At 40.9% G+C, this 224,017-nt stretch overlaps 1 protein-coding gene and 2 pseudogenes across 1 annotated transcript; 2 read left to right on the top strand and 1 right to left on the bottom strand.

The window, feature by feature from the left end:
* Positions 1–1,192: 1,192 nt before the first annotated feature.
* On the top strand, positions 1,193–174,036 carry LOC134370434 (NADH-ubiquinone oxidoreductase chain 1-like; annotated as a pseudogene).
* A 3,571-nt stretch (positions 174,037–177,607) lies between these two features.
* On the bottom strand, positions 177,608–186,619 carry LOC134370435 (large ribosomal subunit protein eL19-like). The gene is made up of 2 exons (XM_063087545.1): positions 186,602–186,619; positions 177,608–178,210 (listed from the first exon to the last, which is right to left on the bottom strand). The coding sequence occupies exons 1-2, from the start codon at positions 186,617–186,619 to the stop codon at positions 177,608–177,610; spliced, it is 621 nt and encodes a 206-aa protein (XP_062943615.1).
* Positions 186,620–193,107: 6,488 nt separating this feature from the next.
* Positions 193,108–194,085, top strand: LOC134370436 (heterogeneous nuclear ribonucleoprotein D-like; annotated as a pseudogene).
* Positions 194,086–224,017: the final 29,932 nt, after the last annotated feature.

The raw sequence follows: 224,017 nt of genomic DNA on the forward strand, positions 1-224,017 counted from the left end.
TGTACAGCTTTATTTCTATTGGAGGAATATGTTGAATGGATGAAAAAAAAAAAATCCTTCCTTGGCATCCTGGGCCTTTTTTGCAGCCTGCAGTTTGAGGTTTCTGCACCAGGGACCTGAAAAGGTGTCAATATTAATAAAACGTTTTCCTGTTAATGGTTTTGGTGCATTGTGTGCATGTGCTATTCCTAGTGTTTGGTTAAAAAGAGACTATAATATGGAATGCATTATACAGAAGAGCCAAAAATAACATCTGTCTCTCAAATAAGGGGAAACGATCTCATTTCATATCTCTTTTTATTTGATAGCATCTTTTTTTTCTTTACTGGAAAATTACAGTTTTGTATAGTTTACAGAAGGAACATTTAAACATTGCATGTGATTTTAGAGTCAAATGGGATCTACTTAATAAAACACACAAGCAGTTAGAGAACTTTGCTGTAATCACTTCTGAAATCTTAGACGGTTCTCATCGACTAGGCTGAGTTCTGCCTTCCCAGCCTCTCTCATTTCGGAAGCTTAGTGAAGGAAATCACTGCTGCCCACATGATGTACACAGATCATCTTTACCTAGCAGTGCAGATGTTTTTGAACTTCATGCTGCTACTGCTTGGGCAGATTTCTCATTTCTAGAATGAAAATTATATTCACCGGGGATTAGACTTTGGTGGACACAGAGGTTAAGCATGTTTGGCAGCTCATCCTGGGGATCGTCTTAGAGAAGAAAGAATGATTAGGAAAATAAACCCCAGTTTTCTGTTTTTAATTTTATGTAACAAGAGGAGTTACCTGTTTCAACTGTAAGCTAAGCTTGCCTACTTATGTTTTTTACCCTTCCCCATATCTGAACTTTTCTATAGGTCCAAATGTGCTTATATGAAGTTGGCTATTTTGGCTAATGTCTCATGACAACCGTGTTACTTTCATTAGGATTTGTATTGCTTTTGGGTCTTATTCTGTGCTTCAGCTGTTTTGATCAGATGGCCCTCCATATTTTATAAGGAGCTGATATTCCCTGTTGTTATGACTGTGCTTGATAAACTACTAACTTTCAGTTATTATACTCATTATTGCTTGGTTAGAGATCACAGTCTTTCATTTCAGTGCCCTTATCCACTGGTTGAATCATTTCTTGTATGCCAAAGAAGAGTCTATTTGGATAAATAAGTGATCTTAAATCTGGTGGTCTATAATGGACAACACTGAGGTGGTAAATACGGTAGTGAAGCCGGTGGTGTTAATGACGGTGGTGCTGGAGATGGTGGTGGTAGTGGTGACGAAGGTGGTGATGCAGAGAGTGATGTGGGTGGTAGTAGAGGTGATGCTGGTGGTAGACAAAACGGTGATAGGTGGTAAAACTATTCTACCAGGCTGGGTCTTTGGAGGAAGTTACATATAGGAGGCACTGAAGGGCTACTGTTAACAGTGGTGGTCAAAATCCTTACTATTTAAAGTGTGGTCCATAGACCAATGGCATTAGCCACCAACCAAGATTTTGTTATAAATATAAAAGCACAGGCTCCATCTCAGACCAGCTGAATCAGAATATGCATTCTAACAATATTCCCAGGTAATACGTATGCACACTAATGTTCCAGAAGCACTGGTTTAAAGGAGAAATGACCACAGATATTTGTTACCTTTGTGGACCCCAGTTCCTGCCCTGTCTCCTTCCTATGAGAGAATCTTAGTCCTTACTTACATGTAAAATAAGGGACATCAATGTTTAGCTGACCAGTGGATGGTTATTTGGCCCGTACTCCAGGATCTAGAATCGGGTTTAAGTATAGATCCAAAAGAAAGCTGTTCATGCCCTAAAATTTGAGATTTCCTAACTAAATATATCTTTTCTAAAAACTGACATAGTGCCTGAAGTTCTCATTAGCTTCACCTTTTTAAGAGGCCTCACCTTTTAACAGGCATAAGACATTCAGGTGCTGATTAATAAAGTAGCATGCAGAGAATCGTGGGACTGACACACTCCCTATGGGCAGAGGGCTTGCCTATCTTACCTGACACACAGTGGCAACCCATGGCACGTTTGCATGTGTGCGTGCGCGCACACACACACACATAGACATCCACCCAAAATTAGCACATTAGCAGAAATTCTCAGGTAGTTAGTGGTATGTTTATAAATTGGGTGAGGAGAAACAAAGTTGATTTCCACACACACTAGGGTACTTCAAAAAGTTCATGGAAAGATAGAATTAAAAGATAGAACAAATCTTTCCATGAACTTTTTGAAGTACCCTTGTATATCATGGTTATGTGTTGCTATATAACAAACTACTCTGATACTTCATGGCTTAAAACAACAATAATCATTTATTTTTACTCATAGATCTATCATTTGGGCTGGGTTTGGTGAGGACAGCTTGTCTCTGCTCCACATAGTGTCAGCTGGGTTGGCTCAACTGAGACTGGATGTGCTTCCAAAATGGCTCACTCGCGTGGCTGGCAGGTTGGTGTTCAGGTGGGGCTGACAGCTGGGGCTGTCAATCAGGACCTTGGTTCCTCTCCACATGGGCCTTTTTGCTTGGGCTTCCTTATAGTGTGGTGGTTGAGTTCCGAGAGCCAGTGTTCTGAAACAACAGGGCATAAGTTGAAAAGCTTCTTATGATCTAGCTTCTGAAGTCCCAGATGTCACTTCTTTGTGATTATCACTTTTTGTGTATGGCTGTCCCTTTCATGTGTATATCTCAGTGGTTGGTATATTTTTTTGGACAGCACTAGTGTGGCAGTAGCTAAATAATCATCTTCAACACTGATGCTATTTGAGAATTTTCAGCCCAAGCTTCACCAACGTGCCCAGCTACTGTAAAATAAGAAAAAGAAGAAGAAAAAAAATAAATAAAATAAAAAAGCACAGCACAAATAATGAATAAGTAGGTTAAGCTATAGAGGACTCTAAAAATAAGACTGGACTGTGAAGAACAGTTTAGTCTGAGGTCAAGAGGTGAAAGGTCAAGGTGGTCTTTGGCTCAGGTTGAGCTTACAAAGATCAGAATTCTGATCAATCTAACTACACCTGATCTCACAAGGAACCTAGACATGGAAATAGTGAGCAATGTTAGAGGTTAAGTAGCAGTTTGACATGGCAGAAATATTCCCCAAATAACACTTTCACCAGGGCCTTGCTCAGCATGAGAATCTGTATGGCTTCCTACTCCCACACCTGGTTTTCAAAGTTCCCCGTAAATGGACCCCCAATGACTGGCCCACCATACTTCCCTGTATTTCCCAACATTCGTGGCTTAAGTCAGCACCATTCTCTTTAAGACCTTGACTGATCAAACCCCATCATGCTTCCTTGTCTTTGCTAATACTGTTCCCCCAGACAGAAAAGCTCTCTCACTTTCCCACCTAATCAAATCACATTCCTTCAAGGTTTAACTTCAGTTTTCTTCCTTCCACAAAGCGTTTTCTGGCCACTCTCACCACCATGGAGCAATTTGCTCTCTGAACTCTGATAGTCCTACAATCAGAGCAAAGACTAGTCCCACAGTCCCTCAACATTACATTTCCCCCACTTGGGGAGGGGTTCCCTGTGCCCTTTTCTCCACTCCCTCTTCTCAGTACTGAGTTTTCCTTTCGGTCTTCTCTCTATTAGCCTCATCCAAACACTGTAACAAGAAACACCATTTGACTCCCAATGGATTGAAGACTTGAATATAAGACCTGAAACTATAAAACTTCTAGAAGAAAACATAGAGGAAGCACTTCAGGAAGTAGGACTGGGCAAAGATTTTATGAATAAGACCTCAAAAACATGGTCAACAAAAGAAAAAAAATAAACAAATGGGATTATATCAAACTAAAAAGCTTCTGCACGGCAGAGGAAACAATCAATAGGGTGTAAAGACAACCTACGGAACGGGAGAAAATATTTACAAACTGTACATACAATAAGGATTAATATCCAGAATATACAACAACTTAACAATAAAAAAACAAATAACCCAATTAAAAAATGGGCAAAGGAATTGAATAGACATTTCTCAAAGGACGATGTACAAATAGCCAAGAGACACTTGAAAGAATGCTTATCATCACTAAGCATCAGGGAAATGTAAATCAAAACCGCATCGAGATATCATCTCACCTGAGTTAGACTGGCTATTATCAAAAAGACAGAGAAAAACAAATGCTGGTGAGGATGCAGAGGAAGGGGAACGCTCCTACACTGTTGGTGGGACTGTAAATTAGTACAACCACTATGGAAAACAGTATGGGGGTTTCTCAAACTACAGATAGATCTAACATATGATCCAGCAATCCCACTACTGGGTATATACCCAAAGGAATGGAAATCACCATGTCGAAGGGATCCCTGCACTCCCATGTTTACTGAAGCTCTGTATACAACAGCCAAGATATGGAAACAACCTAGATGTCCATCAATGGACGACTGGATAAGAAAAATGTGGTATATACACCCAATGGAATACTTCTCAGCCATAAGAAGAATAAAATTCTGCCATTTGCATCAACATGGATGAGATTGGAGAAAATTATGTTAAGTGAAAAAAGACAGACACAGAAAGAGAAATACCACATATCTTCACTCAAAAGTGGGGGCTAAAAAGTAAAGAAAAAAAAAGAAAGAAGGAAAGAAAGAACAAACAATCACAATAATACATTGAACTTTCAGAAGGAGAGAATAGAACTGTGGTTACTAGAGGTGGGAAAGAGGGAGAGGGCTAAAAGAGAAATTGGTTAATGGGCACAAAAGATGATTATGTTTTGTCATGATGAATATGTTAGTTATCTTGATTCGATCATCAAATATTGTACAAAAGTTTTGATTGTCAACAAGTCTGTACCCCACAAATACATATAATTAATTATGTTTCAATAAAAGAAAGAATAACACCTTTCAAATGTAGGTGTTTTATGACAAAAAAGGCTTATATTATTCTCTTTCTTGGGGGTGTTTTCCTTTTGACTAGTGATTGCACACTTGTTTGACCTAAGTCAAATCAACATATATTTACTGAGTAAATTCTGTGTACAAGGCAGCGTGTAAGGCTGAGAAGTGCCAAAGCAGCATTAGACACGACTTGTGCCTAAGGAAGTTAAAGTTTAGCTGGGAAGAGGCACCTAATTGCATTAGGAACAATAAAACACAAGTTTAATACTAAAATGCTGGTTTTAAACACAAGGTGTCTTATGGAGGTAGACTCACCACCAGGAGGAAATGTAAGGGGCAGCTGGAAGGTTATTCTGCCACCATGCTGGGCTCCTCGAGGTGCTTAGTAAAGACCCTCCACGGTTCTGCTTGTCTATTGGGAGTGGTTGTGAGGTCTCAGGGCAGCTGCAGCTGAGAGATGCTTAGGGTGGAATTGATAGTGGTGGTTAATGGGGAGGACTGGTGGAAATTCTCAGTCATTATGCGTGCAGATGCAATCAGTGCCTGAAGAAATTGTAAAGGAGGAGTGAGGACATGGGAGATGTCATTGCGCTCCATCTTAGTTAAACAGCCAGGTTTCTCAGGTTTCTTTACCATGGTGGTACACCTCCTCTCCAAATGCAGCTGCTGGTGTTTGGAGGAACCAGCCATTTTGATTTTCAGAGGATGGCAATCTGGATTGAGCCATGCTCAGAAACTTCTAGAAGGCATATCTGCCTTTAGGTTTCTTAGAGGGAAATGGTATATTGTGGTAGGTCAGGAAATAAGGAAAGAAAAATAGTAGCATGGGGAATGGAAATAAGAGAAAACAGATCTAGAGAAAAGGGAAGAGAGTTAATAAGTTGAGGAGGCATGTGGCATACATTTAAATGAGACAAGTTTTCTATCTTTTAAACAAACTACTAAACTTTTTGTATATACAGGGAGACCACACAGTGTTTGCCATAAAATCCATCCAGGATATATTTCTAGAGTTCCCCATGCCCTCTTGTTTCCACCTCCTCAAAGAAAGAAAAAGAAAGGCAAATTTAGTAGGCTAAATGACTACGGTAGAATACCACTAACTTAATGTAGAACTGGAGCTGCCACATTTAATTCCAAGCCAGACTTGCTGCCAAGGCCCACAGAAAGCAAATGCACATGCAGCGTTTTAGCCACAGGTTAACACTAAAACAGAGTCATTAGTGATTTGTAAATCAGTATTCCTGTTGATACAGTTACTGCCTTACTGGAGCTAGGTAGAGATAATTTTAAGGGGGTTTATTTATAATAGTAGCTAACTGCCAATCCATTCATTAGTTCATTCATTTGTTCATTCATTCATCCATTTCTCCAGTCATGGTCTTTTCTTTGTGCTAGACTCACAGGCTGTACACATTTTTCTTATAGCATTTATCACATTATATGGTTAGCTTCACCACATGTAGTGTCTTTTCTTCTTGACGGCACAGAGTTAGACTAAATTTCCCCACTTTGAGGAATAGCCGTGTTACTGAGTTCTGTCTAAAGGAATGTAAGCAGATGTAGTGTATCCCGTACACAGACCTGGCCCGTAAGAAAACCTCTCACATAAAATTAGCTGTGTTCTTTCCCCCTTCCAGCTGGCTTGGGTGGAGATGATGCCCAGTGAAATTTTATAACTTTTAAAATAATATCTTTCTTTAGTTTTAGTATTAAGATTATGCTGGTTTCATAAAATGAGTTGGGAAGGGTTCCCTCCTCCTTTATTTTCTAAGAGAGTTTGTGTAAGACTGGAACTATTTCTTCCATAAATATTTGATAGTAATTCACCAGTGAAACCATCTGGGCCTGGAGTTTTGTTTGTGGGAAGGTTTTAAATAATAAATTCAATTTATTTAATAGCTATTGAGCTATTCAAATATTTTACTTTGTTTTATGTCAGTATTGGTAAGGTATATTTTTCAAGAATTTGTTTCTTTCATCTAAGTTGTGGAATTTGTTGGCATAAAATTTTTCATAATGTTCATTTATTGTCCTTTTGATATGTATAGAGTCTGTGGTGATAAGCCTTCTTTCATTCCTAGTATTGGTTATTTGTGCTGTTAATGTAACTTTGGAAACCAAATGTTGAAGATGTTGAAGTCACAAGATGGAAAGAATCTAGGTCCTTGAATTGCCTTTTGGCAGAGAGCTGCCAGTTGATCAGAAACACCAGCATTATATTGTTACATGTGTAGGAAGTAAACATCTGCTATATTAAGTCAGTGAGATCTGGGGGATTTTGGTGTGTTACAGCAACTGGTATAACCTTACTTATTGCAGATTGTCATTATTGGTTTATGTGTTTATACTCCCCACCCTACTGTGGGCTCCTGGTGGACAGAGGCCATGATACTACTGCTCCTGGTATTTGTTCCAGTGCTTAGTGAAATACCTGGTGATTATTAGATTCTCAACAAGCATTTTTTGAACATAAATGAATGACTGAAATGGTTTCTGTGTGTCTGGATCCTAGAGTTTCTCTTTTCCTGGGATGGGCAACTCAAATCCAACCAGGTGACTCAACTCCAATCACGTGCTTTCAAGAGCACTCAGTGTAGGATTGCTGTATCTTTTTCTTCCTTCCTTCCTTTCCCCACTTTTCTCCTCCTTTCTTCTCACTCCTTTCCTTGTCCTGCTTTTATTCAGAACTGCACCTGTGGATTATTGTCAGAGAACTTTTACTAAAGTATAAATCTCTTCAATTAAGATCCCACCAAAAGGAAATTCAGAATAGTACAGACATGGGCAGGGTTTATGTTTGTTTTTGCTTTCTTACCAAAACGTAGAAACAAAAACCAACCAAACAACAACAACACTCAGAGCTCTATGTAAATGAATATCTAAAAATGAATCCCAGGGAGAAACATCGTGATTACTTGGAAGAACCAACTTTTAAAGGATTCTTCCAGTGAAATCAATTTAATTTCTTTGCATGTAAATAATAAACCAATTACAATTTATATTTAATTAAAGTAGATGTCAGGTCCATATTTGGCTCCATCTTAGCATATATTCCTATAAAATAATCCCATCAAAAATGTTTTCTAATTCAGCCTTTCACTAAATTGGACTAGTTCTCTTAACAACAAGACAGTGAGAAGCTCACTGCAGTAACTATTAGCTGAAGGCTGGGGGCCTCTTGTGGATTTTCGTGCAGTCCCTGATAGGTGAGAATGGCATTCCAGTGCAATTTGCTGGGTTCTAGGCAACATTTCAAGTGTTTTTTAAGTAATAACAAATGCTTAGAACTATGTCTCATTTCAGTAGTGCTTTATCTTAATTACTTGCTGACAAGTTTACTACTTGGTTTAGAGCAAATAGGTACCATACTAATTCTCAGAATATTTTTGTTCTTTATCTTGCCTAATCAATGCCAAAGATTTTCTATAATACTCCTTTCTATGCTTCACATATATCCTTAGAAAAACATGTAGGCCTCCTTCAATACACTCTGAAAATACATTCTAGTAGATTTTATAAAGCAAACATTATTTTCCATAAATATCTGGAGATTTTCCATCAATATCTGGAGATATTCATCTGGAGAAAATCTCCAGCAGATTGAGTTGAAAAATTCTGGCAGGAAGTATGTTGAAAGGGTGCCCAGCTGAAAGACATCAGATGGTACTTCAGGAATTGTGTGCTTTCTCGACTCTGGTGTCTTCACTTAAACCATGCCCTTGCCTATTACATCACCTTTCTCAATTCTCCTATTACCCTTCATCCCCTCTAGGAATTTATAAAACATCTAGAAATTCCCTGATTTCATACTCAGTTCTCTGAAATTCTGCTTCCCTTTTCCTTTAGTTTGGTTGTTTAGTGTCCTTTAAAGCTGGGCTGTGATATTGTGCCTCAACAGAAGGTGTCACTGTCTGATAAATGAAAGATTCCCATCTGAACATTTCCTAAACTGGAGGCTTTGGATTCCATAAAATGTAAATACTATTGGTTAGTTTAAATTCTACATATAATTTGCTTAATCAAAAGAAGTGTGCTAGAGAGCAGACAGAAGAGTAAAACCTTGCCATAGACTGTCTTTTTAAAAATAATGATGATAATAAAAAAGCTGCTATTGAGCACTTACTGTGTTCTAGGTGCTGCTGTAAACACTTTACAACATGTATTAAATAACTGGATCCTCATAACAAGCCTTTGAAAGTAACACTATTTTATTCTCATTTTACAGATGAGAAGACTAAGTTACAAAGAGGATAAATAATTTGCCCAAGGTTAGAGAGACTGTGAGTGGTGTCTATACCATATATTCAAATATTTCTAGGTGAAGAATCTTCATATAGAAATCTACCTCTCCAGAGTAATGCATATTATATCTGCTTTGTTGTATTAGGGAAATATCATCATGGTTATTTTTGTCTCCAAATGGCATGTGCATAAATGGGTTCTACTCTTTAGTTTACAGCTATCCTTATGTTAACAGCAAAAACACTTTACTTGGTATCCTAAAATAATGAAATCTTGGTTTTTAACAGAGAAATACCAGATTTAAGTTATTGATTTGATGCATGTATTAGTCCATTTCTGTTGCTTATAACAAAATACCTGGAACTGGGTATTTGATAAAGAAGACAAAATTATTTGCTTGCAGTTTCTGAGTCTGGGAAGTCCAAAGTCATCTGGTGGTGGCGACAGTGACCCAGGGGTCTCGCATTGCAAGATAGTGGAAGCAGAGAGAACAGAGAGACACAGATTCTCCTCTTTTTTTAAAACCCTCAGAACCACGCCCCTGACCACCACTTTTAATCCATTCACTACTGCATGGTCCTGCAATCCAATCACCTCCTCAAGGCTCCACCTTTCAATTACCCTAATAAGATTTCCCACCCTCTTAATAGTCACAGTGGGGGCCAAGTTTCTAATACATAAAACTTGGGGGACACAATTCAAACTTCAGTGAATTTTGGGGGAACATAATTCAATCCACTGCAATGGAATATTTTACAAATTGAATTTGAAACCATCACCATCATCATTATGGTCGGCAGGACTGATTCTTATTATAACTAGTTTGTTCTCACTTATTAAGGTACAGTGTAACCAAACTTGCCAGGTTTTACTGGCATAATACATGTTGAAAAACCATAAAAACTCATGAGCCCTGCAGATACTGAATGGACGATATTAGAGAAAGTCAGACTAAAGGGAAGTCGGCTCCTGAAAGTCTTGCTGCCCTATCTTCTCTGTGGAGTACAGTGAGAGTTCAATGTAAAAGTATATGTGGTATCTCTTAGAAATAATAGAGCTCTAATTAAATGTTAATAATTTAATTTTGTTATATTTTATTAAGAATTCATAGAGGAATTTTAGGCATATCAATTTTTTGTGAGTTCTTATAAGTTTTTGATATGTATTTGTTGATAGAATTAATTTTTCAAGTTTGATTCTGCCACCCCTCTCATTCTGAATACTTATATGGTAGATTAATTGTATTGATAACCCTAATTTTTCACACCTCCTACTATGGAGGGGCACTTTGACCCAACTCTTGACTTTGGCGTCAGCCACATGACTTTCTTTGGCCAGTGGGATGTTAACAAATGTGATACAAAGCATGGACTCTGGACTCAATCTCTTGCCACCATTGCTTCTTTACCATAACCTTGAAAACATGACCAAGCTAGCCACTGAAAAACTGACAGACAAACAGAAAAGATTCAGGTCCTTTGAGGCCATCCAAGACCAGTCAGCCTGCAGCCAACTTGCCAGCTGACTATAGGCACACAAGTGAGCCTATCTCAGATCAGCTGAGCATGATCCAGGTCAGCAGAACTACTCAGCTGACTGATAGACTAAAGAGAAATATTACATTTTGTTGTTTTAAGCCACTGTGCTCTGGGTGTTTTGTTATATGGCAATAGCTAACTGATACAACCTCAGTTACAATAACAATATTTACTACTTATGAATCTCCATCTGAGTGCGTATTGAGGCTCCTCAGCATAGTAGGTTAGGCTCTAGGCTCTGAAGCCAAACTGCCTAAAGTTCAAATTCCAGTTTTTAAACTTATTTAACTTATAATCGTGCCTGGCAACTAGGAAGCACTATAAGCATGTTAAATCAAATGCTATATTGCCATGACAATTGTATGCACTATGGCAAGTGTATGCACAAGTGATTGCTTTCCAGCCCTTCAGTAACTCTGTGAAGTAGATAATATTACCCCTATTTAGCAGATGTGGATACATGGCTCAGAGAGGTTAATATTAAATAACTTGCACAATATCACAGTTAGAAAGTGACACAGCCCAGATTATAAACCCAGATCTGACCATGCTTATAATCACTATATTACATTAACATAGCACCTAAGGCATTTTGACCTTCTTTGGATATTTGGTTCCAACTTTAGTCTTTTGCCTCAAATGGAAATTTTAAAAATAAATTCAGAAATCTAAATATTAGCAGGGCAGGAGAGGATATAATGGAGAGAAATGTAGATCCTGCCAAGTATTGGGTATTCCCTTTTACTTGCCAGAGTTACCTTGGCATTAAAATCCTGCTTATATACATCAGCTTCATTCATGAGAAATGAAGATAAATGTAAACTGCAATGGCTAAATCTCATTTATTTCATACAGTAAACACTTTATTAAACCAGACTTATTGTTGAATATGAGGACAGAGTTGGAGAATAAACATAACTGAATTTGTAGCATTTGAGTTACGGATTTTTTTTAATGCAGTTTTATTTAGGTAAGTAATATTTCCATAGCAAAAAATTATTGTTTATAGATCCTACTGAGCTAATATATTTATATTTAGCCTTTACCTCTTCCCCATCCCCTGCTAGAGTGTATGGGATTAAAATTGAATAAACTGATTAAACACAGCTTTCTAGTCTTTCCATTATTGATTTCTTTGGCAAGACAACCATGATAGAATAATCCTAAATTCTAGATCTGTAGTACTGAGATTATACAATCCTTTCATTCATCTGAATTTTCCCCTCCATCTTTTGATTACTGTCACCAATAAGCAACAAAACAAGCATGCTAAGCTTGTCTCTTTCTTATGCATGTGATAACAAGTCATTTAAAAACCCCCCAAAACCCACTGGAGTCAATTCTTTGGGAGCAGACTTTGGAATAAGTGTCCTGCATAACCCACAGCCTGGATAAAATGCCTATGCACTCTGGATTTGTTCTGAATGTACTTTTCAAAGTGTTCGGTTTCTGTTTTTCTTTATCCAGTAAAGGAGAATCAAACTGCCATTTAACAATTTATGGCTGGAACCAATCTTAAATGACCCGGGTTTTTCTGTTTTTTATTGTGTACATCAGAATCATACTGTGCCTCCACCAAATGTTTGAGAGCTGTAATTCATCACGGGAGTGCAAGACCAGTAACTTCATGTGTATAGTGACAAATGTCTCAGCTAAGCTGATGGACAGGCTTCCATGTTGGGAGCTTCCTTGCTGAAAATCGGCTGTTGTTGTATGCACCCAAATCCCCATCCCTAGAGATAGGCCAGTGCCAAATCCAGAGTCATGGACAGATAATTGTTTTCATAGTAAAGTAACTTCAAAGAAAGAGTGGAATTCTGTGGCTGTGAGATCACGGTAGATCCGAGTGCAACATTCACAGCATTTCATTAGTTTTTCCCTGGAATAGTCCAGGGAGTGGCATGCATGAGACTTTCTGGCTCACAGATTTGCTGTGCTTCTGGCTGAAAAAAATATTGAAATCTTAAGAAATACGTTTATTGTGCCCATATCTTAAGAAGCTTTTACTTGATCTTGGCAGGGCAAACCGCTGTTTGAACAATTGAAAACATCTTTTTAAACTGTTTCCAGAAAGCATTTACAAACACCCCGAAGTAAGGTCACATACTTACAATTCAGCTCTAAGCCTCAATTAAGGCTCTTATTGTATAGCATTTGCTGCCTCTAATAGCCTGACACCATAATAATATTACACAGTATCCCAAGATAATGAGAAGAATGCTTAACATCTGCTTATACTCAGAGAACAAAAGAGAATTGGAAGGATGCATCCTGCAACACTTGCAAAGCACGGCCTTTGCTTGCTGGAGACACCGGGTGGATGTCCCCTGGATGATTTCTGTGCCATCCGGAGACAACAACCTAATGTCCTGGAGAGTCTGGAGAAAGCTTAACATACTGGGGCCTCAGCAAGACTGACCTCAGTAAGGGAATCATTTCTGTGCTTCTCCAGAACAGTTAAAGGTTGTATTTTAAAGTAAGTTTATTAAAATAAGAGTTGGTTTCTGGATGCTGGAGAATACTCCAAAGAGCCTTTCTGGGTTGGGTCTTTGAGTCTAATCTGGTCTAATCTCTAATGCTGTCCCCTGGAACCATGCGATGGGAATGATGTCGCATATGCCCTTTCGATACTTTTAGCAATAGAACCACTTGGAAAGAAGTTTAAGATGGATTTACCTTATGTCATTTTCTGCTTTCCTGGGGTCATACTCTCTAGGGACAAGGATCATCATTTTCAGTGTTCACTATGTAGAAACTTGAGACATGATGAAGAGAAATAACTTGTGAATAGAGACATAGCAGGTAGGAGAAGGAATAGCAAATGTGGAACACATGGGGTGTGCTTTCTGGCCTGCGAGGCAGTGCTGTGCTCTTGTCTGTTTAATAAAACTGGAGGAAAAGACTTGATTGGCTTATTAATTAATCAAAAAAGAGGAAACAGTAATCGACTGTAGTGAACACTCATTGACTGACTTTCCAGTGCTGTCTAGTCTTACTCTTCCTAACAGAACTCTAAATTTCTTCTCCTGCAATTTACTAGGTCTTGTCCTGGTTTGTAAACCTTGGAAGCAATGTGATGCCAGGATTTAAGTAAAAATAGTTTATTTGGAAGAAATACTGATGGGGGGTGGGAAAGTGAGACAGAGGAAAGAAAAAGTCAATAAAGGGTCTGAATATTTGTGTACTCCCAAAATTCATATGTTGAAATCCTAATTTCCAAGGTGTTGGTATTAGGAGGTGGGGCCTTTGGGAGGTAATTAGGTCCTGAGGGTGGAGCCTGCATGAATGGGATTATTGTCCTTACAAAAGAGGCCCCAGAGAGCTCTCTTGCCCCTTCCACCATGTGAGGATGCAGCGAGAAGACAGCTGTCTGTGAGGAATGAGCCCTCACTAGACACTGAATCTGCCGGCACCTTGATCTTGGACTTTCCAGCCTCCAGAACTGTAAGCAATACATTTCTGCTGTTTAAGCCACCCAGTGTGCTATATTCTGATACAGCAGCCTGAATGGACGAAGACAGTGTGCTAACCTATCACTGTGGGCAATTGCAGTTCAAAACCCCTGGGGAAACTCTGGGATGCTCTGTAGAATACACCTCCGAATTATTCCAACTGAAGGTGAGGAGGCTAAGCTATTTATCTGCCCAATCCCTGATCATCATTAGTTGAGGGCTGCTTGTGAGGGCATTGACTCTGAAACTTCCAGCTTGCTCTGTGCATGGGCCAGATGTGTTGCTGGGGACAGAAGGAAAAAAAAAAAGCCCTGAAGCAGAATAACTGCCTTGGGTGAGTAGACTGAGTGCTGGGGGAATGTGTGGGCCCCACAGTCACTGCTGCAGGATTGACTCCCCTGCATCTCAAGGGGTAGGCCTTCACTGGCTTAAAGCAATCAGCACAGTCCACCCCCTTGGACACTGTCATTGATTTGCTATTTGGGCAAATCAGTCTATGTCAGGAATGAGACTAAATCCCAGACTTTAGTTGTCTATTGCAAAAGCCAACTCTCTCTTCCTCATTAGATATCAAGATGCATGAAGCCCTGAAAATTGCCAGTGGCCATCCTGGGAGCATGACAAGAGCCACCTGACCCTGTTGACTCACAGTCAAGAGTGGAGATGATTTCAGTCATAGAATCTGAGCCGTGCATTAAGGCTTATGTAAAGCTGCATCATTTTCCCAGGGCCGCTGTAACACAGTACCAAAAACAAGGTGGCTTTAAACAACAGAAATTTATTGTCTCGCATTATGGAGGCAAGGCGTTGGCAGGGCTAAGTTTTGTCTCATAGCCCTGGTGGAGCATCCTTCCTTGCCTCTTCTAGTGTCAGACACTTGCTGACTGTCCTTGGCACCCCTTGACTTGTGGATGAATCACTCTGGTCACATGGCTGTCTTCTCCCTGTGTGTCACGTGGCCTTCCCTTTGCGCGTGTCTGTCTCTGCATCTATATTTCCCTTTCTTATAAGGACACCAGTCAGACTGGATGAGAACCCACCCTAATGACCTTATTTTAACTTGATTACTGCTGTAAAGACCCTATTTCCAAATAAGTTCACCTTCTGAGGTACTGGAGGTTGACTTCAAAATATCTATGTTGGGGACAAAATTCAAGCCATAACAGAAACCAAACTTATTCGACTATGATAGGAAAGCAAATTTTTTTTGGTTTAAAGGTATTTGGGTTGAGACTTTCTGTTGCCCACAATGACATCTTACCTATCAATTTCTTGACCTGTGATTATGGATGAAACAAAACAAAAGCAAGGTACTTTTTTCTGAGAGCTCATATCTTGGAATGATCAGAATGTGTGAATTCTGGATCAGAATATGCATTGCTGAGGTGGCTCAATACAATTTTTATTTATTTATTTAAATGTTTTGTTTTGCTTTTATTGGTTATGAATATTCATGGGGTACAAAGAACATTGTCACCACTCATGCCTAAGGTATGATGGCCAGATCCTTACTGGCATGATGTCCATTACCACAAATTGTGATTATACCCCATGTCCCCCACCCCAATTATCCCTGACCTCCGTCCCCATCCCCCTTTCCTCTTTTCCCCACTCCACTTTGTATCCCTAGGTATGTTCTCTCCCTCTGCAAGTCCAACGCACCACTGTGGTCTTTCTTTCCTTCCTTCTTTATCTCTTAGCTCCCACTTATGAGTGAGTACATACGGTATTCATCCCTTTGTGCTTTGCTTATTTCACTTAACATAAATTTCTACAAGCTCATCCATGTTGTTGCAAATGGGAGAATTTCATTCTTTTTTATGGCAGAGTAGTATTCGATGGTGTATATATACCACAGTTTTTTTTTATCTGATCATCCATTGAAGGACATTTAGGTTGGTTCCATATCTTGGCTGCTGTGAACAGAGCTGCGATGAACATGGGAGTGCAGATATCACTTTGACATGATGATTTCCATTCCTTTGGGTATATACCAGAAGTAGAATTGTTGGATCATATGGAGGATCTATCTGTAGTTGTTTGAGAAAACTCCATAGTGTTTTCCGTAGTGGTTGTACTAATTTACAGTCCCACCAACAGTGTAGGAGCATTCCCTTCTCTCCTCATCCTTGCCAGCATTTGTTATTCTTTCTTGATTATAGCCAGTCTAACTGGGGTGAGAGGATATCTCAATGGGTTTTAATTTGCACTTCCCTGATGACTAGTGATGTTGAGCATTTTTTCACATACCTATTGGCCATTTGTATGTCTTCATTTGAAAAATGTCTATTCAGTTCCTTTGCCCATTTTTAAATTGGGTTATTTGTTATTTGTTTTCTTACTGTATAATTGCTTGAGTTCCTTGTATATTATGGATATTAATCCCTTGTCAGATGCATAGTTAGCAAAAATTTTCTCCTACTCTGTAGGTTGTCATTTCACTCTCTTGATTGTTTCCTTTGTTGTGTAGAAGCTTTTTAGTTTGATATAGTCCCATTTGTTTATTTTTTCTTTTGTTGCTTGTGCTTTTGGGCTCATGTTCATAAAGTCTGTGCCCAGACCTAGTTTCTGAAGTGTTTCACCTATCTTTTCCCATAGTAATTTTACAGTTTCTGGTCTTATACTTAAGACTTTAATTCATTTTGAGTTGATTTTAGTATATGGTGAGAGGTGCATGTCTAGTTTCATTCTTCTACATATGGATATCCAAGTTTCCTAGCACCATTTATTGAAGAGGCAGTCTTTTCCCCAATGTATGTTTTTGTTCCCTTTGTCAAATATCAGATGGCTGTAAGCCTGAGGGGTGATTTCTGGGTTCTCTCTTCTGCTCCACTGATCTGAGTGTCTATTGTTATGCCATTACCATGCTGTTTTAGTTACTATAGCTCTGTAGTATAATTTGAAGTCAGGTAGTGTTATGCCTCCAGCTTTATGTTTTTTGCTCAGGATTGCTTTGGCTATTTGGGGTCTTTTGTTGTTCCATATGAATGTTGAGATTGTTTTTTCCATTTTTGTGAAGAATGTCATTGGTATTTTGGTGGGGATTGCATTGAATCTGTAGATCACTTTGGGTAGTATAGACATTTTCACAATGTTAATTCTTCCAATCCAAGAACATGGAATATCTTTCCATTTTTTGTGTCTTTAATTTCTTTCAATAGTGGTTTGTATTTCTTATTGTAGAGATCTTTCACCTCCTTGGTTAAATTGATTCCTAGATATTTTGTGTGTGTGTGTGTGACTGTTGTAAATGGGCTTACTTTCTTGATTTCTCTTTCTCTTAGCTCATTATTGGAAAATATAAATGCAACCGATTTGGGGGCATTTATTTTGAATCCTGCAATGTTACTGAAATTATTAACCAGCTCTAGGAGTTTTTTGATAGAGTCTTCAGGTTTTTCTATATACAGTATCAGGTCATCAGCAAATAGGGACAGATTGACTTCAACTTTTCCAATCTGGATGCCCTTTATTTCTTTCTCTTGCCTGATTGCTCTGGCTAGTACCTCCAGTACTATGTTAAATAGAAGTGGTGAGAGTGGGCATCGTTGTTGGTTCCTGTTCTTAAGGGAAAAGCCTTCAGTTTTTCCCTATTCGGAATGATACTGGTGGTGGGCTTGTCATAGATGGCTTTTATTGTGTTGAGATACTTTCCTTCTATACCTAATTTGTTGAGAGTCTTTATCATGAAGGATGTTGAATTTTGTCAAATGCTTTTTCAGCATCTACTGAGATGATCATATGGTTTTTGTCCTTGAGTTTATTGATGCAATATATCACATTAATTGACTTTGTATTTTGAACATCCTTGCATCCCTGGGATGAATCCCACCTGATCATGGTGTATATTTTTTTGATATGTTGCTGTATTGTGATTGCTAATATTTTGTTGAGGATTTTTGCATCTATGTTCATAAAGGATATTGGCCTGTAATTTTCTGTTTTTGTTGTGTCTTTATCTGGTTTTGGTATCTGAGTTATGTTGGCCTCATAGAATGAGTTTGGGAGAATGGCTTCTGTTTAAATTTTTTGGAATAGTTTGAGGAGAACTGGTATTAATTCCTCTTTAAAGGTTTGGTAGAATTCAGCTATAAAGCCATATGGACCTGGGCTTTTCTTTGCTGGAAGATTGCTGATTACTGCTTCAATCTCATTGCATGTTATTGGTCTGTACAGGTTTTCTGCCTCTTCTTGGTTAAGTCTGGGTAGTTTGTATGTGTACAGAAACTTATCCATATCTTCCAGGTTTTCATATTTGTTGTCATACGGTTGTTTATAATAGTCTCTAATGATTCTTCATATTTCTGCGGTATCATTTGCAATGTCTCCTTTTTCATTTCTGATCTTTGTTATCTGGATCTTCTCTCTTCTTTTTTTCATTAACCTAGCTAATGGTTTGTTTATTTTATTTGTCTTCTTGAAAAACCAACTTTTTGTTTTGTTGATCTTTTTTATCTCTTTTTGGGTCTCTATTTCATTTTGTTCTGCTCTAATCTTAATTTTTTTTTCCATCGACTATCTTTAGGATTGGATTGTTGTTGTTTTTCTAGTTCTTTGAGGCATGTGTTAGGTCGTTTATTTGAAGTCCTTCCACTCTTTTGATATAAGAGTTTATTGCAATAAATTTGCCTCTTAGGACTGCTTTTGCAGTATCCCACAGGTTTTGGTATGACAAATCTTTATTTTCATTAGTTTCAAGAAATTTTTTGATTCCATGTTTAATTTCTTCTTGGACCCATAGGTCATTCAGGAGCCTATTGTTTAGTTTCCATGTATTTGTGTAGTTTCCAGGGATTTGCTTATTATTGATTTCCAGTTTTAGTCCATTGTGGTCTGAAAAGACACTTGGGATGACTTCATTTTTAAAAAATTTGCTGAGACTAGATTTGTGACCTAATATGTGGTCTATCATGGAGAATGTTCCATGTGTTGGGTGAAATGTTCTGTATATATGTGCCAGGTCCAGTTGGTCTAGTGTGTAGATTGAATCCTGTGTCTCTTTGTTGATTCATTGCCTGGAAGATCTGAGAGAGGGGTGTTTACATCACCCACTATTAATGTATTAGGGCCTATTTCTTTATTTAGATCTAAGAGTGTTTGCTTCATATATCTGGGTGCTCCAGTATTGGGTGCATACATATTTATGATTGTTATGTCTTCTATCTGGATAGATCCTTTTATCATTATGTAGTGGCCTTCTTTGTCTCTTTTTATGTTTTTTGGTTTAAAGTCTATTTTATCCAATATAAGGATAGTTACTCCTGCTTGTTTTTCCTTTCTGTTTGCATGGTATATCTTTTTCCATCCCTTCACTTTTAGTATGTGTGTGTCTCTACATGTGCGATGGGTCTCTTGAAGACAACATATACTTGGGTCTAGCTTTTGAATCCAATCAGTTAATCTGTGCTTTTGAGTGGGGAGTTTAATCCATTCACATTTAGAGTGGTTATTGGCAGGTATTGTTTAATTCCTCTCATTTAATTGCTTTTTGTTTAGATGTTTTAAATATCTTTTGATCCTTACTTCCCCTTTTATTTATCTTCTTCAATGTTAGTTGGAAACTTCAGGTGGCAGGATTTAGCTTCTTGCTCTTTCTCACTGGCATTTTTGTTTTAACAGCAGGTTCTGCTCTTTCTTGTGTATCTGTGACAGTGACATTCATTATTCCAATTCCAAATGCAGAACTCCCTTTAGAATTTCTTGCAGGGCTGGTTGTGTGGTGGTGAACTCCAACAATTTTTGTTTGTTTGGGAAATACATTATTTCTCCCTCATTTCTGGAGGAGATCCTTGCTGAGTAAAGAATTCTTGGCTGGTAATTTTTTTCTTTTAGTGCTTTGAATATATCATTCCCCTTTCTTTTGGCCTGTAGAGTTTCAGTTGAGAAGTCTGCTGTTCCCTTATAGGTGACTTGATGCTTTTCTCTTGCTGCTTTTAGAATTCTCTCTTTGTCTTTGAGCTTTGCAAATTTGGCTATAATGTGTCTTGGAGAGGATCTTTTTGGATTGAATCTGCGTGGGGACCTATGAGTTTCCTGGATCTGAAGGTCTGCATCTCTCCCTACCCCTGGGAAGTTTTCTGTTATTATTTCCTTGAATGGGTTTTCAATATCTTTTCTTTTCTCCTTCCCTTCTGGAATACCCACAATTCAGATGTTGGAGTGCTTGAGGTTGTTTGCTATCTCTCTTAGATTTTCCTCATTATTTTTCATTCTTTTTTCCTTTTTTTTTTTTTTTGTCTGCCTGGGTTATTTTGAAAAGACCATCTTTGAGATCTGAAATTCTTTCTTTTGCTTGCTCTAGCCTGCTGCTTAAGCTCTCTGTTGTGTTGAGTGAATCTTTCATTTCTAGGAGTTCTGCTACATTCTTTTTTAGGGTATTAATCTCAGTAAATTGTTTCTTTCATATTCTGGATATTTTTTCCCATTTCCTTGTGTTCTCTAACTGAGTCTTCTTTTATTTCTTCAAGCTTTCTTAAGATCATTGCTCGGAATTCTTTTTCAGACATTTCAAGGATTCCCTGTTCTATGGGGTCTGGAATTTGAGCATTACTGTATTCCTTTGGTGGTATCATATCTTCTTGTTTGTTTGTAGTTCTAGTAGTTTTTCTTTGACATTTGGTCATCTGGTAGAGGACTTGCTTCTTCTGTTACTCTGGGGTTGGCTATGAGGATAAAGACTTCCTCTTCTATTTGCAGGTTCTACTGGTGACTCTTCTTATGTCAATGTAGTCAAGTGAGTGGCAGGTTGTCTGCAGAGTGGCCCTGGCTGCTACTGTGGTGGTGAACTGTGACAGAAGGTGTGGTGGTATCTATATTATACAACCTTGGCTCCTGATCTAGCTTTCCACAGCTGTAGACTGAGCCCTTGGTGCTGTGCAGGGCTCAGCTCACCTTGGCACCTACTGGGCTGTGTGTGCTTCCTTTCCCCCATGGACCTTAGACTGGACCTGCTGCTGCAAGGGTCTGGTCTCGGTTCACCTTGGTGGCTGCTGGGCTGTGTGCACTTCCCTCTGGACCTTAAACTCTGATAAAATTTTTTAAAAGGGCCTCCTTTCATTTATTGATTTGAGAATATTTCCTGAAAGACTCTTCTCTCTCATGTGCCTGACACTGTTCTAAGCATTGGGAATATAACACTAAGCCCAAAATGTCACAATTCCCAGCCCTCATGGAACTTACATTCTAGCATGGAAGACAGATAATAAATGAGAAAAATCAGTGAAATGTAGAGTATATTAGATAATACTACAGGAATAGAGAGTATCAGGAAGACTTGGAATTTTAGATAGGGTGGGCAGAGTAGACTTCTCTGGAAAGACGATATTTGCTTAAGTACCCAAAGGAAGTGAAATAGTTTTTCGTGTAGATGAGTCCCAAGGGGAGCATGATATCCATTCTGGGTTTAACTGGAAGCAAGAAAAGTTTATCCACAAGGGAGAGGTTCTCTACCACCTCCATGGGATTATAGATAGCAGCTTTTGTGTTTCAAAGGGAATTTATTTTGTGTCTACCTGGCCCATCTGAGACACTCAGAGAACTCTAGAAAGCACTGAGTCTGTTTGCAGGAAATCGATTGTAGCAAAGGTTGAGTCCAATCACAGCCCATGACAGGTAAAATGTGACCTTAACAGCTTTAAAAGCTGAGACAGTCGTTGCCAATCATTGTGAGTATTCTCTCTGACTTCAAGGTTTCAGTACTATGAAAAGGAAAGAGAAGGACCAAGTCTGTTGTAATGTCCCCTGTGGTTTCTTATTCTTAACATCAGAACATTGACTTTCTAAAATACCCAAATATACAAGGTGTGACTGGAGGCCCAAAACTGATTCCATAAGCATTCTATGAAAATAAATTGTGTGTCTTCTAGTTGTACCCTCACAAGGTCTTAAGGGTAGATAATAGATATTGTACAATGCTTTTGACCAAGTTAAGTATCGTTTACACTGAGGACTCTTTATGCTCCAAAATGATATTGAGAAGGACGGATTGTCACTTTTGCCACTTTGTACCAATTTGTACCACTTAGCACAAAATTTTTTTACAACTCCAAATTAAGACAGCAGTTATCAGTTAAATAAACAAAGCATTTACTCTAGTGCAGTTGGTAAACGTAGTTGTACTTTACTAAATTATTGCTGCTGGATAGTAGCTCCATGAATAGTGATTGTGAGTTTCCTATGTACATGGTAGAGGTGATGATAAGTGCTCAGAGACTTGAACAGGAAACTTCAAAAATGTCTTCTCTGTAGGCAAAATTAAGTTATAGGAATTTGTAGTTGATATGAGTTGTTAGTCAAGGTTTAAATTAATATGCTAAAAAAAAAGGTAAAAGTTAGAGAGCAGCCCAAAATTCAGGGCCATAAACAAGAGACAACTTTGTTTCTCTCTGATATAATAGTTTAGAGACAGATGAGCAGTCCAGGGTGGACAGGTGGCTCTGCTCTCTAAGGTCACCAGAGAACTAGGTTTCTTCTGCCTTGTGGTTCTGCCATCCCTTAGGTTGTTGTCCCCATCTCCTTTGTTGAAGCCGACTCACCACCATTATGTTTGCTTTCCAGCCTTTAGGAAAGGACAAAGAGTAAGTAAAGAAGAAGCTTCCTTTTTAATGACATGTCCTAGAACTTGCACATATCTCTTCTACTCACATCCAGTTGGCAAGAGCCTAGCTGCAAGGGAAGCCGAGCCATTGCTAGCTATGTGACCATGTTCCCTGCCCAAACTCCTGGGGTTCAGTTGCCAAAAGAGCAAAGGTGAGAATGGATATCAGGAGATAGTAAGCTTAAGGAAAAGAACTGTGTTTTCTGTCATGAGAAGGAATGAGATTTGGACTATAAAGGCTGGTAAAAGTTTGGAGGGCATTCATTTGCTTAATAACCACTAGGTGCTGTGGGCATGATGTTTTCCTTGTGGTCTTACAGTCCAGTTGGAAAAAGAGGCAATTAAATAGAAGGTAATAACAAACTGTGAAGATGTATTAAGGAGACATCAAGTGCCGTGAGAACACAGGGCAGGAGAACCTAACCTAGCCTATGGCCAATAGGGTCATTCATGGCTTCCTGGGGGGATTGATGCTGGGCTGAGAGTTCTGTGGAAGGTATTGTTTGGGTGGAAAGTGGAAATTGTTCCAAGGGTGGGGATCAGAGGTTCCTTAACTTTATGTGAGAAATCTTCCAAAGACAGAAGTCATTTACAAGGCTGCCATAAGAAATCTTAACCCAAGGCAGGAGCAAAGGGAAAGCTATGTAGAATTTATCCAGAAAACAAGGATTACAGAGCTGGAAGGAAATTTTTTTGGCACCAGTCTTGTAGCACAGTATAGAATCATGATTAGCCCCAGATTCTGGTCATGTGCAATGATTTGGAACATGGATCTGGTTATTGTTTGGCTGCAAGCACTAGTAAATCGATCAAGGTTTTCAACAAGAATTAGAATATTCCTATAATTCTCCATTAATCACATCTTTTGGAAAGGTAGGAAGTGGTAGGAATCACATCTGTTTTGTTGTTTGGCACCAAAGTATTAGCTATCCTAGTGTTTATCTGGTGTTTCTTTACTAAAAAATGTTGTAAGTTTGAATCATGATGAAATCCATTTTATTTGGAGAGTTGCTTTTGAGAATGGATAGCAAATTGTCCTGGAAAAACAGTCAGGAAAAAATATAAGATAACAATTGAGTAGAAGTGGAGGAACGTACTTAAATGTTTTTGCTTGTTTAGAACAAAATGTCTCTGTCTTTTTTTTTTTTTTTTTTTGTCTTTTTCTACTTTAGAATGTGATATCTCCTTTTCGGTATACGTATTTTATTAGATTTTAGTTTAATTTCAGAATCCGAGCTGCTACATGCTTTTAATGTGACTTTTCTTAAGATTATTCATTTACAAGCACTTTTTGAGATCCTACTATGGTCGGGTGTTACTAGGTATTGTGGGAAGTTGCAGACTCTGAGTGTTGCTAGGTGTTAGATGTTAAGGCTCTGACAATAAAAAAGGCAAACCCACTTAATGCCAGAATAGAGCACAGTGCAGGAAATTGAGGCACACCATAATTCAGCTTTACTTCTGAAATGCTGTATGTTTTTGGCTAGTTATGTAACCTTTTTCCTGTAGAATTCTTTACCTATAATAAGAATCATTATAGTATTTTCCTTTCTTCTTTAATGCTTCATTCCTATCTTATGGCCAAATTCTACCATTTCTATTTCTTTTGCTGTGGCTAGGATATGAGTGAATTATGTCTGACAAAACCAAGTATAGAACATGCCAAGAGATTCCTTTCCAAGACTGTTTTGAGAAGGGTGACTCTGAAAGTATTTCCTGGAGGGGAGGATGACTTCCTATAGAAGACCTTCCATATTTTTATTCACAATATATCAACTTAGGTATCTCTTGAAATTCAGTGTCAAACTGAGGCCATTTCCATTGTCCACTACATATCAGAGACATGCTAATAGAAGAATGGAATGGAGGAAGGATATATCTTTCAGCATCTGACACGAGTAGGGGTATGGAGTGGGTCTTAGCATTGAATATTACTATATGCTAGGCACTATGTTACATATATTACCTCATTTAGTGTAAGGAACAACATAATAGTCAAGCACTATTATTCCCATTATATGGATGAGTAAGTTGAGGGTCAGCTAAGTAACAGCTGATCAAGTGCAGAGGCAGGACCCAGACTCCAGACCCAGGACCCACCTCTCTCAGACGCCAGTGTCCATGCTACCACCCCTTAAAATGTTTTTCCTTGAACCAGTGAGATCCAGACACCTAACTAGTCTGGTTGGGTTAACCCTGCTCCTCTTAGGAATTCAGGTGAATCCCAGCTGTCTGGGAGAATAAACTCCTCCAAAGCTAGGGCAGAAAGGGACAGACTGAGCTGAGAAAGGAAGTTGGCTGGAACATTATTGCTCAAGCTGCTGACTTACTGGCAAGAACAGACCATTTTTGTTTAGCAAAATGATTGGAGTTCATCACCCTGTCTTTCCTTCAGTTGGGCCTTAAAGACAGTAATAAAACATTTCCTTTCTTTTTTTTAAAAATTTTTTGGGGTTTTGAAAACTTGTTCCAAATTTATGTCCAGACCAGGTGTGCAGAGAACATTTGATCATCTTACATGCAGCAGAAGTTGCCCTTGCTCTGTATATACATTGTGTTATAATGGTCTCCCCCATCGTCTGTGGGTTTCCCGAGGGCAGGGGGTGCAACTTATTCATTGTGGAATCCCCAGCACCCAGCACAGTGGCTGGCACATGGCTCAGTAAATGTCCATTGAAATTAACTGGTATCCCAGTGTTTCCTGTTCATAATTAAAGGAATCACGTTTAAATTCAAATAAACAAATGACATTCAAGTCTCTTCTAACTCCCTGCGTTTGTGGGGAAAATGCGAGCTTACTTTACTTTTAGTTTTACCTGTGGGACTGGCATTGTCTTTGTGCCATATTCTATCCTCTTTAGGGTAAAGCCCTTTAGCGGTGCCTCATGGATTGTGGGGGTACAAGCCCTGGGGATCCACCAAAGAATTGAAAAGTGGCTAGTAACATTTGTAACATGTCCGTTTTATCTGTGAATATAACTGCTCACTTCTATGAGCAAAAAAGGAAATTTGGTGAGAAATTAGGGAAGCCCATAACAATCTTGAAATATACTAAGTTTGGAGAGCTGCTTGGAAAATGGTTAACTTTTCCCTAGCCTAGCACAGGGAGAGCAGAAAGCAGTGCGTGAATGAGAATGCTGCTCTGTGGCCTATGCTGTTCTGCTTGCATTTTTGCTGTTAGGGCAGCCATGGCCTTTTTACTAATGTTGGTAATGCTCGGGTGGTTAGTGTCAATGATTTTCTTTATTGTGACTTGCAGATCAATCTCCTACACGGTTATTCCATTTAACCTGTATTCCCTAGGTTATTTCTTAAAGCAATTTATTGAACATTATCCTAAATTGTACTGCATTTACTATCCCTTGACCCAATTACTTAAATGGTCCACATCCATTTGATTTTGATCTGCTGTCTTGCTATTTGCTTTCTCTCTAAGAGACTTTTTAGTTCTGGAGTCCCTTTCTTCCCAAACCACTGTGTATGAGCAGTGAAACTCATAAAGGAAGTTCTTCTAATTTGAAAAATCCCAGTTCTTCCATCTGAGTATGTTTTATTTCAACAATTCAATTCTACAAAGATTTATGGAGTGCCTACTTTGTGATAGGACCCAGCTAAAAGCTATCTGCTTACCTCTTCTCCTTTGGAGTGACTTTGCTAGGCAAAGGTCTCTGATCTCTGAGCAGGGTGTCTTAGCTCTGGATCCTGTCAGATGGTTTTCCAACACCGGTTTCAACTCCTCTGGGTTCCTTTCAACACTCCTCTCACAGTGCACAGCAAATGTCCAGCAGGTTAGTTAGCCACAATCGTTTGTGTATTCATGTTTGCAACTTCCAATTCACGAACAAGCTCTGCTTCTCCAGGTGTTCCCCAATCATCATCCTTGAATGGTTTCTACTTTTTGTCTAATAACATTTGTGTAATATGCTCGGTCCTGGTTCATGTCTTGAATGATTAAAAAAACAGTCAGTATCAATATAATTTGTCATTTTCCGTCCTTAGGACTTTCTTTTTAAACTTCTGAACTCAAGGAAGATTCACCATCTTCCTCCATTTCTCCTAGCTCTTGTAAACCAGCACTGTTTTTATTCGCCTTCAAACTTGTTTAAGTAGAGCTGGTGGTGGGAATGGAAATGATTTTCTCTGGGAAACCTGATTATTTATACTACACGAGTAAAGACATCTTTAAACAGGGCTCCCTTTTGGTCTGTTCCCACTTCTATCCTTGTGTGAAAGTGACATTTTGTTAAGCTTTCACATTATTTGCTGATTCCCACCTCCATCTTGTGAGGTCAATTCTGCTGTCACCAATTTGCTGTTTAAATCCCATTACAACTGATTCCCCATGCAACCCGTAGAGAGTCCAGCTGCAGGTGGAGTTCCCCTTGCCTGAGGTGCCTACCCTACCGAGTCCCGGTCAGTACAAGCAGGATTTGACCTGTTCTCATGAGGCAGAGCAAAGACCTTGTCTAAAGCCACTTAGTAGCTCAATGGCTGAAACCCCAGAAATTCTAGCTTTGGGGATATTTGCCCTGATCACTCAACCATACCATAGTTTAAGCCGTGGGCTGTATTTTGAGTGACAGAGATTTGATTCAACCATGACATTGAACAGGAGGTTGAATTACCAGGGTGTCGAGTTGACTGAAGGGAAAGACAAAACAAAGTAGGAGAAATAATGGCAACAAACAAAGGAGAACTTGGTGGCAAATGGAAGGAAATGGAATTACTCTGTTATCTGAAAGAGCCGAGACTGTGGGGATTATGTTCATGAGCCCATGAAGTATTTTTTTTAAAGCCATGTGCAATTTGGGTCCTCTGCAAAATGCTTTCTGTGTTATAGCAAAAACAAAGTTCTGCTTCTCAGCTAAAGAGAGAAAAAAAGACACATTAAGAAAGGAACAAACTTATATGTTTGAAAATACGACTTTCGGTCTTAGAAATGCTTCTTTTCTTTCTTTTTGGATTCATTCTGTGGCAAATGGAACAGAAGGGTTTGGTTACCCTCATTTTATCCCTGCCCCCTTTTCTGGTGGTGTCTGAATTTTGCTAGATTCTTACTGGTGTGAGAATACGGCCACTTCGCACGTAATTGAGGAAATATGACATATCTTTTTGTTTGCAGCTGTATTGTATTCCAAAAGGAAATGTGGTTCTGTTATAATTTTGCTATAAGCTTAAATGTCTGGGCTCTGATACAACCGTGCACTTGTAAAAGGGGGGCTCAGACAGGGTCTTATGAACATTAGGTGCTAAATGTTCTTTTTATGGAATATGTGGATTCTCTCCATTTAAGATTCAACACTTTGTGTAAAAATATGCTTTTCCTCTAAATGATGTCTTTTCTTTCTCTCAAGAATTAAAGAGGAATGTAAACACTTAGTCTGGTGTGAATAATTTCATCCTTGGCTGTAAGAAGCTTTTGAAATAGGTTCACTTTTTAGGTTTTAAGTTTATTTTGTGTGCAAAATACAATGTTCAGAACTTCTTAACCCTCACGTCAGGTACAGTATATTTGACAATAGGAGATCAATTTTCTCTATTCACTCTGTCAACCAAACACATTTCCTCTTCAATCTACTTGTTTCAGTGGAATGAGACTGGCTACTTTTGGCATTTGGCATTTGTTATAGTAGCTTGTATTTTTTCCAGATGACTTCAGTGTATATGTCAGCACTATGTACACAGAGTTCTCTCTCTCTATATTTTTTAAAAAGCAGAATTTAGTCTAACCCTTTTATATAGAAGAAAATAAAGCCATATGGAAAGATTTCATTTTTCAAATGTACTTTTAGCGGATGGAAATTTAAATTCTGCTTTTGCAGAAAGCAGGTTGAGTTTGTTTCATGTCATCCTCATTGCTGACTGAGTCTGCACTCGGAGCACTGCTCTGACTCTTGGCTTTGTGTTGTGTTCAACATATCTCTTGCCCTTGTGTTTAGACAGATGCGAGAGTATGGGGGACTTGGGCAGATATTTTGGACAGCCAGAAGAAGTCAGACATTCTTGGAAACTGATGCAATCTAGGTTTCAGAAGAGATTGTAAAGCCCCAGAGACCTTTTTCTGTTTCACAGTGATGCTCTGGGGGACTCAAGCCAAGCAATGGCATCTGTGGCCCCTGGTGGATTGACAGTTATAGGCCAGCTGAAATGGAAAACACTTTCCCAAGATAGCTGGACCGCCTTCATTTGGAGATCTTACCACTTTGTAGGATTTGAAGAAAATTCTCATGGAATCACGAAATAAAGATGTCAGCCAAGAAATGTCCTGGAAGACATCTGCCCTATATATGTGTGAAACAATCTGCTGTTTGAAAAACAAAAATCGTATGTAATGTAGCTTATAACCTAAGCTTTGCTTGAGAAAGATAGTGGTTATGAATAACAATACATCTGGATCTCTTTAAAACACCAACTACTGCACTCATTGACTAATGTGTAAATGATTGCTATCAGCCATGATTGGGTGGCATCTCTTCTCACCTCCAGGATGGGCTGCAGCAGGTTGGAGATTTTGAGGACAGGTTGTGATAGATGGAAACCCCAAGAGGAAAAACAGGTTCCAATGGGAAAGGCCAGTTGAAAAGACACAGCTGTAATTGGGAGACTTAAGGGGCATTTTCTTTACCAGTGAGCCGCCCCTGGCAATTTCAATAGAAGAGACTAGTGGCTTGGATGCTATGGAAAAAGCTGGGTAAGCATGTTCAAAATTGTGTGTTCTTTAGCAAAATGATTGGCAGCAAGTATAGATTAATATGAAAAATTCAATAAAAATTTGAATTGAAAGCAGCTGTAAAGTTATTAAAAATCAAGTTAGAAAGGACAATGTATTCTTACTTTTAGCTGTTTCATTTTTTTCTGGATTCTTTTTATTCTGGTGGTGTCTAATGGCTTATAAATAAGACTTTTGAGCTTTCTACTTTATTGCCATAAATAACATTTAAATATTTCTATATGTCATAGTATGTCTTTCCTTGGTGTTTTTAGTATCTAATGTAGTATATTTCAAATTGCAGGTTGCAAGTGATTAGTGAGTAGGACAATCTAATTTCGTGGTTTGTAACCATTTTTTCCTAATGTTTTGTTGAAGTGTAATATACGTACAGAAAAGTATGCGTGTAGTTTGATATATTTTCACAAAGTGAACACACCCAGAACCCAGACCAAGAAGCATCAGTTTCCTAGAAGATCCCCTCATGACTCCTTCTAATCACTACCCCTCCAAAGGTAACCCACTGGCCTGACTTCTAACAGGATAGATTAGTTTTGACTGCTTTTGAACTTCATATAAATAGAACATACAATATAAACTCTTCTGTGTCTCACATTATACATGGGATTTATCCATATTATTGCAAGCAATCATAGTGTTCCATTGTGTGAATATACCAATATTTATTTATACATTCTATGATTGATGAACCTTTGGGTAGTTTCCAATATTTGCCCTTATGAACCTTGCTTCTGTTCATATTGCTTCTGCGAACATTCTAGACAAGTCCAGTGGTGGACACACGCGCTCATTTCTGTTGAGTGTGTACCTAAGAGTGAAATTGATGAGTTACAGGGTGTGGTGTGTTCAGCCAGAGTTTCTCAAAGTGGTTGTACCAATTCAGAGTCAAATATAACAGAATAAAAAGAAATAGAATAGAAATGGAAAAGAAAATGGAAGCCTGCATCATACGCAGTAGCTGTAACTACTGTTTCTTTAATTATATAGAAACTTACATTTGTACTAGATCTCACTATCAAATATATGCCTAAGTTTCCATAAAAAAGTTGAAGAAATGCTTGTGTAATCTTAAGGCTCAATCCATACAATTATCCTGACCGCATTGCTTTAATGAGCAAATTGTCCTGGTGTCAGTGAGTAATAGAAAAGGCTTAGTCTAGAGTTGGGGGGAAATCATTAGCTCTTTTAGGATCTGGACCAACTTTTGACAGTAATAATATGTAAAAACATGCTATGATGAGACCTACACAGAGAAATTAAAGCATAAGGTTAAATAATTATTTGAGATTTTGAGGTAGTCAAAACAGCAACCTGGATAACACCATGTTGTCACTTCTGGTCCTGGGTACTGAGAATGCTTGTGGAGGGTCCCTTGTAAAGCCCTTCCTCACACTCACCACAGTTCCAGCTTCCCTAGTTCCTCAACTAGGGAAATCAACCACTCCTCAAGTCCAAGGAAAAATGCTAATTCCATCATAACAAGGAAAATGGATAAGTTCACATACAAAACATATTTGCCTGAATTTCCTGGTTGATCACCCAGAACGGTCAGGACTCAATAAAGAATATAACAGGCCTCATAAGAAAGAGTTCAGTATAATTGACTGCCCGAGATAGCGTCCTGGATCCATTACTTACTACCTGTGGTCTTTCTTTTCTTTTCTCCTTTCCTTTCCTTTCTTTTTCCTTCCTCCCTTTCTCTTCTTTCCTTCCTCTTTCTTTGTTTTCTTTCTTTCTTTCTTTCTTTCTTTCTTTCTTTCTTTCTTTCTTTCTTTCTTTCTTTCTTTCTTTCTTTCTTTCTTTCTTTCTTTCTTTCTTTCTTTCTTTCTTTCTTTCAAGTTCTGATTATAAGGGTGGCACCTATTGCATAGTGTGGTTCTATCTTTTAGGCTTATAGTTCTATTGAAAGTGTAAGTCTGATCATATCATTACTTCCTTAATAACCTTCAATGTTCCCATTGCCCTTATGGAAATTTCTTTGTGGAGCTTACAAGGCCCCATGCGCTCTGGCCCCTTGTTACCTCTCCAGACCTGCTGGCTGCTATTGCACCTTGCTTTTAGCCATATCAAACTTCCTGTGTTTCTTGAGTGTGCCAGGCTCTCTCTGTCTTTAAGGACTTACTGTGGGATGTTCCCTTTCCCTTTTTTTGCCTGGCCAATTCCTTTTTATCTTTCGGGGCTCATCTTAGATGATGTTTTCTGCAGATGTTTCTTAGATGATGGCTTCCCCAAAGTGTGAATCATTTTCCCTTGCTTCTATTGATTCTTGTTCTTTTCTAAATATGCTATATTGTATTAGCTTGAGTCTTTAAAACAGTGTTCATCAAGTCAATCATGAAACACAGGGGTGTTATCTGAAAGGTGGAATTGCAGATGACTTTTTATTTTGTCTTTCTTCTTATCTGTTGTTACTAATTTTTCTACAATAACCATGCACTGCCTTATAAAATTATGAAAGTTTTGGAATGAGTTGAATATCAAAATGTAGAATTTTTAAAATCAGATAATTGTAGCAAAAAGATGAAGGGTGGTAACACATTAGTGAATGTGTTATCTGTGGCTCGTGTTTAAAGGGTGATAGAATTTAGGGCCCCTGGCTCCCTCCATCCTCAAAAACAGATTTGTTAGTAGTATTTAGGGTGTGGAAACTGTAGGGTCCAGCAAACTAAAGGCAGGTGAAATCAGAGAGGAAATGAGTATACTTAGAGAGGAGGAGGATCATTTAGAAGAGACAGATGGGACCAGCTGTGAAAGTTCTTTGGAAAACTGGAAGAAAATAAAAGGGTTCCAAGTAGAAGAAATATAAGAGCTGCAGAACCAGGAAATTTGAGAAAAGGCAGGAGGAATAGGAAGCACAAAGTATGTAAGAGAGAGGGGATAAAGGAAAGAAAAAGAAAGGAAGAAAGGAATAGGGTTCAGCAGAGAAAAGCATATATATCAGAAAGATATTTTAGGGAACAGGTCAGGGAGGAACAGAAAGTAAGAAGGTTGACATGTCCCACTCAGCACAGGGCGTCTGGTCTCTTGCTGGTGGGAGATCAGGCTCATTCAGCCCTACAGGTGCAGCCGTCATAGCAACAGGGTCCTGCAGGGATCTCTGAAAAGTCCCCTTTGGGTCACTCTTTTCTTTGGGAGGTTTTGTCTTCCCAACGTAAGTGCACTGGGCCTCCGGTGTGAGCCATTTATTTACATTTTGAAATGTGAGTGTTCCATGTGAACTTTCCCTACCCTGCTGTATCTGTGTGCCTGGGACAAAAGACATGACCGAGCTGTCAGTGCACTGAAGTATGCAGCCTGCCTGGAGGTCAGGTCGCAAAGCAAAGCTGTTTAAAAAGTATGGGGCTCCTCTCGGGAGACAGCTGGGAGTCCACGCGGCATTTGTCAGCTGTGCTAAAGATGGAATTGAGGACAGAAAGGAACATCCAGAAGAACACTATATAAATGGAAGGGTGCCATGAAGTGTTTTAAACTGGTGTGAAGTCAGGTTTGAAGTGCTGAGGTCAGAGGGTAAGCTGTCTTTTCCCTGGAGCCTAAGTCATTCTCTGGCAGATTTTTGGAAAACTAGTTATGGTAGGTACAAGATGGCTGCATTGAGGATTATTGGCTGTGAATATTTTTGCTAGTTGTCAGGGTGAAGACTACAGAACAAGGTTTGCAGGTGGTATTAACTCAAGTACCAACTCTAACTGATTGACAGAGGCACTCTGGGACACTGTTTTGAGAATGATTCTAGGCCTGAGTCCCATGGAAATCATGTTTCCTTGGGCTTAAGAGGAGGTAGTGGTCATACTGCATCATTTACTTACTAATCCTATCATAGATTGTACTTTTAACCATGGACAAGCAGTCTTGGAAATTCATAATCTTGGCCGCTGTCTAGTGAGTCCACTTAATAAAATTGATCTTGACGTTGAAAGGGCTATGGCAGGTGGTTAAATTGCCTCCATTATTCCTGGATAGGAATTTAACCTCCATGAGATGATGAAATTCAATATAGGGAACACCATGGATTGAGCAATGTGAAACTTTCTTTACATTGTAGACTTGAATTTATTTATGAGGCTATAGAGATTATTGTTGAGACTGGTTGTTAAATTTGTAAATAATCACAGAAAGTCGGGTTAAACAGAGTTGGGTTGGCCCGCCGGCTCCAGGAACTCAGGCTTTTCTGTCTTTGGCATGGATTTCAAGCAACTTTCCACTATTTGGTGTTGCTGTACCACTGGAATGATTCACATCTAGTACTGTGTATCCACCTCAGAGTTTGTGTAATATTTTAGGATTCATTATGAAAACTATTCTGTTTGCAGATAGACAAGCTCATATGGAATATATTGAGAGCCATTCATGTCTCTGTATTTGGGAAACTGTTATGATATTGTAGAAGTATTACAGGTTTGGGAATGAGACAGTCCTAGCTTCAAATCTGGGCTCTGTCACATATTTGCTGGAAAATCTTGGACAAGTTATTTAACCTCACGCAATTGTTTTGAGTGTTGAATAAGAAAATGTGCATTTCTAGGGTTCTTAGTTGCAGACAACAGAATTAACTTAAGCGGAAAGGTATCTATCACAGGATACTAGCTCACAGAATCATTGGGAATGCAGAAGCAATGGCCTCTAGACTGGGCTTCCAAAAGTCACACTGTAGAACTGGCCTGCTCATAAAGTTCCTGCCACAGTGAATCCCAGACCAGATTGCCTCTGCCCTAATCAGAAATTGATAAATCAAAAGCTGTCCTTGCTGCTGCCAGTCCTGGAAGAGCCAAATGCCTCCACCTTTGTGCTTACCAGAGAATCTGGACTCACCTGAACTACCCCCATGTTTCATCGTGCACTTCCTTTCTTCTCTCACCCCCAGTCCTGATGGGCTCTTCTTCAAAAACTTAGGGTCCTTTCTACAAACATGACTTCCAGATGACTTGCATTAGGCCCTCTGTTCTTTTGTTGCCACCTTGCTGCCCAGAATGACTTCCTCCTGCTCTTTACCCATCAAAATTTTAGTAACCTTAAAGACGCAACTCTACTTCTCTTGTTCCAAGCTTCATAAAATTAAGCCTTACAAATTTTAAAATGATTTCTGTGTGGTTACTCTCATATCTTCTGGTGGTGTCTTTTCCTGCTGTCTTAAAATTTTATTGTGTGATTTTCTAATGCATTTTAATCTGCTCTCCTCAGCTAAACTATAAATTTCTTGATAGCAAGGGTATACATATATGTGTGTACATATATATATGTATGTACAAGGGTGTATATATACATATGCACACACACATAGCTGTATATATGTATATAATTTGATGGTTTCTGTTATACTTAGCACATGGTATGTACCCAACAAATATTGGTTGATAACAAGCCAACTGGAATGTTATCATATTTAGAACTGACTCCATTAGGAACTATAGTGACTGCTGTGATGAGCTACCCAGATTTTCCTTTGGGACTGAAGGATTTATTCCTCCAGCTACTTTCTTTAACTTGGGACTACTCAGAAAGGGCCACCCCAGATTCAGAGGTCCCTGTGGGGTTGGCTGAGGAGTTTGTTGAGACTGCATCACAGTCGAGCATCTCCATCTTTTCAATTCTGCTGCTGACTCTTGCCTTCCTCAGGTGCTGATCTCAAGAACGTGTCCTGAAAAACTTTCTACATGCTAATCTCAGGGTGTTTTCTTGGCAATTCAACCTGCGACAGGAACCTTGTGATAACATAAAAAGCAAAGAATGATTTCAAGATTCTGAGCTTGGTTAGATGTGTTTAAAAGAAAAAGAAGTGGTTCAAATTCTGGCAAAGTTTTTTACAATTCGTATTTGAAATCTGAGCCAGGTAATTATTGCTATCATTTGCAAATGAGGATCCTAAACAAAATTAATGACTAAGGCATGTCTTTGCATTCAGATAGGATGTATCATCTTATTCAGAGAGAAATGCAAGGATCCACAAACAGGGTGAATAGGACAGTATAATGTATATGTCCTACTTCTTATGTGCAGAAACTTTATCTGAAAAAATGCTAATGGGTCCTGCACTATGGAAACAGAATAAATCATGTTAATAAAAGACTGTTACTTATTTGAGTTTTACAAATGATTTTAAAAAACAAAAGAGTTAAACTAGAAATGAAAATAGCATAAATAAATTTGTTTAAAAGTTGAATTTTCAAAGATTTACCATCAGTTTAATATACATTATCTTATGAATTTCATTGTTTTGCAGTAAGAATTGTGCATTTAGAAAGCTGTTAATGGTTATTTTATAACAATTCTATTTACAAATGGGACGATATTTCTTATGTAATTTGTAAATTATACTACACGTGTAACATAGCTGTCTTTCCTCTTCCCTTCCCTTCCAAATCAGAGTCCTACAAGATTTCATCCAGTGAGTGCGTGTTTCTTAGCTTACATCTGAGAATAAGGTAGGTGAAAAAATGTCCAGAGTCAAGATCCATATAGGAGCCAAGTCAAGCATTTGATCTAGGATTTTCACATTCCACCCATTGTGTGTAGCAGTCCCTTCCCTTTGTCTGCCTTTTGGGGATTATCTATGCAAATCACCTCTCACTCAGGGCTGGAGGATGATTTTTCTTACTCGCATTTTCTTATGCCATGCCAAGCCATTTGGAGCATCCACAGATCAGACTATCTGAATTCCATAAAATAACAAAAACCCAAACAAGTTTAATTCAGTCAAGAGATTGATTTTTTTGGCCTCCGTGATGCTCAGCAGACTAGTTGACAGAAATATTTACGTCTGAAATGACTGTTGTACCTGCTGTGATGACATGTGGTCGCTTGACATAAACAAATACATAGAAGACAGATGCTGAACCATATCCTTCTCTACCTTAAATATAATTAAGTCCAACTCAAAGCCTTGGGAATAAAAGTGGGTAGGTTTTTAAAGTGTCTCTCGATCCACTCCCCGTAAATCAGCTTTCTACATCAACCTTGCCTGCTCATAGAAACCTGTCATCTGTTTTGCTACTTCTAGAGAGGTGAGGGCAAGCCAGAGCCCTTTTCCTATGACCTGTGTGATGAACAAAACAAATAGACCTGATCTATAATCATAAAAAGAAAAGAAAAATGGAAGTAATAAATATGAGTATACACACCCATTGTAAGAATAATGATATTCGACTTCAGTGGAGTTTAAGGTATCAGTAGCTAAATTTCTTTGTTGGAGTTATAACACAGTTTGCAAAAGTAGTTTTTGGACTCTCTATGACTTCCTCAACCTCAAACAGATCTTGCATATGATGATTATACATCAGATGATGGAAATTTGGTTTCCAGATCCTGATCCTCTAGTGATAACCTTATTAAGCACAATTATTTCTTTTAGGTGAAATAAAATGTCAGCTTGAAATTGTGCAGTTGCAACCTGTCTTGGGAAGAACTCATTCCCCAGTTCTCACGCAGTGCTGTTTATAGTTATTCTCGTTTCCCAACAGACATTGGTTACTGGCAGATAGATCATCCCTGACATGCCAGCCAGAGTGTACGTGGGTCTACGTAGACACTCTTTCTGCCAAATGCAGTCTTCAGAGTTCAAACTTTTACCAATATTGCTCCATTACATTCAAGGATTACTATTGTTATACATGGTGGGGTTTTATGCTTGTACTCTGTGAGCCTCAAAGTTATACAAACCAGATTTTTTGAGGCCAGTTCTATATTATTACACTAATACTACTACAGTGGCCATTTATTGAATGTTAACCACGTGCTGGACACTGTGATAGAGGTTTTGTGTATACCATATTTAATCCTTTCTGTAACATTGCAAATTAGGTGTAATTATATCCATTTTATGTATGAAAAAACTGAGGCTGGGAGAAGTGAGATCACTTACCTGAGGTCTCACAGCTGGCTTGTAACAGACTTAGGATTCAAAGCCAGTTCTGTCTGGGTTCAAAGCTCTTGATTTTTCATTTTTTCACCAGGAAAATAATATCTATGTGATGCAATAATTTGGAGATGGATTAACCTAACCAATTTTTGTGTAATAATTGAATACAGAAATATTCTGGTTTTGTTTTTTCTTTTTCATAAAGGCTATGAGTCATACCCTTTGTCTGTAGAACCTAATGTGGTAGTTGTAATACTTAAATCACAAACTATCTATGATACTGATAGAGATCGCCTGGGTTTGAATCCTCGCTTGGCCACTTATAAGCCATGGAACCCAGGTAAGTCACTAAGCCTGGTCCCCCAGGGAGCTCTGCAGCCAAAATTCCATGTTAAGTTTGTTCTATCTGGAGGCAAGGGAGCCGGGCTTTCTTACTCTCTCACTAGGAGATGGAGGGGAGATAGAGGGTCCAAAAGTCCAGGCATTTTCAGCTCTCTGCACATGTGACAGAGTGGTGCTGCCTGTGCTTGCCACAAAAGTACCAAGAAACCAGGGACAGTGGAGTACACAGAAGTGACAAATTGGGTCTGAGGTTCTGGCCAGTGCACAGGCAGAATCCTTGTGGTATGGGAGTCATTTCACTGTTTATCTAACGCACTGCAGGCATGTACTGTGCAGTTGGAATGGCTACTGTGGGCCCAGAGCTGTGGTTTTTGCCATCCTTGAGGGCACCCTGGACCCTTTTCTCCTGACCTCCTTTTTCTTCCTTGATTAGCAGAACCTTGCTCTTGGGCCAGTGTGGAGACATGGGATGTACAGAGAGGGGTGAGGCCAAGGCTCTGCTGTTTGCAGAGCTCACCATCTTGTGAGGAAGCAGCCAGGCAAACAATTGTCTAAAATAATTCCTAAAGGCAATGAAATTGGGGCCATAAAGTGGTAAAACACTGTACTATGGGGACACAAGAGAAGGAGTAGAGAATTCAGATGGGGGCTCTGAGGGACAGCTCCGAGCAGTGGTGGCATTTCAGCTGCGCTTGAAGGTTAAGTCTCAGTAAGATTTCGGGATGAGAACGGAAGGGGAGGGTGTTACAGATTGAGGGGCCAGCACGAGCAAACACCGTGGCAAATAAAGTGTGTAGTTTGCTCAGGGGCTAATGAATATGCCACTGGCTACCTGGGACATCTTATTGAGTCATGAGTTAAAAGAAGCAGGACTTGGTGTTGTGGTGACTTTCCACATCGGGACAGTGCTGTTTGCAGTGGCCATGTCCTACAGGTGCTGTTAACACTGTGGTTTCATTACCTTGCATGGAAGGTGTACTTTGGTAAGTGTCCCCATCAGTGACTACAATAGGAGGATCAAAAAGAAGTTTCTATTGAGGCCCAATGATGATAGAAATAACTTTCGAAACTAAAGTACAGACCAGGATTTACAAAGCAACTGGCTGAAAACAAAAAATCTTGAATCCTTCATCTATGTTGAAGGTATAAAAGGATTAAGGAGAGGAGCACTTGTGAAGAGGATTTGTGGAGAGCATTTTTTGGGGGACTGGGTTCCAACCCAAGAGAGTCCCCTAAAGGAATCGTTCCCCATTTTCTTTGAATAAAGAGAAAGGGGTTTCTAGGACACCACTAGGAGTTGTGTATCCCTTTGAGCTCAGGGGATATGGTGGACTTGTGTCTTACATCCCCTGGAAAGTCCAGAAGGCCAGAGGTGGACTGGGTAGTTGCTCTGACCTGAGGTGTGAAGGAGAGATTGCTGTGGCAGTGGGATTGCCCCAACACATTCAGAGTTGCCGGGACAGATAAGGGATGTTGCAGCAAGAGACAGCTGGCATGGGGTCTCCTAAAGTCATATCTGAAAGGGCCACATGGAGAGCCACTTAGACCTCAGCACAGAGAAGCTGGAGGTACAGTTGGATTTCTTCAGGCTGAGGAAGGAGTAAGCCACCAGCGGGAATAGAAATGCAACCTGCTGGTGCAGCTCCATAGTTATGGAGCATGTCTAAAGAACCCAGGAAAGTGCCCAGGAGAGATATGCTGTCAGACATCTACCAGGTCCAGAGAGTGGCAATGCTAATGCATCAAATAAACCAGTCAAGCAAGAACGTACCTGCCCTATGTCCTTTACTTCTTCCAGGAGTGCTAAGTCAGAGGCCTCGGGAGCACATTTAGCAAGCCAAGCAAAGAGGAATAAAAGTATTGGGCAATGGCGGAGGGAAGAAATTGTCTGTAGCCCATTTCCTGACTTTCGGCTTCTTGCTTATAGTAGGTTCTAGCTTGGGGTAGTGGTGAAGGGTGGGGGAAGAAGCCTTAACTTTGTAGCAAGGCTGACGTTTACATGGGATTGGACATTTTAAATAATGGACTGAGAGTATTCATATTTCCTAAGGGTTATCAGAAATGTCAGGGGCCTGACCAAATTTTCATCCAGAGTTACCCAACAGCTAAGCCCCACTGAATAAGTTGTTTTATGACTAAATTCCATGAGCTATGCTTTTATAACTCAATGGTTACTTTACTAATTATTCTTAAAATTGTTTCCATGAGAAAAACTCATCCAGTTCCCAAAAGATGGAATACGGCCTATGGACACTTCCTTATTTGCCCTTTTGTGGTAATACCATGTGGGTCATAACTGTGCTAGCCAATGAATTAACGATTCTTATTTAAGAACCAAATAAGTGACTTCCAGGCTCTTAGGATCACGCCTAACGGAGACTGAAATATCTTCAGAGATCTGCTTCAAGTGGCACCAGCATCAGATCTGTGGAATCTTGCCATAGGTGGAATCTTGCCACCGGGACTCAGGCCCTCCTCACCTTTATACCTTCCTGTTGAGCCACAGACTGTGAGGAGCTGCCCGAAATCGCCATTACAAGATGGCGCTGATTTCCGGTGGAGGGCAGGGCTGCTCGGTAACACGCCTGGGCCGATTAGGCAGCCACCAATAAGGTAGGAGCACGTCCTAGGCGAGGAGCAGTCTCTATATAAAGGGCGCGGGTTCCCTCGCTCGGGGTCTCCATTTTTGGCAAGCTTATGCTCTCCCTCTCAAGATGCATTAAAGCTTATCTGCAGAAGGATCCTTTGTGTGCCGCGTCGTTCTTGCTGGCGAGACGGTAGCGCGGGACATTTGGTGCCGAAACCCGGGAACTTGTGTCATCGTCAGTACCTTCGGAGACCCCCTGGAGACAGGGAGGATTCAGAACTGCAGGAGGGTAAGTTCGGAGAGGTATGCCTGTTCTTGGTCTGGGGTTAATCCGGTTGGTTTAAAAGGTTTTGAAATCGCCCGTTGGTGTGGTCAGACTGACGTAGATAAGCAGCTGCACCAGAGACCTGTGTGAGCCTCTAGTACGTAAGGGAACGGCGCGTCTCACAGCGCCTCCCACGGAGTGGGGCGCGTTATGGGTTCCACTCAGTCCATGGTTACCGCGTTAGAGGCCGTGCTGAGACAACGTGATATAAAGGTAGGGGGCCGTGTGCTCAAAAATTTTGTAAAAGAGGTAGATCGTGTAGCGCCGTGGTTTGCTTGTTCCGGCTCCTTGACTTTGAGCTCTTGGAACAAACTAGGCAGAGACCTTGACCGCAAGTACGCGGAGGGAGACCTCCGTCAGGGCACCAAGACCATTTGGAAGTTTATTAAAAATTGCTTAGAAGATGAGGGCTGTAAACCGGTAGTGATAGTAGGGCAAAATACATTAGAGGAGGTCCAAGACAGCATGTCAGAAACTGAACGGAGTGAGAGGATGGGTACCCGCAGGAGGAGAGACGTCTCCCATAAGAAAAAGGGCCCTCCCGGTAAGTCTACGGACGAGGGAGAGATTCTAAAACAACAAAGTGACACTCCCGGCACATCTGCCGGTAAAGGAGGGATTTCAAAACCCAGACAAAAGTTGGAAGGGAAAGAAGGAGGCCTCTACCCTATGCAAGAGCTGGGGGCCTTAAAACAAGAATTAGAAGATTTAAATCTGGATGAGTCCGACTCCGATCCCCTCAGCCCTAGTGAGGAATCCGATTTGGAGGAGGAAGCTGCCAGGTACGAGGAGGAGAGATATCATCCCGACAGGCGGCGGAGACCACTCGGGGAGTGGAAATGCCGGCCGCCCCCAGTGGCCCCCGCACGGCCTGCGCCTTCGGCGCCTCCTCCTTACGTGCAGTCTTCTAATCCCTTCTCATTCCTCTCTGATAAAGTGAGGAAAAAGGTTCAAGCTGCCTTCCCAGTTTTTGAGGTTGAGGGCGGAGGGAGAGTTCATGCCCCCGTCGAGTACACCCAAATTAAGGATCTAGCAGAGGCGGTTAGAAAATATGGTGTAAATGCCAATTTTACTCTAGTAATGCTAGAAAGGTTTGCTGGTGTGGCTATGACACCCACTGACTGGCAAATGTTGGCTAAGGCAGCGCTCCCTACCATGGGTCAATACATGGAATGGAAGGCGCTATGGCATGAGGCTGCACAAGCTCAAGCCAGGGCAAACGCTGCTGCACTGACCCCCGAGCAGCGAGATTGGACCTTTGATATGTTAACAGGCCAGGGCCCATTTGCCGCTGATCAGACGGCTTTCCCATGGGGTGCTTATGTTCAAGTTTCTAACACTGCCATTAAGGCTTGGAAGACACTCCCTAAGAAAGGGGAAACCCCGCCCTGGACGGGCTGCCAGTCCAAGAAGACGGGGTGGGCAGTGAAAAATCAATTTACCTTTTCGCCTTATATAGGAACCCAGTATAATGTTTCTTTTGCAGGATACAATTGGACATATCAAAACCCCACGATGGCGACCAGTTCAAACCCTTTTGATGTTTGGCTGTTGTGTGGGGTAAATGGCAGCTGCACGGACCTTTCACCGTTTGCCTTTTCAAAAGGCGGTGGTTGGGGAAATGCCTCTTTTGAGTGGAATGTGACTGAGTCCTTTGAATCCACTGTGTCCATAAAACAGCTTGGAACAAATTACTCTGTCCCGCCAACACCAGTTTGCCTTTATCCTCCTTTCATGTTTATTTTAACTAATATTAGTGATGAGAGGAGTCAGATTGCTTGTGATAACTATACTTGCTTTTATGCACAGTGCTGGAATGCTACGCTGTTCAATTTGGCCATAGTTGCTCGAATGCCTAGATGGATTCCTGTCCCAGTAGAAGCTCCCAATACTATGGTCTTGTTCAGGCAGAGGAGGGATTTTGGTCTCACTGCGGCAATAGTCGCCGCCGTATCCCTGGCGGCGGGTGCAGCCACAGCTGCTGCCGTCTCCTTGACTACCACGGTACAGACTGCCACCACGTTGAATAATTTGTCCTCCGCGGTAACACAGGCCCTAGAAACACAGACTGCGCTAAACGCTCAGCTGAAGGGAGGATTAATGGTGGTTAACCAGCGGGTGGATCTTGTGCAGGAACAAATAGACGTTTTATGGCAAATTGCTCAATTGGGGTGTCAATGGAAATATTCAGGGTTATGTGTCACCAGTATCCAATATAAAAAGTATACCAAAGCTGCAAATTTGTCTAAACAATTATCCCAGCATCTTTCAACAGGTTGGACGAGAGAATTTGACAACCTGATAAACCAGCTGCGCATGGCCATTGTGTCCGTGAATTCAACAAGAGTGGATGTCTCCTTCGCAGCCGGACTGTCCTCGTGGATTAAAACGGCCGTGTCCCACTTCAAGGAGTGGGCAGGAGTGATTGGGGTTGGCATGTTCTTATGTGGGGGAACTGTGCTCCTACTATGGTTGGTCTGCAGATTAAAAGCCCAGACCCAGAGAGACAGGGTAGTCATCGCCCAGGCATTTCTAGCCCTGGAACAGGGGGCCAACCCTGACGTTTGGCTGTCCATGCTTAAGGATTAGCCTGCTCTGACTCCCCTTCCCCCTTCCTGTTGGCTGGCCTCCCTGAAGCTTGTTCAGAGGAGTTTGCCCTTGCTCAAACAGGTCTATGTGTAACAACAGGCTCCAGTGTGTCCAGAGACGGGCAACTTCCCCCAGACTTGAACCAACCTAAGACATGGTGCCCGGTGGCGATAGGGTCAACCTATGACGGGTAAGGTCAAAGTCTGTGGAGGGACGACCTAGGACAGGAACGCTGGCTAATTTGTCCGCGACCGCCGAGCTTGTACCAGCCGCTTTAAATGATAAAAAAGGGGGAGATGTGAGGAGCTGCCCGAAATCGCCATTACAAGATGGCGCTGATTTCCGGTGGAGGGCAGGGCTGCTCGGTAACACGCCTGGGCCGATTAGGCAGCCACCAATAAGGTAGGAGCACGTCCTAGGCGAGGAGCAGTCTCTATATAAAGGGCGCGGGTTCCCTCGCTCGGGGTCTCCATTTTTGGCAAGCTTATGCTCTCCCTCTCAAGATGCATTAAAGCTTATCTGCAGAAGGATCCTTTGTGTGCCGCGTCGTTCTTGCTGGCGAGACGGTAGCGCGGGACAACAGACCCTCAGTTGGGTTCCCTTAACAGAGCACTGGTCCCACAGGTTTTCATTCAAAGTTAAGGAGACATGTTTTTTCCTTGTGGGGTTTTACTAGGCCTCCAGGACTTGACTAAAAGGCAACCCAGAGGCTAATTAATGCTCTGGGAATGACCACATTGTCTCAGCTCCTTAAAGAACTATGTGCTAAGCATTTCTCAAAGAACCTGCAATCCTATCTCATTCTGATTAAGTTTTGTGGAGCAAGGTTTTCTTTTAATCCGGGGTCGACAAACTGCAGTTTGTGGGCCAAATCCAGCCATCTGCTTGTTTTCCTGTGGCCTATGAGCTAGTAATGGTTTATTACATTTTTAAATGTTTTGGGAAAAACAAATCAAAAGAAGACTAATATTTTGTGACATGTGAAAATTATATAAAATTCACATGTCAGTGTCCATGAATAAAGCTTTGTTGGAGCACAGCCACACTTATTCATTGACATATTGTCTATGGCTACAATGAGAGTTGAATGCTGGCAACAGAGGCTGAATGGCCTGCAAAGCTAAACTATTTACTATCTTGCCATCTATGGAAAGAAGTTTGCCAATTCCTGATCTAAACTATTATACCACCTACTATCTATGAACTTATTTTGATCCAGGAGGGTTCTCTTTTCCATACATTAACCATCTTAATTTTGATTCTGACTTTTAGGTTGTAGTAGTGATGGGGTTGCTGATTGAGGAAATGAATCTTCCCCTGCTAGTAGATTCCAGTGAGATGTAATGGGCAAAACAGAGTTAGACACTTGAGATCTAAGCTTGGTTCTATCATTAGCTCAGAGACCCAGGCAAGCCCTTTCACTTTTTGGGGCTTTGAGGAATGAACCATTTCACAGGTTTTCAACCCATGCTTTGCAGAAGTTCTGGTCAGTCTTTGAGTCCTTTCAGGGTCATAGAGATGGGGCTCCCATTACCCCACCACTTGATCTTCAGCCACAGTCCCCCCAAGAGTGTGGATTTTACATATTGGACATTTGTATAAGATTTGAATGAAGAGGAAGGGTTGGCTGCTAAGCATTTTTTGAAAAGCCACAGAACTAGATCATCTCCAAGGCCCCTCACAGTCCCATGAGACTAAGAAGAAGGAAGAGTTTTGGAGTATGACACCACTCAGAGGTGTAAGCCATAGGTAGGAGATGCTGAACCTCAAATTCTGAATCCAGCTTGTGGGCATAGTATGCAATAGTCCACCTGTTTCAGTTTTCCCATCTGCATAACAGCAGTGGCACATAACTGGGTTCTCAAAGCGTATGGTAGTTATGGCAATACACACTGTTTGAAGAAGAAATGGTGGTCTAGCTAGCTTACTCCAATTTTTGGTCTGCTAAAAACCCACAGATGTAGTTTCCACCAAGGAATCTGAAAGGGGAGGAGCATCTTATTTCTTTCAGGTCAACCCTGGAGGTTGACAGAGCTTTGATACGCAATTCTCTGAAAACAATTTGAACTGTGTTGATTTTATATGCTCAAGTGTAGACCATTTTTGTTTTGATTTCTGAAGTTCATTAGGAAGCCTAAAAAAGAGTGAATATAATAAGCTACCATTTTCCCTTATTCCCTAATGTAGACATGGCTGGATATTTTTAGATGCATTATCTTTGAGTTGATAAACATTTTTAGTTATTATCTTAAGAAGGCAAGCTCAATGGAATTTGCAGTCCACATTCCCTGTATTTTATGCTCGTTTGCAAATGACCATTCATCCGCCCACTTGAAGTGATTAATGATAGAGGGCAGGCAAATTGCTTAAGATACAGATTTGATTTATTTTTACTAAATATTGCTTAATGGTGGGTACGTTGGGGAGATGGTACTGATAATTTTTCTACAGTCAAATTTTGGACGTACAAGTGTGTGAAAAGAGGTGGAAGAACTGTTCAATGGAACAACAGGAGAGTCCATTAAATTCTGTTTAGATAGCCGCACTCAATTTTTTTTTTTTGTTTATTTATTTTTAATCAAAACATGATTATACATATGTGTGGGGCACAGAGGTGACTATCGGTATTTGTGTACAATGTGTGATGATCAAATCAGGATAGTTGGCATATCCGTCATTATAAAATGTGTTCATTCTTTGTGTCCATTAACCAATTTCTCCCTAATTCCCTCCCCCCAGCTCCCCACCTTTAACAACCACAGTTCTGTTCTCTCCTTCTGAAAGTTCAAAGTATTTTTGTGTTTGTTGTTTCTTCTTTCTTTCTTTTTCTATATTTATTTTTTTAGCTTCCACTTAGTGAGGACATGAAATATTTCTCTTTCAGGTCACAATTTATTCAATAAAAGTTTACTGACCACCATATGCCAAGCACTGTGTTGTATGGGACAGTGAATTAGACAGAAACCCGCTCTAAAGGGACCTACTGTCTAAAGTTCAGAGGCAAAGAGGCGATCCCCTCTGCTGAACTCAGACAACCCCACCTTTCCCTAGCCCACCAACTATTAGTGATATAAAGCCCAGTTGGCAGGGGGTGCTCTTAACCTGATGGAAACATTGCCCGCAATGGGTAATTCTGTCTCATCTTTCCCAATCCTCTTCCCCAGCTCCCATTTTTGACAGCATTGATTTATGTTTCAAATCATTTTCAGAAAGTAGATTTCAAGAGGTTACATGGGCTTACAATCCCATCCATTGAGCACGAGGTTTGGAACAGTGTCTGCAATGGAGAATTTGGGAATAGAAATGTGGAAGTTCTGAATCCAAATCTTCCAACTGTGCTGCTTTACCATCAACGTTCCCAGGGAAAGCCTGGAATCCCACCCGTGGTCTGCAGTGAAGACTGAATTGTTGGCTCTGTCCCCAATCACTCTGTCACTCCTGGCCAATCACTTGATTTCCTTCCCAGGTTCCTGGAAAGGGCTGAGGGCTAGTCCTTCCTCTGTCCACTCTCCCTCACAGAGTTGTGGTAACTCCCTGGAGGAGAGCTCTTAACTACTTAGCTTTCACTGGAAGCCTCCATGAACGTATGTGATCAAGACTGAGAAGGCACGGTGGAATGAAGTATCCCAAGATTTACAGTCACATTGGGGTGCTGGAGGGAAGGAGGGTGTATTTCAAAGCCTGGTTCAATCTCCTGAGTTGGGAACTTTGAAAGGAACTTGGAATTTGAAGGTTTCGAATCTGTTAGTTCTTGGCCACGTACAGCTTTCCATTCCTAAGGAAGAAGTCTATAAAAAGGCCATTTGGACTTCAAAGAGACGTATTTTGATGCATTAAGTGTACATATGAACCAGAAACATGTGGATTAAATTTCCCGTTCAAACACGTGGCTGAGACAATTTCAGGGGAAAGTGTTTGGCAAAGTGTGCCTGGGATTTGGCTAAAGATGGAGTTTTTTTCATGTTTGGAAAGTTTTATCTTCTTCCACATGCCCCCCCCAGTGATGTGATTGACATAGCCCCAATGTAAACCCAGAGGGTGGAAGGGGAAAAATTGCCTTCTGACAAATACATATTGAGTTACTAAAGGGGAGGAAGATATGGACCTTCATTAAAAGGGTCACTGCTGTTTACAAAAACCCCAAGTGCAACCAAACAATGTTTTTTTCCCTGGAATAAGGGCATGGGAAAGCAAGACACCAATTACACTGGCGACAAATGCTGTGGGACAGTTGGCTCTGTTTTAATGACTAGTGTCCTGCTTTTTCAGTCTGAGGCCACTATCAATATTGGCATGACCTTTGCTAGGAAGTCCTTAAAGAGCTCAAGAGGAAAATCAGCCCTTCCGAGCTTGGCTATGAAGGCACTGGTCTCGGCACAGACTTTGGTTGTGGTGTTCATCCATAGCTCAGTGTCAATAACATGTATAGGATGGCTTCCTGGATTTGTCTGGAAGAGACTGCATGCAAGGGGAGCTAGAACTTTGTGCTAATGTCACCTTCAGTGCAGCTCTCCAACATGCAAAGATAATGACCTTACATTCAAATACAAAAGGGTCTTCTATTCATCCTTGAGAAGACACGAAGCCCAAGTCATTGTTTGGTTGGAGGTTAGGCACAGCATTCTTTCCTTTCTCTTAGTTCTATAATAATGTATTTTTTCTCTGAATATAAATAATTTGTGCTAATTTTAGAACATTCGAAAAACACAGCTATACAAAAGAAAATAAAAATCTCCATAATCCAATAACTCAGTTACCATTAACATGGACATTTTTCCATGTCATTAAGTATTTTTGAAAAAATGACTTTAACAGCACTTTCAAATTCCACAGTACAGATGTCTCAGAATCTATTTAACCAATCTCTTATTGTCAATATTTAGTTTATTTCTTTTCTTTTTGCTATGATACTGGAGTGATAAACATTCCTGAACATAAATATGTGTTTCCATCTCTGATTATTTCCTTAAGGTAAAGTCAGTCCTAGCAGGCAGATTTCTGATTTAGAGTTGTGAACATTTTTATACATTTCGATACATTATGCCAAGTAGGTTTCCAGGAAAGTTGCATTAATTTATACTACCACCTGCAGTGCTCTTCAGGGTCTCATCCATTGTTTGAAGCCGTTGCAAAGAACAGCCTCACAGATGGGAATATTTATGAATCCTTCGCCCTACTGAGCCCCCCAGTAAAAATGGCAGTGACCACACTAACCACCCAGCAATAGAAGAGGTGTGAATTTAGAAGAGCATTTAGAAGGATCTTACCGGCTTTAGCGTATATTGGCTCAATTTTTCTTCTCCCCCAGCCCACCAGGGCTCTAATTATCTCCTCTTTAAGTTGGTCTAAGAATCTGCATGGATGCTTCCTTGGGGGCTCCCTGCAAACTGGCTCTAGGTTAGATGCATGGTGGAGTTTCTCTTCCAAGCCTATTGTAGAGTTTATCTCCCAAAGACACAAGAACCATACCCGGGACTTCCTGACCCAAAGGAGCCAAATAGGAGTTAGGATCTGGAACAAATGGGTATGTGGCCCAAAGCCAGGATGTTGTTGTATGCATTGGCCAGGGAGGGTTACCCACTCTCATACTAGTTCAGAGCTGCCTCAACTGTGTCATCTTATCAATCCTTGCTGGCTGCAAACGACAGTGGGTCTTAGCATCGGGGGATGATACTCCATAGGTATAATCTTGTCTTCCCAATTAAGTGGGGGTGTGCCTTCTAGCGTCTGTGATCTCAATCTCCCAGCTCTCTACCTACACTACTTAGGCTCCTGTGTCATCTCCCCTCTTCCCCATGGCTACTGTGTGTTAGGAATGCAAGTTAGCATGATTAGTAGGTTAAGTAGCACAGACTTGGGGAAAGTAAATTTTCTGTTAAGCAAGCTATCGATTAACAATTTCCAAAGTCAAATACAGATTTTTCAGTTATTTTGTTGGATTATCCATGACCCCTGCCCAAAAAAAAAAAAAAATCCCCTCTCTTCATTTATCAAGTACTTATAATAGAGTCTGCGGAGATACTGTGAAAACAATATTTTAAAAACTAAAAACAAAACAAAACAAAACAAAAAAGAAACCCTAACAAATTTTCATTTACTTTAGGCTGTATAACATCCTGACAGGCATAATTAATGATATAATTTCCTGAGTGTCCATAGGACCTGTTTTTTTCTTTTTTAACAAACATATAACATGCACATATAACAAAAAACCAAACAGGTAATTAAAGTGCTTCCCATTTTTAACGAGTAACCCCTTCAGAAACCTGGCAGGCAGCATCCGGGCCCCACCTCCCACTCTTTATTAACTGACATGTCAAAGAAAAAAGCCATATCATTTTTATGTTCCCATGGTGCAGAAACTAATTTTGGGTATTTTAAGCCTGGGAGATTTATAGATCAGCATCAGAAACTTCTCTCGGGTTCCTGAGAGAGTAGTAACATTCCAGAGTTGGATGGATTTAGTATCCGTTCTCTTTAAAATATGGGCTCCTGTCAACCTATGGGTATCCCTGAGTAACCTTCTATTATGGCCCAGCTGTTCCTTAAAAGAAGCCATGGAAAATGTCAGGACACTGTGGCGGGTCTCCCCTTCTTTGCTGGGTTACCTTGGGGAGGATGGGGTTGAGCAGCAATTCTGCAGGAAGGTTCCAAGACTCTCAGGAGAATCGTCTGCTAAATGCTGTAGCTGGTGGCCCTTGAGGTTGACCATTTCATGGAAAGGAAGAGAAAGGTACCTGGGAATCAGCATTTGAAGACAACACCAGCTCTTTCTCTAGATCTGCCTTTTCAGGGAAGTTCAGGAGGGAGAAAGTTGATGTTTTAGAGCACACATTGAGAAAAATCATATAAAGTTAAATAGAGGATTAATTTGTTTACATTTTTTATTTTAAAAAATCTAAAATGTTTTTGTTCGTTTATTGGCCAAGGAGAAATAATGGTATAATTGCTACTATACCAGTAACTACTATTTCATAGCCACAAAAAGAAGCTTTCAAAACCTTGTATCTACCTGCAACACTTTCCCCTGTATTCTAATGGAGGTGATAAGAAAATGCTTGCTTCTTAGGGCCCTTAAGCTGCCTAACTGGATCTCCAGAGGACACCTCATAGAGTAGGTGTTTTGTGGAATCTGATAGGCTTGTGTCTGAATCTTTCCAAGCTGTGTGACTTGAGTAAAATTGTAACCTCTCTGGGTCTGCTCCCTAAGCTCAAAATGAGGAAAAGCACATTGATTTTATATCATTGGTCCAAGAATCCAATGAGATAATGCATGCCAAGTTTTTAGCAGTGTCTGACACATGGTAAGCCCTCAATAAATGGGAGCCTTTTGGATGATTATTGGAGAAGCATCAGCAGGAATGGAAATAGATGGCTGACTGGATGGAATTTATGAAGAAGAGCAAAGATGCAGGAATTGTCACCATTTGCTCTACAAAGAAATTTGATGAAAGTCTGGTAGCTAGTAAGTCTGCCGTCTGTTAGTGAGTAAGCTCCATGAGAACAGAGACTATATCCTGTTTTGCTCACCACCATATTTTCAGTGCCTGGCACACAGCGGTGCATCGGGTGTGACTATTTGGTGAATGAATGAATGAATGTACACTAAGTCCCGGTTGAAGTCCCCATCCTCCATGGAGATTTCTCTACCCATTCTAATTTATCTCTTCTGTGTGTCTGTGTGTGTATGTGTACGTATGCCTGTGTGTGCATGTGCATGCATGTGTGTGTGTGTGTGTGGCTACAAGTAGATTATAAAGTCTGGAAGACAAGAGTTATGCCTTGCACTTTTTCTGAGTCTTCCCCTTGACTCCCCTTACCATTTCTGACATCTCAAACACCATCCTTAGGCACACATTACTGACTAAATACACACACATTGAATTGAATTGAAATACTGCAGTGCCTTAGTGGAGGGGAATAAGCAAATGGAGCCATAGATGTGGAAATTCACACTGTCTGCAAGTTGGGTTGAATTTTATGTGCTCCCCTAGTCATCTCAGGAGTCTCAGGACTTGGCATGTGCTGGCTTGTCCTCTTCTGCAGAAAATGTCCACCCACCTAAGCAGGGTTGTCATATGGTAAAAGTTCCCTATTGCCTTCCATGAAACACATACTCTCAGAAAGCCCCCACTTTAACTTTGGTTGGCACGAGTTTACAAATCAATGCCAACAGAGAAAATCCTCACTACAGTCACTTGACTCTTCAAATAGGCAACCTGGGGATAAATTCATTTGCTTCTCTGGGCCTTTGGTTTCAAAGTTGAGCAGGTATAAGGAATATGACTCCTGTCTGATCATATTTCATGGCCATAACAAGTGGCTGCTAAGAGATTTCGCTTAAGGCTGCAGCTGGGGCTACTTGGGTGCCTGCCAAGAGCAAGGGCATGATATATTTGTGTGGTGTATATCGATGTCTGTTTGCATAGGTATAATTCTCATATATATTGCTTTGGGGATTGAGGGAAAGGCTGTGAATTCTCTGTTCTACCCACCGTGGTCTGTAGGTTTGGAATTCTTTCTGTCTACTTGGCTTCCAACAGGGTCCTAAATATGACATGTCCTCAGAAAAGGCCAGTACTCGATAGTGATACCTTCAAAGAGGAAAACTGTACCTGCCATTCATGAGGCTAGGTGAGTGTTAGGCATAGGGGTATTAAGATTTGTCGATACACAGTTAAGTCACAAATAACTATGTATGTTCCTGCATTTTCTCTGCAAGCCTCAAGTTGACCCCTCTCCTCACTTGTCATATGGCCTAATGCCTCAATGTGGGGTATCCACATGAAGGAAATGGCTTGTGGAAGATTTCCAACAGCACTCTCTCCCCTTCTCATTTTAGGAAGGTTCTATAGAGAAGACAGGATTTCAGGAACTGCTGGAATAAGGAAAAAGCTTTCTATCCAACTCTCTTCCCCAGTTCTCTAACATAAATGCTGAATCCATCTTTAAAGCACCTAATATAGTGTCTAGCTCAGTACTTGTATATATTGAGAACTCATTAAATATTTTTAAGTCTTCATAGGTTTTAGTAATAAAAAATATTTATATTGCCCATAAGTAAGACTTTGTACTTTTCAGAGTACTAGGGTTTAGAGGACAGAGGAGAGACTCAATATATGCATGTGTGTATGCTTCCGTGACTTAGATTCTGAGAAATCTGTGTGGATAAAGATGACAATAATAACCACGGTGCATTGAGCACTTATTATGTGCCAGGCACTGTACCATGCATGGGCTTTTTCGGCATCATCTTATCTGTTCCTCAAATGCTCACAAAAGCCACAAGGCAGGCTCTATTATGACTCTCATCTTGCAGGTGAGGAACTTGATGTTTCAAAAGGGGAAGTAACTGTTCAAGGTCAAACAGCTAGTAAGTGGCAAAGTCAGGATTCAAACTCAGGTTTTTCTGACTTTAAAGCTTGAGCTCTTCCTAATGTAACTCTGTTCTCAGAACCCTGATGGATTAAATGTACACAAACAACAACCCTGAGGGCTCAGGACCTTTCCCTGAGCTGTGGAGATATTGGATGAACAAAAGCTCCTTGGTACTGAAAGCTCAAATGAAACATAATTGAGGACTCAACTCTGAGGATCAGGTTTTGTTAGTGGACTCGAGCATCCCACCAGCAGCTGGCCAGCGTGTTGTTTCTCATTTGGTTGGGTGTGACTTAGAAGGGGTTGTGAGCTCCAGAGCCATGTGGTTTTCTGGGGCTGCTCTCCTGCAGGGACCAGTCCCCTATCAGATTCCTGGACCCGGACAGTGGGGGCCCCAGTAAGCTTGGGCTTCCTGGATATCTCCTCGTCTGTGAATCTGTCTCATCTTGAAGTTTCCTAATTCTTTGCTGATAGAGTGGCTATTTACTACTGAGCACCCTGTTGGCAGGATGCCTCCTGAGTGTTTTGGAAAGACATATCTCATCTGCTGTGGATGGAGGGCTATTTGCCTGTCAGTGTTCATGCTCTTTCTCATACTGTCTCTTTCACTTTCTCCTCACAATCTCTATGGAGCATCTTGATCTGTTTTTGAGGATTGAGTCTGTGGCCCTTGGACCACTGACTGGAACTACCTCTGGCCCTAATTATCTTAGAAATGAACCTGGGATTTAGTTCGAATATTCAGCCTAGAGGCAGGAAGCCAGCTTAAATATCTCAAAGAATAGCTAATCAAGTGATTAAAGAAACACTTTGCAAACTGAGATCGATATCCTAAGCTCAAGTCTCACTTAAAGTCGGACCGCCAATATAATCAATCTCAGGAGGCATTTATCCTGCTCCATCAAGGAGAATCAAGCCATGTTATCTTCATGTGGGCTGCATACATGATGCACAATAGGGATTTAAGTGAGTGAAATCTCCAAGAGAAGAGGAATTCCATGAATAGCTCATCAGTCAAAGATGACAATAAAATGTCGACCAGCTTAATGGAGTTGGTTACCTGCTGCTTCCAGGAAGCTGGTTAATTCAATTTGTCAGCTCTGGGCAGACTCTAAGGACCCAAGCTCATCCTTAAAACTAATAAGGACATATATTGAATTCTGATGTCTTTAGTTTCTCACTTCCTTTCAACAGCACATACAATAGGATCCAGTGGCCCCAAAGGTGGTATTAGGAGAATGCTGCTCGGAACTGGCAAAGAGTAAACTTAGTGTCGAAGACAATTGGTTAAGCTGTGTCCTGACATGGGCTACCTTGCCACCCTCTTGCTGCTAGGAGACATTTGAGATGTCTCTGCATGATAGAGCCACCAAGGAGTGACACCTAACCCTGATATTTACTTTCTTATTTAGAATTAAAGATTTATCTTGCCCTGGACTGAAACACATTTTCTTTTGTGTGTACCTAAATTTTTCATTAAGTTTCCTTGGTCATGGAAGAAGAGGTAGTAAATTCCCCCTGAACCTACTCATTCTCAACAAAAAATAACTCTTCTGGCTCTTCATATATACATCATCCCATGATAATGTTTACTCCAGACATTTGCCTCTGCAGGATGTTGAGCTTATATGAATATTGTTCAGAGAAGTTTAGAAGATGCAGAAATAAAAAATCAGGTGATGATATCACTTGATTTGGCACCTAGGCATAAGAATTGTAATAAAGCATTGTTCCCTTTTTTAGGGGAAGACATCAATCTTAATGCATACATGGGCTGACTTTCCAACCAAAAAAAGCAAAAGTTCAGCACAGCAGGATTACTTTTGGGAATGCCCAAATCACTTGAAAGCACCTGCCTTTTGTGAATGGCCTAAATAGTATTCTTGGGGCTGCAAGCTACAAGCAATGGTCCCCAAAAGGTAGCTGAGTGCTACAGAAAGCAGGGTTATTTAAGAACTTTCTGGGGGCTCTGTGGCACTATTGTATGTCGATAGCCAGTTCCAGGTTTGGAGTGAAGGCAGGGTACAGTTACGGAGGGAGTGAGCCTGGACATTTTTCATGCTGGCCAGCCATGCCAGCAAGCTGCTTGGGTAAACAACACCTAAATTTTACAGGCTTTAAACATGTGGCACTGCACATATATTGTAGGACATTTGAGTTGACTGGTAATTTTGAATAAGCAGGATTTCTTGTTGTGTTCACTAGAATTTCCCTGTCACATGTTTTAGATTTTCAAAGCAGTGAACCAGGAGGCCTGGAACTTCCAGTATTAGGGAACAAAATCTGAACAATGCCAAAGACCAAGATCTTAGACAATTAAGTAATCTTTGTAACACGGGTAATGCTTATCACTTCAGAAGTGATTTTAGAAGGCAAAAATCTTTCTGGGGGACTTTCATGTAAAGGTAATTGGATCCAGCTGCTGCTTTCCTCTGTCTGGATTTGACAAAATCCTGATAGTGGTTTCATGTTTTACCATTCTACAGCAAGATTTTTTAATCTTGTTTTAGGAAAACCTGTTTTGCCATTGTCTTGTTCCTACCCTCATGATTCCCATTCTCAAATTTAAAAAGAAAGCAATCCCCAATCTCTTCTAGATTAGCACAATGGGCCCCCTGTAGGTTTGGCTTTATTAAGAGTTGGCATTAGTTGAATTAGAAGATAAGTCCAAGGTCTGGAGACCAGGTCAATGGAAACGTGGAGGACTTAGAATTTTCCCATAGTCAATGCGATAAACAGTCACCTTCAACAACTCCCAAAGGCACTGTAGTATAAGCATCCTATAAATGATTCTACAAATCTTTGTACACAAAACATCCTAGACTGTCCTGTCGAGTGCCTTCCCCCACCCTCCCCTTTCCTTACACTACTTAATTTACACAGCTGTTCCAGTCCCCTTCTCAGGATTCAAGTAGTACTTCTGTAGTCCACAGCTTAGGATTTTCATCATCCCTGCCTTGTTTTACCTAGGTTAGTCTTTCCTCTTTTTGAGCATTTCAAGCTCTCCTCTGCAGCTAGTTGTCTGAATGAGTAGGGCACTGTGTCTTAGTCTATTTTTCTAAACCACACAGGATCAAGTACACTGTGGTGCATGTCATCACACACAATGAATATTTATGGATTAATTCAGTTTTATTGTGTATAGTGGAAAGGGACTAGGACCAAAAGAGGTGAGAGCTCTCATCCTCAGGCCTCAGTTTTATAGTCAATAGGTTGAGGGAGATGGGTTGGATTCAGTGGTTTTCAAACTTTTTTTTTTAAACAGAGGAATTTTTTTTTTCAAGTGAAGTCTTATTTTATCTAAAGCACCATCAGACAAGAGTTTATTAAAAGTTCTCTTTTGAAAGTTTATGTTCATCCTGGTTACCTATTAGTTGATAAATGTGTGCAACAGGCTTTCTTTATAAACAAAAACATTGGCAACCAGGGGCTATTGTGGCACTTGGTGTCTTACATCAGCCTCAGCACCCGACTTATTGCTGTGTTTTATTTAGGTTGCACAATATGGAGAAAACCCTAATTCACACAGAGGCTATTGCAAATAAAGGAGAAGCTTTTCTTTTTTAAACAAATCACGTTGTTGGTTCAGGGAACCCACCAATTGAACCTATCCAAAGGATGAGAAGAGGGATGGGAGGACAGTTTTGATTCACATTATAATTGCTATTGACTTATAACGCCAGACAGTATTTATTGCCTCATAAAAGTCAGATAAAAAAGTACCCACATTTTATGATTCAAAAACCATAAGGTGTTCTTAATCCACCCCATTGTGTTATCTGCTTATTTCTTGTTACACAATTGATAGCAACACTGCAGTATTATGAATAGTGCTACATTGAATGAGTATTCATTTTATTAAACTACAACAATAAGGAGAAGGTAATTAAAACTCATGGAATGATACACTTAAGATTTGTATCTTTTATTCTATGTAAATTTAACCTAAAAAAAGGACGAGTAAACGAGTATTGAGTTCTGGTTTAAGATATGGCATAATGATGTGTTTAAGGGTAGAGTATATTGATGTCTACAACTTACTCTGGATTACATAAAAGAAATGAAACGACCTGATGTGTGGATAGAGTTGAGCGGCTGCATAAATATGTGGTAAAGCAAATACAGCAAAATATTGCTTGTTCCCTATACAATTCTCTCAACTTTTCTGCTTGACAAATTTCATACTGAAATATTGCGGAAAATGTAACTTAAAAGTAAATTTAAGAAAAAGATTTGCCTTTCACTTATATTTTTATTTTTTAATTGATATATAATAATTGTAGACATTTATGGGTACATGTGATAATTTGATACATGTGTACAATGTGTAACGATCAAATCAGCATAATTGAGATACTTATCACCTCAGACACTTATCATTACTTTGTTTGGGAACATTCCAAATCTTCTCTTCTAGCTGTTTTGGAATAAACAACAAACTATTTTTAACTATGAAGGTACTTCAAAAAGTTCATGGAAAGATTTGCATTATCTTTCAATTCTATTTTTTCCATGAACTTTTGAAGTACCCTCATATGGCCACCCAAACTGTGCTATTGAACATTAGAAATTATTTCTTCTATCTCACTGTATTTTTGTATCCATTAACCAGGCTTTTTTTATTTCCTTCTCCCCTCCATACCCTTTGCAGCCTCTGATAACCACTATTCTACTTTCTACTTCCATGAGATCATCTTTTTTCAGCACCCACATGTGAATGAACATGTAATATTTATCTTTCTGTGACTGGCTTATTTCACTTAACATGATGTCTTCCAGGCTCATCCATATTGCTGAAAATGACAGGATTTCATTCTTTTTTGTGGCTAAATAATATTCCATTGTATATATGTTATATGTACCACATTTTCTGTATCCATTTATCCATTGATGGACACTTAGATTGATTCCACATCTTAGCTGTTGTGAATAGTGCTACAATAAATATGGGAGTACAGATGTCTCTTCAATGTACTGACTTCTTTTCTCTTGAATACATACCCAGCAGTGGGACTGTTGGATCATATGGTAGTTCTGTTTTCAGTTTTTTGGGGAACCTCCATACTGTTTCCCATAATGGCTGAACTACTTTACACTCCCCCCAACAATGTACAAAAATTCCCCATTGAAAGGCAAATCTTTATCTGAAATGGAAGAGTATATTTCAAACATATGTCATCTTATATTATTCTAATGCACATCCAACATTGAAGCTTTCCTGGTAAACTGAATTCCTCAAAACCTGGTTGATTTTAAGCCTCTCTTGAGGGTGACAACCATCCAGCTGGTTCTCGTGGTGGCAGTATGAGAGGGGTCATATCACTGCCATGATAACAGCCCAGTGAAAAAGCTGTAAGTTATGTTTTGTGGTGCCTGGCACCTCAGGCTCTGTGGGAACCAGCACAAAAAATCACAAACTGTGAGCAGACAGATAATTCTACAGTTTCCAGCTGTTGTTTCTGGTACAGCTTGAGGAACACAGCTGCCTGCAGAGCAGGCAGTATCTCCCCACAACATGAGCCTGATTTCTTCCATCTTTATTTCCTAGGGAATGACTCACTTCATCCTCATCACCATAAGGGAACAGGTGGGGCTGTGCATTGCTGGTAACTAACACTCCAGTGAAGAAGCCCTTTGGGAAGGAAACTCATTCCTATTTTCCTTCTCACGTAGCTGGGGTTGTGTGTGTGTGCAGGTATCTGGCAGGTTGAAGAGCAGCTTTCCTGGGTCCCACTTGCAGGCAGGATTAGATTGCTGGAGGATGCTTCTTACTTCTCAGCTTCAGAGTGAATATTTCAGATGCTGAAGAGGGACAGCAGACTTTACGTGCAGCCGCGGTGGGTTCCAAACTGGTGTCCCTGCACCTTGCTTCTCTTTTCCCTTCCATCTACCCAACTTACACATTCAGTTTAATCATCCAAAATATCACTTTTGATTTTTTCCCCCTCTTAAAACTGTTCTCTTTCAAATTCTTCAGTGGCTCCCCATTACCTACAGTGTAAAATACGAGTATAATCTCTTAACTTTCTCACTGAAGGTCCTCAGGAATATAGCTCTAATCTGTGTTTTTAGATTTAATTTTCCCAAAATTTTAGAAATTCCTTCTGCCTCCACTTGATTGGTACCCAACGGCTCCCTCCACTCCTCCCACTTCTTAAATATGCTGTAAAAATTCTGTACAAGAGGTTGGCATATGCCATTCCCTTCCATCTTGGCTATCCAAATCCTACTAGCTGAGTTAGTCCTTTTTCCCTCTGCATTTCAGTTACCTGTCAGGACGCTTTGGGCTGCAAGTAACAGAAAACAAGGAGTCAAGTATCTTCAGTCAGTGTTTTTTAATTTGTAGCATGCGTCAGAAACACCTGGAGGGCTTTTTAAGCCCCAGAATTGCTGCTCCCAACCCGCAAATTTTCTGATTCAGCAGGCCAGGTGTGGGACCTAAACATTTGTGTTTTGAACAAGTTTCCAGGTGATGCTGCTGCTGAGCAGGGGAAACAAACACACATTGAGAACCACTGGCTTACACAATAGGAAATTTGTCTCACTCAACAAGAAATCTACAGGAGTGGTTCTCAAACTTGGCTGCACAGTATAATCATCTGGGAGTGTTTTTAAAATTCTGATGATCACATCTCACCATTCACCAGTTAAATCAGATCCTCTAGGGGTGAGACCCAGGCATCAGTATTTTTAAGGACACTTGAAGTGTTTACAATGTGCAACCAAGTTTTAGACCCTCTGGTCTGGAGGTAGGAAGGTTGCAGGCTTGGTTACTTCATCATTCCAACAGTGTCATCACGGACCATCTTTTTTCTGTCTTTTTCTTCCACCTTTCTCTGGGTGGTGGCCTGTGTTGACTTTTTGCTTCACCATTGCATGTTGCTTGTACCTGTTCAAACTTCACCTCCTTTCAAAACACCATTTAAACCTTGGAGAAGGAGAAGAGGACACACACCTTCCTTTTGTCATTTTAAACCTAAAGAAAATTTCCTCAGGAGCCTCCAAACAGGTGCTTCCTCACATCTTTGGCCTGAACCAAATCATGTGACTGTTCCTAAGTCAGTCAGTAAGGAGGGAGGGTGTATTGGTCCATTTCTGTTGCTTATAACAAAATACACAGAACTGGGTAATTTATAAGAAAATAAAATTGATTGCTTACAATTTCTGAGGCTGGGAAGTCCAAAGTCCAGGGAACACATCTGATGAGGGCTTTCTTTGGTGGTGACTTACTTCAGTGTGATGAGAGGGTATGACATTGCAAAGTGGCAGAGCAGAGAAAGTGAGAGAGCATGACAGACTCTCCTCTTCTTTTAAAGCCCTCAGAATCACGTCCTTGACCACCATTTTTAATCCATTCACTACAGCTTAGTCCTACAATCCAATCACCTCTTTAAGGCTCTACCTTTCAGTTACCGTAATAGGATTTCCCACTCTTTTAACAGTCACAGTGGGGGCCAAGTTTCTAATACATAAAGTTGGGGAATACATAAAACTGAGAACCAGTGGTCTAAATCAAAATTATTTACTTCTGTAGTGGATTGAATTATGTCCCCCCAAAACTCACGGAATTGTGTCCCCCTTTTTTACCCCTTTTGGGCTTGTATCCCCTTTGACAACAGGACTCTGCTCCACTTCTTTATATCCCTACCAAGTTCTCATCTTAGTGTCTTGCACTAAATAGGTATTCAGGACATGTTTGTTTATTAATTGCTTTGTCGATCTGCTGGGACGTTGATTAGTGGAATGAAGTTACTTTGCCTGAACATTTCATTCCATTGAAACCTGCTTCACCTCCCCCATCTTCAAAGCCAGAGAGAAGACATTGAAAGGTCCCACTCTACTCCTTGATTAGTGTGTCTGACTCTTGACCCTGCCATGGTTTTATGTGACAAAGAAATTCCACACTCCTGGCATGAATGCTTGGCCTGACCAGGGCGTGCCAGGAGCTGCTGCAGCATTTATGTGTGCCTGCTTTTGTCCTTGGGGTGCCGAGGGCTGAAGTTTGTCCGTCAGAGCCGACTCTGGCAAATCAGCACTGGGGCTCTTTTGTGCAACAAGTACATTTAGATGCATAATGGAGAAACTTCTCCCCCTCTGCAGAAAACTTGACATTTCCCTATCACGGTTAGAGGATAAGTATTTGAAGGTTGACGGAGTGAAAGGACAAGCCACCAACTTTAAATTAAAAGGGGTTGATGGGGAGAGGGGAAAGCTGGTTATGACTTGAGAAGCACAAACTCTCTTTTATTCAGTGAAATCCTGTGCACAGCTCTTCATTCACAACTCCTGCAGCAGGGAGTGCTGAGCGGGGCCTTGCCCTGTGGAGGCTTAATTGGCATATTAACCTGTGAGCTGTTTCATATTGGGGTGAACAAAGAGGAGGTTCTAAGAGCAAGGTCGATGAGATAGTCATTTGGAACTTTTTATTTCAAGATGGGAGAGTGGTGTTTGATAATTAATCATCCCCTTCCCTATAATAAAGTCTGAAGAAAAGACTTTATATTCTGTTACACAAAACCCTATTCTCAAGGAATGTTGCTTCTTCTCATTTCTTTCCTTTTCAAACTCATAATTAGTCTGGCCACCCCCTATTAATGACTTGGTTCTTGGTAACCCGAGACGTTGCAGAGCCACCTCGAATTCCCATGTGCGCCTTTCTCCCCTTGAATGAGCCTCAGTATCAAGTTCACTACATGACACGTGGAGAAAGACCATTTCTTTCCTGTCGTTTTGCTCTCAGTCAAAAATCCTCGCATCACCACCACCTTGTAGGTGAGAGATTCTGCAAACCTCTTGTTTTAGGGACAACCTTCTAAGGATTTGGGGAGGGACTTTGAAAAACTGCCCTCTGGTTGAAGCCAACACACTCAAGCTCAAGCAGGTGAACCCCAGTTTACAAACTTCGGAGGCCCTGGCTGGCAGTGGACTGAACGGTGTTGATTTCACTTTTGTTTTCAGTAACGTTTTTTGAGAGCTCAACACAGCCCTCCACATAGCTTTATGGGGCCAGAGTAGGAGCTAATGTTTGCTGTGCCTGTCGCCATTTCCTATAAATCTTGCTAAGATCCTCGCCACACTGTTTACAAAGATGCAGCATCCGAGTGCCAGAGCGAGGATCAGATTCCTTTTCTGAAACTTAATTAAGTTGTAACAAAAGCTCAAGTGCAACTTTTGTCCTTCTCCCACGAAGAATTATTGTAAAAAGTGGAAACTCTACCACAAGTGGGTCAATAAGGGAGCAGTGCAGAGTGTGTGCTCCTGAGCCCAATACAAATGCCTTTAATTTGCCAAGTTGATGGGCATCCGGGCTCCCACAGAAACTGAATATCTCAGTCTCCAATTCCTATCATTTCTTCCCTCTGAATTCCTACTAAACTGTAAAATGAATATAAATTTGCCTCAAATACTAAGAAATAGCAGCAATCAATCTCAGTTTTTCTTCCCCCAGCACATCTCCTCTTGGCACCCAGGGTGACGTGGGGAATAATCTCCATAGCTGAGGATTTTCCAGTTCCTGCCCACGCCTGCTTGGTGGAGGGGATGACGAAAAGAGGAAAGTTGGGCTACTGCTCTGTTCCTTCCTGGGAGGCCAGAAGAAGTGAAAGTGGCCAGGGTGCTTCTCTATTCCCCAGCCAGACAGCCTCCCTGCCGGCCTGACCCATTCCTTAGGCTTTTGTGGTGGGGGAGGTGGTTAAAGTAGTACTTTGAAGATTTAAGGAACTCTTAGGTGATTTGCAAGCATTTCAATCCTGGCTGTTCTCTGAGAGATGAAAGCAGAAGAGACTTCCTGGTGGGCCTCCTGGTGGGGAGGTCAGGGACAGATGGTGGAGGTGAGCCTGCATCAGGTGAAGCTGATGTAGCTTTCTGGGGTCTTGACTGAGTGTCTTGGAGTCTTGACAGGGAGCAGGTGGTGGGTGTGGTCCTGGAAGACAAGGCTGAGGCCCAATTCCGGCACTCCCTGATGCTGCAGGTGATGAATGGACAACTTTCTTAACTTTATTCTCATCTCTCGGTCTGGAAAATAGGGATCGCATCATCGAACTGCTCAGGATTTCCACCACAGATGACTACCTGGGAACTTGCCAATAGGAAATGTTGACTGTTCATGAGCCTAGCTTCCCAGATTTGGGGGCTCACTCAAACATCTCCATTTATAAAGCTTTTGTCAGGCCCTTCCAGGACTTATAGCCTAAATTCTGGCAATGTCCTGACAAGACTTTTTGCAGACTTGACTCGTTTTTTAGCTCTGGTGGGACTGTGGATGTGCAAAGTAAAGGCAATTGTATATCTGCAACTTTGTTCCTCATAGAGAAGCCTGAGGTATTAACTAGGAGAGAAATGAAATAAATGTTTTAACTTTTTTAGAAGCTTGACTTTGTCCCTGGGTATTTTTTCCCTTTGGATGTCAGTTGCCATATTTAGACTTGCCAAAAAAAAAAAAAAAAAGAAGAAGAAAAAAAAAGATTCAGTGTGCTGATTTGAAAAATCTTTTAAAAAAAAAAGACAATATTTTTTATAAGTTGTTTGCCTGTGAATCAGATAACCTTATCTCTTGGCTGATTGCAATATTTAGTGTTTCTACAGCTAATGTACTGTAGCCTTGTGTGATTCAGTTAGAAGCAGCCTTCCAATTCAATTGAGCATAATTTTTGCAGCTCTTTAACCATTGTCATCATAAGAATCAGGCCTTCCTTTTGTCGCTTGCAGTTTGGAGCACACGGTCTGTGGGTATGCACTGCTTTCCTCTTTTCGCTTAGGATTTCTGCTGGTCCCTACTCATGTGACCTGCAGGACAGAAACCAGCCTCACAAAGGAGATCAACAGCAGACAATTAATGCAACCTTTTTATGATGCTAGGAGCAAGATGTTTGAATTGATTTCTCAGAACTGTATCTTGTGTCGCTGTTTGAGCATATGTGGCTTCATGTGCAGTGAGGGACAATTGTATCATAACAAGCTCCTGCTGCATTTCTGAATGTGTCCTCTTCTTATGCTCAGTCAACTTCTAGCAGTGTGACCTTTCTGCACTGCTATTCCACCTCCAAGTTGGTTGGGGGAGATAGATGAAAGTTTAGGATAAGAATACGTCCCATTGTGGCACCTTCCTGTCTTGTGTCCCTCCAAATAGCAAGGTGCTAAAAAGGTGGCAAGTTCCAAGAAGTCAGAATGTGGAAATAATGCTAATGGTGGAAGTGCTCTGAGACTTCTTCATTTCTCTCCTTTTATCCAATCCCTGCTTCCCTTCTCCCACCTATCCCAAATCCTGGCATGGCAAGGCTGAATTACAGGGTGGCAAAGACAGATGCCTCCAGAGCTATCTACAAGGCTGGTCACTACTCTGGATACTCAATAGAGATCTAATCCAAACAAGTTCTCATTTGAGTCTCAAGCAATTTATTCTCTTGGAGCAAAATCTTAGAACCTAGAACCATGGATCATAGTACCGCAAACCATAGACTCTTGGAAACTTTGTGACTCACAGGTTTTGTGACTCTATACCTCTATGTAGAATGTACTGGATGTTCCCTAATAATTATGCTGTGGATTTTACTTTCTGTGATGTTCCACATATCGTGCTATTAGAGTAGGTATTTTTTTTCCTCCAATTTTACTGTTGAAGGAAACATTTGAAGTGAATTAATTATCAAGCCTGAACTGGGACTTCTCAGTGCAGGTAGAACCCTGTGAAATTGTCTAGTAAATTTTGCAGAGAAGGAAATGGACTCTGAGGGACTTACACAGCTGTCCAAGGTAGGCACAGTTGTAGGCAGGGCTGGGCCCATTTCCATGAGCTTTGACTCTCAAGCTTGTGCTGCTTTTGACACCATCCTGCCTCCTTACAAGGCAGGCTCTATGCAGGAGTTACCATGAGGCAGATTCAATTCCATTGGGGGAAAGTCCATTTTGTTTGGGTATTAGCAAAACTCTCGATATTAAGAAGAGCCTAGAGATGTAAGTCCTCCTTAATTTAAAATGCTAACCAATACTTCTAAGGAGCTCTGTGGGGCTCTTGTTGCTCATTATCATGACCTGTAAGTCTTGTTATATTTGAGGGGACTGGTTGTTTCATGCCTTAAGGATGGTGTAGACTTTAGGAGCCTATACCTGTAAGAAGAATGTACTGAGAGTTGAGTGCCAAGTTGAAGTCCTATTTCATACATCATTTGCTTTCAGATTCTGTGCAAGGTGATGCCTGCCCTCCCTCCCTCCCTCCTTCCTTTCCTCCTTTTTTTCCTTTCTTCCTCTCTCTTCCTCCTCTTCCTCCTTCTCTACCTGTTCTACTTCTTACCTCCTACTTCTCCTTCTTTGATAAAGGAATGCTTGGGCATGAATTGCCAGAATAAAGGTATCAGGTATGTTTCAATCAATGCTAATGGTCCTCAAATAAAGCACTTTATTTGCTGATCCCCTTAGACTGAAAACAAACAACACAACAAAAAATCCAGCCTTAGAAAAAGAAGGTATGTAGCAAAGATATAAATAGGCATCTGCCTAAGAGTATGGAATTCTCAGTTCCTAAAAGTATTCTTACAAGAAAGTGTGATCTCGGATGATATGATCATGTAGCAGACACGATTTATGTCGACTTTATTCCCACATCACCTCAATTTTGAGTATGGATCTGGGACTCCCACAGGTATGAGAAGGGGAAGCAGAGTTATGTAGCTTCCCAAAGTCTAAAAAACACAAGAGCCAATCAAGGATGACATCTTCCCGAACTTTCCGTAAGTGTCTAGACATGGTCTCATAGGAGTAATAGGCCAGAGGGCCGAACTCTATTTGGATCTTATTGCTAAGACTCCTTAGAACAGAATTAGTTCTGGTCAGGCTGCAGTAAGAAAAGGAATTAGAAGAAAAAAGACAAAGAAAAAAAGAAAAAAGAAAAGGAATTAATTTTCCCCATGAAAGGAGGGATGGGACCTAATTCCCTTTTCAACTAGGTTTATCACATAGAGGTAGGGTTATGTGTTTTGTCTTCCCTAGAAACCTCTTTCTTATTCTTTTTGAGGCTAATTTAAACCATACTTGATAATATGGAAATAGTTCTAACCATGATGGTGTTCAATGATTAAGGGCCTCTCAAGTATTCCCCTGGCACAGCAGAGATTAAAGGTGCCATTGGCCACCCTAAGCCATTTGGAAATTGTAGTGACAAATTGTGTGGTAAGTACTTCCTCGTGAACTTATGGTTCTCATCAGGCTTTGGAACATGCTGATTACAGAGGTGAGGGCAAGGCATGACTGCTTCACTGCTCATCCGTAGCTTTCTTTCATCTCCCTTTCCAGTCCAGGAGCGCCATAGAGTTTTTCAAAGCCCATTAGACTGCCCAATAGCATTCCTAAAATGGAATGAAGGAAGAGTGTTTGTTTAGCTGAATTAAGGGAAGTCTCCTGTGACCAGTGAAGTTTTTACTGAGCCATGTCTGGAAGGACTAAAAAAAAATCAAGTGGGTTTCTTTGTTTTGTGCTTTGCTGTTTCTTTGCCTTGCCTTGAAAAGGTCATCTGCACTGAGGTTTGAGCCAGCTGATGTCACTTTAGAAGTGGGTCATCATTCATAGGACAGAGAGACGAGGAGCCAGTGCAAGGTGACACTTAAAGATATTGGGATAGATAGACCACTTGGTCAAATTGGAAAGGCGGAGTCTGAGAATTTCATAAAGTCGATTGTAGGCTTTGGTGACACTTGCTGGGTGTATAATGTGTCAGACAGTGAGGGCTTGCTGCGGGGTCTAAGAAGTGATTACCAGCAAAAAGTAACAAGACTGGACAACATGCCAGATGGAACAAAATAATAGGGAGAAGACTGGGTAACCTTATCAATAAGGACAAGTTGGGATAGAATAAAAGCATAACAGCACTATATCACATAGCTGAACTATCACAGAGTTATAGATGGGTGTGAGTATGTGCACACATGTGTGGAAATGCATATTCACTACTTGTATAAAGAATTTTAACCTAACACTTTAGGGAATGCATACCATGCACCAGGCACTGTTCTGGAGTAAGAGATTTAAATCTCACAAGACTTTTGTCCCTTGAATGGTGTTTTGCTTTACGTAAGCACGCCTGACCTTCGGATGCCCAGTTACCCTTGTTTGCCTACAGTCTGCCTACAAGCGAATTTAAAGACACAGAAAAGCACGAAGCATGTAAGCCCACTTGGTATTGGATTCAAGGTAAGTACTGCCATCCATCTCATTTTATAGAAACACAGAGAAGTTAAGGAATTTGCCCAAAGTGATACAGTTCGTAAGTGTAATTGGTAGGTTTTGACCCAGGCAGTGTGAGCAGACGGTGGCTCCTTAACCCCTGTGGTGCATTTTCTCTCTACAGGGACCACGTAGTCTTTTCTGTTTGTCAATATGCCAGAAACACACGTAAAAGGATGTTCGTGGGGGTATAGTTTATATAGCACATTATTGGAAAATGCCCAAATGTTCCACTGGAGGGTATTGATTCAATAAATTTTGGTATGTTCATGTGAGAGAACATTACAAAGCTGTTAAAAATAATATTCTCAAAGAATATATATGAATGTTAAGTGGAAAAGTAGGCAACAAATCTGTAGGTATAATTTGATGCCAGTTTGGTTTTTTAGAAACTATTATAAAGGGGAAAAAGTGAAGATAATCTAAGTGTATTTGAATACGTAAATAAACTGTGGCTTCGTTATATGTTGGAGTACCACGACTAGTTCAACTGAATGGAAATCATCTCGTGTATCAATATAGGGAAGTCTTAAAACATAATGCTGACTGAAAAAGGCAAGGTGCCAAAGGATATACATGGCATTGTGTCATCTATACAAAAATTTAAAATGTACAAAGGTAATATACATTGTTATAAATATAAATACGTGGTAAAAGTGTAAAAACATACACAGGATCTACACGCACTGGCTTTAGGATGGCATTTCTTGGTTTCTCTTAGAAAGGAGAAAAAAATAGAGGGGTTTTAGGGGGATCCATTTTATTTCTAAAGAAAAGAGAGAGAATTGAAACAAACATAGTAAAATGCTGACATATTAATTTTGAGCAGTGTGTATACAGATTTCTTTTATATTACTTTCTGTATGTTTAAAATATTTTATAATTAAAAATTTACATATTCTATATAATGTGTGATATATAAATAATACACAAATGTGGAAGAGACTAGCAGGCATGAAAATATAAACAATCGCTATTGTTGGGAGAGTATAAACAACTTTTGAAAAATTTTTGTTATTTATTATTAGCATATTCATTATTACAAATCGTGATTTTTCTTCATGCCCTTTACCCGACCTATCAGTCCCCAAACCTCCTCCTTTTTTGGCAGCTGGCCTATACGGGGATCCGAACCCTTGACCTTAGTGTTATAACACTGCATTCTAACCACCTAAGCTAACTGGCTAGCCTCTCTTATTTTCTTTTTAAAGTCTTTCTGTATTTTTCAAATTCTGTATAGTAACTTTGAGATAAATAAAAACAGAAAATGTCTCTTTAGAAAGTATTGATGTTTTAGGCAAAGAGCACTGCAATGGAAGACAGATCTGCTCCTGTGTGACATTGGTTAACTCTGCTGCTCTGTAGCACAGTTTCCTCAACTGCACCATGGTGGTGACTGGAGTCTGTTAGATACAGGCTGCATGCTCACTAAACCTACTTATTCTTTCTGGTAACCTGCTAACACGGAACTCCCAGGCCCTGACCCTCAGGTGGCCATGTAACTCACTCTTGCCAACGGGGGGGAGGCGTTAGGTGTGAGTGTGCCTTCTCTGAAGTTTCTCTCTTCCCTCCGTCTGCTGCTTGGGTGGTGCCTGGGGCATCTTGAAACCTTTGTTGAGATGGTGGAGCCACAGTATGGAAGGAGCCTGATCCCCCTGTCACCACTTGGGGGAGAGTGGCCCAACCAGAAACAAAAACACTGGATTTTGTGAGAACAAGAAGTAAACGTTTGGGGCTGTTTGTTACAGTAGTTAGATTGCTCTAACACAGATGCTGTCTCTAGGATCCCTTCAAGTTCCTGAGTTTCAATTCCTCACCTGTGAAGTGCAGGCAGAACACCTATCTCCCATGCAGGTTATTGTGAGGGCGAAATCAAGCACTTCCTGAAGCTCAAGGCTTGGCACAGAAGTGCACTTCTGGATGTCACTGCTACTCCCTCATGTCACCTCTTCACAGCCCTGGTTAAAGCTCAGAAGGCTTTTCTCCAGTTTTTATTCGGAACACTGTGGTTTTGTCAAAACTCACATACTTCTTGGGAAGCATTTCCCCCCCCCCCCGCCCCCCAAACACCCATTTACTTGAAGGGAAATGGAATCTGTCTGGTTTTGATTCATTTACATTCAACTTGTTAGCATTGTTTTGTAAGCACCAGCCAACATCCAAGTAGCCCTTGGAACCTTGTTTTAAATGCTGCATTATAAAGTCTAGAGTTTATTTTTCTTTCTTTCTTCTTTTATAAAAAAAATGCTAAAAGCTAACTGCACTTTAGAACAAGTTTCAGTTGGGGTTTACTCTCAGCATATGACTGGCTTCCAACAAACTTGGTAAAACAATACACTTTGCCATTCCTGGTTTTAAAATTTTAGCTCAATTTAATTTACTTTTGAAAAAAAATTTTCATATTCCAAGCCAAAGTAATGTTTGTGTGCTCTATTGCTGTTTTCCTGGACCATGGAATTGTCGCCTCTTCAAGATTTTTGTCTTGCCACTTAAAAAAAATGAAGATCTTTATTGCATGTTTGTATGGTACTGGCATTCTGTTGACCCTTATCTTCATTTAATTTGGTGAAGGATTTTGGTGGAAATTGGTAAGAAGTTTCATTCATGAAGACAGACTTGGGAAATTACATATAATTATCCAAACCTGTACTCAACAAGAGGAAAAACAAAAAGGAGTTGGACACTGCTTATGGTGTAGAGGGTTTCTCAGAGGTTTCTCCTGAGTAGGACACCAGCCCCACGCTCTACTGTATCATTTTACCCACCAAACCCATATAGTAAACACAACCACAGACAATGCAGTTTACTTTCCATTGTGTAGTAACAGGCTTCGTCTGCTTTTTCTCAGCTAACAATTGTTCATTGTTCATGCTGCTTCAAGGTTTAGAAATGGAATTTTCTCACTGGTTCCCCCGGGGAAAACAGGGAGACTGAAGACAAAGAAGGAGGTAATTTTCACATGTGCAGCAGCCACTTCATTGCTAAGGGTCTCAGGTTGTGTATCTGTGTTTTTTAGGAGATGAGTTTGCAACAAATTAGATTTTTGTGTAAATCTCAGAAAGAAGATAAAATGTCTTGAATTTGCATTAAAATATTTGAAGCTCAAGTGGGCATTCTGGACAGATTTGGTTAGGTTTTGGCAAGTTTGACTTAGGTATTCATTTCCAGAAGAGGAAGGTATATTTCCAATTTCATAAGAGGGGCAGTAAATTCCCAGCTTCTGGTCTTTTATCATGCTACTATCTAAAGACAGTGCATGAAATTTTCACACTGATCATTTTTATCTCCATCTTGATCATGAACATTTTGCGCTAAGTAAGGGAGACTCACAGATGTCAAATCAGTTTTCCTTGCCCCTATACACAAATTTCCATATGGCCAAAATAGCCACAGTACCTATGGGTGAAAGTGGTAAACAATCCTTGGAACTCTTCCTATTTATTTTAGTTGGGTTGGTGGAGCCCAGCGAGAGCCTGCCTACTCAAAGCAAATCACATAAAAAACATGGGAATGAGAACTACCGAAATACTAACAGAGGTGTTATCTGGGAGGAGTGGAATTATGTTTATGAATGTGTGTGCTTTTACATAAAGTTTTTATTTACAAGAAAAGATGAGTATATATGTTTGTATTTTGAAAATCAAACTATACAGAAGGGTGTAGAATAAAATGTTCAAGTTCTTTTCATTCATCTCCTAACAACATTCCGCTCTCTAGAGATCACAATTGGTTTTGTGCATAAACTTCCAGACTTTTCTCTGTTATTTGTGTGCAATTGTCAACATTATATTGAAAGAGCGGGGACTCCAATAGAGTATGGGTAGAAACAGTTCCCCTCACTGTCTCTATACATATGATATGCAGATTTGTTCTAACTCTCTTGGACACTCATATGTAATAACAATTCCTCCAGTTCCTTCAAGCCCCAAGTGTGGTCCCCAGGCTGTCTGGTTGTCTGTGTATAGTGGGTTCCAGCAGCTAGAGGCATCCTCTGACAACACATGCCGGTGTTGGTGGGGAGAGTAAATGCTCACCTCCCGAGCAGGTGTGTGGGAAATGATGACAAGATCGGAAGGCATGAGTGGAGTGCTGACAGCATCTCTACGGGCGTGGCACCTTTAAAACTGATCTTGCATCCAGCCCAAGGGAAACTCTGATGCACTCTTGCAGTCTCCTGCAGTGCAGACTGGGTCTCCGCTCAGTGCCTGGGCCTCTGCTCAGTGCCTGGGCCTCCATATGTGGTGATGGAGTTTGGATGTGTTGTCCCCTCCAAAACTCATGTAGAAATTTGATCTCCAATGTGGCAGTGTTGGAAACTGATTGAGTCATGGGGGCAGATCCCTCATGAATGGATTAATGCTCTCCCTAAGGGGAGGGGGATTAATGAGTGAGTTCTTGGTCTATTAGTTCCCGCGAAAGCTCGTTGCTTAAAAAGACCCTGGCACCTTCTCTCTCTCTCTTGCTTCCTCTCCCACCATGTGATCTGCTTGTACCCACTGGCTCCCTGCCACTTTCCACCGTGAGTAGAAGCAGCCTGAGGCCCGTGCCAGGTGCAGCTGTCCCAGAATCGTAAGCCAAATAAACCTGTCTTCGTTATAAATTACCCAGTCTCAGGTATTTCTGTTATAGCAACACAAAATGGACTAAAACACGTGGTTTGATCCAGTCTCTTACCAGTAGACAATCTTTGGTCCTGGGTCAGGTGCCAGGTTGTTCTGCTACAAACTCCAGTGTTATGAGAGATCTCCTTGAAATCCATTTTATTTAGATTGAAGTAAAGGTGGAAACGCCACCACACCCCAACAAATCATTCCAAGCAAATTCTCTCTCAGCTTTTTCCATTTTAGTCCTTTTGTATCCTTGAGGTGGGGGATGGGCTAATGGTTGCAGTTGACGTTGCCTTTGCAGGTCCTGTCCAGATGGTCTAGCAGCTCATTTTGGAGTGTGAGAGCACTGCCTATTGCTTTGTTCTGGGTTTTTTGGGGCCTTAGACAAAGCTGAAAAAGAGTCACATTGTAACATCTTGGTATAGACCTAGAAATGTCATTGTTTTTCCATAAATTAAAACATGTCAGTATTCTGCAAATTGCTGTCTTAATTGTCTATATATCTAGCAATCTTTCCATGTCAGAGGATGTTGAATTGACTCATTCTTTTCAATGGCAGCATAATATTCCATTGGGTAAATAAACTGTAGTTTAACCATTTCTCTATTGACAGGCTATTTCCAGTTTTTGGCTCTCATAATCAATGCTGCTATAAATATTTTTGTATTCATATTTGTGTGTGTGTGTACATACACATACTAGTATTTCTCTAGAATAGAGGCTTGGAGATGAAGCAAAACCTGAAAAATTTGCCAGATACTGCTGAAGTGCCTCCAGGAGAGTTGTATGAATTTTTGTTTTCTCCAGCAGTGCATAAGAGTACCCATTTCCCCACACCCTCACTAAATATTTTCATCGTTTTTAATCTTTGCCGTTTGGGAGGCCAACAGTGATCTCATTGTTATTCTGCATTTTCTTGATTACTAATGAGGTGAGCCATCTTTTCTCCTGTTTGTCCATTTGTATTTGTGTACTGTGAATAGTCTGATGATGTATTCTTTGTCCTATTTGGGGTTCTAAGGTCTTTCTCCACTCCCTGCACTTCTAAGCAAGGGGGAGATGGCAAAATGAGGAAGCAACTCGGCCAGAAACCTGGCCCAGCTCGGGAAGGACAAGAACTGGTGGAAATTCTACCACTCAGATTGTATCACTTTTTATTTTCCAAAACCCTTTACAAGTCTTCATCTGAAACACAGGCTAAGTCTTCTGTCATATAGACACATAATTTTATTAGTGAAATTTCATGTGCAAACTCACTTTGAATCTGAAGCCCAAGTGGTTCCATTTATGTCTTTTTGTCTCTTGGCCTTAATTTTACATATATTAAAAATAAATAAAGATACACTGGGTTTAGAGGAAGAACTGAAGGAGATTATTTAGGAACACCCAGAAGCCATGGCAACATGCCTTTAGAAGGCGCATGTACTCTACTAAGAAATATTCCACTTACAGGTGATGACAGACATTTGCCAAACAGCCCCAAGCTAACCCAAGAAAGAAGAGGCAGATGGTTTGAGGTGTGTCAGGAATAGGATTTACAAAATAAGATTATGGTTATGCTGGAAGGTAACAGCAGTCATTGTAAACAGATGGAACAGACACACTTTTTGCCATGGGGCAGAGGAAGAAAGGGGCTTTGCATTGCTGCTTGTGAATTACAGTTGGCTTTCCTAGATACAGAGCTCTCTGGAGTTTTATATGTGCTGTAGGCACCTGTAGAGGCTTCATGAGTGGACCTCCAGTGAGTTTCTTCAGATCAGAAGCAGGGAAACCATGTTTTAGTTCTAACCATCATACCACTTGAATGGTCAGTTGAGAAGACATTGGAGAGAGCCAGCTTGTTTATTATTGAATGTGTATTTTTGGTTGCAGGAATTAGATTCACAACAGAGGAAGATACAGAATAACTCCATATAATTGACCTATTTTCTCATTAGCCCAAATTCCAGCCCTTGAAGGTGTCATGAATGAGTCTGCCTTTGCCAGGAATTTAAATATTTCAAATCTCTCCTTTCTGAATCAACTAAGATTTGGAAAGATAAAGCTTCCTCCAAAGAGTATTTTGGCATTTCCAAGGGAACAGAGAGAAGGTTGTTAATGGGGATTTGCTGATGATGAATGAGAAAAAGGGGGTCACAAAGAAAGACTGGAGACCTCAGACCTCTGGATGAAGTTGAGCCTACCTGTTCAGGAACTGTCACTACTCAAGCGAAGGGTGCAATTTGGCCTTTAGAATACATTTCCATTAGCCCTAGAGTTTGACAGTGAGTTCCCGAAGGCAGCCTGCTGCAAAGCATGTGAGCATCAGAGTTGGCAAGGCTGATCTCTGACTAATGGTGGAAAATTACCCAATGAGAATTAGCAATCTTGCATCACTGATCAGAATTCTTACATTACTTTTCATGTGGGGGGCAGAACAAGACTTCCAAAAGGATTTGGGACTGGTTTTAACATGGCCTGTTGGTCACTAAGACAGGAAATATTTGATGTGAATCAGATTCATTTGGCATATATTTCACTTGTCTTGAGCCTAAGGTTTCCAGGTGTTAGTTTTTGCTGAGCACTCATTTAGGCCTTTTACGTACTAAGAAAATGTGCCCTCTCTTCATTCCTGGATAGATATAACCGGCCTGATTTGCCTGTATCTTGCTCTTTATTTGTACCAGATTTTTTTAACTTAACAGTTTTGCAGAAGTGAAGTCATTTAAATGTTGAACTAAGAAAATCAGTCCTGGATGAGTATCCCAAAAGAATAGTGTTACTATCATAGGTTGGATTGATCTCAGATGGATTCTGGAATGGGAGGATTAGCAATTATGTAAAATGGCCTAAATACATATTATACGACAGTGACCCTCTAGAGGAGGGCTTGACCCACAGCCACCTGTCCTCAGTGTTGGAGGTTAGACACCATTTATTTTGGACTTTGGACAGCATGAGGTGGTCAAAACGATTTTTTAAATGCTAGTTAAGTTAAGTTGGTGTTGAGAGATATAGTTTGAGAAGAAATGCAGCAAAGTGAGACAGTGAACTTGCCTTGTTTGTGAATAATTCAGAAATAAGAAGCTGAGAGCCATGGTCCAGGATGGAGGTGACTTAGCTTCTTTATCTTGTCTTTTTAGACTGTGTTGAGAAATCCTGCTTTTCTACATTTGCTACCATGTGTTTTTGGTAATAATAATAGCTGGGCAGAGGAGGACATGTTTGTGGCCTTTTGACCCCTCTCTAACCAGAGCAATAAATATAATGACAATAATGAAAATGCCCAGAGCGCTTCATTATTTATCTCTCCGTGGGAAGTCATTAGACTGAATGGGGCTTTCATTTAGTGGATTCTACTAGTGGAAAGACGTGCAAACAACACTGACCTCATGGGAGTGATCCAGAACTGGAGGCCCCACATCTGACCCCAGGTGACTGGAGTGTCCCGAGCAGATGATGGGATTAGATGGGACTATCTCTTCACTCTTCTGTTTTTAAGGGATGTCTGTATATTTAAAATGGATTTGCAAGACACAAGCTATAAAATATATGGGCTAAGAAATGTCTAGGAACCAAGGTCAGAATTGGGGTGAAATGAATTCCAGCAAAATGCTCTCCCTTCAACAAATCTTACTGCAAGGTCCAAGCGTCCATTTCAAACACCTCCATGTGATACATGGGGCTTTGAGAAACCACACACACACACACACACACACACACACACACACACACACACACACACACACCACACACACTCTCTCTCACACACACTTGCACTCTACTTTAGCACAGGCCTAGCCATTTTGAGAATTAAGATTTCTTAGGTTTAAGCTGGCCAGTTGGCTCAGTTGGTTAGAATGCAGCCTTATAACACTGAGGTCTAAGCGTTTGGCTCCCCTTTCCAGCCAGCTGCTAAAAACAAGGATTTCTTAGGGAAGAATTCTGAGGTTTAGGTCAGTGGTTTATCATGGAAACCAGGCTGCACATTGGGTAGTAGTTTGCTGAGATAGTTATGCTGACACTCCCTCTTCTAAGTTTCCTAGAATTTTCCATTAGACTCTAGGCTCCTTGAGGGGAGGGGCCACCACTTTACATAGTATTTGGTTTTCCAGAGCATGAGCCTTCAAAGAATAATTGTTTCGTGAACGTATTTGCAGCAAAAAAGGGAAAGGGGTTGCTGCTTGTAGTTTTCTGGCCTATCAGTCATAATTCCCAATTCTAGTGCCAGCTTTTCCATTCATTAGCTGGGGGACCTAGGGGTAGGATTGCCAGATAAAATGCAGGATGCCCAGTTAAATTCTTATTTTAGATGAACAATAAATAATTTTTCAGTATGCGTATGTTTCATACAATGTTTGAATATGTATTTTTATTTGCTAATTCTGGCAATCCTGCCCAGGGGTATCTTCTTGGTCTCAGAGTATTCACTTGTAAAATGAAGAATGCAGGTGTCAGAGATTAAAGGATTTTATTTGTAAGAAAATTTTTTTCTAAGAAATCAAAATCACTTTTAAGGATGGTAAATTTAAATTGAAGTTAGGCAAATTCTTTTTCTCCATTTAGGATTTGCAAAACAGGTCGTTAAATGGCATGTCTGGGTATACATAATGGTGACCAGAATGCGCAGACACAATGGTCATTGTAAATTGCTTCTTTTTCCCCATTTAACAATGTTTGGATTTCAAGGGACTCTTTCAGGTTGTTTAATATCAAAATGCAGTGTTTTCAGTTTCTATAGAGATTGTAGACATTTGATTTTGAAAAACTCATCTCATTAATTAGTTTTTTTATATCTAAGCACACAAGAGGGTCTCTATTCTAGTTAGTTAAAGCATTTTTCTCCACAAGCAAATGAAAATTTTTGTATCTTTCAGACCCAAGCTTGAATATTGTGTATGTATGTATGAGTATGTGTGTCTGCATTTATGTGTGTGAAATGTGTCCCATTTCATCAAATGTCTCAATATGCAGAAATTCTGTAGTTCTAACGCTTTTTCACACCATTTATGCACATAAAACGATTGTCCAATGCTAAGATGAAGGGAATAGAGTTTGCATCCTAAGGCGATTTCTGTAAATTGAGGAATCATTGAAATTGGAATTTCTAAACGAGTTTTTCCATGTCTTAAATTTCATGGAATGGAATGAGTCAGATATCCAGGAAGGTAATTAGCAGTGTTCTTTTAAAAACAATCACACAACTTTTGTAAGGCAAAGGCATTCCTAGTTTCACCCAACATTAATCTAATAACTTGGGGTCAGGAAAGATTTCGAAGCCTGGTGGAGGTATGTTCTTTAAGATCACCAGAGGGAAATTTTAGGAGTTTTTGGACTAAGGTGAATTATACAAAATTGGAATTTCCAAACGAGTTTTGGACTAAGGTGAATTATACAACATTAAAAACAGGAGAAATATTAACATATGTGTGTTGTAAAAATGGCTTCTATAATATCAAAAAGAATCTGCCATTTTCTGTGATTTTCATGGCAAGGCCAAACAGAAAATAGAGGTCATTGAATCTACCAGATTGGAATTCCTTTCCTATTCTCCACCTAGAAACATTGAGGGAGGGTGCACTTTCTGATTAACTCTCTTTCCAATGAGGATCTTCAGTGAACAATGTTATATCCTGATCTTCTCCTTCGCATTTCCCCTGTCTGGTGTTCCTTGGGACAAGATACCACAGAAGGCTATGAGAAGTCTGGATGCAGGGCCCCTCTTGTGGCTGGTCAACAAGCTTCTGAAAAGATTATACTCCTTGCTGTTTGTTTCTATTTTACTACCTGTACTTCTGGCAAATTCTGCTTCAAAAAATTTTATTATGCAATACTATGTGTTAAACCTTATGCCAAACACTTTGTATGCACAATTTCATTTAATCTTCAGAATAATCTTATGAGGAAGGCATAATTATCTTCAATCAGCAGATGAGAATTCTGAGGCCTACAGAAGTTAAATGCCTTCTTCACGGCCACACAGGTGATAAATGGCTACAGCAGAATTTGAACCCAGGGCTCTGGAGTTTTTGATCACTACGTTATACTAAGATACTAGCATTTTCCTAAAAGTACCATCATTTATATTAAGGAATAATGACTATTATTTTTATGGCAGCACTTATCGAGCACTTACTATGTGTCAGGCATTATGATAGGTACTTAATCAACCTTCTCATTTGTACCAGGCTTAAATGGAATTATATCCTTTCTACAAATAGGGGAATGAGACTCAAACTAAAACTTTTTAAAAGTCACACAGCTGAAGAGAAGTAGACCCAGGAACCCAAACTGGAAGTATGTATCTCAGACCCACAGGCTCTTCTCTCTTTATCCTTCCTCTTTGGGAGTCTTCCAGCTATTCTCAGTTCTGGTGTAGAAAGGTTTGAATCCAAAAGGCTCTTCCTCCCCCACTGGCTTTCTGTATTTCCTCCTTCTTCCCCTCTGACTCCCAAGCTAGAGTGGAGCCATTGCAGAGGTATCTGCCTGTCCTGTTGAATGTGGCACTAATGCTGCCTGTCCTGGAAAAAACTTGGATTGACTATCCAACGTGGCATAGCTGCCCTTGAAATGAAGACCTTTCCCTTGAGCTCATTGAGTGAGGCCATTGTTGTCAATGAAGACACACTCAGGACCCTGCTAAAGGAAGGATGTTCAGCCTTCTTGGAGCTTGATGTTACTGACATGAAAGAAGCTGTTCTATGAAAATATCAAGTCAAAGAGAAGGAATCTGGTTTTAATAGAAGGAAAATAGTTCAGCAGGTGGCATCTAACGATATCATAAATTTTGTGAATTTCGTTATTAAAGATGGGACATTTAGGAGGAAATATGGTGTTTGGGGATTGTATGTCCTGGTTTATGCCTGTTTTATCACATAATAATTAATAATTAACATTCCCTTTCACCCTCAAAAGTATTTGGGTTTGGACATATAACTATGGATGCCCTACCTAACTAAGAGGGGTAAAAACTAGATACTATGGGGTTTGTTCATTCATCGATTTATTCAATAAATAAATAAATAAATTTATTGACTGCCTATCTACTCTATGCCAGGCACTGCTAAGGAAGTAAAACAGATAAGGTGCCTATCATCACTGGAGATTAAAATTTAAGAGGGGAGACTGACAAGTAACAACTAAACAATGAAATAAATATATTGTTATAAGTTGTGATAGGAATTATGATGGAAATAGCTGTGAGACAGGAAAGAGTGTCAGAGGTGCCTTCTCTGGGGAAATGTCAATGTGGGGAACTTGGAGGAGGAGCCAGCCATGGGGTATGTGGGTGGGCGTCAGACTCAAGAGTCTGCATGAAGGTCTTGAAGTGGAGTAGAGCTAAAATGTTCCAGAATTGAAAGGATTGAGAGTTAGGATCTAATTGTGGAAATAAGAGAAGGCTTCAGGGAGAAGGGAGAAGGAAATTTATGAGCAAACTCTTGAAAGGTGGTTAAGGGGCAGGTGTTCTACTGAGAAAGGAGCAACGTGAGTAAGGAATGTCCGGGGTGGGTTTGCAGAGCTGCATGTCTCAGTTGGACTGGTCTGTGTGATCCTGTGAAAAAACAGGGAGATTGGGCTGGATTGGGGAGTTACAACATGTAGTTTCCCATTTGATGCTTCTTAGAAGATCGCCTGGATTTGAAGTTATGCTTATGCTAAATCCTAAATTCTGCTGGTTGGTTTTTATGTCAATGCTTCAGTTGGTTATTTAACAATTAAAATAATCAATCTGCTGGTTTGGGGATGGAAATCAATAGGTTTCTAAATGGAAGAAATGTCTTTGTTTAATTTAAAATTTGAGGTCAAAGTCATGGGTTATGGGAGGACTTATGCCAAGACACAGTCTATTTTAATGACCATAATTCTAGTTTGGGCATCCTTTATGAGAAAAATATTACTCATGTTGCAAGTGCTTGATTCTGACACTTCTCCCTCCGTCAGCTCTTATCAAATTACATGGGGATTTTTGAACCAAATTTTTAACCAATAGGCTCTAACAGGGCTTTAGAACTGCATTTTAGATATATCGTAAGTTCATGTAGAGTTGGTCTAAGGCTCAGATTTCTGCATTAAAATACCAATTTATTCCATGGGGCGGATTGGTATTTAGGAAGGATTGAGGGTGATTCACAATTTGTCTGAAGTATGATAGAACTAGTGACTATTCTACACCTTCTATCCCCCTGCACAGGGCCCCTCCACCAACCCATATGGTGCCTTGACGCAAACTTGAAAAGCCACCGCTCCCACCAGGCATATGGTGCACACTGGGCAAGAGGGGTGCTGGCTGGATCTCGGCCTCCATTCATCCTCTTGGCTGGGTGCCCTTGTGCAGTGAACAACCTGTACAACAATGCATAGCAGCCCTGACCATCCACTGCTGTGGTTCCAAACAGTCAGAAGATTTTAGCTTCTAGCAGGGTGTAGCAATGGTCCTGATCTACTAAGGAAAGGGGAAGAAAATTTCTGAGATTAATAAAAGTTTGAGTTCTCTGCTTATGAAGTTCGAAGTTTTACCCTTTGGTTTTGGTTTCTTGGATCACAATTTTCTTGGCTTGTTCTTTATCCCCAATGATAGTTTTATCTTGGGAAAAAAATGTTCAAATTTTCTTTCCCAGGCAATATTTTCAAAAACCCACACCAAATTGGACAAGCAAGAAGTAAACTTTGTTTAGCTTACAGAATTCCATTTGCATTTTATCAATGCCTATAGAGCCATTAGAGAGTCCACTCCTGGAAACTCTTTAAAGAACCCAGCTTCCCATTTCTATGTTTTGATAGATAATTCTGGACCAGTCCTTGTTCCACACGAAACACTAAATGAAAGAGCCAATTAGTATGTTCAGTGCTACTGCTTTCTTGACAAATTGTTCAACCTGTTTGTAATTCCCATAGAAACACATTCAGTGATGTGTGTGACACAATACACGTCTCCCTCAAATGATGCTCAGTGCTTAGCAAGTGTTCAAGCAACATGCAGCTAAAGAACCAATCATCTGATTTCTCCCTAGGCTCTCCTGTGAAAGGGACAGATTCAACTCCAAAATATGAGAAAAATTGTGGCACCAATGTGGCATTTTGATTGGCCATTGTACTTGGATCAATAGAGACTTGTAAAACAAAAAATTAGAATATTTTCCCTCTTAAACTAGGTTTATAAATAGTAGCCTAAGACCCCGGGCAGGGGTGTTACGGGGAAGGATTATTGCACTTTTGTAGGGGCTTTCATTCACTCTAATTTTGGATGTGATACCTTACCACATACGGGAGGCATGCAGGAATCCGTGCTCAGAAATGCACTGGGTCAAATGTCTCATGGCTTAATTATAGCAAAGCCCAACTACAGCATCAGTGTCTTGAATTATACCCATAGCATGTCTACATGTTGGTCTGCCTCATGTTGGTTTCTAGGTGATTCAGCCCAGAGATGTGTACTGATATATTGTACAGCAATGACCAGTTGGATTCAGTTGTCCTACGAGTAGATTCATTTAAACTCTCCAGTTCTCAGTAAAGTGATCTAGAAGACCTATACCTTAAGTGTAACCCCGTGTTTTACAAACAGCAGGTTGCAACCTTCTATGGTTTGAATATTTGTCCCCTCCAAAGCTCATGTTGAAACTTAATCCCTAATATGGTATTTGAAAGGTAGGACTTTAAGAAGTAATTGGATCATGACGGCTATGCTATGAATCCATTCATGGATTATTAACCCATTAGACTATTAATTCATTCATGGATTAATGGGTTAATGGATTAATGGATTGGAATAAGGGTAGACTGGTGGCTGAAGAAAAGAAGGAGCATGTGGACACACTCTTGCCCTTTCACCATGTGATACCCTGCAGTGCCTTGGGACTCTGCAGAGTCCCCACCAAAAAAAAGGCCCTCACTAGATGTGCCTCCTGGACCTTGGACCTCCCAGCTTCCATAACTGTAAGAAATAAATTTCTTTTCTTTATAAATTACTCAATTGCAAGTACTCTGTTATAAGTGACAGAAAATGGACTAAGATATCACCCATTAGTGGATCATGAAATCACTTTAATTGGTCAGGGCCAGTGTTTTGGGAAGAAATAACATTAAATAGAACAGAATAAAACATAGTACTAAATATCAAAGTGGATTGTTCATAATAAAGTTAGTGCTGCTGGTTGAAATTTTACTCCATATTTTATCCACTCTGACATATATTTTTTTCATTATAAACCTCTGAAATCTGGATGAGTCGTATAATCACAATAGATCACATTTTTTTGGTTTCTCAGTGGTAAAACAGTGATGTATCTTGCAATTAATGGCAACTTAGATTTGGTATATGAATGTATTGGGTTTTGATGTAAAATGTATTTCTTTTTGTGGGTCGTGGCCAAAAGAGTTTGAAGAAGACTGATTTAATGCGGCCTTTCCAGGTTTCCTCTCCACTGGAAGTTGGGTGGTTAGTCTCTTGCTGCCTGGAGCCTTCATGAAGAATTTCTGAGCCTCAGATATCACCACATTTCCTCATAAGGAATGGCTGTGCTGTGCCACAGGTAAGTATGCATGCAAAAACTGGTCATCTCTATGTAGTTTCTCTTTGGATGTTGAAGATGACTCAGCCAGGAAAGCAATAGTGTTAGAGATATCAGGTAATGAGCTTCCTGGTGTGAACCTCCAGTCTACTGTCCATACCAGTGCCTCCATGAAGACATTTCTTGGTGATGTGGCAGCCTTGGAGGTGGCAGAGAGGGCTATTTGCAGATCTTGCTTTTATGGGCACTATCTCCTAAGCCTTCCTTTGTTTTCTCCCATTTGTCAAGGCTTCTTGTGCCCACTATCAATCACCAGTGAGGGTTGACCACAGCAGTGGCCTTTTAAGGTCTTTGGCATTTCTCATGTCTCAGGTGGCTTCCACTTCTTTTTAAGGCCAACCACTCACTGGGACTGTAGTACCACCTGCAGAGAGACACATCATAGGTTCCTGCTGAACCCTCTTTAAGAGACACAGGCCTGCATTACACCAGGGGTGGCATACTCCTGCTTCTCTTCTGTTCTGTCCAGAAAGGGAAGTCGTTAACCCAAAGGAGCAAGCCATTTTTTGGAAATTTTAGATTCTTTGGTAATTGACAGGAGAAAGTACTTGTGTTTTCTCACCTTTCATTAGGCCCTATGCATGCTCCAAATCCACCCCTTTAGAAAGTCATCTTACTTCTACCATATGACCCAGCTATCCCACTGCTGGGAATATACCCAGAGGAATGGAAATCATCAAGTCGAAGGTATACCTGTTCCCCAATGTTCATCGCAGCACTCTTTATAATAGCCAAGGGTTGGAACCAGCCCAAATGTCCATCATCGGATGAGTGGATGTGGTATATCTACACAATGGAATACTACTCAGCTATAAAAACAAATGAAATACTGCCATTTGCAACAACATGGATGGACCTTGAGAGAATTATATTAAGTGAAACAAGTCAGGCACAGAAAGAGAAATACCACATGTTCTCACTTATTGGTGGGAGCTAAAAATAAATAAATAAATTCACACACACACACACACACACACACACACACACAAAACCGGGGAGGAAAGAAGACATAACAACTACAATTCCTTGAAGTTGATATGACAAGCAAACAGAAAGGACATTGTTAGGTGGGAGGGAGGAGAGCGAGGAGGGAGGGAGGTTTCGGTAATGGGCCACAATAATCAACCACATTGTATATCGACAAAATAAAATTAAAAAAAAAAAAAAGAAAGTCATCTTACTGATGTTCTCAAGTACTACAAGCTAGCAACCTAAATTTTGCATAAAAACCCTTAAAAATTTTATGTGTGACTCAGAATTCTAAATTTATGTTCTGTCTACAAGTCCTGCTGCTTTCCTTAACTGTTATCCTTCCCAAGAGCAGCCTCTATCCTGACTTCCGACACTGTAGCTTAATTTTGGCTGTTTTTGCACTTTATGTAAGTGGAATTGTACAAGATGTACGTACTCTTGTGTCTGGCTTCTTTTACACATCCTTATGTTTATGAGATTCATCCACACTTTTGCATGTTCTCGTAAATCATTTATTCTCATTGCTGTATAGTGTTGAATTTTTGTGAGTACCACAATTTAATCCTCATCTCAGCTATTCATGGTATCTGGGTAGTTTCTAGTGTTTGACTATTGTGGGATATACATCTAAGAATAGAATTAATGAATCGTAGGGAATGTATATTCAGTTTTAGTAGGTTCACAAATGAACTTTTCCATTTCAGCCATTCTGGTAGATGTGTAGTAGCATTTCACGTGATTTTAGTTTGCAGTTCCCTGATGGCTAATGGAGCTGAGAACCTTTTCATATGCTTATTGGTTATTTGAATAGCTTATTTTGTGAATTGTCTGACATCTTTCTATTGGGTTGTCTGCCATTTTCTCATTGATTTATAAGACATGAGTCCTTTTTCAGATGTTTGTATTACAAGTATCTTTAGCATTATGTGGGCTGCCTTTTAATTCTCTTAATGATGTATCTTGATGAACAGGTGTTTTTAATTTTAATATTGTCTAATTTATCAAAATTTTATGATTTAGTGGGTTGTTTTGTGTGTTGTCTTTAAGAGATCATTGCCTGTTCCAGAGTTACAAAAATATTCTCTTACGTTTTAGCAATTAAAAAAAATGGGCCCAATTCCTTTCTTCCTTCTCTTGTCTTTGCTTTCTTTACTTTTCTTGCTTTCTTTTGACTCCCCCTTCTTTTTTCTTCCTTCCTTACTTCTTTTTTCCTTTCCGGTTCTCTGTCCAATTAAGCAGCATAAGAAAACCTTTCATCTTTTCATTATGAAAATCACATTACTCCTTTGCTTAAAATATTTCCATGGCATACCAAAGCTTTCAGGAGAAAGCTAAAATTTCTTACCTTTGCAAGCAAGGTCTATAATGATCTTTCCCCTACCTGTCTCTTTAGGTTTCCTTTTTAGTTTCCACCCCAAACATGCTCTTTATCCCAATCAAAGAGCAATATTAAAATTCTAAAGGTATCTGCTTTCTTATGTTTCCATGCCTTTGCATATGCTGTTATGTCTGCCTGGAATACCCTTCCTCTTTTTCCATTTAACTAATTCCCACTCATCCTTCAAAACTCAGCTCAGCCACCTTTTCTCTGGCAATCTTTCTGCTCCACATATCTGGGTGAGCTGCACCTCCTTTGCTCCGTGGCACCTTGGGCATTTCTAGGTTATGGCACTTACCACACTCTACTGTAATTATTGATTTACCTGTCATTCTTCCCACTGGAGTTGCAGGATGCTTCAGAGCAAAGACCATGACTTATTTGACTTTATGTGTCCTGTATCTGCCAAGCATATAGGAGGTGCTGAACACGTTGAATAAGTACATTTATGGGGCAATGCATTTCCATTTTATGGATGAAAAAAATAGAGGCTATCAAGGGATGAGCAGACCAGAATATATGAAGAGATGGCATTTATTGAGAATACAGTATTTGTTTTGCTAGTAAGCATTGTACTTGTCCTTTTTCTTCCCTCTTCTCTCTGCAAGTTTGTGGTTCTTGTTGAAGACAACTGGAAGTTGTTTAAATGCCCTGGAAACATCCTTGCATTGGTCCCCTCTCTGTACTCAGTATCCCGAGAGTCTGTTAGCCATTCATCTATATTAAGGAAGGATAGATAAAATAACTTTTGTCAACTTGTGATTTTCATTTTTGTTACATTTTCATGTAACATTTTTATTTAATTTTGATAGGCAATATGTATACACGGTTTAAAATCAAAAGGTACAGAAAGATGTGTAGTGAAAAGATTCTTGCTAAAAGTCTCCCTTTGACAATACGAAGTTGGCAAAGGCGTTGAGCAGCTAACTGGAACTCTCATACACAGATGATGGTAGCGTAAATTGTTACAAACTCTTGGGAAAACTGCTTGGAAATGTCTACTAAAGCTAAACATACTTTTGCCTTGTGATCTAGCAATTCCTCAGAAGTGAGTGCTTGTAATACCACTAAAAGACTTCTGGAATACTACCAGAATACTCATAGCAGTTTCTATTCATAATATCTCTGTGATATTGTGAAAATATATATTTGGTCTTCATCCACATCTTCTGGCACAAGACTGAAATCCTTAGAACCTCAAAAATGACAGGAGTCTTTTCTTATGCTAATGAGTTGACTGATGGCTGGCAGCCTCTAGGTAGCTTCAAAATGAGAGCTGATCACAGAAAAGACCAAGGCAGGACTTTAAGTCCCACCCCCCCAAGCTCCAGGGAGGGGAGAGGGACTGAGCACTAAGCTGATCACCACTGGATAGTGATTTAATCAATCATACCTATGTAATGAAGCCTTAATAAAAACCCAAGAGGCCTGAGTTCAGAGATCTTCTGGACTGCTGAACACATGGAGGTTCCTGGAGAGTGGTGCACCTGGGGAAGGCGTGGAAGCTCCATGTCCTTTCCCCTATACCTCACCCTATGCAGCAATCCATCTTTTACCCTTGGTGATATCCTTTGTAGTACCTTTTATAATAAAGTGGTAAATGTAAATTTTCCTGAGTCTTGTGAGCCATTCAAGCAAACTAATCGAACCCAAGGAGGGGGTTGTGGGAACCCCAGTTTATAGACAGTCAGTCAGAAGCCCAGGTAAAACAACCTGTAGGTTGCGATTGGCACAGAAGTGGGAAGTAGGGGGCAGTCTTGGGGACTGAGCCCCACTGTGGGATGTGACACTATCTGCAGGTAGATAGTGTCAGCATTGAATTAGAGGACACGTAGTTGGGGTCCCCTGCAGAACTGCTTGCTTGCTGCTGGGGCGAAATCTACACACATCTGGTCACAGAAGCCTGTCTTCTGCATTGCTGATTGTTGCTGAGTAAGAGTATAGAAGAAAAACACTCACTTTGTGTTTTGTCATAAATACACAATCCTCAAACTGAAAACAACTCAATGTCCATCAACAGTTGGTAGATACATAAACTGTGGCACATTTATGCATTAGAATACTACACGTATGAAAAAGAACCGTTACATGCAATAACATGGATAAATCTCATAGACCTAATATCCAGAGAAAGAAGCCAGACATGAAAAATTACATACTGTATGAATGAATTTATGTGAAGTATGGAAATGAAAAAAACAAATCTATTGTGATCTAAGTCAAAAAGGAGGTTGCCTTTGGGGGTTGGGTATTGACTGGGTGGGAGTAGCAGGGAATCTTCTGTACTTAGGTCAAGATAATGGTTACCTGGGTGGATGCATATGTAAAAATTCTTTGAGCTGCTCATTTAAGATTTGCATACTTTACCTCAATAGCATAGGAAATAATAAAGGAAACCACCCCGCTACAAAACATTTTTTAAAGTTCCTCTTCTCTTCCTCTCTCTGGTCTCTAAGTTATCCTCCCTAGAGAAAACCATTGTTATCAGTTTTTTGGTGAATCCTTTCAAGATTATTTTATGCTTATACAGGTGAATACATATATACTTCGTGTACATATGAAAAAACACAAAGAGAATGTTTTTCCCGTCCTCTTAGTCAGCAACAATCAACACAGAAGACTGTCTTCTGACTTCTGTGACCAAATGTGTGGGGATTTTCTCTCCACCAGCAAGCAAACAATTCTCCAGTGGACACCAAGTGGGTGTTCCCTAATGTAATTCAGTTCCAACACTATCTATCTGAAGATAGCCTCAGATCCCACAGGTTGAGGGCTCAATTCCTGAGACTGCCCCTATCCCCTTCAGATGCCAGTTGCAAGGTTTCCCTCATTTATCTGCTGGAGTTTGAGTGAAAGGAGGCAGTGTGGCACTGTGCAGTGGTCTCCTGAACTTTCCAGACCCCATCCACAAGGGTTTTTGATTTTTGAGTGTGTCTGAGGGGGGCCTGGGAGTCTGTATTGTTAACAAGCACTCCCGGGTGATTCTGATAGAGGTGATTTTGATACTGAGGACTGGCTCAAGAAGCAGGAATATCAGAAAGAGTGTAGGTTCCATTGGGGTCCACCTCTATCAGTCTCTGCAGTGTGACTGGCAGTTGGTTTCTGTCTTAGCTTAAGCTGCCATACCAAATACCACAGATGGGGTGGCTTAAACAACAGACATTTATTTTCTCAATTTTGGACGCTGGAAAGCCCACCTCAAGCTGCCAGCCAATTTGATTCCTGGTGAGGCTTCTTTTCTTGGCTTGTAGACACCTTCTCCTCCCTGTGTCCTCGGGTGCCTTTTCTTCAGTGCATGTGTGGTCTCTTCCTCTTCTTGTAGGAATACCATTCCCATTGGATGACCTCATTTAACATTAATTACCTCCTGAAGACCCCATCTCCAAATATAGGCACGTTGGGGGTTATGGAATCAATAGACGATTTGGGGTTGGGGGGGACACAATTTAATCCATAGCAGTCACTAAACCTCTCTGAAACCTTGTTTTCTTGTCTGTACAATGAAGGTAGCAATACTTGGGTTAGTCGGAGAAGGACTGAATGATTGTACTGGCATGTCAAAGGTATCTCATGTTTGTTTTGTTTTGTTTTGTTTTGTTCTCCAACCTTCTTCTTTTGGAGAGAAAATAATGAAAGTGAGGAATGCCATGACTCTGTGGCAATGTGTTGGTCCTAGTGATAGAATCCTAAAGCCAGAAGGTCTCACAGAATTTATATGGCTTGTCCAAGGTACCTACTAAATGAATTGCAGAAACTGGACCAAATGCTAGGTCTTGGGACTATTAGGCCTGTGTCATACTGCACTGCATGACTTATTTTGCTTGAAGTTGACATGAGTGGGTGGACTGCCCAGCAGGCTTGGATTTGTCTTGGGTATTTAATAGCAATGCCGCCCCCAGACACATGCAGGCATTAGGGGCTGAGCGGAATGCTCTGTGCCCTGGTGAAGCTGTCCTTTCATTGGATTAGTGAGCTGGGGTGGCCTTTTTTGCTATGTACAAGTCTGGCCTCACAGTATCTAGTTTCAAAAGAGCATGATTGGCCAGCATGCAGGTCAGGGAGAAAAGTTTCTGTGGGGGTCACGAAAGTCCCTGGGGAGAGGGATCGTGCCTCTGACTGGGCAGGAGGCTCTGCACCAACTGCATTGTAAAGTGCACCAGTTCAAGCAGCTGAAACAATTTGCCCCCTAAGGGACTGGGGTTTTGAGAAGCAATGTCTGTGATTGAATGACTCTCTCCAACTGAACTCTGCATGGCTCCAGTTACTCCATTCCAGCCTGCATAAACATTCTCTCTCTAGCCATGGGTGGCTGGGTACATAATACCAGGTCGGCTGGTAAGAAGGTAGAGAATGTGCCACTTCCCAATGATAGGGTTTAAGGGGCAATGGCTGGGGCCCATCATTCTCAAAGATTTCTCCAGTAGAGTGGCTCTGTGTCTGAACTCCCACCATTAGCAACACATTCCTTTGTGTTTTGAAGGCTTTGGAGTCATTACAGTCCCTCTTTAAGACTTCAGAACTGGTACTTAGGATGAAAAAAATCTCCTTTGTGAGTCTCAGCTATAAGGCAGCTGACAAGGAGACCCCATAGAGGAGTGACACAGTAGACTGAGAAATAGTATAGCTTAACAGCAACCTACCACGAGCTCATATAACCCCTTGATTTATAGTCAAGGAAACCAAAGGAACAGACTTGTCTGAGGTCACACAACTGGTTATGGCAGAGCCAAGTCAGATAGGTGCCCAGACTTTTGGCTTCAACTTCTGTCCTATTTAGAATAAGCAATGATGAAGAAACCAGATCGGCTGCAGAAGGGTGAGCCCTGGAACACAGGGAATGGGAAGGAGACCAAAGACAAACTCTAACTGCCTCCCAGCTGTGTCTAAGGCCAGCCCCGGTGTCAGCACTCGCACAGGAAATCCCCTCTTATAAACAGAGTCATATTCCAAAAGTTCATTTATATGTTTATTTCTTGAATCATAGGGCTTGTTTTTCCTTGGAAATAATGTTTTAAATGTTTTGAATGTGGTGGACTGGGTTCCCCAAGATCCATCCACAAAAACCAGTGTAACTGATGGAGTACCCAAAGGGTAGTATTCACAGGCATATTTCAATTAATCTTACCTAATGTTTGTTACGTGATTATTTCTGTGGGAGTATAATATACAATGAGTTTAAAATCAGATTGGGTGAAAGGCATCTGCTGCACAGGGAAGGGTGGCTCTTTTAGAACAGAATCTGGAGGATAGGACAGGACAGCGATGGGAGGGCTGGGTGGGAGGGCAGGCACACTCCCTGAGCCTCAGCTCTAGAATAAGAACAGTAGGAATAATTTTTCCCTGCCCACTTCATAGGGTTGTGAGGACTGAGTGAGATACTAGATGGGAAAGTGCTTTGAAAAGAAATAAAATATTTGTCTAAGTAAGATAAGCCCTTTGTAGGGCTTGCGATTTGATGGAGTAGCTGAGGAGAAAGCTGGGATGGTGCTATGGTGCTCTGTGTCCAGGCCTTGGTTAGCTGCAGTAGTGATGACAACAGTAGTAGTGGCAATAAACTAATATTTATAGAGAGCTTTCTAGGTGCCAGGCAAGGTTCTCAATGCTTTATAATTTAGCATACCCATTGTGATGGTTAGTTTTATGTGTCAACGTCGCCAGGTTGCAGTGCCAAGTTATTTAGTAAAACATTAATCTGGATGTTCTGTGAAGGTATTTTAAAGATGGGATTAACGTTTAAATCAGCAGACTTTGAGTAAAGCAGATTGCTCTGCATAATGTTGGTGGGCCTCATCCAATCAGTTGAAGGCCTTAAGAGAAAAGATGGAGGTCCCCTGAAGAAGGAGGAATTCTGCCTCTAGACTGCCTGATTCAAGCTGCAACACAACTCTTCCCTGGATCTGCAGCCTCCTGGTCTGCCCTGTAGATTTCAGACCTGCCAGCCCCACAATTGTGTGAACCAATTTCTTAAAATCTCTCTCTCTCTCTCTTTCCTCTCTCTTCTCCCTCTCTCCTCTCTCTCTCTCTCTCTCTCTCTCTCGTTTTGTTTCTCTGGAAAACCCTTAATAATAAATTCATTTAACAGAGTTGAAGCTAAAACACTGGTTGGCTAAGTAACTTAGTAACTTTCTCAAGTAAGCAGCTATGACAGAGACTGGCTATTTGTTCACCAAACCATTTTCCTTTTCTCTCTGGGCACACTACATTTCCTGGCCTTCCTTGCAAGTAGGTGAGACTGTGTAATTGAGTGCTGGTCCCTGGGATAGTGGGTGAGAGTGATATTTACACCTTGATCACTCTTCCCTTGCCTGCTGACTGCAAGGCTCTTGAGGACTGGCAGTGCTACATGATGGGAGGATCCTGCATCCCTGAATGACCACGTGGAACAGAGCCTCTCAGCCTCAAGCACACTGTACAGGGACCTGAGCAAGCAGTAAATCTGTGTTATGTTCATTCTCTGAAACTTGGAGGTTTATGCTTTTAATTACAACACTTTCCCTGACAAATACACAAATGGAGCTAGATTCAAATTCAGGCCAGCAGGCTGCAGTCTGAATGCTTCATCTCTGTACTGCTCAGATGTCCATTGCTTTCACTAATTAAGAGCTCGAAGTAGGAAGTGTCTCCCTCACTTTTTCCTGCCTGCTCCTGAAAACCAAGGATACCTCAAAGGTACAGGGCAGCACATCCTGGAGCTAAATGCTAAACACCATATTCTAGGCTGCCCGAAGCTATGCAGAGGAACTGAGAGCTCTGGGTGTGTAAGGGGAGTGGGAGAGAAGTTCTCAAGAGCATGGAGCAGGAGGAGGAAGGTGGGTCCAAGTACACACATGGTCTGTCTCCCCATTTCCCTGGATATGGTCTTTGTCTTCCCCAAGCAGGGGAGTTCCTGGCTTTTCACTAAGGAAGTATGGTCTGTTGATGTTGGAGCAGATTGTGGAAATATACAGCCCATTCTGCCCAGTGCCAGCCATTCCTCACCCGGCAGTGCATCTTCCAAGCTAAGTTCAGTGCAGGTGGGAGGCATTGCCACAGCTCTCCGTGAGGAGGCTGGCAAACACATTTTCCCCATAAAGGTTGCAGTGTATAAACAGAATCAAGGTTCAGGGGGACTGGGGCTGCTTTGTTTTTCTTTCTCTGTGCAATTTGGATTGCTTAGCCATCTTACCTCTGCCAACTATCTTGTCCAGTCTGGGATAGTTGTACTTAAATTTCTCTAGGGTCAGAAAAGTTGAGGTAGGAAGGGAAAGACTGGGCTCTTGTAACCAGATTCAAATGAGCTGACCAAGTCTTTTTACCCCACAGAACAAAGACATTTCTGGGAGGAAACTCTGGATTAGAAACGGATACGTTGAAGCCAAGCCAGAAACACTGCCCAGGTTAGCTTTTGTATCGAAAGGTGACCTTGTATGCAAACTCAAGGTACAAAATCCAAAACTGGTGGCATGTGTTGTCTGGCTGAGTCTGCGGGAAGAATTTGTTTGGTTTGGGAAAACACGAAGATAAATTCAGCGTAACAATTATACAAGGTCAAAAGACTTTCTGACAGATTTTTCACTTTTAAACTAGTGTTAGTTTAATTTCTGCCTCGGTCTAGTCATTCAAATAAAAAAATTAGAAAACATCCTTGTTTGGATTGACCAATTAATTTATTTTTGTTATATACCACAGACTACCTTTGTTTAAATAAAACAGCGTTGGATTTCCTATGGTAGTGTAGAACTTAACTTCAAGTCAGCATGTCAGAATTTTGAGGATTGGGGGATGTGGTTTGACAAAGCTTATCTGGTACCTCTGATCTTTCCTACTTTACCACACCCCTCACCCCATAATTGCTTTTGCGATGAATTGCTGGACGTTTATTGGAGCTTGAGACAGTCAGGTTTCTTGACTGCATGCAACAGAGGCAGGCTCTGGCTAATGTTAGGTTGATGGAGATTTGTTTATTTATTCCTGTTAGAAGCCACCAAATTTGGTGAGAGGTTGGGAGACCAGCCTTGGGAAAGAGGGGAACCAAGGAAACACCATAAGCTCAGAAAGCAGGAAGTGGGAAACATTGCCACTGTCTCTGTTCCCTAGCAGGAACAGAGTCACTAGCGTGTCACCATCACTGTTGTCTCTGTAATGAAGATGACCACCAGGGGTTCCCTGGCTGTGGCAGGCAGAATTCTACAGAGGCCCCAAGATTCCTGTCCCCTGGTTATTCGGTAAAACTCTAATCTAGGAACTGATGTGAAAGGATTTTGCAGATGTAAAGTCCAAAGTCACTTGACCTTAAGATATGGAGATTATCCGATGGGCCTAGTCTAATCACATGAGCCCTTTAAAAGCAGAAGAGGAAGGCAGAAGGGGAGGTTAGAGAGAGTTGAAGCTTTGGAAAGATGCTCCTGCTGGCTTTGAAGATGGAGAGGGCACATGAGAGGACCAGAAAATGGTTGTAAGGAGCTAAGAGCAACCTGTGGCCTTGGCTAACAAGGAAACGGGGACTTCAGTCCTGCACCTGCAAGGATCTGAACTCTGCCAATAACAGGAATGAGCTTGGAAGAGGAGCCTGAGCCTCAGGTGAGAACACAGCCAGCCAACGTCTTGTGAGACCCTGAGCAAAGAACCAGTCACGACATCCCAGAATTCTGACCTGTACAACTGTGGACGGACAGGTGCATGCATGCTATTTTAAGATTTTAAGCTTGTGGTCATTTATTATGTGGTAATAGGTAACTAATACACTGTGTCCTGTGTCACTTGGGAGACATAAGCTCTGGGAGACAGCATCCCACTGAGTGAGCTTAGGGCACATATTGGTCCCTGACTGTACCCGTGGGAGAGTATTGTGGGGGCTGGTCTTTCCCTCTTTTATAGTTGGATGCCATAGCTATACACCATGCAGAAGAGCTGATTTCCCAAAATTAATCTGGGGTGTGGTTACAAAAAGAGATGGTGCTAGGTAGCCCTGAAAAATATTGACCATGAAGTTTTCCTCGATGAATGTTCTAGTATCTCTCCTGCTCACCCTGCCTATGTCTGCTTCGCAGCAAGGTGCTAACCCCCCCCCCTAAGTTTCTAGCACCTCCCTTCTCATTCACAGATCTTATCATGTAAAAATGTGGATAATGAGTTGTGTCTTAAGTGCCAATGTTTCAGGATAGGCTTGGGTATTTTTAAGATGTGGAGTGGCACAATGAAAAGGCTATAATTTGGGGAGTCTGGACGTGTGGATTTTAATCATGAGTTTTCTGCTGTGTCACTTTGGGCAGTGACTGAAACCTTGTGGCTTTAAGTTGCCCCCTCTGAAACCTGAAGAGACCTTGATTAATGAAATCAAAAGTCTCTTCCAGCTGGAAGAGCCTCTGATTATCTGTCTTAAATTTACTCACTCACTGAATAGCTGTGAAAGCTGAGGCAGGTCAGGTTCTGAGGACTCGGGAGTGAGCCAGGCTGGCAAGGCCCTGATCTTACACATCTTCCATTTTAGTGAGAGAGACTGACAAAACAAAATTTGACAAATGCTGCAAGGAAAATAAAAATGCAGGATCAACATTACATAGACTTAGGGAAAACCTCTCTGGAGAGTTAACATTTGAGTGGGACTTGGGGACCTCGCACTGGGTCTACAATGATGTTGTGATTGCCAGGATGTTGAGTCAATATGATGGGCCTAGTCTAGATATGGCCTGTGAGTATATTAGTCTCCTAGGGCTGCCATAATCAAGTACCACAAACTTAGTGGCTTAAACAACAGATTTATTGCCTTGCAGTTTTAGAAGCTAAAAGTCCAAAATCCAGGTGTCAGCTGGGTTGGTTCCTTCTGAGGGCTGTGGTGGAGAATCTGCTCCAGGCCTCTCTCCTAGCTTCTGGTGCCTCAGGCATTCCTTGGCTTGTAGATAATTTTCTCCCTGTGTCTTCACATTGTTTTTCCTCTATGTGTTTCTCACTATGTTCAAATTTCCCCTTTTATAAGGATACCAGTCATATTGGGCTAGGGCCCGTCCTAATGACCTCATTTTAACTTGATTACCTCTGCCAATACCTTATTTCCAAACAAGATCACATTGTGAGGTGCTGGGGAGTAACACATCAATATATCTTCTCTGGGGGAACACAATTCAACCCACAACAAATGGCTACATTTTAAACAGTTATATAAGTACCCACATAATATCTCAATTTTGCCTCTTGGCCCACAAAGCCTATAATATTTGCTCTCTTGCTCTTTAATAAAAGCATGCTAACCCTGATCTGGATCAGTGGCTCTGAAACTTCAGGGCGTGTTCCAGAGTCTGAAGAATTTGCAAGTGATGCTAATACTGCTGATCTAGACAGTGATTTCCAAACACAGGTCCTTCAATGTGCCACCTTACTTGGGGAACTTATTGATAGTACAGATTACTTACTCGGCCAGAATCTCCAGGGATGAGGCCAGAGATGATTCTGGTATGCAGCCAAGTGTAGGAACTCTTGCTCTGGTATAATTATTTTGTCAGGAAGAGCAATTGATTGGATTACTCCTCTGTGATTGGTTTGGTTGCTTGGGCCTCACCTGGCTATGGGAGATCAGGGCAATTGGGGAATCCTGTTCTTCTTGTCAAAACTAGTGCTGAAGGAAACATCCTCAAGAAATGTATGGCCTGAATTCTTCCAAGGCCAGAGATCTTTGTTTAGGCTGTTTCATAAATATTATTATCATTAAGTGGCTTGTCAGCAGCTCCTGGGAAAAAAAGACATATTGACTCCAAAGTCAGTTGGACCCAACAACAATGGAGACATCTGCGGAGAGACCTCAAGGTTGCTGGGCTGCCTGGAGAGCTGTTTCATGTCCAGACCACAGAAGGTAACAGTTTCTTATACTCTGGGCCCCAGGTACTGTGACTGCTGGCCTATTAAGCAAACTTTAAGAGGGACACTGGCAAACTGAAATATTTCCAGGAGAGGGAGATGAGGGACCTGGAAACTATGTTCAAGGGGGAAGGGTTGAAGGAGGGCTTGTAAAATGGTGGCCTGCAGGCCCCTCCAGTCACGGACGTGGTGTGCTCAACAGTGCTAGTGGTTAAAAACATTTTTAATTTGAGTGCCTTTGGGCAAAACCCACACTCTCTCCAGTTCCACAACCTCTCCACTTCCTATCACTTTGTACCAGCCCAGTTGACAGATTTATTATCTGCTTTCTTTCTGGGGCTTTACAATATGAAAACTCTCAGAAGGAATAAAGATATATAATCAGGTCACAGAAGGCTAAGGAGAGAATACTAGCTATTCTAAATATCTGACGGCACACACTCATGTATTGATTGGTTACTTTTTTTTAACCACTAGGATTGAGTGTGAAATAATAAGAAATACAGATATTGGTCTCTGGCTCCAGTCCCTGACACAGAGCTCCAAAAATGTATGTAATTTCCTGAGTGATACGAGTGTCTTTTGTTCTAATGAGGTGACTTTTGGTGGGCTCCTAGATGGGGACTGGTCACCAGAAAGACCAAGGCCACGAAGCTGGGAACCTTTAACCCAACCCTGTGTCCTCTGGGGAGTGGAGAGGGGCTGAGAATGGAGTTAATAAGCCACTGTTCCTATGTGGTGAAACCTCCATAAAAATCCCCCAAATACAGGGTTTGGAGAACTTCCAGGCTGGTGAACACATGTATGCTCCTGGAGGGCGGGTGGTGCACTCCAACTCCTCAGGGACAGAAGCTCCTGAGCTTGGGATCCTTCTAGACAAGAGGTCCTATGTGTCTCTTCATCCGCTGTTCATTTGTATTCTTTAAAATATCCTCTGTGATAAACAGTGATAGTAAGTAAATTCTTCCTGGATTCTGTGAGCCCCCACTAGCAAATTATCAAACCTGAAAAATGGGTCGTGGGAACTTCCGATTTGTAGCCAAGTAGGACAGAAGTTGTGGATAACCTGGGGACCTACTAGAGTTGTCCCTCAGTATCCATGGGGGATTGCTTCCAGGAACCCCCCTGGGTACCAAAATCCATGTATGTTCAAGTCCCTGATATAAAATAACATAGCATTTGTATTTAACTTACATTCTCCTGTATAGTTTAAATCATTTCTAGATTATTTATAATACCTAAAACAATGTAAATGATATGTAAATAGTTGTTACACTGTATTATTTTTATTTATTTTTTATTGTTGTAATGTTATTTTTAACTTTTTTTCCCAAATATTTTTGATCCACAGTTGGTTGAATCCACGCACGTGAAATCTGGGACTATGGGGGGCCAACTGTAATTGTGATTAATGTCTGAAGTGGGAAGCAGTCTGTGGGATTGAGTCCCTAACCTGTCAGGCCTGTGCTAACTCTGGTTAGTATCAGAATTGAAGTGAATTGCAGGACACTTCTCTGGTGTTGGAGAATTGGTCAGTGTAGGGGGAAAAACCCCCACACACCTGGGGTTTGTGTTGAGGGTGGTGACTACAGAGGAAAACAGTTTGCTCTTCCTATCACACATTGAGCATAACATATCTGTGGCTGGATTGGGCCAGCAGTGTCTACTGAGTGCCCATCATGTGCCAGGTATGGTGTCAGGTGCTGGGGGTACAGCCATAAATAAGACAGCTCAGTGTGGCTCCACTTGAAGCTAACATTATGTTATAAAAAAAGACATACATAAAACAATCACAAATCTTAATAAGCGCTTTTAAGGAAACAGCAAGGGCTTAAGTAGAGATGAAGAAATAGCTTCAATTCGATGATGTGGTCAGGGAAGCAACTAACTACTTCAAAAGTAGGGGAAGGCCTGCATGTGCAGGGAAAATGTGTTGATTTTGGCTTTCTTCAAAGGATAGGTAAGGAATCCTGAGGGGATATTTGAAAGGAAGATTTCAGTACAAGAAAGAACTTTCCAATTTGAGCTCTCCAACCATGCGTTAAGGGGCCTGGTTTGCTAATGACATTCAAGACAATGGAAGGGACAGAGCTAACCATAGACTTTCAGTAGGGAGAGATGTGAAGGCAGTGGCTTGAGAGGATTTTGTCGTCTCCAAAGAGATCACTTGCAACTCTCAAATTCTCTGGAGAGATATGTTGACAACAGTGTAACACCAGACCAATCCTATTTTGGGCCCAGATTATATCTAATCTCTAACGGGATTATCTTCAAATTTCAGAGGCAAACCAAATGTAAACATAAGGAAAGATACTCATATATGCTCATTTGGACAGAGAACAGAGTATGCAGAGGTTACAACTAGCCCCTTAACATGGAAAAACCCTGAGGTAATAAACTGATGTTTAGAAAAGTGATCAGAAATAGCCAATCCATTGTTAACATAATTATGTTCTTCTGAAGGAATGGAATTTGAAGTGATCTGTTGGTGCAGTTTCTATTATCCTTAAAAAACTATGTATTGAACCATGTCCAGATTTTGGAAAATTCAAGTAGTCATTCTGAGGTGCTGTTTGCTTGTTTGTTTTGCGGGTATTGAGGGGTATCTTAGAATCAGACCCCTGGAGCAGTTGAATGAGGGATAAGGTGGGACTATTAATACAGAAGAATATCCTCAGGTTAAAACATCCAGCAAAGGTGATGCTGGGTTGGTTGCTTGGCGACACTAACACCTCCCTTCTGATGCCTTTAGCTCCATCTACTTCCACCAGCTCCCCTAGGTGATCTCCTCTCCATTAGTGATAATTTCAGCAATGAATTCTTAGGGGGTACCTGTGGACCAGGCACAAAGTGCTTCCCGTATGTTATCTTCTTTCATGTTTTATAACAGTCCTTTCTCCATTTTACTGACGAGGCACATGGACTCCGGAATTCCAGCCCAAGTCAAAGAGCAGCTTCAGGGACAGACAGGGTTTGAATTGAGGTTTGCCCAGCCTTTGCATCAAGCTGCCCCTCAGGATCTTGGAGGATGATCACTGAAACTAGATTTCACTATGACAAAAATGTTAAAAAATTCCCCTCAAGCTAGATCTAAGAGTAAACAAACACTCACATTGCTAGAGGGGGAATCTCTCATGTCATGTAAAAATTTATCTCTGGGGAATCCTGTTCTGTCTATGTGTCTATTTTTAAAGTAAAGCTTTGATAGTTTGCTTAATTTTATGTTTCTTTTGTACTTTTCCCCTGTAGTTTGAAGTCATGTTTTTATAATAAATTCAATATTCTGGCTAGAGAATAGAATCTACAGTTTAGTATGCATGTGCGTTTTTTTCATGTGATTAAATAAGCTTGCTTTTGTGATTTTTTTCCTCTTTCCTTTATTGAAGTGTGATTTACATACAGCCAAATACATAGATCTAAGTGTACACTCAATGGGTTTTGACAAACGTGTAGGTACTTCTCTGTTATCGTTAATTTTCATTACCCAGGAAGGTCCTCAGTGCTGCTTTCTAGTCCGTTCCCTCATTCTTCCTGATGGAACTCCTGTTCTTATTTCAGTCACCATATACAGTATTAGTTTTGACTGTGCTTGAACTCAATATAAATGGAATCATACATTATGGACTCTTTTGTGTCTGGCTTTTGTCTCTCAGTACTGTTGCATGTATCTTTAGTTCTTTTTTATTGCTGACTAGAATTCCATTGTATGAATTGACATTTTTTCTCCTTTTGATGGACATCTGGTTTTTACAGTTTTTGCTATCATGAATAAAGCTGTTATGAACATTTGTACACAAGTCTTTATGAAGGCATATGCTTTCACTTTTCTTAAGCACATTCCTAGGAGTGGAATTGCTGTGTCATAAGATAGGGTATGTTCAACTTTATAAAAAACCTGCCAGACTGTTTTCCAAAGTAATGGTATCTTTTTACATTCTCATCAGCAATGTTTGGGAGTTCCAGTTGCTCCACATCCTCATCAACACTTGATATGGTCAGTCTTTAATTTTAGCCAGATAATGCTACCTCATTATCATTTTAACTTATATTTCCCTGAGAGCCTATAATATTAACCACCTTTTCGTGTGCTTATTGGATATTCCTAAACCTTTTCTTGGGAAATATCTGTTCAGATCTCTTCCCCCTTTTTAATTGGGTTATTTAAAAAATGTATTGATTTATAGAACTTTATATATTTTGGAAATGAATCTCTTTTCATATATGTCGATTGTGAATATTTTCTCATAGTCTGTAGCTTGCCCTTTTTAACTTTTTAAATCATATCTTTAATGAGTAGAAGCTTTACCTTTTGGTGAAATTAAACATAATTTTTCTCTTTATTAGTGATCTTTGCATTTGAACTAAAAAAAACCCCTTTGACAGTCTTAATCATGGAGATATTCTTTTTATTTTTTAAAGAAGCTTTAGAATTTAAAAAAAATTTTGTATTTAGATTCATGATCCTCCCACAAAAAAATTCTTTTTGGGAGCTATAATAGCAAATCAACTTTAGTTTTTTTTCACATAGATGCCCATTTGTTCCAGCACCATTGCTATTTCTCCATTGAATTACACTGAATTTTGTTGAAAATCAATTGAATATATATATACACACACACACATATACACACATATATATAGATATATGGGTCTATTATGGACTCAATTCTTTTTTCATTGATCTATTTGCCTTTCCTTGTGTGAACATACTATCTTAATGCAGCTTTATACATTTTTAAATGTTCAAAGAAACCTACTAGGATTTTGGTCGAAATTGTGTTTAATCTACAGGTTAATTTGAGAATGGATATCTTAACAATAATGAATCCTGCAGTCCTTGAACATGGAATCTCTTCACTTATTTATGTCTTTTAAAGTTACTCTCAGCAATTTTTTTGTAGTGTTTGTAGTTTATAAGTATAGGGGACTTGTGCATATAATAAAAAATTTATTCTAAGATATATAATGTATTTTACTACTATTATAAGTAGTATTTAAAAAGTTTTACTTTCCAATTGTTTTTTGTTGCTAGGGTATAGAAATATACTTATTTTTATATATTTCCATTGTATCTCAGGACTTTGCTAAATTCACTCAATAGTCCTAGTAGTTTGTTGTTTCTACATACATAAATGATTTGCAGAAAGTACATTGTTGGATTTTCTACATATATAATTATCTGCATACTATAATCATATGTCTGCAAACCAATAGTTTTATTTCTTCCTCATAAATCTTTATCCTTTTTATTCTTGGTTTTATATCATTCTTCATGTCTAATATACTTATTTAAAGCAATCACTTTTTTTCTAAGCACTGTTTCAGCTACATCCCACAAATTTTGACCTGTCTAGTTTCATTATCTTTCATTACAAAATATTTTATAAATTTTATTGTCATTTCCTCTTTGATCCAAGGCTTATTTAGAAGTATGTGGCTTAATTTCTAAATATATGAGAATTTTCTCGTTATCATTTTATTATGGATTTCTAATTGGATTCCATATTGGAGAGAGAATATACTCTGAGAGTTTTAATTACATATATGTTAGATCATTTATTATATTTGCTATTAGCCCTTGTGTCTCTGACACTATGTTGGGTATTTTAATTCTTTTTTTCTTTCTGTACTTTGGCTATTTTCTATGACCCATCTTTGAGTTCCTGATTCTTTTTTTGTTTCCAGTCTGCTCTGAAGCTTATTCATTGCATTCTTTGTTTCAGATATTACATTTTTCTATTCTAGAATTTTTCTTTAGGTGTTCTTTAGAGCTTCATTTTCTCTGATGAAATTCCTCTCTATCCATTATATTCACCTTTACCTCTAAATTCTTTAACATGTTTAAAACAGTTATTTCAGAGACCTGTCTACTGATTGCAATATCTGGTTATCAGTGAGTCTTCCTTCATTGACTGTTTTCTTTTTCCGATTATGGATCACATTTTCATTCTTCTTTACATGTCTCACAATTTTTTATCGTATATCAGACATTTTTAATAAGAAACCAATAGGGTCTAAACTAGATTGTATATTTTTGTTTTGTTTTTCCAGAGAGGGCCTTCCCTTTCCTCTGTACAAGAGCTTGGGAAGGGGATATTTATTTGATCCTATCATGAGCCTAGCTGAGCTGGTACTGGGACACAGCCTTAATTAGTTTTGGTTAATTCTTGCCAGTGAGATCATGGAGATTTTTCTTGGCCTTCCAGCCAACCCCCCAGCTTCTTGCTTCACATCTGAAGGATGATCTCTTTGGTCTTTTCAAGATTTGAACTAGAGGGTGTTTGATTGCAGCTTTAGTTAGTTTGATTTCACCTCCAGATTTAACTCCAGAAAGGCTCTAGAATCCAAACAGCACAGTGGATAAGAAGATCTCACTGTAACTTCCAGCTCTGCCCCAACTGCTGCTGACTCAGTGAAATTCCCTTAGGGGAGAATTGTTCTGAGAGATTTATTTTTGTGTTTTGGACTCTTCCAGATTTCAGTATTTCATGTTAGCCCACGCTGTTGTTAAAAGTTCAGTTCTCCTCATCCCAGCAAGCTCTTTCTGCCTATGTGAGGGCTGCTCTTGCATCTGCTGGTACTCAAACTAGGCAATTTGTTCCAAGTAGGAAAATAGTCACCACCTTTTGCTCTTCTTTGAAGAACATGCCCATCTCTGGAATCGTTTATTTAGACTCCTTTCATGTATGTCTAGTGCTCTTTGATGGCTTTAAATATATATATAATTTTTAGTTTATTGATTATTTTCTTTTGCAATGATGAAAGTGACAATCTTTACGTCTTTCCATATCTTAACAGAAGCAGAACCCCCATGTTTTTTAGAGTTTTGTCTTAGGTTAGCTCTGGGAGACAAGTGTGAGGACTCAGAGTAGCAGAAAATGTTCAAAATTCTGGATTTAGACTTATTTAGATTTAGAATGCTGGTTCTAAACTGAGTCAAGAACATTATTTGGCCTTGGAAAGTATTGCATTGTTTTAACCCTTCCTACCCTCCCACCCAAAGCAGTTAGTCTTACTGCATAAGCTTATTCCATATGCTCTTCTCCTCCTTTAAATCCAGTTCAAGTCCTGGTAGTTTTTCCTTTCATCTGTCTTCACTGGTGCCATCTTGATCTAAATTACTATCAATGCCAGCTAAAAGCAGTAGCTTATTCCTGATGTTCTAGCTGATTTCCCCATAACTCCTGTGAGCTCCACCTAATCCAATCCCCACACTGCATCCACACCGATGGTTACAAAACTGTAATTCTGACCATGTTACTCTCCTGCTTAAACTCTTTCAATGGCTTCCCACTGCTCATAAGGTGTAAACAAAACTCAGCACCCCATCTTCTACCCTAGCTCCTGTTCCCCAGCGTTCTATTCGTTTTCTTTTAATCCCTGCTCTCTCTGCTTTTCCCACCATATAACCTTTGTATATGCTTTTCCCTCTACCTGGGATATCGTTCCTTGCTCTTCTTACCTAGCTAATGCCTGTCCTGTCCCCCTTTCAAATCTCACCTGAAGTATCACTTCTCAGAGAATCCTTCTCTGACCTCCCTGGATATTTCAGTTCCTCCTATCTATTTTTCTCTCATTCGTAGTCACTTGGTCCAGTGATGAATTTTGTATTGTTTATAAGATTATCTTGGTAGTTTTTATCTCCTCCATGAGACTAGATGCTCCAGTAAGGACAGAGAAAAATATTTGTTTTCTGAATCATCATTTCATCCCCAACGCCTAGAACACTGACTAGTATTTAATAAAATGTGGGGAATGAATGAATGAGCAGATCAATGAATTTGAAGAAAACAAATGTATTTATTTTTTTTAACCTAAGGTCTATTCTTTAGATGGTTTCTATGTGTGTGCTGTGTATCTATCTATCTATCTTCATCATCATCTATTTATTTTTTCTAAAATATTTAGAAGAAGGCCCTTGGACTTCAGGAATTTATCTTAAATTAGGTTTGAAACATAAGGCTACATACCAAGTAGGAAATATGTCTCCTTTCAAATTCTGAGTTGACCACAGTAAGTGCATTATTTAGTTTATCTTAGCAAAGGAATATGTCTCACAGAACAATAAAGAACTTCTCTAATTCTTTCTTTGCGGGCTGCATTAACATGTTTGTTTCTCTTGACCTAGATAACTGGACTGGATGGGAGCTGAACATTTGCCAATTAATTAGTGACTTAAATCACTTGTGAAAATGGCTGTAAAAAACAATTCAAGCTGACAAAGCTGACTTTTCAGATGCCATGTAAACATAAGTGGTGTTTTCTTTCCCTGTGGTGGTGTCCAAGGAATTGTGGTCAACTTAAGATCATTTAAGACCTTCCCCTAGAGTTCTTCTTCAAAGACTGGGTCTAGTTACCTAAGCTATTCTTAAATTATCTTCAGGTTTCTAGTTCCATTTCTCATCAGTCTTTTGATCCAGTGTGCAATTGCTGGCATTGAAAATGGTGGAATTGTAAAGGAAGCATCTCTCCTTCAAAAGTCAAGAAGATTGAATTTCATACTCACATGGGAGTGATTTCAATGTTTTGGTTCCTAATAATTCTTTGGCATAACATCTCAAGTGTTACTGGCACCTCCAAGATGACTCAAGGTTGAGAGACTCACAAGCGTCTCTATCAGTAGCCTTGCCCTAGCACTTCAAACATCAGGGAAAAATAGCGTGCATGGCCACACCTTCCCTCATACGGGTTTGAGGTCCTCTGTCATTTTACACATGGCGAAAGATATTGCTTGAGTAAAAGCAAGAAGACATAATTAGACTGTCTGCTGAAAGGAAGGAAGCAGTCAGCTGCTCTCTGCCATATCTTTTTTTTTTAAGAGTGAGTAGATAAGTTCACAAAAGACCAGATTGTATCTTTAATGCTTAATTTTCTTGACATTTTAATATGATTAGCTGAAATTAAGCCAATCTGGAATGGTTTAAAATGTCAAGAGATGCCTGTTGGTGTGTGTGTGTGTGTGTGTGTGTGTGTGTGTGTGTGTGTATGCACACATGTGAATGCACATGACGTATGTTATAAAAAAGGATAATTACTCTGTGGTAGAACATGTTTCCAAAGAACACAGGTCTCAAGAAAATGGAAATATTGCTCTGACAAACTACTAATTCCTAAGCATTTTTCCCTCTTTTTAAAATCTCTCTCTTCTGCATGTGTGTAAACATGTGGTGGTCATAGGGAAAAATATGTACCAGCAAATTTGAACAAGAATTTTAATACTATTTTATGAATTCATACTTTTTGAGGAACACTGTTAGTGAAGTTTTTATTCCAATATTCACTTCATATGAAATCCTCAGCACTGCACAGAAAGATGATAATAATTTCTTTACATTCACTAATTCAATTTTTTTGAGCTCCTGTTATGTTCAAGGTATTTTATTGGGTGCTATTAATTATCTGTTAACATGGAAAAAATTATAACTTTACTTGAAAAATACTGTTGGCTTCCTTTTCTCTGTGTCCCTTGTATCCCGATTAGTCATGTTAATAGTTGCTAGACCATTCAATGATGGAGAGACTTTTGTGTCTTATGATATTAGGAAAATAGTAAGAATAGATAAATAAATAACAGTTATTTGGGGATTATGTTCACTGTACTCAGTGTTTTATGTACATTGTGTAATTTAATCCTCACTGCAGCCCTGTGAGGTCATAACTATTATTATCTCTGCATTACAAATGAAGCAACTGAGGCAGATAATTCAGGTAACTTCCCAAGATTAGACAGCCAGTAAGTGGCAGAGCTGAAACGGGGCAAACTGAAGAACCACCTTGCGATACCCACAGAGCTTGGTGATGAGACCTAATTTGTGCAAAATTGACATGCAATACAGGGGAAAGAGATGACTCCTAGTACTCTTCAGGGCAAGAAACCCCAAGGTATTTTAAGAAGTCACAATTTCATTCTGCTGATTCTAGAAATATGTGAACCCTTTTCTAATAAGCAGAGAGGTAAAAAAGTGAGTGATCAAGAGAAGAAAACAAAAATTTTGGAAATAGACTTCCATTTAGATAAATACTTAGGACTTCACAAAAGTAATATCTCAAGAAGAGAAATGATAGGTCTGTCAATAAATAGTGCTGATAACAATTCTTAACGTTTGCTATGCTCTGGGAAATATTCTTATTCTTTATGTGCTTTAGTACATTTCACCCTGAAAGCCACTCTATGAAGTAGGTACCATTATTTTCATCACTATTTTGTAGATGAGACACGAAAAAGATGCCTAACTTTCAAAGGTACAAACCCACCAGTCTGGCTCCAAAGGCAGGGTTTTAGCCATCGATTATACAACACCTAAATTAAAAATCCTACTTAGCCATTTAGGAAAAAGTAAAGATATGGCTTGACTTCACATCTTACAGCAAAGTAAATTCTACATGATTTAAGCCTTTAAAAATAAAATACAAAACAATAAATATACTAAAAGAAAATACAATTACAAATTGAAATAATTGGGATAGGAAAGGTTATTTCTGAAAAGGATATTTAAGATAACAATCTAAATAGAAATAATTTGTAATTTTGATTACACCAAAATTTAGACCGTTTATATTTTAAAAGCAAATAAAAATAACTAAACTAAGTCAAAAGGAAAATAACAAATGAGAAAAATATTATGACATACGACAGACAAAATTTTAGTATCTTTAATATGTGAAATGAATAGCCAATTGAGAAATGAGCCAGGGCTATCAACAGATAAAAAAATTAAATTAGCAGTGGATAACTGATGGGAGAATAATTTCACCTCTACCAGTGCTAAAAAAGATACATATTTAAACAATGAGATGTTATTTTTGCCTGTTGAACTGGTGAATATTATTTGTTACTGACTTAGATTACTAGAAGCTGGCATTGCTATACACTGCTGCTGGAAGTATAACTTCTTTGGAGGGCAAATTGAGAAGATGTGTAAAAACCTTAAACTGAGTATGTGTTTTGATTCAGCAGTTCAGATTTTAGGAATTTATTGTAAGATCATCTTCTGTGCAAGAATTTATGTAAAATTGTGCTAGTTGAAGTATTGATTCTAATAGTGAAGTGGTGCAAAGAAGTGAAAACTAGTACGGGGGGAGTGATTAAATAAATGAAACCAAAAGATGTTTTCCTTGAAATCTATGCATCAAAAGTGGGATCAAACTCTGTATGTCATTTTATAATCACATTTTATTTAACAAAGGTAAATGTGGTTTCACATGTGGTTAACATCTGTTGTTTGCTGGCCAACATCAATTTTGCCTAATTCTTGGTAATGGCATCCCATAACTCCTTTGGGAAATCACCACTTCCTCATGTGGTTTAGGTGGATTAACCTTTTCTCACCTCCAGGGGTGGAAGCTGGTTGATTTAAGCAAACAATCCTATGGTATTTGCTTGGCCACAGTGATGGGTTCAGAGGTGGACACACCATGTAAGCATACTCCTAGCAGGATGTACTTCATGAATTTTCCTTGGAACTGCTGGGACAAAGACTGTCTTTGTTTCTGCATGCTAGTGTGGAAGCAAGTGGCTTCAGGAGCTATTGGCAGCCATCTTGGATCACATGGAGAGAGCCCAAGAATGGAGCTAATGGAGCTAAGAATTAGAGCTAAAAAACTGGTCCTGCATCCTTGAGCCCTGGATAAAGCCTTGTCTGTATTATGCACCATCTCATACTCTTTAGTATGTGAGCCAATAAATTCTCTTCCCCTCTCCACTCTTTTAAAACCATCTTGGGTAGGGATGCCCATTGCATGCAATTGAATGCATATACATTGGGGAGACACTGATTACAATTCTGACTAAAAAATGAATGTCTGAGGATTAAAATATACATGTTCTGCTGAAGCAGAGGCTATAGCTAAATATCATGGTCATTGAAAGAACTCCTAGAGTAAAAGATTAAATCTGAAATTTTATACAAATGTTTAGATTATATTATAGTCTCACTGCTAATATTTAGTAATCAAAATTTAAAATTTTGTCATTATAGTCAAGGAACTGTATGGTAGTTTCCAAAAGCTGTCAACTACTAGACAATTCTTTCAGCCACTATTCTTCACATTTCAGTACTGAAGAGAGGGTCACTTTCAACTGGCACATTTAATAATGTCACCAACCATTTGTATACAACAGAATATAATTCAGGAAAAAGTCAAGAGTGTGTTTTATAAAATAAACTTTGTACTAAAGATTTATAGCTTTAACAAATCTTAAAAATCCTTTATCTTTGCCAAAAATAACTGATCATTACAGCAATCATTCTAACAACCTTTTTATTTAAAATGATAGCTTCTGTAAGCTCAAAGACTATAAAGAACTGTCTTCAAAGACAGTTCTTATAAAGAATGTAATTTTGAAATTGGATTAGTGAAAGCAAAATGGAACATATGTATCTTTTTTTTCCTAAAAATTTTTTTTGATTTATATGAGGGTACTTTTAAAAAATTCATGAAAAAATAGAGTTAAAAGACAATACGAATCCTTCCACAAATTTTTTGAAGTATCCTTGTACTCTTTATATTTTTCTTATTATTTCTAGATAAAATATAGCTTATTATGGATGCTATTGTCCATGATTTGGGAATTTTTTTTTCTCCTTGTGAAATTTTAATGTAGTAGAGTTTATGTGATAATTTTAATACACTCAAAAAAGGTGAAAAATTCCAAAACAGTACTTTTTCTTTAAAAACCTCATGGATAAACGGAATTAAGTATCTGAATGTGAGTCAGCCTTATGTTATTATTTAAATTTTTATGAACATGCTTTGATTCAAAAAGGATATCATGATCTTCCTTAGTTATCTAGCTAATTGATTCTCTATCAATATTTGCATTAATAGTTTAATATTGGCAAACTATTCCATTATTTATCTAACCTTTTGAAAGTTTTTAAAAAACATTTTAGTACATAAAAGTGACAACTTTTGTAATCATTCTTAATTGTTGTAGCATTTTACTCTGACATATATACTTGCAATATTTGTACTCCAACTGGTAGAATTTCAATATAGAAAACACATAAGGAGATTTTCACTCCAGGTTACATCTAAGATGCTTATGTATATTTTTAGGTGAATATGGAGATTTCAACTCAAAATCCGATTATGTCTTATTCATGTGACTGACATTATTGCTGGTCATAAGTGATGGTGATTTATTCCACCAACACAAACACTGAACAAGTTCCAGGTTGCCAGATGAAGATGAAGGTGACATTCAGCGTTTTCACTTGCCAAGGCCAGAGATGAAACCAAAGATCAGATTTTGGACAAACATGGAAGCCAAGGCCCAGTGTTGCTGTGTCACCTGTAATTCTTAGTAGCTACATTCTATGACTGTAGTAGCATTACTTAACCAATCTCCCAGAGAAAAATGTCTGAAAACACATGCCCCAGAGTGATAAACAGTGCTTATCTCTGGGTGGTGGAAGTACAGATAATTTTTTTCTTTTTGTTTAATCAGTATTTTCTATTTTTTAATACAATAAAAATGCATTACTTGTGTAATGAAGGAAACACATAAAGCCCTACAACTTCTAAAATTTAGAATGAGTAACAATGGCAACAACAACAAAAATGTACAAAAACAACGTCACACTAAAAAAATCTTCAGAGAGGTACATGGGGTGATCGCCTTTGGTAGGACGTTGCCAGGACTTATGAGAGTCAGGAAGTTTTTCCCAAGATGTATCCTCAATTCCTCTTTCTGTTAGTTAAGCCCTTTCATCAAAGGAGACAGGGCAGCTGCTAATCCTCATCTAAGTCTACCTCCAGATCACTGTTACATTTCCTTCCCTGTCTTCTCATTTTTAGGCTAAACAAACTTTCCTCGTAGTATCCATTCACCACACCCTTATTCAGAATAATTATGGAATTAAGAGTAAAGGAGAAAATCCCTCTTTCTCAAGGACATGCTCTTACGTTATTTTATGTCATTAAACCACATTGGCAGAATAATTAAAGAAAAAAAAACTTGGTTAGTTGGATGCTATGGGTCAAATGTGTCCCCCAAAGTTTATGTATTGAAAACTTATTTCCACTGTACCAGTGTTAAAAGGGTAGGAAATTCAATTATGGTCATCGAAAGGTGGGGCTTTGAAGAGGTGACTGGATTGTGAGGACCATGCCCTCGTGAATGGATTGACACTTTCTTGGAGTAATGGGTGGATTTAATGGGCGTGGTTATGATGGCTTTATAAAGAAAGCAAGTGAGAAGCTTAGCTGACTCTTACTCAGTCCATTCTTGCCATGTGACACCCTGGCCACCAAGGGACTCTGTATAGAGTTCCCATTAAGTAGAAGGCCCTCACCAGATATGTTCCCTGGACTTTGGATTCCCAGTCACCAAAACTATGAGAAATAAATTTTATTTCTTTATAAATTACCTAGTTTTAGGTATTCTGTTACAAGCAACAGAAATGGACTAATACATTGGAGATAGGCTTTGAAACCCCAATTTGCAGATGAATCATAGAATCTAGCAAATAAATAGAGCCAGAACGTTCAGTGCTAATCTGCCTTACTCTATCCTGAAAAGCTTAAAGATAGAAAAATCATTTGAGGAAAAAAACCCACTACATACACACACAGAGGCATATATTATTTTCCGTATATATTCTTTTCCATATAACCTGCCAAAAAGTCATTGCTAAATTATGTTGGGCTGCTGACTGGAAGGAAGCACAGCCTTTTCTTGGGGTGGAAGCAGATAGAGAACAAGGCTCTTGGGTCTGGCACATCTTTCCAGTTAAGGCAGTTAGTTATTCATGGTCTCATCCAGGCAATGCAGGTTCAAATTCTGGTCATGTCTGTATAATTTAAAAAACAAAGAAAAGCAAAATGGAAAAAAAGTTTGCAATGGAAAGTGACCAGTTCTCTGTTTTGCAGTATTGTTCCCCATCAGTGTGGACCTGAGTGTGGACTATGCATTTGGGCTTCAGGAAAGAATTGTTGCTCTGTGGCCTGATCCATTCTGCCAGGCAGTTACCAGCAGAGGAGTCTTTGTGATGACCTCCTTGAGGTACACACTGCCTGTGACAAACTCAAATATCTTCTATGTTTACTTGGAGTTTACCTCTTTGTTGAGCCCCTAACCTTATGGAGACATACGAAAGTTTGGGCAGGAGGTAGGAAGCTGACTACAGACATTTTGTGGATATGTTCCTGGCCTAACTTTATCCATCCCTTAAGTTGATAAAGGAATGAAGTGAACCCCTAAAAGAGCAATTAATTGAATCATTACCCCATAGCTGTGAAGGTGTATTAAACTATGACAATACATGATATTTTGCTTCTACTGATGGGGTTGTGGAATGGCTGCAGATGGAAATCAAAGTTATAAGTTCACTTGAAGCATTAGAGTAAATAATTCTAATTGCGAGAATGCAGAGCACAAATATTATCCAATGAGTTTGCTTGGCATACACACTCAGTGACTTTAGACCAAGGTTCTTTTCTTCTTCAAAATTTGACTTAGAAATCTTTGGGCACAACATAAAAGAACTCAAAAACTTTCTTTCCAGTTCCTTGGTACATTGTTCTTAATTTATGGGGAAAATATAGACTGTATTAATTTAAAGCCACAATTTAATAGATCTAAGCCAGCTGTTCCATCTCGGAAAATGTCATATCCCAAGCATTCTCCTCTCCCTTCAGCTTTAGACTTGGTACAGAAGCATGCAGGGGTGGAAAGGAAGATGGATTCATCCAAGTCATTGAAATCCAATTACCTCTTGCTCAGAATGCCCCAGCCAAATGAGTGCTTCAGGTTGTCATCAGCCAATGGGTTTGGTTCCAAGATGGTCTATGCCCAAAGATGGAGCTATGCACCCAACACACTGTAACCCAAAAACACAGTGGGGTTGTGCCCAGGAACAGAGCTCCTGGTGCCCCTTGAGCTGGCTTTGAGACGGCTCTGGGATAACTGCTATTGTATAGGACCCTTAGCTTGTTAAGGCAACCAGGGTTGAGTGGAGCAAAGTGTCTGTGCCTTTGCCAAGGGTGAGGCTGTTGCTATGGGAGAGGTAGTCTGAGGAGGGCCTGGGCCCAGCTTCTGCAGAATCTTCTGAGGGAGAGCTGATTAGAGTCGTCATACCATTGTCCTCTGGAAACCTAATAGGACACACATTTTTTCCAGTAAGTGAGACAGTTGCAGAGTCTATATTTCGTAAATGCTTAAAAGGAGATCTTGCACACAGAAGAGAGTGAACTCATAACTAACAGCCCTTTTGGGGGAAATTATATTTTCAGTTTTCATACTCACACGGTCTTTTGCTTAATCTTGAACACTGTTGTCGGAACTGGGCTAGCAGCCAGTTCTCAAAATAGTGTAAATGGGAAATATTTAGGCAAGCCTTGTGATATACACTAGACATGTTTGGTTATTGTAACACATTTCCCTTTAGTGCTTTCAAAGTATGCATGACAGATTATGGGGTTTGAGATTATTGTAGTAGGTGTCACTTCCCTCATACGACATAACTGGGCTAGAGGTTGCAGGAATCAGAACTTACTACTAGCAAAATCGGGGTAATGTGCCTTACGAGGGAAGTATGCTCCAGAATAACAAAACCCTGAAGTGGAGTAGAATACATAAACATATTTACTTCAGCTGTAAAACAAGGACAGTCGATCTTTAAAGTTATTTGTAGCTCTGATATTATATGACAGATAAATTTTCATCCTGTTAATTTCAGATTGTCTGTGAAAAAGGGAAAATAATGATCACTACCTTGGGTGTCAACCTTAGCACTGACATGAGGAATAAATAAGTTAATGTGTGAAAATTACCCACACTGGTGCTGGCACGTAGGGAGTGCTCAGGAAGTGTTATTAGCTATGATTGCTGTTTTTATTGGCATGTGATTGGAGACCTCCTTAAAACCAACTCAACAGAGCCTGTACTATGCCTTCTATGGTACTATCGTACTTCCCATGCAGCTTAATAGGAAGAAAGTGGATGTTTTTGTCAATAATGTTGCTATTTCTCAAAACTGTTCTGATTTTTGTCTCTATAACGAAGGCAATTGTTGATAAAATTAAATCAATCGAGAAGGTATATATGAGATACTTTGTAAACAGAAGAGAGCTATTCAAATAAAGCAAGAAGTCTGGGGTTCACTATTGCTAGTGTAGATGCCCCACATTGAAGTCTCCCCAATATTCATTTCTTTTAAAGTACAAGTTTTATTATTATTCAGGAGACAACTGCCATTGAAAAAAGTTTGTTACTCACAGTTCGCAAGAGGAGGGGGCACACCACACCACCCAGGATCACAGGAGAAGCACCCGGGTCAGTCAGGAAGAAGAAGAAACGAAGAGAATCATGGGCAAGAGCCTTTTTTTTGTGAGATTTTTGTTTTATTTTGTTTTTGTGGGAAAAAATGGGTGAGGCAGGGTAAGCAGGTTAGGCAGGGTTAGGATTAGATAGTTTGAATAATTTCAGTGGGTTCTGAGGTGCAGGGACTGCTCCTAGTTTCCTAGGACCTGGGTGGCCTGGGTAATTAGGGCAGTAGAATAGTGGCTTAACCTGTGAGGGCTCAGTGAAGGAGGTAGTCGGTGGGTATGGGCTCTAGATTGTTGGTTTGCACATGAGGGGTGCACTCATGGGGGGAATCATTTGCCATCTCTAGGAATTAGCTGTCCCTGGGAGTGGCAGTCTCTCCAGGATCAGCAGGGCCCCAGATGCCAGAGCTCCAAGAATACAGATAATAAGAAAATATATGGAGTATTTTCATGACTGTGAAAAAAGAAAATATAGAAAAGAATACACAAAATAAGAAAATCTACTTAATATGCCATTTCACATTCATAGCAGCTTTAGATTTTTTTTGGTTGCTACCTAGAGAGGGCCAAGGGAGTTTGGGTGAGGATGGACATAGAGAAATTTAGTTGGGGTGAAAGTTATCTGTCCCTACCAGTCCCCCAGACTGATATTGAGCGCCTTGTGAGTAAAAGGGACGAGTAACAGAATCTCATGAAACTTTTCTTATCTAGTCACAAAAGATGCTTGCAGGTAGGTCCAAGTAAAAACTGTGATGTGGAGTTGGAGATGAAACTACCCCCACCCCCTGTCATCCCTCCTGGCCTCTCTGTATGACTTGAAGGTTTGGAGCATCTTGAAGTGGCCCCTGTGGCACAGTTGGGCTTTGGTGTTCCCAGGATGGGCAATGGCGGACATGGGACTTCTCCCCGTGGCTTTGCAGGCAGGTATGAAGAAGTGGGAGCCACAGCAGAGTGAGAACAAGACAGACACATGTGTGGAATCTCTTTAGGCATACCCATGGGTAACATAGCCCTGGACTACACCCCTGAACCAACAGACGTTCAGGCAATACTCTAGAAGTTGGCTTTATTTTATGTCAGGACCCTTTTCATTCATTCAGTAGTAACCAATATTCATTGAGCCGTTTTCATCAGTTATACGAGAAAATTTATCTTACTTATTTTATAGCTGCTCTAGCTTTTGCCCTAAATATGTATTAAACAAATTGAACAGATTGGTCTTAATGATAATGTCTTCTGTACTCTATTTAACTAATTCTATTTGCTAACTAAGATCTAACTCAGTAGTTCCCATCCACTGGAGAGGCTCCTATGTTGCCAAAATGTGAATGCTACTAATACTCAAATTACACACTCTTTTTAAAAGTAATTATTTCACAACTTAAAAATGGGCAAAGGGCCTGAACAGACATTTCTCAAAAGAAGATACACAAGTGGTCAACAGGCACATGAAAAAATGTTCAGAACCACTAATCATCAGGGAAATGCAAACTAAAACCACCATGACATATCATCTCACTCCAGTTACAACAGCTATTATCAACAAGACAAAAAATAACAAATGCTGGCAAGGATTCTGAGAAAAAGGAACTCTCCCATATTGCTACTGGGAATGTAAATTGGTACAGCCATTGTGGAAAACAGTATAGAGATTCCTCAGACAACTAAAAATAGATCTACCTATGACACAGCTATCCCACTCCTGGGTATATAAGCAAAGGAAATGCAATCAGTATATCAAAAAGACACCTGCACTCCGTGTTTGTCGCAGCACTGTTCACAGTAGCCAAGAGATGGAATCAACCTAAGTGTATTGACAGATGAAAGGAGAAGGAAAATGTGGTATATACATAATGGAGTACTACTTAGCTCTCTCTCTCTCTCTCTATATATATATATATGAGATATCCTATCATTTGCAGAAGCATGGATGGAACTAGAAACTATCACGTTAAGTGAAGTAAGACGGGCCCCAAAAGACAGATACCACATGATATCACTCATATGTGGAATCTAAAAAAAATGGTTCTCATAGAAGTAGAGAGTAGAATAATGGTTACCAGAGGGCGGGGGCCTGGGGGGGTGGGGAGGAGAAGTGGTGGACTAATGGGTACAAACTACATACCATACCCCCCAAAATATGTACAGGTAAATGTTAAAATGTTTTGATTAAAAAAAATTAAAAAGACCAATATGTGAGCAGTATCGTGAATTACAAAGTGAATTTGAGGAAACGTGAGGGTGAAATTCATGCTCTTTGTCAGAACCATCAAACTTTCCAGTTAGTTGTGACTGTTCATAAAATATGTAAGACCAGGGCTGCTGTGTGGTCATTGGCCAATAATCATGAGGGCTAACATTGGCAAGTACATGGTAACTGTTAAATGAAGACATTCTTGTAAGTTCTTTGAAATAGATCAATACATAAATAATCTTCATAACAACCTATAAGTTAGATTTTATTATTATCACCCTTTTGGAGATGGGGAAATTGAAGCTGAGAGGCTAAATAATTTGTCCATGGTCATACATCTCATAAGAGCCTCTTGGTTGCTGTGATAGATGGATTGCAAAAATGGCTCCAGTTCTTCCTCACCTGTATAAACACTCCTTGCAGTGTGACTTTGCCACTCCTTCCACAGAGGGTCAGGGTCTATTTGCCCACCCTTTGAATCAGGGCTGGCCTTGTACTCTCTTTGGCCAGTAGATGTGGTAGAAGTATTTGGGTGTGGTGCCTAGGCCTTGAGACTTTGCATGCTTCTGCTTTCTCTTTTGAGCCCTTCCCTCCACCATGGTAACAAGCCTGAGCTAGTCTGCTGGAGGATGAGAGATCACATGGAACCGAGATGAGTCACCCCAGTTGGGATCATGCTAGACCATCCAGCTCTTAGCCAGCTCACTAACCAACTGACTGCAGACACATGAGCATGTCTAGCCAAAACTGGCTGAGCCTGGCCCAGATCAGCAGAACCATCTAGCCAGTCATAGACTAATGAAAAATAATGAATTTGTTTTTGGCCACTGAGTTTTGGGGTGATATATTTATAGTGGCAATAGATAACAGATAAAGTTGCCTACACACAGTCATTTTTTCTCTTTGAGGCTAAGTCTGCTTCCCATGACAGAGGTTTGAATGCCATATGTTCACTTTTCAAATTTCCTTTGCAGTTGGGGTGAAGATGGTCTATTTCTGACAGAGGTACACAGAAGTCAGCTTGACAGAGGTGGGGATGAGTGGGGCCGGGCAGAGAGGTTCTAAGTATCATTTTTTGAGAAGAAACAGCCTGGCAATGAGACAGAGACCTTCTCCTTTCCTCCCTACCTGCTTTGAACACTTTTTTGGGACATCATTAAAAAAGGACCCTTGAGCAACAGCAGCGATCTTATGACCACGAAGCAACAAGCCTAAGAACAACAATCTAATACATCAGAGATGGTGTATTCGTCCGTTTCTGTTGCTTATAATACAGAACTAGGTATTTTATAAGGAAAACAAAATTTATTGCTTATGGTTTCTGAGGCTGCGAAGCCCAAAGTCCAAGGAACACATCTGGTGATGGCAACAAGTTGGTGGAGGCAGAGAGAGCAGAGAGAGAGAGAGAGAGAGAACGTCTCATTCACTCTCTTTTTAAAGCCCTCAGAACCACCCCCCTGACCACCATTTTTAATCCATTCATTACTGCAGCGTCCTACAATCCAATCATCTCTTCCAGGCTCCACCTTTCAATTACCACAATAGGATTTCCCACCCCCTTAACAGTCACAGTGGGGGCCAAGTTTCTAATATATAAAACTTGGGGGACACAATTCAAGCGTCAGTGAGTTTTGGGGGGACATAATTTAATCCACTACAGATGGCAAAATGGAAAGCTGAAGAAAGCCTAGGTTCCTGACCACATCATTCAGCCATGGAAGCAATTCTGGAACTGCCTCACTTTCTGACTCCTATACTATTTAAGCTAGTGTATTGTTATTCTAAGTAACACAGTTCAGGAAACAGAGTCTACTCTTAAACAGTCTAGTTTGTAACCCTTACGCTACAAACTACATTGAGTGTTGCTAAGATTAACAGAACTCTGGGCTTTGGAGGCCCGAGTAGATACTGACTATGGTCATCGATAAGCCTTAGTGTTGGTAAATGCTGGAGTAGAGTGTGGCTCCTGACATGGTACTGGCTGGCACAGTCCCTGGCAAGGATCCTCAGTCTCTCGGATAACAGCACCACTGAGGCACAAACACACGCTTTCATGGGGGCAGTCGGGAGTATCCCAAAGCCTTTCTAAAGAATCAGAAGCAGGTGGGTAGAAGAAAGAATCACAAACCAAGCTTACATACCCTGCCCTGCCCTGCCCTGTCCTGGTCCCTGAGTCCAGTCTCCAGTGACAACAAAAACCTTTCAAATTTGTTTTAAATTTGAAAATTTCTTTATATTGTCTTGATTCCTTAAATTGCCATATTTTGTAATGTTTGTTTTATTGCAAAATTATTTTTTTATTTGTCAAATATCTTGGATAATATAGATCCAAGAAAGTAGGAAAAACAGACGTTTATACACAGAAAAGAAAAGCCTATGTCAGACTTGGCACTGAGTCCCACTTTTACTGGTTATACCATCTCTTCAGAGCTAAGCCCAAGGACATTTCTGCACTTGCCTCTCTCAGAAAAAGGCATTCTGACTTTCTCACTAGTCTATATCTCTCCTGGGTGGTCAGGTCTTTTGGTCTGGTCTCCCTTCTTATTTCCCTGGGTCTAATTTCTATTAACTCTCTCCTGAGAGCAGCAGGTCTCTCAGCTTCCACCTTTTCATGTGTCACAGCCCCTGATATGCCTCTCACACACCTGTCTAATCCCCACTCCCTGCCTGTGTCCCTCTGGCCAACCTTGTCTTTGGACACCCACAACTTAAGCATTTCCATTAGTGTACTCATCTGTCCCTTTTCTTGTTGCATACATGGAGAAAATCTCTGGCTGATCAATCAGAATTTTTAATCTTAAAAAAATACTGTCCTTCCATCCCCCTTCCTTCCCACACCTGACCCTGTTTTTATACATAAAAACTCCAGGGTGAAAGTTAAAGGCAGAGAACACGAGAGGGCGTCCAGATGGATACACATTTTTGGAAAATGCTGAACACCCTTTGTATCTTGTAGCAGGGCAAAGGACTCAGAGAGCCATACTGCACATAACTATCAACACTTAAGATGAAAATCTGAACCCACCTGGCAAACCATTGTTTTTTTTTGTTTTTTGGTTTTTTTTGTCTTTTTCGTGACCGGCACTCAGCCAGTGAGTACACCAGCCATTCCTATGTAGGATCCGAACCTGCGGTGGGAGCGTTGCTGTGCTCCCAGCGCCGCACTCTCCCGAGTGCGCCACGGGCTTGGCCCAAACCACTGTTTTTTTGTGTAGCAAAGACCTCCCAGATCCTGAAGAGAAATTCATGCGGTTGAAAGACCTTTTAGGAACACAGCTTGTGTAGGCAGTCTGAGGGAATAGCTCCCCTTTTGTATTACCTGTGAAATGCTAACTGGGCTCTTGCAGAAATAAAAATGCTCAACCTAGAGTCATCAGGCAGAGTTTAACCAAAGGGGAAAAAAAAAAAAGTGGGAAGAACAGAAAACTGCTTACTACTGGCTCTTCAAAGGCTGCACACAATGATATTGACCCAAATTTGGCCTTGTAATCGCCCTGCCAACCACAGGGCATTTTCCCTTTGCAATAAGGGACTCTACCTTCCTGGGCCTCCTTGAGGGCCAGCAAAGGACATCATACGGCAAGTAAGGGTGAAACACACCAGACCCTTCCAAGCTGCTATGTACAATTTCTTGTTTCAGAATGGAAAAAACTGTATAGATGTGTACTCTCACTAGGGGGCCTATTTGTTGTCTCCCATGAAGCCTTGAAGGATGGGGCCTTACTTCGGTGAATTCTGTCTATGGTGTAATCTCAGCCTCGTGGGTTTAGAAACCCATGATCAGTTTGCCCAGTAACCTGGCTTTTAGGGGTGGGCTCCAGTTAGGCAAAATGCTCAATATCACTCAGCATTCGGGAAATGCAAATCAAAACCACACTGAGATACCATCTCACTCCAGTTAGGATGGCTAATATCCAAAAGACTGTGAAGGATAAATGCTGGTGAGATTGTGGAGAAAAAGGAACCTTCCTACACTGTTGGTGGGACTGCAAAATGGTGTGGCCTTTATGGAAAATGGTTTGGAGGTACCTCAAACAATTACAAGTAGATGTACCATATGACCCAGCTACTCTACTGCTGGGAATATACCCAGAGGAATGGAAATCATTATGTTGAAAGGATACCTGTACTCCAATATTCATTGCAGCACTATTCACAATAGCCAAGAGTTGGAACCAGCCCAAATGGCCATCATCAGATGAGTGGATACAGAAAATGTGGTGTATCTACACAATGGAATACTCCTCTGCTATGAAAAAGAATTGTAGTGAGGCACCCTCCCGCAAGAAATGCACTTACACACCACTCGTGCAGAGAAGGCAGTTTATTCACTCCATCTGGCCAGCGTCTGTCTCCGAAGGAGCAACCAAGGAAGAACGGCATTGGGCTTTGGTCTTGTGGGGTTTTTAAAGACAAAAACTACATCCCGTTGGCACACGGGTTGGTCCAGGTGCACAAAGCAAGCTAGGGAGCTAGGTCACAGAAGCCAAGAACAAACCGTTTGAGCAATCGAGCATACAAGTTTTCATTGTGTACGGTTCCTGTTCCCATGTAATAATTCACTGTATGGCTCCCATTTTTGTGTAATTGTTTTCTGTTTCTATGAGAAAGTCAGTGGTTTCTCATGCAGAAGCAGGGGTAGTCTGCAGGTCAGACAAGGGGCAAAATGGAGTTACCTAGGTGAAGCAAGCGATTTTACAGAAGCAGACAGCGTACATTATGAGGGTGTAGGGAGCTCTCTTTCAGAATGAAATACTACCATTTGCAGCAACATGGATGGACTTAGAAAAACTTATATTAAGTCATATAAGTAAGGTACAGAAAGAGAAATACCACATGTTCTCACTTATTTGTGGGAGCTAAAAATAAATACATACATACACAAACAAACCAGGGGATGGGGGGACGGTAAGAAGACAAAACAATCACGATTCCTTGAAGAGTGAACAGATATGATGTTGATGGGCAGGAGAGGGGAGAGGGAGAGGGGAGGGAGCATTTGGTAAAGGGACACAACAATCAACCACATTGTATATAGATAAAATAAAATAAAATTTAATTTAACAACAACAACAAAATTGGTCACTATTTAATACATTTGCAATGAAAAGTAACTGTAACTGTGACCAGAATACTCATGTCAGCAGGTTTTGTGTATTATCTCCCTATGGGAAGACCTACAGTGGAAGGAAGCCCAACTATGGTGAGAATATCTTTAGGTCAGCGCCGAATCAGATGATTGAACCATTGAACGGCAGGAGGCAGAGGCTGCCTGGCACACCCCACTTGCTCCATCTCAGGGATGATCCTGTTGACGGGACCAGAACACTCAACACCCATGGGCGAAGGTGCCCTTATCTGTGGACAGTTCTCTTCCTCTGTCTCTTAGTCTGGTTGACTCTTTCCTCAGACGTTGTACTTAGATCATACCATCTGCTCAGGTAGGCCCAAGAGCTGTTCTAATCATGAAGGTGGCAATGCATATTTCTGTTCTGATCTATTGCATATTGATTTCAAATTTAGAAACGTTAGGGACACCTTGATTTCTCTCATTTTCAAGTTTTTTAGCTATACTTTGTTGTACCGTCAAGTACGTCCAACAGGTCAACTCCCTGCCTGGAGGTGGACGTGTGGGCCTGATAGAGTTTGGATGGGTTGTCCCCCCAAAACTCATGTGGAAATTTGATCCCCAATGTGGCAGTATTGGAAACTGATTGAGTCATGGGGGTGGATCCCTCATGAATGGATTAATGCTCTCCCTAGGGGATGGGGATTAATGAGTGAGTTCTCACTGGTTGTTGCGAGAGCTGGTTGTTTAATAGACCCTGGCACCTTCTCTCTCTCGCTTCCTGTCGCCATGTGATCTGCTTGTACCCGCCGGCTGCCTGCCGCTTTCCACCGTGAGTAGAAGCAGCCTGAGGTCTGTGCCAGAGGCAGCTGTCCCAGAATCGTAAGCCAAATAAACCTCTTTCCTTTATAAATTACCCAGTCTCAGTTATTTCTGTTATAGCAACACAAAACAGACTACTACAGGGCCCCACTGTCCCCCAGCTCTATTATCTTGATTCCATGTGGTTCTCTTTTGTTCTTGGATCTTTCTCCAAGCTCTGTAGCTTCATGGAAAGACCAATGTCCCTAATATTTCAACGGCTGTTGGAGATTCTCTATACCCAGATGTAGCTAGAAAAATTCAAGGAACTCTGCTAATTGGATCCACTGGCATTTCATTTGTGTTCTTACGGCTGCTCAATAATTATTTTATTCCATTTTTGATGCTCCTCCATAGCATTCTCCTCTGAACAGTTCCATACATGCCCCACTTTCCTTTAGCCCTCAGACTAACTTCTCTGCCTTTGTCCACAGAATTTAAAGGTATCTGTACGTGAGCTTTCATGTGCTCAAATTTTCATCATCTGCTTCTCCTTGCTCGGAGGAAGAAGTATCCCGCCTCCTTCCAAGCACCAGTCCCATCATATGTGCCCTCAATCCCCTATTTTCTTCGTTTTTCCAAGATTTTATTTCATCACTCTTTTTCCCTCTTGAGTTTTTTGTTACTCCTCTTACAAACAAATGCAGGCCTTCCCCCTTTAAAAAAAGTGATTTTTCTTAACCGTTCACCCTCTCGAGCTAGCATCTTATCTCCCTGTCCTATCATTTACCCCCAGCATTTTTAAGTGGAGTCTACATTATCTGGCTCCGTTTCCTCACTGCTGTTTTCTCCCTAATCCTTTTCAGTCTGGCTGTCATTTCATTGCTCTAAAAACTGTCCTTTCCAGGGGAGGCAGAGGAAGAAAACAGGGAAAGAAGCTTCATCTTGTGTTTAGAAGCAAATCTGTTAGAATCACAAATTGTATTTTAAAAACAGGTTTTTGAAAAGAAAAGTAAGAAAAAAGAGTCTGCCACATAGATAAAAGGGAGTTGGAGAATACCATTAACAAGTTCACAGGGTCAGTCACCTTCAACACAAACCTGATGTATACATTGTCATTTAGGAGAGTAAATCCCCCATTTACTACAACAAATGTATTCTAGTAAAAATTATTTTTGTAATAAACATAAAGTGTCCAAATATAATTTTTACAACAACAATGTAAAGGAAGAGTTGCAGTTATCATCCTTTGTAGTCAAGGTTTACATTCCATGGGAGATAACTATAAAACTTTTGCGGTTAAGAGCAAAAATTCACAGGAGAACTTCTTGCCTTTTTCAATAAACAATTCCATTTTATGATGACAAGATACAGAGTATGTGTATATTAACTTAAACAGAGACTTTCCCCACCTGCCTAGTCCTTATTCGTCATGCCTGATGGTAACTGGTAGGTCAAATCCGCTGACTGGCTTCCTTATTTTTACAACCAAAGATAATTCTAATCCAGAACCTTGGTATCTTTAAAGTACTTTTGTCAACAGTCTTTTTCTGTTCAAATTGCTCTTTCTTTATGAGTTCCTACATGTTATCTTACGTAAAGCTCAGGTCTTCGGACTCCTAAAAAGACAAAAAACCTTATCTCAGTCCTGCTCCTTCCTGAGTTAGCATTTTATGCCTGCCTTTCCTTATTCAAGGTCAATCTACAATCTTTCCGTCCTGAGTTAGCATTTTATGCCTGCCTTTCCTTATTCAAGGTCAATCTACAATCTTTCCGTATTCGAGGTTATCGAGAAGGTCAAAGCTACCATGTTTACTTCTACTTCAAGGCCTCTTATTAACCATTGTGATCTATGATGTGGAATCAGCAATGATTTTAAATTAGGTTGAATCAAAGTTTTAGGGGCGTATAATTTATTCTTACAGAACTAGCTTTACTCAGCATGAACTGTACATTGGGTACTTTGCCTTTGCCATCTCGCTTAATAATCATCACTGTACTGAAGTGAGTACCCTTTCTTTCATTTAATGATTGAGGAAAATGACGTTCAAGAACTCTGTACAACTGTGTCTATTTTGGGCTCTTATATATAAAACTGTTTTGAATACTTATGTGAGTTATGAGTTATTGTGTAGGTTAGAAACATAACTATCTTTTGAAACTACAGTTAGGAATGAAAATACTTGGTTATAGGATAGATCTATGTTTAAGACTGAGAAACAGTTTTCCAAAGTAGTTATATTATTTTACATTCCCACAAGCAATGTATGAGAATTCCAATTTCTCCAATCCACAACAGTCCTTTTAGTTTTAATCAGTCTGGTATTTCATCATGGTTTTAATTTGCATTTCCCTGATGACTAATGATATTCATGTATCATCTTTTGTGAGGTGCCTGTTCAAGTATCTGCCCATTATTTATTTAGAATATTTGTTTTTAAAATTTGATTTGTAGGGTTCTTTTATATCTGGGATGTCAGTTCTTCATCAGATACATGTTCATACATATTTTCTCCCAGGCTATGGCTTGACTTTCCACTTTCTTCACAGTGTCTTTTGATACACATCAGCTTTTAATGTTGATAAAGTCCTATTATTTGTTCTTGTATGATCAGTGCTTTACATGTCTTGAGAAATCTTTCTCTACCACAACATTGTAAAAATATTCTCCTATGTTTCCTTTAGGAAGGCTTATCACTTTAGCTTTCACGTTTGGATTAATTTTCATGCATTGCCTGAAAATGTCTGGCTAATATCTGATGTCTTTCCTAGCTCTGATATTCTTGAGACATGTTATTGTTTCTCTCAGAAACTTGTAGACATTTTCACATTATCTTCTGGCATCAATGTTGCCGTGGAGAAGACTGAGGTAAATTTGATATTCCCCCCACTTGAGGTGAATGGTTTTTATTCTGTCTAGATATCTGAGAATTATAACCTTTATCCTTGAAATTCATTATCTTAGCATCTTAAGTGGTCTCCATTTTTTTTTAAACACAGAATAGTGTGATCTGCAGGTTGAATTATTATTTTTTTATTCCAGTAAAATTTACTTGTACCATTTATTACTTTTTCTATCCCATTTGCTGAATTCCTTCAGGAACACTAATTATTATGTTCTATTAATTTTGTTCTCTCCATCAATTAGCTTCTCTTTGATTGCATTTGTCTCTGTTTTTTCTATTTCTATTTTTTGTATTTGTATTCACTTTTCTATGTACTGGTAAGTGTTTTAGTACGTTTTGTGTTGCTATAACAGAATACCTGAAACTGGGTAATTTATAAAGGAAAGAGGTTTATTTGGCTTACGATTCTGGGACAGCTGCATCTGGCACGGGCCTCAGGCTGCTTCTACTCATGGCAGAAAGTGGCAGGTAGCCAGTGGGTACAAAGAGATCACATGGCGAGAGGAAGCAAGAGAGAGAGAGAAGGTGCCAGGGTCTTTTTAAGCAACGAGCTCTTACAGGAACTAATAGAGCGAGAACTCACTCATTAATCCCCCTCCCCAGGGAGAGCATTAATCCATGCGGGGTCCGCCCCCATGACTCACACTGTCACATTGGAGATCAAATTTCCGCATGAGTTTTGGAGGGGACAACACATCCAAACTCCATCAGTAAGTTTCTATTTAGGTGAGTCTAGTTTATTTACTGTTGTCTCTAATGTAATCATAGATATATACTGATGATGTTTTCTCACTCACGTTGTCTTCTTGGTTTGTAACTTTCTTATTTATTTCATTCTGTTGTTTAATCATCTTGACTATGGGCCCGTGTTTTACTGAATTTATCTTCCTACTAATTTATCTTCTTACTGTAGCTCAGAGTACTTGTGAAAAAATTCCTTCTGATTTTCAATTCTTTTGCATCTAAGTTGGTTTCTTTATCTTTTGCATTCTAGGGGTGTGAGTGTGTGTGTGTGTGTGTGTGTGTGTGTGTGTGTGTGTGTGCGTGTGCGTGCGCGCGGATAGTTGTCAGAGTGCTAATTTTCATCGTGTTCAATTGTTCTCTTGGTCCAAGCCTGTTATTTGCCCTAATGTAGTGTAGGTGTTTTCTCATCTCCCTTTTCATCTCAGACCCTTTTGTTTTCCCAACAAGCCACAATCTTAGAATTTACTTTTTCATGTTTTTCCCCTTTTTCCATAGCTTGAGGGCATGGCAGGGCAGGACAGAGACCAGTTGAGGTATTGTGCAGACTTTGTTAGAGTATCAGAACTCAGCAGTAATTTCTGAAGTTTATTAACTGTTTATTCAATATGTGAGGCCTTTCTTCAGTGAAATGAGGGATTGTACTCTAGTCCTATAGGAGGATACCCTCAAGATTCGAATCTATTTTAATTTCATGTTTAGTCTTAGAGCCTTCAGTGCCACTAGAGAGGATATAACCCGTTGTTCATCTTTGTGTTACAACATTTTCTATGACTTCGTATTTGGAGAGTTAGCTTCTTGGTAAGCTTCTCTCTCAATTTTGGCATATTAACAAGATGCCCCTGGATTTAGTTGGTACACCTGTATGGCTCCTGAGGATGGAGGCATAGGTAGGAGCCTTGCCATTGTGAACTGTGCCAGTCTACTACAGAATTGTCTGTCTCTTTCATCAGCCAGTACTTTTTTGAAATTTATGGCATGGGGCTGAACCCTTCTTTGCTTTGGTTGCTGCTGCAGATTTTAGGGGCCTGTTTTTTTTAAATGTCTCATCTAGTTGATTTCAAGATGTGTTGTGAGAGGGAGATTCTTCTGATGTGGCTTCATTCTGCTTGTGCAACCCAGAAATCCTGCCTCCTCTTTCCTCTCTTGGCATCCTTGAAAAGTTATTTTCCTGCTCCCCAATGGCCTTTCTCTCTGTCCCTCAGTCTCCTTTCTAGCTTTTGGCCTGTATCCATTGAATAAGACCTTTCAAAGGTCATTTGCAGCTCTCTTCTCTTTCCTGTCCCTTCCTTTCCCTTTTCCTTCTGTCTGTTCTCTCAAAATCCTCTTTTATAACCTCTTAATTCACTCCCATGCCTCATTAGTAATGTCTAGGCAGATATCTCCCAAATTTCTATTTTCTTGCCCTGACCTGTCTCTGTGAGCTGGTCTCATTTTTAACTCTGCTGGATGTCATACTGTATGACAATCCTACTACAACCTTAAACTTAAAGTATCCAAAGCAAGCGTGCTGTGTTTTGTTCCAAACCATGTGCTGTGGATTGAATGTCCCCCCAAACTTATTGAAGCTTGACCCCCATTGTAATAGTGCTAAGAGGGTGGGAAATCCAATTATGGAAATTGAAAGGTGGGGCCTTTGAGAGGTGATTAGATCGTGAGCACTGTGCCCCCCGAATGGATTAATCCATTCATGGAGTAATGAATGTGGTTCTGATGGCTTTATAAGGAGGGCGAGTGAGAAGGTTGCCCTCTCTTGCTCAGCCCATTCTCTCCCTGGTCACCATGGGACTCCGTAGGGAGCAACCATCAAGAAGAAGGCTCTTACTAGATGTACCCCCTGGACCATGGACTCCCCAGCCTCCAAACTGTAAGAAAAAAATTTTGTTTCTTTGTAAATTACCCAGTTTTAGGTACTCTGTTATAAGTAACAGAAATGGACTGATACACCAGGCTTCCTCCATCTCTGTTTCCTCTTGCTCTTTGAGGCACAGAAGGCTGGAGTCTTCTTTGATTCTTTTCTTGACCCCCTCTGTGCAATTAGTTAATTCTTTCAAGTGGACTTTTCCTTCTCTTTGTTTCCACCACCATTACCCTGGAATAAGTTTGTATTTTTCTCACTTGAACTTTATAACAGACCCTTAACTGGCTCCCCTCCTCTAATTTCTTCTTCCCCTAATCAATGATCCACACAGCTCCTGACATTATCTTGCTCTAAACCCTTCCGTGGGAACCTCACACCTTCTCCTCGTGTATTAGTCCATTTTGTGTTGCTATAACAGAACTACCTGAAACTGGGTAATTTAGAAGGAAAAGAAGTTTATTTGGCGTACGATTCTGGGACAGCTGCATCTGGCACGGGCCTCAGGCTGCTTCTACTCATGACGGAAAGTGGCAGCAGCCGGCGGGTACAAGCAGATCACATGGCGAGAGGAAGCAAGAGAGAGAGAGGAGGTGCCAGGGTCTTTTAAAGAACAAGTTCTGAGCCTAAAACCTCTACAAAAAAACTCTTGGAATTGATAAATGATTTCAGCACAGTAGCAGGATACAAAATCAACACACAAAAATCAGTAGCATTTCTTTTCTCCAATAGTGAACATGCAGAAGGAGAAATCAAGAAAGCCTGCCCATTTACAATAGCCACCAAAAAAATAAAATACTTAGGAATTGAGTTAACCAAGGATGTGAAAAATCTCTATAATGAGAACTACAAACCACTGCTGAGAGAAATTAGAGAGGATACAAGAAGATGGAAAGATATCCCATGCTCTTGGATTGGAAGAATCAACATAGTGAAAATGTCCATATTACCCAAAGTGATATACAAATTCAATGCAATCCCCATCAAAATTCCAAAGAAATTTCCCTCAGAAATGGAAAGAACTATCCAGACATTTATATGGAATAATAAAAGACCACGCATAGCCAAAGCAATGCTGAGCAAAAAAAATAAAGCTGGAGGCATAACACTACCTGACTTTAAGCTATACTACAAAGCTATCATAACCAAAGCAGTATGGTACTGGCATAAAAACAGACACACTGACCAATGGAATAGAATAGAGAATCCAGAAATCAACCCACACACTTACTGCCATCTGATCTTTGACAAAGGCACCAAGCCTATTCACTGGGGAAGGGACTGCCTCTTCAGCAAATGGTGCTGGGATAACTGGATATCCATATGCAGGAGAATGAAACCAGACCCATGCCTCTCACCATATACTAAAATCAACTCAAAATGGATTAAGGATTTAAATATACACCCTGAAACAATAAAACTTCTTAAAGAAAACATAGGAGAAACACTTCAGGAAATAGGACTGGACACAGACTTCATGAACACGACCCCAAAAGCACGGGCAACCAAAGGAAAAATAAACAAATGGGATTATATCAAACTAAAAAGCTTCTGCACAGCAAAAGAAACAATTAACAGAGTTAAAAGACAACCAACAGAGTGGGAGAAAATATTTGCAAAATATATATCTGACAAAGGATTAATATCCAGAATACATAAGGAACTCAAACAACTTTTCAAGAAGAAAACAAGCAACCCAATTAAAAAATGGGCAAAAGAGCTAAGTAGGCATTTCTCTAAGGAAGATATACAAATGGCCAACAGACATATGAAAAAATGCTCAACATCACTCAGCATCCGGGAAATGCAAATCAAAACCACACTGAGATACCATCTAACCCCAGTTAGGATGGCTAAATCCAAAAGACTGAATGATAAATGCTGGCGAGGTGCGGAGAAAAAGGAACTCTCATACATTGTTGGTGGGACTGCAAAATGGTGCAGCCTCTATGGAAAATGGTGTGGAGGTTCCTCAAACAATTGTAGATAGATCTACCATATGACCCAGCGATCCCACTGCTGGCAATATACCCACCAGAGGAATGGAAATCATCAAGTCGAAAGTATACCTGTTCCCCAATGTTCATTGCAGCACTCTTTACAATAGCCACGAGTTGGAACCAGTCTAAATGTCCATCATCGGATGAGTGGATATGGAAAATGTTGTACATCTACACAATGGAATTCTACTCAGCTATAAAAACGAATGAAATACTGCCATTTGCAACAACATGGATGGACCTTGAGAGAATTATATTAAGTGAAACAAGTCAGGCACAGAAAGAGAAATACCACATGTTCTCATTTATTGGTGGGAGCTAAAAATTAATATATAAATTCACACACACACACACACACAAAAAAAAAAAAACTGGGGGGTGGTGGCAGAAGAAGATATAACAACCACAATTACTTGAAGTTGATAGGACAAGCAAACAGAAAGGACATTGTTGGGGGGAGGGGGGGAGGGAGGAGGGAGGGAGGTTTTGGTAAGGGGCAACAATAATCAACCACAATGTATACCGACAAAATAAAAGTTAAAAAAAAAAATAAGAACAAGTTTTCACGGGAACTAATAGAGTGAGAACTCACTCATTACTCCCCCCTCCCCCAGGGAGAGCAGTAATTAATTCATGAGGGATCCGCACCCATGACTCAACCAGTTTCCAACATTGCCACCTTGGGGATCAGATTTCCACATGAGTTTTGGAGGGGACAACACATCCGGACTCCATCACCTGGTATGGAAGGACATTCATAATCTGAGCTCTTGCACTGGAGGCTTATTTCCCACTGTGCTCCTTCACATGCCCTAAATTTCAACCATGGCCAATTGTTAAGCACGTCCTATTCTTCCCAATGTTGAACACTCTTCATGGGATGCACTTTCTCCCACTTTAATCTCTCAAAATTTTACCAGTTTTTCAGAATTCAAATGAAATTTTAGCTCCTTCATGAACTCTTCCTAATGAACTGACTTGAAGGTGACAGGTCCCTTCCTCCTCTGAGCTCCTGTCATTCTCTATCCCTCCTCACATGATCCTTCCATCATTGTGTACCTGTTTTAGCTTGCCGCAAGCTTGTAAACTTCTGTGGAGATGGGGGAAGCTAAGGTATGGGAAGTTGTACCATTTAAGGAAAGTTGTGAGACAGTAAATTTGGACTTAGAATCATAAGACCTGAATTCAAGCTCCGTTTTACCACTGTGGGTGGTTGGGCAAATCACTTACCCTCTTATCTTTTATCATGTTTACAAAGGTTGTTGTAAGTATTAAGTGAAATAATGTGTATGAAAGTGCTTTATAAATATAGATTTATGTATACACACATGTATATATGTATATAGATATATAAATAGGTAAATGAAATATAGATTAACGTAGGGGTGGTCTCTTCAAAATTCCCCACAGTGACAAGCCTCACAATTTACACATAGGATGTCAATAAATGTTTATATCTAGTTGCAGTTATGCCTGCCTGCAGAACACCAAGGAGGTGCTAGTGGGTAAGGATTAACATGGAGGAAGTGGGTAGTTTGTGTGGTCATGCCAGCAATTTGCCAGGCTGGGGAACTGCCTAAGCGTATCATCTAAGATTTCACACATGGTGCAGAGGACCTGCCTAAATGGAGACAAGTGGATTAGATGGTTTGATTCAATTCCTTCTGGCCCTTGACATCCAGTCTTTCACAGAAAAATACGTAATAGATGTCACATGTAAAAGTGAAATATTTGTTTATTAGTAGCTATTATATACATGAATATATATACATTTCAGATGTGAGTTTATGCTAAATATATTTCATGTAAACATAGACATTTACCTCAAATGTTCCCTTATGTAGTCTTTGTGGCCATTCGTTCAATCACCATTGCTGCTCTTTTGCATACCCCCAATTTTCCAGTAGTGCTTCATTTATAATCAAAGGCACCAAGCTGGTGTATCCACATCAAAGTCAGATAGACAGTGACAAAAAAAGCACATGAGCATGGCCACTGAGTAATTCCCTGAATAGCTGAGATCATCTGGATCGAATCCTGGGTATGTTTGGATTTTCCATGCCAGCTTCTATTGCTTTTCTTCTAGAGCCACATGCTCAATGTTTTTAAAATATTCTAATTTTCTAGTTTTTAGAGAATCATATTTTGTAGAAAACTGTCCTTTTGGAAGGGGTCTTAATAAAAGCCAAATATGTATTCTGAGACTCTGCTTGTGATGTGATGAATTTAAGACTGTGTTTGCAGTACCTGATGGACTGTTCACATTCTTTTTGCATCTGAATTGGGCAAAAACGTGTGTAGCATTTCTCGTCCCAGGCTGAGCCTAAGCTAGATTCCTGATTCAAATACCTCAAACAGTGCACATGTGCAGGAGCCTGTGTGCATGCGGGATGGGGATCCTTTCTTGGAAAGAATGTATCCTACAGAGAGAATGAGGCAGGGCAAATGTGGCCATTAAGAAGCCTGGTTTTTTGAGGGGTGGCAACTGTCAGTCAGTCCCTCCATGAAATCATGTCCAGGTCCTGGGTGTGGAAGAGACTAGGTGTCAAAATTCTGGGAGACACAGGGCAAAGCCACATTGTGTGGAGAGGACAATGTTCCCCGGCTTACTACAGCAGAAACCCTGCCACCTCCAAAGCCTCCAAGCATCAGCACTGGTGGAAATGGAAATACTGAGCGGGAGTGGTAGTGGCACCCTGTGGTGGCAGCGGCTCTGGCAGGTACAAGGTGCATAGGGAGGAGGTAAGGCAGCCTAGCTCAGAGGACACAAGCATGTGCAATTGTGGGGACATGTCTTTGAGCACTAGAGACGGTGGCAAGGTTCCTTCACACAGCTTAGCAGCCTCAGCAAGGATGGCAATAGCAGGGTCAGAGCAGTAGAAGAGGAAAAATAAAGTTAGAAAAATACATATTTCTTTGAAAAGTGTCCACAATGTATAATATGTTTGTGAAAGTTTATTCAGAGACAGAGGGAGAAGAGAAGACTAGCACTAATCTTTGAAGAAGTTTATCAAACGTGTGAAAATTTTTGTTTCATTTATTCTTTTTGAAAAAAGTACTTGTTGAAAGTATTGTCTTAAATAAGGCATAAAACCTGAATCTCTTTATGTACTTTTTACTAGATGTGTCACACTTTATTGAGTGTTTTTAAGGAAAATATTAATTGCACCTGACAAATCAAGTACTTGACTTTCAATTTCATGATAAGTAACAACAGATTTTATCCACCAAATCTCTGTTAAAGACGTTGTAAGTGATTGCAAGTTTTAAAGAAAAGAATTCTTACTGTTGTCACAGGTTATCAGATAACGGGGCTGAGGAGTATCCTATCAAGGTGAGGAGAGGTGGCATAATTTATGATGAAATCAGAAGTGAAAGAGAAAACAAGGGGGAGAAATTTTACAACGATGGAGAGATGACAAAGTTCTTAAATACATCGATTCACCAAGCTTTGTCTTCCACGAGAGGTGCAGCTTATCTGAGTTACCACAACTAATGACAGCTCCTGTTCTCATGCTCCAACATGAATCACCAACTCTGTGTTGCTAGGGCTAGTGAAAATCCTTAATCACCTGCATTCTGGTTCATTGGGTAGAAGATGTAAACAGGTGATATGAAGGAAATGTGGTGTGGGTTAGGACAGAGGGTTGCACAGGAAAGGACAAAGGAAGGTTACTAGTCCAACTGGGAGTTCAGAGAAAGTCTTCAGATATAGAGCGTGGATCTGATAGGATAAGTGATATTTAGTCAGGCACATAGAGGGGGGAAGGGTTTTCTAACTAGAAGAACTAGCAAGAGCAAAGGCACAGAAGCACGGGATGGGCTGGTGAATGGGGGTGTGTGTGTGTGTGTGTGTGTGTGTGTGCATGCGTGTGCGTGCTAGGGGTGGAGAAGTTACTACAGTAGGGCAGCCATGGTGCTAAATGAGGGGTAGATGGTGAGACAGTTCAAGATATAAGACAGCGGAATGTGTACCTGGGTCAATTGATGAGACTGATGCTGAAAACAGATGCTGGAAGACTAACAGGAGAAAAACTATATAATTGGGTTGACTATAGTATCAATTAAAGTCATGCAAGTGACCTACTTACTATTTTTGTCTAATTTTTCATGCTGCTCAATAAGGCATGTGTATATACAATGCATATATTAATACGAATTTCATATAATAAATTTAGTGTATTTGTTGATTATATATAAGTATATGTATGATCACTAACTAAATATGATATATAATATGTCATTATATATTATATAAAAACACACATATATAATCACTAAACTTGTCAAATTAACTTTATTTTAATTTTGATTGGAATACAGCAATAAGCATTATACTTGCAGGCCAGTATTATTTTTTTAATTGCTCAGGCAGCATTATTACCTACTTGGGCACCATGATCATTTTCTCACAGTTTAACACTTTCATGTATGATTACAAGGACATAATGCCTTCGGTCTGGCATGATTAATACTTCCTTAGAACAGTTCAGTTTTTGTATTGCTCATTCCCTTTTTGTGAGCAGAGGCAGTCCACTGGTTGAGAGGTCAAAGGTCTGGTTCTCACCTTTGCTCTGTCTCAGCTACCTGTGGGGCCCTGGGACAGTCTGTGCCTTTGTTTTCTCATTTCTAAAAAGTGGGCTTTAGAATGAATGCTCCCTGGGTGCTCTAAAGGGGTGGCACAATACGATGGCAGGACTGGGTCCTGGTTCCCATTGACAGGAGGCTGGAACTCAGTCATGTCATCTGTTGAATGGGGATAATGACACCCAGGCAGAGGGGGACACTTGCTTTGCTTGTTTCACCAGGATATCACAAGGATTAAGAATGAGATTGTTAGAAAGTACTTTGCAATATAAGCTAGAAATAGTGCTGCTCTGCTCTAAAGTTCTGTTACTGAGGGTCATGGGGGTCAAGTGACTTTCCAAGAGGGTCTTCCTTTTTCTAGTTCCTTCCTGTTCTTGTAGATGAATGTTTTAGTGTTAGTATATATTACTATGTACACGATATATGCACTAATAATATTAAATAGAGTATTATTCATTCTACCAAGTTATCAGCATAGAGCAGTGTCCAACATCATTTCCAGTAGATAAAATTGTCCTTGACTGTATTAGCTGAAGTGTGGTTTACCAAAAAGACAAAGCAAAGCCATATTTCCTTTAGGTAGCAAAATGGCAGAGCTTTAGCATGGTCTTTTGCTGTAGAAACTATCAAAATAAGTGAAAAAATAAATAAAACACGACTTTCAGGACAGGGGTCACCTATTTACCCTTGGACCCTATGAACAGGGAGAGGTGAGACTGAATCAGGAAATTAAATTAAAAATAAATAATGGCAGACTCTGATCCTGTCATCATTTCTCACCAGACCCAATAAGACTTTGAAAGGAGGACTCTGTGGAATTCATTTTAAGTCTTGGGGAAACAATACGCAATTTAAATATCTGCACATAAAACTGTTGTGGGTGAACGGGTGGGTCAGAAGATGTCAGACAGCACTGGGATCACAACCTTGTTCCCCAGCCCTTTCCCTGTTAAATGCAATTATATGTGGTCAGCCCCGACGGTGACAATGCTATGATTGGCAGTTTCTGGAACTACCTATTTGGGGAGATTTTTCTTATGGAAGTGGCAAACCAAGCTTGTCAGTATTTTTCAAAATTTATTTAGCTAGAAGAAGAAATTATATTGTGTTTGCATTAGACTATTAATTTAGAGACCTTCAAGTTTAAAGCTCTCTTTCAAATAAGAGGACAAGCACAGAGATGAGGAGACCTACTGGACCACCCCACCAATTAAAAGCAAAGTGGAAAATTGAAATACTACGTCCTGCTGGTTGTCCTTCCTTCCTCCCTTCCTCCCCTCTCCTCCCCTTCCCCCCTCTTTCCTTCCCTCCTTCCCTTCCTCCTTACCCCTTCCTTCCTTCCTTCCTTCCTTCCTTCCTTCCTTCCTTCCTTCCTTCCTTCCTTCCTTCCTTCCCATAAATATTTATTCAGCTCCTATGTTATGGAAGGCACTTTACAAACTCTGTAGAAATACTAAGCTGAAATATACGGCTCCTCAGGAAGCCTCCAATAGAGGCAAGTACATAAGTAAACTGTCCAAGGCAGGATGAGATGAGGTCAATCTCAGTGGCCCAAACAACCTACTGTGAAGCCTAAAAGAAAGAAAGATCAGTGGCTGATGAGGACTCATGGGAGAGAAGGCGTTTGAGAAGAGCCTAGAAAGATGACAGAATTTCAAAAGACAAATAGGGCTTAGAGGGAATTGATAAAAAGCATAGAGGTGTTAAAACAATGTGTCTTTCCAGTTTAGCCAAAGAATGGCGGAACAGCAGATGAGGCTGGAAAACAGACTGGAGTCTTGTAGATGGATTTGTGCCGGGCCGTGGAGTTTGCATTTCAAGTTGTAGCCAACAAGAGGCCACTGAAGACTTCTTTAAAGAACGGAAGGACTTGCAGGACTGAATGATTGGAAAGGGGAGGCTGGGAGTTGGGCAAGCAGGAAGGAGTCTAAGCAGAGATAACGGGGGATGAACTGGGGCATTGGTAATGGGAACTGAATCTGAGAGGGAGGGGATTATTTGAGAATTATTGTGGAGACAGGACACCTTAGATGAATAGGTGGAGAAAGAAGATGTGGGTTTAGGAATCAGTGATGGCAAGAGAACAGTCATACATGGAAGGAATAGAATGACAAGTTTGGGATGCACGTGGAAAATGCTGCAAGAAGAGCATGTTTCGGAAGGGACATGGTGAATGGAGAGCCTGGGGGGTTCCCCAGAGTCAGGAACTGGGACAAGACTGGGAAAGATTCTAGAGAGCTAGGCAGGGCATTGCTGGATAGGGATAAAAACGAAATTCTGGGGGCTAAAGGAAAAGACTGGTAGAGCAGGGGAGGGACCTAAGTGTGGGGAGGTTATGCTCCACAGGAATCAAGAAGCGGGAAAGACGCAGGGTGCACGGGTGGTGGTCTGTGAGGGGAGCTGCAGGGTCGGAGATCTTGGCGGTGGGGACCTTCCGAGTGATGAAAGGAATTAGTGTGAGATTGGGTTGTGTGGGCCGGTGCCAGGACTGGAATTGCTGGTGTCATGGAACTGTGGGCTGTCAATGGTGAGTTGGAAAGAAAGTCCCAAGACAAGTGTTAGACAGTTCGTGGAAGGCATGTACGGAGCGTGTGTGTGTGCTGGGAAAGGAACTGCTGTATTTATATTGCCTCACGTTTTTATTGCCGCCTTAATTCTTCATGAATTGGGCCAACTTGGAGCTTACTCTTATTTTATACAACCCACGTGTTCTCTCATGTCTTTGAATTATGCCGGATGTAATGTCTTTTTCTTTTATTTTTCTTTGTTAATCCTGTTCCTAGGGAAACATCTACTACAATGTTTTCTGCCAACTTACATTTTGCTTGAATTATCTTTGCTATCTTGCCAAGGTTAATCTAAATACCTTACACCTGGCCTGAAATTTCCAACACAAAGTTCATTCCTCTGGATACAAAGCAAAGAAAGAAAAGGCAGACAAGTGAAAGAGGCTTCCTGGAGGAGGGGGTGAGAGAGAAGGCAGGCACACAGATCTTAAACCGTGGCGATTGCTATTATTTATGACTTCAGCATTTGAAAATTACATCAAACCCAGGGTTGGTTGGTTTTGGGCTGGTCGGTTGGTTGGAGTTTTTTTTTCCACTCAAGTGGTCTTGAGAGGTAAAGACAGGATGTAAAGGCAGAACTTTGTTTGCACAAGGATGGGAATTAAGAGGAAAAAAAGAAAAACAAAGACAGACTTTATGTTTTGCACTCCACTGCAGCTGGACTAGAACCTTTTGTAATGTTCACGGATGTGTGTGTTCCATGAATGTTCAGTGCTGTGTCTGTGTAGAAAAAATAAGGAAACTTTAAGCCTCAAACTCCTTTCTGAGAAGGTCTCAAACCCTCTGTCGTGGTCCCTTCCTCCACCTTTTCAGTTTACCAGTTAGTGGTGGGTGAGAGTCCAGGGAAGCCCAGGAAGGGGAGTTAGGAGAGAAAGCCCGCTTAGAATAGAAAGCTCGTCTCATTTTGTTCAACTTCTAAGCTCTATCCTCCAGGAAGATGTTCTTGTGGACAGAGGAGAGTGACAGTTTGGTCCTACTCTCTTTTCTCCAAGCTTTTCTAGAGCCACAAGAGTGAAGCTGATTTTTTTGCAGCTGAACAAAAGGAAAGTCCCTCCAGCGGGGGTGAAAGCATTGGTGCTGCCGTTGCTGGCTGGATGCGGCTCTGATCTCCGTGGGTGGGTCACTGCCCAAAGCACAGAGGCAGATGAACCAGAGGTACAAGTGGTTTCTAATGAAGAGACCTTGGTGGGAGGAAAAAAGTCAAAATCTTTGGAAATTCCTGTTTTAAGCTTGTACTCTGGCTTTAGCAACTCAAATCCTAGAATTTGGTTTTTTCTTTGTAACATTCTCCTGCGATTTTTAATGGGGCAAAAAACATGGCTAGACCAACTAACAAACAGCTTCTAAAACATGCAGTAGTGCGGTGACTTAAACCTCATTGCTAAAATTCTTTAAGATAATTCTCCCCTTACTGAATCTAGGGTTAGGTGGATTTTTTGTTTGTTTTTGATGCTTCGTGCTAATGAAATACCTATCTATCTTTCATAAGATCATGTTTCATCACTTATAAATGGGATTTGCTTTGGTCAGATGAATTTGTATAACTTAGCTAACATTTAAAAGATGGGGAAAAAGAAACTGTTTCAAAAAAAAAAAAAGAAAACCTGTGCTGGGTTGTACTTGTACACACACACATACGGACAGTACTTTTCTTTCACCTGGAGACCACCAAGATTGTACGGATGGGGAAGAGCTGGTCTGGTTTTTGTTTGGATTGGGTATTTTTATTTTTAATATTTGTCTTCTGAGTCAGAAGTGGTTATCTCTTAAAAGAAAAATTTGATGGCTTGAAAGCTGGGTGTTTGTGCTTTCCTCTCTGAAATGTTAACATTTAAGTAGCCTTCAGTGTGCTTCAAAGTTAGCACCCCATTAAGATAAATTAGTGACCTGCCCCCCACCCCACCCCAATCCCACCCCCATGCTCTGGTGCATTTGCTTCCTCATGGCAGGCTGGGAGCCCCCTCGCCTGAAATGGGCAATTCTGTAGGAGACTGGGTCAATCTGGGTGGCACGAATGCCTTGCCAGGACAATGGTGGCTTTTCATGAAGATTTAGTAATCTGAAGAATGCAGCAGCCTGTCCTTGAGAGGAACCTGCTTCTGTTGATGTGTTTATGTGGCTTCCGGAGGTGGGGGGGGGAGGGGAGGGAGTGGAGAGTGATATGGGAATTGCCTGGAAATTTACAAGTCAGTTTGAACCTGATTTATTGAGACTTTATGAAAAGTTGAAAAAAAAAGTCACCTATCCAGTTCCCTGACGTGTTGGGTTAAAGTGATAAAAACAGGCTTTTCTGTTTCAAACATTGACACTGATTACTGGAAGATGCTACTAACATCACAGTGTATGTTTTTAAACATTGTTTTGTAAAATTCTAACCTCTCTCTCCCTTTTGTCTGGTGTGCTGATTTAGGCACGCTGCTTGGTATATATTTTGTTATTCTGGAAGTTTGTGGCTTGTATGGTCTATCCCAGCACTGGTGTCAATGGGGCCGAGGTTGGGATCTATTAACTTGCTTTATACACCATTGTGGGAGGTGGGGAACACGCTGCTATGCTACCGTGCAGGTATGTGCGGTGCAGGATGGAATATGAATGGTTCTATGCATGTCCATCTCACTGCCTGAAATGCAATTCAATCAGATGACCTCCCGGGAGTGTCTGCAGCGCCATCTCAACACATGGTGGCAACCCTTGTCTCTGCAACTATAATACAGAACAAATCACCATTCTGCTGGCCCCAGCCTCCAGCAAAGAACTCTTTCTATAAGAAGACGCAGGCACTGCCATCCCAGTGCCTTTTGGTAAAAAGGCAAAGGTATCTGTAGTGGAGTCCAACAGTGCTGGGTCCAGATTTCAGCCCAGCCAGTCACTTAACCTCTCTGAGCCTCAGTTTTCCTGTCTGTAAAAGTGGGGAGTTTTGTACAGCACCTCCTGAAAGGACTGTTTTGAGCTTTGAGTAAGACAGCACGTGATTGTCCTAGTCTAGTGCTTGGCAAAAGGTAGTACTGGATAAATATTAGGGAGACCAATGCACTGAACAAGCACAACTTGTGATGTGTTTAAGATACGACTTCATTTCTGCTTCCCATAGTGCCTTTAACTTTTTGGGGGAGTGGTATTGGTAATGTTCCCTTGGCCCACGTGAAAAATCAGGCAGGCCTGTGATTTTTATACTTACTCCCAGGAAAGCGACAGTCTTGAGTCCCTTTAAGACATATAACATTGAATCAGAAGACAGAACACCTGCCCTGAGGATAATAAATGTTGTACACTTGGTCCAGTGGCAAATCCCCCCTCCTGTCCCCTCAGTGCCCCTGGTGGTCCTGTGGTCATTCTGGCCTCCGCTCTCTTCTTTCCCACTCACCAAGGATTTGTTCTTTTCCTGTGCCAGGGCTGTGGAGAGAGGGTGGGTTGGGGCTGACAGAAATGGGACAGGACAGTTCCTAATGAAATTCCTGGGGCCTGGCAGCTGGCTAGGCATTCCCTCATGGGTGTGTCCGTGGGATCCTGGGTGGTTCCCTGTGGGGTCCTCTCTCCCTCAGCTCCAGAGCCCAGGTGGTGCCATCTCTATTCTGACTCGGCCTTGTGTGCTGCTTTTGTGGGTCCAGGGCATCCAGCAGTCCACCTCCAGCCTCCTGCGTCTGAAGCCACCTTGCTCAGACTCATGTCTCTCCATAGGCTCCCTCTCCCCCAGGCCCATGGCCCTCCCACTGCAGAGCCACATCTGGCTCTGGGAAGGGGGTCCAAGAAAGGAACTCCCCTCCACCCCTGAGGAGGGAAGGGAGTTCAGAGCACAGTTTCTGCAAAGATTTGCATTCAAAATTCTCTTTTCTCCATTCTCTGATCCCTGTTTTATGTTCCAGGTTCTCAGAGCTATTCCTCTGTGTGTGCGTGCGTGTGTGTGTGTGTGTGTGTGCGTGTGTGCGTGTGTGCGTGTGTGTGTGTGTGCGTGTGATGGTGCAAGATCTGTCTCATATCTGCCTTGTTATCCTGATATTTATTATATTGACACCTCAGTTTAAATTGAAGCAGGAAATTTCCCTCTTCCCACATAAACACATTGGCTGTAATTTATCATAGGAAAACGTTAATTGATGGCAAAGTTGTAGCAGTACGGGACTTTAGCAATGATTAAAAGCTGGTGCCCCTATTGTAGAGAAAGCACATATTTAGGGCAGTTGAAAAGAAATTGCTGTTTGATATTTCAAAATAACATCAAAGTCACGATGATGAAAAAACTTAGAGATTTGTTAGATTTCCTTTAATTTATTGTCTAGTTTTGTTTTTATTTTTAATTTCATGAGTGTTGGGGGAGCAGCACAGCTTGGAGCATGTAATATTCCTATCAGGTACTGAGCACCTGACAAGGTTCCGGGTTTCAGGGACATTCCTGGGGGAGGTTCTACTCTGACGGGGTGTGGTCCTTGTCCTCCTGACATCAGTCCTCACTTGGAGTTTCTGGCCTGGGGGCCTTGTGCTCTGGGCCCCGACTTGATTTGTGTCCTCTGGTCTAGGGCCCACTACCAGCGTCAACCTGGAGAGGCCTCTAACCTCTAAGTATTGTGAGGATGGCTGTCCCCTCCCTAGGGCCTGCCTAGTCACCAGAGGCCTGGGAATGCCCTTGGTGCAGCTGGCAAGTGGCACTTTCTCCCCAACACTGCCCCCACACAGCACGGCCGTGTGGTGAGAGGTCAAAGTCTAGGGGCACAGTGACCTGGGTTCCACCCCTTATCTGACTGCCCACTGGCTGTGTGACTTTGGGCACATTACCTAACGTCCCTCAGTCTCCATTTCTTGTCTCTAAAATGGAAGAATGCAGAGTGTCAACCTCATAGAGTTCGTGAGGATTCAATGAGGTACGGCACGTGAAGCTGTCAGCTCAGTGCTTGGCACATAGTAAACACTGAAAAATTATTAGCTATTATTCCATGATGTGTTAAAAAGGCAGCGGCTCCCTGGCCCTCACCACAGGAGATCTGATTCTAGAATGAGTGTATTTCACGTATTTCCCCAAGTGATTTCTCTGGCGAACCAGTTAGGAAGCACCGTGTCTACCACTTCCTTCCACTCTCTGGAGTTGTCTTTATTTTCCGTAGCAGGTATCCAGTCTTATTTAGATAGTCAAGGCAGCGGCACCTGATACCCCTCAAAGCCAGGACTCTGGAATAAGAATGTCCAGGGTCACACCCCTGCTCTGCCACGTACTGATAGTGTGTACCTGAGGAGACTGTTGTGGGAAAGCAACATACTCCACCCTAAGATAAATCTTTTTGGCATATTTTCAATTGTCTATTCAGAGAAACTGCAGACAGAAATTGCTCTGAAAAGCTACCCTTTTGTCAAAGAAATTTGCATCTATTTACATTAGTAAAGCAAATAGGGGATGTAGGCAGAGGCTTTCTCTGAGGTCCACTTATCTAGATCTAGGAAATATTAACTCACAGAAAAAGGAGACTAAGGTCAGACACTTCAATGTCTGACAGAGACACTTTTACCACAGGCTAACGTCTATTCTTTCTGAAGGCTGCTGCCTGAGAGATGTCATCTGCATAAGACAACCTTTGTTCAGTGTAGTTCCTCCTCTCACCGTCCCATAGCTTGTCACCACCACCCTCCAGAAGCCGTTAAGTCTCTCTTTCTTTCTGTAGCTCAAAATGCTATTTAAGCTTTAGTTATCTGGCCCTTCTTTGAGTCTCACATTTTGTGTGGCTCCTGTGAGCATGTGCATGTAATAAGTTTGTACACCTTATCTCCTGTTAATCTGTCTGTTGTCAGTTCGTTTTATAGACTCAAATTATCAAACCTTTTGGGGTGGGGAGGATTCCCTTTGCCCATATGTTATTCACCTCCCTGTGCCTCTGTTTCCTCATCTGTAAAGTAGGGATAATAATGGAGCTGTCTCATGAGATGCTTGCTGTGAGGATTTGATGCATTAATATATGCAAAGAGCTTAAAGCAACACCTGGCACACAGTAAGAACTCAATAAATGTTAGTTACTGAAGGGGTGAAAATATGCTATTCTGGCATATTGACTATTTTTAAGCTAAAGATGCTTGAAAAACTGCAAGTGCAAAATGATCACTCTGACCTTTATGTTGTTCCTTAAAAGCAGAAGATGAAATTCCCATGTGAAAGACACTTTTTCTATGCAGTACTAGAAGGAAAACCAATATCCTTCAAGGACGAGAAGTTGAAACCAAGAGAATTCGGTATAGACCTCGTTAAAATAACTCTTATCTTATCACCTCCCCACATAATTTAGTCACATTTTTACAGTTTACCATTCCTTGTCCAAATCAGCATGTAAGTGACTGACTCTAATTGCTTCTTTGGGTCTTCATTTTTTTTTTATGGGGGCTCCCATGCCATGTAAAACTTGTATTACGCTTTTCTCCTGTTTATCTTATGTTGATTTAATTCCCAGATCCAGCCAGGACCCTAAGAGGGTGGAGGTGGAATTTTTCCACCCTTACATTATAGGCTTATTGTGAGGCATTTATACTTTGAGGATGCCTTAAAAACTATTAACAAAAATTTGAATTCTTTTAAAAATTATTTTCATTAGCTAGTTAATTCTTAAGTAATATATAAAGCACAACTCTAAATAAGAATGATCCAAAATTTCAGAATTTTAATAATAATTAAATATTAATAACTAAATGTTAAATACTTGTAAATAATTAATGTTAAATACTTGTAAAGCAATTAAAAAATCTAAAACAAAACAAAGTCCTGCTCCATATAGCAATCTGGCCCTAAGTTTGCATTTCTCCTCATTTAAACTCCTTCATGGCTTTAGTTTAAAAGTATTTTTCTCTTTCTTTAAATTTGTAGCACACCTGTAGTGTCATCTTTAAACCTTTTTGAATGTCACCTTGTAAGATTAATTTTCGCTAGATGCTACAATTTCAAACATTATTAAATCTTTTTTTAATCTGAAAGTGAAGAAAAATTTTTCTTAATATTATTTGGTTATACTTTCCCACAAAAGGACCACAGAGGTTATTAAAGAGACTTTCACTTTAAAGCAAAACTAAACGGGGCCTAAGCAATTCAAATGCCTTGCTTTTTTTAGGTCTTTATGCAGCACACGCTATAAAATTCTAATAGGCCCAGAAATAAGTAAAATTCAATTTACAATTAAGTTTGAAATCCATAGCCTGAGTTTGTTTGTTTGTTTATTTTTCTTAGTTCAGAATTTTGTTTAATTCATAGAAATGAAGCAATGAAAAGCAGCACTGGACAAATGTACAGAAATATCAATATAAAACTTATGTAAAAAACAATGATACTTCATTCCTGTTTAATTCACTTAAATGAAGCAGCTGAAAGAGCATATTTTATCTATCTTGCTGAAACCAAATTTTTAATGCAAATATGAGAACTCATTGAAAAGCAGCATTGCAAAATTGATCCAGCAGCATCAGTGTAAAACTTAGGTGAAAGAGAATTATACATCACTCATAGTTCAGAGTTCAGTTTAATTCACTGAGATGAAGCAGCTGAAAGTGAGTCTTACATCTACTGTGTGGAAATGGTGATTTTATTTTGCTTTATTTTTTTAATTTATTTTTGATTTGGAACATAATTGATTATACATATTTATGGGGAATAGAGTTGACTATCAGTATTTATGCAGTAGCCTGAATTTAAAATGCCATTATAAGTAATAATAGTGAGTATATTGATTCAAAACACCTTTGCATATACTTTTGATTATTTCTTTAGGATAAATGATTAGAACTAGAATTACTTGATCAAAAGGTATACCCCTTATTAAGGTTTTATTGCATATCACCAAATTGCATTCCCAAAGATCTGAATCAGTTCATACTCCCACTGGAAATGTACAAGAATGCTCATTTCCAACACACTGTTACCAACACTTGTTAATATCATTTGCCAGTTTAATGTTAAAATATCATATTGTTTAAATATACAACATTATTTATACACTTTACTAGTGAGGTTGAACATTATAACTTTTTTATAACCTAAAATTTTCCTGTATGAATTTTTTTCCTTCTCTTTATGATAGGCCTTACAAACCTCAAGTTTGCATAAATATTGTTTTTAAAATATCTAACTCTTTCATGCATTTATTTACTTTGCTTTTCCAAATAGGTGAACTTTATCCCAGTACCACGTATTAATCACACCGAGTACATAGTAGGAACTGAAAAAAAAAATGCCTGAAATTAATGAATAAATAATTCAGCTAACTTTCTTATTTAGAAATTAATTTATTAGAGTTTAATCTAGCATTTCCTTATATTTGGGAAACAGAATAGAACGAAATATTTGTGTGTATTGCAAAAGATCACAAACTTTGAAGACATTAACTTGTATATAGAAGACACAGTATATGGATACGTGGATATCATGGAGTAATTTTTTTCTGTAACACGAGCCACAACCTATTAACAAGAGTGATGCAATGCACCATCACCTATAACAAATGCTAAGAAAAATGGGACTATTTTCACAGGCATGGGGGACCCTGTTGTCTGTCTACCCAATGGCTACACCCTGATTTTTCCTTAGTAATAAAAACCGATTTTATTTAGGCATGGGTCAGCAACACGCTCAGGGAAGGTGGTCCCAGGACAAAAATGATGTGTCATCTAACCATATAATGGTAATCTTCATTCTCTTTTTGTCTGTAATTTATTTAGAGGTGGACATGTAACTCAGTTCTAGCTAATAGGACCTGAAGGAAAGTCTGCTGGGGGCCTCTGGGAAATACTTATACTCTCATAGAAAAAGAAAGATGGGCAAGGGGAATTTCCTCTCCCTGCTTTCCCCAGCATGTGTGCATGTGCACGTGCGCGCACGCACGCGCACACACACACACACACACACACACACACACTCTTCTTCCCTTTGGATATTGTCATTGTCATATGAGGTTGTCGTACTACTTGGGGCTAGGAGCAACCATCATGCCAAGACAAGGGAGAGGTCTATGTCCTAACAATGTTGAGTTTCTAAAATAGTCCACTCTCTAGACTTCTTGTTATGTGAGATGATGGACGTATATTTTAAAAGCCGTTTTTCATGTGTTTTATTTTTTTAGATTTTGGCCTCCAGTATTGTTCTCTTGGGTGAGCCATTCAACCTTTCTGGGCTTCACTTTCTATGAGATAATGAACTGGATGGTTGTCATGGTCCTATCCAGGTTTAAAACTCGATGATTTCAACTGATGCCTAGTTGCCCTCTGGAGGGTCTTTCTCACCTTTATTCTAAGAAAAAATGCTTTTGAATCCTCAAACACAGAGAATGATAACATCTGTAGAATACATTTCACATACATTATCTCTTGTAATCTTCATAACAACTCTGAGAAGTAGGTATACCCATTTTGCTATAAGAAAATCAAGGCTCAGAGAGCTTAATGATATACTACCCAACATCTTTTTGATAAGTTGCCTGAGCTGAGACTTAAACTCAGCTTCTCCAACTCCAGTCCCATTTCTCCTTTCCCTGTGCCTCACATCCGCAGGCACCATTATCTTTGGTTGGTTTATAGCAGCAGACAAACCACCAATGTGATTAATTTCCCCTTCCTGTCCAGATGATCATTGATCACCCTGAGAACAACTCCATGAACAGCCAGAGAGTCCAAAAGGAATTTTACCACCCACCAATGGATTTTTTTTTTAAATGAACTTACAGGGTCAGGCTCTGATGTTTATATGAAAGGAGATAAAGCACACCTGTTCTTCTGGGAATATACTTGAAGGAAAGGAGAATATATGACTTATTTTGGATAGGATATTTATAACTTACTAATCTATAAACTAAATGATAAATTACTGAAAGTTGGAGGTCTGCAGGTCCCGGCAAAATGCAGTTTACACCCTGATCATGCAGTCCCAGCACTGAGTGGAAGAGGAGAGAGATGCTTATGACAGGTGGCGACGGACTCTGTACTTGTCTTGACCTGTTGCTGATGAGTAACTGCTGCAGAGGCTTGAAGACATATACCTGCTGTCTTCATCTCTGAAGCATACAGTCTTTATAGCTAGGAGGAAGGCTGACATTATCTAGGCCTCCCATTCACTTTGCAGATGAGAATATCACCTTTATGGCTATATCTTAAGCATCTAGAACAGAATCCGGCCCATAACAGGCACCCAATAACTATTTTCTGAATCCTGTTGTTGATTAATGAAGTTGAGCTCTAAAGAGGTGATGTGACTTGTTCAGAGTAAAATAACTAATAAATGACAGAGCCCAGACTTCTGGTCTCCTCAGTCTCATCTGGAAGATTTAACACCAGTAAAACTGGAAATATGGACTTTGTTGGGAGGTCAAAAATATCACTACACACGGGAAAATAATTTTTTAAATTCTGCCTCCGAATGTCTGGGATCCAATACAAATATGTCATTCATTTAAAAAGAGGCCAAATGTGTCTTCCTGATGAGTAGTGACGTGGGTACAATCACTGGAATAGCGCTGGGAGTATTTAGTTGTGGAAATCTGCCTGTCCTCCAGAGCCACTTAGTAGGTCCAAGGTCATGCTGAGTAAACCCTTCTCTATGGCTGGCATAACGTCAGCCACTTTAGAAAGATGCCCACGGGTCCTCAGGTGTAGCTGTCTTACTAGCACCTCAATCTCTAAACACATGTCGATGGCTTAAATGTGATCCAATGAGCCACCTTAAAGGAGAAACAAAGGTGCATACTGGAAACATAGATTCTGAAGAGGTTGTGTCAAAGGATCAGAAAAGTGTTCAGCCACTTTGACTTGGTAATGAAGGAGAAGAGGGAAAGAGAAAGGACTATTAGCTCCTTGAAGGCAGAGACTGAATAATGTACACTGTATTGGGTACGTAGCAGGCAAATATTTGTTGAGTAAATGAAAATTACAGCCTTATTATACATGTATGCACATTTCAAGTACACATTCATGCATTTGTGTGTGTCATCAGTCGACGGAGCCTACTATCTTCCCTGCTATCTGTGTCACTCTGCCCATCTGTCTGGTTTTGACAGTAACTCAGGATCTCCTAAACATGGAGCCTGCCATGATAAGTCCAATTGGTCCTACTCTATGACTCTGACCAGAGAGAGAGTGGGCTCAATACATGTCACAAGATGTTTCCTGAGGGCTACTGGTGAAGAAGATTCTTATCTCTTCTGTGGACGCCACTTGGAGAGAGTCTCTCTTTCTGGTGGACAGAGCCATTGCCTTGCACAAATCTAGGGGGCACTGTTTGCATTACGTTTAATTCAATTCCATAAATGGTATGCCCTGGAGTTGTGCAATATGGTGGCCCTGCCAGTGAACATGAGTGAGGAAGCATGTATTATTTCCCAAAAGCTTCTGACAGTTATTGTCGTATGGCCATGTGAAAGCCAACCTTAGGGTTCAGCATAACATGTAGATGACAGAGAGAAAATATAAGAAGGAACAGGGCCTTTGGTGACATTTTTGAGCTACTAGAGCAAACCTTGCTGAACATTTCTACTTCATTGCCAGGTGGCATCAAATTTCCTCCACTGTGTAAATCTGTTTGAATCAGGTTTTATATTACTTGCAATCAAAAACTTCTGAACGGACAGAGCAGTGAGTATCTTAGATTTGTAGCATTCGTCTTGTTAGTGTAGACACCCAGGTCAGACCACTTGGATCTCAGAGAGACTGTTTTGTCATGAGTGTCCAATTTCACACCCTATTTATAGTCACCAGATAATTACTGAGTGTCTGTTTCAGCCTGGAATAGACATGAGAGCGTCTATACACATTTAACAATTCTCTCCAACAAGCTTTAGTAAAACTTCCTTTACACAGGTGTTTTGCTAAGTGCAAATTCATAACATATAAATTACGAAAAATTAAAAGTGTTTTAAAATGTGAACAAGACAAGGACCCATCCTTCGGGAATTTACAGTTCTTTGGACAATCTGGAGTCCCAGGGGAGGTAGGAGAAAGAAGGAGGCCCCAGATGCCTCCTGCAGTGCAGGGCACAACTGTCAAATGCAGAAAGTGAGGGCAAACGCCTCGCCTGGGAAGGGGAGACTGATTCCAAGATGGTGCATCAATGAAGGGGTCAAGAATAAGTTTGTCTATGAGCTGGACTTGAAGAATTCACAGAATTTCCATGGCCAGAAATGAGGATAAGGGCATCCCAGGCAACAAAAGGTAAGCAAAGGCCAGGAGGCAGGAAATTACGAATGGATAGTCTAGTGTGGAGAATGCAGTGTGTGGGAATGAAATAGTAGAGGATTAGGCTACAAGGTAGGAAGGACCAGAGTGTGCAGGCCTGGAAGACTTTTTTAAAGAGTTGAACTCCAGCAATAGAATAGTACTACAATTTGAATATCCTTTATCTGAAATGCTTGGGACCAAAAGTGCTTTGAATTTTGGATTTTTTTTCAGATTCTGGAATATTTGCAGAATACACACCAGCTGAGCATCCCTAATCTGAAAATCTGAAATCTAAAATACTCCGATGACTATTTCCTTTGAGCGTCATGTGGGCACTCAAAAAGTTTCAGATTTTGGATGTTTGAATTAGGGATGCTCAACTCGCATTAACTAATTTAATCTTTGCGACAACTTGATGAAGTGAGTACCGTAATTATTATTCCCGTTTTACAGGTGAGGAAGTTGAAGCACAGAGAGGTTAGGTAAATTGTTCAAGATCATGCTGTTAGTTAGTGGTGGAGGTGGGAGTCAAAGCCAGGCAGGCTGGCTCCAGGGCCTGAGTACTCCAAGGTACTCAAAATAGTAGTGATGTGGTTAGTGATGATTCAGGACGACTGTGGAGAACAAATGGCAGACAGGCTGTCCCAGAAGCTCAGGTGAGAAACAAGAGTCTGACTAGGTCAGTGACAGAGAGAATGAAGAAGAGGAGACAGAGCTGAGAGGTACAGAGGAGGGAGGCTCCATATGAGGATTGTAAACTAAGGCATTGGCCTGCAGTGTTTTAAAAGTGGAGCTTTCAAATGCATTTTGGTGGAGGATTCATTCTCTGTTTCTCTATGGTCACACCCAGACACTTCTTACATTTCTCTCTCAAGCCTGACTTTTTATTTTTTATTTTATTATTATTATTTTTTTTGTCTTTTTCGTGACTGGCACCCAGCCAGTGAGTGCACCGGCCATCCACATATAGGATCCGAACCCGCGGCGGGAGCGTCGCTGCACTCCCAGCGCCGCACTCTCCTGAGTGCACCATGGGCTCGGCCCCAAGCCTGACTTTTTAAAGCTAATGCATTTATGATCTCTGTTCCACAGGATTTGATATTAGGAATAAATAAAATGAGTTAGAGATGTCTAGCTTGGACGTTGCATGGATGTAGTGACATCAATGAAGCAACACTGCGTAGAAGGAGGCCAGGCGGAGAGGACTAGTGGGCTTATTCAGAGTATGTGGAGTTGAGAGATCTATAGGACAGACTTGTAGGTGACCAGTAGGCTTACGGAGATATAGCCTGGAGCTTGGCAGCTGGAAATGGTTCTAGTTATTGGGGTAGAGAAACTAGTTAAAGTCACATGAGGGTTGGGTCCTCGGCTGAAATAACGAGGAAGTTATTTCCATCAGTTTAAATCATTCAGTTAGATCTCATCATATTCCGCAGGCTTTAATCATACAGATTTAATCCACAGAAACCCTAGACCAGCATTTGGGGCTCAGGCTGTCTGTTAAAATCACCTGGGGAGCTGTAAAAATGCTGATTCCAGGCCTCCCCTCTCCCCACCCATGAATTAAATTAGAATCACCTGGGCATAGACACAATGTTAACGCTCCCCATGTCCTAACAGGCAACCTGACAGGTAAGCAACACCTGGAAAGTTTATCAATAGGTCATAAATTTTGCAGGAGAGAAAGAGAAAAGGAAATGGAAGAGGCATGCCAAGCCCTAGTCCTAGAAAGGCCAAGGTAGCGTGCCCCTTCAGGTGCCTAGGGCAAAAGCAAGCGTCAGAGGTTTGGTTAAGAGGGGCAAAGTACTGGAAGCTGTGTGATGTCTCAGATGCACAATAGCAAAGCTTAGTGCTCAGGCCCTAAATATTGAAAGGAGCCCAGTTCAACCCTTTCTTCTACAGCCAGCACTGGCCCCGTGACAGAAGTGGGACTGAGTGGCAGGTTGCAGACAAGTGGGCCAACTGTGAGAGGAGATGGGATTAAGATGTCAGGAACCTGCTGGAACATTAATGCTTCTTAATGAGCACATGGTGAACTTAGCTCATCTTCGACTATAGAAAAGTTAAATCAGCATCAAGGCAAAAGCAATAAATAGATAAACAGATAAAAGTGCTCCAGGTGACTTTAATGTGAAGCCAGGTGGAGGCCACTACCCCAAAATGATTGAAGTGCATTTCATTCACTATGGGTGAATGCAAGTAAAACAAATGTCTACCTGATTCTAATTATTTAAAATAAGATATATTTTCTGACTATAAAAGTAATAAATATTAAAAATTTGGAAACTGAAAAAAGGATCCAAAGAAAATAAAAATTACTGAAAATCTTACTACTGTAGAAAACTGTTTTGTTGTATTTTTCTTCATTCAATTTTTAAGTGGATGTATACATAACACGTGTAACATGTTGACATCATGCTATATTTATAATTTTATGTAATTTTATCTGTCATTTGACATTATAGCATAAGTATTTCTCCATATCTCTGGAAACATAATTTAAAATGGCTTTATAATTTTTCATTTGTGTGGCTGGAATGTGATTTACACAATCATTTCCCCAATCTTTGAGCACTTAGACTTTTTGCTTTTTTGTATTATAAGTGATCCTGGTATTCTTTGTGTCCAAATTTCAGATGAATTCCTTAGGCCAGATTTCTAAGGTGGAAACATGGGGTCAGGAGTAAGAACATTTTAAAGGTATTTTTACTAGTCTGACTAGTTATGCAAAAATGGAGATTGTTGGAAGGAACTAGGAGTTGCTCTTTAAGTAGAACTTGGTGGATAACCAAGTGTCAGAAAGGTGGGACCCAGGCAGCTCTTCAGGTGCTTAGTCTGCCTGTCCCCACTGTCCGGAGAGTCTGCTTGGTGGAAGTCAGACCCTAGATTAATCAACACCTATGAGTAGGACACACAGGACCACTGGGGAGGCATTATAAGCACAGTAGTCACCCCAACTTGGGTCTACGACAAACAGATTCCTTGAAATAGAATTCCTGGGTCAAAAAAGGATGGATCTTTTAACAGTTCTTAATAGAGACGGCCAAATTTCTTGCCAGAAATGTACCAACTTAGACTCCTACAATGTCTATGTATCACAATCCTGTGTCTGGCATTTATTATTTCATATAGATATTTATTTAATTCCTTCAAAATCTGATAGGTGAAACAGCTACATCTTATTCTGTCATTTTGATTTACTTTTCAAGTTATAAGAATGTCTGAACATAGCAGTGATCAGATACTTGCATTTGCCCTTCTGTGAACTGGATCTTTTTTTCTATCACTCATTTATTGATGAGAATCTTGGTTATGTGAATCATTCAAAAGCACCCCTCTCTACTCCCTCACACCAGAACTCCTCACTGGGTTCTGAAATAGCCATAGAACGAAGTAAAAGTATTTGTTTTCTCAAATAATGCAAATAGCTTTCATTTATACTTCATGTGCCTCATGAGGTGTGCCAAAGATTTGAATCTTATTCAAAAAGAATGTTTTATTCATTTTCTTCTTATTTTTAAAATATATTTATTCTTATTTTTTTACGTTCTAAGATATTGTCGTGGAGCAGCTGGGAAGGAAGGGGAGGGGGACAGGGGAGGGGGATAGGGTGGGAGGAGCAGGAGGGAGGGGGCGTGGTCAAGGCCGTGGCACCCTCCTCATGCCAGCAGGGGAGACCAGGGGGCTTCTGGTGGCCTGGTGGTCATTGCTGGACTGGACGTGGATGTTGGGGGCTGTGGCTGAGGATTTCACTGTACCTGCTCCAGCACGAGAATCCAGGGCACTTCCGGCAGCAGCTCTGTGGTCATCAGTGGGCTGGAAGTGGATGTCAGGGGGGCGTGGCTGAGGCCTTCGGGCACCCCACCCCCCCTTTGGCTTGGGAGCCCCGGGTGCTACTGGTCCTTCTAGATTTTCTTGGTATTCTTTGGTCGTGTTAGACCTTTACTGGTTAATATCAGAACTTTGATCTGTGGATTTTTTGTTTTTTCTTTCAGTTCAGTGTTGGATTATTCACTATTCCCACCACTTAAACTCTGCACTGGTACTAATGTGTCATGCTTTGGTTACTTTTAAAATGGGGGAACTTCCTGTGGGGTCCAGCACTTGAGCTCTGTGGTTGAGCTGAATTGCCGCTTGAGTGCTGATTCTCTGGGGAAGGCTTTTCCTGCAGCTTGGGTTTTAATTGTTGACCTTGTAAGCACTTCCAGGTCTTATGAGGTCTGGTACACCCTCTGCAGTTCTATACTCCTGACCAGTCTCCACTGAGTGGTCCTGTGCTGATTGGAGGACAGATCAGCTGTCCATGCTGTGCCCCAATGTTCCCCTGGTGGGCCTGTCTCCCCACCCCCAGCACTCCAAACACTTCCCATGGGGTGTGTCATATGCAGTACCTCACACTGACTCACCAGCCTCTGAGTGGCTCCTTTTTTCAGTTGTCTGTGGCCCCTTACTCCCTGTGAGTCCACAGGAATGCTGTTAGTGGTCTAGCTGGCCTGGGGGCCACCATGGCCCTTTTCTCCCCTGCATCCTCTAAGCAACTTCATACGAAGGGCACAGCTGTGGCTTTTGCTAGCTCTTGCTTCACGTGCTCACTGGGGCCAGCCTTGAAATGGTCAGAGTGGTCCTTTCTTTCTCTCATCATGGCCTCTCCTGCTTTCATGCACTCCGTAGGTCTCTCCTTCTCTTTCCCTGAGCTCTAGTGGCCTCACCTTGGCAGCTGTTGCTTTTTAATAGTTGTAGATTGGTTGATTGTGGGAGAGGGTGATGCTGGGGATTGTTCTATTCTGCCGTCTTGACCAGAAAAAAAAAATGTTTTAAAAAAACCTCAAAAGAACCATATAAAAACCTTAAAGTTTCCCATTATTAAACATGATTTAAAAGCCTTTGATTCGTAAAGTATTAAAAAAATCCCTTTGGCTTGTGTGGGAGTTGGGGACACTGTCTTTCACTAGCTGCCAGTTGATTAGTACTTGGAGAAGAAAAACACTTCTCTCATGTAGGCAGAGGAATAAACCTATCAAAGACTATCAGAGTACATAGCCTGGGCCATTTATGGGCAGGTCAAGGAAGATATAAAAATTATGGGGTTTTCAATTATCATTAAATAACTCTTGATGTGCCAAGTCAGGAGGTCCTCAGTTTTATGTTTCTAAAGAAATATTGTTTGAAGCTAAGCAGTTCTTGGCTTCTTAGAACTCCAGACCATCACCTTAATCAGGAGAAGAAATCAAGAAATCTGTTAAAAAGAAAAAATGGAACATTACCATTACTGATTATTTCATTATGTAAGCAAAGGAAGCATTAAGGATAACATGAAAACAGGACCAAGACAGCTTCCTTTTGGACTCTTCACTTTCTCGTCCACCTTGCACGGCCAGATGGCTTTATTCGCAGTGCTTATCTCAGATGTCCTTTTTGCAATGGGTTTGATAAGTCCAGAAAAGGACTGAAGTTTGTTGAGTCTGAGATTTCAAAACACTCCCAGTGATTTAATAAGGTCTTAGAATCATGACGTGCTCGTAATATAGCTGACCCTGTCGGGAGCATCATAGAGATGGCTCTGTTTGAATTCATGTCTGTCCCAGCTCAAGGTGGGATATTCCAGCTTCACAGGCTGGAGGAGGGGTGTGGGGGGCAGAAGAAGAGAAGAGGGCTGCAAAGGGACTTGCCCTCATTAGCTCGGCCTGCCTGGGGGGCCTGGTGTAGGGAGAGGACAACATGATGGACATTTGCAGCTAATGTAAATACATATTTTTCTCACATCACAAAAATCTCAAAAAAAGAAGCCTCCAGGTGGGTTCAGTGGCTCAAGGATGTTGTCAAGGACACACGCTTCTTCTGTCTGTGCTCTCTGCCATCCTCTGTGAACTACGTTTCCCTCATAGCCATGAGATGGCTGCAGGGTCTCCAAAATCATATTCTTCACATGACAGCTTCCCAAACAGAAGAGAGAGAAGAGGGCAAAAAACTTTCCTTTTGTGCCTGGCTATTTTCTATCAGAAAAAATAAATCTTGCCTAGAGATGCCCAGCCAATTTCCTCTTACTTCTCACTGGGTCACCTGACTGCCGCTGGCCTCACAGGCACACTTGAATAGGCCTGCCATAATCCCATTCATCTCCTGGGACTGGACATATTGCTACCTGGACAAAACAGGGGCTTTGCTAGCAAGAAAAGTGAAAGACTGGCTGCTGGAGAGGCCACCTCCCGGGGCTGTCTTGGCATAGTTATAACAACACCGTCCATTGGTAAGTCACTTTACAAAGTAACCTCAATATGTGGCTTGACTTTCATGTTATATAATTAAAAACAAGGAAACTGGGAGAGGGGATGAGGTGGGCATGTATATGGTGGTGGTGGTGGTGGTGAGATTAAGAAAATGGAAGATCTTGTGGATAAACATAGAGCAAATACACAAATTTTTACTAAGTACTTGTTATGTGCCTGCATAGTGCTAGGTTAGTGTCAGATTCAAAAGCCCTTCAAATGTGTGATGTGGGCCCAAAGTGGTTGTGATCTGTAGGCAGGTGTTAGACAATCCTGGTGTCAATGAGAGAATAGGAGGAAACAGAGCATTACTAAGGGTCAAAATGTGAGGTGGAGAAAATAATGACTGAGGGGATCGGGGTGGGGAGACAGTCTTGCAAAGTGGAGTCTGGAGAGGGCTTTGAGGAAGAGGTGGATTTGGGGGCTGGGTGGTATTTAGAAGGGCAGAGAAGAGGAGAGAGGACATTCCAGGTGGTAGGACACTGCAGATCTGGGGAAAGGCACGTGTAAGGGCTGAAACAAGAACGATGTGTGTTTGAGGCTGGGAAGGGCTGTCAGTGAAGAAACTTGAGCTTGGTGTGGATTTGGAGAGCTGCTGCCAGAATTCATGGAATGTTATCATTCAAAGCGTACCTCTGAGAGCAAAATAGTGTCTGACAAGTGAGTTTTGCTTTACGAATTTTCCTAGAGGAATATTTTTGTTGTTTTTGGCAACACAGTCTTGCCTCTAATGCCTGCAGATAGGCGTCTTTCAGTTCATTGGTGGAAAATGGTACTGATCAGGGCAGGGCTTGGCTGCCTCCTTCTGGGGACAAATGACAATTTGTTCATTGCACACACAACTTGCGCAAAATCATACATCCCTTGTAGCTCTGTCCTTACACAGCATTGCATTCAGAGAAATAGAAATCCTGCTCCAATACTCTTTGAAGGATAACATTGATCTATATACTAGATTTTCTTAAAGGGTGCCTGAAAACCTTTCAGACTCATGCCCTTATCCCATTCCCCCCCTCACCTTACCTGCTGAAACCTCTCCCTCCTTATCATCAAAACAATATGCTTCTATCCACTTAACCCCCCCCACCCCTTGCTCACACACATCCCAACTTTCCCAGAAGCTGCATCTTCTCTTTGTATATGAAGATCCCCGAGTATAAACTGAACTCAAAAAATCTACCCAGAAAAGAAGAGTTGGGGAGCTGACCCAATGGGACTCTCTGCAGGGGCTGGGGGCAGGATGGATGACTGTGAAACTCATACATAAATTATTTTTATCCCTGTGTACATTTGGTCCATCAACCTTCAGACTTGAGTTTTCTTATATATCTATGTAAAATATATATAACATAAAATTTGCCATTTTGACCATTTTTAAGTGTACAATTTGATGACATTAATTACATTCACACTGCTGTGTAGCTATCACCTCTGTCTATTTCCAAAACTTTTTTATTATCCCAAAGAGAAACTCTTAATATCCATTAAGCAATAACTCCCCACTTTTCTCTCCCTCCAGTGCCTGGGAACTTCTAATCAACTTCCTGTCTCTCTGAATTTGCTAATTCTTATTTTGTATAAATAGAATCATACATATCATGCATAATTTGTCCTTTTATGGATGGTTTCTTTCACTTAGCATGTTTTCAAGGTTCATCCATGCTGCAGCATGTATCAAAGCTTTGTTTCTTTTTTATGGCTGAATAATATTCCATTGTAGGTACAAAATGTTCATGGAAAGATAGAATTGAAAGATAATACAAATTGTTCTATGAACTTTTTGAAGTACCCTAGTATATACCACATTTCGTTGATCCAGTCATCTATTGATGGACACTTTGGTTGCTTCTACCTTTTGGCTATTGGAAATAATGCTGCTATGAACACTGGCATACAAGTATCTGAGTCCCTTGTTTTAATTCTTTTGGGTATATACTTGAAAGTGAAATCACTGCACCATATGGTAATTCTATGTTGAAATTTTTGAGGAGCATTAGACTCTTTTCCACAGTGATGACACCATTTTACATTTTTGCTAGCAATGCACAAGGGTTGCAATTTCACCACATTCTCTACAACACTGTTATTTTCTGTTTTTTCCTTTTTTTAAAAAAAATTATAGCCATCCTAGTAGATGTGAATTGGTATCTTATCATAGTTTTGATTTGCAGTTCTCTAATGACTAAAGATGTTATACATTTTTTATATGCTTATTGCCATTTGTATATCCTTTTTGGAAAATGTTTATTCAAGTCGTTTGTCCATTTTTTAATGGTACTGTTTATCTTTTTGTTGTTGAATTGTAGGAGTTTTTAAATATATTCTGGATATTAACCCCTTATCAGATATATGATTTGCAAATAATTTCTTCCATTCTGTGGGTTGTCTTAATAGTTTTCTCTTAATAGCTTCTCTCTTAACAGTTTCCCTTGGTGTACAAAATTTTTAAATTTTAATGAAGTCCAATTTATCTGTTTTTTTGTGTGTGTGCCTGTGCTTTTGGTGTCATTTAAAAAACCATTTCCAAATCCAAAGTCATGAAGATATTCCTCTATGTTTCCACTAAGAATTTTATAGTTTTAGCTCTCAAATTCAGGTCTTTGATCCATTTTGAGTTAATTTTTGCATATGGTATGATTTAAGGTTGCACCTTCATTCTTTTGCATGTGGATACCTAGTTTACCCAGCATCACTTTTTCAAAAGACTATCCTTTCCCCAATTGAATGGATTGGTATCCATGTTGAAAATTAGTTGACCATAGATATGAGGGTTTATTTCTGGACTGTCAATTCTATGAGTATTCCATTGGTCTGTTTGTCTAGCCTTAAGCCAATACCACACTGTTTTGATTGCTGTAGCTTTGTAGTAAGTTTTGAAATTGGAAACCTACAGACTTTTAAATGCATAGACAACCTTCTCCATTTTGAAAAGTCATGCCTTCTCTATTTCTTAGGAATTCCTAGGAGTTCCTGCATCAAGTATATATATCCTTGCCAGCCTGTGAATCTCTCTCCCTGTCCCAAGATTGGCTGTAGATTAGGTCATACTTATAGTGGGGAAAGCCCTTCATTTTTAAGTTTTGGCAGAGACAGTGAAAGCCTGAAATAAATGCTCTGAGGTCTTTTCATAAGAGCTAGGATTTTTACTTGTTTGTTTGTTTGTTTGTTTGTTCTCCAAGACAGGGTCAAAGAATGGGAAATTCAGGGCAATCCCAGCTAAGGGAGCAAGTGTTAGTGAGAGGACATGAATGTCTGTCATCTTCCAACCAGGAATATAAAAACAGCTCTGGTATTACCACAAAGAGAATTGAATTCATGGAATAGTTACTAAGGGATAAGGAATGGAGAAGCTAAACAAAGTGAAGAGATAACCAAAAGATGAGGAAGAGCAGGTGTATTTGTCCATTTCTATTGCTTATAACAGAGTACCTGAAACTGGGTAATTTATAAAGAAATGAAATTTATTTCTTACAGTTTGGGAGGCTGGGAAGTCAGGGTCCTGGGGACACATCTGGTGAGGGTCTTCTTCTGTGTGGGACTCTCCACAGCAATGCAGGGTGTAACATGGCAAGAATGGGCTGAGCAAGAGTGAGGACTTTCCCTCTCTTTCTTCTTATAAGGCCATCCGAACCATGCCCCTTACTCCATGAATGGATCAATCCATTCACGAGGGCACAGTCCTGACAACCTGATCACCTCTTACAGGCCACACCTTTCAAATACCATAATTGGATTTCCAATCAATCTTCCAGTACATGAATTTTGGAGGACACATTTAATCCATAGCAGCAGGAAGCCCGCTGGCACTCCCTAAGTGGTATGGACAAAAGGAAGGAGCAACGTTACCAAGGCCGAGGGATCAGGATCACCCCATGGAAGCTGGGAACTGCAAGGCAGGAGCTAGAGCCTAGAGGAGATGCAGCCTCTGCAAGAAATGCCACCCTAGGCAGAGTGGGGAGGGGAGAAATGCCACCCTGGCTGCTCCCCCAGACCCGACCTCACCACCGGCTGAACTCAGTTCCAAGGCATCTATCCTGGGAGCCCCAGGAAATGCAGTCTCCCATTCCCTCTGCCCACCTCACCCTGAACCCCCATTGGTGATGGAGAGCAGAACAAAAAGGATGTGGAATGGATGTGAGGCCAATATAGGCTCGGGAATTGCACACCAGGAAAGCAGGACCCCCTAACACTGGCGTGCAGGAATCTGATTTAGAGAGAGCTGTTAAAAACAATAAATCCCGTGGCGCACTTGGTAGGGTGCTGCGCTGGGAGCGCGGCGACCCTCCCGCCGCGGGTTCGGATCCTATATAGGACTGACCGGTGCACTCACTGGCTGAGTGCCGGTCACGAAAAAACGACAAAAACAAACAAACAAACAAACAAAAAAAACCAATAAATCCAATAATGACAACAGAAGTATGACTACTGAATACAAGACAGGAGAGAGGCAAACATGCAGGCTGTCTGCGTGTCATCTAGTTTAGATTCATGAAAAGGCGCAGTGACGTTAATGTGATTGAATGGTTTTAAAGACTGGGAGGATGAGGCTCAGTGAAGTGCTTGCCCAATCTTCCAACTGGCAGAGCCAGAAGGGGCATCCAGGCACATCTTCCTCTGCTAAGTCTGTGCTCCTAACCGTGAAGTTTGCTGCTTCTCAGCAGAGAAAAACCAAGGCTGAAAGTTCTGTGAGACAAGAGGAAGGAAGTCTGAGCCGAGGCTGCTCTTTCCAACCCAGCTGACTGTGACCCCGGAGAGCCATGGAAACGTGAGAGTCACCCCCCAGCCAAAGTGTCATGGAGAAGACAGCAGGAGAGGGGTGAGGGAAGGAAAGAGGGGGTGCCCTCAAAAGAGAAATATGAAGAACATTCTGCCGTCCTGGGCCAGCTTTCTATTACTTCTAGACATAATTTTGCTTTCTCTTCAAAATGAAAAAAAAATGAGTAACCACGTTGAAAATTCTGCCATTCCTTAGAAGCGAGGGGTCAGAAGCTCACAGGGATGGCAGGGCAGCTTCAGGGCCTGCCACCAGAGGGGTGGAAGGTTTGGGCGAGTCCTGAGGGGCTCCGTGTGGTGTTCGACCCATGTGTTTGTCTTCTCCAGGCCTCCATCCCTTCATATCAGTACTCTACATAAAACTCTCCCTGTGGCAGATGACTTCAGGACTCCTTAAGGAATGAGGTCCACCAAAGTGTACGCAGGGCGAAGGGAAATGCTTTCATCTGGTGAGAAAATCAGGTATAGACCCAACGGGGTCTATCCCCTACCTTGTTCCTGCCCCTCTTCATCTTTCTAACTTCATTTGCTAGTACAGACTTAGGATGGTTTGACTTACGGATTTTCAACTTTACAATGGTGCTAACGTGGTATGTATTTAATAGAAACCATAGTTCAAATTTTGAAGTTCCAGTGCTAGGGATATGTGGTAGTGACATTTAGTGATATATTCTCTCTGGATGTTGTTCTAATCATATTTAAAGTAGGTGAGGCAAAGCTAGGATGTTTGGTAGGTTAGGTGTATTACATGCATTTTCCACTTGTAATATTTTCAATTTAGGATGGGTTTATCAGGACATAACCCCACTGTAAGTTAAGGAGCTTGCGTACTCTTTCCCTGGCTGGTTCAGCTACATTAAACTCTTTGCTGTTCCTTGGACACAGTAAGCCTGATGGTGTCTCAGGGCCTTTGCACTTGCTGTTCCAGTTGTCTGCAACGCTTTTCCTCATGTATCTGCTTCATTCTGTTTCTTATCTCTTTTAGGTGCTCTTCTCAGAAGTCATTCTTGTCAGTCAGTGAGGCCTTCCCTAATTATTCTATTTAAAATAACAAACATCCTTCTCCATGACAGAATTCCCACTTCCCTGCTTTTCTTCTGTAGCACTTATCACCCATACCAAAAATTCTCCAACTCTAGCAAGTATCAGCATCACCTGAGGGGAAAGGTGGAGGTGTGTTGACTCATAAAACCCAGATTCCTGGCCCCACTCCCTGTTTCTGATTTGGTAGGTCTGGAGAGGGGCCTGAGAGTTTGTATTTTTCAGAAGTTGCCAAGTGACACTGGTCATAGGATCACATTTTGAGAACCACTGCTGTCTAACTATCTATTTATATACAAATTCTATATATGCTTGTATACATACACACACACAGGAGGGCACTTCAAAAAAAGTTCATGGAAAAATTTGTATTATCTTTCAATTTCATTTTCCCCCCAATTTTTCAAAGAACCCTCGTGTGTGTATGGGTGTGTGCATGTGTGTGTTTATACTCATACAGTGTATACACACACAGTGCAAATTTTTTGGCATTTCATTGTTTATTATAGTTTAATAATTTTTAAAACTCTGGTATTTCTATAATTATATTCTCTTTTCTCTATACATTTTATTTATTTGCAGTCCTCGCCCTCTTTAATGAGTCATATGAACTTTTCAAAAAACTGGCTTTCGTTTTTTGTATTAATTATTCTCTCTCTTTGTCTTTGTCTCTCTCAGTGTTTACTTCCCTTGTTTTATTTTCTTCCTGCTTGTCTCTTCATGTATGCTCTATTACCTTTTACCTTCTCAGGTTGAATAGTTAGCTCATTTTGCATCTTTCTTGGTTTTCATTCTGCATATTTAAAGCTACCCATAGCCCTCCAAGCGCTGCTTTAGCTGTGTCACGCTCATTTTGAAATGTAACGCTTTCCCTGCCAAAGTGTTCTACATTTTTAATAACTTTTCTAGCTAATTTTCTCTTGGATCCAAATGTTGTTTAATGGTATCTTTTTTTCAGTTTCCAGACATTTGGAATTTTTTTTTTAAAAAAAGATCATTTTAGGGATTTCTAATTTCATTACACTGTGGCTAGAGAACTTAGTCTGAATGTTGTTGATGCCTTGAAATGTCTTGAATCCATTTTTGGCAGCTAAGAACATGTCCGATTTTTCTGAAGTTTCATATAAGCTTGAAAAAAATATGAATTTTGCTGGGAATGAAGGAATATATGAGTGCAATCATTAATGAGTGCATTAATGACCGTGATACTCCTGAGAAAGGCATCGTTAGGCAATTTTGTCATTGTGCGAACATCACAGAGTATTCTTACACAAACCTGGATGGTATAGCCTGCTACACACCCAGGCTATGTGGTAGAGCCTAAGGCTCCTATGAGAGTAACGGCTACAACGTTAGGAAGGCTACGACATAACTAGGAAGTAGTTTTTCTTCTCTACTGTAATATGGAACCACCATCGTATTTGCAGTTTATCATTGATTGAAACATCACATGACTGTGTTTGTGTATATATATATATGAAATTTAATGTCTATAATAGCACTTATTATATTAGCACTTATTAACCATGTTATTCAAATCTTCTGCACGTGTGGTGATTTCTTGTCTGCTTGACCCAGGTTTCCTTCCTTCCATCTACTCTTGTTTTTCCTTCTGGCATCCCATTAGAAAGCTGTTGACTCATTTCTCACCTCTGCTGTCATTCTTTTCCTCTCTTCCCCCTTTCTTGGTGCCTACTGGGATAACTCTTCATCTCAACATCCAACTTGCAAATTCAGACTTTGTACCCATTCAGCCTCCATTTTCACACAGAGACTTTGCTGTTTCCTGGCCCATAGTAAGGATGGGATAGGAATCAGGCTAGGGAATCTGAGGGAGAGAAAATGGCAAACATACAAGCTCCCGCCAGGAGGCTGGCCTGAAGTTTAGTCGTGCCCCAGGCTCTCTCCAGCATAAGGTCATCATCCCACTCCCCACAGCTCCTCAGCCAACTGGGTCCCCATCAAGACTCTTGCTAAGAGTTTCTGACAATGTTTATGCTATTTGGCTGAGCACACTTGAGATCCATCAACTTGCTCATCTTTTCTATAGCATCTACAACCCTGGATTCCATGTGGGAGCCAGCAATCCATTAATAGTCACTTCATGTCCATTCTAGTTTATCTGTGGGTCCCAGTTCTCTATTTTTATAGCCACTGCTTGTCTTAATTTTATTCTTCTCAAAATAATTCAAGAAAGAGAACACCAAGAAGTTGGGGATTATTTTATTAGCAACAAATGTCTGTCAATATTAATTTATCCCATGTGTGATATATGAGTGAGAGAAATGCCAAACTATTAAATTTAACATAAATAACAGGAACAGCAAAGAGTGAACTGAAATTCTTGGCTAGTAGAGTAGCACACATTTCCCCAGCAGACTTGACCTGCCAAAGTTTGAAGATCTGAAGTAAAAAACCTTAACAGAGATTGAGAGAAGTACTGAATCTGGGAGGACAAATGTCTCAGGATAAATTCCCCATGATTTTAGCAGAGTGGTTTCTCCATAGAGTTGCCAGACTTAGCAAATAAAAATATAGGACACCTAATTAAAATGGAAAAACAGCTTTAACTGCCACATTTTTATAATTTATTTTAAAAATAGCAAAATACAGAACATTTAGGGAGTCCAAACAAAGTGAATATATGACAGGACAAAATCGTTAAATACAGGATGTATTCTGTATGTACAGGTTAGCTGGCAGCTCTATTTCTCTATCCACTAGCATTGCCAGACTTGCACAGGCCTAACGGTTGCTCACAGTCATAATGAGAAAGGCCTTCCTTCCAAAAGTGGGATCTATGACCACCTTGAGAGAGAATATTTGAAATCAGGACCATTCAGAAAATTCTAGGACAAGTATTTGCATAACAGTAGGCTTTATGTAGAGCAGAGGTTCTCAACCCTGGATGTACATTAGGAGCACCTGAAGATTGGGTTGCCAAATAAAATGCAGGATGCCCAGTTAAATTTAAATTTTGGATAAACACAAATAGTTTCTCAATGTATGTCCCAAATGTCGCATAGAATATGCACAGTATTTATAAGTACAGTAAAAAAATTATTTGTTGTTTGTCTGAACTTCAAATTTAACTGGGCATTTTGTATTTTCATTTGCTAAGTCTAGCAACCCTACCTGGGGAGCTTTTCAGACTTACACCTACCTGGGCCACACCTCAGACAAATTAAATTACAATCTAGTGGTCCATCTATTGGTCCATTTAAGAATTTCTCCAGATGATTTTAACATGAAACCAGGGTTGACGATACCTCCTATGGAGTTTATAACTGAGCTTCTATGTTCATATGAACCACCTGATATTTGGTCAAGTGCAGATTCAACAGTCTGGGGTGGGGCCTGAGATTCTGAATTTCTGACAAGCTCCCAGGTGATGTGGTCCCACAGGCCCCAGCACTTATTTGTTGAACAAATATCTTTGAGCACCTGTGGGTTAGATAGTACTAGCGGGGTGGGCACAGAGGCCCACAGTAACTGATATAAGCTCCCCTTACAGCTTGCAACTGTCCATGACAGGTGTTTGGTGCATTTCCAGGTGGTTTCCTCACTGGCAGTGCAGGGGAACCACATGAGATGAGCAGTTTTTTGGTCCAACTTGTCTTATAAGCTCTTAATAGTTTCCTCTGTGAGTAAAGGATGTACCTGGGAGCAAAGAGGCAAACCTAGTATGTGTCTGTATGGGGGGAGGGTGTACTGTCAGGGGGAGGGGAGCGGCTGACACAGTCTGTGAGGAAAATGGAGACAGACAGTCAGGGTCCCTCACCTCATGTGTTAATTGCATGTGTGTGCCCAGGTATTCCTTGGTTATCTGACTTGCACCCATGTGTTCCTTGGTTATCTGACTCTAGTATACAAAAGGATAATGGCTCTGATTCACAAGGAGCCTGAGGGCTCAGCTCGCACCAGAATGAAGCATGTCAACCTTGCCAACAGCTCCCAGGATCTTTCCAATTACCTAGCTTGTAACCTGCATATGAGGGGTCTGTGACCGAGTCTGCACAGAAGGGGTTTGAAGGGTCTGTGACCCAGCTCGACAGTCTCTGCTCCCTGAGAAGCTATACTCTGACTCTACCTGACCTAGCAGCCTCTCATGGCCTGACTGAAGTTGGAGTTTGATTCCCAGAAATAATCTGACCCAAAAGCATTTTAGATCTCTTAGAGCAGCCATGATAGCCCTGCAGAAAATTATGAGATTTTTGCAGAGGTGCATATATGTGAAACAAAAGATGTCAGATGATGAGGATATAAGTGTGGCAGGGAAGCTGTGGAAATAAGTCAGATAGGGCCTATGGCACCGGGTGGGCATACTTCAGCTTTATTATGTTATTCAGTGAAGTTCCAGACGTCTCTGCGGCTTCTATCACCCAGCTCCTACCCCCCCCCCCCCCACTGCTTCATGATCTTTGTACACATACACAGATGCACACACATACATGCCCTTTTCTTTTGTCAAGTCTTAGGGAAAGTCCAAAAGTTTCGGTCACTTTTAAGATCACTAGGAAAATGTCGGCTTGTTCCTCTGAGGTTGTCTGACCCAGGTTAGGATCTTTAAAGGAATACACATGAGCCGATCACTAGCTAATGCTGTCAAGTGTGGAAACTTAGAAAAATCATTCTGAAAGCCACCAGGTCCTGCCATATACCAGAACTGCTTTCAGAATACCCTGGAGAAATGGGACAGGGTGGGCCCCCATTCCTGTCCCTGCGAGAAGATGGGGCAGAAAAGTTGGAAAAGCAGTGCTGCTTGGAGAGTGAGAAGGTCTGATTCCCATTTCGGTTTTGGCACCTAAGGGCTGGATGACTTTAGGGAGGACACTTGAGTAGTCTGAGTCTCAGTTTTCTACTCTAACAACTGGGCTAGTAATACTTAGAAGGGCTGCTGGAGGGTTAATGAGAGAAGATGCATGACAACACCCAGCACAGTCACTGGCAAGAGGGAACCACCATGCAGCCCAGCCAATCCTGTCTACTGGGAGGGATGCTTTTGCCACTGTGATGACCTCTGCTGCTCCTGTTCTTATTCCCAGACACTTGCTGTGTGACCGGAAGGCAGTAGAAAGCAGCAAAACTACACTTCAAAGAGAACTGCGAAGCCATGTGTCAGTGGCCCAGCTCACGTTTATAAAGAATGGCATTTATAGCTGAGCATTTTCCAGGATGGCGTATTTCAATAACACAAAACAAATCACATAAAAATACCAGCACACACCCCCCCTTAAAAAAGTATTTATTATTGATTTTATGAGAAGTTGACTGAACTGTTGAAAGAATGTTGAAATGAAAAGCCATTTGTGAAACTTCATGCTTTGAAACATTTTGGCGTATTAGTATTTCTTTTTAATCTGGAGGCTCTCGGCTGCCCCCACCTGCATGACTGAATGAGGAAATGTACAAACAGCAAATAAAGTAAACCACGTCCAAACTGTAAAAAGCCATAGCCAAGGACAAAATAAACCACGAAAGTGACTTTACAACAGCCCGAACACACGACAGCTGGGACCCAAACTGGAATTAGATACCCCACTATGCTCAGCCATAAACCCAAGCAGCTAGTCAAACAAAGCCGCTCGCCAGAGTACTACCAGCAACAGCCCAAAACTCAAAGGACTTGGCGGTGCTTCACATCCCTCTGGAGGAGTCTGTTCTATAATCGATAAACCCCGATATACCCCCCATCCCTTGCCAGCTCAGCCTGTATACTGCCATCTTCAGCAAACCCTTCCAAGGCACAAAAAGTAAGCGCAAGAATCTACATAAAAACGTTAGGTCAAGGTGCAGCCCATGAGATGGGAAGAAATGGCAGGCGAGAATTCTACCACTGAACCACCAGTGCTCACGAGATGGGAAGAAATGGACTACATTTTCTGACCCAGAACAACCCACCTACGACAGCCCCCATGAAAACTGGAGGCCAAAGGAGGATTTAGCAGTAAACCAAGAATAGAGAGCTTGATTGAAAAAGGCTATGAGGCATGCACACGCTGCCCATCACCCTCTTCAAATACCACTGCAGATGAAATTTCTACCAAAGCTACTGCCGATAGACCTAGAGGAGACAAATCATAACAAGGTAAGTGTACCAGAAAGTGTACTTGGACACACCAAAGTGTAGCTTAATTCAAGGCATCTGGCCTACACCCAGAAGATTTCACACCAACTGATCACTTTGAACCAGCTCTAGCCTAGACAACCCAAACAAAAAAAGAACTTAACCCTAAACCAAGCCATTTAAACACCTTTAAAAGTATAGGAGATAGAAATTATCCACAGGTGCTATAGAGACAGTACCATAAGGGAAAGATGAAAGAACAAGCTTCAGTACAAAATAGCAAAGCTTCCTCCTTGTACCTTTTGCATAATGGATTAACTAGAACAACTTTGACAAAGAGAACTTTAGCCCAAAACCCCAAAACCAGATGAGCTACTCGCGGGCAGTCGTAAGGACAATCTCATCTATGTGGCAAAATAGTGAGAAGACCTACAAGTAAAGGTGAAAAGCCAACCGAGCCTGGTGATAGCTGGTTATCCAGTACAGAATTTCAATTCAACTTTAAATTTACCTAAAGAACTCACTACTCCAAATGTAAATTTAAATGCTGGTCTAAAGGGGTACAGTTCTTTAGACACGGGACTCAACCTCCCATAGAGAGTAAGCTACTAACTACCCATTGTTGGCCTAAAAACAGCCACCAATTAAGAAAGCATTCAACAGTAGCGCAATGGATAATGCGTCTGACTACGGATCAGAAGAAAGCATTCAAGCTAAACAACCACAAAGACTTAATTCTTACCACTTAACACCAAACTCCTAACACCCAACTGGATTAATCTATATGTATATAGAAGAAATACTGTTAATATGAGTAACAAGAACCCTGTTCTCCCTGCATAAGCCTATATCAGACCGGATGCCCACTGATAATTAACAACACAATAAAAATTGTCCAACCAAAATCCACTTAAACCTTCAATTGTTGACCCAACACAGGCATGCTTAAAGGAAAGATTAAAAGAAGCAGAAGGAACTTGGCAACTACAAACCCCACCTGTTTACCAAAAACATCACCTCTAGCATTACAAGTATTGGAGGCACTGCCCCTGCCCAGTGACACAGTTCAATGGCCACCGTATCCTGACCATGCAAAGGTAGCATAATCATTTATTCCTTAGTTAGGGACTTGTATGAAAGGCCACACGAGGGTTTTACTGTCTCCTGCTTCCAATCAGTGAAATTGACCTCCCTGTGAAGAGGCGAGGATATAAAAATAAGACAAGAAGACCCTATGGAGCTTTAATTAACTAGCTCAAGCAAAACAACATAAACCTAACCCAGGCATCAACAACAAAACCCTCTGAGCCAGAAATTTTGGTTGGAGTGACCTTGGAGTAAAACAAAACCTCTGAATGACTATGGCCTAGACCAACCAGTCAAAGCTACACAATCACCAATTGACCCAAAACAATTTGATCAACGGAACAAGTTACCCTAGGGATAACAGCACAATTCTATTTTAGAGTTCCTATCGACAATAGAGTTTATGACCTTGATGTTGGATCAGGACATCCCAATGGTGCAGCCGCTATTAAAGGTTCATTTGTTCAACGATTAAAGTCCTACGTGATCTGAGTTCAGACTGGAGCAATGCAGGTCGGTTTCTATCTATTACTGCATTTCTCCCAGTACAAAGGGCAAGAGAAATAAGGCCCACTTCAAAAAGTGCCTTCGACCCCAATGAATGATATAATCTCAGTTCAACCCGTCCCCACATGCCCCGCCCAAGAGCAGGGCTCCTTAGGATGGCATAGCCCAGCAATTGCATAAAACTTAAGACTTTACGATCAGAGGTTCAACTCCTCTTCCTAACAACATTAACGTCATTAACGTCATTAACTTGCTTCTACTCATTATTCCCATTATACTCACAATGGCATTCCTCATCTCGTAGAATGTAAAATGCTCGGCTATATACAGCTTCGCAAAGAACCCAACATTGTTGGCCCGTATGGTCTTCTTCAACCTTTTGCTGATGCAATAAAATTATTCACCAAAGAATCACTCTGACCATTGACATCAGCTACCTCCCTACACATTATCGCACCCACACTGGCCCGCACTATGGCACTCACCATGTGAGTGCCATTACCAACACCCCACCCCCTAGCCGACCTAAACATGGGAATATTATTCATCGTAGCCACCTCAAGCCTAGCTGTCTACTCAATCCTCTGGTCAGGATGAGCCTCAAATTCAAAGTATGCTCTAATCAGAGCTCTGCAGGTGGAGCCCAAACAATAACATATGAAGTCACCTTAGCCATCATTCTCATATCAGTCCTACTTACAAATGGATCCTACACCCTATCAACCCTCATTACTACCCAAGGATTCATATGACTAATCCTTCCATCATGACCACCAGCTATAATATGATTCATTTCAACCCTAGCAGAAACCAACCGAGCCCCATTCGACCTAGCAGAAGGCGAATCAGAACTTGTATCAGGATTCAACGTCAAATACGCCGCAGGCTTCTTTGCCCTGTTCTTCATAGCTGAATATGCCAACATCATCATAATAAACTCCTTCACCACCATCATCTTCCTAAGAGTACTTTATGATATTTCCACACCAGAAATTTTCACACTAAACTTTACCACCAAAACCCTTCTCCTAACAGCCCTATTCCTATGAATTCAAACCTCCTACCCACAATTCCAATACAACCAACTAATGCATCTCCTACGAAAAACTTCCTCCCACTGACATTAGCCTTATGTATATGACACGTCTCAATACCTGTCCTACCATCAAGCATCTCCCACAGACCTAAGAAATATGTCTGACAAAAGAGTTACTTTGATAGAGGTTCAAACCCTCTCATTTCTAGAACTATGGGAATTGAACCCACTCCTAAGAACTCAAGGCTCTCCGTGCTACCTATTACACCATATCCTGTATTAAATTCAGCTAAACAAGCTATCGGGGCCACACCCCGAAAATGTTGGTTCATACCCTTCCTGTACTAATCAGCCCCACAGTCTTTATCATCCTCATAACCCCACTCACAGGCACCATACTCACAATGTTAGGCTCCCACTGACTAATAATCTGAACTGGCCTAGAAATAAATATGCTTGCCTTCATCCCCATCCTAACAAAAGAAAACAAACCCACGATCAACAGAAGCAGCCACCACATACTTCCTCACACAAGCAATGGCGTCCACACTCCTAATAATAGCCATCACCATCAACACAACAAACTCAGGGCAATGAACAGTCGCGAACATAACAACCCCTTAGCAACCACGCTACCAACATTAGCACTAATCCTAAAACTAGGCTTGTCCCCCTTTCACTTCTGAGTTCCAAAAGTAGCACAAGGAATCCCTCTAATACCAGGCATAATCTTACTGACATGACAAAAACTAGACCCCATCTCAATTATATTCCAAATGTCACCACTATTTAACCCCCACATCACCCTAATCACCGATCCTAGTAGGAGGACTCAACCAAACACAACTACGAAAAATTACAGCCTACTCACCAGTTGCACACATAGGTTGGACAATGGCCATCCTCGTCTACAACCCCCCGATCATAATCCTTAACCTACTGATCTACATCACACTCCTCACCATTCTCAACCTCAACACAGACCACATGATCCTCTCCCGAGCACTCCTGTGAAACAAAACACCACTAATTACCCCCACAGTCTTCCTAATCCTATTATCACTAGGAGGACTTGCTCCACTCACAGGAGTTTTACCCAAATGAATTATCACCCAAGAAATGACAAGAAACAACAACATGGCCCTACCCACATTCATAGCCATCGCAGCACTACTCAACTTATATTTCTACATGTGACTGATCTATTCCACAGCACTCACCGTATTCCCGGTGACTAACAACCCAAAAACAAAATGACAACTCGATAGCACAAAACGAACACTCCTCCTACCAGCATTCGTAATACTATCAACACTCCCCCTACCTCTCGCACCAATCCCCTCCACCCTAAACTAGAAATTTAGGTTAAACAGACCGAGAGCCTTCAAAGCCCTAAGCAAGTGTCCCCACTTAATTTCTGACCTAAGGACTGCAAGACTTCATCCTACATCAACTGAACGCAAATCACCCACTTTAATTAAGCTAAGCCCTTACTTGACTGGTGGGCTCCAACCTCATGAAAAATTAGTTAACAGCTAATGACCCTAAACAACTGGCTTCAATCTACTTCTCCGGCCGTCAGGGAAAAAAGGCGGGAGAAGCCCCAGCAGAATCGAAGCTGCTCTTCTGAATTTGCAGTTCAGCCTGATGAATGACCTCAGGACTTGATAAAGAGGGGACTCAAGCCCCGTGCTCAGATTTACAGTCTAATGCCTACTCAGCCACTTCATCCCATACCACGTTCATCAACCATTGATTATTCTCAACAAGTGACAAGGACGTTGGCACATTGTATCTCCTATTCAGCGCCTGAGCCGAGATGGTGGGAACAGCCCTGAGCCTTCTCATCCGAGCCAAGCTCAGCCAACCCGGAACGCTCCTAGGCGACGACCAGATCTACAGCATCATCATAACCACCCACGCGTTCGTAATAATCTTCTTCATGATCATACCCATTATAATCGGAGGCTTTGGCAACTGACTAGTTCCCCTCATAATTGGAGCCCCCTGGTTAGGGGGAATATCACTGGTATCTCCTTGGTGAACATTTGTTGATTCCAAATGAATCATCACCTGCGAATATAGAGAAATGCCACTTAATTCTTAGACCCAACAGGATTGCACTCAGTGAACTGATTATAGGACAAAATGTGCCACTTATGCAGCGATAAAATTGCTTCAGAGGTTGAGGATGCCCTGATTTTCTTTTTAGTTTATGATTTAGAAAAATCAATTCAACTCTTCATCTTTAAATGCTGCAAAGTGAGAAAAGAGAAAATGGAATTTTATTTTTAGTCTGCCCAGTGTGGCTAGACATAGACTGTACTGTTTTTGTGAATAATGACCAAATTCATACAATCCACCTTAAATATATTGTGGTCTGTGTGCACACATACTCATATATGTGTATACATATGAAATATAAATTACATATATGCATGTGGTAGATACACTGTGATATGTATATTGTCTCTCTTTACATATATGTATGGCTACTGTACAACCCTTAAAAATGAGACAAATAGTATTAGATAACAAAGGGACATATTAAAATATTAAGTTTAAAAAGATTATGAAACAATATTACAGTATGACCCCATTCTTGAAAATTTATATCTATACACACACATATAAAGCATATGTAGAAATGGGATACATAACAATCTGTGACCAGAAACTATATCTGGGTGGCAGGTTTGCTGGTGACTTGGTTTTCTTTATGCTTTTAAGTATTTTTTGCATTTCTTCAATAAACATGTATTATTTTTGTAATCAGAAAAAGATCCCATGTAAATATTATTTTTAGGAAATGAAATCTAAAAAGGCTGGTGTTTTCTATGGCTGCTGGTCAGTAAGCAGCCTTGTCTATCTCAGTTCTGCAGCTGAGACTTCATAGTTTCTTTGGCTGGCCTGGCAAGGGCTAAGGAGAGAAACCTTCAGCAAGATGGCAGAGCTTGAAGAGTTTGCTCCAGCAGCACTGCCCCCTTGGAGGAAGAATTAGAGAGGCTGGACTGCTGTTAGGCTTCATGTCTGAGGGTAAAGCCCCCCAGAAGCCAGGGGATGCACACTCAGAAGTGTCCCACCTTGGAAGATGCTCTGTTGTTGCCATGTTAAAAGTCTTAATAATAAGTTTTTTTTTTCTTTTTTTGTGACCGGTAAGGGGATCGTAACCCTTGGCTTGGTGTTGCCCGCACCACGCTCAGCTGGTGAGCACACTGGCCAGTCCTATATAGGATCCAAACCTGCGGCCTCGGTGCTCCCAGCACCGCACTCTCCTGAGTGAGCCACAGGGTTGGCCCAAAGTCTTAATAATTTTGAACAAGGAGTCCTACATTTTCATTTTTTCACTGCTATTTGCAAATTACATAGCTGGTGTTGTCTGAAACTCTGACCTTTCAAAAGCAGTCAAAGAAAAAAAAGAGTAAAACAATAGCTCAGCTTTCCACTGCTTCAAGTGTGTGGTCTGCAGGAACGCCACCCGCACCCTCTAGTTTACCTGGAATGTTTCTTTTCCTCCATAGCATTTTGCACTATTTGTATCTGTTAAAAACCTAAAGCACACAACCACAACAATGCTGGAGCCTGGTGTTGACTTTCACTCAGCTTGCCTTTCCTGGCCAAAGTGCCCCCCTAATGAGGGCTGCGGTGACACGTGAGTCCATTTTCTCAAAGACACAGACATCTCTGAGCTGCTTTAGTGCAGACCCTGCAGAAGGCTGTCCTGATTTCTAAGCTCTTGGCCCTAGGACTGGTGTCCTAGGACAATGTATTTTTGCTTTTTAACTTAACCCCCCAAAATGCCATCAATAAAATCACCTGCCTTGTTGAGTTGGTGTGCTTCTTTTTAAAAAAAAAAAAAAAGGTAAAATGTTTGCATTTTATTCTGAATGACTTCAAAAGAAACCCAAAATTTAAAACAGAAGACAAACAGGATCATTACTGACTTTTTCAAACTCCTGAAAGAGAGGCAGAAAATTATGAGTAAAGTCTCCCTGGTGTCTGCTGATATTTTTGGTTTACAAAATATTTAAAACTGCATTTTAAATATTTTTAAGGAATAAAAGAAAAGCCGTGTGCAACATCCTGTCCTCATTGCCTCCTGCTGGTGGCGCGAGGCTCTACTTGAGCAGCTCCTCCGAGGTGGAGGTGGCAGGGGCCCTCGTGTGCCTCCAGCGTGGCTCTCCGCTGCCCCCGCGGCTGCATTCCCCGCTGAGCCGCGGGCTTGTCATCTCCGCGTGGGTTAACCCAGCTCCGGAGGGCTGGCCTCACCACAGCCTGGTCTCAGTCGACCCTGTCCCAGGAACAGCTTCTCTTATTACAAAGTATCATCCTACCTCAGCTGTTGAAACCTGGTCGTTTCGCACCTGCTTCAATGAATTCGGAGTGACTTGTGTTTTTGATGAGCTGCTCACTTCATAAATTCACCCCTCTCCACTTATCAGCACTCGGTCACCACTCAAGTGTGTCCCCGACCAGCCTTCTAGGCTGCAGCAGGAAGAGGCCACTTTGAAAGCCTCTGCTCACATTAAGATTCCCACCTAATGATTTTATCTGTCTGAAAAGTTGAAAGGACGTAAGTGACAGAGGATACAAATTAGATTCACAGCTTGTCCCTAATTTTCCCCATTCTCGCCTGTACCAGCGGGCAATCCAGGGCAGAGAAGATACAGAATTGAGCTTCTTCCTGAAATTAAAGTATAAATCTGGCTCACCTTCTCACCTCCGTTCAGGGGGTTTGTTTGTTTTTCCCTTGTGAAATCTCTGCCTAGGTTTTTTTTTTCCCCTTAAGGATTTTTCAACACCACTAATTGCTGGAAATACCAAAATGCCAGGAGCTCCAGGGCACTTCTGGCATTTTAGGGCTGGCTCAGGCCAGAAAATAGTTCAAGTTTGGTCGGGGAGCCTGATCTCTCGAGGTTTCCAGCCCAGACAGTTTTGGTATCTGAATGCTCACCAGTATTGTGAGGATAATGCCACCTCCCCCCTTTGTCTCTTGCTGAAAAATAATCCCCTAAAGTTTGATTCAAATGGATCAGTATCAACTCTTTTCTCTAGAGTAGAATAATCTCTGTGGTCTGTGGTATCTGATTATTGACGTATGTGTTTATAGGTGGGTGTCTGAGTGTGTGTGCATGTGTGTGTTCAGGGTGTACTGAGAGTATCTGAGAATCTTGTGAATAACAAACTGCCTAGGTTTATACCTATCACCCTGGTGGAGAATTTACGACCCTGGGCTTCTACTAACCCACAACTCAAACTGCCATCAGCAGTTTGAGAACTCCTTTCCTATCCCTCAGGTGTCTTTTTCTGGCACCTTCCAGAGAGAACCAGCAAGGCTCAGGCTCACTCCTCAGATAGAATATGCCAGGTCTGGGAAAACTCAGTCTGGAGTGTCTGTTTCTCTTCCCAAGCAAGCCCCGGGGCTAGGGACCAGCCCCAGGAGGCACCACGGAGCATGATCTCCCCAACCCTGGCTGTACTTTTACCCCTCACTCTGTACCTTTGCCCTACCTGCCAGCGGATCCAGGTACACACACCTTTCAGGCTCCACAGTCATCACTTGGGATCTGTTTAATTTTTTTCAAATCCAGGCCTCCTCTGACTTCTGACTCTTCACTCTGTCCATTTAGGATCCCACATCTGCCCTTTGAGGACTTGACCTGCTGAGCTTCGATGGGTCCCCCTGAGGGATTTGAGCTCTGATTCACGTCACTGGCCCCTCATCCTTGGAGCAGCCCTTTGGGGACTCAGAGTCCAGTCTTGGCTGTGGCTGCTGAGATGGAATTTTGGTCATGTATGTGGGGTTCAGAGAAAGGAGCTTGGTCCCTTTTCAAACACGACAAATAGTCACCCTTTTATTGCTCCTGCCACCACTGATGACAACAGGCTTTGGAGACCTTGTCCTAGGAACAGGTGCTCGGCTGCCTTCTGCCTCCACTGTGGCCCTTTCCAGAGTTCACTCCATCAGGAGGAGCTACCTCCCTGTCATCATGCCTGCCATCAGTAGGAAAGTAAACTTTGGGCTAGTGGCAGCGGCCCACTGGGTGTGACTCACTTCTGGCCACTACAGCTGCTACCACTCTTGAAATCTCCTCTCTATTGGGGAGCTGGAGATGAATCCCTGAGAGACACCCAAATACTGCTCCTGGGGTTCACCATGTCAGAAGTTGTCTGTGCTGCTCTATCTGCCTTTGCTTTCATGGTCTCAGAGGAACTGTGTAGTGGAACCACACTAATCCTCTTCCCAACACTGCCTAGTAGACTCGGCCAGCATCTCAGATCTTCTCCTGTTTGCTCCACCCAGGTCCCACTCTCAAATAGTAGGTCCTCCATTACCACTCACCCAGATACCCACAGCTCAAGTCCTCTTGAAAAGGCTCAGTTCAGTATGATGGACACAGAAGTCCCAACTTGGTGTGTACACCCCAACCCACTTCAAGAAAGTTAAGGGGTCTTGAGACCCAGAGAGTAAGGGAGTTGCTGCTTATGTTCTGCAAAATGATTGCTTCTCCCTTGCTAGGCTAGATCACCTCATTCAGCCTCCTCACTGCTCTAGCTTGAAGTATATATGCAGACAACCTCTGGGGCATATGGCCTGAGCTCTCCCACTCTTTTCTCCAGAGGGTGGCCAACCTCCGCCTGTACTCCAGGCTTGATAGAAGAGATTCTCAAACCCCTTGCAGACCAGACTCACCTTTTCCCATGGTATAAATGCATATTCCTTTATTCCATCCCTAGACATTCCAATATGGGAGCTTTGAAGTAGACAGGCATCTGGAGAATTAGCAAGCCACTGCCCACTAGGAGATTCTGATGCAGGTGGCTCATAGACATCATTATGAGAAACAAAACTTTGGGTCACATCCTTATTTAAACATAAATAAACCCTAGGGAGTATTACTATCAAAATAATAAGTAGTGATTGTATTCCAAGTTTCTGTGTTAATTGCCATTTTGGAGAAGTCTGAAACTCTCTTTTGGCTGAATGTTCTGCTACCTAGGACCCTAGAAAGAAGTAGACCAAGAAGGTATTAAATGGAAACAGTATGAAATGGTGGAATAGACAGTCCCCAGAATCACTCTCTCCCACAAATCAACCAATTTACAACTATATAAAAGCAACAACAGCCAAGTTGGGGGTGCTAGAGCTCAGAGGAAGAGGAGGAGAGACCGACGGAGTGCATGAAGGTGGGAGAAGCCACAATGAGAGAAAGAAAAACTGCTCAAACCATTTCAAATCCCTGCCGCTTCCAGGCTGGAGCTGCTGAGCGCATGGAACAGGAACTGGCAAAAGCTGCAGCTGTGCCTTCTGGATGAAGTTGCTGGGAGGCAGAAGGGGAGAAGATGGCCTTGGTGGCCCCCAGGCCAGCAAGACCACTAACAGGGTTCCTTTGGGTCCACGTAGGAGCAAGGAGCCACAACAACTGAACAAAAGGAGCCACTCAGAGGCCGTTGAGTGGGTTGAGCAAGGGATTGGAGCACAGCCTGTCCCATGGGAAATGTTTGGAGCACATGTGGTGGGGGATGTGGGCCCACTGAGGGAACACTGGGGCACAGCAAGGACAGCTGAGCTGTCCCCAATCAGCAAAGGCCCACTCAGTGGAGACTGGTCAGGAAGATAGAACTGCAGGGGGTACAGTTTGCTGAAGACGCAACCCAGAGTTTCCACACAACCCAGGTGCACCAGATCTCACCAGATCCAGAAGGAACTATAAAGTCCACCATTAAAACCTGAGCTGCACAAAAAGCCTTCCCCAGGGAATCAGCAGCAAAGCAGCAATTTAGCTCAACCACAGAGCTCAAGCGCTGGTTCCAACAGGAAGTTCCCCCATTTTAGAAGTAAGCGAAGGACAGCAAATTAGTTCCAGTGCAGAGTTTAAGTGGTGGGAACAACAAATAATCCAACACAGAACTGAAAGAAAAAACAAGTACCTACAACCAGACACAAAGTTTGATAGTAACTAGTGAAGATCTCACTTCACCAAAGAACACCTGTAACACCTAGAAGGACTGGAAGTCCACTGGTCTACCAAGTCAGAAAGGGGAGAGGTCTGGGGGCCTCAGCAATGCCCCCCGACACTTACAACCAATCCCAAGGGTGGGGGCCGAGGGCCTTAGCCACACATCTCCGACATGTGCAACCACCCCAGTGACGACCACCAAGCTGCCACAGGAAGCACACTAGGCTCTCCTGAGCTGAGGTGGTGGGGGGCTTCAGGCCTTGGCTATGCCCCCACTGACGTGCAACCAGCCCAGTGACAACCACAAAGCCGCAGAAAGAAGGGCCTTGGGTTCCCAAGCTTGGGAGGTGGAAGGTGAGGGCTTTTGCCACACTGCCCTGACATCTCTACTCTGCCTGGCAATGACCAAGCCACTGCTGGAAGCCCCCCTGGTCTCCCCTGTGAGAATGCAGGGGGCAACACAGGCCTCAATCCTGCCCCTCTTCCTTCATCCATCCCATCTCCTTCCCCCTTCCCCTCTCCACCTCCCTCCCAACTGCTCTGCAACAACATCATAGAATGTAAAAGAAATAATATTAATAAAATAAATAAATAAATAAATACAAAGAGAATCCCCCCCCCCATGAAAAAAGACATGGTATGAAAAAAATAAATTATCTTATTCATAATTTTTATAGTGATTACATGTTGAAATGGTAATTTTTCTGTTATATTGGGTTAAAGTACCTATATTATTAAAATTAATTGCATTTACTGCTTTTTACTGTTTTAATGTACCCAGTAGAAAATTTTAAATTACATATGTATCTCTAATTAAATATTTCTATAGGACAATGCTGATTCAGATGATTGTTGCAGTCCTTTCGGCCCAAGCTTTGTGATTCTATAACCCATTATATAGTAAACTTTTTATCTTCAGTTAAAATTATTTTAATATTGTGTTAATGCTTATACTCTTAGGTATATTTATATAATAATTAAGTGAAACAACTTAAAAGCTAAATAAACATAATATTCGAATTTTAAAAAAAAGAAGGTATTAAATGATTAAGACCTGGCTACATGAGTGAAATTAAATATTATCACATTATGAAAAAATGAGGATAATTTTTCCAGGTATGTTTGGGGTGGTCTGACTGGGGTATGCAAAGCAGGCACTTTGGAATCCCCAAAGAGATGCTATCAAAGAGGTAGACAGTCACCTTCCAGATCCACTGAAACTACAATGAAGTCAACTGGGAGAGACATGTCTTTGTGTTAACACGCCATGGACAAAACAAACCATAGAGTTACCATGTAACCCGGTGATTCCACTCCTAGGTATCTACTCAAGTGAAAGGCTATGTTCACATGAAGCCTTGTGTGTGAATCTTCATAGCAGCATTATTCATATTAGCCCCAAAGTGGAAACAAGCCAAATGTCCATCAAGTGATGAATGGATAAGCAAAATGTGCTATACTCATACTATGGAATATTATTTAGCAATGAAAAGAAATTGATACATGCTACAACATGCATAAAACTTAAAAACATTATGCTAATTAAGGAAGCCAGTCACAAAATATCTTATGTTGTATGATTCCATTTATGTGAAATGTCCAGAACAGGCAAATTTTTTTTTTTTTTTTTTTTTTTTTTTTTAGCAGATAAAGGTTTGTTTTATTTGAATGATTGATCTAGGTAGTCACTGAAGCCACTATGTACAAACAATGGCGGGGGGACCTTTATTTCTTGGACAGTCTTGATGCTCTCCTTCTTGGCCTGGAGGTGCTCTTCAGGGAGCTTGCATGCTTCCTCGGTCTTAGACTTGTGGGCCTCAGCCTGGTCAGCCAGGAACTTCTTGTGAGCCTTGTCTACTTTCAGCTTGTGAATGTGTTCCGTGAGAATCTGCTTGTTTTTGAACACATTGCCCTTCATCAAATGCAGGCTGTGATGCAAGTGGCAGTCAATCTTAGATTCGTGGTGTTTTCTGAGAAGCCGGTGCAGAATCCTTATCCTCCTCATCAAGGCTACCTTCTCCAGCATTTGCACATTGGCCGTACCCTTTAGCTTATCTATGCCCATAAGACTGATCTTCTGGCAGGCCAAGGTGTTCTTCCAGCGTTGAGCCTGGAAATGGACAGTCATAGGCTTGGAAATGATCAGCCCACCTTCGATCAGCTTCCAGACCTGCTGACTGGAGTGGGCATTAGCAGTTTCATCGGTCTCGCTGGGATCCAACCAGACCTTCTTTTTGCCACAGTGAAGGATGCTGCAGGCAAGCTCTTCTAAAGCCTGAGTGTATTCATGGTTGCGGCTGCAGCAGCGAAATGAAAGAACTCACAGAATAGGCAAATCTATATCTACAGAAGGTAGGATAGTGGTTGCTTAGGACTAGGGTTGGTGGGAATGGAGAGTGATTGTTAACAAGTAGGAGGTTTCTTTGGGGGGTAATAAAAATACACTAATATTAGATTATGGTGTTGGTTACACAACTCTGAATATACTAAAAACCATTGAATTTTACCCTTAAATAGGTGAATTTTTTGATGCATAAATTATATGCCAATAAAACTGTTTTTTAAAAACACACCATGGATAGAAAAAATAGTCATCTCAATTATAAGCCCATAATAAAAAAATCACAAGGGCAGACCTTTTAAATGCAAGTGTTGATTTGAGGTAGAGCTGCTCTCCTGGGAAGCTCTGTGTAGCTTGGGCCAAGGTTTTTATTTAATGGTGGTTAAAGATTCTGCCAAGCAATGCCAGGTTCACAGCTGGTCTAGGAGGGTGAGTTATCTGGTGACAGGCTCAATGTCCCTGAGTGCTTGGACCCCAGTGTCCCTAAGGGTAAGCAACCCACCATGGCTCAAGCACACACCTGAGGGCAGAATTGCAACAGTTCCATACTGAGCTTAGAGTGTTTTGCTTCCGACATGTTAGTGAAATCTGGCACAGGCAACGAGCCATGATCCAAAGACGATCTTCGTGAAAACTGTATTTCTTATATAAAACCTTTCCATTTTGAGAAATTGCTCCAGGTCCACCTGCACTTGTAACTTTATTTGGATCACTTAGCTGGAAAATGGATGGACTGTTTCAACATTACTATTTTATAGCTTGAAAGATAAACTTTTTTTTTTTTTTTTTTACTGCTTTTAATAGTCCACTTGTTCCTAAGATTCTGCCAATGAAAGTTGAGTTTCACCTTTAGAATTATTTACACTGTACTCTGTAATTCACTCTGGATATTGTCATGACCTTAGAAATGGAACCTCAAATTCAGCAACTTCAAACTCTCTGGAATTGTAACATCTTGTTTTTGTTCAATCTCATGACATTTCCCTACTCCTTGTCAAAGGACCCATAAGAGTCTGAATTCTTAGCCTCAGCCTTATCAATAAACTGTGACTTTTATTGAAAAGATTTAATTAATTAGTTTATTTAATGTAAAATGAAATGTCAGTGCTGGATGTGATGTTAGGGAACTCATGGTTCAATAACTGCATTCTAGAGATCAGAGCAAGTCTTTGAAAGGTTGTGAGCAAATCAGAAAGATAGTTATTTCAGGCCTCTGTTTGATCATCTTTAAAAAATGGGATTGATAATATTTTCCCCTCATTATTATTATTGCTTCATTCATAGAATTGTTGTAAGGATAATATAAGATCATCTCTGTAGATGCATTTTGAAAAAATTTTATATGAGCTAGATGAGTAGTACTTTTAATAAAACACATGCAAACTCTAATTTTATTCGGAGGTTATCTCCACTGAGAAAATCTGAGACTCTACGTAGAGTCATGTATTAGTCCATTTCTGTTGCTCATAACAAAATAAATGGAACTGGATAATTTATAAAGAAACAATATTTATTGCTTACAGTTTTGGAGGCTGGGAAGTCCAAAGTCCAGGGAACACATTTGGTGGGGTTTTGGTGGTTGCGTCAGTGACCCAGGGGTCTCACATGGCAGAAATGGCAGAGCAGAAAGAGAGAGGCTCTCAAATGCTATCCTTTGAAAGCCCTCAGAACCATACCCCTCACCACCATCATAAGACATTTACTTTGGCACAGTCCTACAATCTAATCACCTCTTCAAGGCCCCACCTTTCATTTACCATAATAGGATTTCCCACCCACTTAACACTGTCACAGTGGGGTCAAGTTTTGGGGGGACAGTCAATCCAAGGCAAGTCACATCTTTAGAGTAAGAACATATTGCCTAGTTTGAAAAACATTGTCTGATGAGAATAGAAGACCTAAACTGGTTTCTCATGTCTGGTGTTAGTGGAGGGTGGGGGGCTGGGGGGTGGAGAGCTGTATTTAATAAGCTGTGTTTCCACATATCTTTTAAATACTCATCAGCCGTGTAATTTTTCACTGAGATTAGTTTGTAAGAATTGGAGCAATGGGGTAAAGGTCTGACTTGATTTCCTAAATAGGAAGAAGGCTTAAAGTAAAACTGTTTTGCCATATCAGCAGGGTGAGGTTTACCTTGAATTGACCACAGAAAATGGGTTGAGACAAGGCAAAGAGTTGATTCCAGAAAATAATACTGAAAATCTAGAAATAGATGTAAATTGCTGATCTGAATATGGGAAGATGGAATGGTGTAGACGTTCTTTGTTTTGATTTGAATTGAGCGAATGTTTCTGAGGGTTGCATGATGTTACGGTAGCAATGACAGATTTCCAAGCCAATGCAATCATTTAAATTGTGTCAGAGGCATCCATAACTACGTGGGGTGGTGTGTCTTAGGAGAGAAATCAGGCTGAAGAACTACAGAAATACACAAAGAAACTCCCAGATAGTGCATGGAATGAAACTGAATGCTGCGAAGACTGCATTGGAATGCACACCTCTGAGAAAAAGTCAGATGCTTCTGTCATACTTAGTGATGCTGGTTTGCCTAGAAAGATCAAGAAGGGCTCAGAATGAGTTACAACTTTGCTTCCAGCTAAGAGAGAGAAATGCATTTGTCTGGTAGATTTTCTGCAAAGCTGAGTGATGTTTAGGACTAGACTTATCTTTATACTAAAGCTCACAACTGAAACTATTTTCTATTCACTCCAAGTAAAGAAAAATCTTGGAGGTGTCTGCCCAGCCTATGTTCTCCATCTCTGATCACCCCTTTCCCCATCCATAGGTGATCTCCTGTAGCATATCTTTATTGTGTAACCTCTCCCTCATCGCCAAAGCTTATTGGTCCACTGGTGGACCACGAACCCAGGCTGAACCATTCAAATCTTCTTTCCCAGAATCCAGAATTAGGATTCTAAGGTGCTGCCCAGATACTGCTGAACTTTTGAACCAGACTGTGATGTGAAGTTGTGCCTTGGGCAGTCATGTATGGGGAAGCAGAGAAGGCCGGTCTTCAGAAAGGGAAAACAGAGTGAAGCAGACATGCAGGCAAAAGCAGAAACAAGAATCCCTGTGGGCCAAGAGATGTAGAGAAACTGACTGGTTCCAACAGCTTTATAGTTTCTGGTCTAATTCTTTGTAAGGCCCAGCTACACTTCCTGTCCTGAGATGCATACATTTACTTAAACTAGTTTCAGCGGGTTTATGTTATTTCCAACTTAATAAGCCGTAACCACACAGGGGCATTTGTAGATGAGAAAAGATCAGATGGTTCTCATTTATTATAAAATATCCTTCCTGACCCTAAAATAGTTTTTCTTGAATGTACATATATATTTTTTAGAAAACCTTAAACTATAACACATTTATTTTTTATGTCATTTGAATATCATTCACATTATTACATGCAAATGCCACTCTAAGCCAGCACAATACTTAAATTCCAGCATTGCAGCTGCTCACTAAATATTTGTTGAATGAATAAATGTTTCTTTGGCAGATATTTACTAAGCACTATTCCAGTATTGAGCTAAATCACGTATTAATCTTATGTTTCCAAAATTAATGATTAATGTTCTTGGAAGATTGTTGTGCCTTTCATCAAAACGTAAATGAAACCTTTTTATGGATTTCTAGAACACATGGCCTGCATATGCCATGCAGTTATAGTTGCATTATTTCCGTATTAGAAATTTATTGCCTCATAATAGCAATTAGGAGAGCAAAATTAGTGTTGGGTCTTTGAAGACATCGTTTCTAGAAAGAACCAGTGGTTGAATTTTCTACATGTGAAAAATTTAGTGTAAAATTTATTCACTTCCATTACTGAGATGCTCTGTAGATACCTAAATGTGAGATTAAGATTATTTTCCTTCATTTTAGTGTTAGACCTGGAATCAAATTCTGTGCAGTGTCTGGGGAGATGAATTTAATGCTTCTTTAAATTTGTTTCCAGAATTACCTTGAAATTGTTTGTGAACATGCTCATAAAAATGATCTCAAGTGCCCAGGAGGAGGAAAAAAGTTCCTCTCTACTGGATAACTTCACATTGATGACTGACTCCACTTGAGGTTGATTTATAGGAGCCCTTAAAGGATACAGGTGGGGCTCATTAACCTCAGCTGACCATCTGGACTAATGTAACCCTGTCATTTGATGGGATAAATGGTGGTCTTTGGTTATTCCTGTGTTAGCTACACACAGCTTTTTGGTCTAGAAACTTTCTGAAAGTTTATTTGGCAAGAGATATTTCCTGACATAGTCAACTTTAATAGCCCATTTTGAGCCCCCAATTAATAATAAAATAATTCCTATTCTGTGATTTTATAAGGATAGGTCTATGTCAAGTCATAGGCCATTTGAAGGTTTTCTTATACCTGGATTCATGTAAGAAATTGTTGTGTGATTTTTATTACCAATGTTATTTCTGTTAAGTAAAATTTAATTTAAACAATCATCAAAATCATGAGAGTAACAATAAGCTACTTTAAAGACATGAAGGGAAATCACAGACAAAGACAGTATATTTTGCTTTTTCTCTAACATGCAGGGTCAAATCCTCATTTGGTCCAGCAGATTTCTAGGGAAATGGGCCTGTATTTTACCACTCGTCATAGCACCAAAGATGTTTATGGGAAAGCATGGACAGTCTCCCTGATCTGTATCAGGAAATGTGTTCAGCTACAATACCAAAACCCCCAAATAGTGGCTTACACAGATTAGGGACTTTATTTTTCTAACTTTTCAAAAAGTCCAGAGGCCAGTGTCTAATGGCTTTGGCTCAAGGGCTTAATGATACTAAGGCCAAGGTGTCTGGGAAGATCTAAAGGAATGTGGCGCAGGCCTGCGAGGTCTGACCTCCTGCAAGGCCCCAGCAAAACTTCTGTTCACACCTCATGGGTCAGAACTCTGTTTGCAGGAGGTGCTGGCCAGCGTGGCCTTTCAGCTGGGTTTATTGTGCCTCCCAAGATAGTTAAGATTTGTGAGAAAGAAGAAGAGATGAATAGCGAGTCTGCCCCAACATCACATCAAATCAAAGGTAAGGACCGTATCCTCAGCATCCCTGGAAATGAACCCCTCACCGTGAATGTATCATCCTGCATATATCTAAAACCTGCTTGAATCTATTTATGTTTTCAGCCAATCTACTTTTTGGAGGGAACAGTCAACAATGTTAGAAGTAAACAAACTCAAAAGTGGTTGTTTCCAAGTTAGTCTTTTCTGTAGAGGATAAGGAAGAACACAGTAGACAGGTGGTTGCTAAACGTCACCGTTTTTGTGGTCCTCATTCTTTTTCCAAAGAGCAACGTGGGAATCATTGATACTTGGAGAGACTTTCTCCCTTCCCTGTTCCTCAGTCCTCTGTGGACACGCGTGCGTTCAAAGCAGTCATGCAGACCAAACTTCCATTGAACCCAACTATGCACAGTGTATTGTGTATGTGTGTATATACATATATATACATACATATATATAATTTTCTGTATACTATGATGCTCTGACATCTTTAAAAGCCTTTCTGGCTAGGGAGAGACTGCTCTCTCCAGGCTAGCCAATTCTTAGAGATGGCCAGGGGCCCAGCCAGGAGCATCTTTTCATATACAAATTAACCAATCCTGAGCCACACCTCCTCTTTCTGGTCACACACCCCAGGAGGCAATATTCCTCTACCTTATTCATCCCAGGGCCAGGTACCAGATAACTAAAGGTCAGCCTATACAGCCCAGGGACCACCAAAATTATTCAAACTAGCCTGTCCTAAGCTGTTCACCTGCCCAGTCTGCCTCTTGGAAACCCCACTAAAGGCTCTGGCCTTATGCTTTCCTCTTGATCTATCTTCTGCCTTCTGACCACCCTGGTGTCTCCCACATGACAGATGTCCCTCCTGTCTCTAGGACCTGTGAGTATAATAAGCTTTGTTTTCCTGAGCCTCTCCTGCATCTCCTCTTGTGGCCCACCTGACTGACCATCTCATAAAAGAATATGAAACAACCAGACTCTGTCCTTTAGTCTCTGGGCACTCCATTATTCAACTCGTCTCAAAGTTTCATAATATATAAGAATCTGTGATTGAACTGACGCTGGAATTTGAACTCTGCATATGCAGGGATGAATGCATTTTCTGAGTTTCTATAAGTCTGGCTCACTGGCCACCTGCATCAAATCATCTGGGATGTTTGTTAAAAATGCAAATTTCTAGGCTCTCTCCTGGCATGCATCAACTACGCTTTTGAAATCAGGATGTCTGGGGGAGAGCTGTGGAAATATGCCAGGGTAATGCAAGCTCCAGGAGGGCAGGGATGATCTGTTTTCCCTCCACTGCTGTAGTCTCTCTGCCTGTCACAGTGCCTCCCATCACGTTGGCACTCAAAAAATATTTGTTGGATACAAGTAAACACTTACAGTACTTCCTGTGTGGGGGGCACTGTTCTAAGGAGTTTTGAATGTATTAACTCATTTCATCTACATGGCAACCCTATGAGACAGGCACTGTTGTTATCCCCACACAACAGATGAGGAAACTGAGGCATAGAGAGGTTGAATGGCTTACCAATGGCTCACAGTTTGTAGGTGATGGAGCTAGGGTTTAAGCCAAGCAGTCTGACTAATATTAATATTGACACTGAAACTGGAAATAGAAGTGAAAAGGAAAAAGTTATGAAAGTATCTAGATGTTTGTGACAGTCTCAGGATGCATCCCTCAAGACTATCAGGAGACAATTGCAATAGACAGTGAGATACAAAAGTGAATAAACAGGAAGAGACAGACAAGTTCACAGGGTAATTCCAAAGCTGTGTGATGGGTGCCAGGAGGGAGGCTGGTGCGGTGTGTGCTGGGAGCTTCCCGAAAGGGAGGGGAAGATGCCTCTGGGGTGGGGCCATAGTGAGAGTGGAGACTGGGAATTAGCAAGGGCCTGGTGATGGAGTTGTTTGCCTTGATGAGGACACACATCGAGCAGCAGAGAGCAATCCAGAGCAGAGACGGGCTGCTCTGGGCTTTTGAGAGTAAAGGAGAAGGATTAGAAAATGGGTGGTTTGGAAGCATGTGTTCACCGAATGTCCAGTCATTCCTCTGAGCACTAATATTAAGGGTCAAAAGTTACTAAAAATGTATCTATAATATGCCAGGGGCAGTGCTCAGCTCACTGGGGGCATTGTCTTACCTAATCCTTACTATGGTCCTATGAGGTTTTTATTCCCATTTTACAAATCTAGAAGAATAAAAGAACAATCAAGTTAGCCATTAGCAAGAAGAACTAAGTAGTTTGTAATATAGTATTAACCTTCAAAATAGCAGGAAGAAAATGACCAGGAAAACGTATTATAAAGAAAACATAAATGGTACCTCAAATCTGATGCATAGTCATCCTTTTCAACATGATTTACCATCTTTTCTCTTTCTGTTTAGTGTACACATTTGTCAGCACCCTTCTCCTAAAGGTCAATTTCATGACTGTTTCATGCTTCAGCGACTTCTGAGCACTTCTCCAAAGCTTAGTATTTTATACGTGAATGAGACAACATTCCCTTAAATGCAGCTCATTAGTCATAGAAAGGTGCAAACTTTCTTTTGTCAAATGGACAGACCGAGTCTGGGTGAATCTGAATCTGATGTTTACATGTGGGAAGGGGGTGTTTGTATGTGCATGAGTGTGAGTATGTTTTCTTCCGTCACAAGGGGTGCTGGGTGTATGCGCATGGAGGAAACATGAAAAGGTACTCCTGCTCATAATTTTCCAGCTCCCAACCATGACTCTAGACTTTTACTTCTCTGCGAGTTTAGGAAATGCTGTAGACAAAATTGAACTTTTTTTGGAAAAAAGCATATTTTATTCTTTATAAAATCTTTGAAATTCATTATATGTTCAACACTGGAAAAGACAAGAAGAAATTACCCCATTCTGAAATACAGTGAAGTTTTACAAGACCCCAGCGAAACACCAATTGGCATAACCTTCATTAATAATTATCAGAAACAAATTTTAAGCAAACTAACAATTTAGCGAATTGTTAAATGGATTTCTGGAGGATTGATTTCCTTTTCCAATTCTCTCAACTCTTTCTCTATCCTTTTCTTTCTTACAGCAATGACTTTCTCATTAGAAGTGAGAAAAGGGTCAGGACCAGGAAGAAAGGGGCAAAAAGAGTATAATTTTGTGGTAGAAAAGAAGGGACTTAGGAGCAAACGGTATGCAGTTCTAGCCCAAACCATACCAAATCAAGCTTCAGGAAGAAATAATATCTCTAAGTAAATTTTGTATGGAAAGGAGGTCATTAAATTAATTTCATTCATATTAAAAATAAATACTAACTCTTCTCTGTAACTTCATTACTCCATGGCCACCTGTGTCAGCATTTCCAACAGTGACCATACTGGATGACTTTTGGTGGCCTAGAATCTATTAATTGTTCAGTTTTTATGAACTAGCATCCAAGCTCATGCAGAGCTTCTCTTTGCCACCTGAGGCCTTGCTGACTCATATCCCTCCTTCTTAGAGAATAAGAACAGGGAAATAGTTACCCCCACCCCCTTCCTTCTCCTTTGACATCTAGGAACAGCTGGGGAGAGCCTGGGGTGACATAATGAGGTGTTTGACTCAAAACGCTGAGATGTGGCTTTTGTTGGGAGCTGTTCTCCAAAGTCTTGAATGTACAGGAATCCCAACTTGGGCTCCAAGAGACATTAGGTTTCCCTTCAATTTCCTTATTTCCCTCTGGTTCAATAACACTCACTGCTCTATTGTTGGGTCCATCAAAATCATTTTTGGTTGATTATCCCAACTCTTCCTTTTGGTTGGAATGTACTATAGATGTAAAAAGCATTTCCAAAGTTTGGATTTGGGGTTGTATTGGCATGCTGCCTCAAACTGTCAATTCATTGAGATAAAAAAGGTCACATTCATTGTTCAGCTTTTTAAATAGAAATCGTTTGGTTGGCTTAATATTTTGACTGCTCATTCCTGCATTTAGATGTAATATTGCTTAGATTGCCTTTTCCTACCATGTGCTAGTTAGACGTTAAAACACTCCTTTCTTTAGCTTTAGCTTCTCTGGCTATGCTGAACCAAAGCTTCTGTTGTTTTCTGTCTAGCTTATCCACCACCCACTTCATTTGACCTTATAAACATGTTTAAATAGATTTCTCGGATAATGACCATTTTAGTTGGCAACTTCCCGTTTAGATATTACAGCAGGCACAGTGCAAATTAGAGGGCAGAGCAAAGCACTAAGAATCATGAGACCCTGGATAAATATAGTGGAACTGCTCAGCCTCGATGGGACAAGGCTGGGTGCTTATCCCAGTTTACCCACTGACTCAGTGAGTGACTCCGGGGAAGGCAGAGAAAAACAATCATTGGTTTCATCCACTGCTGACTCAGTCATGTTGATCTCAATAAATGGGGGCCAAAGAAGGAGTCCACTGTCATGGAGACACCTCATTTCCACCCCGGGTGTTTTACTGTTCCCCGGGTTTGCCTCTGAGTTCACTCAGAGGAAAACAAATATGCCCTTTATGCACTATAGAAGGGAGGCTGGGTGCTCATCGGGGCAACTGGCCTCATCAGCAAGGAGAAGAATCTTTTAAAGGTTAGCAGATGGACAAATAGGAAGAGCTGTTCAACCTGATATTAAAAGGTAGCCTTTCAAAGGTAGCTTTGTTCAATTCAGAATTATATTATTTTAATGTGCTCTACTGCTCTGTGACTGCGGTAATAGCCCAGTCCACAAATGATGCGAGCATTCAGTAAGAGCCTGGTGTTCTGCTCAGCACCTGGAGCAGCACTGTGCACGTACTATGCTCAATAGATGTTAAAAAAGTGAGTGAATGGCTAAAGAGCTGAAGAAGTAGGTGTGGTGAATTGTAAATGGCCTTGTTCACATTCTTTGACAGTAGCTTTCTTTGTTGACTTGATTTTTGAGTGTCAGAATTGTCAAATCTGAGCTTTCTTTTCCTGATTTGGAGAGTAAGGTTGATTTAGTAAGCGTTTGCAGTTACTTGGTGGGCATCTCATGGGTCTTTTAAATTTAACTATTTGCAGGAGATTGTACTTTTGTGACCAGAAGGGAAATATTATGGATAACTTTATTAAATATGCTTAACACATCCTCTCTCTTCATTCCACAGAAATAGATCTCCATATTTTCTGAGTTGGAGCAAGGGAATGAAAAGATATAATATATAAAGCTGTACAGCAATTTGCTGAACAACTAGATTGATTTTTTTTCAAAATGCAAAAAACAAACCAATATACTAGAGGAAAAAAGCCATTTGCAAAACAAATTGCAAAAAAGTTAACAAATTTCTATTTTTCTCCTTTAAGGGAAAAGAAGCAATTTCACATGGATGAATGGTGTTATTTTGACGAGTTAATAAAACTGTCTCCTCATATAATATAGTTCGTGTACACTTTATTTGCCCCAGATACCTTTATGTCCTCATAACAATTGCCTGAAGCAAGTGGGACAAGTGCTATGCGCTCTCGAACAGAGGTGGTAACTGAGCTTTACAGGTTGGCCTTGTCACCTAAGGTCACATAGTTTGCAACTGAACTGAGAGTGGAAACCAGGTATGCTGGATTGGAGTCTAATACTCTTTAGAGTATTAGAAAGCAGGCAGTTCAGATGTCTGGAGTGCGAACGGAAGAAGAGCCAGCACTGATGAAACATTTGCAGTAGGGTTTACTTCAGTGGAAACCAAATCAGCTTCACTATTTTCACCCTGATTGACTGAAATGTTCTAAAAATCTGCTTATGAGTTCCATAAAAGCAAGGACTGTATCTCCTCTACATCTCCTGTACCTAACCCAGGTTCTCAGAGGCAGTAGGCCTTAAACACATGCTTGATGGATGAATGTATAACTTTCCACAGTACTTCCTGTTGTTATCTCATTCTCTTATCTCTTAGTAATCCTTTTACATACTTCATTCCTCTGGGTGGAGCAAAGTCAACTTTGAGGTTGGATGTGTGGGATAACATTAGTGCAAGTACACGTTGATTGAACACAGTGAGGAAGCAAGAGTTAAGCAATGGTTATATTCGTCTTCCTGGATTCCACTTCATAAAGACAGAAAACACAATGAATAGAACTTTTGGAGTTGAAGGGACTTTAGAGATTGTCTAGTATATCTCCTTCAGCTGAAGCACAAAGGAATGAAATGCCTGATGAAGGCCTCATGGGGAGGTAGGAGTGGTTTTGATAAGAGAATTGGTAGCTCCCATTTCCAGTCCAGCATTTTTTCTCCTGCACCATCTCTTACCTGTCCAGTATATGTGTGTGTGTGTATGCATATGTGTATGTGTGTATATATCTACATTCATATCTATACTCATATCCATATGTATATCTTCAAATGGGCTGGTCATTCTTTTCTAAATTTGAGTAGCAGCAAGGTTGCTGAATTTCAACAGGGATAATATCTTTTGCATATGCTGTATTACCAATAAAACATGTTTTGGATTAGTACCTGATCAACACTTATCATAAGCAGCATAAGAAAATTAATGATTATTATTACAAAGTTCTAGTTGGATATCCACTTTGACAACTCATCAATCAACAAGTGTTAGTTAATGCCCTATGATGGCCTATAAGGCACTCTGCTGGATGCTGGGGGAGGAGGGGTAAGAAGAAGTATGAGGCAAAATCCCTGCCTTCGAGGATCTTGCAGCCTGTTTGAAAAATTAAGATGTATGTAAAAATGAATAACATGGGGGCAGAGTGCTCATTAAATGGTAGGGGCTCAGGCAATGGTGCTAGCACCTCACTGTATCAGGGAAGGCTTTCTGGGGAGGATGTGTTTATGCATCTAAAGGATTGGTGATGCTAAAGTCAGTAGAGAAGGCTGTCTTTGGTGAGTCAGGGTGCAGAGAAAAGGGCAAAATCAAATGCCAATAATTCTAATCATTTTCAAGACTCCTTAAAATGATTTGGTGAGATTAGTTTCCAGGTACAGACTATGATCTGCACTATGTATATAAAGATTCTATGGAGTTTGGGTCCTGGTGGAACTCTCACCAAACCATATTTTGAAATTTCCTGAGACGGGCATTGAAAGCTGTAAGACAACCTTTGGCTAAAGGACCAGCATCTCTGACCAGGAGTGTGGTGGACACTCTTTGCTCTGCTCGGATCCTCTCAGATCCATTTTACCATTTTGCTGTGCCTTTCCCCTGGCTTCTGTGTAATTTTGTCTCCAGGTTCATGCATGCGACTCTCTCAGAAGACTGCCCCTTCACCAGCAGGCCTGACAGCCAGAAGTGCCTGAGGGTTTACATTCCCCTGGGCAGCTCTTAACTAGTGACTGGCAAAGGAGAGGGAAAGCCCAGATCCATGGCCTCAATTTGGGATATACTTGGAGGCATAGTTCACACTCCAGAGTTCTCCTGCAGGGTCAGGCTTACATACCCTTTGCGGAATTTTTCCTAAATCACATTCTTGCTTGGCTTTCCCCCTTCCCTGCTCATCATCCACCTTCCTCTACTTCCTTATAAAACCAATCTTTCTTTCAGAATCTGCATCTGGGAAAACTGCCCTAGGATTAGAAACCATGCCTATTTCCCAATTTGGGTTAAGGTCTGTAAAAGAAAGCCAAGAGAGAAGGGGTGAGGATGCAGCTGGTCCAGAATCGAATCTCTTATTATTTTCCAGGCACAGAAGACTCCAATCCACATCCTTTCTTCCTCTAATTCCCAAAATAAAGCAATAGATGTTTGGAGATGGTAAACTCTGATAACTGTTCCCTGAATAGAAAAGAATCAGCCTTCCCCTTCATCTCCAACATCCCCAATACAATCTGTGTTCATAATATGCAATTTGGAGACAATGACCAAAAGCACAATCATAATCACAGCCCTATCTCAATGCTCTGTCCCCACACATCCTCTTGCTCACCCCAGCGATGTTTACCAGCAGGCAGCTTGCCAGAAAGGAAATCAGCTGTGGGGCTGCACTGTTCCAGGAGCCAGCCCATCAGGAAAGCATCTGTGACTTTTCAGGGCATGGGGGTGAAGTGGAACAAAAGTAGTGTCTGTCTGCTCGCGTCACAGAAGCAGTGTGGGGAGGAACCGCTACTGACCAGCCAATGCCAGTTGGTGGAGCACAGCTTTTTAAGACTAACTGGTTGCTCTGCAGGAAAGACATCCAAGGCATGAACCCCACGACCATGACTCTCTCACTCCCCCTATTTGATGTTTTTTCAGGAGTGTCAGTCTGTGATAAGCTGCACTCATGTGATGATTACTGTGTGTGCATCTGCTGACACTAATGGTGTACAGACTCTCCAAAGTTCAACTGCTTTATAATGTTCCAAAATTAATACCAAGAGCATTTCTGGGAAGAGGAAGGGCACTACTGTGACATATGGACCCAATGTGATGATTTGTCTGAAACTGATCAGCTGCATTTTTACCTCCTTTGTCAATAAGTCTTTGTCTTATTTCTTATGAGACAATCATTGTCACATGGTCCAGTTACTTATGCTGTACTTATACAATAAGATAAGTAAGTTTACATCACGTGAATTTTTGCTTATTGAGAAGAAATCAAATCTCAATAACGATTATTCTTGTTAATTAATGAGGACTAAACTTTAGAATATTTTGTATACAAAGCCATATTGAAAGAAATGTAATCCTAAAAGATGTATCAAATGCCTTAGTAAAATTAAGATACACTATGTTTAGCACTGTCCTCCTTCATTAAAATAAACAATGTTATTTTGATGTAATGGTTATTTGTGATTCTCCATGATTCCTCAAGGATGACTGATAGGACTTTGTAATCACAGCTGATGGGGGCGTATCAACTCATGGCTAATGAATAGATATCATCAATCCATCCATTTATTCATCATTTCCTTTAGTACGTCTCTTTTTAAACAATGCTTCTTAAAATGTTATTTACACTGTGAATTTGTTTTACAAGTTTTTTTAGATTAAAGATGAAAGTCAGTTCAACCACTGTCTTATTAAAAATATCAAGCTAGTAAAGTCTAAATTTACGAGATCTGACAGTTTTATAGTATTTGATATCTATAGAATAGACAATTTGGAGTTTCTAGGATCTATAAGACATCTATAGAATGTCCAACAGAAGAGAGGCTGCCTTTCCTGTGTCTTTTTATCTGTAAGGAAACCTTCTGAGAACCCCCAAGCAGGCTTGCCCTTATGTCTGAATGGTCAGGCGTGGATCCATGCTCTTTACTAAAGCAATCACTGACAAGGGAAATGAACTCATAATAGTTACTGAAGATTAATCCAGATGTGCTCCCTGAGCCATATAAAGGAGAGATGAGGACCTGAACAAGAGCAAAGGAAGGGAGGAATGGCCAAGAGACCAACAGTGTCTGCTTCTGCTACCTTCTCAGGAACCAGCATCTTCTACAAGGGTAAGAGATGGGTTTAAGGGGTGCTTGGCAACTTTTTGGAAGGGTTGCTTGTGCTTGTAAGTGAAGATACAGGGGCCATTAATATATGATTGATGGGTGAACACTCTTATCTTCCTCAGAATCTCTCACTAATGAATCTTCTGAAAAGTCCACCCTTATTCCTTTAAGTTATTTTATCCAGAATAAAAGTACCTATTAAAATGCACGTATAATTTTGCAGTGGGATAGCATAATAAGTAAGGACCTTAGGATATTTTGTCCAGCAACTCTTTTTTAAGCAGCTAAGAGCAAGGCACTGTGTGAGGTGCCATAGGAGACGCAAGAATACATCACAAATAGCCCTCTGTGCTGACAATCTGTTAATCTCTGTGAGCTCTGTGCACAAAGACCACAGGAGAAAGTGATGCTTTAAGAGCATGCCAGGGGGACCCAGACCATGCGCCAACACCCCTCTGCTGACAACTCCACCGCCATAGAGGACATGAACGAGTACAGAAACATAGAGGAATTCTCAGAGGGATGCAAGATTAACGCGTGCAAGAATTAGCAAGATGACAGTAAAATGTTTATTGGAGGCTTGAGCTGGGATACAAGCAAGAAAGATCTGACTGAATATTTGTCTCGATTTGGGGAAGTTGTAGACTGCACAATTAAAACAGATCCAGACACTGGAAGATCAAGAGGATTTGGATTTGTGCTTTTCAAAGATGCTGCTAGTGTTGATAAGGTTTTGGAACTGAAAGAACACAAACTGGATGGCACATTAATAGACCCCCAAAGGGCCAAAGCTTTAAAAGGGAAAGAACCACCCAAAAAGGTTTTTGTGGGTGGATTGAGCCCTGAGACTTCTGAAGAACAAATTAAAGAATATTATGGAGCCTTTGGAGAGATTGAAAACACTGAACTTCCCATGGATACAAAAACAAATGAAAGAAGAGGGTTTTGTTTGATCACATATACAGATGAAGAGCCAGTAAAGAAATTGTTAGAAAGCAGATATCATCAAATTGGTTCTGGGAAGTCTGAAATCAAACTTGCCCAACCCAAGAGGTATATAGGTAGCAACAGCAACAACAAAAAGGAGGACGAGGTGCTGCAGCGGTGGACGAGGTGGTACTAGGGGTCGTGGCTGAGGTCAGGGAAAAACTGGAACCAAGGGTTTAATAACTATTATGATCAAGGATATGGAAATTACAGTAGTGCCTATGGTGGTGATCCAAACTATAGTGGCTATGGCAGATATGATTATACTGGGTACAACTACGAGAACTATGGATATGGACAGGGATATGCAGACTACAGTGGCCAGCAGAGCACTTATAGCAAGTCGTCTCGAGGGGGTAGCAATCACCAAGACAATTACCAGCCATACTACAGGAGGCCATTGGAGAAAACAGGAGGAAAGTAACTCATCTTGCAGGATGACAATGAGGATTGGTCTCCTGTTGGTCTAAGATGATTAGTTTGTAGAAGACTTTCCTAGTGTAAAAAGTACAAATGTGTCCAACTGTATATAGCTGCCACTTAGTTTTTCTTGTTTTTACTTTATCGCTTGCTATCTGTGTTATGACTCGATGTGGATTTGTGTTTATACAAATTTTATTTGTATGATTTCATGTTAAACCCCAAATGAATGCTTCTTTATGTGATAGTTAAAAAAAAAAAAAAAAGAGCACGCTGGGGTCCTGAAGCAGGAGCCAAGGGCCACCCCCTTCACCTGCAACCAGGCAAGCAGCACATGGAAACGCTTCCACACGCGGGGCCCACCACAGCCATGGCTGCCAAGTGCGGCTCAATGCCACAGCAGTAGCCACAGCCACCATGCCGGTGGCCTGCCAGAGGCTCGACTGCATTGACACAAGGAGAGTCACCAGTGGAGAGAAGAAAAAGAAGAGGATGTCTATTTTTATCTCAAAGTACTCTCGAACTTCCCTGTGATTTTTCTTTTTACACGTTGCTTATTTAGGAGAGTGTTGTTTAATTTCCACACATTTGTGAATTTTCTAAATTTCCTTCTGTTATTGTAGCAGAGAACATATTTTCTATGATCTTACTCTTTATAAATGTATTAAGACATATTTTACAGCCAAAAAAAAAAAAAAAAAAAGTGATGCCTTGGAGATGTGGCTGGCTATTGGAGTGCCAAGGTAGGAACTATAACTTCTGAGTAGTGTAGAGGAAGAAGGGAGAGTGGTAGAGAAGGTGGTGTTAGAAGGACTTGGCTTTGAAGGACTCTAAAATAGGAGGTACAGAAGGGATAATAGAGACACAAGGATTCTGCGTTGAGATGAGAAGCACAGGAAGCATACAGGGAAAACAGACAGATCACCTTTACCTGGAGCACAATGATGGCAGTCCACGGTTGAGAAGATGGGAAACAACCCCCAAAGGCATGTGATGCCAGGTTAAGAAGCTTGAAATTTACTACAAGTACAGAGAGGATCCTTCAAAGGTATTGGAAGAAAAAAGTGACTCTTGATCAGAACTGTTGTTAGGGAAATTGTTCTATTTTTGATGGGAAAATAAATGGAATGGGAGAGGTGAAAATAGACTTCAGTGGTGCTAAAGGCATTAAAATTATTTGAAAGGACCTAGCTAATCATATGGTAATTACACATTTTGATATTTGCAATGACTTAGAGAAGAAAAGATGAAGTTACTGAAATGTCTCAGACATCTAAGAGACCATATAAGGGCATTAGGGTCCCCAAAGAGTTGTGTTAGATATGACACCTACTGGTGATTTTATTTCTATGGATTAAGTATTAATATAAAGACCAAGGAGGAAATTAATGTAGTTCTAAAAACTAAGTGGTATATTCAGACTTATGAAACATTCCTCTCAACAAGAGTTGACAGTTCAGCACAATCAGAAAAGTTTCAGGAAAAAAATTAACATCTAGATGGGTGTATTAGTTTCCTATGTCTGTTGGAACAAATTACCACAAAGTTAGTGGCTGCAACAGTGCAAATTTATTATTTTACAGCTCAGGAAGTCAGAGGTCTAAAGTGAGTTTTAACGAGCCTCAATTAAGATGTTGGCAGGCTGTATTCTTTCTAGGTGCTCTAGAGAACAACCTATTTCCTTCCATTCTCGCTTCTAGAGATTGCCTGAATTTCTCGGCTCATGGCCCCCTTCCATATTTAAAGCCAACAATGACTGACAAGTTTGTTCTCACACCACACCACTCTGACACTAACACTTCTGTCTCTCTCTTTCACACTTAAAGGACCCTAGAGATTACACTGGGCCTGCCTGGACCATCCAGGATAATCTCCCCATCTCAAGGTCCTTAAGTCAATTACATCTGTAAATCCCCTTTGCTGTGTAAGGTAACATATTCACAGGTTCCAGGAATTAGAATGTGAACATCTTTGGTGGAGCTTTATTCTGTCTACCACAATGGGTTTCCAAATGTCACGGTGGTCATAGTTAGTGCATGATTTTAGACAACCTGGTCTGACCATCATCTCAAACCCTGTCTTTTTCCTGAAGTTTGCAACTGAAAGAATGGATTAATTTGTCCACAGGAATGACATAGATTGTGGCGTTGGATTAGAAGATGGAAATAAATATTTCTTGATTCTGGGCCTACTTAACTTTTTCTATGTTTCATATTTATTTCCATCTTCCATATTTTTCATCTTTCTATCCTTTCATTATGGCATCTTTCTACCTTTTTATATTTATTTCTTAATTATAAAATATAAAATTATAAAATATTTATCAAAATCTGTATATTTATAAGAAATATTTATGCTAAGCTCTGTAGGCTACAAAAAATAGTTTATGCACAAGTCTTACTCTAACAAACTTCAAATCGTGGCAGCAAAGCACATACACAAATAACAAATGTTTGTACATTGATCCATCATTTGCTTGAAGGGTAGACTTTCTTGTACCCCCCCAGATAAACTGTTTTACTCATAGCCTAGAGCAAGTCTTGGCATCCCTCTGTGCTTTGCTCACAGTGTGCTCTGAATCCACAGGCATGTCCCAGAAACAATGAGTAAGTCAGTTTGGCTGGAGCTGAGGAACATATCTTCCTTCAAAAAAGATGAGTAGGGAGCCCAACTGTTTGTTGTAAGCAGGAGCAGTTGGCGTACTAATGGCCTATCCAGGAATCTCTTGTTCCTGCTTTATTGTCTTCAAGTTTGGTGAGTTAGAGTGCTCAGGAGCTGGCCAGTACTAATGCTTATAGCTAAGCATCCCTTTTGATATTTCATTGCTACCTCTTAACATTGTGTTTTGTAAGTGGTCACAAAAAACAGTATTTTATCATCTTGGAGGAAAAAGCTCCATCCCAGGGAAAGGCCTTTGCCACATGTGCAATTTCAATGTCAATTCCTTGGACATGGTTCCTTTGGAAATGCTTTTGTTCTTGCCCATTTACATTATCTGAGAAACAGTTTCATTCTTCTAGTCTTATTATGTCCTTATTCCCTTTTGATGTCAGAGCTAGGCTGGGTTATTCCAGCTTCTTGTCATGAATGCTTCAACAAAGGTCTTTAAGTAGTACAAGATGAGTACAAATCTCAGAAAAACAGGGAAATTATTCTAAGATGCAGATAGAGTGGTCCATGATCAATAAGATGGTGGAAATGGGTAGGAGGGCTCTTCTTCCCCTACTGCCTCTCTATAAGCATCCCTCTGCTTCATTGATCATAGATGACTTAACACGAAAAATTTACCCTTTAGATCTGCTTATTCCAACTCAAATGCTAATGCACAACTATTTATTATGTTTTCCTCCCAGAATTACAAAAATACTTGCTGAAATATAGGGAAACAATTATGGGGGGAGAAAAAGGTAAATAAATTCCAAAAGCAGTTCTTTGAAAAGATTTACAAAATAGAAAAAGAAAAAAAGAAAACCCTTATGAGCCTGGTTAAAGTAAAAAGATAGAGCAAAAATGTTGGAAATGGGAATGGAGACATAATATAGATACTGATAAAGTTAAAGTAATTATGAGATAATTTCCCTATAACAAAAGAAAAAAAAAAAAAAAAAAGAAAAGAGGAAACCTAAAGCAAATGAATGAATTGGTTTTGCTTACTGTATGGACAAGTAAGCTCTTATTAGACCAAACATGAACTATAGATAAAAAAAAATTCAAGTACTTGAAGGCACTGGAAAGGTAGATTCCAGAGGCAAATTCTGTATTGGCACTTAGAAGAAGGAAACAGCATTGTGAGTTCCCTCCCTTTTTATTTCTGAGGGCAGGTTTCAGTCTATTCCATGCAGAGTGTCAAAAACTGAAAGAAACCCTCAATCTTATTGGCTTGCAGAGCCAGAGGATTCAAGGCAACTATAGCCACAAGAAAGTGAGAAGATCCTTGGGGAGAGCCAGAAATGGAGAGCTAAAATTCTGTGTATAAACTGCTCAGACCTCTGGCTGATTCTGGAATTATGAATACACAGAGCAGACTTTGAGAGTCCTGTCTAAGGCTAAAAGAATAGAACTGAGATTTGAGATGGCACCTAAGTGATAGAGTTTGCATTGGAAATCCAACCAAATTAATTGCCTGACAAAACAAAAAAGTCAACAGTCTTTGGGGAATATAACAGAATGAAGAGTACCTACAACTTAACATTACAACATTCAAGACAAAAAGTTACTTGGCATATAAAGAAACAGAACAATGTGACCCATTCTTAAGAGAAAGAGGGCTCCTTGGAATTAGCAGACAAAGATTTAAAGCAGTGACTACAAATATGTTTAGTAATGTTGTATTAGTCTGTTTTATGTTGCTTAGAACAGAATACCTGAAACTGGGAAATGTACAAATAAGTGATATTTATCTCTTACAGTTTTGGAGGCTGGGAAGTCCATGGTCCAGAAGGCACATCAGGTAAGAGCCTTCTTAGTGGGGACTCCCTACAGTGTCCTGTGGTGACCAGGGTTTCACATGGTGAGAATGGCAAGAGTGCTTTAATGTTCTCGATTGTTCCCCTTATAAAGCCACCAGTCTACTCCCTGATAACCCATTAAACCATTAACCCATTTCTGCATGAATGGATTTATCGATTCACAAGGTCACAGACCTCATGATCCAATCACCTCTTGAAGACCCCACCTTTCAAATACCATAATCAGATTTCTCACCCTCTTCACACTGTTACAATAAGGATCAATTTTTTGTTGTTTTTGTTTTTGGCTGCTGGCTGATACAGAATCTGAATCCTTGACCTTGATATTATAACACCACACTCTAACCACCTGAGCTAACCAATAAGGATCAATTTTCTAATACATGAACTTTTGGGGGACATAGTCAATCCATAGCAGATGTGAAGGAAAACATGTTCTAAATTAATGAAAGGATACACCATCTCAGCAAAAAAAAAAAAAAAAAAATAGAAACCATAAAAATGCATAGAACACTACTATATCTGAGACAAGGAACTTACCAAATGGGATTCAAAGTTGATGGAGATGAAAGAGGAAATAATTTAAAGATAGATCAATAGGGCTGGCCAGTTAGCTCAATTGGTTAGAACACAGACTTGTAACACTGAGGTCATGGGTTTGGATCCCTGTACCAGCCACACACACACACAGACACATGCACGCACACACAGATCAATAGAAATTATCCAATCTGAAGAATGAAGAGAAAAAAATGAAGAGTCTCAAAAACCTATGGGAGAATATTGAAAGCTTTAACATGTGTGTAACTGGAGTCTCAGAAAGAGAGTAGAGAGAGAATGGGGCAACCCACGCACAAATTCTTGAAGAAACGTCTGTAGAGTTTCTAAATTTGACAAAAATAAAAAATGCCCAGATTCAAAAAACTCTGCTGACACCAGGTAGGACAAATACAAAGAAAACTATGCTTAGGCACATCAAACTTCTGAAAACTAAAGAGAAAGAGAAAATCTTGAAAACAGCCAGAGGAAAATGACACATTAGTTATGAGTGAATAATGTTTCAAATGACTTCTGCCCTCTCATCAGAAACTATAGAGGTAAGAGACAATGAGACAACATCTTTAAAGTACTGAAAGAAAAACAATAACAAGAACAACCAGAAATCTATACCAGTGAAAATATCCTTTAAGAATGAAGGCAAAATAAAGATATTTTCAGACTAGAAGCAATGAAGGTAATTTGCCATCAGCAGATCTGCACTACAGGAATGAACTAAAGGATGTTCATTAGATTGGGGGGAAATGATACCAAAGAGGACCTTGGATCTCCAGGAATGAATAAGAAACATCAGAAAAAGGTAAATATATGGATAAATACAAAATATTTTTTCTTCTTTTAAAAAACATAACTATTTAAAGCAAACGCTATAACATTTTAACATTGTCTTTGGTGTATAATATATGGAGATGAAATACATATGATGACAGTAGCATGAAGTACAGAGTGGGGAAAAATAGATCTATGCAGTTCCAACATACAATATGAACTCTGAAAAGACTGTGAAATATTAATAATACGCATCTTAACCCATAGAGCAAACATTTAAACTATAATAATGCAAAGAGGTATAGCTAAAAATCTCATAGATAAATTGAAATATAATTCTAGGAAAATATTAAGTATCCAAAAGAACTCAAGACTGGATCAAAAACTTGTATAGAAAGTTTACCATGAAGGTATTAGGAGAGTGATTAAAAATTTTTATTAGTATGTTACCAGAACTAAATAGTTTAACAGTTGATTTCTAACAAGTATATAAAAAAGGAGATAACTGTTATTTACGTTCTTCCAGACCTCAGAAAAAGAAGAAAATATCCCTCATCTGTTTTCTAAACTCAGCGTAACCTCCACACAGTTGATTTTAGGGTTTGGACACCCATCTTACAGGGCTGATTTTTAGTGGAGCCAGCCTTTCTTGCATAGTCCTTTCTTTTCTTGCTATTTTGAGGATCTATGTACTCATCTCACCTCTCCCTCACATTCCCACAACAATTAGCATTCAGAAATATGGAAATGAATAACCTGATAGCTCATTTTTAAAAAGTTATTTATCTCTAGAGTAACGAATAACCTTGTTTTTCAGGAAGGGCAGAGGGGGGAATTAATAGACACTAACCATCTATTAGGTGTTGGCAAATTCACCTACTCTTCTTCACCACCCCTGAGAGTTGGATAATATGACTCCCTCTTTGGTAGCTGTAGAAACTGAAGGATCAGAGATGCTTTAAAAAGTACAGGGGAAGGGCAACAATAATCAACCACAATGTATATCAACAAAATAAAATTTAAAAAAATATATATATAAAAGCACAGGGGAAGAAACCTTCCTTCTGTGAAGTGATGCAGTTAATAAATGATAGGTGTGAGATTTGAAGCTGGAGCTCTCTGATTCCAGAGCATGTGGTTTTCTATTTCTTCCAATGGCCAGGGGGAGTTTTTGAAATATTTAATTGAAAATTTTCTCTCTCTGTATTCAGTTACTTCTAGAAACTTGAAGAAGCATGTCTTTTTAAAAATCCTAGTGTAGCATCTGCCCCTCCTTCCAAGAGATCTGCCCTTGCCTGTTAAAAACATCACTAGGGTAACATGCAGCCGAATTTTCTAAGAAGTGTGATTTGTTCTTCTGTAATAACTTAGAGCTTATTTCTCCTCTCTGTGCCTTTTAGCCCCTTTTCCCTCATCTCAACTCTGGCTCTCACTAGAGTGGTATTTAGAGTCACCAACACCTTTATTTTCATTCAACGACAAATTTGTAGGTTAACTCTTCTCTGTGCCCAGTACAGTGGTAAGCTTGGGTATACCATGTTGTATTCTTAGCTTCCTGGTGTTTACATTCTAGTGGTGTCAAATAGTTTAATGCAGGGGTTCTCAACCCTGGGTATACAGTAGAAACACATGGCAAACATTTTTTTTAATCCCTAGGCTCCTTTCCAGAGGTTCTACTTTTTGGATCCAGGGTGGGGCCACAGCAGCATTCTTTTAAAGTTCCCCAAACAATTTCAATGGGCAGTGAGATTGGTAACACTGATTTAATGTGTTACTTACCAAAGGAATTGAAAAAAGGTGTTTGAGGCAGGTGCCAAAGGAATACACCCAAATGTGAAATATCAAATATTATGGCTTTTAGATGAAGGAGATACTTTGGAGCCGGAAGTCCTCGCCACCACCCCTTAATTCACACTGTATAGCAACTGAAAGCTCTGTTGATGGCTAAGTCAACTTGGCCTCAAAGCTTTCTGATCAAAATTCTCCCTGCGTCCTGCTCTGCAGATTATATGGTAGCATTAGATACCATTTACTAAAGGCTACCTACACATTATCCTATTTAATTTTACTATTATCCCATGAGGCAGGCATTATAATTTTCATCTTCCAAATGAAGAATCAGAAAGGGTAAATAGCACTCTGGAAGTCACATAGCTAGAAAATGAGACAGCCAGTGTCAGTGTTCTACACTAAACCACAGTGCACAGTGCCAAATCCTAGGGGCCAAGAGCGTGGTGCTGAGGAGATTGGCTTGAGGACAGGGACAAGGAGGAATAATTCATCCCCAGACCTGCTCTGCCCTGTGGCTCTGCAGACCCAGGTCTACGCTGCAATCTAAGATCAGCTGCTCTTGCATGTTGAACTGGGCAGGGCTAAATTAAAAATAACCCCCTTCCTCCCTTCTCAACATCACCACTCTTGGAACACAGCAGCATTTCTGTTTGTCACTATTTTTCCAGACATGAGAGTTGGAGAAGGCTGTTCTTCACATCTCCCTTTCCTCCTTTTGCCTGCTCTGTTAAGACTGCTGGAGGTATTTAGGGCTGGGCAAAATTGGAAAGTGACTGATATGTGTGTTTGTCATCATGACCCTCTGTCTTCTGTACTCTTTTTTTCTCCTCTGTGGAATCCAGACCTTTAGGCTTTTGAATGAAAACTTCTGAATAGGATAAATTCTTTACTCCACAGTGCAAATGACTGATAGGTTCACTTTTCACAGAGACTGTCCCATCTTAACAGGGACAAAGAGTTCAATTCGGGAGTCCAACACATGTGGATTTGAATCTTAGGCTGCCTCCTGGTTATGTAATGCTTGGCAAGTAACCTAACCTGTCTTAGCTTCAATTTCCTCATCTCTAAAAAGAGAACAATACCTCAGAGGGTTGTGATGAGGATTAAAAAGATTTGAGACTGTGCCTAGTACAGTGCCCGGCACATAGTAGGTGCCTGTCAAATGTTTATCACCTTTTCCTTTCACCTCAGTGGCAGAATTTGGCACGGGTAAAAGTGCTTGGGGACATGTTTTTCAGAAATCTTTCAACAGCACATGGTCTCCTCGTTCCCTACCTCCATGGACTGCAAAGGCTTTGTTGAGGAGCACATTGAACTTTTCCCCACTGAGTCTCTCTCTCTCACACACACACTGCTGGACCCATTGTCATGGAATATAGGTGTTTCATGCAGGAAGGTCATGACTATATTTCGCATCTAGGCTTCTTGTCAGCCCTTCCTTACAAGCCCGAAGCCTCCGTGACACATAGGTGTGAAGGTTAATATCTAATCTCCCATGTCCTACATGTTTGGATTCCGCCAGCATTTTTGGAGCAGTAGCTACCTGTCGGTCTTCCTTTCTACAGAGGTTGAAATGCAGTTCCTCTGAACGAAAAGCTGGAGGGTGTGTTCATGCAGAGTGTGGCTGAAATGCAAATACATTTCGAGCCTATACCTTTATTCCAAAGCATTGAAAAGATGACTGTTGTTCCAGAACAATGCAGAGCCCTTAACTCCGAAGCTTTGTGCACAGGTTTGACTGTCATCATCTGTCTTTGTCATTCTTGTGAAACACCCCATTAGACTTTCTACTAAGGCAGAGAAATCAGGCTGATCATGGAAACTAAGTTGTTTAATTGCTATTCCCTTTGAAAGTTTGAAGTGCATTTCTTTTCAAAATTGTTACAGGAAAAGAAGGTTGGATTTGAGGACCAGGTTGAGTAAGCTAAGGACTGAGGTGGAGCCTGCCGCGGCATCAAATTCTTCTGATATTGCAGATCCTGCCCAGTTACAGCAGGACTCTGATTTCACCTGGACTGGGTGTACAGGACTGGGCTGGATGCCAGCCACAGTGATCTGGGTTCAGAGCCCAGCAAGGCCACTCACTAGGTGGTAGACTTTGGCAAGTGCTGTAACCTCTCCACATCTCAATTGCCTCGGATGTCAAATCAGCAACATGACAGTACCTCAAAAGGTCTTTGTGAAGGTGAACAACAGAGTTTATGCAATGTACTATCACATTGACCAGAGAAGAGTCAGCAGGTGCTACTTCCCTTTCTCCTCTCTGCAACCAGGTGTAGTTGGTCCAGAGCAATTACATTTGTTACATCTGATGAAATCAAATTAGAGTGGGCATCAAGGGTAGTGTTGAAAGGAAAGAGAAGTCACAGAGGGAAAATATCCATGTGCGTGTGTGTGTGTGTGTGTGTGTGTGTGTGTGTGTGTGTGTGTAAGCCCCAGTGTTGGAAACTTGAAGTATAAACTGTAAAAAATTCAATACATTTGGATATCTGCCTTATGGTGAGGGGTGCAAACACGAGTGCCAACACCAGCAGTGCTGTTTACCCGGCCTGGTGATGTTAGCTCCTGCCAAACGTCATGTCCACTACTGAGGATTTGATGAGTTAATTCAAACAAGGTTGAGGCATTAAGTATCCTGTGGAGTAAACAATGGGTCATGCATTTTTGAGACCTGTTTTTTCTGGGCCTTTTTTTTTTTTTTTTAAACTAAAGTAGTCTTTCCTGGCTCCTGAACACAGGCCGTCCTCATCTATTTCCTAAGATAATCCATTATAAATTATGACAGGCTCCCCAGAGCCTGGCGGACAGCGCGGCCCAGTGTGCTGCCCAGGTCTCACTTTTCTGTCCTGGTCATCTCCGACAAGTTCCATGCGTGACCAGTCAGGAGACGGCTAATTCCAGTCCACGCATTTTTCAGATGAGCTTCATTTTATTTTTAATTTCCCCACAAATGCACGCCAGGCACAGATTTCGTCAGTTACAGACATAGCTCTCTAATCTGTGCCGCCCTTCCGTAGCTCATCCTACCAGATGAATTAAGGTCCAGTTACATATAAAAGTGATTATGATCAGCGAAATGTCTGCCCAGAGGCCTCACAAAACAGGGCAAAGATTCAAGGCTCTGACGCTCCCCTTCGGCCATCTTGGGGCTATGCACTGTACAAGAAAAGTGACCCCCATCGATGACTTTCCAAAACTTACACTGCCTTCAGATTTTACAGGTCAGTGGCCTCTGGCCACTATGGAGCAGAGAAATAAATTGCTTTCTCATGTCGGGAGAAATTATCTGTTTTCTGTCTTCATCCGACAAGATTTCTTTTCCAGAGAACTGATTTCATCCTTTAGAAAGCTTCCTATTTCACCTCTACAGGCATCTGGCTTTCGCTTAGAGGCAGGTGACTTCTTCCAAATCTTGACATTTGAGGGGCAGGACTCAGCGTCTTCTTTGGGGTGCTTGTTAGGCACATCCGGTCATCTTTTAGGACAGCTCAGGTCTGCGTGGACTCTATTTTCCTCACATCGGCAGGGGCCAGCAGTGGAAGGGTAGGCCCTGCGCAGAGACTCATAGAGTGAAATCAGACCAGGCAGCAAAGGAATAAAGGCCATCTCTATCTCTCGAAAAGTTTATAATCTAATCTGGGGGACAGGAAATACTCCCAAAGGTGCATTTACTCATCCTAACTTATCATCTTGATAAATTGACAAGATATGAACAAGAGCAAGGGAACACAGAATAATGTAGCAGAAAGGGTATTAGGGATCAAGGGGCTGAGTTTTGCCACGGGAGATGTATGTGATCTTATATACTTTTGCCTTTCTTTGGGTGTTGGTCCCACAAATGTAAAATTTAGAATATTCTGGACCTCTCTGACAAATGGCAAAAGAGCTAGGAAAATCAGGAAAGCTTTCTTCTTTTCCACAAGGTTTCTGGAAGAATTAAGCAAAGGCATAACCAGGCTGATCCTGAGGGGGATGTTGCTGTAGCCCCCTGATCAGGCCTCTCACTGTGGATTGTTCCAACTTGCTGTGCAGACCCTAAAGCAGATGAGGCACAGTGTGTTGAAGCCCTTTGCTACGGTTCCTGTTGGGCTACAAACACCTTTGCAAAAGGTCCAACACACTCTCCCAGCTCTGAGCTCTGAGCAGAGCCGGGTGGTGGTGGCAGGGGTGGAGGAAATGCTGCCCCACCAGCAGGAGCCAGCCGTCGGCCTGTCCCCCATCACCCGCCCGGCTGCCCTCTGGGCCAAGCCGGCCTTGGTAGTCACCCAACTTGAGAATCTTTTGAGCTCTTCCTGTCGCCATATGCCCCACCCCATCCCATTCCACCCTCGTCGCCTCTTTTTTCTCCTCCCTGGCAGCCACTCTGTTTCAGATGTTTACCCAGAGTTAGAACGTCAGTGGCCTCGGTGCAGCCTGGGGAGGGAAGGGCACCCAGAGAGGCATCCTCTGGGAGGCTTCTAGGGCATGTGGAACAGGCCTGCTCGCTCTCTCTGTGTTCCCTGTGTGTGTGATGTGTGCGTGTGTGTTTTCACTGGTTGACAGTGGTCTACATCTCTGGCTTGCAATGTCGTTAATCCTAGATTAGCCAAGTCAGATGCCTTTTTTCGGGAACATGGGTATCATCTGTGTTCTCAATGCCCCATCTCAGTGGTCTCAATTTGATCAGGACATCCGGATTTTGTAACATCATTTTATAACCATTCCCCCGGCCCTGATTCCATCCTTCGGAGCTCTGAGGACATGTAACTGGAAGCCACTCCAGTTACTCTCCCCCTCTGTGGTGGAACTGTGTCACCTGCCACTCTGGCATCATCACCCAGGCATGCACTGTCACACTCCCAACCGGAATGTCAGCTTGCTGTTTGAGATTCACACCGACACTTGGTCCCCAGAGGGCTCCTCCCGGAGCCAGGGCAGCCTGCGCTTGGGAACACATAAAAGCACAGGAGTCCCCTCGTTTTTTGGCAGCACTTCAAGCGCTTGTCCAATGAAGAGATCTTGACAGCATACTTGTAAACTCCACAGGCCCCAAGGGCTCAAACACCATGATATTTATGCTCGCGGGTGGAGAGCCAGAACAGTTGGGTTGTTATGCAGACATGGGTCTCTTCATGGGGACAGGCATTTCTGACACCTGTTAATTGGCATTTGAAAGAACTGAACCAAGGGGGGTGGAGGCCTTTGGAGCTGCTGCCAACCTGTACCTGAACAGCGGGGAGTCCAGCAAGGTTTGGGCCCTCCCAGCTGGTCAGAGATTCCCTGGGGGGATGAGGAAGTATAGCCAAGGGTTTCCAGAAAGGATACTCAGAGAAGGAAAAAAAAATAAGGAGGAGGATGAGAAGGAAAGTAAGAGACCAAGAGGGAAAAAAAAAATAGAGAGAGGGTGAGTATTTTTAGATTTGCTAGCACAGAGCTTTGAGCTTGTAGCTCCCTAGTCCCTGTTTCTGCAGCACCAGTTCCACTGGCCCAGGTTGGGACAAACATCCCTTGTCCCCTCCCCTCCTGGGGCTACACGTGCACTGCCTTTGGAGGTCAGCTCCAGGACCACCTCCTCCGAAGAGCCTTCTCTGAAAACCCCAGACGGCAGATCAACTCTTCCTTTTGGGACTCTTACTGAACACAGCTGAGCACTTCACCATTCTTGTGTGTCTAGTGCTGCAGATTCTCAGTATCCACAGCCGATGGATTGGTTTTCTCCCTCTGCTTGTCTTTTCCTCTTTTTCGGTTCCAGACCTCCCCACCTCAACTTCCACTCAGCAAAGCCCCAGATCTGTCCCCACATCACTTCAAGATGACTAACAGGGCTCTGTTCCCTGCACGTATCTCAAGGTTTGGATGGCCCACCGTCCAACCTTGGGTAAGACTAGGTCTAAATTACTTAGTAAAAATAGTTTTTGTACTTCATTATTAGTAGTGCCCCCCAAAATGTCCAGAAAGTCCCTGTTTACGAACTGACATGTGTTCTAAAAGTCAGCTTGTACGTTAGTTGTTTGAATCTGAAAGTCCATAGAAATAACATGATAAATGTCACTCATTCATTCATGAAATACGTCTTGAGCACTCCTACAAGGCAGGCACTATTCTAGGTGCTGGAGAATCAGCAGGGAACAAAGCACATAAAAATCCTGATCCTCAGGAGCTTATATCCTGGTCAGGGGAGACAGACAACCCACAAGTAAGCAAGTAAATTATCCTGAGTGCCACAGAGGGGATAAAGTAGGCAAGGGGATAGAGTCCTGGGATGGGGCAGGGCTTGTAAATGGGGTGGCCCACAAAGACTTGACTTGAGAGAGACCTGAAGGAGTGAGACAGTGGAGGGGCAGAGTTCCCAGCTCGAGGCAAGAGCAAACTTGGTGTGTTCAAGAACAGCAGGAAGGCCAGAGAGTGAGTAATGGCGAGAGAAAAGTACTGGTGGGCTTCCCTAGCCAGCCTACTGGTGGTCTACTTAGCCCATACGAAGTCTGAACTGTAATGCTAACACAATAATAAACTTACACCAAGTGCCTTCTGCATGCCAGGGGTTAGAGCTAGGTGCTGGTACAAATTCTCCCAACTCCCCTTCACCGTGGTTCTATGGGAATATCCCTCTGTGTGCAAGCTGGGGAGTGCTCAGGACATATGGAGCCCGCTCAGGGCAGCCGGGACCCAGGCAGATGATGTGCAAGGCCCAGCAGGTAAAATCTCCCTGTTGGAGGCAATTGGAACATTAGAAGCACCTCTTGACTTGGAGCCTCAGGCATCTGAGTTGTTGCCGAGTGATGTTTTTTGTCCTTGGACAAGTTGCATAACCCTCCCCGTTTTTGATTTCCTGGAGATGATAATGACTATTTTACCTTTTCTGTGAAAATTAAGTGAGGATAGTATACAGGAAAGAGCCTTGTAAAACATAAAAGAGTCTACTGATCTGACTTGACATGATATTAGGTCAGTCATTTTCTGTCTTCTCTATCAGGGAAATTAAGAGGAAAAGGCTCAGAAATATACAACTTCTAGTAACCCCTTCGTATATGGAAATTGCTGGTAAGTTTTGTGTTAGCTGTCTAATCTCCTCTGGAAAAGGTGATGGGGGCCAGACAGTTTCAAGACAGTGAAAGCTAAAGGATGCAGGCAGGAGAAGAAACAGATGGATGTAGGAGAAAACTGCCAGAGTCTAGGAGAGGCTGTGGAGTAGAATGGGAGGAAAAGTATATAATTCAGTTCAAAAATGACAAGCAAATGGGCAGACCAGGTGCAGACACATCTCCCCTTTGGACACTATTCTGTTCTCTCCATCTCCCTGCATCCTTCAGGGCCCATTCTCCACAGTGTTTCAGCTGCCCCAGGTCCTACCACCCTAAGCTCAGCCATCCAGTCTATCCCAGGCCTTCCTACCTACCTCATTTATTATAAGGCAGGATGTTTATTCTGGAGAGCCCTTATTATTAGAAAGTCCTTCTTTAAAGTCACTTGAAATCTACTTCCCTGTGATCTCTCCTCCTAAGTCCTGGGTCCTAACTCACTCCTCTTCTAAGACAACTTTTCAGATATCTGGTCATAGGTCTCTGTCCCACTGCCCTAACCCCAACACATTCAGTTTAAGATTTTCTCCTATCCTTGATGGTCTTCAGCTTTGCCATGAAATATCTAGGGTGTTTGTTGTTGTGCTGTTTTGTTCTGTTTTAATCCTGTCCTGGATATAGTATGTGCTTTCTTTTCAATCTCAGGATACATGACATTATTCAGTTCTTAAAAATTCTTAGCCAGTACTTCTTTAAGTATTAGTTCTCCCCCCACCACTCCTGCTCTTTTGTTGAAATGATTCGGTGTGCACTGGAACCTCTCATCTACTCTCCATGTCTCCTCCAGCACTGTCATTGTTATCTCGTTGTCTCGCTGAGCCTTGTTCAGAATGGATTCATCAGAGCTGTCTTCTAATTCAGAAGGTCTCTCTTCAACTATGACCAATGTAGTGTCTATCCAATACTGATTTAATTCTCCTTATATATTTTAATTTCCTTTTACTCCATAGGAGCTGAACTCCAGTCCACCTCTTCCTGGTCCAGGATTTGGCTTCTAGTCATGGATGACTTTACCTTTCTATTAAATTTCTATTGCACAGAAATGTCTATTAACTTATAGCATACCTTTTTTTACATTTTCTTCTTTTATATTTTATCATGGTTATATTTTCAGAACAAAAAAAGCCTCAAAGTGGAAACTTAAATCTCTACCTTGTCTTTCTCCCTATTACACTTGAATTGCCCTCATATGCCTGATCTGAGCCTACCTTAGCAGGATTGCTGTCTCTGATGCCCAGAAATGAATGCAGAGTACTCCAGAAAGTGCTCTGAAGATGAGTCTTAGAGATGGAGAACACTGAGCAAATAGAACTCCTAGCAACATCTATAAAAGGACAAAAGGAAGACACCAAAGAAGTTCCTTTGAGGCAATTAATGGGTTGGCCTAACCCGTGTAGGGCTTGGGGTCATCCCTAAGGCTGCAGTAAACAGCCTCTGGTAAACAATGTCTCCTGACCCAGGTGAAATCAGTCCAAATTCCAGGTAGAAAGAAAGTTCAAAGGGAAAAAGAAGTCATCAGAGGCCAGCCTGGGGGAGTCTGTAGAAACAGGACGGCCAGCCCTGCTTTGGCTTTGGAGATGATAGAGGTTCAAAATAATCAAATGAGCCATATCCATCTGGGCCTCAGGTGCTTCTTGACACCATATGGATTTATCTGCATCATATCTACTGTCACTCCATCATGATGTAACTGTAGATGAGCTTTTCTAGAGAGCAATTGGAGAGAGGAAGCAAACTTCTCAGATCAGGGTTTTCCCTGTTTACAGCAGAAGGACCGGCTTGAAAGGAAAAGGTAATCACGGGTTCATTATGATTGTCTTCAGTTTGTCAAAACACCCCAGGTGAAGCTATCTGGTATAAGAACATTAAGTGCTGACAGTGATTAGCCCCTTTCAAAGCTGAGTGCGAAGCTATCTGCTGAAAAGAGTGTGAGTTCTTAATTTCAAGCTTTCAAATCTAAGCTTTATCATTTATCAGCTGTGGGATGTTGTGGTGGTTTCTTAACCCTTCTCAGATTCAACTTTTACTAAATGGGATAATAATACCTCCCCTCTTATAAATAAGGATTAAATGAAATAATGCATATAAAGGGCACAAAGTAAGTGTTCAGTAAACATTTGTGGTGCCCTTTGCTTTGACTGGGTGGCGTTTGACAGAACTGGGGATGAGGAAGGAAGGAAAGAGGTGAAAATAATGGAGGGATTTGTTTAAGAATAGAGGAAATTGTTAAGGGCTGTTGCAAGACCTAAGCCACTTTGGCCATTAGCAGTTGATGGAATCTAGTGGTGAATATTGGTTGCCCCCAGCAACTACAGGAGGGTTGAACTCCATATCTTCTTCCTCTACAACCTGGCCATTTGGTGGTAAGCAACAATGAGAGCAAGTCTCAGACCTCATCCCACCCCTTTTACCACATTCCGACACTGACCAGCAGTCAGGTCCTCAACTGACTACACAAGCTGATCCCACAAGCTCAGAACACCCCATCCCCACTCTTGGTCATTTTAAGCAATCTGAGAAGTAGGTTGCATGAAAGATTTACCCTGAGGCACATGCACCAGACATTCTGACAGCAGAATCAGCACCAGCCTGCCTGAGCAGGTGTGGGGTGCATAGGATATATGAAGTGCCAGGCCTAGTGTGCCGCTCTAAAAGTGGCAGGTTGCTGGGCTTACCTGATTCTTATACCCCATTTATGCAATGGTGGACATTCCTTTATGAATTTTCTAGCTAATCGTTTATCTTGAACACCACTTATTTCACTGATAAAAAAGAGTTTTACCATCCTTTATGCTAATTAACCAACTCTCAGATACAGGTTTAGATCTGGACAGCTGAAGCATTTTCTATTTCTTCCTCTATGGTGTGTACTCCAGAGCAGGTGACTTCCAGTGTTCACGAATGTAGATTACAATTAACTTGCACTCACACGGACACATCACCCTATCTACACCGAAGTATTTTAAGGCAAATTACAGGCACTATAGCAAGACAGGCAGAAGACTGGAAAGGCCTACATCCTATAAGCAAAATCTAAAGGTAAATGGGAAATCACAGTCACTTGTTCAGTCAGAGGAACAAACAGCACTCTCTCAGATCTGAATGATTTCCATCTCATGGCTTCTTTATTATCATCTCATTTTTTGACCAGAAAATGACTTAGTTCCCATTCAAATTTGCTCACTCCTCCTCCATCCCACTCAGTCTTCAAGAGACATTTCTAGTATAAATAATTTCCAAATAGACTTGAACCTTTAGAGCTAGGATAGCAGGAATCTATAAGGACAATGAAATTGTGTATCCATATCTGCATTTCTTTCAAATGCCTAGTTTGTTCAGTGCAGTGGAGTAGCTAACATTTTACCTTTTCAGCCACTAAACTTTAAGCTTTTTAAAACTTTTTTTCCCCCTCTTAACTTTTCCTGTTTGTTTGGCAGAAAGATGCTGGGCTTCATTTGTAAGCAGATTTTGAACAAAGCACAGGGATGTTGGCATTCAGGAAGCCAGAGCACACACCGCGCCTATCAGTGTAGCCAAAGGTGGCACTTGCAGGTGTATACACCACTCTCTCTTCATGGTATAGGCAAACACCCCCCACTTTATCATTTTTATTGGCTGCTTAATGTACGAAACCATACTAGATTAGGAGCCAAATTCCTGGACTCAAGCTCTAGTTCTGTCACCAGCTGGGTGTGTTTGAGTAAGTCACCTGAGGCTTCTCAAGCCCAATTTACTAATCTTGTCAAATGGGGCTAGTGAGCCCATTCAGTGAGGCTCAGAAGAGTTAAATAACTTGTCCAGGAGCCTACAAATAATAAGTGCCAGTAGTAGGCTTTGAACTTGGGCAGTCTGGCACCATAGTTGCGCTCTCCAGCACTAACTACACTACCTTGATGCTAAGGGGCAGCTCTGGGTCCTTTCCCAAGAGCCCATCATGGTCCATGGTGTCTCTGGAGGGACCCAGTTTGCAGCTTCTCGGACACGTGCAAAAGGCAGCTGCTGGGCTAGTGTGAGAAACCAAACTCTTTTGGCTCTCTCTTAGCTCCGTGCCCTAGGTTTTGACATTCAGGAGTGAGAAGCATTTGTTTGGCAATTAATAATGCACTGCCTTGTGACATCTCTTGTATTGATGTCTTTATTGCTATTCACTTTCTATGTGCTTATGATTTTTCTCCTTTAATGCTGTGGTTTGAATGACTGCCCCTTCCAAAGCTCATGTTGCAACTTAATCTCCAATGAGAGTGGGGCCTTTAGGAGGTAATTGGATAGTGAAGGTTCTGCCCTCATCAATGGATTAATCCATCCTTGGATGAATGAGTTAATGGACTAGCAGGTTATCACAGGAGTGACACTAGTGGATTTATAAGAAGAGAGAGACCTGAGCGAGCACATGAGCACGCTCTTGCTCCCCTGCCATGTGATGCCCTGCATTGCCTTGGGACTCTGCAGAGAGTCCCCACCAGGAAGAAGGCCTTCACCATATGCACCCCCTTGACCTTGGACTTCCCAGACTCTAGAACTGTAAGATATAAATTTCTTTTTAAAATAAATTATCCAGTTTCATGTATTCTGTTATAAGCAATAGAAAACAGACTAAGACACTTAATATTGACTGCCTGTTTAGCATATGTCAGCACTGTTCTACGTACTATAAATATGTTAATTCACTAAATACTCACAATAACCCTTCAAGGTTAGTACTATTATTATTCCAAATATACAGCTGAGAAAACTGAGGTACAGAGGGAAAGATACTATTTTATATACATATATATGACAATAACATTGACAGCATACACTAGATCCTCAATAAATATTTTCAAATTGATTGATTGAATCAAGGTTTATTTATTTCAAAGATTCCCTTTCCCAGGTCCTTTTATAGTCTTCTATTTATTCTCTACTTAGCCCTATCTTTTCTGTATTTTTTTTATTATAGGCTATATCTAAGATGCTGATTGAAACTGAAACAGCCATACAGGTGTGGGCAATTCCTAAATACCTTTTCTAATAGGCCCTGGGGAACCCAAAGGAGCCCCCAATCCAGAATAGATACAACACGTTGCACTCAATAATTATGCACCGATTGAGTAACATATTGATGGTGTGTTGGTTTGTTTCGCAATCTGCTGGTAAACGTATTTGTTCATTCTTTTTGTGAATTTCAGGCCTGATAGGTAGAAATTTTCTTCCTTTTTTTTTTTCAATCCCCTAACTTTTGGCTTTTATTGCTACTTAAAAGCAAAAACAGGAGAAATAAAAATCAGTAGGATGAAGGCTGCATGTGGGTAAATATGCTTTTCTGAACAGATTTATGTGTGTGTTTATGTGAGTGTGTGTATACATATATACATATTTTTGAGAAGGGCTAGAGGGCTGGGAGAAAAAAAACCCTTTTCTTCTCTGCGCTTGGATGTCCTATGATCTGTATCTCAATTGAAAAGTCACAATTTCCATTTTTACTTTGAAATCTGACAGTGAGTTTCATCTTCTCCTGTTTTAATGCATCCACTTTCGATGTGCCAGACTTCTTTAGCATTACACTTTGCAACCCAACACAACCTGACTAGCTGAGACAGCAACCTACAGTGACAATAGCAGTGATTTATACAGATTAGAACTAGACAGATTTGCAAACTGATGTCCAGTTATCCTATTACCACCACCTCTTGTATCCTGGCCTATTTAAACACCTCGTGGGCAAAGTTAGTTTTTAATAAGAAGAGTTCAGCAAAAATTAACACAATGGACTCTTTACCTCTTCATTGCTGACTTGTCTTTGGTGAATACTCTGCTCCAAGTTGGAGTTATACAAATCTCAAATTCAACCTTGGTCATGTTTCTTTTGGCTTCACTTGTGACATGTCTCTAAATAAATATTAGCATTTTGCAACTTTGAAAAATACCAGGAATACACATTTCTACATAAAACCCAGGGAATTCTAAGTATTGGAGCATGAGTTGTAACTCCATGACCTTCTATGTGGGAGATTAGAGTGCATGACCTCCAGATAGAAGCAGCATCAGCCTAGCAACAACTGCTGTGAGAACCCTGAGTTTCAGTTCTCTGATGGTAGACTCACATTCTCGAATGATACATTGTCCTGGAATGTACTCTCATGCCACCTACGCTGGCTGGTGTGAAGAAAATATGGATGCACTGAACACACTAAGGAAAGGTGACACTCGCCCACACAGTCTTATGGCCCAAGTGGGGGCTGTGCTTTAAATTCTGCATGAATGCAATTCACAACAGTGAGATCCGGTCAGGCAATCTATGACTTTCCTGGGATAGAGAGTAAATAAGGTCCACCCATGTTAAAAATCAAAGGCAGGCAAAACATATGAAGAAGCAATTCACAGAGGAGAAAACACAAATGGCTGCTAAACATATGACAAAATGAATTACCACAGTGGTTATCAGGGAAATAAAAGTGAAGACTGCAACAGGTTGCCATTTTGTGCCAAAACATATGAGTGGGCAATAAATGTCTGATATTGCCAAGTGACAGTATGGAGGTTGAACAGTGGGAAATCTTATGTTCTGCTGATAGGAGTACACATTGGCTCAACTACCTTAGAGAAAAATATGGCATTATTTAGTCAAGGTGAAGATGTGTGTTCCCTATGCCTCAGATAGTTTTCTACTAGAGCTAATCTCCCACAAGTGCACAAGAAGATACATACATGGATATTTAGAGTTAGATTATTTGTTAAAAAAAAACAATGGAAACAACCTAATGTCCATCAACAACACATACATAAATCGTGGCACCTTCATATAATCAAGTACTATATGGGGGTGAAAAGAAACAAGTAGGTGCTACGTGCAATAACAAAGATGAAGCTCACAAAATGTTAGAAAAAAAGCTACTTGTAGACTAACAAATACAATATGATATTACTAATACAAAGTTTAAAAGCAGGCAAAAATATTTCTCAGAGATCCATTTATATATCCATCTATATATGTTTACATATATACACAATTATATATATGTGTATATATAAACTAGAAACCATAAATAAATGTATGAAAATGAAAAAACACAAGATTCAGGATGGTGGGTTCTTCTGGGATGAATGCACTTGGGAAAGGGTCCACAGAGGGTTATCTATTAAACTGATAACTTTTATTTCTTAAGTTGGGTGAGTATTTATTGTATTCTTCTTTATATCATTTTATATGTTTTAAATATTTTAAAATGTTCTTTTGAGATGTCAAAGAATTTTAGAGCTAGAAAGGCCTTATAAATTGTCTAGTTCAACAACATCCTTTTAAACATAATGACAAATAAATCAGAAATGAAAGAGAAGACTTTACAACTGATGCCACAGAAATAAAGAATTATAAACTATGAACAATCATATGCCAACAAATTGGATAACCTAGAAGAAACTGATAAATTCCTTAAAACATATAACCTACCAAGACTCAATCATGAGGAAACAGAAACTATGAAAAGACCTATAATTACTGAGGAGATTTAATCAGTAATCAAAAACCTCCCAACAAAGAAAAGCCCACTACCAGATGGCTTCACTAGAGAATTCTACCAAACATTCAAATAAGAATTAATGCCAATCCTTCTCAAACTCTTCAAGAAAATTGAAGAGGAGGGAACAATTCCAAACTCATTTTTTTGAGTCCAGCTTTACACTGATACCAAAGCCGGAAAAAGGTACTACAAGAAAAGAAAACTATAGTCCAATATCTCTGATGAAGATTGATGCAAATATTCTCAACAAAATAATAGCAAATTGAATTCAATAGTACACTAAAAGGATTATATACCATGATCAAGTGGGATTTATCCCTGGGATGCAAGGATGGTTCAACGTAAGAAAATTGACAACGTAAGAAAATCAATAAATGTAATACACCATGTTAACAGAATGAAGGACAAAACTTGCATAATCATCTCAATTGATACAGAATAATTATTTGACAAAATTAACAGCTATTTATGATAAAAACACTCAACAAGTTAGGAAGAGAGGGAAACTACTTCAACATAATAAAGGTCACATAAGAAAAGCTCACAGCTAACATCATACTCGATGATGAAAAACTGGAAGCTTTTCCTCTAAGATCCGGAACAAGAAAAGGATGTCCAGTCTTGTCATTCCTGTTCAATATAGTACTGACAGTCCTAGCTAGAGCAATTAGACAAAAAAGAAATAACAGGCATTCAAGTTGGAGAGGAAGAAGTAAAGTTATCTATGTTCACAGATGACATGATTTTATATGTACAGAGCTCTACAGATCACACACACACACACACACACACACACACACACACACACACCTGTTTGAATAAACAAATTCAGCAAAGTTGCAGTATAAAAAATCAGAATTCAAAAATAGTTTGTTTCTATACATTAACAATGAACAATCCAAAAAGGAAATTAAGAAAACAGTCCCATCTAAAAATAGCATCATAAAGAATAAAATATGTAGGAAAAAACTTAACCAAATAAGCAAAAGGCTTGTACATTAAAAACTATGACACATTGCTGAAAGAAATTTAAAAACACAAATAAATGGAAAGACACTCCATATTCATTGATTAAAAGACTTAATATTGTTTAAATGTCTGTACTAACTGAAGCATCCTACAGATTCAATGCAATCTCTATCAAAACCTCAATGACAATTTTTGCAGAAATTTTAAAAACCATCCTAAAATTCATATGGAATCTCTCAGGACCCCAAATAACCGAAAAATTCTTGAGAAAGAACAAAGCTGAAGGTCTTATACTTCCTGATTTCAAAACATATTACAAAGCTACAGAAATCAAAACTATATGGTACTGACATAAAGATAGACTTACAGAGCAATGGAGCTGAATAGATAGCTTAGAAATAAGCCCTCATGTATATGGTCAAGTGATCTTTGACAAGAGTGCCAAGACTGTACAATGGGGAAAGTACAGTCTCTTCAACAAACGGTGTTAGGAAAACTGGATAGCCACAAAAAAAATGAAAATGGACCCTTATCTTACACCATATGCAAAAATTAACTCAAAATGGATTAAAGACCTAAACATAAGACCTAAAACTATAAAACTCTTAGAAGAAAACTTAGGGGAAAAGCTTCATAAAACTGGAATGGGTAATGGCTTCTTAGATATGACATCAAAAGCACAGGCAACAAAAGCAAAAATAGATAAATGGGACTGCATGAAATCTGAATATTTCTGCTCAGCAAAGGAAATATTCAACAGAGATAAAGGGAACCTATGGAATGGGGGAAAATATTTACAAACCATATATCAGATAAGGGGTTAATATTGAGAATATATAAAAACCTCTACAACTCAATAACAAAAAACCAAATATCCCAATTAAAAAATGAGAAAAGGACTTGAATATACATTTATTCAAAGAAGATATATAAATGGCCAACAAGTATATAAAAAGATGCTGAAGATCACTAACAATTGGAGAAATGCAAATCAAAACCACAATGAGATATTATTACCTCAAACCTTTTAGGATGGCCACTATTAAAAAAACCTAGAAAAACAAATATTGATGAAGATGTGAAGTAATTGGAACTTTTGCATACAGTTGGTAGGATTGTGAAATGGTTTGGCATCATGGAAAACAGTATGGAGGTTCCTCAAAAAATTAAAAATAAAATTACCATATGATCTGGCAATCCTTCTTCTGGGTATATATCCAAAAGAATTGAAAAAAGGCTCTCAAAGAGATATTTGCACACCTGTACTCACTGCGGCATTATTCATAACAGCCAAGATGTGGAAGCAACCTAAATGTCATTGACAGATGAATGGGTTAAAAAAAATGTGATATATACATACAATGAAATATTATTCAGCCTTAGAAAAGAAGGAAATCCTGTCATATGCTACAACATGAATGAAACCTGAGGACACTGTGTAAAGTCAAATAAGCCAATCACAGTAATACAAATATTGCCTGATTCCACTTATATGAGGTATCTAAAGTAATCACACTCACAGAAATAGAAAGTTAAATGGTGGCTGCCAGGGGCTGGGGGAGGGGGAAACAGGGAGTTGTTCAATGGGTAAAGGGTTTCAGGGAAGCAAGATGAAAATGTTCTAGAGCACTATTGTACAACGATGTGCACAGCACATAGTTAATGACACTGTGCACTTAAAAACTGTTGAAGGTAAATTTATGTTATGTTTTTTACCACAACTTAAAAAACCAAAAAAACAAAAATCATGATGAAAGCAAGGGCCAAAAAGACAGGATGACTTGCCCAACATCATAAAGCCAGTTAGTTCCAGGATTAGAACTGGGGCTGGCCAAATCCAGATCATTTGTCTTTTTCCTATGCCTTGCCACCTGTTTTTGTCCTGATTTCTGTTTTATTTGTAACAGTATTTCAGAAATGTGAGATGGCCTTAGAGATGATTGCTCTAGAAGAAAACCAATTCTGTGAGCAACAATTATGTCTCCACTTTAAATGTTTACCTATATTTTTGTGAAGTTTGCCCATCAAACTTCCATAGCCTTTTAAATTGAGTTCGTGATTTTGTCGCAAGCAATCACACATTAATATTGTCAGCTTTTGCTGCCTTTCAAATGCAGAGCTCAAGGTTCTTCTGAGGCATTTTAAATTTGTGTTTTGCATACTGCATGAAATGAGAGCTATATCTGGGAGAAAAAAATTTAAGGCCTAGAAAGGTTAAAGCACTTATCTAACATTACAATGCCATCTTTGAGGGGAATGAGCTTATTTTAAGTTCAAATTATTTCCAAACTTCTCCATGCTTTCCTCACTTCATGGGATGATTATCTGCTTCGTTTTCTAGTAGTGGAAAGTGGTTAAGATGTAGAAATATAGAAGTTTTAGTACCAGCAGGCCCACCTTTGCCCTTGGGAATGACCTCCTCCCCCCAGCCTCTGTCCTACTCAGATCTTAAGGTTTAGTGAGAAACGTATAAAGCATTTCCCTGATCGTAAGGACACCTTTCTGCATATTTTCATAACTTTGGGATGATTGAAACTTTGAGATGAGAGAAAGCATGGGAAATGCTTCCCGGAGGAGGAATTTTGGCATTGAAAATGAGAAGCCCCTGCAAATGGAAGTCGGCAGCAAAAGGCATTCTGCATCATAATTCAGTCCCTGCTGTGGCAGTCACGATTCACGATTTCCTGAGGGTAATTACGGCTGCCCCCTCAGGCGCCCTTTTGCTCGACGTTGGGCCCAGCTGGGCAGACAGCCCCCCTCTGGGGACTGGAGCTGGGCACCTGGTCAGCTGGCCTCCTGGTTCCGCTCAGGCTCTCGGTTTAGAAAGCAGAGACTGCCAGTTCTTTACCCGGTCTTCCCTGAAGATTTGCTTCCTTTTGGCGAAGTTGCCCAACCTGGGTTCCGGGAAAAATGCCACTCTGCAAAACGCAGAGAGGGCAGACGGCTCACACAGGGGGTCTGGGATCCGATGCTTCTCCACGATCCTGCTGTCCAGCGTTGGTGGGAGGCTGCGCCCTGATGGCCAGGGAACTCCCGCCTTGCATTCCTAGCCCTGGGGCGTGTTGATCCTCCTCTGGGCCTCCAGCCTGACCTCTGGGTCCTGGGTGTTGGCCCGGATCTATGACCCTGAGCTTCTTTTTATCTCTTCGGGAAGTAAACGTTTTGGTTGGGAAGTTTTTCAATTTCCTCCTGGCCTGGACCAAACCGCTCAGATTTCCAAGGGCGAGCTTCCCCTCTCCTCACAGGTCCTCGGTGCTTGGAAGTACAAGCAGCAGCCTCACTCCACCTGCAGACAGGCCTCTGCAAATGCTTTGATGGTGCTGGTGGCGGCCATGAAGGCAGCAGGCCGCCCTGAGCTTACCCCAGCCGAGCGTTTGTGGAGTGGAGTGAGCTACCTACTGTTCAGCAGCTGCAGAAGCAAAGGCCTACCCCTCTCACTCCCCACAGAAAAAGACCTTTCCAAAATGCTTGCAAGGGGCAGGGGCACAGTGTCTTGAAACTGGAAGGCTATGGGTAGCCTTTTCCTAAGTGTACCCTACAAGTCAATCACACGTTCTCCTGAACTGCAATCTCCCAGGAGAGGAAACCAATACTTTTACCAAATGCCCCAGGTCACTCTGATACACCCCAAAGTTTCAGAACCACTGCTGTAGAAACTGTGCAGTAGATGGAGTGGGGTGAAGTGAATCTTGCTTTTAATCTCCCTGAAGCCCTATAACATCGTTCCCAAGAAAAGAATATGAACCCAGGACAGTCCAACAACGCTGCACATCGGGCCTCTCACCAGTAACAGTGCTCCTTTTATTTATTTATATTGTTTTGCCAAGAAGTTTTCATCCAATTACATGCACATTTCTTTTTTTCCGTCCCTAATGTCCCCTCCTTCCAACTCCCATACTCACCCTCCCAAGCAGTTTTCCCTCTTAGCCTGGTCCCCGACACGATGTCATTTGAAAGTCAGGGAAAGCGGTAAAGTCAGAGCATCTCTTTTATACCTTCGTGAATATCTTCCGTTCTGATGGGCCCTTTTATCCTGAAACGCTTCACTCACTTTATATCCCAGCATAACTTCACCCACCACTGAAGTACCGCCAGCCGGCTCAGGAGGGTAAGTGGCAGCTGTTGCTCTGTGTAGGGCAGGAAGTGAAGAAGAACATGATATTCAATTAAAACTGCAGGGGGAATTCAGCGAGACAGCAGGGTCTAATGGAGACTGATGGCCTGGGAGATCAGCCGGTCTGAGTTCTATTCCCATCTCGGCCCCTGGCTTGTGGGGGTGACCTTGGGACTGTCACTAAAACTTTCTGGGCCTTCACTTCATCTGAAAAATGTTAGTGATGATACCTGCATCCTCACAGGAATAGTGACGAGGATTAGGGAGATTAGAAAAATACACAGGGCTCTTTTGATCCCTTCAAAGTCAGCAGTGAAGGATGGATGGATGCAGAAAGCGGTCTTAGGCTGAGTGGAGCTGGCTGCCAGCGACAGGATGTGATTTGAGGTGCAATGAAAAGTCGGCTGGTGCCCCCCCCCACCAGTTGTGTGCTGCTCTGAAACGCCACTGCTGGAACAGCATGGCAACAGCCACGTTGAGACAAGGGTGACATGGAGCAGCGACACACATCCACAGCCTTTAGCTGGAACAGTTCTCCAGCTTCCCAGGAGAAAAAAGGGCCCTGAGTGATTGAGGCACTGGAACAGGCCAATATTATCGCAGGAGAGTTTAGATAGAACGAGGAAACTCAGAGTCAGACTGTGGTTAGGGACCTGGTGGAGAGGGGAGTGGTATTCAGAGAGTGCTAGAGCCATGGAGAATGTTATTAAGAAACTGGTTTAACAAATCCTATCATAAATGTTAGTTGTTAATCACAATAGGAGAGCCTTCCTGAGGCGACGTGGCCTTGATGTCCACCCTCTCTCTAAGTCACCGTATGCACTGACCTTTGCTATTAATGGCATGACCCTTGTGAAAGTATTACGATGGTGATGACCATGGCTGTGCTGGCCAGTGTTATCATTTCAATTTAAGTCACTGCATGTTCGTTGGGTGTTGGGCATCACACTAGAGAGGGTGATGGGGGAGGGACAGCACAGGATTTGGAGGCCTGGGGCTTGAGGTGGGTTCCCAGCTCTGTCACTTTGCTCTGGGACCCAGTTTGATCATCTGGTAGACTGGGATAGTAGATCCATCTCCGGTGCTCTCTGGAGAATCAAGAGAGCTGGTGCAGTGTGGAAAAGGCACGTCAGCTGTGGTAGAGGGCTGTACGAGGCATGCTGTCATCTCAGTCAGGATAGGCTGGAGTATGCCACAGTAACAACCAACCACCCAACATTTCAGTGACTTCCAGCAACACAGGTTGATTTCTTCCCAGTGCTGCACATCTGCCATGGGACAACCTAGGGGGTGCTGTGCTCATCAGAGTCACACATGGACTCAGGCTGACGATGAGCCATCAACTGCTGGGTCAGAGGAAAAAACTACAAGGTGAAGTCTGCTTTGGCACTTGAAGTTTCTGCTCATATTTTGCTAGCCAGAGAAAGTCACACGGCCATGCTGACTTCAAGTGGGCAGGGAAGTGCCATCTTACCATGTGTTAGAAGGAGAGAGAGCTGGAATATTTACTCACAGCCCTGTGACTGGCACAGTGGCCACTCTGCAAGGCTGAGTAAGACATGGTCCCTGCCCTCAAGAAGCTTACCAGAACTTACCTCAAGATCACAAACCAAGGGGTTCTGAAACATCTCCAGAAGAGGGTGCCCCCTCTTTCTGCTGTGGACCCCACCCCCACCCCATAGGTGGCATGCCATTCACTTCTACCATCTTAATGCCTTTGCTAAAGGCATTTGGAACACTCACCTGTTTCCTTGGCTGCAGCCACACTGGGCCTCTCTTTGACAATGTGTGTCTTTCCTTTGTCCTCCACCCAGACTTGAGGACAGGTGCCCCCCAGGCTGCAGCTAATTGTGCCATGCTTGAAAGCAGCTGAGAAGAACAGCTCTGTGCTTGCTCTGAGCCCTTCTTGTGCCAGATGCCTGCTGACCTTCCCGTGGCCTGGCTCAGGTCTGTCATTCTGCCTGCAGGGAAGAAGCAGGCAAGTGTAGGTCAGGTTTGGCCTCTCCCACCCTTGGTTGGAACCATTCTCCTATTCTCCTGCCAGAGGGCAGACATCTCTGAAACCCCCTTTTCCATCATCCAGAGATTCATGGCATGGCCTGAGATTCACCAAGGCCTTTTCCTTCTTTCCTCTTGAGTCATGTCCCTTCTCCTTGAATGCTTCAGTTGGAGCTCTGGAAGAAAAAACAATAGGGTTTAATGTAATGCTACCAGTAATAATAAATATAATAGCTTGCCATGTGCTAGGCTCTGTTCTGAGTGCTTTGCACATATTAACTCAGTAAATGTTCATAACAAGCCTATGAAGTAGGTACTATTAATATCCTCATTTTAGATATGAGGAGGAAGCAGGACCAGAGAGGTTCAGTAAGTTGTCAAAGGTCACACAGCTAGTAAGTGGCAGAGCTGGGATTTAACCCATTCTCTCTGACTGAGGAGCACATGCAGATGTGTTGCCATCATGGCAATTGCTTATACAGTAGTTGAGAGAGATGGTTGAAGTCGTTGACTGCAAGGGTGCATCTGCTCCCTGCTGCTCATTTTGGGGATCTAGGCGACAGCCTTTTCAGTGTATTAGGAGGCGGTGCCTGCCCTCTGCTGGTCGACAGCGAGCATTGCCACTCAGAGCACGTTGAGCCGAACCCACCAGCAAAGCGCTTCACACATAGTTCAGACAGAGGAAACTGGCAACGAAACGTGCAGCTTACAT

This window comes from Cynocephalus volans, chromosome 2, assembly GCF_027409185.1.
Source record: "Cynocephalus volans isolate mCynVol1 chromosome 2, mCynVol1.pri, whole genome shotgun sequence".
Taxonomy (NCBI): domain Eukaryota; kingdom Metazoa; phylum Chordata; class Mammalia; order Dermoptera; family Cynocephalidae; genus Cynocephalus; species Cynocephalus volans.